We start from the raw sequence: 256,493 nt of genomic DNA, 5'->3' as shown, positions 1-256,493 counted from the left end.
GGTAGAACAAACACCCGTGGCCGGCGGCGCAGAAACCAGACATTCAAGGCCCTCGGAGGTGGGGGGTTGGAGGGGGCGGCCCGCTTGGAAGGTCGAGACCGTACTGTTACTGTTTCCGTTTTCTTTTCATAGTATAAATTACTATATGACTCTTACAAGCTAAAAAATAAAATGAAATTTTAAAAACTGGGTTCTGAAACTCAAAGCGAGATGGATAATGGGGGGGGGCCATATGGGGAGGGCTAAGAATTTTAGTAGAAATAGTGGTTGTTTGAAGTCAGATTTCTACCACCGTACACGTTTTGTTTTCTTCTCCCACTCTCTCCCTCTATTCCCTTTCTCTTTTTCTTTCTCTTTCACACACACTACCTTGCCATTGTAAGTCTGTTGGGTAACTAATAAGGTGTGGAGAGGAGAGGTGCCCCAGACATCACTAATCAACGCCCTTTTGTCCTCGTTTGTGTGCAAAACACGGCAGGGCATACTCCACGATGTACATGTGAATGCACAGAGCACTTTCAACTGGCAGATGTCAAGGTCCCAAAGTGTCAGTTACAATTATGTATGGTTTCAAAAATTATCAATAAACTGAAATTTCACTCTTAATATATAGCCGAACAGAATGGTTTTGTTTTGTCTTTTCTACTGGAATATGTATAAACATAGGTGGAGGAATCGTTCCCATTTTTTGAAATTCCAGTATCTGATTTGCCCTTTTGGATTAATATATTATTCTTATATTTTGCATTCTCCCAGGAGGAATCCCACATTAAATACCATTAAATATTGATCTTTGAGATCAGTATTTTCTCTGCTAAGGATAGGCAAACCAACAAGAAGCACATTAAGGATGGGAAGGGTCTGAAATAGAGGCCAAGGGAAAAAGGAAAAGACCAGTAAACGAGGTGGCAAGGTGCACACAAGATATTTTCCTTTAGAAATGTCTATTTCCATAACCCTATTTGCCAAATCAGTGACAATGTGATTACCAGTAATCCTAAGGACTCCTTCATTCTGCTCACCTCTTATGCAGTGTACTACCTGGGAGAGTGAAGATGGACTGACTAATCACAAGAGTGGTCTCAGACCAGCAATATCCTAGGAACTTGTTAGAAATGCAAATTCTTGGACCCCTCCAGCCCTAGACCTTCTGAATCAGAAAATGCAGTAATCTGTGTTTTAACGCGCCCTCCAAGATTTGCACATTTAAGTTTAAGAACCACTATATTATAGTACGCTAAACAAGAAAATGGTATGCAACACCATCATCAGCCTTTGAAAGTAGGACATTGGACTGGTAGGTAATCACCAGCTCTGGGTTATCACTGATATTTTCTAAGTGCTCACACACCATAGGTATTCTTCCTGAGATTCCAGGTAAGATTCACTACTCTAATTTGCGGAATTATGTCCTTCCCCTTTTTTGAAAATTCTTTAGCATCTAAAGGCCAATATTTAATGTAGTCCAACATCAATTACATACTGATTTATATTGTTTTCTAGTTACTACAAAGGTATACTGCAGATACAACCTGTAGTCTATCCTACTGCCTAGCCCAATGCTATGCATCCTTGCCAACTGCTTTGAACAGGTCTCCATTCTTTTAACAAATCCTGGATTAGATCAGCTCACATCTTTAGACATCAATTGCTCAACCAGTGGGATCTACTATGTCTATTTGTGTATCAACCTAATACCAATACCTTACATTATATTCAGTCTTAGAGTAGTGTTGTCATTTTCATCTAAAGAGATTACCAAATATTTTTGATGAGATATTTTCAAATTTTTTTATATACTCCATTTATTGGATGGATCTAGGCCTTGATCTTTACTATTCTTTGTGTATTTCCTTAATCTCAAATCAGTCTTCTATCTTCACTGACTTTAAATTTTTTCCAAAAGGGCTAAATGTTTTACCTCCTTTATTTTTGTCTATTGCCTTTTTTCTTTCTCTATTCACCTTGACCTGCCCATCTCTCATTTACAGTCTCTATAGTCTCAAGTTTTTGTTTTTGTTTTTCTGCTAATTTCTCTCTCAGTTTCTTCTGTGTTTCCCTTTCCTTTTCTTCCAAGCCCCTGAATTTCCTGACATAGATACACTCCTTGAAGTTTCATGAGTCAAAAACTGAAGAAAATTTTAAAAGAACAAAAACCTATGAAATATTTATTTGGAGAGGGGCATTACAGGGTTTCTGCAGGGACTGGTGTTAGATGTGGTGTTATGTAACATTAGTTAACAAAGGGAAGTAAACAGTCTGTTAATTAAATTCACAGATAATATTAAACAGGGAGGCACTGAAAAACAGTATACAAAAGAAAAGAGGAAAATTCAAAATAGCTTTTACTTTTAGTAAAACAATTTTTGATATCTGTGATTTAAGAAAAGTTATTCCAGATATGGAATTAAACATAGTATTTAATGAAGAATAAACAATCAGAAATGCTGGGCAAAGACACAGGTAAAAGAACCTGAACACAATTTTTTAAAAAATGAATTTGGCTCATTCTGATTTTATTGGCCACTCAAATATGAATGTAATACATTCCAAAACATTTTGCAGTTTTGATAACTCAATATGTGAAAAGGTAACTCTGACTCAGTAATACAATTTTAGAGAAACTCAAGGAATTTAGATCAAATATCTGAGTAGTTTCTGAAGGGAAAACTAAGCAAGAAGTCATGATGAGTATTATTGTGTTTCATGCCCTAGTGCATACTCAGCTAAACAAATAGGCTTCCAAGTTTCTCTAAAGAGTGTCAAAAGGTTTCATTGACCTCAGAATTTTGAAAAGAAGCCTTTACTCCTAACCCCTAATATCCTTACTGCATTTGTTGACCTCATCTTAAAATTTTCAAGAGCACAAATTTCCTTATTAGGGAGATGTTTTGAGCAAATAACATTGAGGAGATATAGGTTAGTGGAAATTATTTTGATGAAAAAGTAAATAGCTCTGCAGAGGTTACAGTATGTGGTATAATAACTAAGCTTGATGAAAATTATAAACACCATGGAGAAATTATAGTACAATCTCTGAGGCAGTAAAATAAACTTCAAAGAAAATTATTGGGAGCCCTCTTAAAACATTTAAACTTACATATGGTTAAAGGAGCTTAGATCAATTAGATCTAAATATCCCTTCTCTTAAAAGAAGAGTAGAAAAATATCTGTATTTTTTATTATTTAGGTTATTTTTATCCTTTGGTCTTTATTTTGCTGATTTTTCATTATTCTATATCAGAAATTTTCCCCCTTCATCAATTCTAGTCTGTTTTTCTTTGCCTACTAGTTTCCTCTAACCAGGAATAGTTCTATTTTTCCTTTCTGCACCAGGTTCCTTTACATGATAGTGCTCCATGCTAGAAGTAAGAGAGAAAAGGAAGTGGAATGGTTTCAGGGCAAGGGAAATGGGGGACTCAAGGTGGTATAGGACTCCAGTTCACATTCTTCTCATCATTACACTCCCATTCTTTGCCTCTGTCTGTAACAATTTAAATACCACCTGAAACACCGTCATGGAATCCAACTAACCTTTGGCCTCTTCACCTTAGGAATCTTGCAAAGTCTCTGAATTCAGGTTGCATTCTTGGGTCTACCTGAGAATCTCCCAGTAACCCATTCATCTCTGAATTTAGTTAGTACATCAAATACACAAACCTTTTTAATAGGCTTTAAAGTAACTATACAATGAAAGGGTTAAATAGAGCCTTGAGATAATCACAGATAAAATAAGGTGAGTTTTATATACATCAAAAGAAATTGTGAGTAATGTAACTTTACCTAACTAAAACTACCTTTCTAAGATATTTCTAACTATAATTATTTCTTAATTCACATTTTTGAAGAACTCAATTTCACTTGTTATCTTAACACAACTTTTTAATATTTTAACTTTCTCTTCATTCTTTAATTGTGAAAATAACAATGAAATATAACATGTAGTACAGCAGTAACTTCCAGATTTCTGGATTTTACAGACTACTAAACCTTCAACAAAATTGAGAGACTACTGAATTATGAATTTTGTGAAGTGAGGAGTATTTTGTTATTATTAACTATCATTTCCTACAACTCTATTTCATAAAAGGAAAAGACATTTCTAGCAGAAATAGTGAAAAGCGGGGTCGGGGAATAGGGGACAGGGATAGAGAAAGGAAGGGAGAGAGGGAAAAAGCAAAAAGAAAGGGGGAGGAAATAATTTCAGCAAAAAAGCAAAAGTCTTTTGAATTACATAAATTTAGCTTCATGAAATGTGCATGGTATATTATATCCTTCTTTTTCATTTTTCCATGGATTTTTAAAAATTGGCATTGGTTTGCAGACCAGGTATCCTAGTTTGGGTTTTCCCAGAAGCAGACTCTGAAACTAAGACTTGAGTGTTAAGTTGTTTATTTGGGAGGTGATCCTAGGAAATTTCAGAAGGAGAGTAGGGAAGGGAAGGAAGTTAATACAAGATGTGTTAAGGATCTGGTCACTGCTAAGAGCAGCTGGGGCTCGATCCTACCGGGGAGCTCTGGGAGATAGCACAGAACTCCTCTGAGAGCTGACACACCTGAAGGACACTGAAACTGGTTTTTATTCTTGAGCTCCTGTTTGTCATTGGTTGAGGGCTGCTTCTGAAAGCATCTCCTTTCCAACACCTCCAGACTGCCCTGTGTGCAGCCTGAGCATCTCCCCTGGCTAGAGAAAGCCCACAGGTAGAAAGGAACTGGTGTTTGCAGTGAGAGACCACTGCCTGCATAGAACAGATGAATGCCAAAGGGTAGGGGCTTCGCACTACTTACACCAGGGTTTGAGAACCACTGTGATGAAGAATTTATTTCTGTTAAATATAGGCATGTTGTTTGTTATACTGGAGTCATTTTGTATTTCAGTTATCCTATTCTATGACCTAACTAAGGCTATTTAGCACAAATGGCTAAGAAGCTTATTCAGTGTTAGTCATGGTGTGGCTGGGATGAGAACCCATTTCCCAGACATGAATATTATCACTGGAGCAATGCTGACCAGAGGGAGTGACTTTCTAGGACTATTTATTGCTTGATTCAAATATATTTTGTCTTTTTTTTAACATGTATTTTCAGCTAAATAATAGGATAGAAGCAAAAGTGGTTATGCATTGGACATAAAATAGCTCATTGATGACCAAATGGGAAAAATTCAAGAAAAACTATCATGAGTATTACAGTGGCATTTGTGAAGAAATAATCTGATAATATGTTTTGTTTTGTTAAAAGTTGTACAAAATTCATGCCTTATATTTGTATTGATAGAAACTTTTAAAGTTGTCAAAGTGTTCTCTTGTGCACTGTCTCTTTCACAACTCTGAAAAAGTATGACAATATTATTATCTTCAACAGACAGATCTGTAAGCTTTTGAGTTCCAAAGGTGTGGTCAATTCACCTTAAGTGATGAAGGTTTATTATAAGGATTTCTGGGGAAGTAAGGTAGGAGAAACAAACTGTCCCCCAACGAAACATCTAGTCTCATAGGGAACTGTAAGATCACTAACAGCCATGCTTGTGGTCATGTCTGAAGAATGGGGACCATGTTATTATCTCCTTTCGCGGTGCCACCATTCCCATGGCTCAGGAGCCCTGTCACTCCTTCGTTCTATTTCTCTGCTCAACACAGCCACTGATTCTGATTCTGCCCCCAGTATCAACCACCCCCAACCACCTCTCTCTCCACACCTCTCTATCTCAGGATTCCTGCTTACTCATGGCTTCCATTACATCTTTCCTTCCACTTACAAATATTTATTAAGTTCCAAGGAAACAACGCTGAGCCAAAATAGGCATGGTCCTTGCTCTCATGGATCATACAATTTAGAGTGAGGCAAACATTTAATCATCTAATAAATAAATGCAGCATTTAACACTAAGATAAATGATATTAGGGAAAGAAAAGCTAAACTGACTTGAAATCTTTATGGTTTTTATAGTCACTTGACAGATTCTTTGTTGAGTGTTCACAGAGCGTTACAGTATGATAACACAGATAGTAAATCAGCTCCAAACCTGAGTTGCTTGGACAGAGGGATTGTATGTAAATCCCTCCTCTGCCACTGCTAGCTCTATAACTCTGGTCAAGTTGCTTAACCTCTCTGAGTCTCAGTTTTCTCATCTGTTACCTGTGTGGATAGCAATACCTATTGTGAGGTTGGGTTCCCCCAGAATCAGACCCCAAGACTAGAATTGGTTTATAAATTATTTGAGAGATCATCACAAGAAACTCCACTGCAGAGGGAAGTGAGACAGGGAAGGGAAGGAAGCCAATAAAGGGTATGTCATCAAATAGGTAATCAGTGTGGGCAAGGGGTGCGAGCTCAATCCGATGGGGAACTAGGGGAAATCTTGTTAAACACACCTCAGAGTTATACTACATGAGGAGTGAGGAAGCTGAGGTACTTATCCCCCAACTCCCTTCCACCTTTGATGAAGGCTGCTCCTAGATTCTTTAACTCGTTGTACTTCTGAGATGTCCCATGCTCACAGGTGAGAGAAAGCAAAGCTGGGAGTTACCAGGGAGATTCCATGGCCATGCACTAGAATGGTGAGTGACAAGGGAATGTGGGTGAGGCGATGAGAGCTTCTACACCCTACCTTCTGGAGGTTTTTATGAGGATTTGAGATAAGAAGATAATGGAACAAAGTAGGAACTCAATAAACTGTATCTATTACAATGAATAAAATTCTTGTTGAGAGTATGAGATATGCACTTATGAAGTGGTAACATAATAACACACTACAATGTAAAATTCAATATGTGATTGTTAACATGAGTTAACATGTTATATTACCTCAATGGCAGTTCAGAAGAGTCTGATAGATTGTGTCCTAGAGAAAAAGGGCAAAGCTTTTCCTTGAGTTTCTAACTCCTTTAATAGTGAAAGAAAAGGGACTGGATCTCTCAGGCAAGGAGATAAGAAAAGGTAAGAAGACAAGATGAACATTTTTCTGTGGTAGAGAAGGAAGAAGCAGCCTTACTAGAGCAGGGAATTCATAATCACAAAGGAAGATGAAGTTGTAAGTTAGGGCAAAGTCAAGGAAGTTTTTAAAAGTTAATCAGAGGCATTTGGATTTTATCTTGAGGCAAATAGGCACCTTCTGAAGATTGCTGAATAAGGAAAACCATCATGAAAACAAAAATTGAAGGATGAACATTGAGTCTTAAATCTTGAAAAAGACATTGGAATTTATATAGAATAAGTCCTACCCAATACAAAAGGCCTTTCTAGAAAGTCTGTGACTTGTTGAAAATATGAACATTTGCAGTGATTCCATGTTCATAAGATATGGCATTAGCTATAAGTGTTAAAAAGTCGTTCCCTTTATTGAACAGAAATGTGCTCCTGTTGACTTCCTCACATTAGTCCTGATTCATGTTTCTAAATTTATATTAAACATAGAGCCCTTATAATACTTGAAGATAACTAATAAGTCCTTCAAGACACCTTTTTAAGTTCTAAATGTCGGGAGTACCCTTGGCTTTTTCACTGTCTACTACTCTTCCTAAATAATTTGATCTAGATCCATGACTTTAAATACCATATATATGCAAATAACTCCCAAATTAATATCTCCAACCCCAGCACCTCCTCTTAGCTCAAACTGTCCCTTGGCAGCTCCATTTGAATATCTCATGTTCAAACAAGAACTCTTGAATTTCCTATGCATAAAAGCTCCTCCCCCAGTAACCTCATGTAGCAAATGGTATCTCCGCTCCCTTACTGGCCAAAAACCTAAATAACATCATTGATTCCTCTCTTTTTCTCACATCCCACATTTAATTCATCTGCGTGTCCTGTCAGCTCTGCCTTCAAAAGATACCCTGTATTTAACTACATTTCAGTCTTAATTGCTAACACCCCAGTCTAAGCTACCATCATCTCTTACCTAGACTTTTATAATAGAATCTTCTAGCAATCTTCCTGTTTCCACTTTTACTCCTCTTGCCTATTCTACACACATTAGCCAGAACGACCTTTTTAAAATGTAAATCAAGTCACCTCACATCCCTTTTTAAGATCCTCCTATCACACGTAATAGAATGCAAACTTCTTCCTCACAGGAGGATCTGTAAGGTCCTCCATGACATGACCTCTTCCTCTCTCATAACCCTAAGACCTACCACACACCTCTACCCCTCTACTGTAGTCTTCTCACACTGAATGTCTTGCTGTTTACTGAATATACCAAAAAGTCTACTATCTCAGAGTCCTTAGACTTACTATACGCTCTGCATGAAATGCTCTTCAACAGAGCTTTGCCTGTCTTACTTCCTCCCTTCCCTGAAGTCTGCTCAAATGTCATATCCTCATAAAGTCCTGCACTGACTACTTTAACCACAACAAACCTCCACTTACACTGTTTGACTTTCCTTCTTAGTGCTTTTCAGTGCCTGAAGTTATGGCATATTTTCATTTGTTTACTTGTTTCTTGTCTACCTCCACAAATAGATCATAGGCTTCATGAGTGCAGGAATTCTGCCTGTATTTACTGCTATGTTCTGCTTGCCTAGGGCAGTGCCTGCCACCTAGTAAGTTCTCAACAAATCTCTGTGGAAAGAGAGAAGAATAGGAAAAAAAAGGAAGAAGGAAGGAAGAATGGAAGGAATGAATAGAATTCTTGGCAATTCACACCCATTGTTGAAAAACACTGAGTTTAGAGTCATTACTATTGAAATATTTTCCCTCTGAGTGCTCACCAAGTGAAGTCTCCCCAGTGCTGTGTTTATGCAACTCATAGAATTTAATCTGGTGCATTCTTTTAATTTAGGTTTAATATTTCAAGCTTTCAAGATTTTTTTTAAAAATCCACATTATGTAATAAAATATGTTGACTGTTTCTTCCACATTTTTGGTATCTGTGCTGACTAATTTTATGTGTCAACTTGGCTAGGCTATGATACTTAGTTATTTAATTACTTAGTTATTTAAATACTGTCTAGGTGTTGCTGTGAAGGAATTCTGAAGATGTGGTTAACAGCTGACTATAAATAAAGAAGAGTACTCTAAATGTGAGTAGGCCTCATCCAATCAGCTTAAGGCTTTAAGAGCAAAAGCAGATTTCTTGATGAAGAAATTCTGCCTCAAGATTGTACTGTCAGCCCCTATCAAGTTTCCAGCTTGCTGACCTGCCCTATAGATTTTTAGCTTGCCTTCTCCACAATTATGTAAGGAAATTCCTAAAAATAAAATCTCAATCCCTCTCTCTGAGATATATATATATATACACACACACATATATACACACATATATACATCATATATATCATATCACATCATATATCTTATATAGATAGAGATAAATACAGATTTATAGAGAGATCTCTTTGGAGAGATATAGATAGATATCTAGGTCTATTTATCTATCTTTCTATCTATCTATCTATTTATCTATCTATATAACTATCATCTTTCTATTTCATATTAGTTCTGTTTCTCTGGAGAACTCTGGCAGGAACAGTGTCCAAATATGTGAAAAGCAAATCATGTATATCATCACTCAAATCCAAATCAATAATACAGTGAAAGACTACAAAGCAGAAACCTCTCTGTGTGGACATGAATCCATTTTTAAATACTATTTAGGAGTATTTTTTCAACAAGCAATAAATCCTCTTAACCTACCTTTATCTTATTTCTATGTATATTACAAGTGATTTTGAAAAATACCTTTTAATTTCAAAAAGAATGTCTATAGCATTTTTCCATCTATCAATTTAATAACTTTATCAAAAAAAACCCAAAATAAAACAAAGGAGAGCTTCATATATTTTGTTATGAATTTCTTCTTGGTGAACATAACTAATCATTGTTTTCATTCTAAACTCAAGACAATTGGTTAATGATGTTTTCTAAAGTTTTGTTAGGCACTGATATATTTATTACACATTTCTGGAAAGTTTTTTTTTTAATAGAGGAAAGAGCTAATATTTTAAAATTCTACTCTGTATTACATCTCATCTCATTTAATCCTGTCAGTGAACTTATGGAAATAATACTATTCCCATTAAGTAAATAAGAAAACCAAAGCTCCCAAGTTTAAACTAATTGCCAAGTCACCCTATACTACAGTACTCTTCTAATCAGAACGTATATCCAACATCTATCTTCTGGTTTCTCTTGTAATCATTACAACAACTCATTCAGCTTATCAGGGAATCCATTATCACACCTGTAAATTCTTTCAGTAGACCAAGATGTAATTTTTATGAAGCTATTTGTTGGAGCCCATTCAAAGCAACCATGCTCCCATTTAGTATTCTCTAACTTGTCTTGGATTATAGATCCTTATTAGGATGATCTCCGAATCAAGCAATACTCCAGGGGAAGAATTAAAGAAAGTTTGTAACTGACTGGGTGTGAGAAGCAAAGAAGACAAAGGCTTTTCTTTTCCTTTTTTTTTAATGACTCCAATATATTAAGCCTAAGAGAATAGGACTGGTAGATTATATTCCTCCTGAGTTGCTCCCTGCTTATCTGTAAGAGGGATTATGTGTCCCTACTCATTGCCCTGGGACTTGCAGTGCCCCCTGCTCAGTGAAGTATAGTTTCCTGACCCACCGGCAGGTTTGGTCATGTGATTTGCTTTGGCCAATGATGTGTAAACAGAAGCGACACATACCACTGGATATTTCTGCCAACAATCTTGCTCTTTCTCATTGCCAATAAGCAGAGTGTTCTACCCAGAGACTGTTCCTCCAGTCGAGGTCCCAGAATATGAATAAGAAAATATACATGGAGTAAAACTACAGGCAAACTTGTTGGCCAACATGTAATGTGAGCAAGAAATAAGCCATTGTTATTTTAAGTAACAGATTACTAGGATCATTTGTTCTTGAAGCAAAGTTGACTGATAAAGGTGATGGGCTTATAATGAAGAGAATCAAATATAGTGAAAAGTAATGGTGATTTAGGATTATGTTAATGGATTGAGAATGCTGCAACTTTATATAGCCTAAAATCTGAATTATAAATGAGCTTTTGTTACCATATAGAATAACAAAAAATATCTTCCATAAGATTATGAAGATTATTGAAGAATGAAAAGGCTTTAAAATCTGATTTATCTACATAAGTGTCTACAGAGCCATTGGTAGGTCAAGATGCATTAATTTTCTACAGATTTTGAGCAATCGTAATAGATACCATAGATAATTAATTTTTGTTTGGAATCTAGATTGTTTTGTTCTTTTAGACCTTGGTTTTCAAACTGATTTTATGTTTTCAATTTTGCCATATCTCCATTCACTTTGTTTATTAATAAGTCCTAAAGCTATTGAGGGTTTCTGAATTTGTACTTTGATATTTGGTATAAATATTTTTTATGTCTTACCTAATAAAAAGGATATCCATTAAATTTCTATACTTTTTGGAATGCTTGAACAAACCAGAAAATCTGGTCAAGAATTTTTTTGCTGAAAAATCAAAACAAACATAGTAGGTTGAAAAGTACAGTGCCATGTTATTTTCCTAGTAGTTAAAAATTTATGACTTATTCACATAGTCTGATTTGTTTAAAATTGTGCTTTCTTCAAGTAAAATAAACAGAATTTTAAGACTTGGCATTAACCAAACCATGAGATGATTTTGGCCTGAAGTTTCTTAAATGCATTATATATTGATGAGCTTATTTCCTGAGCTTTCTGACTGAAGTCATGGACAATATGCTGCTTATATAATCTTTGTTCTTAGATGATGTAAATATATTTAGATTTATAAAATGTTCTACTAAACCAATCATTATAACATCACAGGAATAAATTTAACTAGTTAAATAATTATTGGAAGATTATATGGTTATACTTGTTTTCTTTTCTATATTTTGTAGCTATAAAAGTTTCATATTATATTATTCATCTGATATGAAGAAGAGTTCTGAGATTTATTAAAGGAATTACTTTTCTGTAATTCATTTTGATCTGAAACAATTTGTTCTTCCTTATAGTAATTATTTTTAAATTGATTTGAAATTTTTCTTTTTTGGTTAAGTTGATAAAATATTAACATTTTCTTTCATTTTATACAGACTAGGTAAATATATTTTCTTTAATTAAGACCTCCATTGTTCCATGTTATAACATTAGTACTTATCTAAAACTTTTATGTTAGTCTCATATTCTATCATAGCACATATTTTATAACTTATATTTTTGGTTAATTTTTTGATACAGTAGCATTTATTTTTACCTCTGTAATTAAAATATTAGGAGAAGATAAGATCAGGAAATATTATGACAAAATTTAAGGATTCTGCAGGGAATGGACACAGTGATTATGGCAGATCCTGTTAGTTATTTATCCACAAACCTCTTCCCACCTCCTTTCCTGCTAATTGAATCATGAATTCTTCAGGAGAGCAATGAGCCCTCTTGCGCAACGAATCCTAACTGCTCCAAGCAGTCTTTAACAACCCTGTTCCCATTTGACAGAAACTTAATTCCCACACACCCTTACAACTAAACACAGCCACGTGATCCATATGGGTTTCTTTATGGCTTCTAGATTTTTGTCATTGTTAAAAAAACCTCCTTCATTATAAGACTATTTTTAGAAATTCTCCCAAATTATCTTCCGGTGCTTTTATGGTTTCAGTTTCTATGTTGTTCAAATCTTTAATTCATCTGGAATTTGTTTTGGAATAAGGAGTGAAGTAGTCATCCACCTTTTTTTTCTCTCTCTCTCTCTAAATATAACTTCCTCCTTTTTCTGCACTTATTACTGTCTGCTTTTTCTCCCATTACACACCTACACTGCTTTAAAAACATCTTTGACTCTCAGAGTGAGGTATTATTAAAAAGAGGAAGTACCAATAAGCCTCTCATATTATAATTATCTTTGGCATTCGGGAAAACTTTTATTATATTTAAAAGTTTGGATAATGGGAGATCAAAATCGACCTTCTCAAAATGCCTCTTCCTTCTTCCACCTCATACAAACATCCTCTTTAGAGTGAAAATACCAAGGAGGAAAAGAGAAACTTCCATAAATATATGTGAAATATATTGATTTATCCAAAATTTTGTTGAAAATTTTTGTGTGTGTCAAAAAGATTTCTGGCACTGCATTTTTTGAAAATTAAACAGGGGCTTTTTGTAGTTAAACACTGTATTTTTTAACAAAAGAAGGAATCACTCACTGCTTTCTGTAGTGGAGATATGCTTCATGCATCCCCTTTTCCTCTGAGTGGATCACGATTCTCTTTACAGATGGAATACAACCATTTACAGTTTTGTGTTGTTTTGTTTTGTTTTTTGTGGTACGCGGGCCTCTCACTGTTGTGACCTCTCCCGTTGCGGGGCACAGGCTCCGGATGCGCAGGCCCAGCGGCCATGGCTCACAGGCCCAGCCACTCCGTGGCATGTGGGATCTTCCCGGACCAGGGCACGAACCCGTGTCCCCTGCATCGGCAGGCGGACTCTCAACCACTGCGCCACCAGGGAAGCCCCCCATTTACAGTTTTGATCTAAGTTAGGCACATAGATTATAGGAAGAGATCCTTTAAAATGTTATGCATCTTTATAAATAGATTTGAGAAAACATAATTTTTTATAAAATTGGCAAAACGTGAATACTTGTTGAAGCTGGGTGATGATGGTACTTGGAGGTTTATCATCCTATTCATTCTACTTTGATGTACAACTGAAAAGTTCCATAGAAATAGAATAAAAAACAGTAACATTTTAAACTTCGATTAGTCATTTATAACTCACTTTGTATAAAGATCCTTAGAACAATGGGGGAGGCGGTTCCAGCAAGAGCTGAGAAGGGCTCACCTCAGAGAGATGCACTCATATCAACCAACAACTGAAATAAAAAATTATCATTTCCCAAGCGTTTGGAAATAACACTTGCCCAGCCCAGAAGAAGGAAAAGCCTGAAAGGAGGACAGTACAAAATGGATCTGAAGACATCTACCAAACGTTCTTGAAAACACAAGGTCTTTTCATTACACTGTTACATTACAACACTCCATTAGTATGACTGACTAGATGCTATGAGTCAATATCACACCCCAACTTTTAGGACATTATGTCATAGTTTTGTAGCTATTTATTATTTCTTTTAGGTCTTTCTCTTCACAATACATTTGACTCGTTAAGGCAAATTGAGAATCTAAAATAAAATCAGCATGGCATTTAGATTAGTTAAGAACCAAAATAAATAAAGCAATTAACACACACACACACACACATATATATATATATATATATATATATATATATCTCCTCTAAGTTCCATTTCAATTCTAAGATTCAAATACTCTTTGATTTGAAATGAGCTAAGACAAATAGCATGATGTACATTAAAGCCACGCTTGTAGTGAATTCTCACTTAAATTTTTCTAATCATATAGCTTCATTTTTACCAGGATTCACTTCTGCAAAAATGTTAATTGAAAGAACAAGAGGCAAGGGTTATTGAATGTGGTATGGTTTGTTGCTAAGCCAAATCCCTCCTGTGCGTGATTCAAACCAAAAGCTAAATAATGTTTATTTTCATCTCTATCTAAGAAAACAACAAAAAAAGGGAGACAGTGGGGTAGAAGGGACCAAGTAAAATAAAAAATTAAACATCAAAATTGTTTTCAAGTATGTCACAAAGATGTAAATGAGAGGAACTGGAATAAGATTTTTATATAATAAAGAAATGGCATCATAATGAAGGAATAGACAGGAGAGAAAACAATACGGAGGGGAGCAGAGTTGTGTTTTGTTATTGTTGCTTGTTTCATTTTATTAGGCAGAGAAAGTAGTTTGGGAGAAAGCAAGATGTGTAAAGAAGGTTATAATGAACCTTTGAAGGGTGATCAGAATATGCATAATTTGCTTTTAGAGTTACATCTACATTTATTTTGGATGTGTTTCCAAGTTGATATGGGTCTGAAGTTGAAATAAGGTAGTCCCAGTTTTATTCAAGTTTCAGTTCTATAAAATGAGCTTCACTCACATTAGCCTAAAGCACGTGTGTTAACGCTGCTTTTTAAGGCCACCATTATAAAGATGTTATGTTAATTTCATTATCAATGACTCAAATATTAGTTAATATAAAATCAAAAGACTGGAAGGAGACTATATATGGAAAGCCCTCTTTGCTCACTCATTTTCCCACTAAACTCAGGATTCAGTATAATAAAAAGATCACAGGCATTGTTTTCAGATTCACTATATACAAGTAGGGTGATTTTAAGCAAATCAAACTTAACAAACTTCTATTTCTATATATATAACTAAAATTACTATATTTTTTAGTTTTAGAAGTTCCACTTGGTATTTTTTCAAAATTGCCTGATACGGTTTGAGAATGTCATTTTTTCTACTTAAAAAAATCATGAATTATTTGAAACATACTTAAGTTGTAGTCAATATCTAATAATTCTACTTTCTAAAGTTGTTGGGATATAAGCATGCTATTTCTTGTGTGTGTTGACTAACACATGATGGATTATTTCCTCATGTGTTTTGAAATTTTGGATTATGAGTGCATCGTAATGAGAACTTTATTTGTGGTAATCCTACATGGTGTGTCCTTCTACCATGGACACACCCTGCCTGGCCCAATCCTTGTCCCCCCCATATCTATGCTTATGCTCCTAGAATAGTTTGTATTTTTACATGTAGGCAAGATGAAGTAACAGGGACTATATTTATCCTCCTGCCTGAAACAACTAAAATTCTGGACAAAATATATGGAGCAACAGTTTTTAAAGACAACAGACATTAAGAACAAAGACAATGACCTCTGAGAGATAGGAAATGAATGAGGTGAGCTCCACAATTAAGAAGGCTTCCAGAGAAAGGTCACACAAGAGGAGCCTGGCAGTTTTTTGAGGTAAAGAGGTAGAACTGGGAATGTGAAAGGCCAAGGAGACTGGAATTTATACAGCATAGTATCGAGGAGAGAGCTGCATAGAGAGAGAGTTCTAGAGACCTGTAGAGTCTCCTCAACTCTAAGAAACCTAATTACAATAAAAGGCAGAGATTGACAGATTGGATAAAAAGCAAGACCTAACTATGCACTATCTACAAAAAGCCCACTTTAAATAACAAGACAGTTTTAAGGTAAAAGGACAGAAAAAAATGTATACAATGCTAACACTAACCAAAGGAAAGAAGGTTGGAGTGGCTATGTTAATACCAGATAAAATAGATTCCAAGCAAAGAATATTACCAAGGATAGAGAAATTTTATAGACTGATTCTGTGTTTGCTTCTGCAAGTCCCCCTATGAGTATTATTAGCTTTGATATTAATGGACACACAGGGAGAGGAGAGTGGACCTTAGACAAATAAGAGGCAGGGAGTTGGCACTGAGGCTGGGAATTTCTTGGCTTAAAGTTTTCCAGGCCCTACAGAGAGTAAAAATTCTAATCTCAAATCTGAGTGCTGTTCTGAGGTAAATTCTGGGGAGGCTATTTTCTCAAGCAGAATGCAGGGAGATGACATGCTTTTCTGTCTCTTAGTGTTACTGGGTTAACTTTTTCTACATCACCCTTTCCCTGGATGGCCGTGAGTCCATCTTTTTGCAGAGGATCAGTTCTAACCCCCAACCCTGCCTGGCCCAATCCTTGTCCCCCCCATATCTATGTTATAGTGAGTGAGAACCATTCCTGTGTCCTCCCTCAGACAACCCCACCATCAGTTCACACTTTGAGCTATAGTTTTTAGTTTTCTCTTCACGTTTGACATCTAGGGATTTCCTCTACTTTGTTGCAAGCTCAGTTATGTGTTTAAAAGGAGGTTTCTTATATTTTATCAAGCATTTTTTGGTGTGTTCTTTTGGAGGTTTTTCAGATATAGATTGCCATATTGCTGGTAACAGAAGTCTGTCTTTATGTGACTTGGCGGTAATAGTGGATATCTTAGGATGAGTGTAAGATTTGAAGACTATTCATAAAATGCTTAGAACAATGTCTGGAGCATAGTTAGTGCTCAATATAGCTAGTTATTATGGGGTGAGTGACTAGGGTGTCAAAGTGATGGTGCTTTGGAGATGACAAAATTCTGGAAAGAATGCACTCTGGGGAATACAAAAATAGGTTGGACACAGAGGTCTTGTTATTTTTATAGACTTTCTATAGGAATTTTTCAAGACTTTTTCCCCACAAATTTCTTATTTTTGTATTAGTGATTGTAATTGTTTTCTTTACATGAAGTACCCCTCCATTTTTGTGAGGAAAAATTATATATAAATGATTTAATTATCTGACAATGACCACTGTCTAAAGGGACTATGTATTGGATAGGAGATTAATTCTGAAAGACAGAAATGTTCATTTGTATCTTCAACAAAATTAGTATTGAAGATTCTGAGACACAAAAGAAACAGTTCTTACCCTAAAGGAGATGGAGACCTGGTGGAAATATGAAACATATATACTTGCAAAAAAGCAACTAACAATATTACCAGAAAATATGAGCTTTAATACTATGGGTAGGTCAGAAGAGGGAAAGCACCTTGAGTTGAATCAGTCAGGAAAGATTTTGTAATGAATGAGAGAATGTTTAGGTAGAATTAGGTGGAGGGAAGAAGGAAGCCAGAAGAGAGGGAGGGAATGTAGGCATGGGCTTGTAAGCTGTAAAATGAAGTCAGAAGGCTAGCCTAACTAAAGGGGATGATTTGTAAAAAGGAGCAGTGAAAAGGAGGAAAAAGCACATTGAGGAAGGTCCTAAAAGTTAAGGACTTATTTTTTAAGCATTAAAAGCAAATGAAGATTGAGATGGGGTGACACAGTGAAGGAGACCCTATAGAGTAATTGTGGCTCTCTGATATTAAATGATACACTCTTTTACATATGTATCCTCCTACTTGCTAGAACATATGCTCCCTGAGGGCAGGGACTTTGGCTGTCTTCTTCACTGCTGTAGTCTTCGCATTTAGACAGGTGCCTAACAGAGGGGTCACTGAATGAATGAATGATTCATCTGGCAGCAGTATGCAGAGCAAACTAGATAAAAGGAGAATTTAGAGGCAAGGCAACTAGTCCGGAGGTTTTTGACATAAATCAGGAGCAGGGACAATGGGAATTAAAGGAAACATTGTAAAACCACTATACTGGGCCCTGAGGTCCTAGTAGCAGGAGTTATGACTTACTCATTGTGCCAATTTTGATGCCTGGCATGGTGCCTAAAGACAGCAGGTCCTTGGTAAATGTTTATTTAATGAATGAGGGGAATGATATAACGTACTGACTCTATTTGTTATGGGGATAAGGTAGGGAAGGGCATGGAAGATAACTTTGAAGTTTCTATTATTAGTGACTGGGAGGATGGTGATGCCATGAATGGAAATAGCCAAATTAGGAAGGAACAGGAGTTTCAGGGAAGAAAATGTTGCATTTTATTTTAGAAATGTTGACTACAATTTAAGATATGTGTAAATGCTTGTAGTTATTAAACAAATTCAATGACAGTTTATGTTTCACAGATATGTTAGCTACAACAAAATTCGTCCTATTTTTTTGTGAATGATCTCTAGAATTATCCTTTTTGTAAGATATTAAAAAACACCCTTGTATGGGTTACTTCTCTTAAAACGAACTATTTTAGGGTAAAAAGTACAAATATTGGTAACCCAAATGGGTTTCTTTTCATTTTAAAATTGTATACTGTACTTTAGGACAATAATGTTCAATTTATATCATTTTATGTTTGCGTTGTTTTATCTATGTAGTTTTTAACTTTGAGCCATCACTGTTTCTCCTCCTCTTCCTCCTTCTTTAAATATGTCTCTCACATTCTTTTCTAATCTTCACATCATGACAGAGTGGCTTATTAAATTTGCTCCTTATATTGGAAATTCATATGTGATTAATGTGCGCCTACGTAAGCAGGATTCTAAAACGAACCTTAGGATCCACTCTCCCTGGTATACAGACCCTCCTCTCGAGTATGGGCAGGACCTATGAATATGACAAGATATTTACTCCCTTGATTAGGTTATATTATATACGACTCCACCTAAGCTGACTGAAGGGACAAATTCTCCTTCTGACCTTGAAGAATTGCCATATTGTGGAGACAACCATGTGGTAGGGAACGGTGGGCAGCCTCTAGAAGCTGAGAACAGGTCCCAGCTGACAGCCAGCAAAAAAGCAGGGAACTCGGTCCTGCAATGGCAAGAAAATGAATTCTGCCAATAACCAGTGAGCTTGGAAGAGGATTCCAGAGCTTTATATGTGATCAGAACTCCATCTGACACCCAGGTGAGAGCCTGAGTTGAGGATGCAGTTAACTCATACCTTGACTTCTGACCCACGGAAACCATGACAAAAAGTTTGTGCCTTTTTTAAGCTACAAAATTTGTGACAATTCGTTATGCAATAATAGAAAACTAACACAGGACCTATAACCCTATTATAATCCACCAGCTTCTTTATCTTGCATATTAAATGTTAGTATCATTATCCTACTTTTGAAATTTTGGGGCACTGATTACCCCAGTTTATATATTTCTTTGTCCTTAATTATCCAAACCTTAGACTTTATGGCCTCTGGCATAGATTAGTAGTTGAATTGCCTCTGGATTACTATCATTTTAATTTTTTAGAACATCCTATTAGAAGATTAATTATCACCGACAACCATAACCTTCTCCTCAATATTTGTTAATCACATAATTTGATTGATAATACCTTTAGTCACATGTTTAAAGTATAAATTAATGTCCAGATATTAATTAGTTATAAACAATCATCTCTGGTACTACAAAGGAGTGAAAATGTTTGTGTGTATATGTGTAATATCTATAGATCAGTAGCATGCTTTTTGATTTCAAATGAATATTTAGTGCTTATATAGTTTTATCTGAAGTTTTAGCAATAGGCTTAACAATCTTTTAAACAATTTTCTAATAGTTATTGAGTATATTTTAATTTTTTATTATTTTTATTTTTTATTGAAGTATATAGTTGTACAATATTATATAAGTTACAGGTGTACAATATAGTGACTCACCATTTTTAAAGGTTATACTCCATTTATAGTTATTATAAAATATTGGCTATATTCCCTGTGTTGTACGACATATCCTTGTAGCTTATTTTATACCTAACAGTTTGTACCTCTTAATCCCCTACCGCTATATTTCCCCTCGCTGCTCTCCTCTCCCCACTGGTAACCACTAGTTTGTTCTCTATATCTGTGGGTCTGTTTCTTTTTTGTTATATTCACTAGTTTGTTTTATTTTTTAGATTCCACATGTAAGGGATATCATACAGTATTTGTCTTCCTCTGTCTGGCTTATTTCACTTAGCATAATGCCCTCCAAGTCCATCCATGTTACAAATGGCAAAGTTTCATTCTTTTTTAATGGCTGAGTAGTAGTCCATTGTATATATGTACCACATCTTCTTTATCCATTCATCTGTTGGACACTTAGATTGCTTCCATATTTTGGCAATTGTAAATAATGCTGCTATGAACCCTGGGGTATGTGTATCTTTTTAAATTAGTGGGGTTTTTTTGTTTTGTTTTGTTTTTTGGGGATATATACTCAGGAGTGGAATTGCATGGTTACACATAGTTCTATTTTTAGTTTTTTGAGAAACCTCCATAATGTTTTTCCCGCAGTGGCTGCATCAATTTACATTCCCCCCACCAGTAGTGTATGAAGGTTCTTTTTTCTCCACACCCTCACCAACATTTGTTCTTTGGGTTCTTTTTGATGATAGCCATTCTGACTGGTGTGAGAATGATATCTTATTGTGGTTTTGATTTGCATTTCCCAGCTTAACAAGATTTTAAGTTTAATTTTCAGTTAATCTACATTTTCAGGTACATAGAGACAGGTAAGTGAAGTGCTATTCTGTTGAGGTTTTTTTGCTGGTGAGACGGATGGTGCTTTAGTTTTGCTTTTTAATAAAATATTACTGACATATAACATATGCATAGAAGTGTACAAATAACTGTACTGCTCAGTTGACTTTCACAGAATGAGCACTCCCAAGTAACCTGTGACAAGGTCAATAAATAGAATAATGATAGAATCTTAGAAACCCCTTTCCAGTTCCTACACCCTTTATCCCAGTGGTAACCACTAACTTGAATGCAACATCACAGATTCATTTTGCCTGTTTTACACTTGTATCAATAGAATCATAGAGTATATTCTCTTTAATATCTGGATTATTTTACTCAGCATTTTGTTTGTGATATTCATTTATGTTGTTGTAGTTGTAGTTCATTCATTTTTATTGCCATATATTATTCTATGGTATGAACATACAATTATGGATTCCACTGTAGATGGACATTTGGCTTGTTTCCAGTTTCTGGCTATTATAGATAGTGATGTTACATTTTACCCATGTCTTTTGTTGAACATGTATATACATTTCTGTTGAGTTTATGCCAAGATGTGGAATTCCTAGAACATATGGTATGCATATATTTAGCTTTAGTAGATGCTGCCAAACATTTCTAAAGTGGTTGCTCCAATTTACACTCTTAACAGCATGTATGTGTTCCAGTTGTTCTGCATCCTCACCAGCACTTGATATTGTCTCTTTGTAATTTTAACAATGTTGGTGACACAGAGTGTTGTCACTTTATGGTTTTAATTTGCATTACCCTGACAAATATTTAAGTTGTTTACCTTCTTCACATTTTATTGGCTATTTTTGGTGAAGTGCTTTATTAAGTCTTTTGCTCAGTTACCAATTGGATTATCATTTTCTTTTTTATTTGTATACGTTCTTTATGTATTCTAGATATGAGGTATTTGTTAAACATATAAACAGCAAATACATTTTTCCATGCTATAGCTTGCCTTTTTACTTTCTTAATGGTGTCTTTTGGTAAATAAAAATTTTAGGCTTTAAAGAAGGCCAAACATCTTTTTTCCTTTTAGTTTATCATCTTTTGTGTCCCATTTAAGAAACTTTTGCCTACTCCAAAGACATGAAGATATTCTTCTATGTTTTCTTCTAGAAGCTTTATAATTTATCTTTCACATTTAGCTCTACAATTCATCTGAGATTAATTTTTGTATGTTGTCTTTTGGATATTCTGTGTACACAATCATATCTGCAAACAATGGCAGTTTTATTTATTCATGATCTTTGTGCCTTTTATTTATTTTATTTCATAGGCACTTGAAAAGAATTTGTATTCTGACATTGTTGGATGCAGTGCTCTATCTATGCTGATTAGCTCAAATTTGTTCATTGTGTTGTTTAAATTTTCTATACCCACAGTGATAGTCTATCTTCTCTTTTTATTGACTCTTGAAAGAGTTTTATTAGTATCCTATTATGTTTGTGGCTTTGTATATTTCTCCTCTGAGATTTGTCAATTTTTGCTGCATATATTTTAAATATATATTCTTAGGTGCATACAGATTTAGAATTATGGTATTTTTCCGGTGGATGAACCCCTTTATTGTTATAAAATTTCCTCTTTATCTCTAACAATACTTCTTGCCTTTATGTCCACTTTGTTCTGATATCATGACAGGGATATTTTAGTTCCATTTCAGAATCTCTAAAGCAAGCCTGTTTTAATCCTAGACTTCCACAAAGTGAAAGGTAAGTACGTTTTCTGGTACTATGGGACAACATAATACATTTAAATGCAATAATAGTAATATCTTGTTTTACATGATATTTTTAACTTTTTTCAAAGTACTCTCATGTATGTCATATTATTTTCATAACTTACCTTTTTAGGCCAGGCTTATTTGAAGGTACTAATATCCAAGTAACTGCAGTCAATATATTTAACTACTAGTAATGCATGGATGGCAACCGATCAGAACAGATATTGTTAAATAGAGCATAAATAACTGAATAACAGCTCCGGTTACACCCCAAACACTCTTTCTTCAACTATTGAACTTATTCTAATAAAACCAGAGCAGTTTGTATTTCTGTATAATGAAAGATAGGATCAAGATAGGAAGTTAACTGAAAGTGAAACAATGGAAGACCAATGGTACAAAAAGAGAAATTTAGAGACCAGAACAAAATTTATTTTTTACCTGTCCTTAATGATAGCTTTCAGTATTTTATTGATGAGGACCCCATTGACTAGCCTTTATAGTCAATATGCTTTATTCATATATATATATACTGTTAAATAAAGTATATATATATATATATACACTTATATTAACTGTTTAATGGAATATAAGTATTATTCTGTATAGAATAGAAATCCTTAACAAATCTTTTTTTCCTTTAAAACAATCACAGGTAGGACTTCCCTGATGGTGCAGTGGTTAGGAATCCACCTGCCAATGCAGGGGGACACAGGTTCCATCCCTGGTCCAGGAAAATCCCACATGCCAAGGAGCAACTAAGCCCACGCACCACAACTACTGAGCCTGTGCTCTAGAGCCTGCGAGCCACAACTACTGAGCCCGTGTGCCACAACTACTGAAGCCTGTGCAGCCTAGAGCCCATGCTCTGCAACAAGAGAAGCCACTGCAATGAGAAGCCTGTACACCACAACGAAGAGTAGCCCCCGCTCACCACAACTAGAGAAAGCCTGTGCACAGCAACGAAGACCCAACACAGCCAAAAAAACAAAAAACAAAAAACATCACAGTTAAAGAACTCAACCAGGTATTGTTATATTTAAATAATTCAATTAAGAAAATCTTCTCGTAATCAGTGGCCAAGACAAGGGGAAACATACCCCTATCAGAATGTTGTTTAGCAACTCTTCTTTCTGCCTTGATGTTTTATTAATGTTTTTCATTGTACCATGCTGTCACTTTCATAACATGTTCTTTGACTTTTCTTCCCAATTACTACATATAAAGTTGCTCAAAATATATCTGCCAAGGGTGGTAGATCTTCTTTCTTGATTAAAAAAAAAAAGGAGGTCATAAGAGTGGCCAGATCAAAGGGAACTTGTAAGCTCTGTAGGTCAGAAGTCCAGGCACGACATGACAGGATTCTCTGCTTAGGGTCTCACTGAGCTGAAGTCAAGGTGTTGCCTGAGCCTGCACTTCATATCTGGGGCTCAGGTTCCCATCCAAGCTCATTCAGGTTGTTGACAGAATTCAACCCCTTGTGGTGGCAGGACTGAGGACCCTGCTTTCTTGCTGGCCTTCAGCTGTGGGCTGCTCTTAGCTCCTAGAAGCTGCCCACCATTCCCTGCTACATGGCCTTATGCACAGCTGGCTTTTGCCATCTTGTAGACCAGTCAAAATGTGTCTCTCTGACTTCCTCTTCTGTGATCAGCAGAGAAAACTCTGTTATTAAAGACTCATATGATCAGGTCCAGCCCACCAGGGTGGTTTCCCTATCTTAAAGTCAATTGATTTGGGACATTAATTACATCTGTAAAATCCCTTCAAACCAACACATGGTTTTTGACTGAATAAGTGGAAGAAGATATGTGTACATCAGGGGCTGGGAATCTTGGAAGGTCATCTAAGAATTCTAACTAAGAGTCAGATATTTACTATGTGACCAATTACATGGGACACATTAGAGGAAAACAATATAAAAATATCATATCACATGAAGCATGTGAAGCATACATTTCTAGAAAGTTTAGGATATATATATATATATATGTAAGATACTAGTATGTTACCATTTCAGAAGCTTTAGGAGATAAGCAGATATAAATTGTCATCAGAATAGGCCAATATAGATGTTTTACATGTTATTCTCTGCTAGTATTCAGTCAAATAACTTTAATAGATGATATTTTTTAATGTACTTATAAATATGTACGTAATGAAAATGTATAAGTTGTCATTTTACTATTTGAGCACTCCTTTTTTATTTCAGATTCATGGAATTTGAGAGAGGGACCTTAGAGATCATGTCCTCCTTTGTTAGCACTTAAGGGTAAGATAGTTGAAAGGAGATTTTCCTGTTTATAGTTAATAAAATATCAAGACTCTATTATATGTTTTTTGAATATGTGTACTTCTTTTCAAATGATAACAGATGTGACCATCCTAATGAGTACATTTCTCGAAATAGAGCAGAAACTTAAATAGCTAGAATGGGCAGGATACCAAGGAAACAGACTAATCAGGCAGATGGTGACTGTTTCCTAGGGAAAGTCTGAGTAAACCAGTAACTTTGCAGCAGTGATCTGAAAATAAAGGAACATTTGTGGGCATGGAAAACTTACTGCTTTTTCATATATTTTTTTCCTTATAATAAATAATTAGATATATGTACATATTTTTATGTATTACCATTGATCACATGAAATTTAGTCATTTCCTTCATTATAATGTTTTCTTTTCATATTAACCAAATTTTGTCAAAAATATTTTGTAATTAAGATGCAGCAATGGATTTCCTTTTTTTTTGCAAAACCTTTGGAGTATTTCTATTAGTCTTTTAAAATTATTTAATCATTTTGAAATGAGTTGATTTTTAAATTTAATAAAATAGATTTACAAATGACAGAGCTCTGGTAGTATAAAAATAAAAACTACAATCAACTGAAGTGCATTTGCTAAAGAATGAAATTTTGCTTAAAAAACAGAAGTAAAAAAACACATCCTAGCAGGAAACCAGGAACGGAATAAAAACACAAAAAGGTATCTCTGGCACAATGCCCTGAAGGTCAACAACCATGGCCAAGAGCATGAGGTAATGTCAGAAATAAGAAAACACCCTGGATCAGATCCTTGTCACTCTGATCCTAAGACCATTAGTGATCATGTAAAAATGTAATCTGTATAGTGATTTATAAAATTGTCGTATATTGTATTTCATTTCTACTTCATAACATCCTGGTGAGGCAAAGCAGTTCTTGTTATCCCCATTTTACAGATGAATACATTATAAAGAGAAATTAGGTTGCCAAAATTCAAGTTACTAAGTGGCAGAACAGGAACTAGAACTGATTCTTCTAATTCTGAATCCAATACACTTTTGGAATCCCATACACTTTTGGATTGAAGAATGGAACAGTCAAGACAGAGTGGCTATAGTTGCAAAAATGAATTTGTTTCCATTTAGTATCTTAATATATAGACAGCCCATAATTTGCCTGTATTCTTACTATAGCACGCTGTATTTCGTTTATAAGGATAATGCTTGGAGGTTAGCATTATTAAAAAATTGTATTCATCTTCTTTCCAAAAGTGGTGAAGGGTTTGCATTTTCATAGAAATTTCTTTGCATGAATTTCTTTGCTTTGTCTCTCTTAGTGTCAACTGAAAGAAATCAAAAGGAGCAGCTACAAAACAAAGGGAATCTGATGGATCTTGCAAGGAATGAATCCTTCACATTGATTTCATGATGCTTAAAATACTTCACACAACATCCAAGTTCATTACAGAAGGATAGGAAGGATGAATTTGAAAAAGGTAGTGAAGAGGAACCAACTTTGGGGGGCTTGCAATCCAATGCAAACACCAATACCCTCTCATGGTCTGTTCTTCTAAGAGAGGACAACTCTCTTAAGGACTACACATATTTTGTACTTTGACCTCCTCCCCATCTGTCATAAAAAAAAGCTATACCTTAGGAAGAGTAGGAGTAAACAGAATGCTTCCAGTATCCCAACATCTATAATCCCTGTAGTCTTCTAGAGAACAAAGACTCTGATATATATATATATATAGCGCCTAGAAAGAAATGGTAAAAATTTAGTTGTTTACAAAGCTGATGCGTGTATGGGAGTCTTTGGCACAGGCACAACCTCTGCTCACTATGACCTTTTCCTTTTATTCTAGGACAAACCACTAAGCACTACCCAGCATTCCTTGCATTTAGGTATGTCCATACGACTGAATTCTAGCCAGTGGAATCTAAGAAAGTGTGGTGTGTCATTTTTAGACCAGGTCCATGTGATCCTACATTCTCCTTTCCTCTTTCACTTGCTAAAGGATGATCTTGGAAGGCATAAGTGGAAGTAGGCAAAGTCTGCTACAGTTTGAAGTGCTGAATGACTGTGGTGGGGCAAATAAACCACAATGCAACCTAAAAATCTTCAGCCGCCTTGGTCTGTTTATGTATGAGAGAAATAAATTTCCATTATGTTTGAACCATTATAAATTTGGGGTCAAATTATTACAGGTCTTAGTCAGTTTAGTTTACCTTAACTAAATTCAGTACCCTAGACAAAGTGCCCCATCAGAGAATACACTTCTGATTTTCTTTTTTAATAAATGAGAAAAGTCGCCAACTCTTTTCTTGTGGCCCATCCTTTCCACCTGAGAGTCTTCACTATTGCCTCCTCTCTGAGCTTGTATCACTTATACAGAAAACGATGTGTTCCCATTTCATCTTGGGCTCAACAGCACTGGTCCACTCTATCCCTAATCTCAACTGTTCCATGTCCTTTAACTCAAAGGACCCTGATTAGTTCAGGTAAAAATTCTGTTAACTGAATATAATCCTGGATTAGGACCAGTCAAGATTGCTGGAGACAATACGACCTTAGAATCTGAGGCATTAGAAAAACCCAAGACGTCACCCAGCTTCTATACTGCACTCTTCTATAGCTAATGCTTGGAGGCAGACTGGACTTCCCTGTCTCTCCAGACACTAAAGAGTCTGAGAGGAATACCGGAGGCATAACTGAGAGAGTGTGGGAACTTCCAAACACGTTAGATTCGTGATCTGGATGCCTGCTATTGCAGGACTGTTAGGGATTAAACACTTATATCCTCAGGTAGACGTGTGTGTTAGCTACACTCCAGAAAGGGTAGGGGTCACCCTAGTTATTAAAAAATACCACACGGGTACAGCTAATCTAATGATACTCTAGATATAGGATGAAAAACAAAGAGTAGTGGCACCTGAGTGGTCTTCACAAAACTTTTTATGTCAGACAACAGCTGTCCATCTGTGTGGAAGCATGATGGGACTTAATTTGCTTATTCATTAAAAGTTTTTTTTTCATTTTGAAAAATTTTCAGGATTATAAGAAATTATTAAATATTACAAAGAATTTCTGTATTTACTTCACCTAGATAGTTCAAATGTTAATATCACAGGATGATTATAGAGCAGGAAATTAATAACTATTAATTAATCTGTAGATCTTATTAAAATGTCATTAATTGATCACACATTACATTTAGTTGTCATGTCTCCTTGGTCTCCTCCAATCTGAGAGATCCTTGTCTTTGATGACCTTGACACTTTTGAAGAGTACAAGTCACATATTTTGAAGAATGTGACTCAGTTTGGGTTTATCTGACGTCTCCTTAGGATTACATTCAGATTAGGCATTTTTGGCAAGCTCACCACAGAAGTGATGTGCCCTTCTCATTGCCTCATAGCAGGAGGCTCATGATGCTGACACGTCTCATACTGATGATGTTACTTTGAGACACGACAGCATCATTGCCTCCTGCTATGATGCATTGAGAAAGGCACAACATGCTCCTTTCCTCCTCACTGGATAGATGTTGATGCTCAACGTGGAAGATATGGAAAAGCCTTCTTCTGCCTGGGTCCCTGAATGATTGCATGGAGTAGAATCCCTTTCATCTCCACCCAGGAACCTGCAGCTGTCTTGGTCGGTTTTACTGTGAGAAAAATAAAGTTTTATTGTGTTTGAGCCATTGTACACTTTGAGTTCTTTCTTCAGAGCTGTTAGCCTACCTTACTATATTACCTAGAATTACTTTGATTCATGTCCTGCTAGAGAAAGTGCTTCATCCAAAAATACTCCTGTGACTTTCTTCTCTCTTTATTAGTAGTTGCCAAACCTATTCCTGTAGCCCACAGTTTCCACAAATATTTTTCTTCTGTTCCCTCCAAAGTCAACTACTTTGAAATATTTTAAGCTTGATATCCCACTCCTATATTTAGTTATACTGTATTTTAAGTCCTCCTTGTTTTTAAGCACTTTAAGATTAGTCATTTTTTACAGTGCTTAATAAGATTTATCAACATGTTTACCACGTTTTTTTAAAACACAGAGATTGCTTCTTACATCCCATATACCTTAGCATTTCTTTTAAGGAGGGTCTGCAAGTGGTAAACTAGGTTTTTTTCCTGATAACTGTCTTTATTTTGCAATAAATCTTAAAAGACAGTTTTATCCTTTGAAGATATTTGTTTCCTAGCACCAAACTTGTAAAACTGAAAATGGATTATCTTCACCTGAAAAATACAGAGATTCTCAGACTAGATTTTTGAAAACCTAAGTTTAAGCTATACTTTTTTTTCCCCAAGAAACACACCTAAAATATAATAATCTCAGCAAATTGAAAGTAATGAGGTGATAATAATGGGGTGAAAAAGGTTACACAAAGAAACCAAAATAAATCTGGCAGAGTAATATTGATATTAGAAGAAACACTTTGTAGCTATATCACTATTAGGGTTAAAGAAGCTGACTACTTAATGATAAAAGGATCAATTCACTGTGAAGACAAGGACTGCTGGAGCTTATCAATATTCATTTTCTTCTCTTCTTTTTTGGTGCGCAGCTAAAATCCTTCCATAGGCTTCTTATAATTTTATTAGAACAGTGTAGCTGAATTTTAGCCAATGGAATATATCCAATTACATTTGCCACTTCTAGGTCTGATATATTAACTCTTTTGATGTGTGACCTTTCAGACTCTTCCATTCTGCAGTGATATTTGAGATTTGTTGTTGAAGACAGATATGCATTATGTATTGCTACATGTCTTCCATTTTCCCCCATACTGATCAGAGTTTTTATCACAGTTATCCTGTTTGTGATCCATTATTTTATGTTAGATGTGTGTTTGTGTGTTTGGGAGTGGTGGTGAAGATAAGCTTGTCTTTCATTCATAGGATTCCATTTTAGGAGAAGCCAAATAGTCACGTATTGGAGAAGACTGCACATTCCTCAGATATTTTGGACTTAGAATGCACTGACTGGAAGGCACTTTGGGTTGTCTTCCCTGGAGAGAAGATGAGTATATTCTTCATGTAGAACTAAGAGTGAAATGGTCACATAACGTTCCTTTTCTCCTTTTCTTCCAGACCAGCAGTTCAAATACATTTCTCAGATGTCTTACACTTGGGTTGGGGTGATGTGGACAGAAATGACCTATGCCACTTCTAGTCCTGGTACACAGAAATAATTATGTGCCCCATCCTCCATTTTCTGTTCCCATTTTGGGGTGACCGTGGAGACCACATGATGAAGATTGTATGCCACAAGAAGAAAGATGACTGGGTCCTTGACTAAGTACATTGATCAATAAACTAAAAGCTGGATCTTCCCAAAGAGTAATAAAAATAAAAGACTATCAGAAAGAATGACCAATAATGCAAAGAGAGGACATTAATAAATAATATTAAGAATAGAAATAAAATAATTACAGGTATAGTACAAATTAAAATACCAAGATCATAAGAAAATTATATGTTAAATTTTATAAAAGAAAATTTTAAGACTAACTCAAATGGAAAATTTTCTATAAAAATTTAGATTACCTAAATTAACTCAAAAGGAATAAACTTGTATCTGATGAAACAACCACCAGAGAAAGTGAGTTAGCAGACAATAATCTATAGCAAATAAAGGCACCAAGTCCAGAAAATCTTACAGGCAGGCTTTACCAATACTTCAGAGGACAGAAAAATTCCTTTTTTGTGCAGAAAAATTTTTAAAAAGTAGAAAAAGAGGGAAATTCTACAGCTGCTTTTATGGGGTTAATGTATTTTAGGTACCAGAACTAGAAAAGCAAGTAAGAGAAAGAAAAATGATAGCTTAACCTCCGTTATGACTACACAAGCAAATATCTTAAAGTGTTGAAAAATTGAATCAGACAAGTATTTTAAAAAGTACATTATTGTTGAGGATGGTTTATCCCAGGATTAATGTTTGAGCATTATAACATTCCCATTAGTATTAGGAATGAGCAAATAATACCTATTATCTCCACCAGTAATCATCATTGCTCTGGAGTTTCTAACCAGTGAAATAAAATAAGAAAGAAATAACAGTTGTATGAATTAGGAAGAATCAAATATTTATTATTCGAAGATTATTTGTACAGAAATCCAATAATATCCACAACCAAACAATTAGAACTAATATGACAGTTAAGCAGAGTTCCTGAATATAAGAGCAAGGTACCAAAATCAATAGAATATCTGTATGTCAGCTGTTTGTACGATGGTTTATACAATGACTTAATGTTTTCCCATGCAATGCGTAAATGTGCCACTGGTATTGCCCTACTAAATATTGATATCCTAAAGTTAAATTAGTAAAGCTGTGTTGTTGTTTCATGAATAAATTTATAGACCAATAAAACAAAACCCAGAGATAGGAACAGACACACATATGTGAGACCTTGGTATATGACAGGCATGACATTACAATTCAGGGCTAAAAAAACCCCCCAAAAAACAACAAAAAAAACCCTACTCAATAAATGATGCTGGGATAACTGTTTACTACATTGGAAAAAATAAAATCTCTGCTTTACACTATTTCTGAGAATATAACCCAGATGAATGAAATTTAAATGTAAAGAGCAAAACTTTAAAAGTTTTAGAACAATAGAGGAGAATTTATGACTTGAGGATAGGGAAGAATTTCATAAACCAGGCACAAAAATGAAAATATTGACAATTAGATAACATTAAATTAATAATCTATGTTCCAATAAAGACATCAAAATAAAATTGAAAGACTAGTCACAGACTTGTTATTTACAATGTATACAATTTATAAAATACTTCATGTCTAGACTACATAAAGAGCTCCTCAAACAGATGAAGAATAACAAAAGAGACATAAACACTGTTCACAGAAGAGACCCAGATGGCTAATAAACATATGAAAAAATGCTCAACTATTTTAGTGTCAGAAAAATGCCAGTGTGAACAATTGAGTTTACCTATAACACAGAACAGATATACAAAACTCGAATTAACTAGAAAAAAAAAAGCCTTAAAGTGTTAGCATGTAAAACACACACACACATACATATCCACAAATCAAACAACCAAAAAGTCGCTAATAAAAGCATGAATTTGAGCAACTACTATAGCAGACACTGTTAACTGCCTATCCAATATTCATCCCTTTCTTCCTAAAGAATAAACACACAATATTGTCCAGAACAAAAAGAGGTAGGGTCCCAATGATGACTCACGACTAGTCTGATCCAGACATGACTTTTCCCCTCTCTCTCAGCCATCCTTGCAGATAGCAGCTCTGTGTGAAACTTTTCTGGCCAATGAGACATAAGGAGAAATATTTTGGTGGTGTTTCTGTGCAAACTTTTGCTGTCTCTGCCCTATCCACTCTACTTCCTTATTTGTACTTAAAAATGATGGCTGGAGCTGTGGCAACTATCCTGTCACCAAGAATAAAGACAAAGGGAATTGCAAACATATCAGTTGCTATAGTTAGTTTCTTTTACACATGCAGCCAAATGCCATCTTGTAACTGAGCAGGACCCTATGGGGCCTTCCCAGGACAGGACCCTGCCTCTCCCCATTTCCTCTACCTGTCTGTTGTTTGCAGAAAAACTTTAGCCTCCTAGGCCTTCCCCAAGTTCCAAAAAATAATTTTAATCAGAGAAATGAGAAAATGCAGAAAGAAAGGAAAACAGTCAAGCAAGACCTTTAGTTCCCCCTCAAGGGATATAGATAATATTCTGAGCCATGTCCTCTGAGCTGTTTTGCAGATACTGAAACCCCCACAAGGTGGAAGAATTTAACTGTGTGCTGCCCACAAGCACCTAGACCCCAGACGGGTTGGAACCAGAAGGCTGATGATACTGACTCCAGACTACCTCACCACTAACCAATCAAAATGTCCACGAGCTGATCATGCACCCCACAACCCCTCTCCCTTATCCTGTCTTTAAAAACCTTTCCCTGAAAGCCATAGGAGAGTTCGGGTCTTTTAAGCACTAGCTCCTTGTACTCCTTGCTTGGTGCCCTGCAATAAATGTTGCACTTTCCTTCACCACAATCTAGTGTCAGTAGATTGGCTTTATTGCATGGGCGAGTTGACTTAAGCTTGGTTGGATAACAACCCTATTTGGCAAACTGCATTGGTGAGCAATTTGTCAATATATAGTAAAGCTGAACATGTTCTTATCCTAAAAACTGGAAATTGGATATCTATTTTATATCCTACAGGAAATCTTGCACATGTGTACAAGGAGATATGCATAAGGTCCACAATGCAACATTGATCATAAAACACTGCAAACAATCTAATTGTCCCTTAATGAACAAATAATACATTTTTTAATATTTACAGAATAGAATGATACAGGTCAAGTTAAATAAGTGAACTAGACCTATATGTATCCATACAGATATTTCTCAAAAATGTATTTTTGAATCAAAAGAACAAGTTGCAAAAGGATAATATATATAATATGTCAAACCTTTTATATAAATTTTAACATACAAACTAATTTTCATATTGTTTAGGTTCCCATATTTATCTAGAAAGCATAAAAATATGGGTAAGAAGGAATATCAACTTCAGACTAGTGATTAGTAATGTTGTGAAGGAAATGGAATTTGGGGACAACCACCAAAGGAGTAGCAAGTGTATTCAAATGTTTTATTTATTTAAATAAAAATTTAAAACAAGCATGGGAATACATTTATATTGTTTACATCTGAATTCTGAGTATATGGTTGTTATACTATTCTACGTATTTGACAGTATGCTTGAAATATTTATGATTTGAGAATAAAAGTAAAGAAGAGAATATGTATAATTTCTATTAAGAAAGTTACAAAACTTTTGGAACAACATACATAAAGCTCTGAATCACTGGGAAGATTTGCCTTATTTCTGGAGGGAAAAAATAATTTTTGTAACAATTATTTAAAAATTAATATACAAATTTAATGTAATCCAATTAAAAATTCTAATAGTATTTTTTATGGAAATTCACAAGATAACTTTTAATTTCATTTGGAATATGAGAATAACCATGAAATATTTATGAGAAGAAAATAATGAAAGAATTCCTACTACTGTAGTAGTGAGGATTCTCCAGAGAAACAGAATCAACAGGATATATACATAAAAAGAGAAAGAGAGAGAACTTTTAAATAAATTAGCTCACACAATTGTGCAGGTTTGGCAAGTCCAAATCTGCAGGTAGGGCTGGCAGGCTGGAGACCCAGGGAAGAGTTGTGATTCAAATAAATCCAGCCAAACCAAAAAAAGAAAAAAAAAAAGAAAAAATTACAATACAACTCAGGAATGGAGAAATTGTGATAAAAGGACTCTAGTGAATATTAAATCCATTTAAATATAGAACTAAGACTAAGCAATGTGGATATTATGTCAGAGGACAGAGGGTAGATATTATTCAAACTGATGGAATAAATACCAATAGGATTGGGAGATGATAAAAAGGAGACAGGAGGAAGCTTTTAAGCATGCTGGTTTCCTCTATTTATTATTAGGGAGTCAATCAACAAATGGCTAAAATTAAAACAAGGAATTAAAAAAATACACAATGACTTCAAACTCAATGATTTTAATATTTCCTCAAGCTAGAGTGATTAAAAAAACCCTTAATATCTTTTGGAGATCAAGAAACATTTATCTGATGTTAATTGTTTCAGTCACATTAGGACCTTTCACCTTTGGTAAATTCCAATAAAATTAACTTTAATATTTTTATTTGAAACAGGTTGTGTCATCCCATTATAACATACTTCTTCTCTCTATCAAACTATTCTCTCATTTGTATATATTTGTGTAAAGAGATGTCTGGGATGATTTTTATTCCAATGTTAAATATGATTTTTGACCCTGTAGAATATAAGTACCATGAGGGCAGGAAAATTTATTGGAGTTATTCACTGCTAGATCTTCAGTGTCTAGTTCAGTGTACAAAGTAGGCACTCAATGAAAATTTGTTGACAGTGGGAACTGGAGTGATGTTTTTATTTCAACTTTCCTTATTGTTTAAACTTTTTATATTGAGAATGTATTATTTTAATAAGAAGTCACCCAAGTGCCCATCAACAGACAATTGGCTTAAGAAGATGTGTTATATATATATAAATGTGTATATATATATATATATATATATATATATATAAATCTTATGTATATATACATAAGTATGTATATATACATAAGTATGTATATATATACATATATATAAAATGAGATATTACTTAGCCATAATAAAGAATGAAATATTGCCATTGCAGCAACATGGATGGACCTAGAGAATATTATGCTTAGTGAAATCAGTCAGACAAAGACTGATACTATATGATATCCCTTATATGTGGAATCTAAAAAATAATATAAATAAATCTATATACAAAACAGAAAGACTCACAGACAAACTTATGGTTACCAAAGGGGAGAGGGAAGTGTGGACAGACAAATTAAGAGTATGGGATAAAGAGATACAAACTACTAAACATAAAATATCAATAGATAAGCAACAAGGGTTTACTGTATAGCACAGGGAATTATATTCAATATCTTGTAATAACTGATAATGGAATATAATCTGCAAAAAAATGAATCACTATGCTGTACACTTGAAACTAGTGCAATATTGTAAATCAAATATACTTCAATAAAAACAAAAAATTGTTTAAAAAATTTAAAAAACAGTGAAGGAAAAGCAGAAGTGGAGAATTGTTTATGTGAATATATTAATAGATCAGTGAAACAATTAAAAATCTTGAAGCTTAGTCCATACACACAAAAAACTTCAAGACAAATTAGCATTAAATAAAACCAATGAATATAAATATATTAGAAGAAAATATAAGTAACTATTTTCATAATTTTTACATAGGGAAATCTTCACTAAGCCAGCCCCAGAAATCAGAAACCATAACGGAAATGTTGGTAGATTTGAGCACATAAGATTAAAATGTCTGGGACTTCCCTGGTGGCGCAGTGGTTAAGAATCCGCCTGCCAACGCAGGGGACATGGGTTCAAGCCCTGGTCTGGGAAGATCCCACATGCCACGGAGCAACTAAGCCCGTGTGCCACAACTACTGAGCCTGCACTCTAGAGCCCACGAACCACAACTACTGAGCCTGCGTGCTGCAACTACTGAAGCCTGTGCACCTAGAGCCCATGCTCCCCAACAAGAGAAGCCACCGCAGTGAGAAGCCCACGCACCGCAACCAAGAGTAGCCCCCGCTCACCGCAACTAGAGAAAGCCCGCACACAGCAACGAAGACCCAACGCAGCCAAAAAGTTAATAAATTAATAAATAAATAAATTTATTTTTTAAAAAATTAAAATGTCTGCAAGATAAAGGAAACCATTGAAAAAAACCTTAAAAGACAAACCACTGACTGAAGAGAAATATTTGCACTATACATATCAATTTTTAATATCTATATTATATAAAAAAGACCCACAAACAAATAAGATCAAGACAAATCAATGTAAACATGGCCAAAGGATATGAACAAGCAATTCACAGAAGAAGTATAAATGACTAATAGCTATGAAAACATGATCACGTTTACCAGTAATCAGGAATATGCAAGAATAAAGTATTTTTTTATTCATTACACTGACAAAAATTAAAAGTGATAATATCCAATACTGACAAGATGTATGGACTTGGGCACTCTCATACATTGTTAACGGCAGTTTAAATTGGTACTGCTTTTTTGTAGGGTAACTTGGCAGTATCTATACAAAGGTATAATGCATATACCCTTTAACTATCCACCCTACTTAAGAAACGTATCTACAGAAATACTTGCATGTAATAATAGCTAACACAAATTGGATGCTTCCAACATGCTAGAAATTTTCTGAATGCTCCAAACTTATTCTCACAACAACTATCTATCAGGTAAATACTACTATTGTTTATTCTACAAACGAGAAAACTGAGGACCAGAGAGGTTTTCCACATGTTCATGGTCACACAGAGTTAGGAAGTAGGAGACCTGGGATTTGTCAGAACCCATACTCTTAAAAAATAATGTGTATAAAGACACACATACAAAAATGTTCATTGAGAATTGTTTGCAATGGTGAAAAAATGAAAACTTCACAAATATTCATTAAAACGTTACTGCTACATTCATTACATGTATTCATACTATTTAATACTTTAAAACTATTAAAAAATTGGCATATTTTGAGGTATTCTAACATGGAAATATATCAAAGATGTAATTGAGTAATGCAGGTCACAGACTATTTATGTATATAAAATCTTACTTATTAAAAAATAAAGTGTATAATTTATATAATATATGTGTATATATGTATATATATGTGTGTGTATATATATACGTGTATATATATAGAAAATGGCTTGATAGAATCCTACACCAAACTATTATTTTGGACAAGGGTGAGGGTTTGGGGCAAGAAGGCTAGAGAAATGAAGGTTGCTTTCTCACTTGTAGCTATATTTTTCTGTATTTTTGAAATTTTACCATGAGACTGTATGTTTATATACTTAAGTAAATAGTTTTAGAAAAAGTTAGATATCCATTATGTGAGCAATATAAAGAAACTACAATTTTGGAAGAGAATTCAACTAAACATAAATAGTAATTTTTGGCTGCGTTTTTCTTTCTAAAATATTCCTTTTCTATGTTGGGTCTGTGTTACTTTTTGAATTTTTTTTTTAAAGTGAGGAAAATAGACACACAGTTGGCAACTCCATAAGATAACTCTTTGGCATTTCCTCAAACATTCTTGTCTTACCCCAGCCACTGCTGTTGTCATGAACTCTCTATAGGCTGTGCTCTGCTGCATCCACATAACCAATTCCTCAGGGCTACAATGCAACATCACTTCTCCTCAAGCCTGTGTCATTTGCCTCTCACCTTCTACACCAGGACTTCCCTGTTGCCTCTGAATCATAAGAGGCTATAGGACTCCCTCATAACCCAGGCAGACCCAGCTTGGGAGAGCAACAGAGTAATTTCCTGTGCAGAGAACTTCTTGCAATGGGAAATAAGAGCTGGCGTGTAAATTCTTCTCCCTTCTTTTATGGAGTGTCTGGAGAAGAAGTGATTTATATGATATCTTGGAAGACAGTCCTATGACAAGCAATCAGTTGTGCTCAGTACCAAACAATGGCAACTGGGTAATGCACTCTTCCTAACACGCTCTGCCTCACATCCTATTTTTCTCACTCTTGCTTCCTTGGAACTGGAATCTAAGATAAAGTAATAGCCCATAAGATGTTACCAGGCCATGGTTTCCGGCGAACCCACGCTAAGAGAGTGGCCTAATTATGAACCATCTTTCTGGAAGGGTTAATCTGAAAACAGTTTGTTTGCTTTATAAATGTTATAATGAATAGTACATTACTTGTAAAAACAATACTATGACTGGCTGCATAGGGCAGTCATCTTAGACTAGAAAGATGAGAGTGAACAAATGAACATTTTTTAAAAGATCTACATAATATTCCTTCTAATTGGAGGTTATGATTGGAATGTCATCTGTTGATATACAATTATTTAAGTTAAACATCAAACTTTTTAATATACTTAATTATGACTGGTATTTAAATTATAACTTTAAACAACAGTATTTACTTAATATGTGATTTTTGATCTTTAGCCAGTATGTAGCTGTTAGAATTTTGCCTGTTTTCTGAGGTAAACTTTCCCTAATGTCTGCAAAACTTATTATGAACTAAACACATATTCTTAAAAATTTGTGAAATAATATTACTTTTTATAGAACAGAAAATATCAGTTTAAATGCTAAAGTATAAATGAGTTGAGCAGGAGATGACTAATATCAGAGGAGATATAATTTGAATAAGTCCGGGTATAATGCCAAATATTTTCAATTGAGGCTCAGAATTAATATCTATACTTAAAATATGAAATTAGTGGTAGATGATACACAAAATCTTTGATAGAACAATTTATCTCAAAATGAACAATTAATTTATATTTAGATGTTGAGTAAGAAATTAGTAAATACTGTTTAAGAAAATAATCCTCTGCTCTAAAAAGCATTGCCTTGTATCATTTCAGGAAGCAATTAAAATTAATTTTGGCAATTTCTGAATATTATTTTTCCCACCTATGTGGCTATAACTCTTTCTTTGTGGGGAATAGATGACTAATGACTTCACTACTATCATGGAGGTAACTGTTACAATAGAGACATTGACTGTAACTTCTAGAACACTTATCTCCCTAGTGAGATGTATGTCCCCAAGAAGGGGTGCATAGTCAACTCAATACAGATAGAGATATTAAACTTTACTTATGTTTAATATATGGATTGACTGGAGATACATATATATGTATCTGACTAAAATCAGACCTTCTGACAGATGTTCACACTTTACTTACATAATGTGAGGTATGACTGAGGAAAGAGTCCCACAGTGTGGAAGATTTTACACTGGCACCCACATTTGTGTAAAATCATATTACCACGTAAAGCAGTTTATATGTTTTTGGCTGAATAGATCAGGTGGTTATACCTCCTATATTATCTGAAATAGTATATAATTAGAAGAAGTATTACCATGAATATATTTTATACAATAAAAGGTTCATAACTTATCTCAGGGAAAAGTATTTATATTACATTAGGTTCAGAGTCTGAAGGGAAGGTTTATGTGTTATAGTGTCATGTGACAGAACAGGGGAGTGTGGCAGGGAATGAGAAAGAGCCAATACAAAGTTGCATTATCAAGTTTGTCACCATTAGTATCAAATGCCACAGCTCAGTCTATGAGATCATCTTCCATGAAACAGTATAAGTGACTTTATCCTCCCTTCATCATCCCTTGGGAAGACAAATTAGGAAGTAATAGTCTTCTGGCCTCCTTCTTTTAATGAAAGATTGTGATGGTTAATGTTATCTGTCCACTTATCTAGCCACTGGATGTCCAGACACCTGGTTAAACATTATTTCTGGGTGTTTCTGTGAAGGTGTTTCTGGAAGAGATTAGATTTGAATTGGTGCACTAATTAAAGCAGATTGTCCTCACCAGTGTTGGGGTTGGGGGGACCATCTCATTTGTGGAGGGTTTGAAAAGAACAAAATGGAGACAAAAGTTGAATTTACTTTCTGCCTGAATGCATACATGAGATGGGACATGGATCTTCTACTGCCCTTGGCGATCCTGGCTCTCAAAACTTCAGACTCAGGGCTCCAGCTCTCAGGCTTTCAAACTGCACCACTGGCTTTCCTAGGTCTTCAGCTTGCAAATAGCAGATTGTGGGACTTCCTAGCCCCATCATCACACAAGCCAATATCTTATAATAAATATCATTTTATATATGCATATATACTATTGATTCTGTTTCCCTGGAGAACTCTAACTAATACAAAGGTTCAGCCTGTGGGGCTTTAATTCCCCCACACTCTGACTTTTGCATGACTGCCAAGCAGTCTTGTGGCTTCTTATGCTTCAGCATCAGAAGAGAGTCCCAGGGCTGGAGGAGAGGCACTGTTAGCTTGTATGTGTGTGAAGTTGGTTGAAGTCCACAAAGAATGTTGCTGCATTAGCTGCTGGAGTAAGTGCACAAAGGTCCCAAGGACTGATGAGGCCAAGATGAGTAAGTCATTTTTCATCACAAAAAGACAATTGTTCCAAGTATGTATTTTACCCAGAAGTTTTTTTAGAAAAAAAATGCTTATATTTAATTTGTTCCTTAAAGATAAAAATAGTACTTTAGCAGTTAGTGAAAAATCAACTTATTTTTGAGAGAAATGTGTGTTATAGGGAGAGAATTTTGAATACAAATCTTTGCAAAATTTTCCATGTTTATGGGATATCATGGCTGAAAATGATTAAGTACAGCACCTATAAAGCTTCTTTATCTGCACACTTAAAAAAGAATTTTCCAACTTATTCTAAATGATTCAAATAATTTATTGAGTTTTAAATTCATTTGCTACAAATGTTAAAATATATCTTTTGATTGGTTTATAGGAAAGCTGATTGATACCAATGTAAATTGAAATTTACTGTCAATGATGAAGTCAAAGAGGAAATTTAAAAATACCTTGAGACAAATGACAATTGAAAACACAATCATACAAAATCTATGGGATGCAGTGAAAGCAGTTCTTAGAGGGAAGTTCATAGCGATACAGGCCTTCCTCAAAGAACAAGAAAAATCTCAAACAACCTAACCTATCACTTAAAAGAATTAGAAAAAGAGGAACAAAACCTAAAGTCAGCAGAAGGAAGGAAATAATAAAGAACAAGAGAGGAAATAAATAATATAGAGATTAAAAAAACAATAGAAAAAAAATCAATAAAACCAAGAGCTGGTTCTTTGAAAGGGTAAACAAGACTGACAAACCTCTGGCCAGGCTTACTGAGAAGAAAGGAGAGAGAACCCAAATGAACAAAATAAGAAATGAAAAAGTGGAAATAACGACCAATACCGTAGAAATACAAAAAACCATAGGGAGTACTATGAACAATTATATGCCAACAAATTAGACAACCTAGAGGAAATGGACAAGTTTCTAGAAACGTATAGCCCACCAAAATTGAATCAAGAAGAAATAGATAACTTGAACAGACTGAATACTAGAGGTGAAATAGAATCTGTAATTTAAAAACTCTCTACAAACAAAAGTCCAGGACCAGATGGCTTCACAGGTGAATTCTACCAAACATACAAAGAAGAACTTACTATACCAATCCTTCTCAAACTCTTCCAAAAAATTCAAGAGGAGAGAACACTTCTAACAACATTCTATGAAGCCAACATCACCCCGATAACAAAACCAAAGACACCACCAAAAAAGAGAATTACAGGCCTATATCTTTGATGAATATAGATGCAAAAATTCTCAACAAAATATTAGTAAACTGAATCCAACAACACATAAAAAAGATCATACACCACAACCAAATGGGATTCATCACAAGTTCACAAGTTCAATATATGCAAATTAATCAATGTGATACACCACATAAATAAAAGACAAAAACCACATGATCATCTCAATAGATGTAAAAAAAGCATTTGACAAATTCAACATCCATTCATGATAAAAATTCTTACCAAAGTGGGTACAAAGGGGATGTATTTCAATATAATAAAAATTATTTATGACAAACCCACAGCCAGTATAATACTCAATGATGAAAAGCTGAAAGCCTTCCCACTAAAATCTGGAACAAGACAAGAATGCCCACTCTTATCTCTTCTATTCAACATAGTATTGGAAGTCCTAGCCACAGCAATCAGACAAGAAAAAGAAATAAAATGTATCCAAATTGGAAAGGAAGAGGTAAAACAGTCATCATATGCAGATGACATGATTCTATATGTAGAAAGCCCTAAAGACTCCACACAAAAACTACTAAAACTGATAAATGAATTCAGCAAGGTAGGAGAATACAAGATTAACATACAGAAATCAGTTGCATTTCTTTACACTAACAATGAAATATCAGAAAGGGAATGTAAAAAAACAATACCTTTCAAAATCACACCCCCCAAAGTAAAATACTTAGGAATAAACCTGACCAAGGAGGTGAAAGACTTATATGCTGAGACCAATAAAACATTAATAAAGGAAACTGAAGATGATTCAAAGAAATGGAAAGATATCTCATGCTCTTGGATTGGAAGAATTAATAGTGTTTAAATGGCCATGCTACCCAAAGCAAGCTACAGACTTAATGCAATCCTTATCAAATTACTCATAACATTTTTCACAAAACTAGAACAAATAATCTTAAAATTTATATGGAGTCATAAAAGACACAAAATTGCCAAAGCAATTCTGAAGAAAAAGAACATAGCAGGAGACAAAACCCTCCCAGACTTCAGACAATACTACAAAGCTACAGTAATCAAAAACGTGTGGTATTGGCACAAAAACTAACATATGGATCATTGGAACAGAATAGAGAGCTGAGAAATAAACCCACGCACCTATGGTCAACTAATCTTCAACAAAAGAGGCTAGAATATACAATGGGAAAAAGACAGTCTCTTTGGCAAGTGGTGTTGGAAAATTTGGACAGCCACATGTAAATCAGTGAAGTTAGAACACACTCTCTCACCATACACAAAAATAAACTCAAAATGGCTTAAAGGCTTAAACATAAGACATGACACCATAAAACTACTAGAAGAGATCATAGGCAAAATATTCTCTGACATAAATTGTACCAATGTTTTCTTAGATAAGTCTCCCAAGGCAATAGAAATAAAAGCAAAAATAAACAAACCTAATCAAAATTACAGGCTTTTGGGCTTCCCTGGTGGCGCAGTGGTTGAGAGTCCGCCTGCCGATGCAGGGGACACGGGTTCGTGCCCTGGTCCGGGAAGATCCCACATGCTGCGGAGCGGCTGGGCCCGTGAGCCATGGCCGCTGGGCCTGTGCGTCCGGAGCCTGTGCTCCGCAATGGGAGAGGCCACAACAGTGAGAGGCCCGTGTATCGCAAAAAAAAAAAAAAAAAAAAAAAAATTACAGGCTTTTATAACAGCAAATGAAACCATAAACAAAATGAAAAGACAACCTATGGACTGGCAGAAAATATTTACAAATGATGTGACCAACAAGGCTTAATTTCAAAAATATACAAAAAGCTCATATAACTCAATAACAACAACAAAAAAACAACACAATTGAAAAATGGGCAGAAGACCTAAACAGACGTTTTCCCAAAGAAGACATACATATGGCCAGCAGGCACATGAAAAGATGTTCAACATCACTAATTATTAAAGAAATGCAAATCAAAACTACAATGAGGTACCACCTCACACTGGTCAGAATGGCCATCATTAAAAACTCTAAAGATAACAAATGCTGGAGAGGATGTGGAGAAAAGGGAACCCTCTTACACTGTTGGTGAAAATGTACGTTGGTACAGCCACTGTGGAAAACAGTATGGAGGTTCCTCAGAAAACTAAAAATAGAATTACCATATGATACAGCAATCCCATTCTTGGGCATATATCCAGACAAAACTCTAATCCAAAAAGATACATGCACCCCTATGCTCATAGCAGCACTATTCACAATAGCCAAAACATGGAAACAACCTAAATGTCCATGGACAGATGAATGGATAAAGAAGATGTGGTACATATACACAATGGAATACTACTCAACCATAAAAAAGAATGAAATAATGCCATTTGCAGCAACATGGAGGCAACTAGAATTATCATACTAAGCAAAGTAAGAGAGAAGGAGAAAGACATAGACCATATGATATCACTTATATGTGGAATCTAAAATATCACACAAATGAACCTATCTACAAAACAGAAACAGACTCATGGACATAGAGAACAGACTTGTGCTTGCTAAGGGGGAGGGGGTTGGGGGAGGGGTGGAGTGGGAGGGTGGGATTAGCAGATGTAAGCTATTATATATGGAACAGATAAACAACAAGGTCCTAGTGTATGGTGCGGAGAACTATATTCAGTATCCTATGATAATCCATAATGGAAAAGAATATTAAAAAAAGAATGTAGATCTTCCCTGGTGGCGCAGTGGTTGAGAGTCTGCCTGCCGAGGCAGGGGACATGGGTTCATGCCCCGGTCCGGGAAGATCCCACATGCCGCGGAGCGGCTGCGCCCGTGAGCCATGGCCGCTGAGCCTGTGCGTCCGGAGCCTGTTGCTCCGCAATGGGAGAGGCCACAACAGTGAGAGGCCTGCGTACCGCAAAAAACAAACAAACAAACAAACAAAAAAAGAATGTATATGTATGTATAACTGACTCACTTTGCTGTACAGCAGAAATTAACACAACATTGTAAATCAATTATACTTCAATAAAAAAATAAGAAGAAATTTACTATATAAAATTATTGAAAATATTTGTATACTTGGTAGACGAGATTAAAAAATGAGTATCAGAATTTGGTAAACACAGCCAACAAAAAACTTCTTTCATTTGGATATAAATATTTTTGTGAAGTTTCTCTTTCAGTTAGGAAAGTCATTAAAACATATACTGATATAAACTAAACTTAGTACCAGACTGTCAGATCACTCAGTTACAAAGTTTAAATCAGGATGTAAAAAAAAATTTTTTACAGGATGTAAAAAAATATTTTCAATTATAAAATGATTAATAGTAATTTTCTAGTGAGAGCAAAAAGATTTTATAATAGTAATAATGAAATAGGTTTAAGTATAGTTTATTTCATATAAATTTCATCCTTTAAAATGTCTTTCATAATAAATATCTTCAGAGTAGCACATATGTAATTTATAAATAAATAAATATTATAGTATATGCTCAAAATTCTTGATTGATAGGAGTATGTGATTTACAAAAATAAAGACACTCACTTTAGAAAACATTATTGGTTATGTAATAGTATATATATACATTTTTCTTTATAGAGCCATGCTGCATTGTCTTCAGGACAATAGACTTATAAACTTAGCTGAACATGTACTCTGTGGGTTCCTATCTAGCTTTACTACCTATGACTTCTTGGTGATAATTCCTAGCTACCTTCCTAATCATTTCTCCTCATTCATTTAAGATTTCAACTACTGACTCACTGCCTTCCTGTATATCTTAATTCCTGTCATTGTTCTTAGTGATTGTAAGAACCATGTGGATGAAATACCCTAAACTTAAGCCTCTCTGTTCCTTGACCTCTCCTTCACTCTTTTCCTCAACTCCACCTTTGCCACCTACTCACATGAGCACTGGAATTTGTCATCATCAGTAAATAAACCACCTCCTTTATTTAAAGTATCTTACTTTATGACCATCACCTCCTGCTCTATTTCACTCATCCTGTTCTCCCATTGCTGCAATTCTTTAACCCACTGTAATCCAATCTACAGACCCCTCTCCTTGCTTGCACTTCAGTAGGTGAACATTGATGGAATAAAGCAAGACTGACTGATAGTACTTGAAATTCATGACCAAAACTTCAAATGCCCATTCAATCCTGCCTAGTACTCTTGTATGTTTTCCTAGTAAATTTGCTTTTCACTTTTTCAGATGACTGTTTTAAACCTTCTCTTTACCCTTAACACCTGTTCCCTGAGCTTAACTGAGAAAATAGGATGCGTCAATGGCAAACTTCCTCATCTTCCCACCCTAAATCTAGCCAAACAGAACCTATGCCCTGTGGTTCCAATGAAAGAAATACCCCTGCCCCTATCAAGTGCAAGCCCTTCTATTTTTCTCTGGATTTAATCTCCTCTTGCTTTCTGGTGAACTGGGATCTACATCTGTCTCCTCTACCTCTCACCCTCTCTACTGGATCATGCCAATTAACATACTAACATGTCCCATGTTAAAAAAATAAACACACTTCTGTTGATCTCACATTCTTTTGCAGATATTGCCTAATTTCTCTGTATCTTTCTGTTAAACATGTGGAACATGTTATCATTGCTCACTATCACCTCTTTATTACTTCTAATTAATTCTTCACCCCATTCTAATTTAGCTTCCATTTCCACCTCTGCACTGAAACTCCTTTTGTCAAGATCTCCCACAATCTCCATATCGCCAAACTTAACTCCTCTGTCATCTCACTAGATGCCTTGATAACATATGACACAGCCAGACACACCCTCCTTGGAATCTTTTCTTCTCTTGGCTCTCTGACACCACACTCTCCTGATTTTTCTCTTACCTCACTGTTGTTCCTTCTCTTTGCCAAAGCTCAGAGCTAGTCCTCTTTCAAATTCAAATGTCAGAACTTTTTTCTTGAGTGATCTTATTCACTTTCATAGATTTAAGTATTTTTACAGTTGTCCCTTGGTATTCATGGGGGATTGGTTCCAGGAGCTCCCATGAATACTAAAATCTTCAGATGCTCAAGTCCCTTATATAAAATGCCATAGTATTTGCATATAACCAACACACATCCTCCTGCATACTCTACGTCATCTCTAGATTACTTTAATACCTGATACAATGTAAATGCTATGTAAATAGTTGTAAATAAAATGTAAATACTATGTCAGAGTTGCCAGAGCAGCAAATTCAAGTTTTGTTTTTTGGGGCTTTCTGGAATTTTTTTTCTGAATATTTTTCATCCATGGTTGGTTGAATCCCTGTATCCAGAACCCATGGACAGAGAGGGTTGACTAAAGTATGCTAACGGATTTCAAAATTAAATTTCTTGCCCAATGTTCCAAACTGAGATTTTGATTTTCTTCACAAATCTATCTTCACCTACTCTTCTTCATCTCAGCATTTGGCACCACTATTCATCCACTTTCTTGCATAAAACTTAGTTATCAGCTTTAATTCCTCTCTTTCTGCAATTCCCCACATCCAACCATCATCCAGTTCTTTTGTTTCTATGACCAAAAAATATCTGACTTTGCCACTTCCCTCAACCTATATACCATCATCCTAAATTAAGCCACCATAATCTTTTTTCTGTGCAATTTGAAATAGGTCTCAACTGGTCTCTTTGATTCCCATCTTGTTCTTATTCAAAAATATTTTTTTCACATTCTAATCAGAGGTATCACTTAAAAACATGAATCAGGCCATGTCTCTTGTTCCTTAGATCCATTCAATGGCTTCTCAGCATCTTAGAAATAGAGCCATACTTCTTAGGTTGGCCTACAATATTGTATGATGTGGCTTTCATCTATCTCTCCATCACATTCTCCCTTGATTACAATACGCCAATCCCATTGGCCTCTTTTCTGTTCCTCAAATTCCCCAAGTGCGTTTTGACACCACAGCCTTTGCACTTCCTGCTTTCTTTGCCTACAAAGCTCATACCTCAGCATTTTGCACATCTAGCTCGGTTTCATTCTTTAGGTCTCAGCTTAAATGTCATCTCCCCAGAGAGTTCTTCCTTGACTATTCAAGACATACCTGCATCATATGTAGTTATTCTTTATTGCATCTCCCTTCAGAGTACTTATGATCTCTATCTGGTTATTTATTTGTCTATTATTCCTTGTTTGTGATTCATCACAGAATATAACTTGTATGTAGGTAGGAGTTGTGCATTATTTATTATGTATTATGTCTTATACAGTGTCTGGAACAAGATAAATTCTCAATAAATATTTATGAATAAATAAAGTCTTTTTCCTTGGCTTCCTTGCTATTACATTATCTTGGTTTTCTTCTTACCACTCTCTTATTCACATTTCCTCATTTGCCCTCTTATGAGCATCTGTATTAGTCTGTTCAGGCTGCCATAACAAAGTATCACAGGCTTAAACAACAGAATTTTATTTTCTTAACACTTTTGGAGCCTAAAAGTCCAAGATTAAGGTTTCAGTTGATTTAGTTTCTGATGAGGGCCCTATTCCTTCTTTGCAGATGGCTGTCTTCTCACTATGCCTTCACATGGCTTTTCCTTGGTGTGTACCCAGGGAGGGGGAAGGCGGGTGGAGAAAGGGCTCTCTGGTGTCTCTTCTTATAAAGATCCTAATTCTATTGGATCAGGGCCCCTCCTTTATGACCACATTTAATTTTAATTACTTTCTTAATGGTGCCACCTCCAAATACATCAACATTGGGGGTTAGGACTTAAGCATGTGAATTTTGAGGGAACACAAACATTCAGTTTATAACACCATCTGTTTCCTCAGAGATCTCATTTACACTAACAAAGTGTGCATGCTGGGGAATCTATATTAAACTCTTAAATGCTGCTTATTTTTCCTATCTTATTTGACACAGGCACTTTTTTCTGTTGTTCCCTCTATGTAGACATAAGCCTTGACTCTCCAATAATTTGCATGTTAGTATTCACTCCCTTCCCTTTCTTCATACAAGGCCTTAAAAGCATTTGCTCTATGTATATCTGCTCGTTGACTGATTAAATCTAAATTCACATTTCCATTCATGAACTTTTACCCAACATCAAATTCTTTATCTCCAGCTACTGATTATATTTACACTTGAGTTATCCACTTTTGTCTCAAATTTATTATGTCCCGAATTTATCGTTTGCTTAACCACCAGCAAGCTTCCTCTCTCATTTTTCCTCTTTGTCACTGGCATTACATTCTCCTGGCCATTCAAGCCTTATCTATGACTCATTCATTATTTTTTCATCTCCTTTATTCAGTTAATCACCAACCCAGATTTTACTTCCTCTAAAATCTTGCATAAAACAGTTCTTCCTATAAAGTCTCTCTGCCATTAAAAAATAACCCTTTTATCTTAGAATAGCTTTAGAATTACAGAAATATTGAAAGCTAGTACAAAGAGTTCCATTATATTCTATACCAAATTTCCCTGATTATTAGCATTTAACATTAGTATGGTACATTTGGCACAACTAATGAAACAATATTGATGCACTATTAACTAAAGTCCATACTTTATTCAGACTTCCTTAGTTTTTACCTGTCTTTTCTGTTTCAGAGTCCCATCCAGGATACCACGTTACATTTATGTCTCCTTAGGCTCCTTTAGGCTGTGACAGCTTCTCAGACTTTCCTTGTTGTTGATGACCCTGCAGTTTTGAGGAATACTGGTCAGGTATTTTGTAGATTTCCCCTCAGCTGGGGTTTGTCTGAAGTTTTTCTCATGATTAGACTGAGGTAAGTTTTGGAAAGGAAGACTACCAAAGTAAGGTGCTATTCTCATCACATCACATCACATCACAAGTAGATGCTGTCACACAGGAGGGGGAAGGGTAAGCTGGGACGAAGTGAGAGAGTGGCATGGACATATATACACTGCCAAATGTAAAATAGATAGCTAGTGGGAAGCAGCCGCATAGCACAGGGAGATCAGCTCAGTGCTCTGTGGCCACCTAGAGGGGTGGGATAGGGAGGGTGGGAGGGGGACGCAAGAGGGAGGGGATATGGGGATATATGTATATGTATAGCTGATTCACTTTGTTATACAGCAGAAACTAACACACCATTGTAAAGCAATTATACTCCAATAAAGATGTTAAAAAAAAAAAGTAGATGCTGTCAACATGACTAAACTACTGTTAGTGTTAACCTTGATCATCTAGGTGAGGTTGGGTTAGTCAGATTTCTCCACTATCAAGTTACTCTCTTTTCCCCCTTTCTATACTATATTTTTTGGAAGAAAGTCACTACGTGCAGCCCACACTGAAAGAGTAGGTAGTCATGCTCCCCTTGAAGACAGAGTATCTAAAGAATTATTTGGAATTCTGCATGGAGTGTGGATAGTCTTCCCATTTATTTATTTAATTTATATCAACATGGACTCATGGATATTTATTTTATACTTAGAGTTATAATACTATACTATGTTATTAATTTTCTTGTTCAAATTGTTCCAGCTTCAGCCATTGGGAGATCTTCTACTTAGCTCCTATTCCCCTTTGACATATTTCCTTGATGTGTGTGTGTGTTTTAAATGCCTACTTACTTTCTTAAAAAAATTGTTTTTTATGGAAGTATAATTGATTTACAATATTGTGTTAGTTTCAGGTGTACAACAAAGTGATTCATAATACACACATATATATATGTATGTATGTATATATATATATATATATATATATATGTATTTTTTGGTTTTTGATTCTTTTCCATTATAGTTTGTAACACTTCCTTACTTTCTGACACTAAGATGTGCTAGGGTCATCTTGCATATTTTTGGTGGTACTAGTTTCAAACTACTATTGCAAAAACTTACCACAAACTTACTGGCTTAAAATAACACAAAATTTATTATCTTATAATTCTGGAGGTTAGAATTCCAAGATGGGTCTCATCGGACTAACATCGATGTATAGGTAGGGCTGCATTCCTTCTGGAGGCTCTAGAGGAGAATTTGTTTTTTTCTTTCTTTCTTTCTTTCTTTTGCCTTTCCCATCTTCTAAAGTTTGGTGGCATTCTTGACTCACAGCCTCATTCCTTCATCTTGAAAGCCAGCAATGTCACCTTGGATCCTTCTCATGCTGTCATCTCTTCGGCTCTTCTCTTCTGCCTCCCTCTTCCACATTTTATGACCCTTGAAATTACATTGGGCCTACCTGGAAAATACACGATAATCTCTGCATATTGAAGTCAGCTGATCAGCAACCTTAACCCTGTCTGCTACCTTAATGCCTCTTTGCCATTTAAAATAACATTCAAAGGTTCTGGGAATTAGGATGTGAACATCTTGGGCGGGGCGCATTATTCTTTCTATCATAATGCCATAGCTATTGAATTAACCATTTCTCCAAGGAGTCCAAGTTCCTTTTATTGGATAATGGTATTAGAAACCAAGATTTGGGCACTTGGTGTGCCCATTGCTGCTGGGATATTGTTGCTTTTAGAACCTCTCAACTGACAAAGAAAGGCAATATATGTATGTATACTAGTCTATGTATATACACATATCTATAAATATTTCTATATGTATCCACCTGTATCTATATTAAGCTAAACCTGAGTACACACTAATGTCTCCAACTCTAGTCTAGTATCTGCCATTTTTTTGAATCCAGCTTTAGGCACTGTAAGCATAAGTTACTCTAAAACCTCCTGCAGAGTGGTTGCCTTGGCTCTTTCCCTCATTTATCATACATATCGATGGCAGATCAATGTCCCTTAAAGACCACTTTTATCAGGTTACCATGCTGAGAAACACCCAACAGCATTCCATTCAGCAACAATTTGTCCACAGTTTGGGCAAAAGTCTTTGGCAGGCAAAACTTTCTATAATCATTAACCATCTGAATTTATTTCCCAGAATTCCCTACTATCGCCACTGTATTTTCACAGCTTCACCAGCACTCCTGCCACATGTTAATCAAGTTAGTTTCACAGTCCCTCAAAATGCAACACTTCAGTTCTTAATAGTGTATATTTGCTTTTCTAAATACTCTCACTCTTAGCACTTTATGTTCAATCCCACTTGTCCTTGAAAATCCCTTTAATCTTTCCCATTTATTCCAACTAACATTAATTGTTCTCTCCTTTAAATTCTATTGCACTTGAATAGAGAATACATAATATTGAATCCTTTTAAAAAAGTTTAATAATCCTAGTAAAAATTGTTCAGTAGAGACTTTCAAGATGGTGGAGGAGTAAGACGTGGAGATCTCCTTCCTCCCCACAAATACATCAGAAATACATCTACATGTGGAACAACTCCCACAGAACACTTACTGAACGCTGGCAGAAGACCTCAGTCTTCACAAAAGGCAAGAAGCCCCCCACCTACCTGGGTAGGGCAAAAGAAAAAACAGAGACAAAAGAATAGGGACGGGACCTGCACCTCTGGAGGGAGCTGTGAAGGAGGAAAAGTTTCCACACACTAGGAAGCCCCTTCACTGGCGGAGATGGGGGGTGGGAGGAGGGGGGAAGCTTCGGAGCCATGGAGAAGAGAGCAGCAACAGGGGTGTGGAGGGCAAAACAGAGAGATTCCCGCACAGAGGATCTGTGCCAACCAACACTCACCAGCCAGGGAGGCTTGTCTGCGCATCCTCTGGGGCGGGTGGGGGATGGGAGCAGAGGCTCGGGCTTCGGAGGTCAGATTCCAGGGAGAGGACTGGGGTTGGCTGCGTGAACACAGCCTGAAGGGGGCTAGTGCGCCACAGCTAGCCGGGAGGGAGTCCGGGAAAAAGTCTGGAGCTGCCAAAGAGGCAAGGGACCATTGTTTCAGGGTGTGCATGGAGAGGTGATTCAGAGCACTAACTGCTAACTTTGGTTTTTTTTGTTGTTCTTTTTTCTCTAATTGCTTTAGGTGTAAGGTTAGGTTGTTTATTTGAGGTGTTTCTTGTTTCTTGAGGTAGGATTCTATTTCTATAAACTTCCCTCTTAGAACTAATTTTGCTGCATCCCATAGGTTTTGGGTGGTCGTGTTTTCATTTTCATTTGTTTCTAGGTATTTTTTGATTTCCTCTTTGATTTCTTCAATGATCTCTTGGTTATTTAGCAGTGTATTGTTTAGCCACCATGTGTTTGTATTTTGTACAGATTTTTTCCTGTAATTGATATCTAGTCTCATAGCATTGTGGTCAGAAAAGATACTCGATACGATTTCAATTTTCTTAAATTTACCAAAGCTTGATTTGTGACCCAAGATATGATCTATCCTGGAGAATGTTCCATGAGCACTTGAGAAGAAAGTGTATTCAGTTGCTTTTGGATGGAATGTCCTATAAATATCAATTAAGTCCATCTTGCTTAATGTATCATTTAAAGCTTGTGTTTCCTTATTTATTTTCATTTTGGATGATCTGTCCATTGGTGAAAGTGGGGTGCTAAAGTCCCCTACTATGATTGTGTTACTGTCGATTTTGCCTTTTATGGCTGTTAGTATTTGTCTTATGTTGAGGTGCTCCTATGTTGGGTGCATAAATATTTACCACTGTTACATCTTCTTCTTGGATTGATCCCTTGATCATTATGTAGTGTCCTTCTTTGTCTCTTGTGATAGACTTTATTTTAAAGTCTATTTTGTCTGATATGAGAATTGCTCCTCCAGTTTTCCTTTGATTTCCATTTGCATGGAATATCTTTTTCCATCCCCTCACTTTCCATCTGTATGTGCCCCTAGGTCTGAATTGGGTCTCTTGTAGACAGCATATATACGGGTCTTGTTTTTGTATCGATTCAGCAAGTCTATGTCTTTACCTTGGGGCATTTAATCCATTTACATTTAAGGTAATTATCAATATATATGTTCCTATTCCCATTTTCTTAATTGTTTTGGGTTTGTTATTGTAGGTCTTTTCCTTCTGTTGTGTTTCCTGCCTAGAGAAGTTCCTTTAGCATTTGTTGTAAACTGGTCTGGTGGTGCTGAATTCTCTTAGCTTTTGTTTGTCTGTAAAGGTTTTAATTTCTCCATCGAATCTGAATGAGTTCCTTGCTGGGTAGACTAATCTTGGTTGTAGGTTTTTCCCTTTCGTCACTTTCAATATGTCCTGCCACTCCCTTCTGGCTTGCAGAGTTTCTGCTGAAAGATCAACTGTTAACCTTATGGGGATTCCCTTGCATATTATTTTTTGCTTTTCCCTTGCTGCCTTTAATATTTTTTCTCTGTATTTAATTTTTGATAGTTTGATTAATATGTGTCTTGGCATGCTTCTCCTTGGATTTATCCTGTATGGGACTGTCTGTGCTGCCTGAACTTGATTGACTATTTCCTTTCTCATATTAGGGAAGTTTTCAATTATAATCTCTTCAAATATCTTCTCAGTCCCTTTCTTTTTCTCTTCTTCTTCTGGGACCCCTATAATTCAAATACTGTTGCATTTAATGTTGACCCAGAGGTCTCTGAGACTGTCCTCAATTCTTTTCATTCTTTTTTCTTTATTCTGCTCTGTGGTAGTTATTTCCACTATTTTATCTTCCAGGTCACTTTTCCGTTCTTCTGCCTCAGTTATTCTGCTATTGATTCCTCCTAGAGAATTTTTAATTTCATTTATTGTGTTTTTCATCATTGTTTGTTTGCTCTTCAGTTCTTCTAGGTCCTTGTTAAAGGTTTCTTTTATTTTCTCTATTCTATTTCCAAAATTTTGAATCATCTTTACTGTCATTATTCTGAATTCTTTTTCAGGTAGACTGCCTATTTCCTCTTCATTTGTTTGGTCTGGTGAGTTTTTACCTTGCTCCTTCATCTGCTGTGTGTTCCTCTGTCTTCTCATTTTGCTTAACTTCCTGTGTTTGGGGTCTCCTTTTCACAGGCTACAGGTTCATAGTTCCTGTTGTTTTTGGTGTTTGCCCCCAGTGGCTATGGTTGCTTCAGTGGGCTGTGTAGGCTTCCTGGTGGAGGGAATTGGCGCTTGTGTTCTGGTGGATGAGGCTGGATCTTGTCTTTCTGGTGGGCAGGACCGTGTCTGGTGGTGTGTTTTGGGGTGTCTGTGACCTTATTATGATTTTAGGCAGCCTCTCTTCTAATGGGTGGGGTTGTGGTCTCATCTTGCTAGTTGTTTGGCATAGGGTGTCCAGCACTGTAGCTTGCTGGTTGTTGAGTGGAGCTGGTTCTTAGCGTTGAGATGGTGATCTCTGGGAGAGCTTTTGCCGTTTGATATTACGTGGAGCTGGGAGGTCTCTGGTGGATCAATGTCCTGAACTTGGCTCTCCCACCTCAGAGACACAGGCCTGACACCCTGCCGGAATACAAAGACCCTGTCAGCAACATGGCTGCTAGTGTTGGAGGGTCTCCTGCAGCAGCAGGGGTGGCTGTGGCTCACCGCAGGCACAAGGACCTAAAAATATCTTTAACATTTAAAAAAGGACTCAAGTCTAGTGTTATAACTCAAAACTAGAGTTAGGTTTTCAAATGTTAGAGTACAAAGGAATCACCTGGGAGAATGATAAAAAAGCAAATTCCTAGGCTTCCCTGGTGGCGCAGTGGTTGAGAGTCCGCCTGCCGATGCAGGGGACACGGGTTCGTGCCCCAGTCCGGGAAGATCCCACGTGCCGCGGAGCGGCTGGGCCCGTGGGCCATGGCCGCTGGGCCTGTGCGTCCGGAGCCTGTGCTCCGCAATGGGAGAGGCCACAACAGTGAGAGAGCTGCGTACAGGGAAAAAAAAAAAAAAAAGCAAATTCCTGTACTTCATATCCAGAGATTTTGATTTGGTAGGTATATTATTTTCCTACTGCTATTATAATAATTTCCCACAAATTTAGTGGCTTAAACAACACAAATTTATCTCTTAGTGTTGTAGGTTAGAAGTCCAACACTGGTCTTACTGGGTTAACATCAAGGTGTCAGCAACACTGTATTCCCTTCTGGAGGCTCTAGAGGAACGTCTGTTTCCTTGCCCTTTCCAACTTCTAGAGGCTGCCCACATTCTTTGGCTCATGGCCATGTCTTCCATCTTCAAAGCCAGCAACAGTGCATTGCTTTGTACCGTTCTTCCATAGTTTTTCTCAGACTGATTTTCCTTTTCTGCCTCCTATTCTACTTTTTAAGCACACTTGTGATTACAATGGACCCACCTGGATAACCTAGGATCCTCTTCCTACTTTAGGATCAGTTGACAAGCAACCTTAATTCTACCCACATCTTTAATTCTCCCTTGCGTGTAGCATAACATAGTCATTGGTTCTGGGGATTAGAATGTGGGCATCTTTAGGGGGTCATTATTCTGCCTACCACAGTAGGATTGGCGTGGTGGAGCCCAGGAGACTGGCCTTTTACCAGTCGTCCCAGCTGATTTTAATAAAAACAGTCACAACAACACACTTTGAGAAACACACCTTCCTCTAGATATTTAAACGTAACAGGAATATTTGTTCAACTTTGGAATTCAAACAAACACAGTAGAGGTGGTTTAAACAGCAGAGTTGATGCAAAGAGAAAATTAAAATTAGACTCCAATCTTAAACATGGTTATCTAAAAAAAGCTGTTTACATGGGAAAAAGGTATTGGTAGATTTCTTGATTTTTATAAGGGTTTTATTCTGAGGTGCTGTAGTATGAAAATATAGTTTTACAATTCATTTTAAGAAATATTTTATAGCCCAAATACCAAACATCAGAAAGACAACTATAATATAATTAAGATATGAAAATAAAATCATTACTCAGTTGTAACACTATACTTGGCTAGATGTTCTTTATTCTATGATTGGTCCAACTTATTTCCACATATACATATTATTTACCTCCCCTTCCCATATATATTCAACATTCTCAGGACATCCTGAAGTACTCTTTTCTATTTTCCCAAATCTGTAACTGTGCTAGGAATAGTCTCTAATCCCTTAATATGTATTATTGAAAAGATTGAGTTTGCTGAGAGTTATATTATTTACAAAGATGAATTCAGCAATTTGTTTGTAGAGTTTATCCCAGTGTAACCACCTACTTTTGTAGAGTCTGTTTATTAGTCTATTGTTCACAAGTCATATTCTTTCAAAAGTCAAGTAAAATTACTTTAAAAAATTCTGTTTGGAAAAGTGGTCATGAGATTTAGTAAGAGATGAATGATAACAATAAACATAATATGTTTGAAGAGTGGGTTTCAACATTTTAGTTCCCCTAATTAAAATAGTTCCCCTATTTAAATATTTAAATCTACTTATATGCTTAATTTTTATAAAGTAAAGTATATTTTTAGAGCTAAAGCACAAAAAAGCTATTTACAGTATTGCTGTGGCAGAATAAGAACTTTAAAGAATCGGTGAAGTTTTAATGAATGAACACATCAAGTAATTTAACCAATATTTAGTCAAATCCAACTAACCTGAAATGTTAACTCAATTTCATTCTCATAATAATCCATGAGTAAAGTATAATTATCCATAATTTCTTAATGCAGAAATATGCTATGTTGAGTGATTTCTCCTAGCTCTCATAACTATTAAGTGGTAGAGCTAAGTAACTGTTCAAACTTGGTCTCTGATTCCAAGGTAAATCTCTTAATAGTATAGTCAAGCTTCTATATGTTTCTTCACTATGCTAATTATTATTATTATAATTTGGAGGAGATACAAAGTTTCATTTTATTTATAACTGAATGAGTACTCACTAATACACAAGAATAGAAGGCAGATTCCGGGTGGGGAAAGGTTGGCCAATATTTGGCCCAGGAGTTGAGAGGTGATGCCTTTTAGGGCTGGCTCTGTTACATGCTGAACTAAAGAGCTCATTTCCAGAAATTAGTAATCATTATAGAGTTAGTATTAGGGCTTTTAGTCCATAATTCCAAGTAGTTCAGTATCCTGCAAGTCATTGGAAAAAAAATGTCCTTTATATTTAGTGATTACTTCCATAGGAAACTTTTTTGGGTAGTCAAGTATTTCAGTTATCGAGACATACATTTACTTTTACTGTTTTGTCATCTAGCAGCTGTGCTGTTTCCAGCTATAGAAAACGGAGCCCAGCAAAGTCCAGTTCCTGAGAGCATGGGATGTGAACATATTTCTGTACCAGACCATGGCCTGGTCAGTAGCCATGACCCCATCAGGATGAGGCATCTGGAACAGGCCCTCCCCCAGCACCTCACGCTAGGTGCTTTGAGGGCCACAAATCAATTCCTAAGATGCTGATTATCCAAACAATCAGATTAGTATAATTCCTGAAGCCCTCTAAGGTGGTAATTAAGAAACTTTTAAGTCAGCACCAAATAAGTCAAATCAGGTAATTAATATGTCTTTTGGACCTGGAATTCAATCAGCATTATCCTATGAAATTTAAGTATTATATAACTCAGTTTATCAATCTAGAGTACCGTTAAGCAGTGTCTTTTTGGAAGTATGGGACATTTACCACTGAAAACATCCAAGATGATATTAAGAGGCACCAGACATGACATAAAATTCATGAATATGGCATTAACTAGCACTGAGTCACATGAGGACAACGTTATTTTTCTCTGCAAACATCTTTCAATCCTTGTGATTATATCAAGGAGGAAGTTGTAGTTTGGTGTTAATCTGAATCTAAGTTTCTCAAATCCTCCATTTTAACAAGGCAGAGCAGGCTCTGACAGAGTTTTCGTCAGGTAAGATAATAGCTAAAATATATTACCATGTTTTGTTATTTTTATTACATTGTATTAATATTTACTGTTACTTTCTATTTATGGCAAATGGTTCTGGTTTTCTATTTGTGGTAATGATGCAAAGTTTCTTATTTATATAAATGTATTAAGTAAAGAACAGTGAATAAATTTCAGAAAAATATGATAGTACTAGTGATAGTAAGATGAGGCAAAAAGTAACAAGGAAATAGAAATGACTGAAGATTAGTAAACAACACTGGCATAGAATAACAGGAAGAAAGCTGACCTAGTTGTCTGGAGCGGATTCTGCCACAAACCTCTTAGTAAACTTGGGCACATCACTTAACATTTCTGGGTCTCAGTTTTCATGTCCTCTATTCGAACAGTTTGCAATAACATCTGAAATATAATTTTAGTGGTAAAGCTAAAAGTGAGGTTAAGGTCAATTCTGTTGGCTGGAAATATATTTTCAGGCCTATTAGATGTTGTGCATATGTGTTTTCATCCCTGATTTTGGAGCCAGTCTCTCTAGTGATCAAGTCTCCAAAGTCCATTTTCTGTCTTCCTTTTCTTTCTAATCAATGTTTATCAGGAGATTAGCACCAATTGGATTTCCTCTCAGATAGTTGCTACTATGGAATGTGATCTGGTGTACACATCATATGGGAAAGGGGTACACAGTACCCCTACTGTGTACCCTTAGGAATGACAATCCAATGAACCAAGGGATGACTATAATGATGGAGTATTGGGCCCATGGAAGAAATTTTGAGAGGATTTTCTAATGCTCCTTAAGAAACATTATTTAGGCAACTATCCATGTCATTTACATATAGCAAATCCAAATTCATCTTATTGCAAGACAAGGAGAAAATGAATACTAGAGTTAAAAAGATCTTGGGTTCTAAATAGGAGAAAGAATTGGGATTCTGAATAGTGGAATATATACCCTCTCTTCTGTTAGACAATGTCTTTTTTATCCCCTAAATGAAGGCAGAGAATCTTTGTTTTTTTTTTTCTTTTTTTTTTTATGACCAGGTAAAATTTATTCCAGAAAATAAGGAACCATATTAATGTAATTCACCATATTATAAATTCAAGTAAAAACATCAAACAATTATCTCCATAAATGATAAAAGACCTTCAACACAATTTAATACTTATTTAAAAAACCTATTATATATACATTTACATAATGAGAACTCACTAGGTGTCTTCCAAGTCAGAAGTAAGGCTAACATGCCCTCTACCACCACTACTATTTATAGCTGTGCTGGAGTCATGAGCCATAGTCATTTGAAAAATGAAAATAATTAAAAGCATAAAAAATGGGTGGCAAACAAGTAAAATTATCATTATTTTGTAGAAGACATGATAGTGAACTTTCCAAACCTAGAGAACCAAAGATAAAACTAACACAAACATTAAGGAAATTAAATAATCTCTCAGGATATAAGATTAGCACACAAAAGTAAATAGCCTTCACAAACACAAATTGATACCAGTTAGAAGATATATTGAAAGAGAAAAACCCACTTACAGTAACAAAAATAAAAGACACTTAGATATAAAGTTTAAAGAGAAACTTCAAAACTGTCCTGAAGCTGAGAGAGAGGGAGAAGGAGAGAGAGAGACCCCACAACAAAAAGAAAGACATTACCTCTTCTTGGATAGGGCAATTTAGCATCATAAATATACACCAGTGAGAATCTTTGTTTTTCACCTGCTATATTCCCATGATTTCAGAGTTTATATGAAAATATCTTCATGTTTTCCATAGGCTCAGTTTCTCTCAAATTTTTTGAAAGATTCCATCTAATGATATTGTCAAGGTCTATATGTTAGTATTTATTGGAAAGTGGAAATGAAAGTATCATTTCTCTTCTTAATTTTAGTCTAGAATTTCCAGTTCTAGCACTACTTCTGCCTCAAACATACTTTTTTTTTATTTGTTTTTGTTTTATAAAGGAGCACTCTCTGCCACTAGGCTAATCCCAACACGGTCCCATCACACAAGTACTAGCCTTCAGGTATGGGTTGGCAAAATACTTGCCAGAGATTCTTCTTGTTGCTTTTGGCATTCAGCCAGGCCTTACCTCTGAAGGACTCACCAAACAATTTAAAGAAAGGCAACTTTGGGCTTCCTTGGTGGCGCAGTGGTTGAGAGTCCGCCTGCCGATGCAGGGGACACGGGTTTGTGACCCGGTCCGGGAAGATCCCACATGCCGCGGAGCGGCTGGGTCCGTGAGCCATGGCCGCTGAGCCTGCGTGTCCGCAACGGGAGAGGCCCGTGTACCGCAAAAAAAAAAAAAAAGGCATTTTTTTCTCTTCCCACATACATGTTTCATTGTCCTCTTCTCTTCCACACCATTAATCAAACGTTGATTTTGGGACTTCTACAATTTCAGCCTACTTTTTTTTTTTTTTTTTGCGGTACGCGGGCCTCTCACTGCTGCAGCCTCTACCGCTGCGGAGCACAGGCTCCGGACACGCAGGCTCAGTGGCCATGGCCCACGGGCCCAGCCACTCCGCGGCACGTGGGATCCTCGCGGACCGGGGCACGAACCCGCATCCCCTGCATCAGGACGCGGACTCCCAACCACTGCGCCACCAGGGAAGCCCTCAGCCTACTTTTGACTGAGAGCAATTTGATCTTCCTTAACTACATTTTCCCTTGGCTCTGCTCTATGTGATTTTGTTTCTCCTACACTAGAAAGTTATTTCTTCTTGGTTGGCTGGCTTTCTAGTAGATCCTGATATTCGAAAACAGGTTAGATTCGTTTAGTCCATGTCTGTCAAGGTCTGGTTCTTTGGGTGGAGGAAATTATTTAAATGAATCTCACCCACTTGGAAACAGCTCCATCAAAGGCTGCTTACAAAATAAGGCAGATGGATTTCAAAATTGCTGTCTTGAATGTATACTATGGCCAAGTATACTGCCAAATTTTTCATTACCTTAAATGTCTATTTGTCAATCCTAAGTTCCAGCTGTTTCTCACCATCTAGAACATGAGACTTCAATGAGAACTATTTCTACATATTCCACTGTTTGCCCATTGAGCATTTTTATTCATAATTAAGAAAAGCACTGCAAGTATAAGCCACCCCAAAAACACAATTTGTATTAGGATCACCTCCAAAAGACACTGGCAGTGGGAAAAGTAGCCTCTTTCCCTTTTATGTATTTGTCATGCTAAACTGTAACTTCATCTTGAGTAAACTATTTTTCTGAAGTAGGGGAGCAAGATACTGTAGGGAAGGGGAGGAGTGGAATTTGGAAACTGTTTGTACATCCAATTACTCAGCTGTACTTGGTTGTAGTTTAATATACCACAAATCTGGCTTATAGTGTGTATGTATGTATGTATGTATGTATTTAATTTAGACCATTGGTCACATTATAGGATTTTCTGGGACTGTTTAGCTAACTCAAAGAATTCAAGAGAAGGTTATCTCCAAGTACATTCATAATAAAATAACAATGACTAAGGGCTTAGTTGTGATTATCTGTGTTTTCAGGCTCATTCCTTTTATGGATTAACGTGAAGAACAGTTAAAGTAGAAAGCTGAGGAAATAGGTAGCTTCTACCTAAAATATCTCAGACACTAATACAATTAAAATTTTTTTCAAATCATTTGTGTTGCTCCAGTTGACTGAATTATATGCTGTACTACAGACTTTCTACTTTGACATCCAGGCCTGATTTAGTGTGCTTGGTAGGCTAAATAGTTACCAGTGAGTTTGGTACTTTGGGGGCAAATGATCCAATGGTTCAAAATGCGCATCCTGAATGTTGTCTTTGCTCTATGGTTTTGAACAGGTCACTTCACCTCCCTTAGTTTCAGTTCCCTCATCAGCAAAATGGGAGAATAACGCCCATCTTGTAGAGAGGCTTACTGTAAAGAAAAAAGATGATGTATATGAAATGTACAGTGCATGGTAATATTGGTATGTTAAAAATGTTATTAATTATAGTGATTCATTTTATGTAAGAGTAAGATAAAGTCTGGTATATATTACTTCTAGATGTCAGTAGAATAATTATCATTGCTCAAACCAAAGCCAATTCCCAGTTTCTAGCCCTATGGCTGGGCATTTTTTCCTGCTACTGTAATAGTGTTGGAGTCACAAGCCTTGCTTTTAATTCTGTGTTTGCAAGTGGAACAATTAGTAATGGCTTTATAAAGATGACAAGTTTGTAAAGATTTTACAAGTCTACTTGGAAAATAAATCAAGCACGTAGGAATGCTTTCAATACTCATTTTCTTACCTTGGTAACTGATTCTTTTACTTTTAAGACTCATAATGTAATTTCAGTTCTATAAAAACCAACTAACAACTTAAATAATACCTCTGACTCACAGACATCAATCTGGATCATCATGTATATAGTTCAACAAAAAAAGAATGGAAGGCTTTCTCTTTCTAAGACTTATTAGACTCCTTGATGAATATTTATTAACAGTCCATGGAGTATGACATATGGTCTGATTGCAAGATGCATAATCGAAGTTCTAAGAGCATATGATAAAGATAATCCAGAAAACTACAAGAGTGATTCCACAGCATTGCATAATAGTGCTAAGTTCCATGAAGGCAGGATCTCTGTTTAGTTAACTGCTGCATTTCCAGGGCTTCAAACAATTCCCAGAACAGAATAAGGATTAAATAAATATTTGTTGAATAACTGAGCTTAGACTTAACGATATTAATAAGCAGATCTTTTACATTTTGTGTTTGTGTCTTAAAGCCACACCAGTGTAATATGTGAATTTGATATTATCACTTAAAAAAATCATTGAATAAAAAATGCACTTTTGTAATAGAAAAGTAAGCCCTTCTTAAGTAAGCCTTTATCTATCTGAAATAAATTATAACAGCATAGGTTTTCTCCAGAAAAATAATAAAATATAAGTAATTAAGTAATTTTAAAGTGTTTTATTTTGGCATTCTGTGTGTGTGTGTGTGTGTGTGTGTGTGTGTGTGTGTGTGTGTGTAGGGAATATTCCCTATACACATACATACTAAATACTTAAGTATAATAGCTAATTACTTGATGAGATGAAGATACTCTCTAAATAAACATTTATTTGAAGAGATCTATCACTGTGCCTAGAACATGGTAAATGCTCAGTGACTATTTCTTGGCTGGATGAAATGTCTTTTATGTGTGTACACGTTCTGTTTCCAGTATACCTGTTTATAATACATATAAATTTTTGGTGTATTCTGAGAGTATAGAGTATATCAAATAATATTACAAGTAAAACTGAAGCAGAATATTCTGGAACACAGAACACATTAGATTAGCCAAATTATTTAAATCACTAGACTTTTAGCCTCTAGGATATAGAATGTAGATTCATAAGTTTATTTTTAAGGATGAAATGGGTAATTAAAAAAATATTACTCTAACATTTCCAGTGTTAATTTAATTTATTTATTTTTATAAACTCATTTATTTATTTCTTTTTGGCTGCATTGGGTCTTTGTTCCTGCGTACGGGCTTTCTCTAGTTGCCGCAAGCGGGGCTATTCTTTATTGCGGTGTGCGGGCTTGTCATTGCAGTGGCTTCTCTTGTTGCGGAGCACGGGCTCTAGGCGTGTGAGCTTCAGTAGTTGTGGCTTATAGTCTCTAGAGCACAGGCTCAGAAGTTGTGGCATACAGGCTTAGTTGCTCTGCGTCATGTGGGATCTTCCCGGACCAGGGCTCGAACCCGTGTCTCCTGCATTGGCAGGCGGATTCTTAACCACTGTGCCAACAGGGAAGTCCTCCAGTGTTAATTTTAAAAGCCAGTAAGAATGTATATATTCTAAACTACTAAATGTAACTTAGAGCAGCATTTAATAGTTGATACATCTTATTTTTAGTCACATTTTTTCCCTCATGAATGAAAATACGCCTGACTATTCTTTCATCACAATGTTAGGAAACAAATTTAAATTCTTTTCATCTGAATTTTTCTGTTTTAGCAATAGCATTCTAGCACCCTTGAAAGCTTAGATAGAACAAGTGAAAACATTCAAGATGTTTTTAATTTATCTCATTGGATTGAAGCAAATGACAGCATAAATCTTTTGTTTTTGCCTCTGCAACTCTATATTTTATACATTTTAAGTCTGAATCAAATTACTACTTTTGATGTTCTTAATAACAGGTCCAGGAGATTGTCCCCTAAATGTGGCTTTGCTTGGATTATCAGCTATTGAAGAAAGGGAATTGCATAGCTTCCTTAAACTCAGAGTAATAGTAAAATATTACGGAAAAGGGGGAAAGATTATATTATAACCAGTTCTCTTTGCCTCTCTCTCTCCGTCTCATGATATTAAAAAAAATTAGCTGCTGCTCTTGAGGAGAAAAGAAAATTCCCTTTTCTCCATTTTGGCATTGTGTGTGTGTGTGTGTGTGTGTGTGTGTGTGTGTGTGTGTGTGTGTGTGTGTGTGTTTGTGTGTATACAAATGTACTTAAGAAATTGGGGGATATGTTTCCACACACCACCAAAAGCCACAGATACTAACTTCTTTAGGCCTTGGGCAATGTATTTCAGAGTTTACATTAGAAAATGATGATACTGTTCTAATCTATAAACCACTTTCTTGGAATTTGGATTTCTTGGTAAACTGTAGTAATTAACTCTTTAAGGATAGGAAATCAGTTTCTTAAACTGTGAAGTAATGTCATCTAATGTCTCATTGTTATCCTGAGTGAAAAATTTCTCTGCCCGGCAAAATTACTATAGCCACATCTCAGTTTAACCACAGGTACTGTCCCAAAGTTATGAGTCTGCTAGCTGAACATGGAACAAACATATTTTCTCAGAGAAGCACATTTTCTAATATTAACATCAATAGGAGAGGCGGTATACAATTGGTGATCTTTCGTGACAGAAAGCTAAAGTATGCAAGATAACAGCATTAAATATAGGGCTTTCTGTCTTACAGACAATTGGGTGGCTAAAACCCTGGGAAAAGACTCCAGTGTTGGATTCATACTCAGAGCTCCAGCAAGGTCAAGTTTTACAAAGACTTTCTTCCCAGAAAGAATAGAAAGTCATTGACTGTCTGTAGGAGCTGAATTTCATTACTACTTAAAGAGTCTTTTTCACAATCCACTTGTGGTCTCTGTATCACAAAAGATGTATTGCACAAGGACCCAAGTTCATTTCTTTTATATATTCTTTAATATTTTTTTCTTATAGCTACAAGAACATTTCTGGATTTTAAGTACTTAGTTCTTCAGAGAATGTAATGCGAAATCTATTGAAAATTGCCAATAATACATTTTTTAAACAGATGGCATACTTTGGTTACAGATTATTTACCAAATAGTTTTTGTGTCATCCCCTTTGAGAATGACTAGAAGATGCTAGGACTACATGTCTTCTTTTATATTCACAACTTTCTTTATCAATACTGTGTTCTTTGCAAACTTTAAGGGAACATGGGAGCTTCAGGAAGAATACAGCTGGCCTCATGAGAAATACTGAGGAACTCTTTGTGAATTTGGGGTTCAATTCTGAGCAGTATACTTTGTCAGAGGTATCCTTCTGACAGAGTGTGTTCCTTGCATCCCCCACAGTGTGCACTAGGATTGAAGGGATTGCATTTCTATGCATATATTCTGAACATACAGTTCCCCTATTCTGCTGTCCTCCTGGAAAAATCTGTCTCAACATGCTCTGGATGACATTCAGAGAAATTTATTCTTTCAAGTTTGTAATGAGTAGGAGAACAGATTCTACCTAAAACCTCTCTAAGGGCATCGTAACTGACAAAACTGGTACACTCATTGAACAATATTATAGTGTTTGGTTAATACATGTAAATGCAAAGTGTAGTACAATACTGTTACCTAAGAAATCCTCAAGATTTTAATGTGAAGAAGGTAGCACAAACATACCCTTCAAAAAGCTGAGGCTACAAAATGTTTTTGAGAAATCTGTGGAATATTCAAAAAAACAGTCATGTATTAGGCCAGGATGAAGCTTTAACATGTTCCAAATATTACCATCAGGTCAACTATAATCTCTTACCATAGTATAGAATAATTAGAACTCAGTAACGAATAGTTTTAAAAATTCTACATGTCTGCAATATAAGCAGCAATGTTTTCTCTAGGCTGCTGATAATGCATAAGAAGAGAAGTCTTTTAAAAATGATAGGTAATTAGTGTAGCCTTTAATAATATAATAAATTTACCACTAATATAACATAGCTGAGGCACGGTTTAGTAGATAATCTTATTACTAAAGGGGAAATGCTTGGGACCTACCGTCAGAATGATATTATGTTATTTTTTCTGTACAGGTATTTAGTGGAACCAATAAATTATTTGATCTTTCTTTTCCTCTTATGTATTTTATAATGTTTCTATAATTACCATCTTTCTCTTAAAAAAGAGAAAGATAAAGTCTCAAGGAAAATGAAGAGTATATTGCTGACAAGACTCAGTTTCCAAACCTACTCTTGGCAAGTAGCCTATATCAGGAACAATCTAATTTCTTCATGAGATTAAAAATTTTTTATAACTCAGTAATTCATGGAAAATCAAATCTGATACATACTTCGGTTTGGTAAAGAAATTATACTGAGAAAAACACCTTCAGTTTCCTTAGAAAAGAGTAAAGTCAATACTTTCTCAGCATTTACATATCATTAAGGGTAGTAACTAGATTTACTTGAACTAAACAGGTTAAGTAAACTCAACAGTAACCATTTATGGCCCCGCAGCTGATGCTGTTGCTGCTCTGTCTGTGTCCTTCTGGCCCACCCTGAGGTCATGTGCAGCTGTGGTGGATAAGCAATACCTGCGACAGCTTCCTGGCCTCGAGCTCTTGTGTCTCTGCCCCAGGGCCTTCTCTGGCTACAGGGAGGAATACCGGGCTGGCCAGCTGTGACTTGCAGTTAACCCCCTAGGAGCAACCCTGAAACAAGGAGGGCAGAACTGTGGGCTTTATACCTCAGTCCCTCATCTCAGGCATGTTCTACATGGTTTCTCAGAGGGTCCCCAGCAGGACTGGGCCCTGACTGCCCACAGTGGAAACCTGTTCATTATTTTTTCCCCAGCTTTACTGAGGTATAATTGACATATACAATTGTACATATTTAAAGTGCAATAAGATAATCTGATATGCATAGACATTGTGAAATGATTACCACAATCAAGTTAATTAACACATCCATCCCCTCACATAGTTACTATGGGTTTTTTTTTGGTCATGAGAATGTCTAGAATGCTTAAGATTACTCTTAGCAAATTTCAAGTGTACAGTACAGTATTATTAACTATAGTCAGGATTTGTACATTAGACCCACTGAACTTATTCATCTTATAACCTAAAGTTTGTATCCTTTGACTAACATTCCCCCCACACACACGGCTTGCCCTACATCCCAGCCCCTGGCAATCCCAACTCTTTGTTTCCACGGAAACCTGATCACTAATAATGTGTCCCTTTTGGCTTTCTTTCTTTTACTGTCTCACTTCCTCACTCCTCACTTCTCAAATAAACTACTAGCATCCAAATCCTTTTGTCAAAGTCTGCTTTCTGACAGGGGAATATAACCTAAGTCCCCATGCTAGACATTAGATAGTTTCTTGAAGCCAAGGGCCTGTTCATTTGACTCTGGACTCCCTGATACAGCATGTCCCTAGCATGTATAAAATGAGATATTTTCCCAGGCCTCACATAGATTGGAATGTAGCAGGGAAGGCACCCAGGTGTTCTACAGAACAAGGTAGACTGGATTAATATCTCAAAGAGGTACAACCAAAGAGTTACGGGGAGTAGTTACTAATTATAAATTTGCAGATCAGCAAGGCTTTAAGGAGGAGGTGATATTAAATCAGGTGTTGAAGGATGTTTAAGATTCTAGCAAATGGAGAAGAAGGAGGGAAATGACATTTCAGGCAAAAAAAAGAGCAATGGCAAACTTGCAGAAGTTTTAAGGTACATATGGACTATTGGAAGAAAATAATAGTGTTCTTGGGCTGAATCTTGGGATGCATGAAGCAGGAGGTGGAAAAGCAAAGTAAATCTAAATTAGTCCAAGGCAGCCTGGACATTTGAGGAAGGCTTTAAGAGTGGAGGAAGAATGTTTCAGAACTGTACACACAGAGCTATTTTTTTAATGTGACTTCTAAAAAAAAAATCTCTCCCACACATTGACAGTCACTTCCTTTGCTAACATTATTTTGAAAGTCTGACTCACTAATAGAGCATTTTTCCTGAAACTCAAGAAATTTAGAATTTTTTCTTTTCTTTCCTTTCTTTGTTTTGTTTTCGATTTTGTTTCCCAAAGAGGACAAGAAAAAGAGACAGGAGCGCCTCTTCTTGCCTGAAATTTCAACAGATATTTATATCTTATGTTATCTGTTTTATTAGAATTCAGGTCTTAAGCCTTCCACTTTGAAGCTATCATTCAGCCCCACTTTTTCCTGAAGGGGACTATGATGTGAGTAGCTCATTCTCCTTATCCTGTAAATACATTTGTGGACGGGAAGATGGAAGGATGCCATTGAAAAATAGTGGAGTTTTGTTGGTTGGGACAAGCACTGGTTTGGAAACCAGGAAACCCAGGCCCTAGCTCTGGATCTGCCTCAGCCCAGCTTTTTGGCCTTGGGAAAGTCATTAAAATGTTCACTGTCTATAAAATGAGGTGTTGGACTAGAAGATCTCTATGATTTCTTCCAGCCTCTGTGATTAAGTCAAGGTCAGAAGATAAAACGAAGACTCTTATGCATGTCACAATACACACACACACATACACACACACACACACACACACAAGCTATTTGACAGCTGATGACATTTTAATTTTTTGAAAAAACATTGCAAACATCACTGCCACTAGGTCCTTTAAAATATCTATTTTCTGATGAGTTAATGTAAGCCCCATCAATTAAAACAAGCATAATAGTTCTCATAAAACAGTAAAATAGTAATTTTCTAAAATGCATCTGATGGCACCAGGTCTTGGGGTATTTTCCATTAGTTGCTGGAATGATAATAGCATTTCATTAAAAAATGAACCACTAACAAATAACTAGATTCTGAACGTTGTATTCCCCACTGAAACGTACATATTATTCATAGATGATGGTCTGTTTTGAGATCTAGTGTTCTTTAAGATATTGTTGTAGCATAAAACAAGAGGTTAAAAAAGTACAGTTGCTCCTATATCCTTAGACTCTGCATAAAGTAGTAGCCAGAGAAGCTGCCCTCATTATTTTACTACTACCCTCTTTTATCATGTACTTTCTCAATCAAGTTGTTGTTGTTTTTTAATGTTGGAAAATAATTGAGATTGTTCTATGAGTGGTTTTTTCGCCGCATGATGATGATGGGAAGATTTTAACTTACAGAGAAGTAACTGATGGAAGCAAGAACTGTAGAAGCGGTGAGCCCATGGACAGACGAGAGCGTGAGGGAGGAAGTCGTTTTGCCCAAGGGGAGCTCTTGGTTGAGAGCACTGAACACAGCATTCCAATCTCAACGTTTTGCATTTAGAAGTCTGAAGTAGAGAACCAGTATTATCAAGGGAACCTGGAGAGGAAAACTGCTGTGCTCAATAAATATTTTCTTAAAAATCATGTTGGATTTTAGAAACCTTTAGCCTGATTGTTTACTTTTCAAACATCAAACAGTTCAGGGGAATACAAGACAAACTATACTTTGAACCTAATAGTCCAATGACAAAATAACTATTTTCTTTCTAAAACATTGAAAATATGTCTAGTATACTTCTTAAGACAAAATTCTAGATCCACAAATGTTAAAGTCACAGAAATGATTTTGGTGCGAAGTGGTGAGGAATCCAGGCAGGCTACGTGAAGAGGGAAAGAGAATCAGCACTTGCAGCATCGCCATTCTGTGCAGGTGCCTGATTTACACTTTGTATATATTAGTTTATGTAATCCTCACAGACAATTCTATGCGGTAGATATTATCTTTATTTTATAGTTGATAGAACTGAGGTTCATTAAAGTTAATTAACTTGTTCAAGATACTATAATTGTTAATGTCAGAGACCTCATTTGATTTTAAGAGCTGTGCTCTTCCTAACACCATGATTTCTTCTGCATCAGGTTATCCATCTCTGCTGTGGAATTAAAAGTATACACTGTATATCTATTTTCCAAGAATCAAATCACCATCATTTGATTTTAACACAGTATGGAAAAGGCCCCAGAACATAAGCCTAACTTTGTTAACCCACTGCATGCTTGAGTATCACAGAGTCCACCCAGCAGGCTGGTGGGACCTCAGGTTAGTCTGACTGAGGGTTTGATTCAAGTGATGGGAGAGACTGGGGACTGTACTATTGGGGGTCAGTTACTGGCCGCTAGGAACCATTTAGAACCTGAGTTCTAAGTCTGTTGCTTATTGGCAGAGCCAGAGTAAAGGGAAGCAAATGAACCTTTGCCTCGGGAGTAAAATTTAAGGGGCATCCCAAACTCAGTAATCAAAATAAATAATATTTAATGCAATTTCTTAAAAAATCAAATCAGCAAATTACAGCCATTGGACAGCCACCTGTTTTTGTAAATGACACAAGGGCTCTGAGTTCCACACTGTTGCAAATAATAGCCTTTCTTTATCTCTCAGTAGTCTAAAGAAGAAGAAAGATCTGCCTCTGAGTGAAATCAGAACTAAGAATTACCTGCTGGGTTCAGGCACCCTGTTTTGGGGACGTGATGGCAATATTTTCTCCAGTCCTATCCAGGAGGAATCTCCTATCTTCTTAGAGTAGGAGTTAGACTTACGGTGACAAGGTGTCCCAGTTTGCCCAGACTGTTAGGTTTTAGCACTGAAAGGACTGCATCCCCCCCAAACCCCTCAGTCCTGGACAAACCACGACAGTTGGTCATCCTCATAGAGGGGATGTGCTTAGAGTCATGCTATTAAAAATGAGAATACATGAATACTCTGCATGAGACTGACTCTTAGAGTTTAACATTGGTGGAAGAAGAATATTTTAGTCTAAATTGACTATTAGAATTAGAGTCATGCTAACTTGGGTGAGGTCACAAGGGGATGTAATTCGTGTGCCCCCAGGATTCACCAGTTCGGGAATGGGGTATGGAGAATCACAGTTTCAGTGCCTTCTCTGGCAGATACCCCCACCTGCTATATTTGGCCTTCCAACTCACTTCAAAACCTGTTCTAACTATTTCTGGAGTCCGTAGGAGGTACTGCATCTGTGATATTGAGCAAGTCCTCTTAGCCTCCATTTTTGAAATGGACATTAGTGATCATCACTGCAATTGAGGGCTTGGGGTTTCTGAAGCATCCAGAAGCAGCTGTTGTCAACATTTGCTGCAGGGGTGGCCTCCTGCTTTATTCAGTCATGCTCACTGTACTAAGATAAGTCTTCCCAAGTCTTCTTTTCAACGAGTTCCCTGCACTCTTTCCCCAACCCCTCCAAGTTAGATCTGAATGGAAGTCTAATGGGCCTCCTAAACAGAGGCAGAATTACTGTGAAGCTGTTGTAAGTACAGTTTCAGGGGCCTTTGAGAGGCCTGTACTGATTCTGTATTATTTTTCTTAAATAAGAATATCCCTTTCCTGTGACATCTTTGTCTGGTTTTGGTATCAGGGTGACGGTGGCCTTGTAGAATGAGTTTGGGAGTGTTCCTCTCTCTGCTATATTTTGGAAGAGCTTGAGAAGGATAGGTGTTAGCTCTTCTCTAAATGTTTGATAGAATTCACCTGTGAAGCCATCTGGTCCTGAGCTTTGGTTTGATGGAAGATTTTTAATCGTAGTTTCAATTTCAGTGCTTGTGATTGGTCTGCTCATATTTTCTATTTCTTCCTGGTTCAGTCTCCGAAGGTTATGCTTTTCTAAGAATTTGTCCATTTCATCCAGGTTTTCCATTTTATTGACATATAGTTGCTTGTAGTAATCTCTCATGATCCTTTGTATTTCTGCAGTATCAGTTGTTACTTCTCCTTTTTCATTTCAAATTCTGTTGATTTGAGTCTTCTCCCTTTTTTTCTTGATGAGTCTGGTTAATGGCTTATCAATATTGTTTATCTTCTCAAAGAACCAGCTTTTAGTTTTATTGATCTTTGCTACTGTTTCTTTCATTTCTTTTTCATTTATTTCTGATCTGATCTTTATGATTTCTTTCCTTCTGCTAACTCTGGGTTTTTTTTGGTTCTTCTTTCTCTAATTGCTTTAAGTATAAGATTACTTTGTTTAATTGAGATATTTCTTGTTTACTGAGGTAGGATTGCATTGCTACAAACTTCCCTCTTAGAACTGCTTTTGCTGCATCCTATAGGTTTTCGGTCATCATGTTTCAATTGTCATTTGTTTCTAGGTAGTTTTTGATTTCCTCAGTGATATCTTGGTTATTTAGTAGCATATGGTTTAGCCTCCATGTGTTTGTATTTTTTACAGTTTTTCAGGTCAATATCACTGATGAACATAGATGCAAAAATTCTCAACAAAATACTAGCAAACAGAATCCAACAGCATATTAAAAGGATCATACACCATGATCAAGTGGGGTTTATCCCAGGAATGCAAGGATTCTTCAATACACGCAAATCAATCAATGTGATACACCATATTAACAAACTGAAGGAGAAAAACCACATGATAATCTCATGTAGAAAAAGCTTTTGACAAAATTCAACACCCACTTATGATAAAAACTCTCCAGAAAGTACGCATAGAGGGAACCTACCTCAACATAATAAAGGCCATATATGACAAACCCACAGCCAACATCGTTCTCAATTGTGAAAAACTGAAACCATTTCCTCTAAGATCAGGAATAAGAAAGGTTGCCCACTCTCACCACTATTATTCAACATAGTTTTGGAAGTTTTAGCCATGGCAATCAAAGAAGAAAAAGAAATAAAAGGAATCCAAATTGGAAAAGAATAAGTAAAACTGTCACTGTTTGCAGATGACATGATAATATACATAGAGAATCCTAAAGATGCTACGAGAAAACTACTAGAGCTAATCAATGAATTTGGTAAAGTTGCAGGATACAAAATTAGTGCACAGAAATCTCTTGCATTCCTATACATTAACAACGAAAGATCAGGAAGAGAAATTAAGGAAACAATCTCATTCATCACTGCAACAAAAAGAATAAAATACCTAGGAATAAACCTACCTAAGGAGGTAAAAGACCTGTACTCAGAAAACTATAAGACACTGATGAAAAAATCAAAGATAACACAAACAGATGGAGAGATATACCATGTTCTTGGATTGGAAGAATCAGTATTGTGAAAATGATTATATTACCCAAGGAAATCTACAGATTCAATGCAATCCCTATCAAACTACCAATGGCATTTTTTCCAGAACTAGAACAAAAAATTTCAGTTTGTATGGAAAGACAAAAGACACTGAATAGCCAAAGCAATCTATTTTTTTTTTTTTTTTTTGCGGTACGAAGGCCTCTCAGTGCTGTGGCCTCTCCCGTTGCGGAGCACAGTCTCTGGACGTGCAGGCTCAGTGGCCATGGCTCACGGGCCCAGCCGCTCCACGGCATTTGGGATCTTCCCAGACCGGGGCATGAACCCATGTCCCATGCATCAGCAGGCGGACTCCCAACCACTGCGCCACCAGGGAAGCCCCAAAGCAATCTTGAGAAAGAAAAACGGAGCTGGAGGAATCAGGGTCCTGGACTTCAGACTATACTACAAAGTTACAGTAATGAAGACAGTATGGTAGTGGCACAAAAACAGAAATATAGGTCAATGGAACAGGATAGAAAGTCCAGAGATTAAACCCATGGACATATGGTCACCTTATCTTTGATAAAGGTGGCAAGAATATACAATGGAGAAAAGACAGTCTCTTCAATAAGTGGTGCTGAGAAAACTGGACAGCTACATGTAAAAGAATGAAATTAGAAAACTCCCTAACACCATATAGAAAAAAAATTCAAATTGGATTAAAGACCTAAATGTAAGGCCAGACACTATCAAACTCTTAGAGGAAAACATAGGCAGAACACTCTATGACATAAATCACAGCAAGTCCTTTTTGACCCACCTCCTAGAGAAATGGAAATAAAAACAAAAATAAACAAATGGGACCTAATGAAATTAAAACCATTTGCACCACAAAGGAATCCATAAACAAGACGAAAAGACAACCCTCAGAATGGGAGAAAATATTTGCAAATGAAGCAACCGACAAAGGATTAATCTCCAAAGTATACAAGCAGTTTATTCAGCTCAATATCAAAAAACAAACAACCCAATCCACAAATGGGCAGAAGACCTAAATAGACATTTCTCCATAGAAGATATACAGATTGCCAACAAAGAGATGAAAGGATGCTCAACATCGCTAATCATTAGAGAAATGTAAATCAAAACCACAATGAGGGATCACCTCATACCAGTCAGAATGGCCATCATCAAAAAATCTACAAACAATAAATGCTGGAGAGGGTGTGGAGAAAAGGGAACCCTCTTTCACTGTTGGTGGGAATGTAAATTCATACAGCCACTATGGAGAACAGTATGGAGGTTCCTTAAAAATCTAAAAATAGGGCTTCCCTGGTGGCGCAGTGGTTGAGGGTCTGCCTGCCGATGCAGCGGACACGGGTTCGTGCCCTGATCCGGGAGGATCCCACATGCCGCGGAGCGGCTGGGCCCGTGAGCCATGGCCGCTGGGCCTGCGCGTCCGGAGCCTGTGCTCCACAGCGGGAGAGGCCACAACAGTGAGAGGCCCACTTCAAATAAAAAAAAAAAAAAAAAAAAATCTAAAAATAGAAGTACCATATGACCCAGCAATCCCACTACTGGGCATATACCCTGAGAAAACCATAATTCAAAAAGAGACATGTACCACAATGTTTATTGTAGCTCTATTTACAATGTGCAGGACATGGAAGCAACCTAAGTGTTCATCAACAGATGAATGGATAAAGAAGATGTGGCACATATATACAATGGAATATTACTTGGCCATAAAAAGAAACAAAATTGAGTTATTTGTAGTGAGGTTGATGGACCTAGAGTCTGTCATACAGAGTGAAGTAAGTCAGAGAGAGAAAAACAAATACCGTATGCTAACACATATATATGGAATCAAAAAAAAAAAAAAGGTTATGAAGAACCTAGTGGCAGGATAGGAATAAAGACGCAGACAACGAGAATGGCTTGAGGACATGGGGAGGGGGAAGGGTAAGCTGGGACGAAGTGAGAGAGTGGCATGGAGTTATATGTACTACCAAATGTAAAACAGATAGCTAGTGGGAAGAAGCAGCATAGCACAGGGAGATCAGCTTGGTGCTTTGTGACCACCTAGAGGGGTGGGATAGGGAGGGCGGGAGGGAGATGCAAGAGGGAGGGCATATGGGGTATATGTATACATATAGCTGATTCACTTTGTTATAAAGCAGAAACTAACACACCATTGTAAAGCAATTACAGTCTGATAAAGATGTTAAAAAAAAGAAAAAAGAATATCCCTGGGTTCATGCTATGGATTAAATTGTTTCCCGTCTGCCAAAATCATATGCCCAAGCCCTTACTTTAATATGACTGTATTTAGTGATAGGGCTTTTAGGAGGTAACCAATGTTAAAAAAAATTCATAAGGCTGGTATCCTACTTTAAAAGGATCAGTGGCCTTATAGAAAAGGAACAAAAATCTCTCTCTCTCTCTCCTCCAGCACACACACTGAGGAAAGGCCACATGAGGTTATAGCAAGAAGGTGGACATCTGCAAGTCAGGAAGGGAGACCTTACCAGAACCTGACCATACTGGCACCCTGATATTGAACTTCCAGCCTCAAGAACTGTGAATAAATAAATTTCTGTTGGTTAAGTCAGTCTACGGTACTTTGTTATGGCAGTCTGAGCAGACTAAGACCATCTGTTTTGTCCATAAACCTATATTTGATTATTAGCAATGCAATTTGGAATATTTTTCTCTGCCTCCTTCAACCCCAATTTAAGGCCCAGAAGGGTGATATCAACACAGAGATAGAAATATTTTTTGGCTTGGAGAATTGATAGCAACTTAGCTATTAGGAAGCTATTGTTGTGAACACCAGAGAATGAAAGCCATGAGGTGGAAAGGACAAGAAGTTCCTTTTGTTTGAGCAACCCAAGGGCAACAAATCTGGGGGCAGGGCAGTTGGAGACATTTATGAACATGGAGGCAGCATAGTAAAGTGATTAAAAGCCTGGCCCCAGACTCAAAACCTAGACCATTACTTGTTTCTTTGTGTAAATGGACATGCCACTTAATCTTTCTTTGCTTCAGTTCCTCATCTTTGAGATGGAGAAAACAGTAATAATACTTATATCATAGAGTTGTTGTAAAGAATACATTTTATGAAATGTGTAAAGGATTTAGAAAAATGACTTGCATAGTAAATGCTCAATAAATATTACCCACTGGGTTCATTGTAAGTTTCCAGTATTTTCCAAATGAATGGCATTCTCCTCTGTCCAGTTGTCAAAACCCTCGACTACCCCTTGTGCCTTGTACCCATATCCGATTCATTACTATGTCTTGTCAATTTTTTTTTTTCTTTTTTTTGGTACACGGGCCTCTCACTGTTGCGGCCTCTCCTGTTGCGGAGCACAGTCTCCGGACATGCAGGCTCACGGGCCTAGCCCTAGCAGAGTGTTTGTTTCATATACAATACTCAATAAAATGTTTGTTGAATGAATGAACTGATGAAGGATTGACCAGTGGAAAAATGTTCCATTCATTTTGCTGTTCGATGTTGTCTTTACTCTGTCTCTGACACAATGCTTTAATTGTTGCCTCAGGCCAATATGGCCTGGAAACATGGGTTATGAGTGCTATCATTTTTCCCAAGTCATATTAAATTATCCACCTCTTTAATATATTCCAACCTACATTATCTAAAAATTATATTACAAACTTTATCTGAATGCCTGAATGCAAGGAAATACCACTGACCATTCAATAACAGCGGGTTGAACTGCACAGGTCCACTCATATGCAACTTTTCTTCAATAAATACTTACTACAGTACTACACGATCTGCGATTGGTTCAATCTGCAGATGCAGAACAGCAGATACGGGAGGAACCTCAGATATGGGGGAACTGAGTATATGGAGGGCCAAATATAAATTATACTTGGATTTTTGTGCAGGGAGTTAGCACCCCCTAATCCCTGTGATGTTCAAGGCTCAACTGTGTATTCAAACAGCCTCCTTAGGATATAAAACTCAGTTGCTCTCTCTACATGGAGTCTTAGACTCATATGAGTCCTTAATTAAGACTCAGCTTCAGATACAGGATTCCTGGAGCTACAAGCATTTCATTCATCTAAAAAGTGCCAACACCAATCTTTGAAGAATTCAGAAAATAAAGTTTGCAACTGGAAATAGTTTTGATTGGTATGCACCTTTTCTTCCCTTGTAGCTCTGATAGAAGGAAACGTGTTATTTACTGAGTGGCACTTAGAAAAACATTTGTTAAGCAGAAAATATATTGTTTTACCCTATAAGGTATTATGGTATGAACAAAGCTTATTTTCATATGTAGAAGTGGAGACTTAAAAGAAATTATTTTGAACAGATGGTCTCAGCTGGTAATAGTAAAACTGAGTTTCAAAATTCTGGGGCTTTTTACTTTTAGGTTCATATTCCTGGTGTGCAATACTCTCTGCCTTCAGGGTGGCCATGAGCTTGTCTGCTGCCCACCTGGCCAGGAGGTAGTCAATACTCTGAAAGATGGTGGCTTAGGTGCTATAAAAGTTCTTTCCTTCTGTCTGCCCTCCCTCTCTCTCCCTCTTTCCCTTCCTCCCTCCCTCCCTCCCTCCTTTCCTATTTTCTCCTTCCTAGAGGAATTGCTTGAGTTGTTTAAGGGAAATTTTCTCTTTCTTTCCCATCATTTATTTTTTCTTGTATTTTTTAATACATTATCCAGTTATATGACATTGAGAGATTCTCAGAAATTAAGTGGATTTAATTCTTCACGCTTTAAAAAAACTCCACTAATATTCCAATTCTTTAATATTGAAATCATTTTCTACCTCTTCCCACTACAAAACCCTGAATAAAAGTTGCATGTGTGGGTACTTTAATCCTCCACACGTCAACCTTTCCAATTATTGATTTATTGAATTTTATTCCTGGAGTAAGATAGGAATGCATTACAATTTGGGTAAATAATGATTGCATTGTTCCCTCCTCATATAATTTACTGAAGATTGGCACATCTTAGAGTAAATTGCAAAGAGCAGAATTGGATTGAAGTGAATTGCAGCTGTTACTCTTCTGTGTGCAGACAACTTCCAAATGACAGTCTAAAATAGTTTTCCAACAGCGTTGTGTGAACTGGCCTGCAATTTTTCTCATTGCCCTGGGATGTGATTGAGCTCAGCTAGGAGGCTTAAATTTAATAGAATGCCTTTTAGAACAGCTTAGTAGTTATTTTAATTGTATTAAAAACAATTACTTTTAAGGTATAGAAAATTACCTGAAGTTTGGTATGTACATATGCATATATGACATTGATTTTCTAAACTCTGTAATTTTTTTTTTTTATAAATTTACTTCTAAACTCTGTAATTTTTATTTCACACTGTGGCAGTTTCACATGTCTTCTGGGATCCCTCTGACATAGAATCTGTTGGCTTTCCAAGCATTGATATTCATATCAAATTTTAAATCTGACTTGAAACATTTTACATGGTTATACACTGAGATACAATTCAGTTTGTTTATGGCTGTGCCAATAGCTCTATCTATATGTACAAAAGGACATCCCTAAATTCAGTTTGTTTTTGAAAGTCTAATTTAGCTGAACTAACAGATGGATTGAACTATTCTCATTATGTTTACGGGAGTGTAGGCAGTGGGAGGTGGGGAGAAATAATGATCTTAGTGATCATTATGAATTGCATGGTTGACACGAAGTTTCACTAATTTTACAAGTGTTAACTGAGAGCTTAGTGGACCCCAATTATTATATTATAGCAGGCTATGGAATCTAAGAGATGAAAATTCTTTGTCCCACTCTGAGCACTCAGCTTCTTAAGGAGATATCCGTGGAAATAAAAAGAACCTAGTATGATGGCTGCTATAGTAAATGTCTGTGCAAAATAATCAGGAAATAGGAAAAGGATTACCTAATTTGGGGCCTTTAAGTTTTCCTACCTTTTCACTTTTATAAAAAATATTTCAGTAACATGCTTTGCATAAAAACACTCCTCTATTTTTTAGTCTATTTTCTTAGAATAAATTCTTAAAAAATGGAATTACTGGGACAAAAGGCATAAGAAATTTTAAAGTCCTTGATTGAGATTGCAAATTGCTTTTTTGACGGTATGCTCAGGTTAGATTTTCACTAACAGTTTATTAGAGTGCCCATTTCACTGTGCTACTATCAAGGAAGTAGACTATTGTCTTTAAAATTAATCTCTTAGTGTTTCCTTCAGTGGAGACAACCACTGAAACACATTTCTTGTACTTCTTTCCAGAGACACACTTTATGTATTTATGATATTTTTGATATATGGAAATAATTTAGTTTCATAAAGACAAATTCATTATACAGTCAAATCTGCTAATATTTTTTCATTATTTTTTCCCCTTTCGCTTTCAAGATATGCACTTTTTATTTTCCTCTATCCTTTATCATTGACTGACTGGTTAATATGATCATTTTGGTCAAAGAAGAATCATGCTAGTCTTGAAAACGGGCAGAAGAGAACTTTGTAGCATGTGTGCTTTGGCCAGATCCATTTTACTCTTCTCAAGGGAACCTGAAAGGTGACCCACACACAATGTAAACCTTGGGTTTTGCCAACAAGTAGAAACCATCGGCTTGATCTCTGGGAGGGTAGTGCATCAGAAACAATGTCTGGCTACTGCTGAGAGGGTTGGAAAGTAGTGACGATTCTACCCATTGCCATTAGGAAATATAGCATTTCCAGGAGAGGAAATGTGTCTACACAGAGGGAGGAGAGTGCATAAATCAGAATTAAACATACTGGTGGTAGCAAGTCAGGTAAGAATAGATGACTATAAAGTTTCAGGGTTCTTTCTTTGAATTGTACCAATTAATGACCCTGACTTAGCAAAGAAGGCAAGCTCTCTCAAATGCCCTCCTTATACTAAATTCCGCAGTGACATGATCTTCTACCATATACAGGATTGCATCCATAGAAACCTGCCACACTGGAGAAGGCTTGTTTTCTCTTTGTTTATTTTCCTTAAAACATTCTTTCAAGTTATTTTTGTTATTCTGACACTCAGCTACTTAAAAGTAGAATCATAAACAAAATCATTTAATGCCAATGTATATGATGACGGGATTTGGATAAAATGAATAAAAATAGTTCTTACCCAAATGTGCTATAAAACAGCATAATGATGTATTACAGAGGTGTTAAAAAATAATTACAACTCTTCAAAAAATCCTGCCCTAAAGATCAGATAGTCTAAATTTTTAAAGATAATCTTAGTGGAAACAGTTTATGTTTTATTAAAATTTCTCAGAAAAAATCTAAACCTTTCCTAGTGCAAACCTGTCAAAATACAGAACAGGTTTATCTAATAAATATAAATTTTATTTTTTAACTTTATGTGATCCATGACTTGGGTTCGTCATGTTCTTCCCTCCCTTGTAATGAAACAGGAATGAGGACCCATTAAGTTTTCTCTCTGGTTAACAGGTGTTTTCTTTGGGCAGCTGGATGAAGGGCATAAAGGGAAAGAGAAGGTTTTCCCTCTGGAATAATCATTTTGAGAGACTTTGAGTAGGGATAAAACCTGGAGAGCAAACTATAACCTACTGGAAGCAGCTATTAAAGAAAATGTAGGGTGTGTGTGAGATGATTATAGTCATAAAGGGGGAAAGGGCTGAAGGAGAATAGTAAATGGCAGGACACCAAGTATGTTCTTCTACCAGTAAGGGGTAACACATAAGAAATAGTCACATATTCATTGAAATAATTCTGGGCATTGGAACAAAAACTGAAGGTTTCTTGCTTTAAAAATGTACAGAATAAAGAAGCTTATCTTTGAAAGTTTTGATAAGAGTCATGAGTTGTAGGTAAGGTGGTTTGAGGGGAGATGTAATTTTCCAATTTCCTTTCCTGCTACTCTCCCTGAACTCCCCTCCAGACAGAAGAGCTTAGTTGTGGTTTCAAACACGCCAAGAAAGCTCCACCTTGGGGCTTTGGCTTTCGGGACAGTTGTTCCTCGGTGTCCGTGGGGTATTGGTTCCAGGAATGGATGCCAAATCCCCGGATGCTCAAGTTCCTTATATAAAATGGCAGTAGAACAATGAATACAGTCAGCCCTCCATATCCACTTTTGGCATCTGTGGATTCAACCAACTATGGATTGAACTGAATGCAGGTGCTAAACCCAGGGATATGGAAAGCAGACCATATTCCCTTTCATTGAACTTTCTTCTCCAGATATTCTCCTGAGTAATTCCCTCATCCTTCAAGTCTTTGCTCAAAAGTCACTTTCTCATGGACACATACCGATGATGTATCCAGCCCCCTCCTTCTCTCAGCTGACAACCCCTTCCCAACAGCTTTCTGAAGCCACTCTACCTGCTCTACTCCATTTTCCCATAGCACTATCATCCTCTAACATACAGTCAATATTAATTATTTTCAATACTTATTATCTGTTACATCCTCCACCTCAGTTGAATGCTGAGCTCCAAGAGAGCAAGAATCTTTGTTTATTTTCACAGATGTGTCCAAAATACCTACCACAGTGCCTGACATGTACAAGGTACAAAAGGTACTCAATTATTATTTGTTAAATTAATAAGTGAAGGTTTATGTAATCCACATGAACTGGGACGTATATATCAGCTTAAGTAAGGCAACACAGTGATTTTCATACATATCTACTTTTGCTGTAGCTGGGAGGTACAGAAACAGAAAGCCAAACAGACCAAGGTTTTATTTTGTTTTCTGGGAGAAAAACTACCGAGAAACTGGTCCTTTTTACTACTCAGGTCACAGTATTTCTCAAAGTAAATAATAATATCGTGCATTTGGATGACGCTTCAGAAATTTTCCTTAAAGGTCTGTGATAGATGTAAGCTCACTTTAATCCCTATTTTACAATACGAAAACTAAAGCTCAGAGAGGCAAAAAGTTATCCAATGTGTCACATTCAGCAAATGTGACCTCACAGAATGATACCCAGGCTTTCTAATTTCATAAGCTCTCTCATCACATAGAGAAGAGAAAAGGACTACACCACTGAGAGGAGGAGAGACAAAAGACTGATGTGTGTGTGTGTGTGGGGGGGTGTGGGTGTGGGTGTGGATGTGTGTATATGTGTGTGAGGGGGACTCAGTGTGGTATTTGTGGGTACATCAAGATCACAGGACAAGAACAGAAAGAACAGACTGATTATTAGAGCTAAAGGAGAACATTGCCATTTACTTGTTCAATTTCCAAAACATGTTTTGAAAGCTTAACATGATTGCTAAAGAATATTTCACAGTGTTCATTTATGCCTTAAATGGCATAAAATTTAGACTTTGTAGGGGATTTATTATTATTTTCCCTGTTCCGATTCACACTGACTATAACCCATTTCGAAAATTAAGGTCAATACTGAAATTTTGTCACTGTTTTTCAATAGTTCTCAGCTCTCTAGCTATGAATTTTCAGTATTGGATAGCAATTTTGGTCATTGTTATGATGTATTTATCAGATATTTTATTTCTGGGATACACAACTGTTAACGGCAAAACTATTCTTTTAAGTGTCAACCTTCAATCATTTAGCCATTTCATTTCTATTTTTTCCCCTGGCAGCTGTTCTATTGATTGTCTAGAAATTGTCCCTGTTATGTTTAAAATTAAAACAGGAAGTGCAAAATAAAAGGGTAATATGTAAAAAAGGATAGTAAAATTCTAAGAACCCAAGTGCTGTGCTCCAAAAAAACTAAGTATATGCCCTGTAAACACACAAACATATTCACACACATTTGCAATGTGTCAATACATATACACACTTATTAACCAATATTGTCCTTAGTGAAATAATTCAGGAAAATATCAAATACATTAAGTGCATATCACGTGCTTGTTACTTTGCTAGCTGCTGCTATACAGTTTCAGGAAGTAGGCATATTATTAATATCCTCATTTTACACTTGAGGAAGCTGAAGTTCAGAGAAATCAAAAACCTAGTCAAGGTCCCACAGCCAGGAAGTTGCAGGGATGAGGTTGGAATTGAGTTTTGTTTTGATTTCAAAAAGCTTGTGTTCTCTTTTCCTTTAATCTCCTTTTTTTTCCTGAAATATTTCAGACATATAAAAACTGTAAAGAAATAGAAAATCATAAATACAGTTGGATCCCTAATTATATTTACCAATCCATTTCCCCTCTTTTCTCTTTTTCTCCTGAGCCCTGAATTTGTGTTTTTCATTCCTATTTATATCTTTACATGTTTACTACATAAATGTGTGTCTCAAAGCAATATTTGGTGTTGACGTTTTAAAATTCCATATACTGTTGTGAAAACTTATATTTTCACTCAATATTATTTTCATTGTTCTAGAGTATTTCTTTTTTTTTTTTTTTGTGGTACGCGGGCCTCTCACTGCTGTGGCCTCTCCCATTGCGGAGCACAGGCTCCGGACGCACAGGCTCAGCAGCCATTGCTCACGGGCCTAGCCACTCCGCGGCATGTGGGATCTTCCCGGACCGGGGCACGAACCCGTGTCCCCTGCATCGGCAGGCGGACTCTCAACCACTGCGCCACCAGGGAAGCCCCTAGAGTATTTCTTTGTTTGAATATAACACTATTTTTTGATCTGTCTTTTTTTTTTTTAATTTTTTTTATTTTTGGCTTCATTGGGTTTTCACTGACGTGCGCGGGCTTTTCATTGCAGTGGCTTCTCTTGCTGTGGAGCACCGGCTCTAGGCGCGCAGGCTTCAGTAGTTGTGGCTTGTGGGCTCTAGAGCATAGGCTCAGTAGTTGTGGCGCACGGGCTTAGTTACTCTGTGACATGTGGGATCTTCCCGGACCAGGGCTTGAACCCGTGTCCCCTGCATTGGCAGGTGGATTCTTAACCACTCTGCCACCAGGGAATCCCCAAGATCTGTCTTTTGTTGATAGATGTTTAGGTTATTTCCAACTTGTAGCAACTGCTTTTAATTTTTGACAAGTTGATGGGTGTAAAATGCTGTCATAGTGTTAATTTGCATTTTCCTGATTAGTACTGAAGTGGGAGTTTTTCATATTCTCACTGGTGATTAACATTTACTGTGAATTGCCAGTTCAAGTATTTTGCCTCTTGGTTCTATTGAGTTGTCCATCCTTTTCTCATTAATTTGAGGATGAGCACAAATTCTCTCTGTAGATATTTTATTGAGTTTTTAAATAAATTTTATCATGTCTTTTGATGTACAGACATTTTTCATATGTTTAAAGGCAAACTTTACTTCTTTTGCTGTGAATTGTCTGTTCCTATCCTTTGCCCATTAGCCCATTTTTTCCATTGTGGCATTTTGCCTGTCCCTCAACCTTTTAAAAAAAAATTTAAGAGCAGTTACTTCTTTTTCTGGGGTCTGAATTACATGTATTTTTTCCTACTTTTGTAATTTGCCTTTGACTTATGCTCCTTGTTTACCTTATAAAAGATGATTTTTATGGAGCATAATTTTATCAGTTTTCAATGGCTTCTGGAATTTGAATCATAGCTAGACAGGCCTTCTTCATTCAAAGGTTATAAATAAAATTACCTATGCTTTTGGGACTTCCCTGGTGGTCCAGTGGTAAGGAATGCACCTTCCAATGCAGGGGATGCAGGTTTGATCCCTGGTCAGGGAACTAAGATCCCACATGCCGCGGGGCAACCAAGCCCGTGCACCACAACTACTGAGCTCATGCGCCTCAAAGAGAGCCTGCGTGCTGCAAACTACAGAGCCCATGTGCCCTGGAGCCTGCATGCCACAACTAGAGAGAGAAAACCCACACACCACAATTAGAGAGAAGCCTGGGTGTCACAACTAGAGAGAAACCTGTGTGCCACAATGAAGAGCCTGCACTGCAACAAAAGATACCTAAACAAAGACCCCGCAAACCGCAACTAAGACCCAATGCAGCCAAAAAAATAAATAAATATTTTAAAAAATTACCTATGCTGCTTCCTGAATGTTTGTGATCTTGCTTTTTCATTTAAATACTATATCCTTTGAGAACTTATCTTAGTGTAAGGTATTGATTTAAACTTATCTTGGCTACTCAATTATCTCAACACCGTTTATTAAAAAGTCCACCTTCTACTGGTATAAAAGCAAAAGTATAGATCAATGGAACAGGATAGAAAGCTCAGAGATAAACTCATGCACCTATGGTCAATTAATCTATGACAAAAGAGGCAAGGATACACAATGGAGAAAAGACAGTCTCTTCAATAAGTGGTGATAGGAAAACTGGACAGCTACATGTAAAAGAATGAAATTAGAACACTCCCTAACACCATACAAAAAAATAAACTCAAAATGGATTAGAGACCTAAATGTAAGACTGGACACTATAAAACTCTTAGAGGAAAACATAGGAAGAACACTCTTTGACATAAATCACAGCAAGATCTTTTTTGATCCACCTCCTAGAGTAATGGAAATAAAAATAAACAAATGGGACCTAATGAAACTTAAAAGCTTTTGCAAAGCAAAGGAAACTACAAACAAGACAAAAAGACAACCCTCAGAATGGGAGAAAATATTTGCAAATGAAACAATGGACAAAGGATTAATCTCCAAAATATATAAACAGCTCATGAACCTCAATATTATAAAAACAAACAACCCAATCAAAAAATGGGCAGAGACCTCAATAGACATTTCTCCAAAGAAGACATACAGATGGCCAAGAAGTACATGAAAAGCTGCTCGATATCACCAATTATTAGAGAAATGCAAATCAAAACTACAATGAGGTATCACCTCACACCAGTTAGAATGGGCATCATCAGAAAATCTACAAACAACAAATGCTGGAGAGGGTGTGGAGAAGAGGGAACCCTCTTGCACTGTTGGTGGGAATGTAAATTAATACAACCACTATGGAGAACAGTATGGAGGTTCCTTAAAAAACTAAAACTAGAACTGCCGTACAACCCAGCAATCCACAACTGGGCATATACCCCAAGAAAAAAATAATTCAAAAAGACGCATGCACCCCAATCTTCATTGTAGCACTATGTACAATAGCTAGGTCATGGAAGCAACCTAAATGCCCATCGACAGGTGAATTGATAAAGAAGATGTGGTACATATATACAATGGAATATTACTCAGCCATAAAAAGGAACAAAATTGGGTCATTTGTAGAGATGTGGATGGATCTAGAGACTGTCATACAGAGTGAAGTAAGTCAGAAAGAAAAAAAACAAATATCGTGTATTAACACATATATGTGAAACCTAGAAAAATCGTACAGATGAACTGGTTTGCAGGGCAGAAATAGAGACACAGATGTAGAGAACAAACATATGGACACCAAGGTGGGAAACTGGCAGGCGGCGGGGGCGGGGGGGGGCGTTGGTGGTGGTGTGATGAATTGGGAGATTGTGATTGACATATATACACTAATATGTATAAAATGGATAACTAATAAGAACCTGCTGTATAAAAAAATAAATAAAATAAAATTCAAAAAAAATAAAATGAAATAAAAAGTCCACCTTTATTTCACTGATTTAAGATGCCACTGAATTCTTATGTACACTGAGTATATTTCTGACCTTTATATTCTGTTCCATTGTGTGTCTATTCATGTATCATTACTACACTATATTAATGATCAAGGCTTCATGATATAATTTAATATATTGCTTGGCTAGCTGCTCCTTACCACCCTTGTTTATAATAGTTTTCCTGGCCATTCTTACTTTTTAATTTTTCTGTGTGAACTTTAGTATCACTATGGCCGTTTTTTAAAAAATTCCTCTTGAGATTTGGTTGAATTTGTGAATTAACTTAGGTAGAATTAATATCTTTATAATTTTTTTTCCATTAAAAACATGGAATGACACAATTCATTCAAATCAACTTTTGGGTTTTTTAGGAGTACTTAAGTTTTTGTACTATAAATGATATATTTTTTAAAAAGTTATGTTTCAATTTATTTTAGTAATAACTGTTCCTAGTTGTTTAATATTTTTGTTGCTCTTTTAAACTGAGTCTTTTCTTCTATTTTATCTTCCATGAGGTTACTGTTTGTATATATGCAGACTATTGATATATTAATCTGATACCTCACTACCCTACTGATTCTCTTATTGTTTATAGTTTACAGTAAAGTCTTTGGGGGTTTTCAGTTATACAATATAACAACCACAGATAGTGATAGTTTTGCTTTCTCCTTCTAAATTTTGCACATTTTTTTATACATCTTTTTCCTTTTTGCTACATTGACTAACACTTCAAATATAATGTTAAAAATATTAACTAGCAGTGATGACAATGCACATTCTTGTCATTTTCCTGAGTTAAGTGCAAGTAACTCCAACGTTTTACTTTTACTATGATACTAATACTTATATAAACTCACAAATATGTATATATGCACATATATTTATATATGCTTATGTCATATATACATATACACATACATGTGTATATACATATAAATATATGTGTGTGTACATATACTGATATATGTGCATAAAATTATATATTTATATATTACACATAAGTATTATACATGTATTATCTGTATATATGTGCTGAGATATGTGTGTATATGCACATTTTTATACATATATGTAAACCATGTTATGGAAAAAAACAATCTGAATGATTTTAACAAGAACTGGTGTTGAACTTTATGAAAAACCTTTTTGGCATCAATGGAGATTATCACATAATACTTCTCCTTAAGTCTTATAATGTAATGGATTTTATTTATTGATTTTCTAATATAACCATCTTTGAATTTTTAGAATCTCTCTCTCTCGGTGCTGATATATTATTTTTTAAATGTGCTTTTGGCTTTTAACTGCTAAACTTTACTTAAGATTTATGTATTGATATTTATGAGTGATATTGGTCAGAGCCGATAATCTAGGACGTTATACATTTATTTACTTAATTATTTACTTTTCTTTTGGCAGGGGGGATGGTTTCCCTGGACTTTGCAGTTAATTTGAGTTCAAACTCCAAACGAGGATAAGGGCACATCTGGTGAGCAAATTCTATGAACCCCCTCTTTTTTGAGAACCTTCAAGTGTCAGCTTTATGAACAGGTATAATTTTAATTTCCTACTTTGTGCAGGCAGGGCCTTATCTCCTATTTTCACATGTCTTTTAAGATCTAAGCCTCATGGTTACTGAGCTCAATTGAATGTATAAAGGCATGTTTGTCATAAACATGATATCTGGCATCCCCCAGACCAGGTGATTTAAGAGAGAAACAGCAACCAAGATGGAAGTTGTCCTTTATAGCCTAATCTCAGAAGTGATATATTATTACTTCTGCCATATTCAATGGTCACAGAGACCAACTCTGGTATAATATGGGAGGGGATTAACAAGGGTATTAATTGCAGGGGGTGGAGATCATTAGGAGCCATTTTTAAAAAAATTTTTAATTTTATTTAGTTTTATTTACAGCAGGTTCTTATTAGTCATCAATTTTATACACATCAGTGTATACATGTCAATCCCAATCGCCCAATTCATCACAACCCCATGCTCACCCGCTGCTGCTTTCCCCGCTTGGTGTCCATACGTTTGTTCTCTACATCTGTGTCTCAATTTCTGCCCCAAAAGCTGGTTCATCTGTACCATTTTTCTAGGTTCCACATATATGTGTTAATATACGATATTTGTTTTTTTCTTTCTGACTTACTTCACTCTGTATGACAGTCTCTAGATCCATCCACGTCTCTACAAATGACCCAATTTCGTTCCTTTTTATGGCTGAGTAATATTCCATTGTATATATGTACCACATCTTCTTTATCCATTCATCAGTCGATGGGCATTTAGGTTGCTTCCATGACCTGGCTATTGTAAATAGTGCTGCAAAGAACATTGGGGTGCATGTGTCTTTTTGAATTATGGTTCTTCCCTAGGTATATGCCCAGTAGTGGGATTGCTGGGTCATATGATAATTTTATTATTAGTTTTTTAAGGAACATCCATACTGTTCCCCTTAGTGGCTGTAAAAATTTACATTCCCACCAACAGTGCAATAGGGTTCTCTTTTCTGCACACCCTCTCCAGCATTTGTTGTTTGTAGATTTTCTGATGATGCCCATTCTAAATGGTGTGAAGTAATACCTCATTGCAGTTTTGATTTGCATTTCTCTAATAATTAGTGATGTTGAGCAGCTTTTCATGTGCATCTTGGCCATCTGTATGTCTTCTTTGGAGAAATGTCTATTTAGGTCATCTGCCCATTTTTGGACTGGGTTGCTTGGTTTTTTAATAGTGAGCAGCATGAGCTGTTTATATATTGTGGAGATTAACCCTTTGTCCATTGATTCGTTTGCAAATATTTTCTCCCATTCTGAGGGTTTTCTTTTCATCTTGTTTACAGTTTCCTTTGCTGTGCAAAAGCTTTGAACTTCCATTAGGTCCCATATGTTTATTTTTGTTTTTATTTCCATTACTCTAGGAGGTGGATCAAAAAAGATCTTGCTGTGATTTATGTCAAAGAGTGCTCTTCCTATGTTTTCCTCTAAGAGTGTTATACTGCCCAGTCTTACATTTAGGTCTCTAATCCATTTTGAGTTTATTTTTGTGTATGGTGTTAGGGAGTGTTCTAATTTCATTCTTTTACATGTAGCTGTCCAGTTTTCCTAGCACCACTTATTGAAGAGACTGACTTTTCTCCATTGTATATCCTTGTCTCCTTTGTCATAGATTAGTTGACCATAGGTGCATGGGTTTATCTCTGGGCTTTCTATCTTGTTCCATTGCTCTATGTTTCTGTTTTTGTGCCAGTACCATACTGTCTTGATTACTGTAGGTTTGTAGTATAGTCTGAAGTCAAGGAGTCTGATTCCTCCAGCTCCATTTTTTCCCCTGAAGACTGCTTTGGCTATTTGGGGTCTTTTGTGCCTCCATACAAATTTTAAGATTTTTTGTTCTAGTTCCGTAAAAAATGCCATTGGCAATTTGATAGGGATTGCATTGAATCTGTAGATTACTTTGGGTTGTTTAGTTATTTTTACAGTATTTATTCTTCCAATTCAAGAACATGGTATATCTCTCCATCTGTTGATATCATCTTTAATTTCTTTCAACAGTGTCTTATAGTTTTCTGCCACAGGGCTTTTGTCTCCCTAGGTAGGTCTATTCCTAGGTATTTTATTCTTTTTGTTGCAGTGGTAAGTGGGAGTGTTTCCTTAATTTCTCTTTCAGATTTTTCATCATTAGTGTATAGGAATGCAAGAGATTTCTGTGCATTAATTTTGTATCCTGCAACTTCAACAAATTCATTGATTAGCTCTAGTAGTTTTCTGGTGGCATCTTTAGGATTCTCTATGTATAGTATCAGGTCATCTGCAAACAGTGACAGTTTTACTGCTTCTTTTCTAATTTGTGTTCCTTTTATTTCTTTTTTTTCTCTGATTGCTGAGGCTAGGACTTCCAAAACTATGTTGAATAAGCGTGGCGAGAGTGGACACGCTTGTCTTGCTCCTGATCTTAGAGGAAATGCTTTCAGTTTTTCACCATTGAGAATGATGTTTGCTGTGGGTTTGTCGCATATGGCCTTAATTATGTTGCGGTAGGTTCCCTCTATGCCCCCTTTCTGGAGAGTTTTTATCATACATGGGTGTTGAATTTTGTCGAAAGCTTTTCCTGCATCTATTCAGATGATCATATGGCTTTTATTCTTCAATTTGTTAATATGGTGTATCACATTGATTGATTTGCATATTGAAGAATCCTTGCACCCTTGAGGTAAATCCCAGTTGATCATGGTGTATGATCCTTTCAATGTGTTGTTGGATTCTGTTTGCTAGTATTTTGTTGAGGATTTTTGCATCTATATTCATCAGTGATATTGGTCTGTAATTTTGTTTTTTTGTAGTATCTTTGTCTGGTTTTGGTATCAGGGTGATGGTGGCCTCATAGAATGGGTTTGGGAGTGTTCCTTTCTCTGCAATTTTTTGGAAGAGTTTGAGAAGGATGGGTGTTAACTCTTCTCTAAAAGTTTGATAGAATTCACCTGCGAAGCCATCTGGTCCTGGACTTTTGTTTGTTGGAAGATTTTTAATCACAGTTTCAATTTCATTACTTGTGATTGGTCTGTTCATATTTCCTATTTCTTCCTTTTTCACTCTTGGAAGTTTATACCTTTCTAAGAATTCATTTCTTCCGGGTTGTCCGTTATTGGCATAGAGTTGCTTGTAGTATTCTCTTAGGATGCTTTGTACTTCTGTGGTGTGGTGTCTGTTGTAACTGCTCCTTTTTCAATTCTAATTTTATTGATTTGAGTCCTCTCCATCTTTTTTTTTTGATGTGCCTGGGTTATGGTTTATCAATTTTGTTTATCTTCTCAAAGAACCAGCTTTTAGTTTTATTGATCTTTGCTGTTGTTTCCTTTATTTCTGTTTCATTTATTTCTCCTCTGATCTTTATGATTTCTCTCCTTCTTCTAGTTTTGGGTTTTGTTTGTTCTTCTTTCTCTAGTTCCTTCAGATGTAAGGTTAGATTTTTTATTTGAGATTTTTCTTGTTTCTTGAGGTAGGATTGTATAGCTATAAACTTTCCTCTTAGAACTGCTTTTGCTGCATCCCATAGGTTTTGGATCATCGTGTTTTCATTGTCATTTGTCTCTAGGTATTTTTTGATTTCCTCTTTGATTTCTTCAGTGATCTCTTGGTTATTTAGTAACGTAGTGTTTAGCCTCCATGTGTTTGTGTTTTTTATGTTTTTTTCCTTGTAATTAATTTCTAATCTCATAGTGTAGTGGTCAGAAAAGATGCTAGATATGATTTCAATTTTCTTAAATTTACTAAGGCTTGATTTGTGACCCAAGATATGACCTATCCTGGAGAATGTTCCATGTGAACTTGAGAAGAAAGTGTAATCTGCTGTTTTTGAAAGGAATGTCCTATAAATATTTATTAAGTGTATGTGGTCTACTGTGTCATTTAAAGCTTCTGTTTCCTTATTTATTTTCATTTTGGATGATCTGTCCATTGGTGTAAGTGAGGTGTTAAAGTCCCCCACTATTATTGTGTTACTGTCGATTTCCTCTTTTATAGCTGTTAGCAGTTGCCTTATGTATTGAGGTGCTCCTATGTTGGGTACATGTATATTTATAATTGTTATATCTTCTTCTTGGATTGATCCCTTGATCATTATGTAGTGTTCTTCCTCGTCTCTTGTAACATTCTTTATTTTAAAGTCTATTTTATCTGATATGAGTATTGCTACTCCAGCTTTCTTTTGATTTCCATTTGCATGGAATATCTTTTTCCATCCCTTCACTTTCAGTCTGTGTGTGTCCCTAGGTCTGAAGTGGGTCTCTTGTAGACAGCATATAGATGGGTCTTGTTTTTCTATCCATTCATGAAGCCTGTGTCTTTTGGTTGGAGCATTTAATCCATTCACATTTAAGGTAATTATCGATATGTATGTTCCTATTACCATTTTATTAATTGTTTTGGGTTTGTTTTATGTAGGTCCTTTTCTTCTCTTGTGTTTCCCACTTAGAGTAGTTCCTTTAGCATTTGTTGTAGAGCTGGTTTGGTGGTGCTGAATTCTCTTAGCTTTTGCTTGTCTGTAAAGCTTTTGATTTCTCCATGGAATCTGAATGAGATCCTTTCTGGATAGAGTAATCTTTGTTGTAGGTTTTTCCCTTTCATCACTTTAATTATATCATGCCACTCTCTTCTGGTTTGTAGAGTTTCTGCTGAGAAATCAGCTGTTAACCTTATGGGAGTTCCATTGTATGTTATTTGTCATTTTCCCTTGCTGCTTTCAATAATTTTTCTTTGTCTTTATTTTTTACCAATTTGATTACTATGTGTTTCGGCGTGTTTCTCCTTGGGTTTATCCTGTATGGGACTCGCTGTGCTTCCTGGACTTCGGTGGCTATTTCCTTTCCCATGTTAGGGAAGTTTTAGACTATAATCTCTTCAAATATTTTCTCTGGTCCTTTCTCTCTCTCGTCTCCTTCTGGGACCCCTATAATGCGAATGTTGTTGCATTTAATATTTTCCCAGAGGTCTCTTAGGCTGTCTTCATTTCTTTTCATTTTTTTCTTTATTCTGTTCCGCAGCAGTGTATTCCACCATTCTGTCTTCCAGGTCACTTATCCGTTCTTCTGCCTCAGTTATTCTGCTATTGATTCCTTCTAGTGTAGTTTTCATTTCAGTTATTGTATTGTTCATCTCTGTTTGTTTGTTCTTTAATTCTTCTAGGTCTTTGTTAAACATTTCTTTCATCTTCTCGATCTTTGCCTCCATTCTTTTTCTGAGGTCTTGGATTATCTTCACTATCATTATTCTGAATTCTTTTTCTGGAATGTTGCCTATCTCCACTTCATTTAGTTGTTTTTCTGGGGGTTTATCTTGTTTCTTCATCTGGTACATAGCCCTCTGTCTTTTCATCTTGCCTCTCTTTCTGTGAATGTGCTGGGAGCCATTTTTGATGCTCGCTACTAGAGTGCATTTCCATTTTTAATTTCTATTAATCCTATTATATACTGACAGTCCATGACAACAATGTATTTCCAGTACCTAAGACAGTGTCTGACACATAGTAAGGTCTCAGTAATTTTTAATAATTAACTAATTTTATATTATCACAGATAGAGATATCATAGTGTAGATGAGTGGTTTTTAATGTTTTCCAAGGAGGATTCATAGAAGTGCACCTTGGCTGCCATAATTTAGTAAAGAGAAATCAAAAGCCCTTAACTACTATGTTTATGTGAATCCTAGACAATACTTCAAAAATTTATATCAGTGAAAGAGGGAGGTTCAGAAGAATGGGCATTTAAAGCTGAATTCCAGATAATAAATTAACAAGAAGTACCAGAATAAAATAACTAATGTAGGGAACCATCATCACTGGATGCTACACCATCAAGTAAAATTTTGTCAGGAAACATCATAATGAAGGAATCGGGATCATACTACCTTAACCTTCTGATTTATCTCAGCATCACTAAGGTGTGCCAACCAGTCATTTTGTGCCTCGTGATGTAGTACAGCAGGAAATAACACAGAATTCTTGCCTATAAAAATGAACCTGAATCTAATTAAGTCTCTGTATATAACAACTAGATTTTAGAAAATATTAAGGGGAAGATACTTCAAGAAAGCAATCTGCCAAATCCAGAATGTGGGACATGCTAGGGGACAAAGTTTTCACAGCACATGTATAGCACATGGGAAAAGAAAGACTTAGGAGGAAAAATCAAGTGTAATGTGTGGATCTTGTTAGAATCCCAGTGGAAATAAATCAAATGTGAATATACATTATTAATCAGAACAATTTGAATACAAACAGAGTAAATAATACAAAAGAGTTAATATTAATTTAATGTGATAGTGCTCTGATAACTTTAAAAATGTCAAAAACATGGTCATATCAGTTAAGATACACACTGAAGAATTTATAGGTGAAATAACATGAACTCTTATGTCTAAGGTTTGCTTCTAAATACTTATAAGAAATAAAATATGTCAGGGAAATTGAAGAAACAAGATTGGCTAAATATTAAAAATTGTTAGAGCTGAGTGATAGTAGAGGTTCACTATAATATTATTTCAACTATTGTGTACCTTTCTATAATTAAAAAACCCTCTGCTTTCATGGAGCTGACATTTTAATGGAATATAGAGATAACAAAAGTAAATAATAAAATGTACAGTATTTTAAATTGTAGTAAGTGCTACGGAGAAAAAGTAAATCAAACATGGAGGATTGGAAAATGTAAGATGGAGATGTATAATTTTTAATAGAGTGGCCAAGAAAGTCCTCACTGAGAAAGGACAAGTCAGTTAAGACCTGAAGGAAGTGAGATAGGCATCCATCCAGATATCTGCATGAAGAACATTTCAGGCAGAGTAAACAGCAAGTGCAAAGGCCCTGAGGCAGGAGCATGAGTTGCTCAAGGAACAAAGTGTGACAGGAACAGTGTGAGTGATGGATTGAGTAGGCGGAGATGAGGTCAGAGGAAAAAAAAAAGAGTGGAGAGGAGATACAGATTATGTAGTTCTGTCTAGGTCACAATGAGGTAAGACTTTAAATTCCTCCTCACCAAGTAAAATTGATATTACCAGTAGATGTGATATATTTCCCTTGTGGCTTTAGGTACCCACCATACTACTGCGTAAATCACAGAATGTGTGCCTCAATTTAAGAAGCACAGATTTAGTCCATCCTTGTAATGTTATCAGCAAATAATGGCTTAAGGAATTATCTCAGCAAGGTATATTAATGTTAAGAGAGGGGAAATCCTTAAAAATTTGTCTTACAGATTCATATGATGCAATTAGAACAAAGCAAGCCCTAGGCCCAGTAGGGAAGAAAAACTCGTAGAAGGGGAATTAAACGATTATATTTTCTCACTATTCCAGATAGGTTACTAGGCAAGCTGATAGTACAGAAGGAGAATGGGCACAGTCAAGGCAGCCTAGAGGCCCCCAGAGAAACTGTCCCTGTCTCATCCTGCAGGAAATGAAGAGCAATTCTGCCCATGAGTCTCAGGTTTCAGTAACAGCAGCAGGAACACATGTCCTATTACCTCAGTTGCCTTGAAGAGAGGATCATGGGCCCTTATTTTTTGTGGGATAGTCAGGACTCTTTTAGCAAATAGGTATTTGGAGCTGGGCTGCTGTGCACAGATAACTCACTATTCCATTTAAATTATATTGCTGAAAGTCATCACCCTCTTTTATTTCAAGCACAGCACTTACACCTAAATTCTAAGTGGTCTATTTTCAAGTCATATGAGTATGTTTAAAAGCTTTAGTTCGTGCCTTACACATCTTAACTAATTTAGAGGATGGTCTGCTGATCAAAAAAAAAAAAAATTACTTTACAAAGGGGCCAGGCAGGTCCAAAATAGGAAAATTTCAGGGGAATACTAACAATATAAGACACTGTAAAATGTTTTTTAGGCTTTGTGTTTTTCCCGTTTTAACAATATCACAGAAATATCTCTGAGATCATAAACTCAGTTATAGTATTACTATTGTTGTTATTATTTACTTATTCACCATGCCAATACTCTATGATTTGGGCTATATGATGAAGTGATGAACCATTCCATAATTTCCTGAGCTGCTCTCTGGGGTGAGAAGCAGCTTAGTGCTTTTGGCCTGGGCTGGAATTCTGGGATTCAGGTCAGGTATGAGAGTGGAAAAGAACTACAGGGCATGTTGGAAAGAAGAACTAAAGATAGCATTCTTGAAGAAATTTTCAGGAACTAAAGCTCAATTTCAAATTAGGAATTGGAGGAGAACAAAACTTGGTCAAAAGTAAGAGGTCTGCCTCTTTCACTGCTCCTTTTCAACATTGTACTAAAAATTCTAGCTGGGCTTCCCTGATGGCGCAGTGGTTGAGAGTCCGCCTGCCAATGCAGGGGACACGGGTTCGTGCCCCGGTCCGGGAAGATCCCACATGCCGCAGAGTGGCTGGGCCCGTGAGCCATGGCTGCTGAGCCTGCGCGTCCGGAGCCTGTGCTCTGCAACGGGAGAGGCCACAACAGTGAGAGGCCCGCGTACCATTAAAAAAAAAAAAAAAAAAAAAAAAAAAGAGCTAAAAGGTGAAACTCTAGCAATTAATGAACTTGAATTTATAAAGTCTAAATCTGATCTATGAACCAGAACATGTTATATAAATGATGTAAGCCAGATCCTAGCTTGAATTCTCCTAAGCAGTAACACTCAAAAAAAAATTTTTAATCTATACTACCTTTTATCCGATAATTTCAGAGATCAATATTCTATCTTTTTGGTTCATGAAAAAATAAGGAATGGTATTTAATGAATCTTATGAGAAATAAAAAAAAAATTCTAGCTAATGTATAAGACAAAAAAAGGGGGAAAAAAAGACATACAGATTGTGGAGGAAGAAATAAAACTGTCTTTCTTTGCAGATACATGATTGTCTATGTAGAAAATTCAAAAGAATAGACCAAAAAACTCCTAGAACTAATAAGAGATTATAGCAAAGTTGCAGGATACAAAGTTCATGTACAAAAGTTAATTGCTCTCCTATATACTACCAATGAACAAGTGGAATTTGAAATTAAAAACACAATACCATTTACATAAGCATTCCCCCCAATGAAATACTCAGGTATAAATCTAACAAAATATGTATAAGATCTACATGAGAAAACTCAAAAACTCTGATGAACAAAATCAGAGAAGAACAAAATAAATGGAGAGATATTCCATTTATCTGGAAAGGTGGACTAGATATTGTCAAGATGTCAGTTCTTCCCATCATCTATAGATTCAATGCAATCCAAATCAAAATCCAAACAAGGTATTTTGTGGATATAAACAAACTAATTCTAAAGTTTGTGCGGACAGGCAAAAGACCCAGAATATCCAACACAATGTTGAAGGAGAGGAACAAAGTTGGAGGACTGACACTGCCTGACTTCAAGACTTACTATAAAGACACAGTAATCGAGACAGTGTGGTATTAGTGAATGAATAGACAAATAGATCAATAGAATAGAGAGCTCAGAAATAGACTCACATAAATTTAATCAACTGATCTTGAACAAATGAGCAAAGGCAACATAATGGAGGAAAGATAGATAGTTTTTGAACAAAAGGTGCTGGAACAACTGGACTTCCACATGCAAAAAAAGGAATCTAGAGACAGATCCTACATCCTTGACAAAAATTAACTCAAGATGGATCACAGACCTAAATGTGAAATGCAAAACTATAAAACTCCTAGAAGATGACATAGGAGAAAACCTAGATGATCTTGGGTATGGTGATGACTTTATAGATACAACACCAATGGCACAAGCTACGAAGGAAATAACTGATAAGCTGGACTTCACTAAAATTAAAAACTTCTGCTTTGTGAAGGACAATGTCAAGATAGTAAGACAAGTCGCACATTGTGAGAAAATATTTGCAAAAGATACATTTGATAAAGGACTGTTATCTAAAATATACATAGAACTCTTAAAACTCAACAACAAGAAAACAAACAACCTGATTGAGAAAGGTCTTAACAGATATCTCCCCAAATAAGATATACAGAAGGAAAATAAGCATATAAAAAGATCATCAGGGAAGTGCAAATTAAAACAACACGATATCACTACACACCCATCAAAAGGGCCAAAATCTGGAATACTGACAACAACAAATGTGGCCTGGGATGGGGAGCGACAGGACTGCTCCTTTATTGCTGGTAGGAGTGGAAAATGGTACAGCCATTTCCACACCACAGTTTGGTGGTTTCTTACAAAACTAAACACACTTTTGCCATATGATCAACAATCCTGCTCTTTGATATTTACCCAAAAGAGTGAAAACTTAGGTTTACATAGAACATTTACACGGATGTTACAGCAGCTTTATTCATAATTGCCAAAATTTGGAAGCACTCAAGATGTCCTTCAGTAGGTGAGTGAATAAATAAACTGTGGTACATCCAGACAATGGAATCTTATTCAGTGCTAAAAGAAGTAAGCTATCAAGCCATGAAAAGACATGGAGGAATCTTAAATGCATAGTACTAAGTGAAAGAAGCTAACCTGAAAATGCTATGTATTGTATGATTCCAATCATATGACCTTCTGGAAAAGGCAAAACTATGGAGACAGTAAAAATCAGTGGTTGCAGGGGAGTGGGTGTTGGGAAGGGATGTGTAGGCAGAGTAAAGAGGAATTTTAGGGCAGTAACACTATAGTATATGACACTATAATAGTGGATATATGACATTGTACATTTGTCCAAACCCACAGCATATACAACATCAAGAGTAAACTGTAATGTAAACTATGGACTTTGGGTGATAATGATGTCAATGTAGATTCATCAGTTGTAACATGTGCCACTCCTTGGCTGGGGGCGTGGGCGGAATGTTGATAATGGGCGAGGCTATATGTGTGTGGGTACAGGGAATATACAGTAAATTTCTGTGCTTTCCTCTCAGTTTTGTTGTTAACCTGAAACTGCTCTAAAAAAATTAAGTCTTAATAAATTACAAAAAAGTACGAGGTCTGTGACTGGGGTCAACAATTATGAATAAACGTGAAATGGCACCTGGAGACACTGAGTTATCATTATCCAGAAAAAAGGGAAATTAATAGTATTCCTGCCTTCTTGGCTAGGAGCTAGTTTGGAAAATATGAAGAGGCCTGTATCTTCAGACTTGGTATAGACATAGGCGTCAACAGCCAACTATATTGCCCTTGGAATGACCCAGGAGCCCAGAGAACCACACTGGTCATGTCGTATTACATACGTTTTCCCTCCACTTATTTGATTCAAGCTCAAGATGGATTATCTGCCTGATTTGATTTACATGTTTGTCTTCCCCATGAAATTATTAAGTTTTCAAGACCAGGGACCGTGTCCAGTTCAAGTTTGTGCATCACTATTTTTTGAAGGGAAGGAAGAATTATTTTGGCTAAAGGTAAGAGAATTCACTTGGACTCACGCATCTCAAGCCTAAAGAAGCCAGGTTGCCAGCTTATTTACAAAAAGTGGCAGTTATTGCCCACTTCACAAGCTTACAGATATGAAGTTGGCTGCAAAGTCACAATGTACAGCCTTTGTGGACTTCACAGTGATGGGAAAATCAATCTCGTGAACATTCTCTCGGCAATAACAATGATAGCCCTATTCTCTTCCTTTTGCTCATCTGGATGTGTGTTACTGACTGCTTGAAGGTGGAAGGCTAGAAGCAGCTGCTCATGTAGTATTATATGAGAATTTCTTAAAGATTCTGTGTCCCAAATCATTTCCTCCCTTTTCTATGCTTTATGCTTGCAAATCCTATATTTTTAATACTAAGAAATGCCCTAAATGAATACAGAACAAAAATATAAAGTGATATGACTACAAACTGATAATTAATTTGGCCTCTATGCCCTCCCCACCTCGTTGCTCCCTACGCTTTCCTTTTCAAGCTGCACACCCAGGCAGGAAAGACAATCTTCTTAGATAGAAGAGGGTTCCTGAGAAATGGGAGGACCTGCGTTTCCTTGCTAAATACTCCAAACAAACTGTTAAGATCTATTCAGGGCACAACCTGATTAAATTCCTAGTGATGAAGAATTGATCAGTAGGGCAGATCCAGGCATAGTGACCACTCTGGGGAGCAGTGGGCTGCCATTAAGATGTTGGATGCTTCAGGGTGAAGAAAAATAGACAGGTATGTTTCCTTCCAGTTTCCTACTCATTTGGAAACTGCAGATACTTTATTTTCTTCTTTTAAATAATTAATTCTGGGATTTGGAGCAGATGATCTTATCCAAATTGCATCCATAAAATTTCTCATATGTCCTTTCAATTTCTGCATTTGACTAAAAGGCACAAGCATTTAAAATCAAGAGTATTTTCTTTAGAATCTCAGAAACGTACAGAAATCTCAGCTGAGATGCCTTTGTACCACATATGTTATAATAAGCAACACAATTCAAAGCTTTTGTATTTTATTCATCCAAGATTTTAACAAGAAATAATCTGAAGAAGCTAGTGATATAGGGATCTTCCAGGCAGGAAGGGAGTATGTATCCCCTGTTTTCAATTACAGAGTGAACATCTATGCAAGCATCAACCATGAAAGAACATGAACAAAGCCTTGGGAAATTAAAATGTTACCAGTTACAGCACAAAAGGGATAAGAAGCACACTTTTCTCTTTTTGATCAATTGCTTTTTAACTATGAGAAAAACAGAGCATTCCATTGAACATCTGTCAGTACTATTTTGAGAACTTCTCTAGAATATTTTTATGTTTAATTAAAGGTTTGTTTTCATATTACCCTAAACACTGTTCATTGGTGTAGAAACACAGAACGGGGATTAAACATATTAATCGATATGCAGGAAAAGTGAACTTACAAGTTGAGCCCACTTGTGGCATAAACTAATTAAAAAAACAATAAACTTTGGAATGTATCCATAAATAAAATGAATGCAAAATGTAGTCTTTCAGCAAAAACTCAGGTTTACCATACTCTTAGCAAATCCAATAAATGAGCATGGAAATATAAAATATATATAAGCCAGGCATTCATTATTCGCTTTACAAAAGGAGTTTTTATTTTAAGGTTTTTTTTTTTTTTTTTTTTTTTTTTTTTTTGCGGTACGCGGGCCGGACGCGCAGACTCCGGACGCGCAGGCTCAGCGGCCATGGCTCACGGGCCCAGCCGCTCCGCGGCATGTGGGATCTTCCCGGACCGGGGCACGAACCCGTGTGCCCTGCATCGGCAGGCGGACTCTCAACCACTGCGCCACCAGGGAAGCCCTAAGGAAATATTTTTAAAGGAAGTATTTTACTTGTATATTAAATATATAACTTGATTTACAAAAATTTTATCTATTACCACGTTTAAACGATGCTGGTAGTTGCTCTACGTGAGATATTCTTATGTTGAACCAGGAAACACTTATAAAAAAATTCTTGATTGTGACTCAGAAATATATTAATCTTACATGTGTCTATTTCTTGACTTTCTGTGGGGCTGATAACAACAACAACAAAAAAGCCTATCAAAAGTATCATTTTTCTAAATATGCCACATAAATCATTAATATGAGCTGATTTTATGATGAAAGACTGCAGGTCAAATTTAAGTATAAGAGGACAAATCACATTGCCAAGTATTAAATGATAGCGAACATTACACTTATCACCGCCATTCTGTTGTTTTATTTTAAATGCCTTTCTGTACTTTTTGCTATTCTTACTCCTTTTTTTGTCTCTATTATACCTGTGTCTTTGCCCTTTATCTTACTTCTTCCTCTTCTTTCGCTCCTTGCTGTCTACCCCTTATGTCTACAGTGGTGCCCAGTGACATTTCCAGCACTGCTTGGTTCTCTGTTAGTATACATTATTATATTTGGGTATTAGTAAGTTAGTCTAGATGAGTATACTAGAGTATAGCAATATGGTTCATGGAACTGCCAGCCTATTCATCACAATGGGAAGATCAAAAGGCTTACTGGGAGGGCTTTATCTATGAAACAAGCAGTCACACCCATATTGCAATTTCCTTGTATTTATTAGCCCTAAGAGAAATTTCGCAGAGCTTGATTTTATTTTCAGAGGATTATTCTGAATACTGATTTTCAACTCTGAAAAATAAGCCCTTTCGATATGTCTCAGCAAGACAGATAAAAATTACTAATAAATCAGATAAGGTAGTTAAAGCAGTTCACATGACTTATAGTTATCTACAACACACTTGAGAATTTGATTTGGTAAATACACAAACAAAAACACTGTGAAGAAGTATTTAAAGTAGAATAGGATTGCAAAATAAAGGAAAAACACAATGTCCTAAGTAAACAGGTCTTAAAATAGTGCTAACTTTTTTCTTCCTCAAAATAAGTCGTGTCACTACTTAGCAGACATAGTTGTTGTTAATTTTTTCCTTGTCTGCTGCGTTATTATCCATGCCATTTCAGTCCAAGAATGAGGCATGTATGAACAAGTATAAGGGCCATCTCCAAATTGTTGAGTGGGAGTAGTAAAATATAACTGTCATAGATTTGGAGGTTCAGGTTTCCAGATCCTAGTGGTGCCTGCCACTTGTGATGCCCTCACAAAAATAGCATCACAGTTTTCTACTGAGGCCATTTCGCTCAAAGACTTTGAATGGGTAGCTAATGCCATAATCCCCCAGGTATACATGAGTCAGGTATTTGAGTAGCTATTTACTTAGCCATTTTCAGATTTACCTGAATTAGATACAAAGAGAAAAGTAGATGTATAGCATTAATAATTAAAGTTACATCACTTATTTATACATCAATAGAACCAAATATGGAGGTAAAATAGTACATGATATAAAAATTTTAAAACCTGATTGGAGACATATAAAAAATATTTTATAGCTTTATTTTCTTTTACTTTAACCAATTTCTTAAACAAATCAATGTATTTGACTCTCCCAAGTGTCAATTGCCTCAGATACCAGAATGTCAGTTTCTTGCTCATTCTGATTTCTTTTCTACTTGGTTTACACTATCATAACTGAGATACAAAAAAAACCTGTGGATTACTTTACACTGTTCACACTCTGCTTGGTATTGCTGCAATTTTCCTTTATGTTTCCTATTCACTTACTAATCTAGAACACTGAGGAGATAAGAGTATGTACCTATGGATTTACTTATATTTTGAGAAAACATTATTTGTCTGGGTGACTTCCAAGTCTAATCACAACACACGCTTGTGTGTAAGCAAAGGAGCTGCATCCTCAATACTAGAACTCTAAAGTTGTTTCCCTTTATTGGACCCAAGAGAAGGGAACTCAGTCCAATTACTTCTATTTACTCGTGAGTAATCTGACAGCATAAGTGATCAAAGTCATACAACTTGTTAGAAACCCAAGCAGAACCAAAGCCCCGGGCTTCCAGTTCCAGTTCGGTGTCTTGCCCCTTCTTCCACTGTAACCTATTTACTCGAATATATGTGATATTCACTGCATTTAGAGTATACATATGCATGCTACTGGAGGAGTTTTCAAGCAAATTCAAATTCATGCCCAATTGTTTTTTTGCATCATACGTAGCAATAGCAATTGAGATTATACATGAAAGAGCGCTTCACAATATTCTCTCATAACGAATTGTTTTAGAAGGAAAAAATTCTATTAGATGATCTCTATTGTTGCTTCTAGTTTTAATATTCTCTGAATCCATGAATCATCCCAGTACACACTGGTATGCAGCAAATGGCAAGAGGGATGTCTTTATAAATTTAATACGTTGTTATACATTCCTTTGGTGCACATTTACTGCTGAAAACATAGAATAAGAATAACCATCACAGCTGAAATGAGTATTTATTCTCCCTTTAATGTTGCCACGTCTCATGCTTTCCTGCCTCCACTATTTTCCAATCTCATTCCCCATCAATCTACACAAGGCACTCTGTCCATAAATGCAGTGTGGTGGAATTGAAAGAGCACTCTCCTTGGCAAAAGATAGAAATAGTTTGTGAATCCAGGTTGTGCAACTTTCAACCACATACTTAATCTTTCTCTGAGTCTCAGTTTCTTTCACTGTAATAGAGGGATACTGATATAAACCTGCAGAGGTGGTTATGAGGGTCAGTGGTCATAAATGGAATACACTTAGTACAGTGTTGTAATGATAATAATGTTAATGATCTGATCTTTATTATCATTACAAAACAAGTATTCTGCAAACTTGTGGGGGGTGGGGGGAGGAGGAGGCAGGGGGTTTGACTTTATCCCCTCAAACATTTTATTTTAACATTCACTTTTCTCTCTGGTCTTATAATATTGTGCTCCAAGTGCAAGGACAAATATAGTTCACTGCTAATTTAAAACTTCATTTAAAGCACAGTTCTACTTTGATGAACTCTTAACATTACTGCTTACAAGTCCTGTTACAATGGTGTCTGCCTGAATAATTGAAATATCTTAAGGCATATTTTTAAAATCTTGCTCTATGTTGCTTACAGCTTATAAGTGATTTCTCACTGGTTTCAAATGAAAGTATGATTGGGCAAAATGTTGGATTTAGTTAATAATGTACAATTGTGGTTAGTTAAAATAAAGGCCTAATATTGAGATGTACCAAGTAGGAAAAAGAAAAGAGATTGAATAGAAAATAAATTATGAAAGAAAAGTGAATCTAAGCCAATAAACAGTATGCCTTATGTTCCTAAATTGAAAGCAAGTGGAGTGAAGGAAAAAAATATAAAAATGGCGAAATATTTAAGGATAAAAAGTCTCCTAAAAAATATAGATATTAATTTGTCTTCCGTGGCTCCTGTTTTCTAAGATTAAGGTGACTGCACTGAATGCATTTGTTAAAAAATCTTAATTTACTGGTGATAAAAGTAATTTATGTTCATTTTAGAATGTATGAGGGAGCAACGGGGATAAAAACAAAGTCTGCCCCCCAAGAAAATCACTGTTAACTTTTGGTACTTTTCATCTGTTCTTTTGTCTATGCATAATGCATATGTGATCTTATTTCTTACAAAATTTAGATGCTAGTATATAAACAGTTTAAAAACCTTTTACTATGGAATATTTTTACACATAAAAATTAGAAAAATTGTATAATGAATCCCCATGTGCTATCAACAATGATCAAGGTACAGCCACCTTGTTTTATCTATACCTTCTATTCCTCCAGCCCTGAATTATTTTAAAGCAAATCCAGATGGTCTATCATTTCGTCCATAAATACTTCAACATTTACCTCTAAAAGATAAGCACTGTTCCACAAAACCAACCACAATCTCAATATCAATCATTAACAAATTAACAATAATTTCTTCATATCATCAAATAGCCACATAATGTTCTTTTCTCTTCTTTTTTTAATCTGGCTTCTTTTTGACAATATCATGGTCATCTTTTATTTGTAGTATAAATGTCTACTGCGTAGAAAACCTGAAGTAATTCATATTGACAAAAAATTATATGAGCGCCAATTTTCCTGCATTTCAGCCCAAATTGGATTTTATCGTTCTTTTAATAATTCTCAATTTGTTAGATTAAAAACATAAGCTTTTCTTTCATATGTTTATTGTCCACCTGTGCTTTTGTCAATTGCTTATCCATGCCTTTTACTTAGTTACTACTGAGACGTTTGCTTTTTCTTATTGATATTTAAGAGTTCTTCACAAAGATGTGTACGTCCTCAAACTGTTCACTCACTAGCATTGCTATAATTTTACCTTATGCTTTCTATTCATTTACTAGGCTAGAACATATGAGAGAAACAGTATGCACCTGTGGATTTATTTATATTATGGGAAACGCTATTTTCCCAGACACCATCCAAGCCTAATCACAATGCCCTCTTCTCTGTTTCACAATGGATACTAACACTTTGTCATATATTGAAAATATTTTCTCATTGTCATTTATTTTTCACCCTTGTTTATAGTAATTTTTTTCTGTACTAAAATCTTCCTACCTCAAGTTGAATTTAAATAGTAATAATTTTCTTCTTATATTTTTTTGTTTCATTTTTTCCATTTTAAAACCTTAACTCAATCTGAAATTATTATAATATGAAGCATGAAGTAGAAAAGTTTACCTTCATTCTAAATTGCTAGTTAATTGTTCCACCGTATTTGAGCAGACCATTTCCCCTGTAATGATTCAATATGCCTTCTTTATCACCTAAAATATTTTACATATTGAATAATTTAAAAACACACATTATATGATATATATATATATAGCAAAAGCAGGGACCTAAGAAAGGGGACAAGGCTTAACTGAGAATAGAAAGGAGGCAGTCTATATAGGGTAGATGGACTGTGTCACTGGCATATAGGAAATAAAAGGAAACCTTAAATATTTTTAGGGAATAAACAATGAAAAATTATATAAATGGAAAAGTAAAATGACACCTGTTAACCTGCAAATATTTCTGTCTCACAAGTTTTGCTGAAGACTTAACAGAGGGCAGAGCTAGCCCTTCCAAGCTTACCTCTGGGTACAAGCCCCGTACCTTTCACTCATTCAACATTTATTCAGCCTCATTATGTGTAAGGCATTTTACTAGGCGCTAGTTATACAAAAAAGCATATGATTTAGTACATTCCCTTAAGGAATTCATACATTCTTTTATCGACTGCACTTTTTATGTTAATATGGTAATGATCTGTTTGTGGGCCTACTTCTTTTTCCAGACTCTGACTTTCTGCAGGACAGAGTCCATGTTTTATTCATGTTCTAATCCCTAGTGTTTAGAATAATTCTTGACACATAGTTTCTGCTGATCAATGAATATTTGTTAGAATTCCCTGGGAGCAGAATCCCATTATTTCCAGGGTTATTCATACCCAAATCCATCTGCCAAGGGAAGATGAGAGCCATCTACTAAGCATTCATTTTTGCAGATGAGTGACTTTTCCTCTCCTACTCAGGTTTCTTTCAATGTTGCTGTGCCAGATAACTCCCTTTTTCTTCTGCAGATTCACTTTCTACCCTCAGGCTGGCTAGGTTCCTCCACCGAAAGTCTTTAGTCCTCTCAAGGCAGCCTGAGATGATACACTCTCCTCCTTTTGGCTTCCAATAACTTCTCCTTTCCTTCATCCTTCAGAGTCTATGGTGGTGGCTGACGGGCAGCTAAGAGCCCTGGGTTCTCAATAAGCTTCTGTGGCTCCAATATATGCCCCATCCGTTCCTTTTTGGATAATCTCTCTGCAGATAAAATCTCTTCACAGTATACTTTTAAGTGTGCAATCTACTTGTTTTCTGTCAATATTTTTATAATAATAATAATTATTGCTTTCCTCATGTGTGTGTGTGTTGGGACGGGTAGGGAAGGTAGGTAGGGGTGGAAGTGTGGTGTGCATGTGCAGGAAAGAAGTTTTATTTTTAAGGGATCCAGTAGCCTGAAAAGAAGTTCCAAAGACTGAAGTGATACTCTGGCAAAAGGATCAGTGAAAATAAGAGAGAAAAAACTTGGATATCCCTGAAAATAAATATTCCTTCATATGGTGATCAGTTGATGAGTCACAGTGAGTTATGGTATTTATTTATTTTTCAAAATTTTACCCAACATTAACTACACGTGTCCTGGGACTCTCAATGGCTTATTGTTTCTTGACAAGTTGCGAAGAAAACCTATTTGCCATTACTATCTAAAGGTGATATTGTCTGTCCTGAATAAAGAATTCTATTCTATACATATTAGTTGAACTACAAAAACCCTTTCAAACTTCTTAGGAACATAGTCTAAAATTTTCAGGAGTAATTATTAAAGGACTCCAAAATGATATAATTTGCTGATCTAACTTTTATTTTCCTTGATTCTTATGGTGCATTGAATAGTGTTCACTTGATTTGTAAATGTAGACTCCAAGGGAATAAAATAAATTTCACCTTGTTGCCTTTGGTCACAATTCTGGTGGATTATTCATTAACTGTTTGCTACTGTGTGTATCCTTACATTATAGGTAAAGAAATATGTAGATAAAAATATCTTAGACACTGTACTTATTTCATTTATACTTCTCTTCAATAAGCTTCTGTGAGAACTAATTAAATACTAGATGTCATGATAGGCACTGAGGAATCATAAATAAGACATATTTCTCTCAAGGTACTTAAGTGAAGATTGATGGGCTGTGAAAATGAACTTCATTAAAGGTTAAGTCCCTTTCACTTTCCATTACAGAGGCATAGGAAGAACTACTTTACCTTCATTGTGAGATTTTAAAAGTGACTGTTATGGGAGTAGTTCCAAGAGTATCACAGAGGCTGGATCCAAAGCTATGCATTGGTCCTGCTTCTACATTCTGACAGTTCTCTTTCAGTGTTAATATTTTTATAATGTTATTATAGTTGCAAAATTCATCTCTAGTGTAGCAAGTTCAGACAAGATAAACTACATAAGGTTTATAGGTTTGACTTTTATTTTGGTGTAAGGCAGATACACATCACAGAAAGTCCTTATGAGTGAGCCAAGGAAGGCATATGACCAGTACGAGTTGTTAAAATAACTGCAATAGATACTCGATGTCACTCACCCTAATTATCTTGATATTGAAATCATTTTTCTATATCTTGAATGTATTTCTTTGAAGCAATAGTACCATTTCATCATTTCCCACTGAATAAACTTCAGTAGGGAGGTGTCATGTACCAGGGAACTAGGAACTCTTGCTTTTAAGTCACTATTTGATTCATGACTTTGCCATTACTCTTGTCTCCTTGCATTTTCTCATGGCACTCCATTTCCTTAATAATAGAAAAGTCTCTAGTCTTAACACACTTCATTTGTATGTACTCAAGTTCTCTTGGCTGGCATTTGCTGATATCCCTTCCCCAGCTGTTTCTATTTATGACACCGTTGTGCTTTGAAAAGATATATTTTTAAGAAGCGATGGAGGAGCATTTTTATAAATTCTACATGAGGGGGAATATTTAGTTTCTATGCAGTTTTTGAAGACCAAATAATAGATGTTCAATGATGATCTTTTAAAGTAGTACCTGTAGGTTGCTTACTTTCCCTCTAGATAGAAGAGACAGAAGAGTGTTGACACTCTTGGGGAGTCATGTCCCCGTGGCCTGTTGCTTAATAGTTCTGACAGGGCCCTGCAGACTAGTGCTAATCAGTGCTAATTTCATATGTTCCACAAATAAATAAGCAAATAAATATTAATAAGGAGCAGCCCTGGACTGTAATTGTGAATGAAAGCAAGAAGGTGATATTCATTCTCAAGAGAAAAATGTATTAGGATCTTAAAGACGTATAATTCAAGTTAACAGTTGTTTCTCCACTTTATGAGAAGCAAAAGTGTCGCTTTTCGTGACAGTACCATTTTTGAAATGTTGAGAGCTTGGATTACGTAGAGAACGATTTAAAAGCTCATTTGAAAGATTAAATGGCTTTTTATGAAGTCTGTGTTATCTTTGAGGAACAGCGATGTATATCAGAAAATTAGATTAATCACTCTACTTAAATTGTTTTCTTGTTTCATTTTATATACTAGAATATTTTATATACTACCATTTTCATTAAAAATATTTAAGATGATCCTGAGTATACAATATGCACATGGAGGACTACAGAAAAGTGCCATGGTCTGAGTACCAAATGAATGCCTTTACTCTCAAAGACTTTATAGAAGGGGATACCCTTTCTCTTGACATACATTGTGCTGAAACCAATCTTTGTTCATTTAAGAATTCAAGCAAAATAAGAGGACCACACAGATGCAAAAATGAGTCTAATTATGTTTTCTATTTTATAAATGTTAGAAGTGAATAAGTAAAATGTCAAGCATTTTGTTAAAAAGCAGTTTTTAAATTTCAGTATTTTAAATAATATTAAATATTATCAATTAAAACCTAAGCTTCATTCAAAAGCACCAGACATATCTTCTTTTTTAGAATGGGGAGGCAAAGCTTGTTTTTTTCTCAATCTGGTTCTTGAATTAACTTGACTACGGAAATCAAACTCTTTTAAGCTGTTATAAATAATTAACCAAAACTGATGTTCTACATTTTTTGAAAGTACACATTTTATTTCAAACGTTAAGGCTTTCATTTCAGGAGAGTAGTCTTTAAAGAGAAAAGCCAAATGCATCTTTAAAAAGTCAAGAATATGATTTCTTCTGTCTCATTAATATGTTTATGGCACTGAAAAAAATATCTTATTTTAGGTAACTTCTTATTACTGGCCTCTACAAAACTTCCAGCCTCTACATGCTTTCCATATGTCCATGTCAGTGCTTATTTGCCACAAAAATTAGTTATTATTTACAAAGATAGACTTTTTTTTAAGTGAACAATATATTTATCTTTGAGAATTTACATTTTGGATTGTGCTCTTAATTTTTCTTATAGGAATGCGTTAATTTTACATTTTAAGGAAAAAGTCCTTTATAAATTGGAAAAATATTTAGTGATAAATTGAGTAACTGCTACAATTCAAAGTTGTAGATTTTAACAGCTAGTGACTAGAAAATAAGATCGTGCTTTCTTTTAATTCTCCAATTAATATAGCTTGAGCCTCTACCATTCTAATCCCTGGAAGTAAGACTTCTGAGAGTTGTCCTGGGTCCCGCCTTTCATCTGCTCAGAAGTATTGAGCTCTTCATTACACTGCTGCCTCAGCTGTTGGCCCTGCTCCTGAAAACTCTAAATATGCAGGTTCAGCAACGTTGTCCTCAAGAACAACTACTGCTGCCTTTCTCTGATCCAAGTACTAACCAGGCCCGACTCTGGTCAGCTTCTGAGATCAGAGATCGGGTGTGTTCAGGGTGGTATGTCCGTAGACACTTCTGCCTTTCTGATCTCTTACAAGCCTGACCCTCTCTCTCCCCCATCTGATAAATGAGATAGATCTCTGCTAACTCCCCAGAGGACAACTGAGATCAGGTTAAAATGTTAAATTGGCCTTATTAAAGGTTTGGGCATCATGGAAGGAAAGTACAATAAAGACAGTCATTTTACTATTGCTATAAAAGTGGCTATTTTAGAGTAGACAGGACCTCAGATCTCTTTTTGGTCCAGCTTTAGGCTGGCTGAGATCTTGCCAGCAATGTCCCAGCATATCCATCACTCAGAGCCCCACCCTAATCCCTAGGCCCAAAGTGAAGATGCCATTCACCCTAATCTAAGGCCCTAAATCCTCATTTCTTACCTCATATTGGAGCTCATCCAAGATGTTTGACAATGAGAAGATATACTACCAACAAGGAAAAATCTACACCTATCCACAAAGCTGTGATCTTGCCTTAGAAGCCATCAAAAGACCCTACAACACCACAACCTAACAGGTTTTTCTGCTTTAAGTAATGTTTCATTTGCATGTAGTCATCCAGGTGAGTGTGTACTGGCCTTACCCAGTCCAGCTTCCTCCCCATAGTATGAAGTAGAGGAAGAATTGGTCCTGTAAGACCTTCTTACCATCCTCTCTCTCCTTGCTTTACATTTCAAATACTCAGGGAATGAGACAGACAATGCTACAAATATGCAGTCACTGATACTTATAGTATGGCTCAAATCTAGTTTGTGAAAAGAAGCATTTTCTAAAAACACAGTCTCTGAAAGCTCTTCTTAAAAATTTCCCTGTTTACATGATTAAATCGTAACTTTCCATTCTGAAGCATTTGCACTGGAGTTATTTCATTGAGTTCAGGTTTTTCTTCCAAACAATGAGTTGGTACTTTTCTGCTTTTTTTTTTCCCTAGGAACAAAGTAACAGACTTCCTTAAGGACTCCACCCAAGAATGTAGGACTATGGATCAATGGAACAGGATAGAAAGTCCAGAGATAAACCCAAGCACCTATGGTGATAAAGGAGGCAAGAACATACAATGGAGAAAAGACAGCCTCTTCAATAAGTGGTGCTGGGAAAATGGGACAGCTACATGTAAAAGAATGAAATTAAAGCACTCCCTAACACCATACACAAAAATAAACTCAAAATGGATTAAAGACCTCAATGTAAGGCCAGACACTATGAAAGTCTTAGAGGAAAACATAGGCAGAACACTCTCTGACATAAATCGCAGCAAGATCTTTTTTGACCACCTCCTAGAGTAATGGGAATAAAAATGAAAGTAATGGGACCTAATGAAACTTAAAAGGTTTTGCACGGCAAAGGAAACCATAAATAAGACAAAAAGACAACCCTCAGAATGGGAGAAAATATTTGCAAACTAAGCAACTGACAAAGGATTAATCTCCAAAATATATAAACAGCTCATGCAGCTCAATAACAAGAAACCAAACACCCAGTCAAAAAATAAGCAGAAGATCTAAATAGACATTTCTCCAAAGAAGACATAGAGATGGCCAAAAGGCACATGAAAAGATGCTCAACAGGGCTTCCCTGGTGGCGCAGTGGTGGAGAGTCTGCCTGCCGAGGCAGGAGACACGGGTTCGTGCCCCGGTCTGGGAAGATCCCACATGCCGCAGAGCAGCTAGGCCCGTGAGCCATGGCCGCTGGGCCTGTGCGTCTGGAGCCTGTGCTCCGCAACGGGAGAGGCCACAACAGTGAGAGGCCCGCGTACCGCAAAAAAAAAAAAAAAGATGCGCAACATTACTAATTATTAGAGAAATGCAAATCAAAACTACAATGAGGTATTACCTCACACCAGTCAGAATGGTCATCATCAAAAAATCTGCAAACAATAAATGCTGGAGAGGGTGTGGAGAAAAGGGAACCCTCTTGCACTGTTGGTGGGAATGTAAATTGGTACAGCCACTATGGAGAATAGTATGGAGGTCCCTTAGAAAACTAAAAATAGAGCTACTGTATGATCCAGCAATCCCACTCCTGGGCATATATCTGGAGCAAACCATAATTCGAAAAGATACATGCACCCCGATATTCATTGCAGCACTATTTACAATAGCCAGGACATGGAAGCAACCTAAATGTTCATCAACAGAAGAATGAATAAAGATGTGGTACATATATACAATGGAATATTACTCAGCCATAAAAAAAGTGAAATAATGCCATTTGCAGCAACATGGATGGACCTAGAGATTGTCATACTGAGTGAAGTAAGTCAGACAGAGAAGGACAAGTATCATATGATATCATTTATATGTGGAATCTAAAAAAATGGTACAAATGAACTTATTTACAAAACAGAAATAGAGTTACAGATGTGGAAAACAATCTAATGGTTACCAGGGGGTAAGGGGGGAGGGATAAATTGGGAGATTGGGACTGACATATACACACTACTATATATAAAGTAGATAACTAATAAGAACCTACTGTATAGCATGGGGAACTCTACTCAGTACTATGTAATGACCTATATGGGAAAAGAGTCTAAAAAAGAGTGGATTATGTATATGTATAACTGATTCACTGTGCTGTACAAAAGAAAGTAACACAACACTGTAAATCAACTATACTCCAGAGGAAAAAAAAAAGGGAATTCCCTGTTGGTCCACTGGTTAGGACTCTGCGCTCTCACTTTTGAGGGCCTGTGTTCTGTCCCTGTTTGGGGAACTAAGATTCCACAAGCTGCTCATCACCTTGAAAATAGCACTTTTGGGGGCTTGCAGGGATTGCCAACAGCAGAGACAGCAGTGTGAAGAGGAGGCCACCAAGTTTAAAAAAAATCTCAAATTTTAGAATCCAGAGCATCCTGTAAGAAACTGATCTAAAATTGAATGGCTACCTTAGAACAATTTTTTGTTCTCACAAGTTGGGTGAGGCTGGACTCCAGAGTCTGGGCTCTGAGCTGCAGGCTGCATGTTGGGTTCAGGCCAGCTCCATGCGTCTCATTCTGGAGCCCAGGTCAGAGTTCAGCTCTGGCAGATTCCAGAGCTCAAAGGGCTACCTCACGTGCACAAGTGCATTTCAAGCTTCTGCTTGAGCCATGCCCATAAACATCAGTCAAAAAATCAGTCAGAGGAAGACACATGGCCAAGTCCAATGTCAAGTTGAAGTTCACTTAGCCTTCCCCTCCACAAAGCTATTGCAAGGGTGTGGGTGCATAATTCTATTACAGAGGAGCCGATAATTATGTTCAGTAATTCAATATCCTTTTCTGGACCACTGCAGACTTTGCCCAGTTCTCCAACAACTCTCTCTGTGTCTAACCTTGCTCCATATCCTCATTGTTTATAACTATGTGATTGCTTCTTGGCTCAAATCAATGTTTCAAGTTTAGAAAAAATGTAAACTTTTTAGTGAGACCAGTAAGTTCATCCTGGTTACTTTTATAGCATGTTTTATTTCTCTGTTTGTTCTTTCTGTACCCTCACCCTCTAGAGCTATGTTTCCATCTACCTGGCACTTCTCTGGACATCTAAACTCTTTCAAGGCTCATGGGTTTTTGCAGCTATTTCTTCTTACAGAAATTTATTTTATTTACCCAGCAAGTATTTATTAAATGCCTATGACATGCCAGGGATCCAGTTATATTACAGATACATTGGAGAACAAAATAGAAATTGTCCCTTCCCTCAGAGAGCTTACAGGAGATTGAGGGAAACCTTTGCCACAGTGAATATGCAGTCATATTTTAGGGTGCAGTTTTGATCACCTAAGACTTTCTCTGCTTTTCCCAGGGGTAGTTAATTTTTGCCGTTTTAACGTTCTCATACCACTTTGCATCAGAGTGGCTAAATTATATTTTGACATACAAATTAATGCTTTTTTCTATACTTTCCCCTTTTTCCTCCTCCCTGTTCTTTGGCCAGGGAAGTTTTTGGAAAAGAACACCTCCTCTCTCCTCCAAAACAACTACATAACCTATTGAGAACATTTTGATAGGTGACCGTAAGAAAAATACCAAGATAGAGTGGTGTGTGACTGGAGGTGGAGAATCTAGGGGAGAGTGGTGGAGAGCACAGGACCTTTCTCCCTGACCTGGGGAAAGGAGGAAGAGAAGAGATCTGTAGGTCCCAGAAGCAGAGAGGACCCATTTACTCCTTCTGGTAGTGCCCTGAGCATGATGGTGTCGGTAATCATAACAACAACAATAATAACAGCAACAGCAACGATAATGAAAGCAGTTAACTGTTACTGAATTCTTACAACTGTTACTGAATTCTTACAACTGTTACTGAATTCTTACAAAAATGCTAGGTATTGTTCCTAATGCTTTATATTAAATTACCTCATTTTGCCTTCACAACAACTCTGTGAGGTAGATAACATATATATGTCTACTTTGCAGATGAAAATCTGAAGTTTAGGAAATTGAAAAAATTCTGCCGAGGTCACACAGGTATGGTATGCCCAGGATTGGGTTCAAGTGATGCCAAAGTCAGCCTTTTTAAGCAATTCATGATTCTGCCTCTCCACAGCAGGGCCCTCTAGGCTGGCTGCCTGGGAAACTGAGGCAGAGAAAGCCATGTAAAAGCTTCTTGTTTCTTCTGCAGGACACAGAGGTGGTCAAAGGTCCCTGGGTCAAGGAGTCCTCTAGCCAAGGGGCAAACCCTCCATCCTCTTTTCCTTCCCATTCCAATGGCCCAGGTAAGAGGATGGGTGGGAAAAGAACTAAGAGTTAACAAGGTCAAATTTTCGGCTGGTCTGGAAGATGGGGGCTTGGTGTAAAAAAACAATCAAGCATAATTAGAGAAAATAATAAATGTAATTCTTGTGCATGTGAGTTTGTAAAGTGAGACTTATACCCATTACACAGATTATCTCTATTCTTCCTCTTCTCACTTTGCATTATAATTAGAACCTTTGCTGTTGATTATGAACAAGTAGAAGTTAGGAAATTTCTGTTGTTTTACTTTGCTGCCTACACAAAGCAGAATGACAGGCATATGTTGGTTGAATGGATTATTGAGATGCCCTTAATAAGCTTTTTCTACTACTCAATTTTCCCCCAGTAAATTCTGTTTACTTACACTGTTGAAGTCTTTGTTGCAAATATAAATTCAATTAACAGGAATAGCTAATATTTCAAATGTCCTTGCTCTTGAAAGTATTTTTTACCCCTTTCTTTATTCTTATTTTTAAGATAATGTTTTGAGAATAAATCAGAGACTGTAACATGAAAACATTTTAGACAAAATGCTTATTAATCGCACTATGAAATTTCTAAAGGCAAAGGGAACTTCCACAGTGTAACGACAATAGCTACAGAATTTATCAAGAAAACAGCACTGATGAATAGGAAGAGGAAATACATTCTCAGCTGAGGAATGATGCCAGAGAAACCTGCAACAAATGACTCAGCAGGAGGAGGTCTTGTTACTGGTAAGGGCCAAGAAGCCAAGCACTGTCACTGAGAGTAAAATCAGGCAAAGAATGGAGAGCATGAAGCAACTTCATGTAAATCGAGCTATTGTTGGTATCTGTGATGATAACAGCTGCCCAGTTAGTGTGCTGCCCTTCTTACTCACTTCCTTCCTATTCCTCCAACTTTTTGTGGTTCCTGAGCTGCGTCTCTTGAGCTTGCCAGTTCTCTAGTCCCACTAACCTCAAATAGATTTTTTTTCTTTTGGGTAAATATCAACCTTAACAGCTTCCATTTGAATTCATGAGAATAACTATGTCAGTGACACCAAAGTACATGCATAAACTTACAAGTCTCAACTTAAAACTGTAAGACTTTTGAGGAAAAGCATAAGTTCTTAGGTTCATTCCTTCATTCACTCACAGACCATCCAGTCACCATCTATTATTTACTACATGTTGGATAGTGCTCTAACTGCTGGGATTCACAGATAAGGTGGGGAGACAGCCATGAGAATAACACAATGAATGCTAGAGTAGAGGCATTTTACGGTTCCACGAGAGCACAAAGGAAGAAGGCAATATTGAAAATAGATGAGGATTTCTAGAGCAGGGGACTTTTGAGCTGGATCTCAAAATATCCTAAGAGGGCTGCCTATTGGCTCAGAGAGAAAAAGGTATCCAGGGATAAAAGAACGGCATTTTCAAAGGCCCAGACTCATGAAAGAACATGATGTATTTATGGATTGGAAAATGATTCCATGTGGATGATGTTAGGGTGAGCTGTGAGAAGAGAAGTTTGGGAGGTGAGGTAGGGGAAGAAAGGGAGGCTGTGAGTGGCTTTGAATGTTGTACTTAACAATTTAGAGATTGTTGCAAACTTCACTGATACAGTTAATTTTCAATGGCAACAGTTATTCTGTTGACTGGTTGGGGACTGATGTGAATAGGCAATATCTCTCCACTGATGGCAAAATGATGCTAGTACTAGGGTAGGGACAGCTGAACCCCGTAGGGACACAACCAAACAGGGTGTAGAGATGGCTCCAGTTTCTACTAAGTAGATTTGCACATGACAGGTATCCATGAATATTCTTGACTTACTGGGGTTTGGGGTGTGTGTGTATAAGATGATATTTGGTTCTATTGGAATTGAAATAAAGAAAGGTGGGCTGGGGTGGAGTATAAATATTGCTGCTCACTCAGGTACTAGAAATTCTTAATTACGCCTCTGCTCACGATTACCTGGACAGAGTTACCCTTCAGGTTCTTGTGAGACATGAGTAATAGGTATACTATGTCAATGTCTCTCTTACCCACCCCTCCCTTAATATATGGGGGAGTATTTTAGTTCAAGAGAAAAAGGGAAGCGTAGAGGAACTGGTGCGAGAGAAAATCCTTGAGAAAAATTCCTGTTAGTTTTTCTCAGAGTTTTAGTCTTTTGCTTCAAATTAGTCAGCATGACAAAGTGGGCCAGAGCAAACTTTGGAGGCAGATCATTCTAGGTTCTTATTCTGACTCTACCCATTAACAGCTATGGGACCTGTGGCAATCAGGTGACATCTTTTAACCCAATTTCCCATCTCCAAACTGGGCAGAGCAACTCCTACGTCGAGAGTAGTAAGAATCAAAAGAGGTTAATATGTGGAAAGTACTCAGCACAATGCTTATCATAGGAATCATAAACTAAATTAGTCTTTGCGGAGACTTCCTATGAAGGATCTCTTTGCATCTGAAATGCATCGGTCATAGCCTTTTCTTTTTAAACACACCTTTTCTTGCCTAGTTCCATTCGCAGTATGTCCTGTTCATTTCATATGTCACGTCATAAGCCTCTGACCCTCCTCTCTCTTCTCACACTTGCTGCAAGGACCCACCAGCCCCTTTTCCCTTTTCGGGGCAGCACCTCCTGTCCGCTTGCTTGTTTCTATTTTGACGCCTTTGTGCCTGTTTGTAGACAGCTTTGGTTCTTCAATCATCATGTCTAAACAGTATTTTTCTGACCTCTGAAATAGCACATTAACAATTAATTTGACTCTCTATTTTATGTTTGCTCTGAAGAACTTGCTCAGGGTTTAAGAAAATCTGGGCTATCCTCTCATTTTTTTAAAGTTGGCTCAGTCATGAAGATTGGAAAACTAAACACTAAAAGTCACTAGACACAGGAGAACAACTAGACTTAAATTCTTAATCATTTTACAGTCAAATGTTATTTCTTACACTAGGAAATTTGACTTTAGAATGACAAGGTTGGAAATATTTGACTTGTTACATCTCAACAAAGATCATTTGCATTCAAATTTGCAATCAGGAATTACCTTTAATTCTTTAGGCTTTTTCCAAATACAGGTATCCCTGCTCTTCGAAAGTTTGTGTTATACCACTTCGATTTTATGAAAAACCTACATTAATACTTATTTTTGTTTTTTGCTTTTACAAAAAAAGGCAAAAAGTGAAAACAGCCTTCAGTATTTGTTTTGCGGCCAGCCATTATAGAGGCTGTGCGCACCAGAGCAGCGAGAGTGGCCCCGCCAAACTCCTTCCCCCGGAACTACGCTCAGCATCTCAACAGTCAGCCACCGTAGCTTTGAACTGTGTCTATGAGCATCTGCGCTTTATCTCCATTTATTTTGTTCATCCGTTAGCACAATTTATCTGAAGATAATTGCTTCTTCCCTTACACCATTTTGACTTACTTAAGCTGTCCTAGAAACAATCTACTTTCCAATATTGGGATATTGGGGTGGGGGTAGGGGACCTGTAGCCAAGAAAAAGCCACCACCTGCTGGAGATAAGTTTTGCATAATTACAAATTAGCATATAAAAGATGAGATTTTGAATTAGAAATCTAGAATAAGGTATCATGCATACTCTGGCATCATTTTTTGGTAATCTGTTAACTTACTGTCTCTCAGTTCTTCCACCTAAAATGCAATCAACAAATTCTTACTTTCCTTTGTTTATAGGGGAGTGGTGAGGCTAAATAAAGTAATATATATGAGGACATTATGCGCTCTTTGGAGGACAGCTACTATGTAAATTCAAGTTATTATTATTGGCAACAACAAGAGCACTGGAGCAGAAATATGCATCCTGCTTAATTCCTACCCTGACCTGCTATGAGCTTCAGTAGGCAGCTCGGAGGATTCCTGTACATTTCACTGTCACAGTCGTATAGCTGACAGGAGGGCCCTCAGTTATGTGATTGGGGTGCAAAGGGTTATGTTATTATTGGAGGACTGCATGGACAATGTCATGGTAACCATGCTATAGATAGAGACCTAGAAAACCATTTTAGGATCTCATTGCCATCCTTGAGGGTCTCAGTGTTATTCCTAACAGGATTGGCAGAGAGTACAATCTGAGGCATTTTCTACCTCAATTAAAAATAGAAAACTTGAGATTTCCCTATTGGTCCAATGGGTAAGACTCCTTGCTCCCAATCCAAGGGCCCTGGGTTCAATTCCTGGTCAGGGAACTACATCCCCTATGCATGCCGCAACTAAGAAGCCCATATGTCACAACTTAGGGAAAAAAAAAAAAGATCCCACATGCCACAGTTAAGACCCTGTGCAGCCAAATTAAATAAAATAAATAAATTAATTAATATTTTTTTTAAAAATAGAAAACTTAGTGTAAGATGTATATGTGGGCAGAATGAATGGCAAGAACTGGCAGGACCTGTTCCTTCCTTCCTTCTTTTGTAATCTAATCTATAGTATCTTTTCTATTGCTTAATAGCACAAATCTAAATTCTTTGTATCTAAGAGTGTCTTGATATTCTGGACTTTGGGTGCCCTTATAAGAAGTCATTTGGGTTTTAATTTTTTCATGACTCAGTTCAGTAAACATCACAACTAGTATAAATACCTTTAGCTTTGTGCTGAAATCCTTGTTTTTCTTTGCAAGCCCAATATTATCTTGTAGCAGGTGCAGATCCTGTGTTTTCTGAGTTCTTAATGAACATAAATCCCTAGTGGAGATATTTTTTATTCCCTACATGCCATTGTTCTGATAATGATGCTTATAAAAAACAGATACTTTTCTAGACTGCATGACTAAGGATGTACTTCAAAAAAGGCCAGTGTTCATCAGGAAATGGGAAACTGCCTATGGCTTTTGTAGATACTCTATGCGGATGTCTTTGAGTAAGTTTGCTAAGTAAAAGCCACATTATTCATTGCAATCCTCTGTCATCAGTGTGGCTCATAGAAAGTGTGTCACACTGTGAAATTGTTATACGCCCCTTTCTGTGCTCCTGGAGTCACTTAGCTATTAAAATATAATTTAAAATTATAATTGCCGGAAATGGGCATGATCAGGGAAGGGTTCCAGGGAATTTTGCAAATAAATACAGACCATTTATAAGCACACTTTTAAAAACCTGGTTCCCAGACTCTATTTAAAAGATATCTGGGTGAGAGAAAAAAAAATTAAACCAGTATTTTCCACCATTCATCTAGTCTCCAATCATAATTTTTCAGAAGGAAGCATCTGCTTGCAAATAACAGAATGGTGCCCCAATACATCTCTCTCTCTCTCTCTCTCATTGATGGAAGTAATGATATGAAGATAGGAATCTATCTGAGGCCAATGATTACAGTTAATATGGTTACCTTTAGCCCACCTTACAAACTGCTAGACACAGTGAAAGATCCTGTCTTTACCACTTTATCTTGAAGGGTTAGGGAGTTGCATACCTAAAATAAATATAAGCATAATAAGCTCCTACCAATTATTCATGAGAAGCTTGTAGGGACTGTCAGACTCTCGGAAGGAGTAGGTGGATTGCTTCTGATCCGTATCTCCATCCTGATCTTGCTCCAGAGCTGGCATCTCACATTTCCCACTGCTGCTAGACATTTTCTTGTGAATGCCTCTTTGTTGCCTAAAACTCTATACGGTTAAAGCTAAACTCTAACCTTGGTTCATGTGTTTATTCTTTACTTCACTCAATCAACTGACAAAATCTATCAATGTGTTTTCGTCCCCTCCCTCCCTCTCTCTCTCCATCCTTCCTTTCTTTAATCCATCTGTGCATCTATCCAAGCAGTATATGTTAAGTGTGTCCTCTATGCGGATCTCTGTGTATACAGATATCAATGAGGCAGCCACATGGTTTTCCTCCTTACTGATGGAACTGTTTAAAGGTGTCCTATCTAAATCCTTGTTCTCAGTGTCCCTTATCTTTTTCTCCCCCTCTTCCCACCAATTTCCTATCCATCCCACACATTGTTATCAAATTAGTTGTTCAAAAAACTTTCCTTTGAATATGTTACTCTTCGGTTTTAAAAAACCTTCATTGGTTTTTATTTTCCACAGGAAAATGGAAGTGGTTTGGAGGGAAGGAGGGGGGAGAAGCACTTCTTTCCCCCCTCACCTTCCTCAAGTCCATCTGACATGTCTTTTCAGTGGATTTCCTGTTAACCTTCTTCATAAGCCTTCTATCCCAGCAGTCCATGTGTTCATTACCTTCTGAATAAGCCATGTGTCTTCCTCATGCTATGCTTTCTCATTCTTTTCTTGAAAGTCACCCCCCTCACCATTCTACCAGTATCAATTCTACCTTATTCTTCAAGATTTGATTCAAAACATATGTCAGTCATAAAGCTTTCCTTGCTCTTCTAGGCCAGGGATTGACAATTATTTTTTTTCTGTGAAGGGCCAGATAGTAAATATTTCAGGCTTTCTGGGCCATACAATCTCAGTAGCAACCATTCACCTCTGCTGTTGTATCATGAAAGCAGACATAGACAAAATGTAAAAGAGTGAGTATGGCTGTGTTCCAATAGAACTTTGTGGACACTGAAATTATACTTTCAACTTTCAAGCGTCATGATATATTTCTCCAAAATAAATGCATAGTTTCATTTGCATGATATATTGTTCTTCTTTTGAATTTTGTTCAATCATTTAAAAATATAAAAAGCAATCTTAGCTTATGAACCATATAAAAACAGGTGGCAGGGTTTCCCTGGTGGTGCAGTGGTTGAGAGTCCGCCTGCCGATGCAGGGGACACAGGTTCGTGCCCCGGTCCGGGAAGATCCCACATGCTGCAGAGCGGCTGGGCCCGTGAGCCATGGCCTCTGAGTCTGCATGTCCGGAGCCTGTGCTCCACTACAGGAGAGGCCACAACAGTGAGAGGCCCGCGTACCGCAAAAAAACAAAACAAAACAAAACAAAAAACAGGTGGCAGGTAGATTTGGTCTATGGGCTGCAGTCTGTAGACTCCTGCTTTGGGCAGAAGATTCTTTCTCATGTAATTCCTAATTGTTTGAACTGTGCAACTAAAGTGCAGTGTACTTTTTCTATACTGACCTGCCCTGAGTTTTAAGTATGTGTTTATTAACTTTAATCAGACTAGAATCCATGGAAACAGGGGTTTTATTTCACAGATCTTCCTACTTATTCAGCATCTATGACAATATCTTTCATACAATTAGCGCTCCATGAAAATATGATGATATAAGTGATTCAAGCATGCTTTGTTAGATGAGTCTTTCTGCCTCTATGTTTAGGTCAAAGTAAATGAGAAATAACATTTTTTACAGATAACTTGTTGCAGAATTATTGCCCCTTTTCATGTGTTCATGTGCAAACTTAAAATACAGCTTGTTATTACAGGGATAAATATGACATAAGTTTATTTTTTGCTTTATAATCACTATAGCATTAATATGAAAATGCTTGCTTTCTCGGCAAGTAAAATAAATTAGGAAAACGACATGACAAAATTAGGATAGCAGCAATGGGAGTTTCTAAAACTGTGTTTTTAATACCGAGACAGTGAAGGTATCCCCTTTTAAGACCTCTGAGGCCACCTGGAAATCAGCATAAGTCATACTCCCATGGACCCAGACACTGCAGTTATGGGTGGTACTGACACATCCCAGTGTCTGTGGTCTGCCCAGGCTCATTGGTGGCAGAACTGAGGCCACCAAATAAGTCATGATTATCATGGTTTTGCAAATAACTCCAGCCTTAAATTTAAGAAACAGTTGAATAAAAAATTATACATTTGATTAAGTGTAAAGGGAGGTATTTCAAGGTATAAAAACATGCCACGAAGGAAGAAAATCCAGACATTTCTTCTTTCCATTAGCCTTATAATACTCAGTCTCAAAAAAGTGCTACAAATACTCTTCTGAGTAGTTGTGGGGATAGAATAAGCTCTGCAATTCTTTTGGTTTTTATGTTTGTCGCTAGTTTTTCAGGCCAGCTGGCTAAGCAGGGACTATTTCTAGCCTAAAGGAAGCTCTAAGGAAGACCTTGTGATTTAGTTGCTAAGTAAGTATTTCTGCAGATGCTGTTATCTTTAGGTAATGATGCCCTACTTTACAAATGAAACGATGCATTCATTTTGGAGGGATAGTTGGATTTCTGAAAACTTGTGCTTTCTTATCTGGGATTCTGCTATTAACTACTGGTGTGTCTCAAGAACGGCCCTCATTTATAAAGTATTGGTCTGGATGGTGTGTACATTTCTCTCTGGCTTTATGACTCCACTTGTGTTTGACTGCCCACTAGGGCCGAAAATATCCTGGTTTACCAGCCAGAATGGAGAATAGACTTTCTGGTCTATCTCGTGCAGGGTGGAATGCCCAACACCCATGAGGTGCAGATAGGTCACCCTCTTCAGACATAACAGAAAGTCGAATACTGTAACATGGATAACCATGTCCCTTTTCACAAGCACTTCCTGAGAAATCCTTGCTTATGAAAGGATATAATAAACTCTCTGGTTTGTCACCAGTGGTTATAATACTTTAAATAACTCAGATTACTTTGGGTTAAGCAGGATTGAAAACTATTATTTTTCTTGCCTGTGGGAGCAAATCATGAAAGATTTATTTTTAATCGCTCACTTGCCCTATTTGCAGGAACACAGTTTCGGGTCCTTGTTCTCCTTCTTCTTTTCTTTTGAAATCCTGTTTTCCACCTTATAGTAAGGTTAAGTGGTTTGTAGATTGAGTTGTTTAATCCAGACAGACATGACTTCCATGGCTCTGTTGATTGTCCTGACCACATTTGTGCAGCAGAAATGACCACCCTGGCCTCTGGGGCACACAGTGGGGACATGAGCATGATGTGGGTGTCAGACTTATTTTAAAATACTACTTCTGTTGTTGGCTGGCCAGAGTAAACTGGGAAAATCATTTAACCTACCTGAGCCTTAGTTTCCTAATCTTTTTTAAGGACTAAAATAAAATTATTTTTTAATTTACAAATTCTATTTGTAGGGCATACAAATAATCTAACACACTACTTAACTCAGAGTAGGAATACAATAAATGATAGCTTCTGGCCCCATATCCTCATCTAGGCCTTTTTGTTGTTATTGTTTGCTGTTGCGGTGATAATCTGGCAACAAGGTAATTGCTGATTTTCAGGACTATAATAAAATATTTTAGAGTGAGATACACTTCTAAGAATCTCAGAATTCTTACTGTATGCTACACCCCAACCCATTCCCCTCCACCCCCAACCCCTTGCTAGCAAACTGTGAAACAAATAGCAGTTCTTTTGCACAGTTTTCTTACAAAGGGAGAACTAAACTAAAAAGCAGTTAAATTTGAGATTGCAGAGAGGAAACGGAGGAGCTGGGAATAGGACCTGAAATTCTTGCTTAGCCTGGTGCTATGATAAGCACTATTAGATCATGTTCTCTGCTTGGAATGTCTTATCATCTATTTTGTGTAAGTATCCATAGAGATGGTTTTGTTTAAAAAGAAAACTCACAGAAAGTTTTAGGGAGCTATAATTTTTCAGTGCACAGTATGTTTTGCTCCAACATAGAAATTTAAAAGAAAATGGTTAAATAAATAGGGCCCCCAAAATCTATTAAAACATAACACTTGACACCAGCCCTTCTCAATCTTAAAGTCCAAATTGACGTTTCATTTAATGTCAGTGAGTATTGGCTGCTTCGCACAATATAGACACATTCTCTGACTAGTGATCATTTTCAGCCTTTATAAATCTTGATTTTTAAAGTCTCAGTTTCTTTAAAATTTTGGATGTGAATCCATCTGAACAACAATTACAAAAACTTTCCAGTTGGCTTCCCATTGCTGAACAGATAATAATCCAGTTTCTCTGACAAATAAATGTAGAGTACACAATTAACTTGACCAGTTTTGATAAACCTTGTTGAAATATAATGAAGTGTCTTCACACTTTCTTTCTTTTCTGTTATTACTAGGACTTATAAATAAATACACCACATTAGTTAGCATTGAGAAGATATTCTCTCATTCATTAACTGGGAATGATAAATTAAACTTACATGTTTTAATTGTAAAAAATTGTTTTGCTAAAATTTTCTTAATTTACATAACCTTCTTCATATGACATTCACGCTTAATTGTATAAAAATGAAAATACCTTTTAAGACCATTACTGCAGTCCATACCTGTTATGGGCTCAGTTTTGTCTCCCGAAATTCTTATGTTGAAATCCTAACTCTCAGTACCGCAGAATGTGACAGGGTCTCTAAGACAAAATTAAGGTAAAATGAGGCAATTACAGTGGGCCCTAATTTAATATAACTGGCGTCTCTAAAAGAACAGGAGATCAGGACAGAGACATGCAAAGAAAAGAGATGATGTGAAGACACAGGGAGAACACAGGCATCTACAAGCTGAAGAGAGAGGCCCCTGAGGAAATCAACCCTGCTGACAGGTTGATCTCCAAAATTGTGAGAAAATAAATTTTTCTTGTTTAAACCACCCAGTGTGTGGTACTTTGTTATGGTAGCCCTAACCAACTTATATAACATCTTAAATTTGGGAATAGTATTGTATGATAGAGCAAAAATTTCCCACATGAGTCTTTATTTCTGCCAAAATTCCCTTTAATTCTTTTTCTTCTGATACCATCAAAGTGTGACTGGCAAACCTTCTGGGCATAAGTATATTAAAATTTCTTTTACAGACAAATATTCTATAATTCTGACTTGAGGCAAACCAAATTTTGACCGTTTCCCTTAATTTTAATGAATTAATGAGATCTTCCTGAGTAATCCATCTCTGAGATAATTTTTACAAAATTGGTTCTAGGACAATCTCTTCAACATCCAATCAATTCTTAAGTCTTATTGTTTTTAATACATTACTCATAAAATACAGCATTTTATTACCTTGTTTTCCCTTCCACTTTCACTACCCTAATGAAGACACTAATGTCTCTCTGGGCTCATATAATAACTTCCCAAATGCCCTCACCTCTAGACTCCGTCTACCTCCAAATATTCAATACATAGACAGAAGAGTTAAGATTATGACAGGAAATTTTTCTCATGGCAAATTTCTTCAATAGTTTCCCATTATCTACAGGATAAAATCTAAACCCCTTTCACAATACAATAGTATAGGCTTCATGATGTAGTCCTGCGTATGCGTTCTGCTTTGTGTCTATTCCCAGTCTCCCAAGCTCAGCCCTTACTTTACTAATATTTACTTCCTGTAGATTCTAGAATGTGTCAAGCTTTTTTTAAAAAATGCCTCTATGTCTTTGCATATGTGTTACAGAATGTAATGTTTCCTCAATATTTTCTGACCAACCTCTCATTCTTCAAGTCTTGGCTCAAATAATATTTCATCTCTTGGTAAGTTCAAATGTGTATTCTATGCACCCATGACATACTGTTTATAGCTCCTTGTTCATATCCACACTGGATCAATGTATCTCCGCATTTGTCTACTCTGTCCCTAGTACTATGCCTTCATGGTGAAAGGACTCAGTAACTATTTACTAAGTGATTACAAGGATAATATGGGTTATGGCATATATAATCCCTCAAAAGTTTTCAAGAAGGCTGTACACTCACACAAAGTCTTTATGGAGATGACCATAATGGAAGATCATTTCAATACAATTTCCTCCATAGGGATAATGTAATGGGGTTGTATTAAAGAATCAAGACAATACCAGGTAAACCATAATTTTGATCACATGGGCAAAGATATGACGATTATAAACTGATATAATTAATAAAGATTACACTCTAAGTTCTATAATAGGAGTATATGTGTTGTAGATATACTTGTAATTTAATGCAGTAAAAAGTAAATATAACTATTGAATAATAAATTTGACATTAAATTTTCTGAATCTTCTAAAATGAATTTAAGCCTTCTTTGAAAACACATATAATAGCAGTATCATTAGAATGAAATTCTAGAACAATATACTTAAAGTAAACTTGAAAGCAATATCAAGCATTAACAAAATATTTAATGTTAAATGTCATTTTTATTTCCTTATAATAACTTACTTTAGAATTAGTGTGAAGTTGGCCTATATCTCTGTGAAAAGTATATGAATTTCCCATGCACATTTGTGGGGATGTAAATTCAAAAACATATTTGACAGCAATTTATCTTTGTGTTTCCAGATTATTCAAATTGTTCACAGTATTTGACCTAGTATATGAAATCCTGGAAGCTGATCTTAAGAGACAAATCAGACATTTAAAAAAGCTTCATGAACAAATATGTTTACCATAGCACTGTCTGAAAAAAATTAATAAAGTGTTGTTAAGAAAACATGGTACATCAGTTCAATGGAATATTTTACTGCTATTAGAAATTTACAATAGCATGGTGAAACATTAGTGTTATAATAGTGAAAAGCAGGAAAGAAAACTATGCTTAAAATAAGATCACAATTATGATATTGAAATATGCTGGGGAACAAACAATCCCAAAGTTAGTTGAAAGACGGAAATAACAAAGATCAGAGCAGAAATAGAAACAAAAAGACAGTAGAAAAGATCAGTGAAACTAAGAATTGGTTCTTTGGAATGATAAAGAAAATTGACAAACCTTAACTAAATCACCAAAAAAAAAAAAAGACAGTTGACTCAAATAAATAAAATCAGAATTGAAAGTGGAGACTGATATAACTGATACCACAGGAATACAAAGAATTATAAGAGACTGCTATGAATAATTATATGCCAACAAACTGAATAACCTAGAAGAAATGGATAAGTTCCTAGAAACATACAACCTACCAAGACTGAGTCATAAATAGAAAATCTGAGCAGATCAATTACTAGTACGAAGACTGAATCAGTAATCCAAAGCCCTCCCAATCAACAAAAGTTCAGGACCAGATGGATTCACCGGTGAATTCTACCAAACATTTAAAGAGTAACGATTATCAATCCTTCTCAAACTCTTCCAAAAAAGAGAATAGTAGGAGGGACCACTTTCAAACTCATTTTATAAGGCCAGCATTACCCTATTACCAAAACTAGACAAGGACACCACAAGAAAAGAAAATTACAGACCAATATCCCTGATGAACATAGATGTAAAAATCCTCAACAAAATATTAGCAAACTGAATTCAACAATACATTAAAAGGATCATACACCATGATCAAGTGAAATTTATTCCAGGATATTCAATCAGTGTGGTACCCCACATTGACAAGATGAAGAATAAAAATCATATGATCATCTCTATAGATGCAAACACAGGATTTGACAAAATTCAACATCTGTTTATGATAAAAACACTCAACAACGTGGGTATAGAGGGAATGTATTTCAACATAATAAAGGCCATATACGACAAGCCCACAGCTTGAAACACTCAATAGTGAAAAGCTAAAAGCTTTTCATCTAAGATCAGGAACAAGACAAGGATGCCCATTCTTGCCACTCTTACTCAACATAGTATTGAAAGCCCTAGCCAGAGCAGTTATGCAAGAAAATGAGGTAAAAGGCATCCAAATTGGAAAGAAAGAAGTAAAACTGTCATTATTTGTAGACGACATGATACTATATATAGAAAACATTATAAAGATTCCACCAAAAAACTGTTCGAACTAATTAAACAAATTCAGTAAAGTTGCACGATACAAAATCAATATACAAAAATCTGTTGCATTTCTATACACTACTAACAAACTATCAAAAGGGAAATTAAGAATACAATCTCATTTACAGTTGCATCAAAAAGAATAAAACACCTAGGAATAAACTGAACAAGGAGGTGAAAGACATGTACACTGAAAACTATAAGACATTGATGAAATCAATTGAAGACGACACCAATAAATGGAAAGATAGTTCATGTTCATGGATTAGAGGAACTAATACTGTTAAAATATCCATATTACCCAAAGTAATCTATAGATTCAATGCAATCTCTATCAAAATCATAATGGCATTTTTCATAGAAATAGAACAAACAATTCTAAAATTTGTATGGAACTGCAAAAGACCCCAAACAGCCAAAACAATCTTGAGAAAGAAGAACAAAGCTGGAGGCATCATGCTTCCTGATTTCAAACTACAGTTGGCCTTCCATATCTGTAGGTTCTGCATCTGCGTATGAGGAGGGCTGACTGTATTATACCATGTTATATAAGGAACTTGAGCATCTGTGGATTTGGATCTCCTCTGGGGCCTTGGAACAAATCCTCTATAGATACCAAGGGGTGACTGTGTATTACCAAGCTGTAAGTAATCAAAGCAGTGTGATATTGGCATTAAAAACAGACACACAGATCAATGGAATAGAATAGAGAGCCCGGAAAAAACCCATACATATATGGTCAATTAATTTATGACAAGGAGCCAAGAATATACAATGAGGAAAGGACAGTTTCTTCAATAAATGGTGATGGGAAAACTGGACAGTCACATGCAAAAGAATGAAATTGGGCCACTAGCTCCCAGAACAAAACATAGGCAATAAGCTTCTGGACACTGGTCTTGGCAATAATTTTTTGGATTTGACACAAAAAGCAAAGGCAAAAAAAAAAAGCAAAAACAAACAAGTGGGTGTATATCAACTTAAAAATCTTCTGCACAGCAGAGGAAACCATCAACAAATGAAAATGAAAGGTATGGAATGGGAGAAAATATTTGCAAATCATATATCTGACACAGGGTTAATATTGAAAACATACAAAGAACTCATACAACTCAACAGCAAAATTTAAAATAATCCATTAGAAAATGGACAGAAGATCTGAATAGATGTTTTTCTAAAGAAGACATACATATAGCCAACAGGTACTTGAAAAGGTGCTCAACATCACTCATCATCAGGGAAAAGCAAATCAAAATCACAATGAAACATCACCTCACATCTGTTAGAATGGCTATTATCGTAGGCATGGGCAGGGGGTGGGGAGGGGGAATGGGGAGTTAGTGTTTAATGGGGACAGAATTTCAGTTTTGGAAGATGAAAAATTCGGGAGGTGGATGATGGTGAGAGTTGCACAACAATGTGAATGTACTTAGTGCCACTGAACTGTACAATTAAATATGGTTAAAATAGTATGTGTTATATTATGTGACTTTTACCACAATAAAAAAACATTAAAAAATGTTACTTAAATTAAAAAAAAAGAATAAATTCTTGCTATTTGTGACAAGGACAGACTTTGAGGCCATTATGCTAAGTGAAGTACGTCAGACAGAGAAAGACAAATGTGACCTCGTTTATATGTGAAGTCTAAAAACAAAAAACAAAACCAAACTCAGAGATACAGAGAACAGATCGTTGGTTCCCAGAGACAGGGACTGGGGTGGGGGGGAGGGGAAATGGCTGAAGAGGGTCAAAAGGTACAAAATTCTAGTTACAATGTAAGTCCTGGGATGTAATGTACAGCATGGTGACTATAATTAATAATACTGTATTGTATATTTGAAAGTTCTCATCACAAGGGAAAACATTTTTGTAACTGTGTGTTGATACGTGTTAACTAGACTTAATATGGTGAACAATTTGCAGTATATTCAAATACTGTATCATTATGTTATACACCTGAAATGAATATGATGTTAAATGTTAATTTATTTCAATTTTTAAAAATTCCAATGAAATATGCTGAGAAACCTGGAAGAAAATTCTTCAAAATATTAATGGTGACTGCTGCTGAGTTGTGAATTTTTAAAAACTTTTATTTACCTTCTCCAGGTCGTATGTACTATTTTATAATTGCAAATTTATTAACTTTCAACATTATTCCATTGGCCTTAGCTTTTTCTCAGCGTTCTAGAGGCATAATGAATAGTCACTGTTGTTGATAGACATGTTTCTCCTACTGAAAAATGATTCTTAGAAGTAAGTTCTCACTGTCTTCCCATTTCCTCAGTCTATTTCAAGTTACAATAGCATTTACTTGTGTCGCTATCCCTTGGTTTCGTGTACTCCACTTCATGAAAACAACATGGCCATTATCCTAAATACTAAGCCATTAAGGGAAACCTTTAAAACGCACCTTCAAAACATCTTAGCAACTGGTTAGAATGGTACTTGAAGGAAGGAAAATTGGAGATGAGCTATATTGTACATTTCCTACATAAGGCTCTCTTCTCAGTCTTATAATAAATTTAAAGGTCACGTTTCTACCCTAGATAACAGTAATAGTCTTCCTTAAGTAGGTCAGTGATAGTCTATGCCAGCTGTATATCCTATTCCTTATATTTGCTCTACTGTTCATTCCTGGTCTTCCTCTGGGTGGTTTTTTATTTGTAAGGCACAAACATGCTCTTATTTTCACTCCCTGATCTTGTTTTTACATTTAGTTTCAAATGGCATAGTCCTTATTTCAATCCAGAAGATTTAACTATTTCCTCTGAGAATAAATTGATATTTGCTCTTCCAGCAGTCAGACTGAAGTGTTTTGAGTAAGTGACTTACTAAAAATATCCTATTGTTTTCTGAATCATTTTGAATGATCATTTCTAAAGGAAGCATCTTCCTTTGGTCTGGAACCACTGACTCACAGAGAGATGCTCCTATGTTTCCAGTTATTTTGCGCACCAAACCTAGGGAGCAAATAAATTAAACCGCTATCTGAGCACCTTTTGGATTTACAGAAACAAAATGATAAAGAGAAATACTTTAATGCTGGTTCCTTCCATTCTCCTCCTAAGGTTTAACTTTGGCCATTTGCTTTCTAAACCTGTTGTCTTAATACTGCTGAAACCAAACATGTATCAGTACTTCAATGTAAGCACCATAGCACTGCTGCTTTCGTTAGGTGATTTGAATTGGATTATTTTCCAATCATTATTTTGGCATCATGTCCGCCACTTACTGAGAGAAGATCAGGAACTGACCCAAGATGTCAATTAGCATGCCCTCCCTGGAATGTGCTGGATGTTCCGCACCTGACAGACTCAGCATATTCCCATAATGTCTTTTTCTTTTGGTACCGCTGGCCTGCCAGTGGGTAACACTCATACAAGTAGAAGTTTAAAATACATCCCATTTTGGGGTTCTCCAAAAATAAACAACCTGTCAAAGTACAATCTAAAAGCATAGTGCTTTTCTCAAAGAAAAATTACTACAGAAGTATTTTCCCAGGTACCAGTATGACACGTGAACTGACTGATGGAGGAGGTGGCCTTGCCAGGATGCCAAGAGTGCAGACGTTTTAAAGACAATTCTAATGGCAGGAAACAGAGACGTTAACTGGCATATGAGCAAATCAGACACTTCTTAGGTAAAAAGTATTTTGCTTAGAGAAAAGTTTTGTTTGTAAGCAGTATTTCCTGCATTTAGGGAAGACACATCTCCAATGAGTCTGAGTCACAAAGAATATGGCCCAACACCAATATCATTTGAAGATACTTATTCTTAATAAGTCAATGAGAATTAAATATAAACATATGATTCTTGAAATACCAGAACAATATTTGGATGTTGACCATTTTTCAGGTTCTCATAAACGAGGAAGAATAGCATGAGAAAAATGCATTTAAATTCTTTATGTATGATCATGGGGTGAGTGCAGTGGAACAGGTGGAAACATCACTTTAGAGGCAGAAAGCCAGTTTTCAAATCTATGAAACAGAGATAATAATCCCTATCTTGGGACTATTTGTGGATTAAATGAAATACTATATACGTAAGTAGTTTGTCATAAGAATGATACTCTGGAACTGGGATGAGATGTTTAAAGATGGCTGAATATTGGGAAATTGCTTTCACCCTATTGGGGAAGGTACCAAAATGAATGCCAATTAAGGAGGTTTCGAAAATGAGAACAGGGACACAGTCACTCTGGCTACTGTGATGCGATATACTGTTTTGACATGAAGAACAGCCAATAGAATGTTGCAGAAGTAGGAGAGACAGGAAGAATTATAATGGTTAAATGGAATGAGTGGGTTGAAATGTTAAAGGGGCTCAGAGAGATGAGAAAACCAAACACGATGTGGTAAAGAAGAAAAATGCCTGAAATACCAGGTGATCACTCTTTGATCTTGACTGAAGGAAAGGATGAATGGTAATAAGCAGGGTTAATTATGGAAGTTGACGGAGGGTCTGATCTCTTTTATGATGTGAATTTGAGGGAGTACATAACTTAGCTCCCTGCTTGAAAACATTCACTTATTTGTCCTCAGGATTCCTATTGCCTGCCACATTTCTTAGCCCCCAGAATATACTAAATAAATATCTTGTATAAAGAATGAATGAGTGTCTTAAGTTGGATCTTTCCCCAGAAGAAGACCCTAAAATACTGACTCAAGGGCAAGTAGTTTATTTGAAAGGTAATACCAGGAAGCCCCGGAAGTGAGACAAAAAAGGGGAAAGGAATCCAAAAATGGGTATGTTAATCAGCAGGTTACCACTGTGGGCCCCTGGGGCTTATTTCTGTTGGGGACCTCTGAGAGATGATGGAGAACTCCCATCCTTTATCAGTTGAGGTCTGCTGCCGAGGGCATCAACTCCCTATGACCTTCCTCTTGAGCATGCTCCTATGGTAGAGAAAGCCCTGCGGCAGAGTCTCCAGGTGTTTGTAGTAAGAAATTGTAGGCTGTATAAAAATGGCGATTACCGATGTTGCTTCGGGCAAGCCCTTTTTATGAAGATTCTGATAATAGTTATCTTATGCAGTAGGATAAATATAATTGCATCCTGGAGAAATGTAAAGCATGTTAACTAACTAACTAACCAACTTCCTCCCTCCCTCCCTCCTTCCCTCCCTTCCTTCCTTCCGAAATAAAGCATTAAATAGTTTCCCTCATCCTGTAGGATTTGTTTCAAGAATTCAGGTGATAGTGATACAAAATAGAATCTTCCAATTTAGAGAAAATTTATGTTTGCTCCCTCTCTAATTAGGGTACTTAGAAAAGTTTCTAGGATTTTGAACATTCAACCCAATTCTATGCTTGTCTGACCTTCATAGAAGCCTAAGGCAAGCACAGAAGTCAGAGTTTGGCCCAATATCCTCACCCAGAGGGATTAATTGTCAAGTGTATTTCATTTACTAGATTGTGAATTTTTAGTGTCCACACTCACTCTTTTCCATAAAAGAGTAGCTATATTTAAACAGGACTGCACCCTCACAAGAAGTGCCAGTTTGTGTTATTAGCCAGTTCAAACTTTGAAGAATTAATGGATTGGAACTGAGCATTTTATTGCTGCCTGCTTTTTCTTTGTCTCTGTTTGGTAATGTAAAATATGGAACATATCCCATTATCAAGGTCAAATGCCTAATATTTTATTCACTGGCTATTCAAAAACAGTGGGATTAAGAAAATACCAGAATCATGTAGACAATTTTTAAAATGTATTTTAATGTATAGTCTTAGGAAGAGTTGTTAAAATATTCTTACATATTCTTCTAGGAGTCAGTTGCCTAGGGTGGTTCAAATTTTGAATTTTTTCCCTTTAGCTTTTCTTTTATTTTGATGCTTAGAAATAAGTATAATATTTACTATTTGCCCAAAATCATTAAAAGAGAATATTTCTCAATGATTTTTCCTTTTAACAACTTCATTCACTGAACTCTGAATCTAACATGTAATCACTACATGCCTCTGTAAATACTTTTCCATTTAAATATTTATTTAAATATTTAAAATTTAATTTCATTAAATATTCCATATTTAAATCTAAATTTCTCATATAAAAAATTAAATGGTGATAATTTCTCAACTTGAATCAAATTGGTGAAAAATCATTGTTCTCAATTTTTTATGTTTGTTATTATGACTATCAGCACATAAACATTTGTAGTATCAATGTTGAAAGAAGATAGTACACCTACTAACAATATAAATCATTTATGGAGTATGTTTATACAGAGCATCTGAAAAAAATCAGCTGAGTCTGTTCTTAAAGATCAGAACTCAGCCATAATAACATGAATTCACTGTATAATAATACTTACTAATACTTCTCCAGATTATTTTATACTTCCTTATAACTGTTAGATCATTAAAAATAATATTTGAGTATTTAAAAATCATTGCTACTTACAAAGAAAAAGATTTAGAAACTACAGAAAAATATTTAGGTAGAGTATGTGGTTAGAAACTGCAAGAAAAAGCATCAACTAATGCTAAGATATTGTCAACTATACCTTGTCTCAGTATTTGTTTCTTTCAAAGTGAAATAAATTCTGTGAGATAACATCTGTATACATAAAATTAATAAAATAAACTGAACATGCTCATATAGCAACATTGTTTAGGGAGATGTTTTATGATAATTACTTCTTTTAAAGCTCAGTACATTTTAAGGAGCCATTAAATAAATTTCCATTCTTTAATGCAAAACTGTCACATTACCTGGTTCGGATCATTTTGAAACTGGAGTCCTAATTGAATGAGGGAAATGTAGATTATATTTAAAATTTTTCCAGTATTTTTGACAAACAAATGCATTTGCCTGATCAAAAATTTAAATTATTCAAAAAAGATATACAATGAAATTAACTTTTTCTTCCCTGGTCCTTGCCCCAAAGCTTCTTCCCCAGAGGCACATATTAATTTCATGTGTGTCTTCCAGACATCTCTATATATTCACAATAATATAAGCAAAATTTCATGATCTCTTATCTATAAAACAACCATTTCTTTATATATCCTTTGATTAGCATATTATATGCAGTTTGATGACTTACTTATTCACTTAATATTTCTTAGACATTACTTCATAACAATAAGTTACAATTCTAACTCACTTTAAAAAATAACTATATACTATTACATTATATGGATATAGTAGTTTATTTTGTGTATTCAGTACCCTATTGTCAGACATTTATGTTGTTTCCATGCTTTTCAGAAATAAACATTTATAGCAATCAAGACTTTTTTTACATATATCTTTGTACAAAGATGGACGTATTTCAATAGCAAAAATTCCTATATGCAGTGTTGCTGTTTTAATTTTTATAAATATTAATTTTGATAGTTATTGACCAACTTCCCTTCATATAGTTTTTATCAAATAATAATTTAAATTGGAAAAGTAGTTGATTTACTTTATTATGTTGGCTCTCTCAAAACTTAATGCTGGTACCACTCATTTGTCACTGAGCTTAGGTGACTTTACACTTATTTATTTTGTTTTTCCAAAATAGATTTAAAAGTCCTTGAAGCCTGCTGTAATGTCTTCCATATTTTGATATTTTTAACACTAAGTAAGAAGGCATGTCTTGGGGCAAGCCCCATTTAAAACTCCTCTAATTGGTAACTTGAAATATTTTGCATCAATACTTAATTATCCCAGTAAATGGTTAATCTCTGTGTTAGTGTCCATTTGCTCCTCATATTAGGAATTTATTGCAAAACCCTGCATTTGAACAGAATTGGAAAATGAGTAAATAATACAAATAGTTATCTTTTATATGATATCACATGCAATGTTGCTTTTATATTATTACTCTGTTAACATTGTTTTTGAAGACTGTATCTGCGTATCAAATCAAAGAATAAATAGATCTTTTTGCTTTATCAGTCTTGGGCACAGTGGGTCCTGAGCACCTTGCTCTAGAATGTAGCATCAGGAATTCCAAACATCAAAATAAAAAACATTGAGGAAATCCCCATCCTGTAGTCCGGGGGGGCTGGTTACCTCTTTTGCTAATGATAGGAAGATTAAATTACTACCCAGAAAATGTTTGCCTGTGTTAGACAACAGCTAGTGTAGCACTGAAGACACTACCACCTCCCATAGAGAGAAGTGTCTCCCTCATCTGAACTGTGTACTGAATGGGCAAGTTGGTTGTAAGTACAGTAACACCCTGAATGATGCAAAAAAGAAAAGTATTAAGTTTCACAAATATATTTTCTCAGTTTCAGATCCTCAGCAATTTCATTGAGTGCACGGCTTGAAGTGAAAGGGCTCAAGAAGAAAAATATTGCATTTTCTTATGTCTCAGGAAATACTTTCTATGGTAACTTAGATTGTCTATGAACAAGCCTGATAAAGTTATCTTTTCTTCACGTGATATTTTATGCAAGGCACTGCAGATGTGTTATTAGATGTGACTAATTTTGACAAATTCTATTAGATTTGTATCACTAGTTTATGTATACTCAATCTTTCGTGAATCATCACTTTTTTGTTAAAAAACATGGCCTATTTTGAGCCTTTGTATAAGTACATTCCTGTTATTGTGACAAAAAAGCACCCCCCAAAATCAGAATTAAATAATGACCACCAGAAATCTGTTCGGTTTTAGTATTTTGTTTTAGTGTTACCATTACTGTCTTTGTTTAATGTAAAGGTGGATATTTAGCATTCAGTGTAATTTTTGATAAAAAATAACAAAAGTTTCCGTTAAAAAAACAAAAAAAAATCAAAGACTGATATTTGAACAGCTTTGTTTTTTTAAAAACATTATTTATTTTACAGGCTGCATTCTTAGACTTTGAAGATCAGGCTTCAGGGTTCATATTATTATTATTATTATTTTTTATTTTTATTTTTTTTGCGATACGCGGGCCTCTCACTGTTGTGGCCTCTCCCGTTGCGGAGCACAGGCTCCGGACGTGCAGGCTCAGCGGCCATGGTTCACGGGCCCAGCCGCTCCGCGGCATGTGGGATCTTCGCGGACCGGGGCACGAACCCGTGTCCCCTGCATCGGCAGGCGGAGTCTCAACCGCTGCGCCAGGAGGGAAGCCCCAGGGTTCATATTATTTAGTGGTGATTGGGACAGTGTCATTTGGTGGTGCTCCAGGGCAAGTAGCCTCAGGGTGTCATGATATGACATGTTGGCTCAGTAAAGTGGGATCATTCTAAGCGACACTCTGAACTACTCTGGAAAGTCGGCTTTCTAATGAGAACTTAGCTACTTGAAGAAGCACTTGGCTAAGTAACAACAGATCTCTCTGCCATTGTAAAGAGTAATTTCTTTTTTTCTGTCAGCATTTAGAACACAACCACTTACATTTAGGAAGTTATCAATACAAGTAAAAATAAGGCGGGAAGGCAGAGAAGCAGTGGGAAATGTGTGGTTAAAATAATAATTTAGCTATAATGGACATGCTGGATGTGGGTAATACTTAGAAAAAAAATTGAATGCTATACATACAGAACTGAGGAAATTCATTTTTGATATACATGTGTCAGAAATGGCTCTGTGATACACTGGCAGTTTAAAAGTGTTTCCTGGGCTTCCCTGGTGGCGCAGTGGTTGGGGTTCCGCCTGCCGAGGCAGGGGGCGCAGGTTCGTGACGCGGAGCGGCTGGGCCTGTGAGCCGTGGCCGCTGGGCCTGCGCGTCCAGAGCCTGTGCTCCACGGGGGAGAGGCCGCGGCAGTGAGAGGTCCGCATACCGCAAAAAAAAAAAAAAAAAGTGTTTCCTGAAGCGAGGGCTGTGAGAGTCTGCTCCAAAACCAATATAAAAAGACTCTGTCTTAATCATAGTTTTCATCCTGCTTGCAGACATACTATCAAATAAGGATCAATGAACACTCCACAAAAGTATCACAAACAAGCACAAATACTGCTCAGAGACTTCCAGAAAACATTCATTCATTCATTCAATAAACGTTTTTTGAGGTCCAGGAGATATGATGAAGAACAACACTAATGAGATCCCTCCTTTTATCAAAATTACATCCTAGCTAGGAGATACACAGTAATCAAGCATGTATATTTATAATGTAATTTCAGATAACATTAAGTTCTTTGGAGATAATAGAACAAGGTGGAGTGATACCTGGTGTGGGAGGCAACATTATTCAGGGAAGGCATCCTAGATAGGGACATTTGGGGCTAAAGCATAAATGATAAGAAGGAATCAGCCACATGAAGATTTGGAAGAAAGGAATTCCATACAGAGAAACAGCAGCTGCAAAGTCCTTGCTATGAGAAGGTTCAAACAGAAGAGAGCAAGCCAGCATGGTGAAGACAGAAGGGTAGTGTCGTGGAGGATGAGGTCAGAGAGACAGTGAAGAGTCCTGACTACACATGGCCTGGAAATAATGGCAAATTCAACTTTTGTTCTAAGTACCAAAGGAAGCCTTTGGCGAATTATAAGCACAGAAGTGAAATAATATTTATAATTAAAATCATCATAGTTTCTGAAACTAAGAAATTACCTGGTGCATAATTGGATGAAGATTAAATGGCGTAAGGACAAACTTAGAAGTGAGGAGACCAATTAGAGGTTGTTGTAGTCCAGATGTTTGACAATGGTGGTAGGATTAGGGTGGTAATAATGGAGATGGTAAAGTGATGAGATTCAAGATACATTTTGGAAGCAGAGTTTACTTGCTGAGGGTTTGGATAAGGGGAATGAGGAAAAGAGAGGAATCAAATATCACTTCTAGGATTTTGCCCTGAGCTTCTGGTTAGATGGAAGCACATTTACTGAGAGAAGATTGGGGGAGACCAATTTACAGGGGAGGAAATGAGAAGTTCCGTTTTGGACATGTTAAGTTCAAGATGTTTATTAGATGTCTAAGTGGATCTTGGCTATAAGTCTATCTGCAGTCTCAGCAAACTCAAGAGCTCTGTGGGTAATCGACAGTGTTCCCTTGTTCTTGCCTTCCTGCATATTCCTATATTGAGATCGAGGGAACACTAGAAGAAATTCACTTATTCATTCATTCGACAAATATCTATTAAGCATCTATGCCATAAACATTCATGCCAGGCACTGTTCTAGCAGACGTGGACAGGACAATAAACAAGATGGAGTTGTATTTTGTATTAAACTTTTTCCCTTTCATGTTTGGTTCCAAGAGTGTGGGTGAAAAATAGATGATTCATTTCCGTTCTTTACTGGTGGGTACAAGACTGGTGGTCAGTTTGGTCTCTGTTGCATCACACTGCTCTGGTATTCAGTAGAAACATTCAGAAGCAGACTTAGCAGCCTGAATGCACAATGTCACCTGCCAATGTCCATTAGTAATGAACACAAAATGAATGGTACTATTTAATATATATTTCCTCCCACTTATTCATCCTACCTTTTCATTCTTCTATCATTTACTGTTCTGTAGAGTACTAGAATAAATGTCTTTGAGCTTGCGATGATTAATAGAAACGGTTAGATATAGAAATAATTCAGTTTAAGTCTGCCAAAAAGCACCAAAATATTTCTGAGTAATTGGTTATTGCAGCCTTCATGGAATTTCATTAGCAGCAGATTGAGATTTCTGAAACTAAGAAATTACATGGTGCTTTTCAATACTGATATGATAGATTCTGAGGCTGCTTGTTTAATGAAGGACTAGTTTCTGTTCTTCTTCTATCGAATTTTAAACCAAAGAGAGAAGCAGAGATGAAACATAACTTCTCATTTGTGCTTTGAACTAATTCTGGTCCTAATTAAATGGCAGGCGAACCAAATTTGAGACCATAAAATATAGTCAGCCTGATTGCTCAGCTTCACTTAATATTCCCGCCCCCCTTCCTTAGAACCAGTTCCTCCAGTTTCCATCTGAATGATGCTATCATCAGAGTGAGCTGTGCCAAACTGAGATTATTGTGCACTGTAGTCACAGTCTGGTTTCCTGTCTAATGAAGAAGTGTTTCATGGTGGGTCATAGCACGGGCTTTAGTCAATTAGACTAGGATTTGAAATCTGGCCCTGCCATTCCCTGGCTGGATGACCTCGGGCAAGATTCTTATTCTTTCTGCACCTCAATTTCCTCGTTCGTGTTTATGTGTGAGACTTAAATGAGCTTCTCCAAGCTATAGGGCCCGTCACAGAGTAGGCATTTGTTCACACACCTCACAAATATTTGAGTGTCAGTCACTGTTCTAGGCTCTGGGATAGAGCAGAAACAAATTAGACACAGTCTGTGCCTTTGTGTATCTCATATTTGGGTACTCTATAACTTCAATTCCCTTTCTTGTCATTTTCTTTCTTTCCAGGATGGCTCAGGACAAAATAGTAATAGAGGAAAAAAACCAGGGTATTTTATCATACTTTTCCCTTTGTGTGTGTCACGGCAGAGTGTGTGTGGCCCAACTCCAGCTCATCTATTTACCACAAGGCTGTCCTCCCAGGCTCAACCTCCACTACGGGCTTCCGTGTAACGCTCCTCAGCCCACCCCAGCAAGACTCACCTGCATAGTCTGTGCCTTATTCGCTCCCTTCTCAGTTACACAAGGCAATCAACAGAGTTTCTCATCACTGATACAGACCTAATATATTACTCTATTGAGGACTTTGCTTAGTCCCCCCAAAATGAATCTCTAGAAGTAGAGTGTTGTAACCTTGTGGAATATATGAAACAGTAGAGGGCTGTAGAGAAGCCTCTGCTGTGTCTGTTTACAGAGCACAATGTTTTGTTTCTTGAACCTAGCCTGTCAAATGACTTTCTTCTTTTCTTCCCATACTTTTCCCCTTTCATCCCTCTCTCTTAAGTTCATATCATTCACTTTACACAAAATATATCCTGAAGCCAACTTAAGTACTGTGTCCTCCTATGACCTTTCCAGTTGAAAATAATCTCCCTCCTCTTTACCTCTCTGGCCAGTCTTCCCAGTATTGTCCACTGACTTGTTACTTCTTCCTCACCTCTCTGCAACCACCAACTTCATTAAGACATGTATGAATGTGTGGGGATAAAATCCAAGTGAGCCTTTCAGAGGTTGAGCAAGGCCCTTCCCTCTCTCCCTTTTTTTCTTTCCTCAAAATATGTTTTTAAAAAGCTAAAACAAAACACACACACACAAAAGCTAAAACAAATTTTTAATATTATAAGAAATAATATTTGAATACATAAGTTATGATATAATAATTATGCTATTTATAAAAATCATTTGGGGTTTTATTTAAAAAGTAATATGTGGGATTTCCCTGGTGGTGCAGTGGTTAGGAATCTGCCTGCCAATGCAGGGGACATGGGTTCGATCCCTGGTCTGGGAGGATCCCACATGCCGCAGAGCAACTAAGCCCGTGTGCCACAGCTACTGAGCCTGCGCTCTAGAGCCTGCGAGCCACAACTACGGAGCCCATGTGCCACAACTACTGAAGGCTGCGGGCCTAGAGCCCATGCTCCACAACAAAAAGAAGCCACCACAATGAGAAGCCCGTGCACCACAAAGAAGAGTAGTCCCCACTCGCCGCAAGTAGAGAAAGCCCGCGTGCAGCAATGGAGACCCAACGCAGCCAAAAAAATAAAATAAATAAAATAATAAATTAAAAAAGAAAATTAAAAATATAAAAGGTCAATTAATAAAAAGTAATTTGTGATACACTATAGGTATCTAGTAATTGGCTATTAAAGTTTTTTGATGAACGAAATCTTAAGTGTATACTGAAGACTACACATATAAAAGAATTCAGAGAGACTATTAGAAGTTTATTTGAGGCGTTATTGAGTGAGACCCAGAGTGAGTGACTCTTTACTCCATACCCCGTGATACATCCTGTGTATGAGCAGTGGTGTCAGGTGTAGATAAAATCAGTAACTAAAATGTTAATTGGATGAAAAGTTAGGGAGATCACAGATAGATGAAAAGATACAGAGGTAGAATTCTGGGGAAGGGCTGAGACAGTTTTGGGTGATGGTGTTTGTATTAGCTCAGGGCATGGGCACAGATCCTGACTGCTTTGAGGTTTCATAGAATCAGGGAGGCAAAGAACCAAGAGACCTAGAAAGAAGGTCTCCCCATCAGAGATAGGATTTTCGTAGTGGTGGAGGAAGGGCATCAAGGGAGAGGCCTCGTAAGAACAAAAAGAAGAGATTTAAGAACTTATCTTTGGTGGATCTGCTTTGGAGTATCTCTGCCCATCATCCCTTTCTTTGAGACCCTGTTCCCTATGTAGCACCAGGAATGGAGAGTCCCAAGGAACTGGTGATCTCCTTGCCAGAAAGCTGGTCTGCAAACAGAAGGAAGAGGACAGAGGAACTGTGCAGAGAGAAGCAGAAACTAGAAGCCATGTGAATCTTGAGAGATGAAATAAATTGTCTCAGTTCCTTGATGACATCAGTTCCATTGAATCCTCTTTGTACTTTGCTGTGGATTCTGTGTATCTATAGCATTATTTGAAGCTCCTTTGCTTTATAACCTGCAAGTAAGAGTATTTTACAATGAGAAGGATCCTGATTAAAACAATATCTGGTATGTTGTTGAAAACTGATGGTCTCTTCTTGTCCCAGGAACTTAAGCTCTTAGTCATAGATACAGGGAGAACTATATCTGTTTCTTCACCCAGTTAATATAATTGGAGCTAGTTTCCCATTTTCAGTAGGGAGGTGTGTTTGGACAGTCTTCATACAGTTGGGTTGGACTAAGGTAAGGCAGAAGGGGGCAGTTTTTAATGAGGCTTGGATACAGATCGATGGATGTTATGTTTAGGGTAAAGTCTAATCTTTTGCTGAAACAAAGGGACCCTTCAAGTATAAGAGTTTCAATAAGATTAAAGTTTATCTCTTTTGTTCAAGTCATAGTAATATGTGAGTTCTTTTACATAAGGTCAGTTGTCCTTGTCTACAGGGTCACTAGTATCATGATCATGTTCCAACCTGCAGGAATGGAGAAAGGCCTAAAGCTGGATTTGTCACACACTACCTACAGTCATATCCCATTGGCCAAAACTCAGTTATTTGATCATATGTAGCTGCAAGGGAGGCTGGCTGATCTACTCTCTAGCTTTGTGGCCACATAACCAGCTAAATAACTTTTGATATTCTATCATAAAAAGAAAGGAGGAGCAGCAATTACCTTCTGGTTTCAGGGGTCCGTTAGGAGAATTTGAAGCAAGCAGGAGCCTAGCTGGGAACTATCTCCTGAAAGATGAACATGGTTTGTGTTCTCCTCTCCCTTTGGTATTGACTGGATTTTGGGTTTCATTCGTCTGTTTACAATTTTAATTAGCTCATTAATTTTATTCGTTATGTGTGGTATGTGTTTTGTTGTTCAATATTTTGTATTTCTAATTCACTAAAAGGTAATCAAAAATTCAAATTAAAATTTTTTACATATTACTTTTGTATGACCATTAATAGTTTTATTGGGTATGGGTAGGTGTCAACAACTTTCTAAAATCAGTTATTGCTGATTTAGTCCTCTGGATACACTAGAAAGGAAAGTGTGTTTCACTCTGATAAGCCTCTGGGGATCAGAAATTGCTATTTCAAAGCAGAAAGAAATGCCAGCTAGTGGCTGCAGGTGGAGGTGGAATATGTGAAATACTTTTATAATTTATTTAACTCTTTAAAAATAGTTGTGTGATAACTTTTCAGGAGGTCATGGTAGGGCAAGGCATCTAAGTGAAATAAAGGCAATCAGACACAGCAAAGCATAAGGGAGGACACAAGAATCCAGAGCTGAAAAAACTGGAGATATTCATTCTTTTATAAACAGTGTGTCAAATAATACCTTAGTAGCACATTAAAAATAACCTGACTTTAAATATGTACAAAAATCCTATATTTTTCCACATTCATTTTTTTTTCTAGGTTGGGCTTGGCAATAAGAAGCAGAAAACTCAAAGTACTCTGCTATGATCCCTGCTTATAGGGGCTTACTGGCAGGGACCTTCTATGTCCTCAAAGTAGATATGGCTTTAAATAGAACTCAGAAAAGAAAGATTTCATGTGAGGTCATATGGGCAAGATTCTTCAGAGAGAATGGAAAGAGTTCGGGCTGCTAGGGGAGAATGGAAAACTATTTTAGATACACAGTGTCACTTATCCTTCACAACACAATCTATCCTTCTTAGAATCTCTCTGGATTCCAAGGTCTGTTGCCTGCTCTAATATTCCACACTTTTTCTGTCCTCCTGGCCTTGTCTGATCTATGGTTCTGAACTACCACTTTGACCTTACCTTTTGGCACAGGTATTTAGTGAATGTTTCTTCTGTAGAATGCTTCACTAGTTCCAAGCTCCAGCTTGCAACCACCTGCATCTGAATTTCCACCAGGGCTGGACCACTCAAGTGCCTAAGCTTTATCTTCTGTCCAGCCTTGTCTCAGGTTTTCTGAGCCTGATTCTCATCCTCTTTTTATAAACTGCTATTTAACAGTACAAATAGTCAGATACTCATTTCAATTGTGCAGAATAGACCTGAAAATGGTACAGGAAGTCAGAAAAGAAAGATTATTGGGAACTTAACTGAGGAATCAGGATGAAGGTGAGTTCTTAGCAAGGCCTTAAAGGATGAGGTGTGTCCTTTCCACAAAGGTGGAATGACACCTTTGTGATGCTGTGGAGTGAAGCAGCTGGACGTTCTGGTGACCCACACACACAGAAAACAGTGCGGGGTGAGGTGGAAGTGTTTGGCAGAATGTGTTGAGCTGCCCTACATCTGAATCCTTATTCTCATCTCCGGATACCTGTGTGTATTTCCTGCTTCCAATTTTGGATACCTCCTAGGATGGGAGCTTTTTAACTTCCTTGTTGACAGACTTCCAGGGTCTTGAGAATGATTAGCAGCTTTTGATATACAAGTCTGTTCTTCAGATCATAGCTTGCATTCATCTTTTGCTCATAAAATACTTAGTATTGACCTTGTATTCCTGTGAGTTTCATTTTTGTTCAGTCCTAAGTAGAGTGAGATGTGTGAAAAGGGTGGGGAAGAAGACCTTCTTTCAGTAGAAGTCAAGGCAATCTAATACTAACCTTTAAGGGATTTGGAGTTTTGATGGATAAAGTGAAACACTGAGAAAATAAAACCTGTAAATGTACAAGACCCAAACTGCAAGGTATGAAACTTGACTTACATTAGACCATTTGGTTTTACCATGTAATACCTCTCCCTTTTTAATAGTGTGATTTAATTATTCACTAAACTCTGTCATTTAGAAAGGCACCACACTGAATATTTTGGAGTAAATGGCCACGATTTAGCTATGGAAGAACAGTAACGTGGCACTCTCTAGAAGACTAATTTTTCCAGATGCTCAACACATGGACCCTGAAAGCCAGCTGCCTATTTATTTTTCATGTTACATTTGCTGATGAAAGTTATATCTGGAGTTAAAAAATATTTGGCAGATTCATAAGGATCCTTTTTAGACTAAAATTCGACAGTGGCCTTTTAGCATTTAATGTCATGCTTGCTATGTGTAGAGAGGTGGGAATGGAAAATGTCTTTCCGGGGAAAAGATTGACACCTGGAAGGCTTCTGGCAACTTCCAACAAAAGCACTGTGGAAAACTGCACATCAGATGCTATGCAAATGTGCTTCTATTTAGCATACACCATCAAGTACATTGTATCCTGTTATTCTGATACATATTGGAAAATAATTTTAATATCCATTTTAGGATTTTTTTCTCCATGGGTCCTTCTCATAAAAAGAAATTTCTCTGATAACCTTTTATAATTATTGTTTATTAAAATAACAGAGGCTCTGCTCTGATCATTCCTGATCATATTGCTGCTGCTCTCCTTTCAATCCCTGGTGTACTTTATGCCTCACCGATGCTACTTGTCATTTCCAGCTTTCTTTACTTTTTACTTCCTCTCTCCTATTTGACTGTGAACTCCTAGAAGACAGATTCCACATTCATTTCACCCATCTCCTGTATAACATTTTGCTTAAAATTGTTGCTCAAGGGAACAAATTATGTTGTGACACTATACTTTTTCATTTGGTACTGTACGCTCCTTGAGGTCCAAAGAGAATACCTCATTCATAACTCCCAGCACCTGTTAAATTCTTTTTTTTTTTTTTGCGGTACACGGGCCTCTCACCACCGTGGCCTCTCCCATTGGGGAGCACAGGCTCCGTACGCGCAGGCCCAGCAGCCCTGGCTCATGGGCCCAGCCGCTCCGCAGCATGTGGGATACTCCCGGACCGGGGCACAAACCCGTGTCCCCTGCATTGGCAGGCGGACTCTCAACCACTGTGCCACCAGAGAAGCCCCTGTTAAATTCTTTAGTCTGCAGAAGAATTCAATAAACAATTGTCCCATAAATCAATGGGAATTGTATGCAAATGCTACATTTTGTCTTCTGCACCTGTTTGTCTTAACTGCTTTCAGGGAAAGGGGAGATGTGTTCAGACAAACCACAGGAATCACATGGAATGTTCCCATTGGTTCTCTAATTCCAACAAAGGTAGCTGTATAATGTTGCCAACAGACCATAAAGCTCCAAAGAAAGATCTGGGACAGGTGCAAAGTTTATATGGAGACACGGGGGAGATTCTAAAGAATAAGTATACTCTATATTGTTTTCACATTCATGTTTGGGAGACAAATATGATATAAACAAGCTCATTAACATTCTTAGCTATACCTATCAAAATTAATTTGAAACCTCTTCACCATTGGTATCTAGGCAGATGGAAGAGTTATTTAAAGGCAATCTTTCTGTGATATTATGGGAAGTATATCAAGTGTGTTGGGATTGCCAACTGCCACACAGTTGAATCCACAGATGAACGTGAAAATTATACCAATGAGTTATTGCTGATGACCTTTTATAAAATATGGTTCAAGTAGTCAGCATGGTGGAAAGTAGCAGAAAAGGCTGCAAAAAGAAGGACAAAAGTGAAAACTAATGAAAAAAACTTGATAATATAGAAGAGGCTGTTTGAAATAAAGAAGGCAATGTAATTTTGCTTGCATGATCTAATCAAACCTGTGCAAGGACCTTATCGACTTATTATGCACATCATATAAACATGTCCTCATTGTGGGCAACAATTTTTCAGGTCTGTGTTACAGGTAGAACTAGTAATGACCATGTAACAGAGTTTCTGGTCATCATTGTTGATGTTAGGAAGATAAAGCACATGATCTCATTTTGCATACATCTAGAGGCTAATTTTTTAAAAACAAGGAGGCAGTTTTTAGAACATGAGTAACAGAAGCAAGGTCTTTATATAAAAGTAAACTAAGTTTAGTATAAAAGGAAAGGGAATTTTTAGAAACACAGATGCATGACAAGAAGACAGCATAATATCATTCCAAGATTTCAAAAGGAGATTATTTTACTTAATTTGTTTTGAAATCAGCCAAATTTGTTTCAGATTTTGGGGGGATAAAGGGCTGAGTTAATTTTTAGAATCTCTTTTATAACTATCACAGGGGATTGTTTAGATCCTTACCCTATGAAGAAATAGATTTTTTAAAGTTCATTCTAAATTTTGACAAAGCTGTATCTATATTCTTGAGCAATTATATTAATATGAACTGGCAAAGGAGAGTAAGTAATTAAAAAATGAGTGTGGTGTCATGCTACCAGTGCTCAAGTGTTGGCATCCACCACATTATCTGATTGTGGTGAATGGGTCAAGGTGCCGGACAGCTTCGGGTAGAGAGCCACAGTAGGGTAAGGGAAAAGAGAGAGAGAGGAAGTAATTTTGATTCCATTTCCTATATCATGTCATAATATCTAAATTCTAATCTGGAGTTATTTTGTGATAAGCTTCTCTCACTTTATTTTCTTCTTTTCTTTTCCCAGGTCTCATAAAATATGTGACAAAAAATATGAGTCCTATTTTTGTATCTCTGTTGCTTAATAATGATGAACTACTAATTCAGTTAATTCTGTATGTTATTCCAACTTTCTACTCACTTGGAAAACCAGGCAGCATTGAGGCTTGGGCCCTATCTTTCTTTTTAAGTCAGACAGGGGTAGGCCTGTGAAATCTATTTTTTGACAATCGTTTCAGGTGATTCTGAGCATCAGCTAGGGTTTTAAATCCTAAAATATGTCCTTCTCTTTAACCCTTTCCCACCTCATTCAGGAAGCAGAGTAATCTTTTCCTTGAGATTAATTGATTTCAATAATGATATAGTTAATGTATTACCCCTTCTTCTTTACATCTGCATTTCAAGATAGGCTTCAATGTGTTAAAATAGAGCATCAGTTCTCTTTTGAGTTTCCATCACTTCCAGAATTATCTAAGAACCAAGATAATTTTGTGGGGTGGTTTACTCAGTCCAAAAGGTTCCGTCCACTTCCCAAGGCCAGTTGGAGAGAATACTGGAGGGTCGAGTCTGTTCACTACTGCACGTGCTTCTGGCACTCACAGTATTTGATGGACGCTTACAGTCATGCCCTTGGTGGCTAGATCCTTGCCTAAGCCCGAGCTCCACAGTTAGGCTTTCTGATCAGAGCTCCCTTTATTTTATACTCACATGCTTACCAAAACAACACTGGTTCCGAAGTCTGCTAGATTAACATTTTTGCGTGTGTGTGTGTTCATGCACCAGCATCAGTCCTTTCTCAAAAATCTGTAGATCCTCATGATAAGCTTAGCATTTCAGCCCAGGCTACCCTTTCCTTATGGTGAGATTGTGTCCTCACTGGCTAGCACAGTAGCTCTCACATGTTAACTTGCATTAAAATCACTTTGAGGATTTATTAAAACACAGATGGCTGGGCCCACACCTCCCAGTTGCTTACTCAATAGGTGTATGGATTGAATTGTGTCTCCTCAAAATTTATATGTTGAAGCCCTAACCCTGATACCTTAGAATGTGACTGTATTTGGAGATAGGGCCTTTAAAGAGGCAATTAGCTTAAATGGTCATAACGGTGGGGCCCTAATCCAACAGGACTGGTTTTCGTATAAGAAGAGGAAGAAACTCCAGAGGTGCTCACACACAGAGGAAAGGCCACACGAGGACACAGCAGGAAGGCAGCCATCTGCAAGCCAGAGAGAGAGAGACCTCAGGAGAAACCAAATCTGTGGGCACCTTGACCTTAGACCTCTAAACCTCCAGAACTGTAACAACAAATTTCTGTTGTTCAAGCCCCTCAGTCTGTGCTGTTTTGTCATGGAAGCCCTAGCTGACTAATACAGTAGATTTGGGCTGGGCTCAAGAATTTGCCTTTCTAACAAGTTCCTGGATGCTGCTGATGCTGCTGGTCTGAGAACCACATTTTGTAAAAGGCTGAGCTGGCAAATCTTTATTTTAGTATTGAAAACTAAAATTAACTATGAATATGGTACTTCCTATTTGAGTCAAATTGAGTGATCTAAGCTTTTTATTCTCCCCTCCTTATTTCTGAGGTGCTTGGTTTCTCTCCAAATCCTAACTCTGAGTCGAGAATAAAAGAGAAATTTATTAGTTAAAAAAGAGGGCAAAAGAAAAACTGAGAATGAGTTGCTGATTTAGAGTAATGCAAGGGTACAGTAGGGATCAAGAAGAAGATCAGACTGGGAGTCTGAAAATTTGGATTGTGTCTTGATTCTGTCCCTGACTAACTAGAGGACTGTGATCAATTTAAGAACTAAGGTTCCTATTTGTATAAAGATGACATTGGATTAGATGGTCTTTAAGGTTCTACACTGTTCCAATATTTTATAATTTATCCAATAGATGCTAATAAAATCCTGAGGAATGGTGATGGAGAGTACTCAATAATTTTAACCCTTTCCCTTTTCCCAAATCAGTGAATGACCAATGACAGTAGAAATAATCGCAGTAAATATTGGGATCTCCAAAGGTGCACCTAGTAAATAGCACTCCTCTTCCCCATCAGGCTTCTAAACTTGTTGAGAAATAAGATAAATAAGAGAAACAGAGGGGTATCACCCTAATTATTTTATTTTATTATTATTATTTTTTGTGGTACGCGGGCCTCTCACTGCTGTGGCCTCTCCCGTTGCGGAGCACAGCTCCCGTCGCGCAGGCTCAGCGGCCATGGCTCACGGGCCCAGCCGCTCTGCGGCATGTGGGATCCTCCCTGACCGGGGCACGAACCCGCGTCCCCTGCATCGGTAGGCGGACTCCCAACCACTGCGCCACCAGGGAAGCCCCACCCTGATTATTAATAGAGACGATGTTAGAAGACGTGGCTTTAAGTCTTACCCACCAATCATGACAAGGCTGAACTGGGACAAGCCTCCCAGGTAAGACTGAAGGCATGGGAAAGCAGAACATACCTTTGTTCTCTATGACTTTGGTGGCCAGGCTTGCTCCTTGGAGCTAAGTGTGAAGAGTTATTCTTTTCAAATTTACTAATCAGAAAAGTCTTTTCCCAGAGGCAGAACAAATAGAACATGTAGAGAGCCAGTGCAGGTCTTTGGACCTGGAAAAAACCCTCAGTAGTGGGGAGATAAGCTTTATCTCCTACTGTCCTCACCATCCCATGAAGTTGATGAGGTTTGCAAAGGTGAACCGCTTACCTTGGGTCACACAGCTGCAAAGATGCATAGCTGGGCCTGCGGCCCAGTTCTGATTGCCTCTGATATCAGGATTCCTAACTTCTCTGCCAAAGCTGTAGCTGTAGAAATGAAACCTGGTGATGTGTATGTAAATCTCATACTGATACATAGAGAAGCTAAGCCCAGGCTAAGAGCCTGGACTTCAGCTGTGATAATCAACCATCGCAGTAGCCATTTTCTTTGGGTATATGTTCATTTAATTTTAAGGGAAGAAACACATCCCCTGCTTTTCCCCTCCATTTCATCCTGCAAGGCCTGCAGCAGATGCTTCAGATTTACTTGGTATATTCCTGCTATCAAAGGGCTCTAGTGCTCTTTGGTTTTCACAAATACAAGACTATGATAATTATTAAAACTGGGCTAAACAAGCACAGAAGCACATCGCTTCTCAACATTTACACTTATTCTTCTTTCTAGTTAAAATATAGCCTTTCGAGTTTGGGGAGGAACTACTTCCCTTTAAATCTCTCCAGAACCTTTGAGTTTGGAAATTAAATGGAAAAAGAAGCTTAAGAAAGTAAAATTCATATTCAATCCATATTCACACACACACAAAAATGGTAGTAACAACAGATGCCTCTGCTTACAGGAACAGATTTATCCTAAATCTAGATATAATGAACTCCTTTTATTTCCTTAGAAAAGCAGATCTTTGACCAGATTTAGTAGAATATTTCTCTCTTGTGAGTTAACAAAATTATCTCAGCCTATATTTTAATTATGTGAAATGATGGAAAATGAATTCTTCACCACTTTTAAGGTATTGTTTCTATATAATATTCTCTAGTTCTAGCACAAGGCTGACATATAGTTCCATTTATTTGGCTATTCTTTAATTGATCTTGCTTGGTTCTTTAAAAAATGTAATGTTTTAATATTTATATCATCCAACCTTTAGAGAATTTTAAGTTTCAAGACATTCAGAGATTATTACAGTATTCATTAGTTAAGTTAATTAGCTTACTGATAGATAATACAGTAGGTAATAATAGAAGATTTTTACTTTGTCTCTGACCATATACCTGACAATTTTGTTGCTAGACAATTTTCACAGGTATGAAAGGCTGTAAGAATTGGGTAAATGAGGAAAAATTGTGTTATTATATAGCAAACCCTTGATGTTTAACATATTCACACATCTTATATGTTCCTATTCAGTGAATTTTAGGTATAATTTTCTAGAGAAATTTTGCTAATAACTGACATTATCCTTTCTGTTCTATATGCTATGCTGATTTCCTTCTGCATTAAATCACTACAACTTAAAAGGGCAATAGTTTATATAAGGGTTTTAGCAAGTACTGGATTATTGGATTATTAGTTGTACTATTTTCTATTTCTCCTCAGTCACTGCTAATCCTTCCCTCTTACTGGGAAAGTTTAGGTGCTTCTTTTCTTTTCTTTTTTTTCTCTTCTCTTCTCTCCTCCCATCTCCCCTTCCCTTCCCCTCCCCTCTCCCTCCCTCCCTCCCTTCCTTCCTTTTCTCTTTCTCTCTTCCTCTCTTCTTTCCCTTTCCTTCCTTCCCTCCATCCCTCTTCTTTTTTCTTTTCTAAAACTTTACTCAAATGTTTAACTTTTAAATGTTTCCCTATTATTTTCTCACTGATATACCATTTTTTCACATACCATTTCAACTCTTAGCCTTAATAATTATACTTTAACTGAATAAAGTCAGTTTTCTGTTTAAACCTGCTTGCTTGGTATTCTAATGTACTTTTCTGGCTTTTGGAAGTTAACTGTCACAGAAATCGATTCATTTTACTGAAATTAATACATTGACACTTGCTCTTTCTCTGCCTGGGATGCTCTCCTCAGAGGTCCCCATGGCTTCCTCTTTCTCAGTCTCAGGATCCTGCTCAAATACCACCTCCTAGTATGACCATCACTGACTACTATTGAAAATAGCTCCTCTGCTCCCTGGTCACTCTCCATTTTTGTGCAAACCCAGGCTTTGCCCTCAGATCCTTTCCTTGCCCATCTCCCACTGGACTGTTGGACACGGGCTGACTATGGCAAGCTGTATTTTCTAGTCTGGCCTGTTAGCTGGCTTCCTGTTGCATTTGGCCAATGAGTGGCATTGATGCAGAGATGGAATTTTCCTCCCGCTCTCTTTCTGGGGTGGTGTCTCCAGCAATGCCTATTTTTTCTCTGTGGCTCTAGCTCATTCCAGGTGCACTGTGGTTTCTGCTTCTTCCAGATGACCCCAGTCCTTAGAATCTAGTTAACACAACCTCCTTCCTTTGTCCTTCCCACCTAGGAGTGGTAATGACATTCCTCTTCTGCTAATCTCTGGAAAGTATTCCCTATTTGACTCTTCAGCTCTGCCACTAGTTCATTACCTTTTTTTAAAACTTTTTTTTCATATTGGAGTATAGCCGATTAACAATGTTGTGATAGCTTCAGGTGCACAACAAAGAGACTCAGCCATACATATACATGTATCCATTCTCCCCCAGACTCCCCTCCCATCCAGGCTGCCATGTAACATTGAACAGAGTTCCCTGTACAGTAGGTCCTTGTTGGTTATCCATTTTAAATATAGCAGTGTGTACATGTCGATTACCTTTGTTTTAAATAGAGTATTTCCTTGACTGTATGCTAATTTAGTCTTATTGCTCTGTTTTATTTTCTTTAAAATCTTTATCAGTATCTGATATTATTTTTGTCACTATCTGTGCTGTCTGGACTTCACTGCACTATTACTGGTTTACGTTAATAGAACGTAAGAGCCAAGAGGACAGACGCTTTGTCTACTTATCACTGTGTTATCAATATCTATCACAGTGCTTGGCACATGGTAGTTGCTGGATAAACATTTTCTGAGTAAAATAAAAGTCTGGATGAATTTCTTCAGGTTTCAAATATTGATATAACACTAGTAGCAGCACATATATTGTTCTCATACTAATGAGGTCTTTAAACACCAGTCCTAATGAAAAGGCCATTTTTTCCCCTAATCTAATGGAAATAGGGGTGTTTTAATTTGTTTTAGAGGAGAGTGAGAAAAGCATCTAAGAAGTGTGATTCTATGAGATTCAGAGTTCTAAGCTGGATCAAGAGTTTTATAAATCCAAATGGATTATTCCTATAAGGCTGTGGTATCCCCATTCTTTTTTTTTGCGGGGGGGGTATGGTTGTTTTACATTGTTGTGTTAGTTTCTACTGTACAGTGAAGTGGAGTTCCCTGTGCTATATAGCAAGTTCTCATTAGTTATCTGTCTTATGCATATTGATGTATATATGTTAATCCCAATCTCCCAATTCATCTCATCCCCCCTTTCCCCCCATGGTGTCCATATGTTTGTTCTCTACATCTGTGTCTCTATTTCTGTCTTGCAAACCGGTTCATCTGTACCATTTTTCTAGGTTCCACAAATATGTGTTAATATACGATATTTGTTTTTCTCTTTCTGACTTACTTCACACTGTATGACAGTCTCTAGGTCCATCCACATCTCTACAAATGACCCAGTTTCATTCCTCTTTATGGCTGAGTAATGTTCCGTGGTATATATGTACCACATCTTCTTTATCCATTCATCTGTCGATGGATGTCCCCATTCTTAACAAAATGGTCTTTTATACATGGATGTGTACGCCTTTTTGAATCACAATCCTAATAAGGGCCAATTGTTTGATTCACTTGACAATGCTGTGATTCCCTTCAGTTTGGCTGGCATCAATAAAAACATAGAGAACTTCTTACTTTGCAGGCAAAATTGACATATCAATTTTTGTCCTCAATGATGTCCTAATGAATATCAGACAGATTTTATTCTGTTGGTGGCCTCATTTTTAATGATTCTACTATTGAAGATACTTTCAGTTTTCTAAAGACAATGCTGCTTTTGGACACTTGTGTAAACTTTGGTGGGATAATCAAGACCCAAATCTATTAAAACTAAAATTTACTGTTTGGTCAGTAGCTGTAGAAAAGCAAGTCCTGGCATACTATATTTATTTGTTTGTTTATTTATGAATCTACCTATTCACCTATCTGTTCATTCATTAGTATACATACATTCATTAGTAAACATTTCTGCCCCATTCTCCAATTCAAAAAATAGTTTTAAGGTACATATAGGAGTGCATATCCTATACAGGATAAAGAGAATGAATGGATGGTTGTGACAATAAGAACACAGGTAAATAATGAATAGTAAGGGAAATTGAATATAAATTTAGTATACAAAAGCATGTCATAAAATTCTTAATAGTCCCTAGAGGTAGGTTAATAGTTGGTTCAGAGTTTTCTAGCAACAAAAACAAAGAAAGAATGTCATGATTCACAAGTTCATAGTGTCTATAGGGCTAACAAATGAAAAACTACTCAGGAGAAGCTAAGCCTTCTGAGGTATTGAAAGGATTTTCCAGTGGGCTCTTATAAATGGGGCACAATGCATCCTTATAAAGAAGAAAGACAAACACTGCTTTGTCAAGAAAGCACAAGGGAAATGAGAGATATGATTTCAAATATGGTGGGATGTCAGAAGTAGATAGATATAGAGCCTGTCATTGTGCTAGCACAGAGGGGCTGAGGGCACACCCCAGAGAGAGAAAGTGTTGCTATATATCATCTAGTGAAATTCTCTAGATGAGATAGGTGAGGCATCTGGGTTCAGAACAGATAAACAACTTTCCAAAAGACTTGCAACGTGTATGAAATTCAAGAGTTTGGATTCTAATCAATGTCTCTGACTCCATACGCAATGTTTTTCCAACAAACTAAGTGAAAAATGTAATCTGATTTTATTTCCACAGTTCCATAAATCAGTGATAGTTGGAGAAAGGCAGAACACAGGTGTAGCCCAGATTTTGAGTCATCAAATAGGAAATGAAGAGCTTGGATGTGCAGGAGTTAAAAAGCTGGAGTATGAAATTTAGTGTGATAATGTCAGAAAGAAAATGGATCTTGAATCAGACTGACCTGGTATAAATTCTGTCTCTGCCTTCTACCAGATGTGTGAACTAGACAAGTTATTTATCATTTTAGAGATTCCATTTTCTTATTTATGAGATAGGAATAATGAAGCATTATTTCAAGAATGCAATAATATGTGTATAGCGGTTGGCAGACATCAAGTGCCCTGTAATGTTAGCCTTTACTGTAATTATGATTATTATCAGGCCAAAGAAGTAATTAAGGAAGCAAAAAGTTCAATGCATATACAGAATTTGAAGGTCAGGACGGGCAAGAAGTAAAATACCAGTTTGGAAACCCAAAGTCAAAAATTATAAAGGACAAATCCAAGCTTAAGATCAAGAAGACATAGGTGCAGAAGGTAGCAGAGCCAGGTAGGCAGGGCAACACATTCTAATTATCCTGGATGGGAAAGGCTGGATTTGATGCCCTGTTATGTTTAATTCAGGAATTTGCCATTTGCTTCCACCCGGCACAGAAGCCCCTCCCAGCACTTAACCCACTGGGGGGAGTGATGTTCATTAAAGTGAAAATGAGAACAGATCCTCACCCAATGGGACAAAGCTTCTTTTTTTTTTTTTTTTTTTTTTGTGGTACGCGGGCCTCTCACTGCTGTGGCCTCTCCCATTGCAGAGCACAGGCTCCGGACGCGCAGGCCCAGCGGCCACGGCTCACGGGCCCAGCCGTTCCGCGACACGTGGGATGTTCCCGGACCGGGGCACGAACCCGCGTCCTCCGCATCGGCAATCAGACTCCCAACCACTGCGCCACCAGGGAAGCCCGGGACAAAGCTTCTTACTGAAAATCTCATCAAAGGAAACACTGACTTCCCAAATGCTAATTTGAGTGCATCTGAACTCAACCAGGGAAGTTGGTGGCACACAGTTCAACCTTTGGTGCACAACATGCTGTGCTAAAGTTCATAAAATCTCAGGTGAAGAAGACAATGACCAAGAAGAAAGAGGACCAGTCAAGCACTGTGTTCTATCACTCACCATTTAAACATTAGATTGATTTTGTAGTCAACATGAACCATATCAAGAATTTTGATTATCTTTTAAATAGAAAAAAAAATCAGATATATTACTCCCCAAATCAATTTGTTAAAGTTTATTTAGCATTGCTATTTCTGTTTTTGAGATGACGAAACAGAGTTACATATAGGATCAAAAACCTTTATGACTAAGTGTTATAAAATCAAGTGCCAAAATTCTTAGTACGTCAACCGGAACTTCTACAATTATTCTGTCACCTCCCTTCAGACTTTTTACTTCCTTTCTCATAAATGAGATATTCTAATCTAACACACTACTCCAGAAATATGCCTTGCACTCTCCTCCTTTTCTGTATTTGCTCACATTTTCCCCGCAACCAGTGGGGATATATTTGTTCCCTCCACTTTTGAATACTGAAATCTTAGTTATCTAAATTTCTCTTCCTCTGTGGAATTTTTCCAAGTCTCTCCAGATCAATTAATTGTACTTTCTTTATACTTCACTTTTGGTTATTGAGTAAAATTTTTGCATGCATCCATTCCCCCCTCCCCCCTTTCACTGTGCTAAGCATTTGTGCAAAGTTCCGAGTAACAGTGAGAAAAAGGAAAAACAAACAGGAGGAGCCATTCCTGCCTTCTTCTAACTTACAGTTAAGTGGGGGAGACAAATATGAAACAAATTAATATGAGGTAAGTATATAATTGCATATTATGGCAAGTGCTATGAAGGAAGACAAAATCATACCAGGAGAAAGGCTAACAAGGGAAACCTATTTAGATTTAGGGAGGGAGGGCTAGGAGAGCCTTTCTGAAGGAACATTTAAGCTGAGAACTGAAGGATGAGTACCCTTTTATTGCAGTCATTTACATACTTGGGTTTTCCCCTGCTAGATCTAAGTTCCTATACTCAATTCATCTTTATCTCCTCTACAGGATCTGACACAGGACCTTGCCTGTTGGCTGCCTCGATAAATGTTGCATGAAAGCCCACATAGGAAAAATCTAACTTGGTAAATTTGTCTTCGTTGTGAAGAAATGTTTTAAGCTCTCTTTTGTCTTAAACTGGACATTTTGGACTGAGTCCTTGGTGGTTCAGGAGGCACTGGACTAGGGGAAAGGGAGAAGGAAAGTTTGCTGCTAGCCAGGTCTTCACCACAAGATGAAGCTCAGGAGATATGCACACAAATTCTGCTCATGTTAGTTTTCCATCCCTTAGGAAAGAATTGGGAGGACATTCCATGGGTAATCTTTGTCTTTGCAAAGGAGTAGGGGATTCTGTTATCAAATTAGGGAAAATCAATGTAAAATTCAAAACATGGAGACTGTTGCAACTAGAACACATTTAATACCTATATATTTTTTAATGGAAATGTCTTTAATTTACATGGGTTTTTAGTAGTATTGCCACTGTGATAAGTATGTAAATCACATGCTATTTAGCCATCTTCACCAAAATTGATTTTCCAGTTGGATACCTCTACATGTCCAGTTTTCTTTGGCAAGAGAATAAGATTGATTTCAAATTAGAGTTGGTAAGTCCTAAGGCACTGCTTTTGGATGATTGAACAGGGAGGTGTGAAGTAGTTTGGCTACAATACTGAACTTTTCATTGATTTCTTGGGCGGATTCAACTGGTCTGGCTCATTTGTCTTTGCTAAAACTTAAATTTGACTTTCAGGAAAAAACATACAGTGCTCCTCTTTTGGGACTGATGAAAAACCCAAACAAGTAATCTGGGGAAAGAGTCTGAATCTAGACATTTACAGCGGGAGGCCATTTGTCATATAGGACTGCAGAATGGTGAGTCCACCTGGAGAGAAGCCCAGGCCTCTCCTGCCCAAAGGAAATCACACCAAGCAGAGCAGGCGCCAAGGTGTGTTTGGAAGATTGGTAATTATTATCTTTAAGTAATTTAATATAAGAACATGATAGTGTTAGAACTGAAGTAAGAGAACTGTCTAAAAGAAAAATCATAGGAAAACAGAGACAGTTTCAGAGTGACAGCATTTCTACGACATCTAGGACCAGAAAATAAACATTTACCCACATGAAAAACATACTTAACGGTTTGTATGGACTGAATAGAAAATTAGCATTATTTTCTTTCATTCTTTTTGTCCAGAAAACATAACTGGACAGTGTATTGTCGCAACACATTGTGATCTTTCTTGAGACCTTTTCCAATTAATGGTATTGCTTCCTTAGGTGTAAGCTCACACCTAAGGAAGCAATACCACAATTTAAATAGCAGCCTACGTTCAAAGATATATTTCATGCTGTGTCACTTTATCAGAAGAGCAATCTGCCATTTTGTGACAGCCAGTGACTTGTGGCTGAATCAGTGATACGTTTAAAAAGAACTCATTATCAGTCTAGTGAACAAAATATGCATTATAAAATAGTGCAGGATTTTAATTTTCGATGTCAGTGATTTTTGTCTGCATAGGTATGATGGATTGCGATCAGCTGAAGCAGTTTCAAATATTTCATATCAGGAGATTAGCAAATTTAGACAGTCAAGGATACCCTCCATTCTTCTTGGGATAAACTATCTGTTCTTTTCTTACGAGTAGTCCTACTTTGAGGAGAGATTAAGAAAAGAAATTAAGACATGTTCTGTGACTGAGAAGTCATCTTTTGAGGAACAAGGGAGCATTAGTAGCCATGCAGACATCTTTTATAAACATCATCAATGGACTTCATTTGAGAATTAAGGATGAATGAAACATGGGCTAGGCTGTATGGTCTTGATTAATTCTGAAAAGTTCTTCATGGTTCTGTGACATTGCAGTCAATTTCACATCCTGTGAGAAGTCAGCTAATGGAAAAAAACAAAACAAAACAAAACTAGAATGTGAAGAGGTTAGAAGAACAGCATCCTGCTAGCTGACCTAAGGACATTTTTAGACAAACAATCCTAATCACTGATGGCCTGTGGCAGATTATTTACACATCTCTAGTGTTGGTTATTATATGAATGCCTCAAATTATTTCAGCTATGGAAAGGTGACATTGTGATGGTGTCAGGTTGAAACCTCATTTGAGAGAATCCCACATTCCACAACGACTAATGACTGGAAATTCAGATTTGATGAGGAAAGGGAGAGAAGTGAGCACAATGAAATAGCACTGGCACCAGAATACTTGTCATTTTTCAGAAGAATTTTTTTTTTGAAACTGATCACTTACTTTTAACCCCATACAGGCATATCTAAATCTCTGTTATGGGATTTCCATCTGGCCATATACTATTTATAAGCGTCTAATATCTCCATCAGAAAGTATTCTCACTTAGAGTGAGTTGAAAAGATTTTTTAAATACTGTGAAAATTTTTATGTTAAGACCTCACCTCCTTACAGAATATGCATAAAAGAAAAAATAATGAGGTGAATCTATTCTTTCTGTCATCCCTCACCAAAATGCCTTTTCCTAATATTGGTATATGTCAATGTCAGCTGCTTGGTGGTAGAAGGCAGAGATGGTTTATCTATCAGGCTTTGGAGTCATAGTGGCTTGTGTTTAAAACTCAACTTTTCCACTTGTTTGGAATCTATTAAAAGTGTAGTATGGAGAGTTATAAATGTTATTATTGCTCAAGTGATGAATCTAGGCAGCATTTGCTACCGCTCTGCTTTTATACTTTTCAAATCTGCTTGGTTACCAGACTCTATCCATCTGATCTAATAAGTATTTTCCAATAATCATATCCTAACCAGCCATATTGCCACAGCCTCTGCTACTGCCATGGGCCTTTATCACTGTTTGCTTAGGTTTCTGAGATAACTTCTTTAGACTCCTTTTCTCCATGTAATTCTTTCTACATGTTACTGAAAAATATAATCTTATAAAATTCAAATCTAATCACACCATAACATGTATTAGAATCCTTCAGTAGCTTTCTTTAACTTCCAACATAAAGTTTAAACTCATAAAATTGTATACAAGACTCTTCGTTTCCTCTCCTATAGCATACTTATGGATACCCTATGGGCCAGTTAGATTGAAATATACGTTATTTTCCACACTGAGAGACCTAAAATTTCCCCTCTGTTGACCCCTTCACTCTTACCTTGCACCCTTCCCCCCCTCCCAACCCCCCCCACCCCCCCCCACACACGCATGCACACACACTCTCTTACTGGTCCTGACCATGCTACTGAAATGGAGGTTCCTCTGGGAAATCTTCCCTTACTCACCACAATGAATTTGGTTTACCTTCCTCAAGTCTCAATGACACAAGCCCACACATCTTTCTGAGCACCTAGACTCTATTTGTAATGTGAGTCTTCAGGACTGATTTTATAGTTGGAGTGTAACACCCTTGAGGCAGTGATTGTGTCTTCTTTACTTTTAGATTCCTCAAAAAGTGTTAGGCAACACAATAAATAAGCTATAAACGATTGTTGAAAGGATGAATGTTTAAGGCTTAAGTGTTACTAATTCTAGAGGTATTTGTATTTTGAATGAGATCAACAACTTATGCTAAGGAAGTGAGTCTTAAATTGTGGAATTTCAGGCTTAGGCCAACTGATGAATGGGGAATGTGTATATACGTGTGTATGTGTGCTGTGATGTGTCAGTGTATGTGTCAAGAGATGCAGTAGGAATGTGGGCAGCAGGGATGTAGGCAATAGGGGTGTCTCAAAATGCTTTGAATAATATCAGGTAGTTGGCTATTCTATCAGTTAGGTATATGACTATTAGTCACCGTGACTTAAACACAATAGGACTTATTTTTCTCTTGTAATGAGAAGTCTGGAGGTAGGTAGTTGCTGGTTCAGTGGCTCAAAAATGTCAGGATAGAGGTCTCTACGATTCTCTTAGTCTTTTTCTTAAGGCCCCAAAATAGGATTGGGGTTTGGGTGAGATTTTCCCCAGAGTTGTATAAGGTCATCAGGGACAGTGACAGTCAAGATCGCCAGCACGTCTCTTTCTTTTTCCTCTCACCCTTCCCTTTTCTCCATCTGTTCTGGTGAGACTTTAGGGATCTTCTTTTAAGGATGCACGTGGATTGAAACTGGAAGATTATCAGGTATTAGGGCAGCTCTAGGGATCAGAAGTAATCTTTTTTTTTTCTTTTTTCCATTTGAACAAGTGTTTCCATGGTTAAAAACAAGTTTGAAGGCCATATGTCAAAAGCAATGGATCAACTAAATACCCTTCAGAGAACTCTACACAAATTCTAATTCTTTCTGTTGATATTCAAGCTGTTGTATATTTTGTTAAAATTTTTTTCTTAAATGTAAATTCTTTTTCTCACCTCATATACCACAAGGGCATAAGTTGCTTTTCAGAGCAACTTTGTTGTAGATGACACTGTTGACTTTTAATGTCTACAGCTTTTCTATATGATTTTTCCTGCTCAGAATAACTCGCATCATAATAAACCATCCTGAAATGATACTCTCTTTCATAGATATCTCCTAAAACAATTTCAAGTCTATAATGTGCTCAATAAATGCTTTTAATATAGGCGAGGCAGTGTGTGACTCTGTGATTGGTCATAGTTACAGTTTCTACTTGTGGGGCCTCTACTTTTCACTTCAGAGACATAAATTTAAGAGATATTCGTACATAAAAGGTTTTTGTTTCTTTGCTGTGTTTACTTCTAGGGAAGCCTCAGTTGGAAATACAGTACTATCCTTACACCATTAAGCCGGGAGAGAATTCTTTATTTTTGTGTTTTACTACTCTGTTATTTTAGTTCTTATCTTCTTTCCTTACTTTTTTCTTTTTTCTTTCCTTTTCTCTCTTTTGCTGCAACTTTATCTAATTTCATTAAAGCCTCTTTAGGAGAAATTATGGTCTTTATTTAAATACAAAAGGGCTAGGTGTTAGACTATGGTTAGTGTTATTCAAAACTTAAAAGCTATTACCTAAAAATATTATTTCAGAAAAATGCAGCATTTTATGAAAGGCTACATTTTGTACTTCCATCAGGAAAGATGTGACAATGTGTTACTAAATTGCTAGTAAAAGAGAATTTTCAGATTATATAATTTTTTAGTGTATATGCAAATATGTATAGTCTTATTGCTTGCTGTTCCAACAAATTGCAGTCATTCAAAATGAAATGTAATAGGCTTTTTTAAAGGATTTGTGGGAATAGTTTTCAAATCTGTATTTGTAAAGGATGAACTGTTCAAATCTAAATATGGGAGAGATAACTTGGAAATCTGTTTATAGACATTTGGACTGAACTTCCACAACAGGAGGGAAATAAAATTAACTTATTCAGATTGTGCTCATGTTTAAGATAAGGGGAAAGAAGGTGGTTTCTGCTATTAGATCCAGTGTTAAAGTGCAACCTCAGGGGAGAAACAGTTTCAGAATGCTCTGTGAAAGTAGCAAAAATGAAATGAAAATTTAAATGTGTGATGAAAAGTGAAATGAAAATCTAAATGTGTGATGAAAAGTGAAGTATCACTCAAGGGCAGAATTTTCAAAGGGGACTTACCCTAAAATCTCTTCAGAGATGTTCAATCTGTAGTGTGAACATTTAATCTTTTTTGCTCAGCTTTGAAATTATACCCATTTAAATCTGCCTTGTGCCATTTTAGAAAGGTCTATACATTTGAGAAGGTGTCTGAGTCATTTCTCATATTAATGCCAAAGGCAAGAGACAAGGTCTTTGAATTTATCTCACTGGGACAAAATCAGAAGGCTTGGGGTTATAATTTCAGAGAGACAGGGAAATGCATAAGTACCAACAAATTCCTGTATTTTGCTTATGGATTGTTTGAGAGAGATAATTTAGCTTGTGCTATTATTGTAGAGAACTTGAAGTGACTGCTATGTATGTATTTTTAAATGACTTAATTCAGACTTTATATATTGAGACTATGAAAGATTGTCTCCCCGTCTTGTTCAGAGGTGTGAATTTTCAGAACTCTTTCTAATAATCTTGTGATATGCTTGGATTTCCCCCAAAGTATGAAGGAGGATGGAGCAAGAATGTCCAAGGAGGAGGAAAGGTGAGAATTAAGGTAGCACATTTCCTATCATGTAAATTAAATTGACACCTATCTGGAAACTATTCCTTATTATCCTTTTAAAATAGCCTAGAATTGTCTTTGTTTTACAACTTAGTGCCCTATAGTTCTACTTTGTCTTGGAAATACTATATTTAGTGTAGAAAACTAAATATGTATGAATGCCTTCAAATTAACATTGGAAAGATATTTTAAAATTATTGTTTTTAAAATGAACTTTTTCCTAACTGAAGTGAATAAAGTTCAAAAGTCTATAAGCTCTTCAGCTAGATATCTGTGTGATTCTTTTCTGAACTAATGGCACCCGACTAAGCATATTGTTTGAGACCTGTTTTTACATGCTACCTCTTACCTCATTTTTTCTAGGTTTTACTCACTATATCTAGGACCTCTCAATAGTTCTCTTCACTCTTGAAGTAAAATCACTTTACTCATTAATTTAATTCATTCATATAGGTATTTGTTGAATGTGTAAATACTGAGGAAGTTATTCACTCATCTATTCATTAAACTAAATGAAAAGAATATTGAACAACTACTCAAAATAATGTGTAGTTCTGGGTGCTTGCGGTATTCATTAATGACTAGCACCTGACTCTCTTTTGACTAGCTTGCAGTGAACCAGAGGGTGTAATATGTATTCAGAAATAACTCTTAATACAAGAAAGAAAATGGTGCCTCAGGAGAAGACAGGACTGCTGCTTAAGTAATTCAAAGATGAAATTAGCTACATATTTGTTTAGTATTTCATTTGCATTAACCTCTCCATCTTGTAACCAAGAACCATTTCAAATGGATTATTTCAGGAGGAAAGGAGGTACAACTGCAATCTGCTTAAAAGAGATTTTTTTTTTTTCATCTAGCATCTTCTGAATAATTCTGGACCTCAGGCACCTTTATCTATTTCTAATCATTGAAACCCAGATTTCTTCCTGCCTTCTTCTTTCAGAAGTCAGCTTCCTCTAACATATGGGGGAGGAGGGTGGAGAAGACAGTCTAGGTGTCTCTCTTCAGCCCTCTTTAGGGTCATATATTTTTTTCCCAGCTGCTCATTGAAGTCTACTCAAGGTTACCACACCAGGCAGGGAAAATCTACAAAATTTGTATTATTGTACGGATGGAATCATTTCAAAAGGGAATGATACGGTAGGATGGGAAATATATAAATTTTTGAATTTTATTTAGTTTTTATATAGCAGATTCTTATTAGTTGTCTATTTTATACATATTAGTGTATATATGTCATGGGAAATATTTTAACACTTGATAACTAGGACTTTCCCCAAAGTACCAGAGAGAAAGTAACCTAAGTAAGTTAGGCCCTTCCCAATGGGGAAGGGATGAGGTTGGGGGAAAGAGAAGAGTTACCTAATTTTTCCTTTTGCCATTTACATTGATAGAGTCCACTCTAGAGATAGTAAAAATGTAAGACCAAATAAAATAGTCTGGTTTTGTCATGCTTTAAACTGTAGGGGCAGTGTACAGGAAAACTTAAGCTAGTATTTAATTGATTTGACTTTCCTGAGATTTTTGCCCTCTCTCTAGCATCTTCTTCAGTTCTCTCTGATAATCTCCAAACTCACCTCTCATCAACTGTTATCCCATTTGCACGAATGCTCCCACTCTCTGCCTCCAACTCCTACTCCCTCCATTTATTCAGTCTGAGGTCTTCATCTGGAGAAGAGCCTCTAGGGTCATTAGGATGGTCAGAGACACAGCTGAAATTTAAGCCCTTATGTCTCTGGTTTTCTTATTCCTTGGACAATTGAGCCAATGTGGACTGCAGGTACATTTATTATTAAACTATAACATGCTAAAGGCAAACATATGCACCTCCCTGAAAGACAAACATTCACTTTCAGGAATAGCAAAAGTCCAAACTCGCACTGTGAAATGAAATGTTTCCTTAATTAACAAGTTCCATTTCCCTTCCCATGGAGTCAGTATATCTGAAAGAGTTTACTGAGTCACAAACCACACCAAAATTTAATGGCTTCATACAGCAACTGTTTAGCTTTTGTTTCCATCATCATGTTGGTGATTCGGGCTGGGGTCATATGATAATTTTGCTCCTGATTGTAGCTGATTGTGTCTCGCTCTTGTGTCTGCTGTGTACTGATAACTCAACTAGGGCACAGTTGATGATGGCCTCATTCGCATGTCCAGGAGGTTAGCTCACTGGGTTACCTGTCTCTCATCATCTGGGACATCTACCCACATCATTCAGCACACCTGCTCATTTCACATTATCTAAAATACTTATGTAGTGGGTCTTATTCATGTGGCAGCTAAAGGGTTCCCAGAGCATCAGGATATCAAGTCCCAAAGTGCAAAGCACTTTCAACTCTGTACTGTGTCACATTTGCTAAAGTACCATCGAGCTGTGCAAGTCATGTGACTAATCCAGATTTAGGGGGTAGAGAAATGCATTCCACCTACTGATAGGAGGATCTACAAAGTTATGTGGCAAAGCTGTGGATATGGGGAGGAGAAGAACTTGAGGCTATTTTAAAAATGCATGAGACCTATTTTTGTGTAGAGTAGAAATTGTTTTTTCCTGCTTAGAGCCTACCAGAATAAGAAAGAAACTACATTATGCTGTAATGACTGGCCCCTTCTCTAGCCTAAGAAGGAGTCCAAGTTGACGGTTCTTTACTTCTCCACAAGCCCCCCCCGCCCCCCCCTGCCCCCGCTCGCCAAAATGGGGAAAGGATGAGGTTGGGGGAAAGAGAAGGGTTACCTAATTTTTCCTTTTGCCATTTGCATTGATAGAGTTCACTCTAGAGATAGTAAAAATGTAAAACCAAATAAAATAGTCTGGTTTTGTCATGCTTTAAACTGTAGGGGCAGTGTACAGGAAAACTTAAGCTATTATTTAACTATGTAAAACAACCACTTGATTTTTGTTGTTGCTGTTTTTCTAATTTTTAACTTGTTTGAAAATATCTACACAAGCCAAATAGGTATGTCAGTAATGTAGAAAGTTGACACAATTTGAAAGATTTAAAACCCCCTTGGTTTACGAAGTTATCTCTTAGAACACCTACTAAAAGGCAAACGTAGTTCTGGAAAGTGAAGGCTGGAGAAATGAAGTATATAGGTAGAAAACAAACTTTGACACAATGGAATTCTGTACAGAAAAAATTTTATGAGGGAGGTAGAAGGAAAATATAATGGAATAATATATCATCGGAATATATTTCACTGGAGTGTCCTAAGAAGTCAGGAAGTAGCCTGGGGGTGCTGGATACATATGGGCTTCAGAAAGGAGAGGATGCAGATGCGGATACTTCATATTCTGTCTAGCACATGTGATCAAACCCACCCTTCATGCACATTTTCTCCCAATATGGTATTCAAGTCCCACCTTTAAAAAGTAATTTGGGGGCTTCCCTGATGGCGCAGTGGTTGAGAATCTGCCTGCTAATGCAGGGGACACGGGTTCGAGCCCTGGTCTGGGAAGATCCCACGTGCCGCAGAGCAGCTAGGCCCGTGAGCCACAACTACTGAGCTTGCGCGTCTGGAGCTTGTGCTCCGCAGCAAGAGAGGCCGTGATAGTGAGAGGCCTACGCACCGCGATGAAGAGTGGCCCCCGCTTGCCACAAATAGAGAAAGCCCTCGCACAGAAACGAAGACTCAACACAGCAAAAATAAATTAATTAATTAATAAACTCCTACCCCCAACATGTTCTTTAAAAAAAAAAAAAAGTAATTTGTAACAATAGATTAAAAAATGTTGCCAAGTTGCATTCAGATATGAAAGTTTTGCTAATGAAACATTTTTTAAACCATGTTTTTTTTTTTAATTTAAAGAATAAGATTTAATGTGTTTGTCTCTCTTATATACTGTTTTTCTCTAACATATTTTTTTAAAGGAAAAATTCACAGAAAACTTAATGTGATATATCCTTATTGTTTAATAGTCCAAACTTCTTAGTAAGAGCCTTGGAAGGATGGCCAGAGTCTGCATTTTTTATATATTTGTATTTCCCTCCACTTTTGTCATTACATTAAAAACTACAGAACACTTACTATACGATGTTAGAAAACGTATATGTTAATGAGGTTTGTGGCCAATAATCTTACAGTTTATAATCTACCAGAGTCCACACAATACATCCCACAGATGTATAGTCAAGTAGATGACCTGAAAATTGAGCAAATGAAGTTGGGAAGTTATAAATGAGTAATGAACTAAGTGCATTTAATGGGGTTCTCAGTGACAAAATCACATGTTATGTGCATGTTTAGACCACCTGGGATGGGATCTAATGACCATCTTTCTGAAAGAGGGAAGGGTTTATAGAAGAGATGAGTTTCATGAATTCTTTCTATGAAAGAAAGGGGAGAGTTTGGTCACCTGATAATACTCTAGGCTCTTAACTCTTCAGGTATTGTTGGTAGTTTGAAAGGAGGCTTTCATCTTATTTTTTAGCATAATTGACATATAATTATACATAGGTGCAAAACATAATGATCGGATGTATACATATATTCTGAAATGATTACCAAAAGAGTTCAGGCCTTTTGACTTAGTTCTGAATTCGTTTTTGTTGTTGTTTTGTTTTGAATTGTTTTTCTTTATTTTCTTTATTTTTTATACAGCAGGTTCTTATTAGTTATCCATTTTATACATATTAGTGTATATATGTCAATCCTGAATTCTTGATCTCTTTATAATGGCATTAAATTGAAAATGGGTGTATAATTATTTAACTGGAGAATACATAAATATAGCTGAAACTAATTGGTGTGCCTTTCTTCCTTCTTCTGTCTACCATTTGTATTAATATATACAGATTTCAGACTCCTTGCTTTTCATCTGTGCCATTCTAAGTCAGAGAAGGCCCTTTTTATAGAGCACGTGCAGACCCCCTGTGCCACTTGAGGTGTTTGATGTTCTAGGATCTAGTCTCCTTGTGCATCTGTAGGCAGCTTTTGCCTTTATCTTCTCAGCTAAATTAGTTCCTGCATGTTAAGAAAGGGGAAGTGGTGAGCCACCCCCACGGAAGGCTTTATTTGGTTTTTAAAAGTGGGTTTGTTAGGATCCTGCTGTGGTTATTACAGGAGACAATTTTAGCAGTTTGAGCTGTGTGTTTTCCAGAGGAAGTGTTTAAAGAAGGATTTTGCAAAATGTTGAAGGTTAACATTTCAGCCCTGCTAGTTGTTAAAGGTCAGGATATGTTTTGTGATTAAGTGTGAGAGAATTCATGTGATGTGAGTGACAGAAATTAATAAGGAAATAGTACACAGTGCATCCACACTTTCTTGTTCCTACAACTTACTATTTAATATACACTGAAAATTCCTTGCACTTCTTTTCTTTTTCAGTGGAATATGTTGTTGGAAACAACTCAAAGTGCTTTCCCAAGAGTTAGTGGGTGGTAATTTTACATACAAACAATAGCACAGTGTTACAGTGGTGAAAGAGGGCACTGACAAATGTCTAGATCTTTCTTATAGTACGGATCTATGTAGCTTATATTTCCACATATGCAAAATTCATTGACACAATACAATACTAGTGCTTGTTTAGGAGACACGAATGGAATAATCTATTTGTTGGTACTATGATGTAATAACTTGAAATTCCATACATGTTATAAAAAAAATCTAGATACATAAATTGGTGTCTTGAAAGAAATACTAGTTAATCTAAGACAAAGTTAGTTTCCTAGTTTTTAATGGTGTTCTTCAAACCATTGCTTTGAATTTTGAACTGCTTTTGGTTTCTTACCTAGGGATCCATTGTTTTGATACATGTAGAGAAATCATATGTGAAACTATATCACTGCTTCAGTTCCTGGAACATGGCAGGTAGTCAGCTAATGTTGTGGAATATATTATAGCTAAATGACTCATGGTGTGCAGGAAATATTAATTATCTATAAGGTAATTTTAAATATCTATTAGGCCTAAAAATGTCCTTCCAAGAGAATGAAAGAGGAAATTGGAAAGAACCTTAAAATGTCAGTGACTGACAATCCTTTCTCAAAGGTCATCCAAAGGGAACCAAAGGGCTCATTATCACATATATCATCTTCATTTCAGATTGGGAAACTGGGAACAAGGGTGTTTGCCAGTAGTCCTTTCATTTAAGTAGATAAGAAGAAATTCTCCAAATAGTATCAATAACTATATTACACTTGAAAAGCTCTTGCTATGGGCCACTCAGAGTGCTAAGTAACTTAGAGATGGGGTCTTAATCAATCCTCACAATGACTGGATGAGGTAGATAATGATAGTACTACATTCAAAGCAGTAAGTGGAGAAGCCAGGATTTGAACCCAGGTACTTTCTAACCTGAACACTGTGATACACTCTACAATTAATTAGAAGTTAGGTTATATGTTCTGGTTAGTAGCCATTGCCAACTTTGAGATACTAACACTGAAGCTCCATTCTGTGCTTGGCTGACATCATCATCATTAGCCTGTGTTCATTCCTTTTATTTCTTAACAGAATCCCATTTCTGTGCTGATTGGTACAATAGCTTAATTTTTGTTTTTATTGCTTTGTCTTCTGCTACTTTCTTACTCTTCTCCTCCCCTGACAGAGAACTCTATAGATTAAAAAGCAAAATTGTACATGCTTATAGTTCATTAAAATTTTTTCTCAAGTGTAAAACTTTCTATAGTAACTCAAACAAGTGGCATTTTTCAAGAAGTGCTTGTTACAATTACTAGCATTTCTTTTATTTTTTTTTTTGTATTTTTCAATTTTTAAAATTTTTGGCTGCGTTGGGTCTTCGTTGCTGCACACGGGATTTCTCTAGCTGCAGCGAGCAGGGGCTACTCTTAGTTGTTGTGAGCGGGCTTCTCATTGTCGGTGGCTTCTCTTGTTGCGGAGCAAGGCCCTATGCCCCCGGGCTTCAGTAGTTGTGGTTCCAGAAGATCCCACATGCCTCAGAGCAACTAAGCCCCTGCGCCACAACTACTGAGCCTGCGCTCTAGAGCCCTCGAGCCACAACTAACTTTTTTTTTTTTAATAGAAAGGGGAGTGCCAACAAGGTCTCCATCCCTACGGAGCAAACACGTGCATAGAAGATAATGTTTATATTAGAAAGCAGGAGAAATAGTACTGCCACTTGCCTCTATTTTACTTGCTAGTTAGTAATTGAAACTTGAAACTTGCAATTTGCTTGTACATTGCAAACCTCCCTTTCAGGCGGGCTTTTTGCAACTGCTTGTTCTTGTCACTTAGTATCGCTTTTACTTCTGCAGCTTGGCAGCCGCAGGGCCGCGTTCTGACAGCTCAGCAGATTCCCTCCCTGGCTGGCTCCACCTCAGTTCCTCCTCCTCTCTCATCTCTCAAGCGTATGGGTACTCCGCTTTCCCGTTGTGGCATTCTAATCCACTGCCCCCACTTCCTGTGTTATTCCTTTATTTTCAGTTCTATCAATGATAAAAACATCATTTATTCATGATCACCATTTTTACACTTAGTTTTATTTATGTTTGTTTCGTTCAATGGTCTATGTTGCATTTTTGCCCAACTACATTAAAAGCTCCCCAGAACTAGAACGTTCCTTTCTTTAATGCCAACCGAGGACAATGTTGAATGCCAATAGTTACTGCTTTGAATTATAGTAGATACGAAAAATAAATCAGGGTGCACTCCCCCAGCCCCTACTCAAGGCCCCGTTTCTCAGACTCCCCATTTCTCCCAGTAGTTTGCTAGTAGTATTCTATAGGCCTGTCTCCTTATAAAGGACTGTTAGAGTTATATTTGTTACACTAGCCTTATTCTTCTGCAACCAGTCTATTAGGGACTTGGGTTTCCTCCTTTTTCAACATTTCTCAAATTCACCCTTTTGTTTCCTTTTCAAGCACCCTGCTATTAGTCAGATTCTTATGATAATATGCCTGAATTATGGATTTAGCCTCATGGCTGATACGCATAAATTAACTCATCTTTCTGCAGACCCAACCAACACAGATTCCTAAAACATCCTGTCCAGGTGTCACCCCCAGTTACAGAAACTATAATGTCTTCCTGACCTATCAGTTTCAAGTTCTTCAGCCATATGTACAAGTCTGGGACTACCTGACTGTATGATTTTTTTACATTGTTCCCTAATATATTCAGTCTACTTTGCCCAGACTAATTTCATTCATTCTCTCTCCACATACATTCTACTCATTCCTATCTCTTTTCTTTAATTAAGTTGCTTCTGGGGATTGAGGATGTCTTGGCTACTATCCTTTGCTTACACTCCAATTAGATCTTCCTGTGTCCTTCATGAAACATTATCTAGACATTCAATTTATTTTTAAACACACACACACACACATAATTATCTTTCCCAAATGTCCATGGCAAAGATATTTATTCTGTAATCTAGCTTTTAATGGTTTGTAAATTATTCTGTTTCTTTGCTTTACTCAACATTTAGATTGCAGTGTCCTTAAAGTCCAGATTAGATGTAATTTCCTTATTGTTTAGATATTATTAAATGTTCAAGAAGCTTTCTGGTTCAAAATTCCCTCGTGGTCCTCATTATCAACAAAGGCCTTCTGCATTTTGAGAATAGGGAAAAAACGTAGTCAACTTCCAAAGGCTTGGGTTTATCTTTGTTAAGGGACAAAGAGATTCTGGGAAGAAGCTAAATCTTTGAGTTGTCTTTCATTTTTTTCTGCTTCTAAAGTAAATAGTGTTGTTAGCAGCAGCTTAAAGATTTCTCTGTTCATATCAGAAAATACTTTGTACGATCAGATTCATATTATTTTATAAAAGAGCTTTAGCAAGTCATATACTATGTTTACTGTTAGTTCAAAAGTAAGAAGGCCCTTCCCTCATTTCCTTAGAGCAGAGCTCTAGGAAATTAGAATACGTCAAAGTGGTTAAAAGGACAGAACCTAACTCTAGCTCCCTCCTGATCACCTGTGCGGAATATTCTCACCACTGGGGGCCATTGGTCTTGTGGCTTTCGTTTCCTGCTCACTAGACTGTTGGTTGATGGGCTGAGGGTGTGACTTTGCTCATTTCCTTTTTGTCACCTCACAAAGCCCTGCTTTGTTTGCTTTATCTAAGACCTCTCTGCTACCTAGCTAAGACTGGCTTCCTGTCCAATGCTGTGCACTGCGTCTCCATGGTCCCAGCTCAGTTGGAAGAAAATCAATTGAGGGTCTGAAAGCCTACCGAGTTTTTAACGACTTCCTCAAACTTCTTACTTAACCCTCAGTGCTGGCAACAGCCAAGTCAGAGGAGAAGGTGGTAGGGGTGACTCAAATATTTAAATTTTAGCACAGTAAAAATGCTGAGCATTCTGCTGGCTGAAACTGCATGGGGTAAGGGAGGGAATGGAAATTCTAGGGCAGAGCACTAGTTTCTATTGTCTGTATGTGTTTGGGTTTAATAATACTCCCTAGTACCTTCTGTTGGTGAGGAACAATAAGAATTTGACATCCCTTCATGATGGCACTTAAGGAAATCACTCCTACTTATTCTAAGGAGAAGTAGGAGGATTTTGGAGCTGGGGCAAGCCAGAAGTCTGGATTTTAAAAAGATAATGGTGAGCCCATAGTCAATATTAGGGATAGAAAGAACTTTAATAGTGAAAAAGGAATAGCCTTCCTAGAGGAGATATGGAGGACCAACTTCCTGTACACTGAATATGGATGTTTCTTCCCCAACCAAGCATGGACTCTGCTAGAGAGGTTTCTTTGGAAAGAGTTGAACCTGGTGGAGGATCATTCTATCAGGAGGGACTTTTCAGGTGTCTTCCTTACAATGACATATCTGAAAAGTATGGATATAAATTTCAGAGACATGGCCATAAATATGATGGGACAGGCTTATACCGTACCATTGCAGGGTGAGTAGTTGACCCTCTAAAAACAGTGCACACCACCCAAGGGCAAGCAAAACCCACATCTGTAAATTCTTTGAGATTTGCCATAGACCTTGGAATGAAAGCTTAAGAGAGTCTCTATCAATCTGTATGTAAATTGGTACAGCCACTGTGGAAAACAGTACGGAGGTTCCACAAAAAATTAAAAATAGAGTTACCAGGGAAAAGTGGGGGGGAATAAATTAGGAGGTTGGGATTAACATATACACACTGCTGTATATAAAATAGATAATCAACAAGGACCTACTATATTTCACAGAGAACTCTACTCAATACTCTGTAATAACCTATATAGGAAGAAGAATGAATATATGTATATGTATAACTAAATCACTTTGCTGCACACCTGAAACTGACACAACATTGTAAATCAACTATACTCCAATACAAAAGAAAAAAAAAAATAGAGCTACCATATGATCCAGGAATCTCACTTCTAAATATATATATGAAGAAGATAAAATCACTATCTCAAAGAAATATCTCTACTTCCTTGTTAATTGCAACATTATTCACAACAGTCAAGACATGGAAACAACTTAAAGGTTCACTGACAGATAAAATAATATATATATATATAACTGGTATATTATTCAGCCATAAAAATGAAGGAAATCCTGCCATTTGTGGCAGTATGGCTGGACCTTCAGGGTATTATGCAAAGGTCCAGTCATATGACTGGACCTTCATATGAAGCAAACAGAGAAAGATAAATACTGTATGAATTCACTTACATGTGGAATCTAAAAGCAGCAAACTCATAGAAACAGAGAGTAGAATGGTGGTTGCTACGGGCTGAGAGGTGGGGAAAATGGGGAGACAGTGGCCAAGCTTTCAGTTATAATAAGTTCCAGATATCTAATATACAACATGGTGGCTATAGTTAACGGTTCTGTATTGTACACTTGAAAGTTGCTGTGAGGGCTTCCCTGGTAGTCCAGTGGTTAAGAATCCTCCTGCCGATGCAGGGGACACAGGAGCCCTGGTCCGGGAAGATCCCACATGCCACGGAGCAGCTAAGCCCCTGCACCACAACTACTGAAGCCCAGGTGCCTAGAGCCCATGTGCCGCAACAAGAGAAGCCACTGCAATGAGACGCCTGCTCACCGCAACAAAGAGTAGCCCCTGCTCGCCGCAACTATAGAAAGCCCGTGCGCAGCAACAATGACTGAACGCAGCCAAAAATAAATAAATAAAATTTAAAAAAGAAGTTTTAATTAAAGAAAAAGAAAGTTGCTGTAAGAGTAGAGCTTTAATGTTCTCACCATAACAATAACAGCAAAATTGTAATTATGCAAGGTAAAGGATGGATTAACCTTGTTCTGGTAAACATTTTGCAATATATACTTGTATCAAGTCATCACACTGTACACCTTAAACTTACACAATGTAATATATCAAGTACATCTCAAAGCTAGAAAAAAAAAGCTGAAGTGCTTCTGGGTGTCTTGATTGAGGCCACTATCAGATAGCGCTACTTGTTTATTTTTGCTTTGTCACTACGTAAACACACACCACTATTATGAGTTATTTAATATATATATATACATCATGTGTAATCATGTATAAATGTATATAAACATACATATATATAACTTTATTATGTAGTGTTTTACTACATTATCAGAAATCGAGATGTTGACATATATTGGAATTTTTGAAGACTGACTTGGTGGTTTGGCACTGCTAAATTGAATATAGATTTTAAGACCACTTAACATTAAACCCTCTCCAAAGAGTGATCTGAAATTCCATTTCTTAAAGTAGTAGATGAAACTGAAATAAGCTGAAATTCTGAGGTCCATGTGGTGTATACCAAAAATGTCTGCATTTTCTACACAAGGAATAAGCATTCTCTAACCCCTTTGCTTTCTCATAATTTAATTGTTAGAGTTATAAATCCTGATATGAATATAGAATGAGATAATAAAGTATAAAAATTCAAAGAGTTCAAGCATAATATAAGGTGAGCTACTAGTTTTTGAAACAAAGGCATTTTTTAAAGAGTATGAATTTGTTCTTCTAAAAGAACTTAGAAGTCATTATTTAGGTTGGCTTCTAGTTTCAGTTCAGTATTTCACAATGAAAAAGTTAATAAAAAGCAAAATGGGAAGTGATAGCTGAAAGATAAAAAATACATTCTCCAAAATGATGTTTTACTCTTAGAAAATATTCAAATAAGTAACAAGCTTAAGTTTTCCAAAACATCCCCTCTTCCAAACTGGGCCCTTTAGAAACAATGGTGACTCATGAAATTCTCCAAATTTTAAAAAATGACTTTAGAAAAATGATTATATGGAAACATATCAGTATAGTGCCAGAAATAGTTAATTCAGTTCCATAATTAATGAAATACTTACAAGCAGCTCTGTGAAGGAGAAATTTTCTTATTGGGGTGCTTTAGTGTTTGAGAGTGTGAACTGTGGAACAAACTTTCTCCTTTCAAGTCCTACATCTGCCGTTGACAACTGTGTGAACTTGGGCAAGTTACAGACTTGTCTATGCCTCAGTTTACTCATCTTAAAAATGGGGATAAAATAGAACAAACCTCAAGTGGTTGTTAGGAGAATGAAACGAGGTTATGTAAAGTACTTGGAACATATCCCTGGCACATAGGGAGTTTGCATAAGGGTTTGCTATCATTATTATTAAAGTACACAGATTGCAAACTAGTTTCCTTCAGCCTTTTCTACATTTAAGTATCAGAAGAATGATACAGATTTTTTTAGTTTCTCTTGACAAATAAAAAAATATCTGGCCATACGGTAGCGGGGCTAGTGTCCATGACCGTTCCCACTCCTGGGCCTGCTTCTCTCATTCAAGTTGATGTCCACCCGTGCAGCCCTGGGTGGGGCACAGTACCTTCGATGCCAAGAACCTTTATGGAGCAGGACTTGTGCTGATGGGGACACCAGGACTGGGCATTCCTGCTCTCCCCTCACCTCTTGAAATTAACGACATGTTTTTTAATATGTAAAAATGCCAACATTAAAAACAGAAGTCAGCAAAGTCTAAACCAAATTATTTCCACAAGATCTGTAATAAAAGGTCTTGAGAATGTCCTTTTCTTTTCTTTTTCCTTTATTTTATGCTCTTGTATCTCATTGCGTTTCAGCTGTCCTCGCCTTTGGCCCCATCCTGTGATCATTTATTCATGCTCATCGTCTATGCTCTTCAGTGAGAACAACTCAAATTTAGCCTTTACAATTGTAGGTGACTAAACTAACACAAGATAGTTCCCAGGTAACATCTATCCTCACCCACCTATCCATTTTTTTTTTTAAAACATCTTTATTGGAGTATAATTGCTTTACAATGGTGTGTTAGTTTCTGCTTTATAACAAAGTGAATCAGCTATATATATACATATACATATATCCCCATATCTCCTCCTTCTTGCGTCTCCCTCTCACACTCCCTATCCCACCCCTCTAGGTGGTCACAAAGTACCAAGCTGATCTCCCTGTGCTATGCGGCTGCTTCCCACTAGCTATCTATTTTACATTTGGTAGTGTATATATGTCCATGCCACTCTCTCACTTTGTCCCAGCTTACCCTTCCCCCTCCCCGTGTCCTCAGGTCCATTCTCTACATCTGCATCTTTATTCCTGTCCTGCCCCTAGATTCTTCAGAACCATTTTTAATGCTCCCTTTGTTTCTTTACCTTTGCTGTGCTTAATTAAACTGACACTTGTTTTTGAGGTTCTTTTTCTGCAGAAAACATGCTAAGCCAGCTAGTCCAACAGAAAAAAATTAACCATGAAAATAAATCCTTTCAGGGAAAACATTAATGTTGAAATATTTCATTTTCATACCGTTACAAATGTTGTTTTGGTCCATGATACTCTGAACATCTAGATCCTATAATGACAAATACATCACTCATAGATCTGACATTATTTAATTTACATGAACAAATGAGACCATTTTCAGGCACCTTTCTTGTCATCTGACATAATGAATGGGATAGTTCAAATATTTGTGGCTATAAATGCATTAACACTCTGATGTTAAGGTGATAAAATTCTCAAATTTGTCTAAACTTATACTGCATTTTTCTTTATTATATATTTTATAAGATCTTAACAGAGACAGTATTTTCCTTTAAACCAGTGATAAAATGTCACTCAGCCTCATAAGGCTGACTCATTTTAAAACTTGCTTTAGAAATGTGTTACAGTGTTAGGCATTAAATTACAGATTTAGATGATATTCTTTATGGTTTTTCTGAATTGCAAGAAATAGATATGATAATAAAATGTTATGCATTTCAGTATATTCTGCTTCAAGTTGTCAGCTGATCATTTAATGGTAAATTTTTTTTTCTTTATAGGTGATATTCAGATTAATTTTGAAGTTGACATTTTTGCACTGCATGGAATGCTTTCACTACTTCAGCTTACTATAAATTGTTTCATCCCTTCATAGTCTCCATTAGAAAAAAATATGTTAAAATTTACAATTCCTGTTCTGAAATATCTCAGGAAACTTCGTTCATTTTGACACATAAAAACAGCTGCATACTAGAACCACTTCCCCACCATATCTCTGAAAGTGTGACTTTTCAAACTCTGAGATAGGTAGAAAGATAGCCGAAGGCATCGTTTTTATTGCTTGGCTTTTTTTTTTAAAACTAAATTAATATTAATTTTACTTTAAAATAAACTGATTTTTAAATATAATCCATTGAATAGGTAATAAAATCATCTTTCAAAGAAAAACACCGTGTAATTAATTATGTGTAGTCTGCAAAGACTGCCTTCTATCGTAGTCTCCTTTTCCCATTTCCCTCCCCTCCCCCCTCATACATACACTGGTAACTACTATAATTAATTGTGTATTCTTCCTGAGGTTCAGTAGGCAAATATAAACCAATAAAAACACAAAAGCAATCTTTTTCAAAGAGTGGATATAAAAAAACACAAAAGGAAAAATCACAAAGGAAAAGAATGACAATTTGACTCCATCAAAATAAAAAACAGGTGCACATCAGAAGAAACCACATATAAAATTAAAAGCTAAGCCATGATACAGAAGAAAATAATTGCCTCACATAAAGCAAACAATAGATTGTTTTCTAGGAAGTAAAAAGAAACCCTAAAATAATCAATATGAAAAAGACAAACAATCAAGTAGAAACAAGCGTGTAAAAGATGCAAACAGGCAATTTCACAGAAGAGGAAATCGAAATGGTCATTAAAAACATAAGAAGCTGCAGTAATCAGCAAAATGCTAACTTAAAACAATAAGATGTCATATTTCTACCCATTAGATTTGCAAAGATCAGAAAGTTTGAAAATATCATGTACTAGGGAATCAAATATCCTTACAGATGGCTAATAATGGGAGTATGAATTAAGGTTTCTTTAGCAGTCTTTGGTAACATTTAAACATTTGCTGTATTTGAAATTCATGTTGGTGTGTGGTGTGAAGTATGGATTTAACTTAAAAAAATATTTTTCAGAAGTTTACCCAGCTGCTTTCACACCATTTGCTTAAATAGTCCCTCTATTTCCCCCTGACTTGAGATGTCATCTTTGCCGTATACTAGATTCATGTGTGTATTTGGGTCACTTTCTGAATTTACCAATCTGTTCATTGATCTATCAATTCATGTGTCACTGCCACATTGTTTTAATTATTAAAGCTTTATGATATGATTTACAGTATTGTGGGAATTACTCTTTTTTTCTGTCTGACTTTTGTTCTTGGTGACATTTTTCTGGTGAGATTTTTTTTTTTTCTTATACTGCCTTTGTATTGATTTTGTACTTATTCCATTTCTTTTAGTTATTGTTAAATGGGTTGAATTTTCCTAGACCAGCTATTTTCTGTAGGTTCCACTCCAGTTAAATAGAGGGAGGGGTCACCACTTAGGATATTTCTCCTTGTTTGCTGCCACAGAAGCAGGGTACTCCTGCAAATAGGGTTAATCAGCATGATGCTTCTTCAGAACCACTCATGTTCTGCTACACCGAATCAAATTGCTACCTGCATTGCTCAACACGGTTCCAGCACGCTTGCTGCAAACAAGGACTATGGTTTTTGGATTTCAAAATGGGTCTTTCATTTTGAGAAAGTTATATTTTTGTTGGTGCTTTTTGGGACAACCTGCAACATCAGGCACACTCCACTTTCTGTAATTCCACTCATCATGAACTTCTGTACTGCTTGTGACCAATCATAATTGTTTTTGTCAATTCATAGTTATATTCAGGTTATATTTCCTAGTTTATCTACAAAGATTTTTATTAAGTTTTTATTTTTTATTCTTGTTAGCTTTGTGTACTTCTTGGAAGAGCAGGATGAGAAAGGATTTCTGACTTTTGTAGCCTTGTTTTCACTTAGAAGGACTGGTGTTGCCTTTTTTTATGCCTGTCCCAGCTAACATAGATGTGTTTGCAGTTCTGACTACAGAATGTCACTGTGCATAGTAAGACACTCAGGGCTTTGCCCATGCCTGAAAATTCTTTCTGAAAAGCCCACCACTGACTTCTCCCTTTTCACTTAATTTACTCAGACTTGTCCTCAGAGATCCGTTTGTTGTATCACTTCTTTGTAGAAGCTTTCCCTCATGTAATAGGGAAGAGCAAATCTGACTCCATATGGGATCTGTTTCTTTTACTTTAACCTTTGTATTCTATTACCTCTGCTGTAAGTTAATAACTAAAAGAATGTTGCCTATAACCTGAAATATACAGGATAGCCCATTCTCAAGGCTCTGACCTTTAAATGTATAACACTTTTCCATCCATATACAGATAAAAAGTTGCAGAACAGAGAATAACATTTGTCTTGTTGGAGGTTTATAGGAACACTGTGACCAGACCTACATGGACAGATGCAAGAACAAAGGTTTCTGGCGCCAAGAAGTTTACAGTAACCAACCATACACCCTCATTCCCTTTTAATACAAAAAAGGCCTGAATTCTAACTTGGGTAAGATGGTTCTTTGGGACACTAGTCCACCTCTTCTTGGTCTGCTGGCTCTCCAAATAAAGTCACTACTCTTTGCCCCAACAACTCACCTCTCAAATTATTGGCCTGTCCTGCGGCAGAAGTACATGCTTGGATTTGGTAACACACGCACTCAGTCCTTGGAACCTTCCTTTGTACTTGTATTCCACCCGGTGATGCTACCACAGCTCTTATTTCCTTAAACCACAATTATCTGTTTACTTGTCTATATACTCTAGAGGGTATTTCTCAAAGTATTCTCATGCACTGCTTCTTCCAGATGCATCGTGAACACTGTGGTGTGAACAGGTAAGTTTGGGAAATAATGCATATTATATTTTGAGTCCTGGAGAGACACAGATTACATTTGAATATCAGAAGTCTCAAAAAGTCCTAAGGAAAAGATATACCTCAGAGTGACCGTAAAGTATTTGTTTATAAAACCCTCATTTACTTATGACACACGTTAATACATTCCAGGAGGCTACATGTAAGAAGAGCCTCCTTGAGGGTCCATATGGCAGGATCTCCAGTTCTTAGCACAGTGCCTGGGACATAGGGGCTACTTCTTATGTGCCTGTTAAATAACTTATCTATCTTATGTACTATCTAAGATGCTTAGTCGTTTAGAGAAACATTTTATACGATGGTTTTACATCCAAAGGATCGTAATTGCATAAACTCTGGAGACTTCTGTAGGCGAGCCTCAAATAAATAGATTTGACTTCAATGTTTGATGCTATTTATGAGGCATGAGGGGCATTTTCCAAACAAAGAGGATCCAGAGGAGGGTGAGCAGGTGCTTTAGGGACTTGGAAAACTTTTCTATGTGAAATGGCATGACATATTATATACGTGTAGTTTGGAGAAGAGAGGAAGAAAATTCTGTCTTCAAATATTTGAACAATGACTAAGATAACTTTTCTTCAGCCAAAAATTTCCCAGTAGAATGAAGAAAACATATACTTGTTACAACATAATGAAGCTAGCCCTGGTGGAGTCCATTGGGATAGAGAAAAGGGAGTAGCTGCTCTCCTTGGAAGGTGGGTGAGGGGTAGTCAGGGAGATTCCCTAATGAGGCAGCATCTGAGCAAACTTTCAAGGGTGAGCATTACAGAGTGCTTCCTACCATGACACAGCCCACCTTTGAAGAAAGCTCTGGATGAAAATCAAGAGTATTTCTCATTAAAGGCAAACTGTCATGTTTGGACAGAGAGTTGTTCCAGTCCCTTGGTCCACATTGAAATGAGAAGTATAACAGATAGTTTTTTTTTTTTTACTTTCTTTAGTGTTCGCTATAACTTCTAAAACCTCATTCCTTATATTTGACAACAACTCTTTTTCACATGTTAGGAGTTAATTTCTCCAATGCTTCTCAGATTCTCAGTTTCTGACATTTCAGATATTATTTTCTGCTTTCACCCTTTGCCTTTGGAAACAACTGTATGGAAATAACGTCGATAGAGTATTATTGTGCTGTAGTCACATGTCCTTTTCTCTCCATGTTGATAACTTACCAATGACAAGGAAATAATTACTAGACCAATATTCTTTTGTCTGACAAGAGGTTAGTACAGAATCAGACGAGGGTCACCTGGCTCCTGGTCATTTCAAGACTACAGAATCTAACGCAAATTAGAGAGATTCAACTAATGAAAATAAATCTGAGTTTAACATTGACTTGGGGTTATTCCAGTGTCCTAACATCATCCCTGGCCTCTTGTTCAGAGAAACCAATTCCCTAGGATTATCCACATATATTTGAATTTCCAGAGATGTCTCCTGAGAGAAGAATATCCTGGCCCCTATGAACCATTTTCTTTGGTTTTGGTGGGCAACTGCAGGGCATTTCAGCTTTGCACTTTCCATTGGTAACATCTGCTTTTCTCATATGCTTTAGTTATATAGAAAAGATCACTAGAGGATGTCAAATGCCCTTATTCCTTTCCTGGATATTCTTTAAAGTATATTTTCAAACTTCCCCACTAATTAAATTCTTCCTTTTCCTTTTCCTGTTTAAAAACTTCATTGTGTTATGCAAAATGGAGGCCTTGATTTCAGGGAAATGGAATACATTATCATTTACTCCTTGAATTGTCAAAATAGGAAGTGATTCCACCAAATAAGAAAAGAAACATGTATAAAATCTGTACTTTTTTTGAAAATGTAGTCAGCAAAGTTCAGCGTGAAGTAGAGGTTGGAGGTTGTGGAGAGGTGGGAAAGACACAAGAACATACTAGCCTATCACTTATATGGAGATGCTTGGTCTTTGTCTGACAATTTTTAAAATTATGATCTATGCTGTTTCAGCTGAAGAAAACAACCTAAATGTTTTGTTATCTGTTTTGTGGTCTATTCAATCCATTTACAATTGAAATGTATCCAAAACCTCCTAAAGTTGGGCCTGATCACTTTTGCCTTCCAAATAGGTTACTAACTACTGTTCTGAATGGGTTTCCATAATCATCCAACTTTAGGATGTCATCTGTATATTTCTCCAAATAGTCTAAGGACTCACTGTCACTGTTCATAACAGTATCTCCTTATCAGCCATTTAAAAAGAAAGATTAGTCATTAAAATGCCATTCTAAATTTAAGTGTTAAGTTTCAGGATCTGAATAATAATTCTTCTCACGTTTGAACAAGTGTTCTTTAGAAGGAAATCAACCACATGTCAATCAGAATATGCCTAAAGGGCAACATACTTAAATTTACTTATAAGAAACAGAATTGACATGATATCAGTTTAATACCAGATTGCATTTCAGTCCAAATGATAATATTAGCAATTAGTAAAAGCCAAGTGGAGTTTATATTGCTATATGATACATAGACCATATCTTATATTTAAAATTACAATTTCTGGTTGGAAAACTAGCTGAGTCTCCAAATATGCCATCACTCAAAGTTATTTATAATAGTTTTTCTAGATTTTCTTGCCCTAATGATTTGCTTCTAAATTACTCTACTTTGATTTTTATTATTCTAAATCTCATTGTGTTTTTACTAAAGGTTTAAATGATATTATTTCTAGCAATAACAACAGCCAATGTCTTTGAGAACCTACTATTTGCCAAACTGTGATCATTTAGAATTTTACATGGATCATCTCATTTAAGAATCACTAAAATCCTATAAAACAAGCAATATCATTATTTCCATTTTACATTTCAGAAAAACTGAAATACAGAGAAGTAATTTACATAAAGTTATATGGACAGTGGTGAGTCTACGATCAAACCTATATCAGCATTCTTATCCATGATCATATTAGTTGCCAAATAAGTAGTAGAGTTCATATTTAACAAACTTAATTTTAAAGTGGAAGGCATTCTTGTTCATGTTTTTGATAAATATCTTAAGAAAGTCTTTAAGTTTGAGAATAAAATTTTAGAAGGTTTGAAGTCATTGTGAGCTGCTTCTCATTTTTTTGTCAACAAATTTGTCAAAAAATTTTAATGGATAAAAAAGTAAACAAGTGACCATTATTCTTAGGAGCCAGTTAAAAATAATTATACATACATAGGTGGGGCAGGGAGTGTCTATGGAAACTCCCTATACTTTCCATTCAACTTTGCTATGGATCTAAAACTGTCTAAAAATCAAGTGCATTAAATAGCTGCGTATTTGAATTGTGACTAAAAATATTTGAGAGGAAATTCTTCTTTAAGTGCTTTTCAGTCCTTTCCCCTGAATTTCCCCTAAGGGTAGAGGAGAGTGAATGTTTATCTCAGGAGTTTAGTGTTATATTAATCTGGGTCCAATTAGGAAAGAGAAATCACATAATAATTTGAATAGGGAAAGTTTAATATAAAGAGTGATTAAGTATAACAGTGGATTGGAATAATGAGAGATTGGTTAAGAAGAAGATACCTCTAAGAAATATAGCAATGGCAGGTATAAGGAGTAAACACTACCCACAGGGCTAAGATAGAGTACCCAAAGTGTTCAAGGAGAGGCCCTCAGGGCTGAGATCCAGATGTTGGAGAGGGCCCATCTGTGGCTCACTGAATGGCAGAGAATTACTGTTGTGCCATGCCAGTGAGACTTGCTGGAAACTAGCCCTTGGAAATTTACTGAAATCTGCTCTCTGGGGTGCTAGGGAGAGCTGTTCATGGGAGGTGTCTCACCAGAAGAAAAAAAAAAAAAGTTAGAAAACATTTTCAGGATTTGGTTCTTTAAAAAGTCATGTTGAAAATGGCTTAATGTTTTGTGAATGAGTATACTGGAAATTTATTGGTTTTTTGTTTGGTTTTTTTTTTTTTGGCGGTACATGGGCCTCTCACTGTTGTGGCCTCTCTAGTTGCAGAACACAGGCTCCGGACGCGAAGGCTCAGCGGCTATGGCTCATGGGCCTAGCCGCTCCGCAGCATGTGGGATCTTCCCGGACCAGGGCATGAACCCGTGTCCCCTGCATCGGCAGGCGGACTCTCAACCACTGCGCCACCAGGGAAGCCCTCATTAATTGTTTTGATTCATAAATTTTTTAATTTTTAAAGATCAACCCACTAATTTACTAGTTTTATTAATGCTGCTAGTAGAGAAGAAAGAAAAGCCTGAAGAGAAATTGGATTTACAGGAATGAAAAGGTAGAATGTTAAGTAGTTCAGTAACATTTAGCCCATAATTTTCTAAGTGGTTCTTCATATTTTATTTCACCATATGACATGTATTCAATTTGGACAAATGTGGCAGATGATACATTTACACCTACTGCAAAATTACCCAGTAGTGATTTATAAGTCAGCAGACTTCATAATATTAGTAACTTTGTATTATCTGTATGAATTAGCTTGTGCTTCTCTTCCTAAGTATCCTGGTTTTTCTATGACTGAGGCTCAGTTTATAGACACCTTTTGGTTTTTTTTTTTTTTTTTTAATTAATTAATTAATTTTTACTGAAGTATAGTTGATTTACAAAGTTGTGTTAGTTTCAGGTGTACAGCAAAGTGATTCAGTTATACATACATATTTATCTATTTTTCTTTCAGATTCTTTTCCCTTAGTCACCATTTATTTTTAATTGATCATTTAATCAGAATTTAAGCTATTGGTCCTGATCATTCATGTGTTTTTTCAGTGTCTGTAAATAATGCTGTGTTATCTGTTTCCTTGTCTGATTATATTGATTCAAGGCACTTAGGCTTAAATTAAATTAGGAGAGACATATTTGGACTGATATAAATGGACTAGACATTTATATGTGCATACTGGCTAACTATACTTGTAACGTCTATTTATTTCTGTATTTGGCCTAGAATGTGGAAACAGATATAGCAGTAATGATCCCAAATGTTTTGAAATGTTGTGTTATTTTAAATCAGCATCTGGCTAACCTGAAGGAGAAAATGACTGACACAGTCCACACTTTAACTAATCTATTTAACAAAAATTAAAAGGAAATACTATTTAAATCCCACATTTTTTGTCAAGGACATTTAATTTTGTTTTTGTGAACATCCTTTAAAAATAAATGTTTTCAAAAAATGAAGAAAAAACATTATAAAGGATGGCAATTTCACCAGTGGTTAAAACTATAGCAAGCAAAATTTGGATATGAACTAAAGTTTTACTCAGAATTTTTTTTTTTTAACGAAATGCTCTCTCTTAAATTTGACAGGGGGGAGGGCAAGGGTATATAGTTTTATAGAACAAACACAATAGCAAATCATTTTCAATATTAAAAAAAACTCAATATACCAATAATAAATTTTTAAAAATCTCAACTATATTTTAAATTTCTCCTACTTGTTTCCAATATTTATTTGAAAACAGTGATTTTTCAATGTAATTCTGCTATTTATGATCATCCAAAAAACATTTATGAACATTTTTTATATGCTAAATACTATGGGCTATATGTTTACAGCACTCAAGCTAGATTTACTTTCTGCTTCGAGGCAGTGAGTGAAAATTTCAATTCAAGATTATTCGAAGCTCAACAAAATATTTCTTGATTTATAAAGCATCACTATCCTACTTTCCTAGTAATCAGTTTCTATCCTGTTCAAATACTGTAATCTCTTGACTTGCAGTTTCAGCATGTAAAAATTTTGGAGCACTTACGGTCAAAATGGCAGTGTTAGCTGATGTTGGAAAGCATGCTTCTTCAGTATAAATACATAGAATTACAGTAAAACTATTAAAATGCCAAAGCTATGTAAAATTACGTAGCTGAGTTTCAAAAGAAGAAAGTTAAATCTACAAGTACTGGTAACCACGCAGAAACGAGCAGTGATAGGAGGGAGCTGGAGCTGTGTGGCCCACAAAGGTGAATGCTTTAGAGGCTGGGGCTTTAATGGCAACAGAAGAGCAGGATTCAAGGTTGTAGATCATGTACAGGAGAGACTAGTCCTCAGCACTTTGCATAAAACCAGAGGCTGCAAATATACAGTCCAATTGGAAATGCTCTTCCTTCTTATTCAAGGAAAGGGTGTAGATTATAATCATTCATCCTGGACCATGCATGGAAATGCAGTCACAAAGCCCCGAAACTTTATGATCCTTGTGGAAACTCTGAGCCAAGAAACTAATGTGAAATCTCTCTGAAACCAGTGAGCACTGTAACTTTCAACAGAGGCAACAACAAAATTGTCCCCTCAAAAATGTCTCTTTAATAAAAGTCACATGCAGTATCCCTACACAAGACAATTAGATTACCACAGGCACTTGTTTTCCACTTGTGAATGGAAAACCCCTATGGGACTTGCCCTCTTGACAAAAACAACTAGAAAATAGGAAAAATATATGAAAAAAACACTGTTTTCATATATTGGTTATCAGACAGCACAGAACCATAATTCCTGATAGGAGGAAAGAAAGTGAGATGAGCTCTATGGCTGCCCTCAGCTTTCTACCTAGTGGCAGAAAGGGGAGGGTCCTAACAGGTTAATGGGTTGAAGGGACCAAGACCAGAGATCAGAAAGCCAAGGTGGCTAGAATATGCTGGGAAGATTTACAGAGAAGAGGTTGCTATGCATAGAAAGTGCTGTGGAAATCTGTAAATAAATCCCCTTGAGTTTTTGGCCAAACACAAATCTGTGCATATAAATTGGAACTTTATTGGTGAGGTAAAGAAAAACTATCAGGGAAGGAAAAATTTATGGAGAACTGTATGGTGAACAACTTTCAGAATTTACACAGGGCAAGGAATTATTTGAGTTCCTACCAGCCAGAGTAGAGAGGTCTCATTGAGTATGTGGAGCATTCAGAAGAAATCCCAAAAGGGTTATGCTGGTAGTGGGGACTAAGCTAGCCCCAGAGTAAAGGTAATTCTAGACCCACTCTAAAAATTTAAAAACAACCCTGACATATATCATGCTGATCTGAAGTAATCTAAATGCCTACAAGAACAAAGCCCAACATTCTTTAAAGGTATACCTTGAAATTTAGCACTCAACAATATAAAATTCATAATGTCTGACATCCAAAGAAGAAGTACTAGACAGTCAAAGAAAGCAGGAAAATGTAATCCTTAACCAGAAGAAACTTCGGTCAATAAAAGCAGACACAGGAATAGCAATGATTATGGAATTAGCATACATGACTTTAAAATAATTTTATACATACACATACACACATGTGTGTAGGTATTAAATGTATTGAATGATCTAAAGGAAAACATGAATATAATGAGAGAAAGGAACTTATTAAAAATGAACAAATGGAACTTTTAAAAATAAAACTTTTATAGGATGGAATTGCCTACAAATTAGACATTGCAGAAGAAAAGATTAAAGATTTTGAAGAGATAGCAATATAAATATTCTAAATGAAACACAGAGAAAAGAAGACTGATAATAAAAATAACAGAGTCTTAGTGACCCCAAAGCAGCCTAACACACAGACATACAGTCACAGACACACACACAATTAGAGTCCCAGAAGAAAAAAGGAACAGAAAAATATGTAAATAGTAGCAAAATACTTCCAAAATTGGTGAAAGCTAGACATCCACAAATCTAAGAAGCTCAAACAAACCCAAGCATGATAAACACCAAGAAAATCACATCAAGGCACATTATAAATTGTTGTAACTTAGTCATAAAGAGAAAATATTAAAGATGACCATAAGAAAAAAATAGTCACATTATGCACAGAGGAATTAAGGAAAGGATGACTGCATGATTCTCACCAGAAGCTAATCAAGCCAAGATACACTGAAACGACATATAAGTGCCAAAAAAGAATGTACAGAAGTTTATATCCAATGCTGTTTGTGATATACATTGTGATTGAATATTAGTGTCCCCAAATTTATGTGTTGAAAATCTAATGCCCAAGGAGGTGAAACCTCTGGGAAGTGATTAGATCATGAGGGCAGAGCCCTCATGAATAGTATTAGTGCCCTTGTAAAAGAGGCCCCAGGGCTTCCCTGCTGGCGCAGTGGTTGAGAGTCTACTTGCCGATGCAGGGGACACGGGCTCGTGCCCCGGTCTGGGAAGATCCCACATGCCGCAGAGCGGCTAGGCCCGTGAGCCATGGCCACTGAGCCTGCGTGTCCGGAGCCTGTGCTCTGCAACGGGAGAGGCCACAACAGTGAGAGGCCTGTGTACTGCCAAAAAAAAAAAAAAAAAAAAGGCCCTAGAGAGAGCCTCACTTCTTCTACCTTTTGCAGACACAGAGAGAAGTCAGCAGTCTGCAAACTGGAAGAAGGCTTTCATCAGAATTCTATCATGCTGACACTCTAATCTTGAATTTCCAGCTTCCCAAACTGTGAGAAATAAATTTCTGTTGTTTAAAAGACATTTGGTCTGTTATTTTTTAAAATAGCAGCCCAAATGGACTAAGACATCCATATTTTTCATAATGAAGATAAAATAAAGACTTTTTAGACAAAATCAAAGTTTAGAAAATTCATTGACAGCAGAACTTCATTATAAAAATTGTTCTAGTAAGTTCATCAAGCAGAAGGAAAATGATATGAGATGGAATCTCAGATCTACATAGAGATCTGTGTGTGCTCTGGGAATGGAAAACAGATAGGTGAATAGAAAAGATATAATTTTCTTATTTTTAAATTCTTTTAAAGATATTTAGTTCTCCAAAGCATAACAGTGACAATGTTATGCGGGTTTTGTAACATTTGTAGAAATAAAATATATGTAGAAGAAGATAGTAAAATGACAACAATAGGGTAAAGAACAAAGGGAAATGGAAGTATATTACTGTAAGTTTCTTATATTTGAAGTGATATAATATCTGAAGATACACTATCACAAATTAAAGGTGTATTTTTATAACATTAGAGAAAATACTAAAAAAAAATATAGAAATAGACCTAATAATAAGCCATTGTGAAAATAAAAATGGAGTACTAATAAAATACTCAACCCAAAATAAAGATAAGACAAAAAGAATAAGAACAGAAGGGACAAATGGAAAATAAAGAGAAAGATGGTAGATTTAAACCATATTGATATTACATTAAATATAAATGGCCTAAATACTCCATGAGACAAAGAACACAGCACAAGGGAAATTAGAAAAAGTTTTGAACTGAATGAAAATGAAATTACATTTCATATATATATAAGTCAATGAGACAAAACTAAAACAGTGATTTGAGGAAAATATATAGTTTTAAGTGACTATTAAAAAGAAGCAATGTCTAAAAATTATTTAAATTTGCATGTAGAAATCACAAAGGGAAGAACAACTTAAATTCTAGGTAAAAAGAAAGAAAATAATAAAAATAAATGTAAAAATCAAAGAAATTAACATCATAAAAACAATAGAGAAAAATCAATGAACCTCAAACTTGTTTTTTTTCCCAAAATAATCAATGAAATTGATGTCTTTACCTATACTGATCAAGAAAAAACTGAAAGGAACTAAAGTGACAATATCAGAAATAAAAATAGGAACATCACCAGAGACTCTACAGACCTTAAAAGGATAAAAAGGTAATATTACAAACAAGTCTATGTCAATAAATTAACAGTGTAGATTATATGGGCAATTTCCTTGAAGAATGTAACTGACCAAAACTAATTCAAGAAGAAACAGAACTCCTAAATATCTTTATTCAATTAAAGAAACTAAATATTTTAACCAGGCCAAAATAGCATCATGGATGAATTCTATCAAACATTTAAGGAAGAAATAATCCTACACAAACCAATCCTACACAAACTCTTTCTGAAAATAAAGGAAGAGGGGCTACTTCAAAACTCATTTTACAACTTTAATATTACCTTGAAAGCAAAACTGACAAAGACATCACAGGGAAAGAAAACTAAAGATGACTGTCCTTCATGAACATATATTCAAAATCTGTAACAAATATTGTCAAATTGAATGCAGCAATTTACACAACTTAAAAAATGGAAAATACATCATGGCAAAGTGAAATGTATTCTAGTAATGCAGAGTTGACTTATCATTCAAAAACGAATGTAACCAAACAAAAGAGAAAAAACGTATGTTATCTCAGTGAATGCAGAGAAAGAATTTGTCATAATTCAACACCTACTCATGATTAAAGAAAACAAACTAGAAATTGAAGGAAACTTCTACAATATGAAGAAGGACATATATCTATTTATCAATCAATCTATCTATCCATCCATCCATCCTACAACTAACATAATAGAAGACAGGATGCTTTCCACATTATATCAGAAACAAAACAAAGATAGCCACTCTCATCATTTCTATTTAACATTGTACTGAAGGTCCAAACAAGCCTGTGTGATAAAGCCACAAAAACAAAAATAAAAAAGAAAGAAAGAAAAGAAATATGTGACACAGACTGGAAAGGAAGAGTAAAACTATCTTTATTCTTAGACAACATGGTACCATATATTGAAAATCCTAAGGAATCTACAAGAATCTTTTAGATCTAATAGGTGAGTTTAGCAAGTTTGCAGGATACAAAATCAATATAAAAAACCAATTATATTTATATATAATAGTGATGAACAATTGAAAAATAAAATAAGATTTACTGTAGCATTTAAAATAGCATGTAAAATCATGAAATACATAGGGATAAATGGTATAAAATGTGTTTGAGACATGTACATTGAAAACTGTAAAATACTGTTGAGAGAAATTAAGACCCTAATTAAAACTGGTGAGAGATATATCTTATTCATTGATTGGAAAACTCAATATTGTTAAGATAATAATTCTCCCCAAAGTGATCAATAGATTTAAAATAATCCCAATCAAAATTTCATTGGGCTTTTTGGTAGAAATTGACACACTTATTAAAAAATTTGTATGGAAATGCAAGGACTTTTGAAAAAGGTGGACAATTTGGGTGACTTAGGATACTTGATTTTGAACTACAGTAATTAAAATAATGTGGTATTAGCATAACTATAGTTATTTAGGAAAAGGATTAGAATCAATATTCCAAATATAAACCACAAACACATATTTATTTGATTTTTGGCAAAGATGGCAAAGTAATTCCATGAGGAAAAGGTAGTCTTTTCACCAAATGGTGCTGGCATTTGAGCTTAACCCTCATCTCTTACCACACATACAAGTTAAGTTAAAATGAAATACAGACATGTAAAAGTTAAGCTACAAGCCGTTTAGAAGAAAACACAGGAGATAATCATTATGACTTTGTGTTAGGCAAAGATTCTTGGATAGGATATAAAAAGCATGACCTGTAAGAGAAAAGAATCAATTAATTGGACTTCATTAAAATGTAAAACTTTTGCTCTTACAAAGACAGCTTTAAGAAAATGGAAGAAAATATTTATAAAACATATACATGTCAAAAGACTTGTGTCCAGACATATACAAAGCTTATAAACTCAACAGTAACAAGAGAAACAATGCAATTAAAATATGGGCAAAAGTTTTGAGGAGACTTTCCAAAAGAAGATATATAAATGATGAGTAAGCACCTAAACAGATGCTCCATATTATTGGTCATCAGAGAAATGGAGATTAAAACCACAATGAGATACACTACACCCCCATCAGAATGCTAAAATTAAAAAGACTGACAATGTTATTCTGGCCTGAGAAGTGGCGAAGGTGCACAACTGAAACCTTCATACATTGCTGGTAGGAATGGAAAATGGCACAACCACTGTGAACAGCTCGGCAATCTTTTACAAAGCTAAACAGATGTTTGTTACGTTACCCAGAAATTTCACTCCTATGTATTTATTCAAGAGAAATAAAAATATACGTCCACGGACATATATGTATAAAGATGAACACAGATGTTCATAGAAGATAAAAGGTAAAAAACAAACCAGCAGCAAACCAAATATTTAACAAGTGATGAATGAACAAAATGTTGTATCCATACAATGTAATATCAGTAATGAAAGGAATGAACTTGATACACATAAAACATAGATAAATCTCAAAAGCATTATTACTTTGTAAAAGAAGCCAGAAACAAAAAAGTACACACTGTGTGGTTCTCCTCATCTGAAATTCTAGAAAAAGACATAACTAGGTTATAAGGACAGAAAGCATATCAGTAGTTTCACAGGGTTAGAGATGGGATAAATGACTACAAGGGGTTACGGGGGAACTTTTTTGAGTACTGGAAATGTTCTATATATTAAATGCATGGTACATTTTACTGTATATAAATTATATCTCAGTAGTGATAATTATGAAAAACTAAAAAACATGATTACCACAGAAGATGTGCTGACATAAAAATGTTAAAATAACACAAAGAAATCAAATGCTGGAGACCCACAAGATGGCGGAGGAGTAAGACATGGAGATCACCTTCCTCCCCACAAATACATCACAAATACATCTACATGTGGAACAACTCCTACAGAACACCTACTGAACGCTGGCAGAAGACCTCAGACTTCCCAAGAGGCAAGAAACTCCCCATGTACCTGGGTAGGGCAAAAGAAAAAAGAAAAACCAGAGACAAAAGAATAGGGATGGGACCTGCCCCTCTGGAAGGGAGCTGTGAAGGAGGAAAGGTTTCCACACACTAGGGAGCCCCTCTACTGGCGGAGACGGGTGGTGGGGTGGGGGGAGCTTCGGAGCCACAGAGGAGAGCACAGCAACAGGGTGCAGAGGGCAAAGTGGAGAGATTCCCGCACAGAGGATTGGTGCCGACCAGCACTCACCAGCCCAAGAGGATTGTCTGCTCACCCGCTGGGACGGGTGGGGGCTGGGAGCTCAGGCTCCAGCTTTGGAGGTTAGATCCCAGCGAGAGGACTGGGGTTGGCTGCGTGAACACAGCCTGAAGGGGGCTAGTGCGCCACAGCTAGCCGGAGGGAGTCCGGGAAAAAGTGTGGACCTGCCTAAGAGGCAAGATAACATTGTTTTGGGGTGCACGAGGAGAAGGGATTTAGAGCACAGCCTAAACAAGCTCAGAGACGGGCACGAGCCGCCGCTAACAGCGTGAACAGCAGAGATGGGCATGAAATGCTAAGGCTGCTGCTACAGCCACCAAGAAGCCTGTGTGCAAGCACAGGTCATTATCCACATCTCCCCTTCCAGGCGCCTATGCAGCCCGCCACTGCCAGGATCCCGTGATCCAGGTACAACTTCCCCGAGGAGAACACACGGCGTGCCTCAGGCTATTGCAATGTCACACAGGCCTCTGCTGCTGCAGTCTCGTCCCACATTCCGTACCCTGCCCTCCCCTCGGCCTGAGTGAGCCAGAGCCCCCGAGTCAGCTGCTCCTTTAACCCCGTCCTGCCTGGGCAGGAAAAGATGCCCTCAGGCGACCTACATGCAGAGACGGGGCCAAATCCAAAGCTGAACTCCAGGAGCTGTGCCAACAAAGAAGAGAAAGGGAAATTTCTCCCAGGAGCCTCAGGAGCAGTAGATTAAATCTCCACAATCAACTTGATGTATCCTGCATCTGTGGAATACCTGAATACACAACGAATCATCCCAAAATTGAGGCGATGGACTTTGGGAGCAACTGTAGACATGGGGTTTGCTGTATGCGACTGACTGGTTTCTGATTTATGTTTATCTTGTTTCATCATTGGTAGATTTGTTTATTACTTTGGTTGCTGTCTTCCTTTTTTTAAAAAAAATACTTTTTTTTCCTTTTTCTCTTTCTGTGACTGTGTATGGGTATGCTTCTTTGTGTGATTTTGTCTGTATAGCTTTGCTTTTATAATTTGTCCTAGGATTCTGTCAGTTTTTGTTTTTTTAATAGTTTTTAGTGCTTGTTATCATAGGTGAACTTGTTTTTTGGTATGGTTGCTCTGTTCCTTCTTTTTTAAATTACTTTTTAATTTTTAATAATTATTTATTTTAATAACTTTATTTCTTTTTATTTTCTTTTTTTCTTTCTTTCTTTCTCCCTTTTCTTCTGAGCCGTGTGGCTGGCAGAGTCTTGGTACTCTGGCCAGGGGTCAGGTCTGTGCCTCTGAGGTGGGAGAGCCGAGTTCAGGACTTTGGTACACCAGAGACCTCCCACCTCCATGTAATATCATATGGTGAAAGCTCTCCCAGAGATCTCTATCTCAACCTAAGACCCAGCTCCACTCAACAACCAGCAAGCTACAGTGTTGGGCACCCCATGTGAAACAACTAGTAAGACAGAAACACAACCCCACCCATTAGGTAGAGGCTACCTAGAATCATAATAAGGTCACAGACACTCCAAAACACATGACTGGATGCAATCCTGCCCACCAGAAAGACAAGATCCAGCCTCATCCACCAGAACACAGGCATTAGTCCCCTCCACCAGGAAGCCTACACAACCCACTGAACCAACCTTATCCACTGGGGACAGACACCAAAAACAACGTGAACTACGAACATACAGCCTGTGAAAAGGAGACCCCAAACATAGTAAGTTAAGCAAAATGAGAAGACAGAGAAACACACAGCAGATGAAGGAGCAAGGTAAAAACCCAACAGACCAAACAAATGAAGAGGAAATAGGAAGTCTATTGGAAAAAGAATTCAGAATAATGATAGTAAAGATGATCCAAAATCTTGGAAATAAAATGGAGAAAATACAATAAACGTTTAACAGGAATCTAGAAGAACTAAAGAGCAAACAAACGATGATGAAAAACACAATAAATGAAATTAAAAATTCTCTAGAAGGAATCAATAGCAGAATAACTGAGGGAGAGGAACGGATACATGACCTGGAAGATAAAATAGTGGAAATAGCTACCAAGAACAGAATGAAGAAAAAAGAATGAAAAGAATTGAGGACAGTCTCAGAGACTTCTGGGACAACATTAAATGCACCAACATTAGAATAATAGGGGTCCTAGAAGAAGAAGAGAAAAAGAAAGGGACTGAGAAAATATATGAAGAGATTACAGTTGAAAACTTCCCTAATATGGGAAAGGAAATAGTTAATCAAGTCCAGGAAGCTCAGAGAGTCCCATACAGTATAAATCCAAGGAGAAACAGGCCAAGACATATTAATCAAACTATCAAAAACTAAATATAAAGAAAAAATATTAAAAGCAATAAGGGAAAAACAACAAATAACATACAAGGGAATCTCTATAAGGTTAAGAGCTGATCTTTCAGCAGAAACTCTGAAGGCAGAAGGGAGTGGCAGGACATATTTAAGTGATGAAAGGGAAAAAATTACAACCAAGATTACTCAGTACAGCAAGGATCTCATTCAGACTTGATGGAGAAATTAAAAACTTTATAGACAAGCAAAGGCTAAGAGAATTCAGCACCACAAACTAGCTTTATAACAAATGCTACAGGAACTTCTCTAGGCAGGAAATACAACAGAAGGAAGGACCTACAAAAACAAACATAAAACAATTAAGAAAATGGTAACAGTAACATACATATTGACAATTACCTTAAATGTAAATGGATTAAATATTCCAACCAAAAGACAGACTGGCTGAATGGGTACAAAAAGAAGACCCATATATTTACTGTCTACAAGAGACCCACTTCAGACCTAGGAACAAAAGCAGACTGAAAATGAGGGGATGGAAAAAGACATTCCATGCAAATGGAAATTAAAAGAAAGCTGGAGTAGAAATTCTCATACCAGACAAAATAGACTTAAAAAAAAGACTATTACATGACAGAAAGAAGAACACTACGTAATTATCAAGGTATTAATCCAAGAAGACATAACAATGGTAAATATTTATGCACCCAACATAGGACACCTCACTACATAAAGCAAATGCTATCAGCCATAAAAGGGGAAATCGACAGTAGCACAATCATAATAGGGGATTTTAACACCCCACTTTCACCAATGGACAGATCACCAAAATGAAAATAAATAAGGATACACAAGCTTTAAATGATACATTAAACAAGATGGACTTAATTGATGCTTATAGGACATTCCATCCAACAACAGAATACACTTTCTTCTCAAGTGCTCATGGAACATTTTCCAGGATAGACCATCTCTTGGGTCACAAATCAATTCTTGGTAAATTTAAGAAAGTTGAAAATGTATCAAGTATTTTTCTGACCACAATGCTGTGAGACTAGATATCAACAACAGGAAAAAATTTGTAAAAATACAAACACATGGAGGCTAAACAATTCACTACTGAATAACCAAGAGATCAAAGAAATTAAAGAGGAAATCAAAAAATACCTAGAAACAAATGACAATGAAAACATGATGACCCAAAACCTATGGGATGCAGCAAAAGCAGTTCTAAGAGGGAAGTTTACAGCAATACAGTGCTACCTTACGAAACAAGAAACATCTCAAATAAACAATCTAACCTTACACCTAAAGCAATTAGAGAAAGAAGAACAAAATAACCCAAAGTTAGCAGAAAGAAAGAAATCATAATGATCATATCAGAAATAAAGGAAAAAGAAATGAAGGAAACAATAGCAAAGATCAATAAAACTAAAAGCTGGTTCTTTGAGAAGATAAACAAAATTAATAAACCATCAGCCAGACATATCAAGAAAAAAAGGGAGAAGACTCAAATCAATAGAAATAGAAATGAAAAAGGAGAAGTAACAACTGACACTGCAGAAATACAAAGGATCATAGCAATTACTAAGAGCAACTCTATGCCAATAAAATGGACAAACTGGAAGAAATAGACAAATTCTTAGAAAAGCACAAACTTTGGAGACTGAACCAGGAAGAAATAGAAAATATGAACAGACCAATCACAAGTAAACAAATTGAAACCGTGATTAAAAATCTTCCAACAACTAAAGCCCAGGACCAGATGGCTTCACAGGCAAATTCTATCAAACATTTAGAGAAGAGCTAACACCTATCCTTCTCAAACTCTTCCAAAATATAGCAGAGGGAAGAAAACTCCCAAACTCATTCTACGAGGCCGCCATCACCCTGATACCAAAACCAGACAATGATGTCACAAAGAAAGAAAACTACAGGCCAATATCACTGATGAGCATAGATGCACAAATCCTCAACAAAATACTAGCAAACAGAATCCAACAGCACATTAAAACGATCATACACCATGATCAAGTGGGGTTTATCCCAGGAATGCAAGGATTCTTCAATATATGCAAATCAATCAGTGTGATAAACCATATTAACAAATTGAAGGAGAAAAATCATATGAGCATCTCAATAGATGCAAAAAAAGCTTTCAACAATATTCAACACCTATTTATGATAAAAGCTGTCCAGAAAGTAGGCATAGAGGGAACTTATCTCAACATAATAAAGGCCATATATGACAAACCTACAGCCAATATCGTTCTTAATGGTGAAAAACTGAAACCCTCTCCTCTAAGATGAGGAACAAGACAAGGTTGCCCACTCTCACCACTCTTATTCAACACAGTTTTGGGAGTATTAGCCACAGCAATCAGAGAAGAAGAAGAAATAAAAGGAATCCAAACTGGAAAAGAAGAAGTAAAACTGTCACTGTTTGCAGATTACATGATACTATACATGGAGAATACTAAAGATGCTACCAGAAAACTACTAGAGCTTATCAATGAATTTGGTAGAGTACAGGATACAAAATTAATGCACAGAAATCTCTTGAATTCCTATCCATGAATGATGAAAAATCTGAAGGAGAAATTAAGGAAACACTCCCATTTACCACTGCAACAAAAGAATAAAATACCTAGGAATAAACCTACCTAAGGAGACAAAAGACCTGTATGAAGAAAACTAAGACACTGATGAAAGAAATTAAAGATGATACCAACAGATGGAGAGATATACCATGTTCTTGAATTGGAAGAATCAACATTGGGAAAATGACTATACAACCTAAAGCAATCTACAGGTTGAATGCAATCTGTATTCAATCAAACTACCAATGGCATTTTTCACAGAACTAGAACAAAAAATTTCACAATTTGTATGGAAACACAAAAGACCCCGAATAGCCAAAGCAATCTTGAGGAAAAAAAAAACAGAGCTGGAGGAATCATGCTCCTGAACTTCAGATTATAGTACAAAGCTACGGTAATCAAGGCAGTATGGTACTGGCATAAAAACAGAAATATAGATCAATGGAACAAAATAGAAAGCCCAGAGATAAACCCACACACATATGGTCACCTCAGTTTTGATAAAGGAGGCAAGAATATACAATGGAGAAAAGACAGCCTCTTCAATAAGTGGTGCTGGGGAAACTGGACAGCTACATGTAAAAGAATGAAATTAGAACACTCCCGAACACCATAAACAAAAATAAACTCAAAATGTATTAAAGACCTAAATGTAAGGCCAGACACTGTAAAACTCTTAGAGGAAACACAGGCAGAACACTCTATGGCATCAATCACAGCAAGATCCTTTTTGACCCGCCACCTAGAGAAATGGAAATAAAAACAAAAATAAACAAATTGGACCTAATGAAACTTCAAAGCTTTTGCACAGCAAAGGAAACCATAAACAAGACGAAAAGATAACCCTCAGAGTGGGAGAAAATATTTGCAAGTGAAGCAACAGGGAAAGGATTAAGCTCCAAAATTTGAAAGCAGCTCATGCAGCTCATTATGAAAAAAACAAAGAACCCAATCCAAAAATGGGCAGAAGACCTAAACAGGCATTTCTCCAAAGAAGATATACAGATTGCAACAAACACATGAAAGGATGCTCAACATCACTAATCATTAGAGAAAAGCAAATCAAAACTACAATGTGAGGTATCACCTCACACCGGTCAGAATGGCTATCATCAAAAAATCTACAAACAATAAATGCTGGAGAGTGTGTGCAGAAAAGGGAACTCTCTTGCACTGTTGGTGGGAATTTAAATTGATACAGCCACTATGGAGAACAGTATAGAGGTTCCTTAAAAAACTAAAAATAGAACTACCATACGACCCAGCAATCCCACTAGTGGGCATATACCCTGAGAAAACCATAATTCAAAAAGAGTCATGTACCACAATGTTCATTGCAGCTCTATTTACAATAGCCAGAACATGGAAGCAACCTAAGTGTCCATTGACAGATGAGTGGATAAAGAAGATGTGGCGCATATATACAATGGAATGTTACTAAGCCATAAAAAGCAACGAAATTGAGTTATTTGTAGTGAGGTGGATGGACCTAGAGTCTGTCATACAGAGTGAAGTAAGTCAGAAAGAGAAAAACAAATACCGTATGCTAACACATATATATGGAATTAAAAAAAAATGGTTCTGATGATCCTAGGGACAGGGCAGGAATAAAGATGCAGACATACGGAATGGACTTGAGGACATGGGGAGGGGGAAGTGTAAGCTGGGATGAAGTGAGAGAGTGGCATGGATTCGTATATACTGCTTAATGTAAAATAGATCAGTAGTGTGAAGCAGCCACATAGCACAGGGAGATCAGCTTGGTGCTTTGTGACCACCTAGAGGAGTTACATAGGGAGGGTGGGAGGGATATGCAAGAGGGAGGAGATATGTATATGTACAGCTGATTCACTTTGTTATAAAGCAGAAACTAACACACCATTGTAAAGCAATTATACTCCAATAAAGATGTTTTTTAAAAAAAGAAATCAAATGACATGAAACATAGTCAAAAGATGCAGGACACATGGTAAATCACATCCAACTCCAAATAAAAAGTAGAGATTTGGACTGTTTTATATGTATGTGTGTATGTGTATGTGTGTGTGTGTGTATATATATATATATATATATATATATATATATATATATATACACCAAATCTTCTGTCAGCTTTATTTGAGCAAATACATGTATTTTAGGGTCTTTTGGTAATCTCTTGAAAAATAAATCTGCTTATGATATAGACTCTGCTATGGGGCTGTTTCAAGCATAACTAATAATATGTTTTCATGCCATCTGTGCATTCTGGCAAGGCAGATGTACAGCCACTTGATGAACAAATACTAATTAGGAAAAGTTTATGTGCAGCATTCTCTCGTAATTTGGAATTCTAAAAAAATTTATATGGCCTTTGCTCTCAAGCAGTCTTCAAGTTCAGTTAAAAAGATCAGATTAAAAAAGAATAACACCAAAGATACACTTTGCATACAAAATACATGGGATGTACATGTGACAATACAGCTGTAGAAATTCAGAAAAAGAGAGAGCTCCAGATCACTGGTTGTCAGTGTGTGGGCAATGTTTCCTGGTTGTTCACTGGATGATTTTAGCTGTTACACAAATGAACTTCAAACCAAGGAGGTCATTCCTTTGTGCAATTCTCTTCTAATCCTCTGACAATTATGTCAAGGAGAAAGTCTAAATTTGGTGCTATCACATCCTTAATGTCTCCCTAATATTTACTAACCTCTCTCTCTCTTACAACCAGAAAGCAGAATCAGGATCAGGGCCTTTAGGAAAAAATAGCATCTAGCAAAAAAAAAAAAAAAAAAAAAAAAAATTAGTTTTTCATTTATTCTCTTTATAGTTCTCTTTTATTTATGATCAGTAATTATTTTCCATTTACTGAATTTGTATCTTGTGTTTAAAACTTCTAATATTGTCTACTTCCCCTTCCTTTACATTATTCTGAAAATCTGTGAGGACACAAACCACAGCAGAATTATATAAGAACAACAAAACCAAAAGCAAAAAACCTGCTTCAGCAACTTTTTAAAAAAGATAGACATTATTTGCAAGATTTAAAATCTAAAACTTTAGTATTGTCCAAGCTTTTGGAGACTATTTTTGTGAAAATGAAGCAAAATGGAATATACTCACTCATACATAGCAGACAATCCTTCAACAAAAAGAACTTTTCAACTTCTGCTTTAAAAATACTGACTGTACTGATTTGTGTCTGACTCATTGCTGATATTTTGAATTTAGGAAGTTGCACTCCTTTTGAAATACTAGCAAAAGGTCAGTCTTAATCATTGGGGGATTCTGATGTCAGTAGGGTTAAAGGTCCTAAAATTCAGGTTTTCATATTAAAGTATCCAAAATGTAAGAAAAAGAACTGAATGCAACAGAGTTAATAAGTAATATTAAAAAGCCACGTTACTAACACATTTGCTACCTATTGAGAATAGATTATTTTTAAAAATGTTTTAATTTTTAATATAATAGAAGCTCATTATAACTGTAGTATTTATCTCACTTTTCTTTTTTTCTGAGAAACTAGATTTTAAAACCTAGTATATTATCATATACAATACTTAATGATGCCTAATCAATATCTTTGGTAAAGAAGTGAGATTTTTTTCAAAAATTGATGAAAACTTTAAGGAAACTCAGTATTACCCATAAGATAGCTTTATGCTTTTACCCAGGTTTATCTTAGTAACATTTCCTAAGCTAATCACCCATTTAATATTGATTAATATTATGTTCTTTGATATCTACGCTCAAGTAGAAATTTTGGGAATTTTTCTCTATCAAATAGTTTAACCTTCAGTTACTATATGAACTTGAGAAAACAACTTCTGATTTAGTAACTTTATTACAAATCTATTTGTAATTCCTGGGAATAATCTTTCCCTTTCTGATCTATTCTATTTTTTTTTTTTTTTTTTGCGGTATGCGGGCCTCCCACTGTTGTGGCCTCTCCCGCTGCGGAGCACAGGCTCCGGACGTGCAGGCTCAGCGGCCATGGCTCACGGGCCCAGCCGCTCCGCGGCATGCGGGATCTTCCCGGACCAGGGCACGAACCCGTGTCCCCTGCATCGGCAGGTGGACTCTCAACCACTGTGCCACCAGGGAAGCCCTGATCTATTCTTATGATGAAGAGTTGGGAGGGAGGATTTCTTCCTCTGATCCACTTAATGTAGTCTTACTAACTTTTCTAATTTTTTCTGATGTTTCATTCAATCACTGTCCAAGAGAGAGACTCCCCTTTGTCCTATCTATACTTTATAGTGACATTTTCCTGTAGAATTTTGTTCATTGATCTGTATCCAGTGACATAGAGATTTTGAGGTTATACATTTCAAGAACAGAAAATAAAGCTTTTTCCCCACATCTCTAAATGACTTTAACTCTGAAATAAAAGCATTTTAGTGCACAAGCAAAAGAAAATTAGCTCATTTTAAATAGAATAGTCATTGATATGTTGCCTTGTGTAATATTGTGCTTAAAATTAATCAAGGGATAAGATTAAAGATTACTGACTACATAGGAGAAAATAATGCTAAGTTTAGTGACAAAACTATTTCTAATGATTGAGACTTACAGCAGTCATTAGGACAGCTTTTCCTCTCCCCGCAGGATTTAGGTAACAACTGAATTAATTTATCACTTAAGAGCTAAACTGTTTGTGATAGAAGAACTGGCTGATATTATAGGAGGTGCCTGAAGATAAGACTAATAACAACAACAAAACTTGCAAAGTTAAAATACTATACAGTAATTAATAGGATTTTAGTACATTTGCTCACTTTCTTTGGGCAATTTTCTTACAGAAAAAAGTTCCCTTTAGACTAGGTTAAAAATCTATTTGAAATCAGTTTTTACTTTATTTTTTAATGAGCTTGATTTTCCTTTTTTAAAAAAAAGCCTTCTTTCTTAGTTTAAGCTTTCTGTTCCTTTTTTCTCCTACATAGATGGGTCTCAGTTAAAAGACTATGTATTTGATTAAGCATGCTACCATTCAAGAAACCTTTCTTTGAAGAGGTAAGGGGCTTGAACACCACATTTTAGGGAAACAAAATTGCTATTTTAAATTGAAACAAAATTATTTATTTTACATTTTTACATAATATATAAAATATATTTATTTAAATTAAAATAAAGTGTTTTGTTATTCAAGCTTCTTAGCACATTTTTCTCACATTCTTTAGAAAGTTTTGTCATGTCCATGGATAGGTATTATTTGTTAGTGTGTTATTTAGGTGTGATACAGTAGACTTCACTGAGTGGAAAAGAATAAGATGAGGAAGAACTCACAAAGGTTAGGGGACTACTTTTCAATTTCCAACTGAGGACAAATTAAGAGGAAACTTCTTTAAATAGTCAAATGACAGAGTTAGGTAGGGTATAAGAATGTCTACTAATAAGGATTTTCAAAATAAAATAAAAATGGTAAATTGTGCTTTATCTTTCCTAGAAGTTTTTTTTTTTCTTTTCTTCTACATATGCGAGAACAAACATTATATACTCTTGTAGGTTTCCTTCTAGTCTGTCTATTAGTTTCATTATAGTTTAAAATACTTAGTAAACCTGTAAATATAAAGAAGGAAGTAAATAAATCTAATTAGATTAAACATATTTTTCTAAAATATATTACAATAGTTGAGCAAAAATATAACTGTATTTTAAGACATTTGAAAGCATTTTCATAATGAAGCAATCACACCTTACTTTTAGATTTTTGTATTTTGAACTATATTAAAGCAGGACGTGTTTGCGTTAAAAATTTTTTAAAAAATAAAAGCATTTTCATGGTCTTTACACACCAAGTTGAACCCACTACTTAAGAAAACTAGCTTATGATTTGACCATTGTTTTCAATTTGTTTTTCAGTGACATGTGTTTAGGTTTAAAAGGGGATTCCTTTATATGAAAATAAGTAAAACTATTGTAAAATATTTAGTACATAAAAATATTTAGTGAACAAAAGTATTTACTTATATAAACCCCTTTTGGTGAATATTTATGCATCCTAGTAAATATCAGCCATAAAGTTTTTTGTAATGCTATACTGTAAGAATAATATTTTTGTTATTCTATATTATTAAAAGTAACGTTCAATTGTATAATGAATCTTGAAATTCCTTTTAAAATGAAACACCACATGATGGCACTGTTTACTAAGAAATTGTTACAGCGTGCAACCCTCACAAGGGTCAGTGTCTTTTATAAGCAGCTGTATCCTTTGGTGTCTGTCAAACTCGCCATGTATTACAACTGTTAAAAATGTATACTAGATTCTTAAGAGTGGAAATGGTAAATGCTTTTTATTTTATAAATTGTTTTATGTATACAGAGCCTATGACAGCTCCTTTTATAAATATTAAAAACAGTTAGAAAATATTATTGAATTTGGTTTGCAGATTTATACCTTGTATATTTGCTTACAGATGAAAAGCAACAGAAGGAAGTGAATAATAAACATGACCTAGATATTAGAATTTTCTGCCAGTGTGTATTTTCAATATACATAACAGTGGTGGGTTGAATAATGGTAGAATGTTTTAAAATGAGAACCCAAAGCATTTAAGCATGAATACAGTGGACTTATAGCTGCAGGTCACTGAAAACTGAAGGACAAGATTGAAGAAATGCTAATATAGAAATTCCCTTCTATTTTCCTACTGGCACTCTCCCTTTCCTTGCCAAAAATGCATCATTGAAGATGTCCTATATTGTTTAAATAATGAGTTCAACTATTGAGACCTTAAAATGCACATGTATTTGAAGAAATTTTCCACTTTGCTTTGTGTAGGACAGCCTATACCTCTATCCTATACAAAGCTGTGACTAAGTTGCTACTGGATTTTATGGTCTTGGGACACATAATGATACAAATAATGCTCTTCTGCATTTACATCATTTATGCATTAAATTAATCCATAAAACCTGTTATGGTGAGCTAGATACATATTAACTCTAAAAAAGGGGAATTTCTGTAAATAATATGAAATGATTCCCATGTGAAGGAATTAGAGCCCAGTTTCCTGGTGGCTAATACATAAACTCCATCAGGTCAGGGATCTTCATCTGCTGGGTTCAACAATGTAGCCAAATACCTACTGAGTGTTTGATGTAAAGCAGGTGCTCAATAAATATTTTTAATGTTTTCAACAAATAAATGTTTGAACTTCTAGCAAAGTAACCCAATTAAAAAGCTCTTTTGTTAAGGAATATGGTGAAAGATGGTATGACATTGAAATAAGATTTGGAAGAATGAATAAATAATTCATTTCAAAAGTTATAACTTCAATTTCTGGGTCTTCAATGAACAGAAAATGAAAGTTTATTATAAAATTTTAAAAATCATGTAGAGTAGTAGTTAGCGGAAATATTAATTCAATGATTATTGTATATAAAATAGAGATATTGGCCACATCCTTTATAAAGGCACATTATAAGTAGTATATAATTATTTGGAACATATTTTTCCCACAAAGAAATAAAGAACAATACAAGGTCACAGGTAGGGATGAAGAGCCAGGGAATTTTGAACATTAATATGACCTGAATTGTGCCCTCTGGCTGGATCTTGAGGATTCTGATGCCTTTATCTGGGTATCATTGCAATGATGCCAATGGTAAGTGCTAGGATGATATTTGGGGGTTAACTAATGGAAATGTATTGATTAGGTAACTTTGGTCATTTGCCTTCAATCATTTATTCCATTTTGTTTAGGTAGCTTCCTGTTTGCTGTTACTATTTTTTTTTTTTTCTTTGACTGATGACAAAAATCCTCTCAGTAATGAATCCCATCGCACTGGGTGGGATATACGGAAGGTTTTTGCAAGTGAGTGGAGACAACAAATTGTAGCTCTCCAGTCTCTGGCCTGATAGCGTTAGACAGGAAGAAGGCACACACTCCCCCTGCTTTCCTTTCCAGTCACATTTTCTTCCTCCTCGCTTTGGCCTCTGTTGACGCCCTGCATGCACTCTTCCACCACTTCAAACTTGCTCTCACATTCTCCCTTCTTAGTTATAAATGGCAGCTTCATTCAAAAGTATTTACACCTTAACGGATAGGAGTTTCAAAAGCAAAGGAATAAAATTCTTGTGTGATGCAGTGACATCTACTGCCGAAGAACAGACTCTGGGGCAGATTTTCTGGACTTGAACTTGTGTGACTTTAGGCAAATTACTTGATCTCTTTGGGCCTCAGTTTCCTCATGTGTAAAATAGTATCCACCTGTTGAAAGGATTAAATGACTTGCATAAGTAAAGCTTTTAGCACAATGCCTGGCACCATCACAAGTGGTGTTTGACAGCTAGCTGTCTGAGACGCAGGATTTTAGGCAACAGTGTGTGAGAGAGGAAGGTATTGTGAGGCCTCTGGGGGTCCTAGCGTTCATGGCATCATACCACTAATAAGTTACCTCCCTTATCTGGGAATAAGGCCTCCTGCAACTATGGCCTGGGTTGGGTTAATTATCATCTGCTCTTTCTGGATTTGAAGGAGTTTAAAAGGCAAGAAATTTTTAACCAGAAAACTTCCCTCGAAACACAGAAACAGATGTTCTAAAAGTGTTTGAAGTTTTATTATACTGAGGTATTTTCTAATATGAAGAAATTAATCATATATTAGTCTTCAAAATATTTTTAAATAAGAAATCACAAAGTTTACCATAGATAAGTGTACACTCATATGTGTTTCTGACATTGAAGCATAATGCTATAATTCCTCTAGTACAAATATTGCTGATAAAATATGGACGTTTTCTTTACGGGAAAAATATCTTATTTGCATCCTTTCTTGGTTTTAAAAAATGAAAGTATTCTCAATTGGCATTAACTTGGTCTTCCTACAACATGTATTGTTAAGCGAATTTTATATCAATTTGCTTATCATTTAGGGTTGGTAAATCTGTGACTTTTCGATGCTTTTTTCACTAGCAAAGAGGACCAGGAAGCAGGATGTGTGTGAAACTAGAGCAAGAACATTAATGGAGAATGTGAAATAATAGAGCTACGGAAAAGGGCTTATGTTCGTTTATATCCTGGTAACAAAATAAAGCCCAGAGTCTGTTCCTCAATCCATAGCCAATCTCCTTATTAAGACCAGTAACAAAATTTGTGGGACCAGGGACAAAATAAAAATATGGGGTCCCTTGTTAAAAATTTATTAAGAATTTCAAGAGGGCAACATCAGAGCATTAAGTCAAGCACAGGTCAAACATCCAGAAGTTGGCCCTTGTGCCCAGGGAGTGATGTAGGCTTTGAACTGCTCTTGCTTGCTCCTTTCTTTCAAAGGAGAAAAAAAAAATAATCTTCAAAAATGAATGGGAATCATTGTGAACTGAATATCTGTTATATGATATCCAGTTGCCAAGTTCTTGGTAGATACTGAGAGCCTATTCTATGATTACTTCCTTTGTGGTTTTAGACAATGTTTTTAATATCAGATGAATGGTATTTATTTATATTTTGGCAAAGTATAACAATATCCCCAAATATGAAGTGTCTACTACTCAAAAGAACTTTGGAAAACCAGGAGTTTATTATTTCCTTAAGTAAATCACTCATATCTGTTAATCAGTAAAATGGTGTAGACTACTAGGTCTTTCATGCAAAACATAAACACTATGACTAATACTCTAGATCACCAAGATGACTTTTCCTGATTGGTAACAGCTTTGACAATTCATGTTAGTTTCATCTGTGTTTTCACGCCAGAGACCAGGCTTAGCCACACATAGAGAAGAATATATAAAACTTGGAGTGCAAACTGTTTTGGAATTCTCTTTCATTTACTGGCATAAATGAAAGCCTTGGTTCTATAGGTTCTCATTTTAATATTTTCTCATCTTGCTTAGGTAATTTCATATGTAAAGTGGCAACATGTAGTCTATTGTATTGTATAAAAGTTATACTTGTCACTTAATAATAAGATCTCCATGAATTGGAGGTTATAAATTCAAATCTACCTATTACAATTCTGGTTTATAAATAATGATCTCAGGCAGAGGTTAGATACTTCACTTAGGTAGCATGTGTTCTGTATATACTGGCTGGGTTGGTTCTGTGCCAACACGTGAGTAATGCCCAGTTGAGCCCCTATGTATATGCATTAAGGCACTTAGATAGCTAGCATTCACTTAGTCCACAGTTGATGTGAGTCACTAAATCATATAGGAATGAGATAAGAATTTGGAACTTAGAGTCCAGTAAATATAAATCACTAGGAAGCTGAATATACTTTTTTCTTTTCAGACAGTTTAGAGAATGATTAGGAAATAAAGCATACTTGGATATGTGTAAGCATATCCAAATTTACTCCTGCATTCTGAATGGGTTAGAATACTTTTGCTTTATGATCTAATATAGAACCAACAGAAACTTTATAACTAATAACCTACACAACAGGTTCTATTAGTTAAATTATCTATTACCATCGGTGTAACCATTAGAAATTGGAAAATTAAATTGAAATCTGCAATTTTTAACAGGGACATGTAAAGTGTATTTGGATTTGTGTTTAGTAGGTAGGAGCAGGGAGAATGAAGTATGTGTAAGACACATTAAACTGATAGTGTAGTTATTAGGCTAATATGTAGCAAAGCATTTTATAATAAGTACTAGTTTGATAAGCTGATTAATATTTAGTTCAAAGTGAGGCAAGAAAAACAGAGTTGGAATCTGAAAGTAATACCACATTATATCTGGTTCACAATGACCACATACATATTTGTTGAATCTGATAGGAGACATGGGAATTTCTAACGTTTTGGTTCACACTTTAGGAGTTAATTATCAAATCACTTCTCTTCCCTGCTGAATACTCCCACATCTACAATTGTCCCTTTTCTGCTTTAAATTAAATGAATTCTAAATTCAATTATCCTGCATATGAAGTTTGATTATATCCATTACAAGGGTTAAAATATAATTCAGTTTCTATTCTTAGCATTAGTTGACAGAGTGACCTGAGAACTAAAGCCCTTTAGGAGCTCTGGCAGGTAGAATTGTTTCTGTGACCCTAATCAAAACGTATTACTCACTGTTCACCTCATTTTCTTAAATGATCATAATATAGTGAATTTCTCAACTTGTTAAAAAATGGAAACATGAAACATGAAAAGCAAGCATTTGAAAATCAGTAAAATCTTTGCATCTAACATTTGTTTCTAGATATTTATTATTTTTTACCTGAAATAAATACCTCAGCTGATTTATTTCACCATTTCTAATTTTTTTCTAGAAGCTAACAATTCATATCTTTGGGTATTTAGCTCTTTTCAGAGAGCAACTGACATTTATTTATAGGACAGGAAGAAAGAGTAATTTCTAAAACGTCTAAAAATCTCCTAGAACTCAATAACAACAAAACAAATAACGCAATTTTAAAAATGGGTAAAAGACCTGAATAGACATTTCTCCGAAGAAGACATACAAATGGCCAATAGGTATAGGAAAAGGAACTCAACATCACTAATCATCAGGGAAATCCAAATCAAAACCATAAGGAGATATCACCTCATATCTGTTAAGATGGTTATTATAAAAAAATATATATAAGTGTCTGCTAGACACTTATAGGGAAGTGAGAAAAGGGAAAAGGGAATCCTTGTATACTGTTAGTGTGAATGTAAATTGGTACAGTCACTATGGAAAACTGTAAGGATGTTCCTCAAAAACTTAAAAATAGAACTACCATATGATCTAGCAGTCCCACTTCTGGGTATATACTCAGAAGAATTGAAATCAAGACCTCAAAAGATATACCTGAACTCCCATGTTCATTGCAGCATTATTCAGAATAATAAAGACATGGAAACAACCTAAATGTCCATCAGTAGATGAATGGATCAAGAAAATGTGGTATATACATAGAATAGAATATTATCCAGCTTTTAAAAAAGTAGAAAATCCTGTCATTTGGACTAACATGGACGAACCTAGAGGACATTATGCCAAGTACAATAACCCAGACATAGAAGAACACATACTGTATGGTCCCACTTATATCAAGAATCTAAATTAATCAATCTCATTGAAGCAGAGGGTGAATCAGGAAGGTATTGGTCAAAAGGTACAAATTTAGTTTTAAAAGATGAATAAGCCCTAGAGATCTACTGTGCACACAGTGCATATAGTTACTACTATATTATATGCTTAAAAATTTGTTAAGAGGGTAGATCTTATGTTAAATATTCTTATTACAAAAAAAAAAGAGGGAGGGAGGGAGGAAATCTTTAGAAGTGACAATTTAGTTTATGGCATTGTTTATGGCGACAGTTTAACAGATGTATACTTATTTTCAAACTCATCAAAATGTATACATTAAAAATATGTTTCTTTGTATGTCAATCATATCTCAATTTAAATAAACCAAAAAACCCACAAAGACTTAAAAACTAGCACAGGGGTAAGTAATGCAGCTACATAAAATTTCTCTTCTCCAACTGCCAATTAACAAATTTTGGATCAATTAGCACTCTCCATCTCCCTTATAAAACATCCTAATACTCAAGGCAAGCAAAATGAGAGTAGTAAGTTACTCCTTTGCACGTCCCTATTTTCTGCTTAGCCCGAGTTGATTTGTGTGTCATAACATATGTTAGTTGCATTTGCTATTATAATTATGTAATTTGATTAATTTATGAATCGAGAAACATGCACACACAGAAAACTATTTCTACAAAAGTAATTTGAATACCTTGGAAAGCAAGCAATAAACATTTACTGAAAATTTGTTATTTATGTAAATTTTAAAAAACTGTAAAGGATGGAAAAATCTGGAAATCTAGAATTTAGCACTTCAATTATAACATGGGCTTCTTTTTTTTCATTTTAAAGAAATGGGAAAAGAGAGACACTGTATTATAAGTGTGAAAAATACAAGAAAGCTGTTGCAGAACTGTAATCGGTAGCACACACTCTAAGGAGAGATGTGGCCCTAGACCAAAAGATTGGCAAAAGAATGTATATTTCCATGTTTTAAAGTTAAATTTTTATCATTTTTTGAATAAAAGAAAATCTATATAATTTACTTAAACACTTCTGGTTCACGCATTTTGAGTTCTATCCCACTGAAGCCACTTATAGTAGAGACTGCTGGTTGCCCATCTAATACACAATATTTCTCTTCCTACTAACAGAAATCCTAATTTTATTCAAGGGAGCAATGTTCCCTATTACAATTCCCAGTGTCTCTTGCCATTAGAGGTGGTCATGGGAAAGAGTTTTTGCCAATGAGATATAAGAGCTCATTAAAATAGCTTGACTCCAGGGCTTACCTGGTGGCGCAGTGGTTGAGAGTCTGCCTGCCGATGCTAGAGGACGCGGGTTTGCACCCCGGTCCGGGTCCCACATGCCGCGGAGCGGCTGGGCCCATGAGCCATGGCCGCTGAGCCTGCGCATCCCGAGCCTGTGCTCTGCAACGGCAAAGGCCACAGCAGTGAGAGGCCCGCGTACAGCAAAACAAACAAACAACAAAAAAAAAAAACAACACCTTGACTCCAATACACATGGTTCTTTCCACCCTTTGTTCTTCCCTTTAACCTGCCTGAAATGCCAGCCTGATGGCAGTTGTGGCAGAAACCTTGAGAGCATGAGAATGAGGGTCATTCCTTAGGAATGCTGGTGCAGAAAGTTAAAAAGAGCACAGTTTGTGATAAGTGAAGTCACTCTAGTTTACTACATCCCTGGTTTGTCTGCCTCCAGACTTCCTCTACACTTGACAGGAAAAATCCTCAAACTCCTCATTTGTTTGTCTCTGCTTTTTGTTTCGTTTTTAGCAGCACAAGATGATTCCTACCTGATGGCTGACTCTTGCATTTGATGTGCTGGTGAAGTGTGTGGGTTCTTGAGTCAGAGTGCTGGGCTGGACACCTGGCTCAGTCACTCTCTGTGTCACCAGAGAGCTTCCTTAATTCCCTGTACCTCAGTTTCTTCAACTGCAAAATGGGGTTAATTATAACCATTCTCATGGAATTTGTGGGTCAAGCAAATAAAATAATCCATGTAAATTGTTCAACACTCACTTACCTGCAGTAAATGCTCAATAAATGTTATTTTTAACAAGGCCACAAATGACTTCCTAATTTATAAATCTAGTGGATTTTTAGTACTTATTTGTATTTTGAAGTTTTTCTCTCATTAAATAATATTTCTTCCTTTTTGTAACTTTCTACCTGTATGTAACTGGATTTAAATATCTCTTTCTTTAGAATACAGGAAAAAGTAAAGGATATAATAAGTTCCATGAACAAGGGATACAGGGTGGAAAATCTTGTAAAAATATAGTAGAGCAGACAGAATTTCACAAGTCATAAGTACAGGTATGTAAAATTTAACGTAATCTTTTTTTCTATTTTAATTCCGGTTCTGAAACCCCATTCTGTCTGATTTGGAAAAAATAATCTAGGTTGATATTATCTCTGTTAGCAGTGTTTGTGCTGAGAGGCAGTCTTACACAAAAATTAGTAAGGCATCAGCTAGGAGGGGATACCCACTTATCAGCTGCAATTTTGGTTTTTTGCTGGCATCCTTTGAGAAGTAACTGATTTCACTGTTCCCTCAACGGTGTTCTCCCTCATGCCATGGAATAATTCCCATCTAGGTGGTCCACTCCTCATTCTTTGCTTCAGAAGTATACAAATCTTTTTCTCCCATCACAGAGATTCCTGCATACAGGCCTGATTTTTTTTCTTCCTCGGACAATTTTCAAACTCTTTCCCATAGTTACACGTCCTCGCCTGCAAATTTCTGGAATTACAAGGTCCCCAGACTGTTCAGGTGCTATTCATTCTCGTACTGACACCCCTTGCACGTGTCTCATTTCTCTGACTTTCATGCCATGTAGAAAGTTGTCAACTCTGAATTTCCAGATGAAATGATGAGGCACGTGTGTGTTCCTCTCTGGGATATGCCACACCCCTGCCTGGTCTCACCTCCAATTTAGCTGGTGGCAGTTTGCAGAGTACAGAAACAAATAAAATGCTTAAGGCTCTGTTTCTTCTCTAAGGTCTGTCCTTCTCTCTAGCTCCTGAGATCTTAATCTCTTACAGTGGGAACTGTTGTGGAAAGCAGAATAAATCAGTTCTGTCTAATGAATATCCCTTTCAATCTTTTTGTATTACACTTCATTTATAGCCTTTCATCCTTATGGATGGACATGATTTTTTCATAAATATTCTGTGGATATATGAAAAGTGTACATTCTCTGTTCAAAGGATGAAAATTTCTCTGCATTAAATTAAGTTTACTGATTGAATGATTACATTCCTCATGATATTACTTGTTTTTATTTTCTACTAGATTTGTTCAGTTCTGAAAAGGGTGTATTGAAGTCAATCTTTAAAAAAAACTCTGTATTAAGTGACTTTGTTGGGTATACAACTTATAGCTAGCGTTAGGTTTTTGATATTCTCTGATAGTTTGATTTTAACAGCCAACTCAATTTATTAATACTTAGTGTAATTACTGATATACTTTATTCCTCCCATGCTAATTTAGATTTCTTTTCCTTTTTCTTTTCAGGGAAAAATTGTTCAAGACCTGAAAATGTGGCAAAGGGACTGCTGAGAGCCCTGCCCTTCTAGTGAAGCCCTGGGTCACCTGGGTCAGACCCAACTTGTGATTGATGGCTTCTCTAGGGATGTTGTACTTGAACTCCTCATAAATGCTCTTATTATTTTTCTGTTAAAGTTGCTAGTCTCCTTCAGCAGTTCTGAGGACTGGCCATGTGTTCTGTTTATTCTTACTCTCTAGCACACTCTGACTGCTAGTTCATTTGTTGGATTGTTATTTTTATTTCATTGGCTCTTTGGTTGTCAAACATTAAGTGGTGGGGGTCTACAAGTGGTGAGAGGTGAAACTTTCTTCCATGAGCCAGTGGCATGGGGTCTTCTGTTCCTTGATCTCATATCCTTTCTGCAGAAGATATGAAAAACAGACTCAGCCCACCTATTGCTGAATAAACCAACCCACAGATTTCCATGAAGTAAGCTATTTAAAGGATCTGTTTCTTTGTGATCCTCACCCTGAGGCTTAAAAACTCTTTGTTCATTGAATCATCAGGAGGTGAAGACAGCAGGGAACATACTCCATTTTTCTCCTCAGGGAGTTTCTCAGAGCCTATAGCTTCATTTATCCTAGTTTCCCAGGGACCCAAGCAGATTTTATAATTGAACAAAAATTGTACAGATCTTTGTATTGAATGTTGGCAACCATTGTCCACCACGAAAGGAGCACTAAACAATCAAGTAGATGAATCACCAGCTTCTGTCATCAGCCAGCCAAGTGCTAGTACAGTGTAATGCATTAATAGCCTAACAATGGGAGCAAGAGTGGAAGCTATGCATGGAGTCAACATCATGGCCTCTCATTTACCAAAACTGGTCTAGCACCTCTATTGCTTAGTGTTCAACCTTCTAGCGACAGAGACCAATGGCGAGTCCCTTACATGGCACCATCTTTCTAGAAGAACTACCACCTGCTTTGCGGCAACTTAATACATTGAACCCCCTCTATTCTAGAAAAGGAAGAAATCATCTTGACAGAAATAGATACATATTCTGGTTTGTCTTTCCCACCTGCAAAACTTCAGCCAGGATTACTATCTGAGAGTGGAGAGAGTGTTTGATCCATAATACAGGCTCCAGCATAATGTCCGAGGGATGTACTTTACAGCCAAGGAAGTGTGGTAGTGGGAACTGAACACGGGAGTCACTGGCTCTATCACACATCATGCCAAAGACAAGCTGATGGCCCGACAGAGCGATAGAACTACCTTAAAAAACAGTTGTATTGAGATATAATTGACATGCCATTGAAGTCACTCATTTTAAGTGTACAATTCAATGAATTTTAGCATGTTTACAGATTATACAGCCATGACCACAATCTAATTTAGAACATTTTTATCACCCCCCCAAAAAACCTCAGGTCCACTTATAGTCATTACCCATTCCTGCCCCTTGAAAAGCCCTTTGAAGGCAGAGCTGATGCATTGGCTTAGAAATGATACCTTACAAGGTGTCATCCTCTGAGATGCAGGATACATCCTAAATGAATGGCCACGTGCCCCCAATGAGTAGAAAACATGGATCTTGGAAGAAACTGGTAAAAGTAGGAGTTGACCCTCTTATCATCTCAGTGATCCACTTGCGAAGTAGGTCTGTCACTGCAATTCTAAATTACAGGGTTCTAGAGATTTTAGTTCTCCGAAGGGCAAGGCTTTCACCAAGCAACACAGCAAAGGTTTCATTAAACCTTTAGCTATGGCTGTTACCCAGTCACTCTCGGTGCCTTTGTTCACTAGATTAGCAGGGGAAATTAACTTGATTACCAGGAAGAAATATGACTGTTGTTATACAATGGAGTCAGGGAAGAATCTGATTGAGACCGAGGTGATTCAGTGGGTTTCCTATTGGTAGTCTCCCCTCAAATTTTGACAGTGAATGGACATGTTCAGCAACCATGATCTGAGAAGGGCATGGTTTCCAGTAATTTAGACCCCTTAGGGCTGAAAAACTCAATCATCCCAGTAGGTAAGCCACCAAGACCAGCAGAGGTACTTGCTGAAGGTATGATTGATCTGGAATTGATAGTATAGGATGGAAATGATTTTTAATCAGTCCTGAAAGTAGCTGCAGCCATGGGGACGGTAATTTGTCTCACTACCCTTTTTCTTATAACTTTTCCTAGGAAATGAGACCAATCAGAATCCTGGAGGAACTGCATCTGAAGTAAACTTATCATATGAAGCAAGTGGATCCAAAAGGTGCAGTGCTGAATTGTAATGATACTGTAGTTCACTGGTCAGAGTCCACCTGGGATGAGGCACTCTTCTTCCTACCTGCTGGGAATGTTGCCTGCTGATGGCTGAGTTGAATCCCTCTTCTGCAAGTGCCCTCAACCAGGGGAAATGCCTTGGCCATGGTTCCACCCTCTCTCAAAGAGGTCTATGCATAGGTACAAAGGCCCAGGTCTTTCTATAAATTTGACATTCCTGAAGTACCATCTCAACTTCAGAGCTCCTTATGGGAGTGACTGAGACCTTGAATTACAGGATAAATGTAATTGCCTAAACCTGCTTCCTTCACTGCCTTTGAGGTGTCGTTTCCAAGAACACCCCCAAAAAAGCACTTGCACACAGTTCTCTGATTCCGTCTGTTTTCCACAGAACCTGACCATGTCAAACATTCTAATATTATAACAGAGTCTACCCAAAACACTGAAGTGAGCAACTGATAATTTACTTACTAAATGCAATTATAGTAAGCAGTCAAAAGAGATAATTTGCCCCCTCTACACCCCCCATTTTTTTGCCTAAGACTCCTTTCTTGATTTATTGCAAAATTGATTCAATTCTCTAAATCTCAATCTACGAAAGAGGACTCTTTCAGAGTGGAAGTCTTTTAAGCTAATAAACTCATGAATTTTATCTAATTTTATTATAAGAATTGATAGACCATTAGGTAGCACATGGAATCATTAACAGATTGCAATATTTTATACACTGTTGCAAGTTATAATCTCTTCCTTCAAGGTTAACAGTATAATCAATTATATGACCACTTGTTTTTATTTGGTAGAATTATGGCTAGATTCGTTGTAAGGGACAAATCATTGAACCTTCATCAATTAACTGGATAAAAAGTTGCCTTGTAAGGAATATTAACATTGTGTTGGGAAAACCTTACCAAACCTGGCCTTCTTATTATTAATCCATTACATCATATGTTTGCATGTGGAAGTCCAGTAATCAAAAGTTACTTTCTCCTTTTTAAATATATGTTAAAAAAAATAACTATACTAAAACTATGTGATCTGGCACCTTGATTAGTACAGAATTAAATTAGTTGTCTGTAATCAAAAAAATAAAGTCCACATAGTTATGTGAAAGACACACACACACACACGTGCCTATGCACACACAGACACACATTCCCGATATGCACAGATCTACCACAGAATTTCTTATTTAAACACACGAGCATCATGACCAAATAAATTCTCATTAGCATACTTATAAGATAATACATAACTAATACAGTGTGATTTTGGTGCAGAGATAGATAAACTACAAATAGAACAGAATAAAGAGTTCAGAAATACCATTATGTGTATGTTCACCTGATTTATCAAAGAAAGAAAAGACACTGCATGTATAGGAAAGAATGTTTTATCTTTTTCTTTTTAACATCTTTATTGGAGTATAATTGCTTTACAATGGTGAGTTTGTTCTGCTGTATAACAAAGTGAATCAGCTATACATATACATATATCCCCATATCTCCTCCCTCTAGCGTCTCCCTCCCACCCTCCCTATCACACCACTCTAGGTGGACACAGCATTGAACTGATCTCCCTGTGCTATGCAGCCGCTTCCCACTAGCTATTTTACATTTGGTAGTTTATATATGCCATGTCACTCTCTCACTTCGTCCAGCTTACGCTTCCCCTTCTCCATGTCCTCAAGTCCATTCTCTACATCTGCATCTTTATTCCTGTCCTGCCCCTAGGTTCTTTCTTTAGAACCATTTTTTTTTCTACATTCCGTATATATGTGTTAGCATATGGTATTTGTTTTTCTCTTTCTGACTTACTTCACTCTGTATGACAGACTCTACGTCCATCCACCTCACTACAAATAACTCAATTTCATTTCTTTTTATGGCTGAGTAATATTCCACTGTATATATGTGCCACATCTTTTTTTTGTTTTATTTTTGTTTTCTTTGTTTTTTTTTTGTTTTTGTTTAAATATTTCACAAAAAATTTATTAGAACTAATAACATAACTTAGCAAAGTTTGTTTGCAGAATATGAAATCAACATATATGCACCACTTGCATTTCTACACATCAACAATGAACAATCCGAAAAAGAAATCAGGAGAACAATTCCACCCACAATAGCATCAAAAAAAATAAAACACTTAGGAACAAGCCCAACCAAAGACATGAAAGACCTGTACACTGAACACTACAGCATTATTGAAAGAAATTAAGGAAAACACAAATAAATGGAAAGACATCCCATGCTCATGAACGATTGTTAAAATGTCCATATTACACAAAGCTACCCACAGATTCAATGCAATGCCTATCAAAATCCCCTATTCTTTTTTCTTTTTTTAACATCTTTATTGGGGTATAATTGCTTTACAATGGTGTGTTAGTTTCTGCTTTATAACAAAGTGAATCAGTTATACATATACATATGTTCCCATATCTCTTCCCTCTTGCGTCTCCCTCCCTCCCATCCTCCCTATTCCATCCCCCCAGGCGGTCACAAAGCACCGAGCTGATATCCCTGTGCTATGCGAGTGCCACATCTTCTTTATCCATTCATCTGTCAGTGGCCACATAGGCTGCTTCCATGTCCTGGCTATTGTAAATAGAGCTGCAATGAACATTGTGGTATGTGACTCTTTTTGAATTATGGTTTTCCCACAGTATATGCCCAGTAGTGGGATTGCTGGGTCGTATGGTAGTTCTATTTTTAGTTTTTTAAGGAACCTCCATACTGTTCTCCATAGTGGCTGTATCAATTTACATTCCCACCAACAGTGCAAGAGAGTTCTCTTTTCTCCACACCCTCTCCAGCATTTCTTGTTTGTAGATTTTTTGATGATGGCCATTCTGACCGGTGTGAGGTGATACCTCCTTGTAGTTTTGACTTGCATTTCTCTAATGATTAGTGATGCTGAGCATCCTTTCATGTGCTTGCTGGCAATCTGTATATCTTCTTTGGAGAAATGTCTATTTAGGTCTTCTGCCCATATTTGCATTTGATTTCTTGTTTTTTGATATCGAGCTGCATGAGCTGCTTGTATATTTTGGAGATTAATCCTTTGTCAGTTGCTCCATTTGCAAATACTTTCTCCCATTCTGAGGGTTGTCTTTTCATCTTATTTATGGTTTCCTTTGCTGTGCAAAAGGTTTTAAGTTTCATTAGGTCCAATTTGTTTATTTTCGTTTTTATTTCCATTTCTCTAGGAGATGGGTCAAAAAGGATCTTGCTGTGATTTATGTCATAGACTGTTGTGCCTGTTTTCTTCTAACAGTATTATAGTGTCTGGCCTTATATTTAGGTCTTTAATCCATTTTGAGTTTATTTTTGTGTATGGTGTTCTATTTTCATTCTTTTACATGTAGTTGTCCAATTTTCCCAGCACCACTTACAGAAGAGGTTGTCTTTTATCCATTGTACATTCTTGCCTCATTTATCAAAGATAAGGTGACCATATGTGCATGGGTTTATCTCTGGGCTTTCTATCCTGTTCCATTGATGTATCTTTCTGTTTTTGTGCCAGTATCATACTGTCTTGATTACTATAGCTTTGTAGTATAGTCTGAAGTCAAGGAGCCTGATTCTTCTAGCTTCATTTTTCTTTCTCAAGATTGCTCTGGCTATTCAGGGTCTTTTGTGTTTCCATACAAATTGTGACATTTTTTGTTCTAGTTCTTGAAAAATGCCAGTGGTAGTTTGATAGGGATTGTATTGAATCTGTAGATTGCTTTGGGCAGTATAGTCAATTTCACAATGTTGATTCTTCCAGTCCAAGAACATGGTATAACTCTCCATCTGTTTGTATCATCTTTGATTTCTTTCATCAGTGTCCCATAGTTTTCTGCATACAGGTCTTTTGTCTCCTTACATAGGTTTATACCTAGGTAATTTATTCTTTTTGTTGCAATGGTAAATGGGAAGTGTTTCCTTAATTTCTCTTTCATATTTTTCATCATTAGTGTATAGGAATGCAAGAGATTTCTGTGCATTAATTTTGTGTCCTGCTACCTTACCAAATTCATTGATTAGCTCTAGTAGTTTCCTGGTAGCATCTTTAGGATTCTTTATGTATAGTATAATGTCATCTGCAAACAGTGACAGTTTTACTCTTCTTTTCCATTTTGGATTCCTTTTATTTCTTTTTCTTCCCTGATTTCTGTGGCTAAAACTTCCAAAACTATGTTGAATAACAGTGGTGAGAGTGGGCAACCTTGTCTTGTTCCTGATCTTAGTGGAATTTGTTTCATGTTTTTACCACTGAGAATGATGTTGGCTGTGGGTTTGTCATATATAGCCTTTCTTAGGTTGAGGTAAGTTCCCTCTATGGCTATTTTCTGGAGGGTTTTTATCATAAATGGTGTTGAATTTTGTTGAAAGCTTTTTCTGTATCTATTGAGATGATCATATGGTTTCTTGCCTTCAGTTTGTTAATATGGTTTATCACACTGATTGATTTGTGTATATTGAAGAATCCTCGCATTCCTGGGATAAACTACACTTTATCATGGTGTATGATCCTTTAATGTGCTCTTGGATTCTGTTTACTAGTATTTTGTTGAGGACTTTTGCATCTATATTCATCAGTGATATTGGCCTGTAGTTTTCTTTTTTTGTGACATCTTTATCTGGTTTTGGTATCAGGATGATGGTGGCCTCATAGAATGAGTTTGGGTGTGTTCCTCCCTCTGTTATATTTTGGAAGAGTTTGAGAAGGATAGGTGTTAGCTCTTCCCTAAATGTTTGATAGAATTCGCCTGTGAAGCCATCTGGTTCTGGGCTTTTGTCTGTTGGAATGTTTATAATCACAGTCTCAATTTCAGTGCTTGTGACTCGTCTGTTTATATTTTCTATTTCTTCCTGGTTCAGTCTCAGAAGGTTGTGCTTTTCAATGAATTTGTCCATTTCTTCCAGGTTGTCCATTTTATTGGCATACAGTGGCTTGTAGTACTCTCTCATTATCCTTTGTATTTCTGCAGTGTCAGTTGTTACTTCTCCTTTTTCATTTTTAATTCTATTGATTTCAGTCTTCTCCCTTTTTTTCTTGATGAGTCTGGGTAATGGTTTATCAATTTTGTTTATCTTCTCAAAGAACCAGCTTCTAGTTTTATTGATCTTTGCTATTGTTTCCTTCATTTATTTTTCCTTTATTTCTGATATGAGGTTTATGATTTCTTTCCTTCTACTAACTTTGGGATTTTTCATTCTTCTTTCTCTAATTGCTTTAGGTGTAAGCTTAGGTTGTTTATTTGAGATGTTTCTTGTTTCTTGAGGTAGGATTTTATTGCTAAAAACTTCCCTCTTAGAACTGCTTTTGCTGCATCCCATAGGTTTTGGGTCATCGTGTTTCATTGTCATTTGTTTCTAGGTATTTTTTGATTTCCTCTTTGATTTCTTCAGTGGTATCTTGGTTATTAAGTAGTGTATTGTTTAGCCTCCATGTGTTTGTATTTTTTACAGTTTTTTTCCCTGTAATTGATATCTAGTCTTATAGCGTTGTGGTTGGAAAAGATACTTGATACGATTTCAATTTTCTTAAATTTACCAAGGCTTGATTTGTAACCCAAGATATGATCCATCCTGGAGAATGTTCCATGAGCACTTGAGAAGAAAGTTTATTCTGTTGTTTTTGGATGGAATGTCCTATAAATATCAATTAAGTCCATCTTGTTTAATGTATCATTTAAAGCTTGTGTTTCTTTCTTTATTTTCCTTTTGGATGATCTGTCCATTGGTGAAAGTGGGGTGTTAAAATCCCCTACTGTTATTGTGTTACTGTCTATTTCCCCTTTTATGGCTGTTGGCATTTGCCTTATGTATTGAGGTGCTCCTATGTTGGGCGCATAAATATTTACAATTCTTATATCTTCTTCTTGGACTGATCCCTTGATCTTTATGTAGTGTCTTTTTTGTGTCTTGTAATAGTCTTTATTTTAAAATCTATGTTGTCTGATATGAGAATTGCTACTAAAGCTTTCTTTTGATTTCCATTTGCATGGAATACATTTTTCCATCCCTTCACTTTCAATCTGTATGTGTCCCTAGGTCTGAAGTGTGTCTCTTGTAGACAGCAAATATATGGTTCTTGTTTTTTTATCCACTCAGCCAGTTTATGTCTTTTGCTTGGAGCATTCAATCCATTTACTTTTAAGGTAGGTATCGATATGTGTGTTCCTATTACCATTTTCTTAATTGTTTTGGCTTTGTTATTGTAGGTCTTTTCCTTCTCTTGTGTTTCCTGTCTAGAGAAGTTACTTTAGCGTTTGTTTAAAGCTGGTTTGCTGGTGCTGTATTCTCTTAATTTCTGCTTGTCTGTAAAGGTTTTAATTTCTCTGACAAATCTGAATGAGATCCTTGCTGGATAGAGTAATGCTGGTTGTAGGTTTTTCCCTTTCATCACTTAAAATATGTCCTCACACTCCCTTCTGGCTTGCAGAGTTTCTGCTGAAAGATCAGCTGTTAACCTTATGGGGATTCCCTTGTATGTTATTTGTTGTTTTTCCCTTGTTGCTTTTACTATTTTTTATTGGTGTTTAATTTTTTATAGTTTGATTAGTATGTGTCTTGGCGTGTTTCTCCTTGGATTTATCCTGTATGGGAGTCTCTGCACTTCCTGGACTTGATTATTTCCTTTCCCATATTAGGGAAAATTTCAACTATAACCTCTTCAAATATTTTCTCAGTCCCTTTTTTTTCCTCTTCTTCTTCTGGGACCCCTATAATTTGAATGTTCATGCATTTAACATCATCCCAGAGTCTCTGAGACTGTCCTCAATTCTTTTTTCTTTATTCTGTTTGACAGTAGTTGTTTCAACTATTTTATCTTCCAGGTCAGTTATCCGTTCTTCTGCCTCAGTTATTCTGCTATTCTTTCTAGAGAATTTTAACTTTCATTTATTGTGTTGTTCATCATTGTTTGTTTGCTCTTTAGTTCTTCTAGGCCCTTATTAAACATTTCTTGTATCTTCTCCATTCTGTTTCCAAGATTTTGGATCATCTTTACTATCATTATTCTGAATTCTTTTTCAGGTAGACTGCCTATTTCCTCTCAATTTGTTTGGTCTGTTGGGTTTTTACCTTGCTCCTTCATCTGCTGTGTGTTTCTCTGTCTTCTCATTTTGCTTAACTTACTGTGTTTGGGGTCTCCTTTTTGCAGGATGCAGGTTTCTAGTTTCTGTTGTTTTTGGTGTCTGCCCCCAGTGGCTAAGGTTGGTTCAGTGGGTTGTGTAGCTTCTTGGTGGAGGGGACTGGTTCCTGTGTTCTGGTGGATGAGGCTGGATCTTGTCTTTCTGGTGGTCAGGACCACGTCCAGTGTTATGTTTTGGGGTGTCTGTGAACTTATTATAATCTTAGGCTGTCTCTCTGCTAATGGGTGGTATTGTGTTCCTGTCTTGCTAGTTATTTGGCATGGGGTGTCCAGCACTGGGGCTTGCTGATCATTGAGTGTAGCTGGGTCTTAGTGTTGAGATGAACATCTCTGGGAGAGCTTTTGCCATTTGATATTATGTGGGGCCGAGATGTCTCTGGTTGACCAAAGTCCTGAACTCAACTCTCCCACCTCAGAGTGTCAGGCCTGACACCTGGACAGAGCACGAGGACACTGTCAACCACACAACTTAGAAGAAAAGGGAGAAAAATAAATAAATAAATAAATAAAATGAATAAAATAAAGTTATTAAAATAAAAATTATTAAAACTAAAAAAATTAAAAAGTAATAAAAAAAATAAGAAAGAAAGAAGAGTGCAACCAAACCAAAAAACAAATCCACCAATGATAACAAATGCTAAAAACTATACTAAAAAAAGAAAAAAAAGACAAATAGAATCCTAGGGTAAATGGTAAAAGCAAAGCTATACAGAGAAAATCACAGAGGAGCATATACTTACACACAAAAAGAAAAAGGAAAAAAAATGTATATATATATATATATATATATATATATATATATATAAAAAGGAAGAGATCAACCAAATCAATAAACAAATATACCAATGATAATAAGCTTTAAATACTAAACTAAGATAAACATAAAACCGGAAACAAATTAGATGCAGAAAGCAAATCCCAAGTCTACAGTTGCTCCCAAATTCCACTGCCTCAATTTTGGGATGATTTGTTATGTATTCAGGTATTCCACAGATATAGGGTACATCAAGTTGATTGTAAAGATTTAATCCACTGCTCCTGAGGTTGCTGGGAGAGATCTCTCTTTCTCTTCTTTGTTTGCACAGTTCCTGGGGTTCTGCTTTTGATTTGGCCCCGCCTCTGTGTGTAGGTCTCTTAAGGGTGTCTGTCCCCGCAGAGACAGAATGGCATTAAAGGAGCAGCTGATTCGGGGGCTCTGGCTCACTCAGCCATCGGGAGGGAGGGGTATGGAATGCAGGGCGAGCCTGTGGTGGCAGAGGTTGGCATGACATTGCAACAGCCTTAGGCACGCCGTGCATTCTCCCAGGGAAGTTGTCCCTGGATCACGGGACCCTGGCTGTGGTGGGCTGCACAGACTCCCAGGAGGGGAGGTATGTGTAGTGATCTGTGCTTGTACACAGGCTTCTTGGTGGCTGCAGTAGCAGCCTTAGTGTTTCATGCCCATCTCTGCTGTCCGTGCTGATAGCCCGTCTCTGGACCTTGTTTAGGCAGTGCTCTGAGTCCCCTTTCCTCACGCACTCCGAAACAATGGTCTCTTACCTCTTAGGCAGGTCCAGACTTTTTCCCAGACTCCCTCCCGGCTAGCTGTGGCACACTAGCCCCCTTCAGGCTGTGTTCACGCAGCCAATCCCAGTCCTCCCCTTGGGATCTGATCTCGAATCCTAAGCCTCAGCTCCCAGCCCCGCCCACCCTGGCACATGAGCATACAAGCCTCTTGGGCTGGTGAGTGCTGGTCAGCACTGATCCTCTCTGCAGAAATCTCTCCGCTTTGTCCTCTGCACCCCTGTTGCTGTGCTCTCCTCCATGGCTCCGAAGCTTCCACCCTGTCCACCCCCCCATTTCCAACAGTGAAGGGGCTTCCCAGTGTGTAGAAACTTTTCCTCCTTCACAGTCTCCCTCCCCGAGGAGCAGGTCCCTTTCCTATTCTTTTGTCTCTGTTTTTTTCTTTTTTCTTTTGCCCTACCCAGGTATGTGGGGTGTTTATTGCCTTTTGGGAAGTCTGAGGTCTGCTGCCAGCATTCAGTAGGTGTTCTGTAGGAGTTATTCCACATTCAGATGTATTTCTGATGTATTTGTGGGGAGGAAGGTGATCTCCATGTCTTACTCCTCCACCATCTTGAAGGTGCCCCCTGATTTATCTTTTAAATAAGTTGTGCTGGGTTTAATAAATAACTATACAGAGAAAAAGGTACTTTGTTTCCTACCTCACCACATATAAAGAAGTCAGTTATAGGTGGATTGCTGAAATACAATCCAAAACAAGATTAGAGCAAAACGTACGAGTACATTTTCATGACATTGGAGTAGGCAAAGAAATCTTAAATAGAACATAAAAAGTAATAACCATGAAATAAAATTGTATTATGTTAAAGATAAGAATTTCTGTCCATTAAAAGATACAAAAAATGAAGTGAAGAGGCAAGATATTGACTGAGAGAAAATACTCACAATCCATATATATGAGAAAAGGCTTTTGTTAAGAATATATAAAGAACTCCTACAAATCAGTAAGAAAAAGATTGATGATGCAATAAAAGTGGGCAAGATTTGAAGAAACTTCATGATAAGGATATCCCAATGGCCAGTAAACTTATAAATAGATGTATAAATTCATTAGTTACAAGAGAAAGGTAAATTAATTCAGGATATAACATGATAATACTTCATAGCCACCAACAAATTAAAAAAAAAATGTTAGTGAAGACAGAGAGATATTGGAGCTCCCATACACTGCTGGTGGAACTGTGAATTGGTACAACTTTGGAACATATGAATATTCTATCAACAAGTAATTCAACTCATAGGTTCATTTAGTAAAAAGTATACATATGTTTTCCAAAATGCATTGTGTTTTCCAAAATGCATAATAATCAAAAATTGTAATTTCCAAAATATTAATCAATAATAGAATTGGTGTATAGACACAGAGAGTAAATAGGAATGTGAATGAGTGATATACAGCTTTAGCAACAATATTGATGAATTTCACAAACATATTGTTAAGGGAGATGAACTTGCAAAAGAGTATAGCTTCCATTTATATAAAGTGTAGGAACCAGCAAAATTAATTTATTCTTTAAAAATTCAGGATAGTGGTTTTCCTTAATGATATAGTGACTGGAAGGGAGAATAATGAGAACCATTAGTGATTGTCTATTTTTTGGTCTGGAGCTGGTTATACAGGATTGTACACATTATGCCAATAAACTGAGCAATATGCTTAAGTACCCTCTTCTCTATGTGTGTTTATGTCGATACAGATGAGAAATGACATCTTTCATCTTTTGAAGAAAAAAACTCCCTAGATATATTTCTATATCACTTAGATTTTTTAGATGATAGCAATTATTTTTTGCCTATCTTTAGTCTTATCCCCATACTGTAAACATTACCTATTCTTATGTTGCTGGTAGGCGTTTCTGGGATTTCACATTCAGTATTTCAGGAGAATATGGCACCAAAATCTTGTTACTCCTCTCAATCCGCAGCAGTCTGTTCTAAGTCAGGGATACTTAGAGCTGTGTGGGCATCAGCTTCATCTCTGAATAGTCTGACTCAGTTGGTCTGTGTTGTGGTCATCAACTTTCCCTGGTACATCTAGTAGGAGACGAGGGTCATGAAACCACTGGACCAGACTGCTAAAGATAGCATTAACATATCTCTGTAGCCATCTTGACAGCAGAAAGGTGAGGGGTTAGAATTTAAAAAGTCATATTAGGCCATCTGCACTGGAATTACTTCCTGACCCCCAAGACTCCGATCTACTACATTTGAGTATATGTGGAGAGGTCAGGAATCCAAAAAAATTTTTAACAAGCATCCCAGATGATTCTTATATTAATTAAAGTTTGAGAAACACTGTTCTAATATCCATACATTTCTTAACTTCCTGAAGAAGAAAAATAAATTATTATAGCGCATAGCGGTGACACGTTACTATTCCAAAACACTTTCTCCTAACTTTCCAGCATCTCATTTTTCTAAGCTAAATATCAAGCTGCTAAAATTTAACAAGTGTAGGGCTTCGCTGGTGGTGCAGTAGTTAATCCACCTGCCAATGCAGGGGACACAGGTTCAAGCCCTGGTCTGGGAAGGTCCCACATGCCGCGGACCAACTAAGATCCTGTGCCACAACAATTGATCCTGCGCTCGAGCCACAACTACTGAGCCTGTGTGCCAGAACTACTGATCCCATGTGCCTAGAGCCTGTGCTCTGCAGCAAGAGAAGCCGCTGCAGTGAGAAGCCTGCTCAACGCAACGAAGAGTAGCCCCTGCTCACCCCAGCTAGAGAAAGCCCGCTGCAACTAGAGAAAGCTCGCCGCAACTAGAGAAAACCCAACACAGCCAAAAATAAAAATAAATAAAATAAATAAAATAAAAATAAAATAAAATTTAGCAAGTGTAAAATTGAGACTATTGGAGATTAATATAATATAATATAATATAATATAATGTTACCTAGTAGTCCCTTAGCAGTTTACAACTTACAAGTTTACTTCCCACCAGCTCTTTTCAGGAAAATGAAAAAAAAAGTATTTGTATCTCTTACCACCAAAAAATGTAACAAAGTTTTAAAACAGAGAAAGAAAACAGCTGCAGCACATACCCACTGCTGGTCTATAGACAGGGAAGGCAAATTTCTATCTCTGTCCAAATGACAAGTCACTTTCCTAAACTTTTTATGTGGACCAAAAGCAAAGAAAAATGCTTTTTCACTGCCCTCTCATCAATGATATTTTCATTACAAATACTTGTTTCTTATTCATAGTCAAAGTAAAACAAAACAATTTAACTCCCATATAAAGAATCTATATATTTTTAAGGACTCCTTGTAGTATATACTAAATGTTTCCAAAATGGCCTACATAGAGCACTCATTAACAAAATATCCAGTAATTGCTTCTAAAGAAATCAGGAAAGAATTTCATTTTCATTCTGTTGGACCCAAACATTAAAGCTAATGAGGGGCTGTATTACTTCAAGGGGGCTTATAACACAGATGACAAGTTTTGCTCTATTGCCTGATTTCTGGGGCTTATGGCAAACCATTATCTTTACTACTGAAGTTTTCTATTTTCCTGTTTGCTTACTATATGGTAAAAAGAAAATTGATGACAGCTTAAAAAGAAAGCCACTGCGGCCATCTCCTCTGATGAGAAGATGAGTGAAAATGAAGACTCTTAGCTAAGGGAACAAATAAATTGTTTCAAGTGAAACTGGTCAGGTTCCTGGACAAAAAAATATTTAGGCTGAAAATTGTTTTAATGTCTTTGATCAAATGCCAGTTATTAAGTTCATAAAAAAAATCACCTGCAAAGCAATTCAAGTTTCAAACTTGTAAAGTTGTTTTCTTTTGTTTTTGGCAAGGTGTATAAGGTATGCTGTCTGAAGATAACTGTATTTTATTTTTATCATAATAATCCCCACTTAGGTAAGTAACAATAACAAATAAGGGTTGCATAAGGGATGTTTGGATCACAAGGATATATCTCTGAAAATATCTAAGAATCAATCAGATTGATCTAGAACTATCTTTCAGGGAGTATTTTGAAAACGTTGAACACCATTTTCTTTTAATATAGTATTAATATTTGATGATATTCTATTTTATTTCTTTCCTCTAATGGAAGGAGATTCTTTCTCTTTCTTCCTCTCTCTCTCTCTCTCTCTCTGCATGTGTGAAGGAATGGTTTGTTTCTATGTATATGGTTTCTGGGGGAAAGTGGAGGAAAAATTTCATGAATGAAGCAATGTAGTACGAAGTTCTCAAAGAAGCAGGCTGTAGCTAAAAATCATTGAATTTATGAGGGGAAAAACCAATTCTAAGCTGCACTCAGCAGAGATCAAGAAATAACAGCATGAAGTTTTATTGCTACAAGAATCAATACTTGGGTCTTTTCCCTGTGTGAGACAATGTTTGTCACAGAAGATGAAACATTAGAGATTTGTGTGCAGAATACATGATGCTCTTTTCTGTTTTTTCTTCTTTTCTTTTTTTCTTTTTTTTAACCTCAGGCTCTATGGAGACTGAGGTGTCATTTGACAGGTGGTTTAATACAGACAGTTTAATAACATTTGAGCTATTCTGTATGCTTGCTGGAAACATTAACACATTTAAAGCAAGATTCTAACATACATTTTGCTGCTGTGTGGTCATTTTCTCTTTAGTTTTATTATCTAGGTTAACACAAAACAGAGTAGGATCCTCTACAACTACCATAATGTGATTAAGAAAACTCTCTTCCTTTAAGAAGATAATTATATAAGCCATTAGGGAACACATTAGCTTTCTACTTTTTAATAAACCAACTTGAGGAACACTTGAGGTACTGACTAGAACTGTCCAAGACAGGAAGTTACAACTTTGATGTTTCTAAAGAAGGAAGAATTAAAGAAGCTTTCAGAGAGATTTTGTAAGAAAGAGAGACAGGGAGAGACAGAAAGACTCAAATAAGACTACTTGGATGCTTCATGAACAGTGGGTTGGAACTAAGGAATGTGAATTCTAATTCTGTTTCTACTGAAAACCAGCTAAGGAAAAATGGGAACATTATAACCACCTTGGGATTCAATGTCCTTATCAAGAAAAAGAGATAGTTAATCTTCAATGTTTCCTCAGCAATTAGAATCTGCTCCTCTTGGGCTGTATATAAATAGGATGTAAGACTTTTTACTTTGGTCTGTATATGGGGAAAGACATAAAAAATAGTAAAGTATGATTAATTGATTTTTTGGTGGTTTGCTAGTTTTTTGAATTCTTTTGCCAAGCCTGCAAGAATTCATTTCTGTGTCCCTAATACAGAAGGTGTCTGAAACTCATGAAATCTAATAGAAAAATTGTCATTCAGTGATAACCAAAATCAGATTTAGTTGATCATAGCCTCTTTTTCAGATCAGTGAAGACAGAGAAATTTAAGCATGTTCATTAGAATTTTAGGTAACTTCTAGAGGATTTGAATGTCATATTGGCACCATCTATAGATACTTAAGGTGAAGTACACCCACAACAATTTCATTTTATGATAATCCATCCCTCTCTTTTATTTAAGCTAAGTAGTATTAATTTCAATTAATCAGGAGTTACTAAACAGTTAAATCTAAAGCACAGCCAGCATTTGTCTAGTTGGGCTACAAATCATTCAGGCAGATGCTATTCTTCCTTTTGCCAGTTTATATTCTGGATGCATGATATCTACACTTTTAACATTCTTTAAACTTCTACAACTTCTATAAAATGTTAAAGTTTCATTTTTAATGATGAGTAGCAAATCATTTTAATGTTTAAATCATCAATTAACGTTCCATTTTAATGATGAGTTCCACTAAATTTATCTTAGAGGTTTTTTTTTTTTTTTTTTTTTTTTTTTTTGTGGTACGCGGGCCTCTAACTCTTATGGCCTCTCCCGTTGCGGAGCACAGGCTCCGGACGCACAGGCTCAGCAGCCATGGCTCATGGGCCTAGCCACTCTGTGGCATGTGGGATCTTCCCAGACCGGGGCACAAACCTGTGTCCCCTGCATTAGCAGGCGGACTCTCAACCACTGCGCCGCCAGGGAAGCCCCAGGAATTAGTTCTTAAACCTTATTCCTTAACCAATAACTACAGTGAATGTAATAAGAAATATCTGTTGTAGACTGAACCTGAGGAATCAAATGAGTAACTTTCAAACACAAAAGCAAAGTCTCTGAATTCACTCTACTTGCTGTTTCATTGACTAGCCCCTTCTTTCATTGCTTTCCCTGTGTTGAATAGCTATTTTGGAAGAACAGCAATGAAAAACACACTAGCTCTATACATAATTATACATTTCTCTGATATCGTTTTAGGTTCTGTTAGCTAATAAACCTGCAAAGATTTTGGGCTTTTGCCAAAAAAGAAGCATTTCCTAATGCCATTTGCAGCAACAAGGATGCAACTAGAAATTATCATACTAAAAGAAGTCAGAAAGAGAAAGACAAATACCATATGATATCACTTACACATGGAAACTCAGATATGACACAAATGAACCTATCTATGAAACAAAAATGGAATCAGGGCATAGAGAATAGACTGGTGGTTGCCAAGCAGGAGAGGGGTGGGAAAGGGATAGATTGGGAGCTTGGGATTAGCAGATGCAAACTGGAAATATAGAACAGATAGACAACAAGGTCCTACTTATAGCACAGGGAACTATATTCAATACCTTGTGAAAAAAGAATATGAAAAGAATGTATATATACATATATATATATACATACATATATATATGTATAACTGAGTCACTTTGCTGTAGGGCAGTAATTAAAACACAATTGTAAATCAACTATACTTCAACAAAATATGAAATTTAAAAAAGCATTTCAGTATTCATCAGCTTAGAGAAGCCTAAATCACTGTAAATGCCTTAAATGTTTTCAGATATTTCCAAATTAACATGGGAAAAAACGTGGGAACATATGTATATGTATAACTGATTCACTTTGTTATAAAGCAGAAATTAACACACCATTGTAAAGCAATTATACCCCAATAAAGATGTTAAAAAAAAAGTGAAAATGAATTCCATTGATTTCTATGAGAATCCTATAACAATGGACAAATTGAGCCATCAGAAGAAGACTGGCAACTGAGGTATTCTGATTAATTACATTTTTCTATTTAACTGAAGTCTATGTTCCAAATCTTTCTTGTTCTTAATCTCATTAACAGGAAGACACAGAGGGCAGAAAGCAGAAGCAAGAAGAACTACAATCCTGCTGCCTGTGGAACAAAAACCACATTCACAGAAAGATAAACAAGACGAAAAGGCAGAGGGCTATGTGTCAGATGAAGGAACAAGATAAAACCCCAGAAAAACAACTAAATGAAGTGGAGATAGGAAAGCTTCTAGAAAAAGAATTCAGAATAATGAGAGTGAAGATGATCCAGGACCTCAGAAAAGGAATGGAGGCAAAGATCGAGAAGATGCAAGAAGTGTTTAACAAAGACCTAGAAGAATCAAAGAACAAACAAACAGAGATGAACAATACAATAACTGAAATGAAAACCACACTAGAAGGAATCAACAGCAGAATAACTGAGGGAGAAGAACAGATAAGTGACCTGGAAGACAGAATGGTGGAATTCACTGCTACGAAAGAGAATAAACAAAAAAGAATGAAAAGAAATGAAGACAGCTTAAGAGATCTCTGGGACAACATTAAACACAACAACATTTGCATTATAGGGGCCAAGAAGGAGAAGAGAGAGAGAAAGGACCAGAGAAAATGTTTGAAGAGATTATAGTCAAAAACCTACCCAACACAGGAAAGGAAATAGCCATCCAAGTCCAGGAAGCACAGAGAGTCCCATACAGCATAAACTCAAGGAGAAATGCGCCGAGACACATAGGAATCAAATTGGAAAAACTAAAGACAAAGAAAAATTATTGAAAGCAGCAGGAAAAACGACAAATAACATACAATGGAACTCCCATAAGGTTAACAGCTGATTTCTCAGCAGAAATTCTACAAGCCAGAAGGGAGTGGCATGATATATTTCAAGTGAGGAAAGGGAAGAACCTACAACCAAGATTACTCTACCCAGCAAGGATCTTTCAGGTTCGATGGAGAAATCAAAAGCTTTACAGACAAGCAAAACCTAAAAGAATTCAGCACCACCAAACCAACTCTACAACAAATGCTAAAGGAACTTCTCTAAGTGGGAAACACAAGAGAAGGAAAGGACCTACAAAAACAAACCCAAAACAATTAGGAAAATAGTAATAGGAACGTACATATCGATAATTACCTTAAACGTGAAAGGAATAAATGCACCAACCAAAAGACACAGTCTTGCTGAATGGATACAAAAACAAGACCTATATATATGCTGTCTACAAGAGACCCAGTTCAGACCTAGGTACACATACAGACTGAAAGTGAAGAGATGGAAAAAGATATTCCATGCAAATAGAAATCAAAAGAAGGCTGGAGTAGCAATACTCATATCAGATAAAAAACCTTTAAAATAAAGAATGTTACAAGAGACACAGAAGGAAAGTACATAATGAACAAGGGATCAAACCCAGAAAAAGATAAAACAATTATAAATATATATGCACCCAACATAGGAGCACCTCAATACATAAGACAACCGTTAACAGCTATAAAAGAGGAAATCGACAGTAACACAATAATAGTGAGGAACTTTAACACCTCACTTACACCAATGGACAGATAATCCAATGAGAAAATTAATAAGAAAACACAAGCTTTAAATGACAAAATAGACCAGATAGATTTAATTGATATTTATAGGACATTGCATTCAAAAACAGCAGGTTACACTTTCTTCTCAAGTGCACAAAGAACATTCTCCAGGATAGATCACATCTTGGGTCACAAATCAAGCCTCAGTAAATTTAAGAAAACTGAAATCATATCAAGCATCTTTTCTGACCACAATGCTATGAGATTAGAAATTAATTACAGGGAAAACAACTAAAAAAAACAAACATATGGAGGCTAAACAATACATTAGTAAATAACCAAGAGATCACTGAAGTTTTCAAAGAGCAAATAAAAAATACCTAGAGACAAATGACAATGAAAACATGATGATCCAAAACCTATGGGATGCAGCAAAAGTAATTCTAAGAGGGAAGTTTATAGCAATAGAAGCCTACCTCAAGAACAACTAACATCTCAAATAAACAATCTAACCTTACACATAAAGGAACTAGAGAAAGAAGAACAAAGAAAACCCAAAGTTAGTACAAGGAAAGAATTCATAAAGATCAGAGCAGAAATAAATGAAATAGAAACAAAGAAAAGAAAAACAAAGATCAATAAAACTAAAAGCTGGTTCTTTGAGATGATAAACAAAATCGATAAACCATTAGCCAGACTCATCAAAAATAGAGGGAGAGGACTCAAATCAATAAAATTAGAAATGAAAATGGAGAAGTTACGACAGACACTGCAGAAATACAAAGCATCCTAAGAAACTATGACAAGCAACTCTATGCCAATATAATGGACAACCTGGAAGAAATGGACAAATTCTTAGAAAGGTATAAGCTTCCAAGACTGAACCAGGAAGAAACAGAAAATATGAACAGACCAATACAAGTAATGAATTTGAAACTGTGATTAAAAATCTTCCAACAAACAAAAGTCCAGGACCAGATGGCTTCACAGGTTAATTCTATCAAACATTTAGAGAAGAGCTAACACCCATCCTTCTCAAACCCTTCCAAAAAACTACAAAGGAAGGAATACTACCAAACTCATTCTATGAAGCCACTATCATCCTGATACCAAAACCAGAAAAAGATACTACAAGAAAAGATAATTACAGACTAATTTCACTGATGAATATAGATGCAAAAATCCTTAACAAAATACTAACAAACAGAAACCAACAACACATTAAAAGGATCATACCCCATGATCAAGTGGGATTTATCCCAGTGATGCAAGGATTCTTCAGTATATGCAAATTAATCATTGTGATAAACCATTTTTAAAATTGAAGAATAAAAACCATATGATCATCTCAATAGATGGAGAAAAAGCTTTTGACAAAATTCAACACCGATTTATGATGAAAAATCTCCAGAAAGTGGGAATACAGGGAACCAACCTCAACATAATAAAGGCCATATATGACAGATCCACAGCAAACATCATTCTCAATGGTGAAAAACTGTAAGCATTTCCTCTAAGATCAGGAACAAGACAAGGATGTCCACTCTCACGACTATTATTCAACATACTTTTGGAAGTCCTAGCCATGGCAATCATAGAAGAAAAAGAAACAAAAGGAATACAAATTGGAAATGAAGAAGTAAAACTGTCACTGTTTGCAGATGACTGATACTATACATAGAGATTCCTAAAGATACTACCAGAAAACTACTAGAGCTAATCAATGAATTTGGTGAAGTTTCAGGATACAAAACTAATGCACAGAAATCTCTTGCATTCCTATACACTAATGATGAAAAATCTGAAAGAGAAATTAAGGAAACACTTCCCATTTACCATTGCAACAAAAAGAATAAAATACCTAGGAATAAACCTACCTAAGGAGACAAAAGACCTGTATGCAGAAAACTATAAGACACTGATGAAAGCAATTAAAGATGACACCAACAGGTAGAGAGATATACCATGTTCTTAGATTGGAAGAATCAATATTGTGAAAATGACTATACTACCCAAAGCAATCTACAGATTCAATGCAATCCCTATCAAATTACCAATGGCAGTTTTTACAGAACTGGAACAAAAAATCTTAAAATTTCTATGGAGACATGAAAGATCCTGAAGAGCCAAAGCAGTCTTGAGGGAAAAAACCAGAGCTGGAGGAAGCAGACTCCCTCACTTTGTAGGCTATACTACAAAGCTACAATAATCAATACAATATGGTACTGGCACAAAAACAGAGATATAGATCAATGGAACACTATAGAAAGCCCAGAGATAAACCCACACACCTATGGTCAACTAATCTATGACAAAGGAGGCAAGGATATACAATGGAGAAAAAACAGTCTCTTCAATAAGTGGTGCTGAGAAAACTGGACAGCTACGTGTAAAAGAATGAAATTAGAACCCTACCTAACACCATACACAAAAATAAACTCAAAATGGATCAGAGACCTAAATGTAAGACTGGACACTATAAAACTCTTAGAGGAAAACGTAGGAAGAAGACTCTTTGATATAAATCACAGCAAGATCGTTTTTGATCCACCTCCTAGAGTAATGGAAATAAAAAGAAAAATAAAGAAATGGGAACTAATGAAACTTCAAAGCTTTTGCACAGCAAAGGAAACTACAAACAAGACGAAAAGACAACCCTCAGAATGGGAGAAAATATTTGCAAATGAATCAACGAACAAAGGATTAATCTCCAAAATATATAAACAGCTCATGCAGCTCAATATTAAAAAAACAAACAACCTAATCCAAAAACGCACAGGAGACCTAAATAGACATTTCTCCAAAGAAGACATATAGATGGCCAAGAAGCACATGAAAAGCTGCTCAACATCACTAAGTATTAGAGAAATGCAAATCAAAACTACAATGAGGTATCACCTCACACCAGTTAGAATGGGCATCATCAGAAAATCTACAAACAACAAATGCTGGAGAGGGTGTGAAGAAAAGGGAATCTTCCTGCATTGTTGGTGGGAATGTAAGTGGATACAGCCACTACGGAGAACAGTATGGAGGTTCCTTAAATACTAAACGTAGAATTACCAATAACCCAGCAATCCCACTTCGGTGCATATACCCAGAGAAAACCATAATTCAAAAAGACACATGCATCCCAATGTTCATTGCAGCACTATTTAAAATAGCCAGGACATGGAAGCTATCTAAATGCCCATCGACAGATGAATGGATAAAGAAGATGCGGTACATATATACAATGGAATAATACTCAGCCATAAAAAGGAACAAAATTGAGTCATTTGTAGAGATGTGGATGGATCTAGAGACTGTCATACAGAGTGAAGTACGTCAGAAAGAGAAAAACAAATATCGTATGTTAACGCATATATGTGGAACCTAGAAAAATCGTATAGATGAACTGGTTTGCAGGGCAGAAATTGAAACACAGATGCAGAGAACAAACGTATGGACACCAAGGGGGGAAAATGGCCAGGGGTGGGTGGTAGTGTGATGAATTCGGAGATTGGGATTGACATATATACACTAATATGTATAAAGTGGATAACTAATAAGAATCTGCTGTATAAAAAAATAAATTAAATTAAATTAAAAAAAGGAAGACACATTAACCCATTTTTAGTAAGTACTTTGTATTAGATGTAGAAGTAGTTGGAGATATGTAGACTAAATGTCTACTAATACCTAGATGTAGTCCATTCATTTCTATTCATTACACAATCCTAAAATATGAGCTTATTTTGTTAGGCTTTGCTTGTCCATTCTCAAAGTTACCGGCTCACTATAACTGGAGTTAAAATCGTAAATTAGGTCTTACAGATGCTTTCATTTTTAATAAAAATGGTTTGCAAGGATGCTATCAACTGCTTTGCATGTATATATAATGGTGTTTTTTAAAATACAGGATGTGCTTGAAATTACGTATTTCTTTAAATATTGTAAAAATACTGTACTGTAACCCTGTTTGAACCATTAATTTATCAAGTGGACTCATTAAAAAATGTAAAACCAACTTTAAAACTTTAAAATAACATATTTTGGAACACCAACTCATAGGGCCAGTCATGGTAAATTTTAACTTAGTTCTGTTGAAGCTCTTACAAATTCTGAAGTTAAGTATTCTTAATATATGACTTTATTATTCTACTGTTCTTATTAATTTAGTTTTTATCAGATAATTATGCAATATTCCATTGTTTTTGGAATGCTTATGGAAGAAAAGTTAACATGTTTTCCTTCAAAATATAGTCTTACTACTCCTCACATGACAGGAGATATTACTCAGCATTCTCCTAGATGCAAGATTCCATGAGGGAGAACCCAAGTAGGTGTCTGTAAGGTGAGGAGGAAGGCTGGAAGCGAGTTTGACAACCGTTGCATCTGAAAAGCTCTTGATCAATGTTTTTCAGGATTGGATCAATGCTATCCCCTGGGAGGAATGTTAAACACATCAGGATGAAGAGCTCTTTCCTTTCCTCTGTTCTGCTCTTTGTCACCACATCTCTTTATCTGCATTTTTTATACACTCATTTATTGCCTAATGTCATATTTTTCTGCAAATAATAATACAGTATTTTCTGCAAATGAACAGCAAGCACAGACAAATGGTAGTGTCTAACTAAACCCCTGTAATGGGATTTATTAGATTTCTCCCACTTAGCTCTTCTTTCACATATTTGTGCTGTACCAGGAAGAATGATGAGTCAGACAATTTAATAAGTAAACATGTTATTGAGTCATACAGTGGAGAATTGGATTCCAAACACTTGTTTTATATGATAAAACTAACTTTAAAACATTGTCATTAAAAAATAAATTTACTGACAGCCTCACCATAATATCTATTAATTTTTCTTGATCCCTCCAAACATTCATATATGCCTCTGAATTGGCATTATAATTATCCTTTATATGCCATTTTGTTTGATCATTTTTTTCTGAATAACATTTAGAATTAATTAAGAGCTTCTGAATCATCTTTTTTAATATATAATATAAAAAAGCTGGCATTCACTGAGCACTTATTGCATTCTAGGTACTAAGCTAAACTCATTATACATATTTTCTTGTTTATATAAAATAGGTGAGAGGTGGTTGTTATTATTGCCATTTATTGAGGACTGGAACAGTTAAGCAATTTACTCAACATCACACAGGTAGCCAGTGATGGATCAAGGATTAATAACCAGATGGTCTGACGTTAAAACTTATGCCCTCAACCAATATGTTATACTGCTTCTTACAACTAAAAATATCTGACAAAGAAATAAGGACTGGATAATGTAAAGGGTTGACGAAACATCGTTACATTAAAGTTTATGTTAGGGCTTTAAATTAATAAATTATTAATTCCTTTATCTGGTTACTCCCTCCTGTGGTTCTCCCTCCTCCTCACCCCAAAATAAGAAATAGCTTTGGGGATGTGACTTAGTATTCCAGAGCTTTTAAAAAAAAAGAAAAAGATATATATATATATATATGTATGTATATTCTTATCCCTGGGTTTCAGAACACACCAGCAGGAGAGTAAGACAGACTTACTCTACATAAGACCAGGGATCAGGGACCGAAGCAGGGAATATTTGTCAGTGAATTTCCATAACAAAGATCAAAACATGTTTAAGTTCATCAAGCTAAATAAATCTACCACATGGTTAGTCAAATTACAAAAGAAACTAGTGACAACAGTGGGGTTAGGTATGAATATAAAGAAGTAATTTTTTTTTAAATAACAAAAATTACCTGTAGAAAAAAACTTGAAAATTATTTCAAGTTTGTTCAAATGTGTTCCGAAAACACATTTCAGAAGATCTCTTTGGCTTTAAGGAAAAAACAGCATTTATTTTTGAAAGGAATTATTTTCTAACTCAAAACGTTTTTATTTTCTCTCTAGAAAATGCCACCTTAGAATATTCATATTTCTGGTGTAATCCTGTGTCCATATTCTTGAGTGTATTTGTGGGTCTTGAGGAAGAAACAAGATTTTAAAAGCTTTAATATCCTGATATACTATGGAGAATAGTGTCTACAAAATGTCATGGGTTAAATGCCATCTAGAAATTAGGAGAACCAAGGAAGAATTTAGGGACAACAACCTAATATTCTAAAGACAACAATTAGAAATTGTTGTCTGCATGTGTCAAATTCAGGGAGTGTTATGGAATTGAATGGGGACATTTAAAGATAAAATAAGAAAAATGTGTGCTCAGAGAGAAAAAGAAAATAGTGAAGAGAATACATTATCTTTGTACTTAATTGTAGAAAATGAAAGATTTCCTCTCTCCACTTTTTAAACAGACAGGAAGTTCAAGTTATATTAAATGGCAATATATACAGCAGATTACAGCTATTTGATAAAATAGGTGAATAAAATACTAGGACTTATCACCTGAGTATTAAACAAGTAGAAATAAACCTTATTAAGAAAGCATTTTACAAGGGGGCCTGACCACCAATTTCTTGACCAAGTTGACTGAAGTTGTAGTCTGCTTCACTCAAACTTTAGTCTATAATTAGGGGTGCTTGTGATTGTATGAAGACCCTAAAACAGTTACTTTAGAGTGAGCAAATCCACAGTCTGAAATAAGAATGTATGTATTATTTATTATGCAATTTCCATAAGTGTAATTGTATACAGTAAAAGCCCTCTCCTGTGTTTGGGTCCTGTAGAGAGTTGGCTAATCAAATTATTTAAAGCTAGGTGTACCTTCAACATTTGCTTAACTTAAAAGATATAAATGTGCATTCTCTAGCCTTTAGATGCAGAATGAAGCCCTTTTCTGTATGTCCACTGTTTAGACTTGTACCTAATCTTCCTTGAATAAACCGTACATATAAAGCATCCTTCAAAAATGTCTAGTTTTGGTGTTTTAGTATCTTTAATATGTAGAAAAAATGTACAGATTCTTGTGAAGCTGAGCGCAGAAACATTCTATATTTTTATGATTCTCTCATCTCCCGTCTGTTTTTCACTCAAATAATTCAATGTTTGTTTGTTTTCTTTTTTGGTCCTAGACTCTATGAAGCCTTTCCAAAGCACTTAACTTAATTTGCATGTAACAGTGAGTTTCTTTTCACACTCATATTTTTCAATTAATGTAGAATTTAATTAAATTATATAATTATAAAGATGATTCCACAGTAGGATGGAATCATCCTATACATTGAAGCTAAATTAACATTGGCCCAAAGGAAAAAGTTCTATCTCTCTCCAACAGACAAATCTCGTTAGGTATTTTAAGGCTGACAGGTTGGCTCAACAATCATTAGCCTTCTTCTAACTACTCTAGTGCTCCAACTAGTGGAACAAAATGATTGCTCCCATTCCTGCCATTACATTCAAAATTCCAGGCAGTGGCAAAAGGGAAAGAAGAAAAGTATAACTTCTTCACTTTAATGACATGACCCATAATTTGCACACATCACCTGACCACATTTAGTCATCTCCTTTGTCATACCTAGCTGCAAAGGAGGCTAGGAAATGTAGCCTTTTAGCTGGGTGACTATACATTGACTAAAAATTCTATTGTTATATAAGAATGAGAGATGGGGAGAACAGATATTGAGAGACACAAAGCAGTCTCTAAAATATTTAGATCTACTGCCCAGTGATTCTTTTGAAACCAGGCAAATGTTTTACCAAGTTTTTTTCTGACTGTCCTCTGGTTATGCCACTCCACACAGGGTGAGGAGACCACGGGGCCAAGAGGACTTGCCTAACTGGAATCATACCCTCCTTCTAAACCTGGCTACCAGGACTTCAAAATTCCATCTGAACAGCCCTGGGCCTGCTTCCATTGCCTCAGGTAGGCCCTCTGGAGGATGAACTACATGCACTACAGGAGTATGAAAGCAGCTTGGATGAGCAGGCTGGGAATGTCACATGTGTGTTATGTCCCCTATAGAGTCAGAGTCGGACGTGAGAAGAGAATGGGAGAGTATGAACCAGCTTACCTGGTACTGGATAATCCAAATGCAGAACTCAGAGACAGTAGAACAATTGAAAACTGAATCTAGCCTTTCAGCTCATTATGTAGGTGTATTTGCCAAAGTAGAAAGATGGTTTCAATTGTCTATGGCTATGTAACAAACTATGCCAAAGCATGGCGGTTTAAGACAACAATCATTTATTGTTCCAGTGAGGACAGTTCCACAAGCTGTAGGCTATTGCTAGAGGACCCAAGATGCTTCCCTCATGTGTTTGGAGCCTTGGTGTTGGTTGCCAGCTGAGGTATCTTGTTTTTCTTCATATGACCTCTCTTTCCATGTGTTTTCTTATGATCCGAAGCATCTATTATAAATTTCTTTACATGGAAGCTGACTTCTAAGAAGGTGAAAATGGGAAGATGCAAGGCCTCTTAAGGCCTAGACCCAGAAATCACACTTCCACATATTCTAGTGCCCAAAGCAAGTCATAGGACCAGTCCAGATAAAGGGAGGGCAAATAAGTCCAACTATTTAATTGGACATTGGCAAAGTCATATTGCAAAAAGGCATGCGGGATGGGATGGACTGTCATGGCCAGATGGCCATTATTTAATAGCTTTGTTTTTTTAAATCTAGGTTGATGGCTCCATTTGTATTCTTGCCTCAGTCTTTGAACATATTAGGCATGTATCTGTCTTTATCCATCCAAATTCCACTTATTCCTGCACATCAAATACTTTTTCCCACACAGAAAACATCTGCATCTTCAATAGAGACCTTCACATTGTCTCATCTAGTTTGTGCGTGCAAATGCAAGGTCTCTGGGTGATGTTCAGTCCTTCCCACTGAGTCAGACTCAGTGTGGTCTGGTAACCTATACTCTAAAAGGCAAATTCTATTTCTTCCCTCACATGCATTGTACAATGGTGAAGTAGGAACAGTATAACCACAATAGAAATCTGTATTCAGAAAAAGGAAAAATGGAAAATGTGACAACTGCTAAGGCAAAGTGCCAGGGCACCAGAGAACGTTTCTTGGTCAGCCCAGTTGCAAGTCTAGGTTTTATTCCCTGGGAGAAAAACCCTATCCATGGTCCTCAATGGTCCTTAGACTTTTGCCTTATCAATTATTTTTCAGGAAGTGGGTGATGGATTATATGCCTTTCTTGGGGGCCACACAGCTCTTATCATCTTTTTGTTGCTAGTGGGGGGCTCTGTTGGGGCTCCAGGGGTTGCTTTAAGTTTCAAAAAATTATGGGAATTTTATTGCTAAAGAGATTACAGGGTCAGCCTGCCAGCACTTAATTTCTTAGAAAAACCTAGTCATCTCTGGTATTCGCTTCTGATCATTTCCATGTAAGAGTAACCATAGCCAAATATATAAACATGGTTTATAAGCCTGGAAAAGCTGAACTTTGTTTACTGGCTTTTATGCTCTATCTTCCTGGCCTTAATTTAATGGGGACAAATTTGAGAGTATCTACAGTAAGAGTCTTGGGTGGGGTGGTAATAGTCTTAATTTGATTTTCACGCTGTAGCATTCAGCATGCTTTGGGTATCAGTCAGTGTGCTTTATAGAAGAAATGAAATCTTGTGAGTTGGTTGAGAAGCAGGTTTAAGATAGTTGGTTAAGAAATTTTCTACTGTAGAGCCCGGAACCAAGATGGCGGAGTAGAAGGATGTGCTCTCACTCCCTCTTGTGAGAACAAGAAAATCACAACTAGCTGCTAGACAATCATTGACATGAAGACACTGGAACTCACAAAAAAGACACCCCACATCCAAAGACAAAAGAGAAGCCACAATGAGACTGTAGGAGAGACGCAATCACAGTAAAATCAAATCCCATAACTGCTGGGTGTGTGACTCACAGACTGGAGAACACTTATACCACAGAAGTCCACCCACTGGAGTGAAAGTTCTGAGCCCCATGTCAGGCTTCCAAACCTGGGGGTCCAGTAACAGAAGGAGGAATTCCTAGAGAATCAGACTTAGAAGGCTAGTGGGATTTGACTGCAGGACTTCGACAGGACTGGGGGAAACAGAGACTCCACTCTTGGAGGGCACACACAAAGTAGTGTCCGTATCGGGACCCAGGGGAAGGAGCAGAGACCTCACGGGAAATTGAACCAGACCTACATGCTAGTGCTGGAGGGTCTCCTGCAGAGCCAGGGGATGGCTGTGGCTCACGGTGGGGACAAGGACACTGGCAGCAGAAGTTTGGGGAAGCACTCTCTGGCGTGAGGAATCCCAGAGTCCACCATTAGCCCCACCAAAGAGCCCAGGTAGGCTCCAGTGTTCAGCTGCCTCGGGCCAAACAACAAACAGGGAGGGAACCCAGCCCCACGGACAGACAGTAAAGCAGATTAAAGTTTTACTGAGCTCTGCCCACCAGAGCAATAGTCAGCTCTACCCACCAACAATCCCTCCCATCAAGGAGCTTGCACAAGCCCCATAGATAGCCACATCCACCAGAGGGCAGACAGCAGAAGCAAGAAGAACTGCAATCCTGCAGCCTGTGGAACAAAAACCACATTCACAGAAAGATAGACAAGATGAAAAGGCAGAGGGCTATGTGTCAGGTGAAGGAACAAGAAAAAACACCAGAAAACCCACTAAATGAAGTGGAGATAGACAACCTTCCAGAAAAAGAATTCAGAATAATGATAGTGTAGATGATCCAGGACCTTGGAAAAAGAATGGAGGCAAACATCGAGAAGATGCAAGAAATGTTTAACAAAGACCTAGAAGAATCAAAGAACAAACAAACAGAGATGAACAATACAATACAATAACTGAACAATACAATAACTGAAATGAAAACTACACTAGAAGGAATCAACAGCAGAATAACTGAGGCAGAAGAACAGATAAGTGACCTGGAAGACAGAATGGTGGAATTCACTACTGTGGAACAGAAAAAAGAAAGAAGAATGAAAAGAAATGAAGACAGCCTAAGACACTTCTGGGACAACATTAAAGGCAACAACATTCACATTATAGAGGTCGCAGAAGGAGAAGAGAGAGAGAAAGGAACAGAGAAAATATTTGAAGAGATTATAGTCAAAAACTTCCCTAACAAGGGAAAGGAAAGAGCCACCCAAGTCCAGGAAGTACAGAGAGTCACATACAGGATAAATCCAGGAGAAACACGCCGAGACACATAGTAATCAATTTGGCAAAAATTAAAGACAAAGAAAAATTATTGAAATCAGCAAGGGAAAAACGACAAATAACATACAAGGGAATTCCCATAAGGTTAACAGCTGATTTCTCAGCAGAAACTCTACAAGACAGAAGGGAGTGGCATCATCACTTAAAGTGATGAAAGGGAAGAACCTACATCCAAGATTACTCTACCCGGCAAGGATCTCATTCAGATTCGTTGGAGAAATCAAAAACTTTACAGACAAGCAAAAGCTAAGAGAATTCTGTGCCACGAAACTAGCTCTACAACAAATGATAAAGGAAATTCTCTAAGTGGGAAACACAAGAGAAGAAAAGGACCTACAAAAACAAACCCAAAACAATTAAGAAAATGGTAATAGGAACATACATTATCGATAATTACCTTAAACGTGAAAGGATTAAATGCACCAACCAAAAGACACAGTCTTGCTGAATGGATACAAAAACAAGACCCATATATATGCTGTCTACAAGAGACCCAGTTCAGACCTAGGGACACATACAGACTGAAGGTGAAGGAATGGAAAAAGATATTCCATGCAAATGGAAATCAAAAGAAAGCTGGAGTAGCGATACTCATATCACATAAAATAGACTTTAAACTAAAGAATGTTACAAGAGACAAGGAAGGACACTACATAATGATCAAGGGATCAATCTAAGAAGAAGATATAACAATTATAAATATATATGCACCCAACATAGGAGCACCTCAATACATAAGGCAACTGGTAACAGCTCTAAAAGAGGAAACTGACAGTAACACAATAATAGTGGGGGACTTTAACACCTAATTTACACCAATGGACAGATCATCCAAAATGAAAATAAATAAGGAAACAGAAGATTTAAATGACATAATAGACCAGATAGATTTAATTGATATTTATAGGACATTACATCCAAAAACAGAAGATTACACTTTCTTCTCAAGTGTGCACAGAACATTCTCCAGGATAGATCACATCTTGGGGCACAAATCAAGCCTCTGTAAAGTTAAGAAAATTGAAATCATATCAAGTATCTTTTCTGACCACAACCCTATGAGATTACAAATCAATTACAGGGAAAAATGTAAAAAGCACAAACACATGGAGGCTAAACAATACATTAGTAAATAACCAAGAGATCACTGAAGGAATCAAAGAGCAAATAAAAAAATACCTAGAGACAAATGACAATGAAAACATGATGATCCAAAACCTATGGGATGCAGCAAAAGCAATTCTAAGAGGGAAGTTTATAGAAATACAAGTCTACCCCAAGAAAAATCTCATATAAACAATCTAACCTTACACGTGAAGGAACTAAAGAAAGAAGAACAATCAAAACCCAAAGCTAGAAGACGGAGAGAAATCATAAAGATCAGAGGAGAAATAAATGAAAGAGAAATAAAGGAAACAACAGCAAAGATCAATAAAACTAAAAGCTGGTTCTTTGAGAAGATAACCAAAATTGATAAACCATTAGCTAGACTCATCAAGAAAAAGAGGGAGAGGACTCAAATCAATAAAAGAAGAAATGAAAAAGGAGAAGTTACAACAGGCACCGCAGAAATACAAAGCATCCTATGAGGCTATGACAAGCAAATCTATGCCAGTAAAATAGACCACCTGGAAAAAATGGACAAATTCTTAAAAAGGTATAACCTTCCACTGAACCAGGAAGAAATAGAAAATATGAACAGACCAATCACAAGTAAACAAATTGAAACTGTGATTAAAAATCTTCCAACAAACAAAAGTCCAGGACCAGATGGCTTCACAGGTGAATTCTATCAAACATTTAGAGAAGAGCTAACACCCATCCTTCTCAAACTCTTCTAAAAAACTGGAGAGGAAGGTAAACTCCCAAACTCATTCTATGAGGCCACCATCACCCTGATACCAAAACCAGATAAAGATACTACAAAAAAAGAAAATTATAGACCAATATCACTGATGAATATAGATGCAAAAATCCTCAGCCAAATACTAGTAAACAGAATCCAACAAAAAATTAAAAGGATCATGCATCATAATCAAGTGGGATTTATCCCAGGATGCAAGGATTCTTCAATATGCGCAAATCAATCAATGTGATACACCATATTAACATATTTAAGAATAAAAAACATATGATCATCTTAATAGATGCAGAAAAAGCTTTCGACAAAATTCACCACCCATGTATGATAAAAAATCTCCAGAAAGTGAGCATAGAGGAAACCCACCTCAACATAATAAAGGCCATATACGACAAACCCAGAGCAAACATCATTCTCAATGGTGAAAAACTGTAAGCATTTCCTCTAAGATCAGGAACAAGACAAGGATGTCCACTCCCACCAGTATTATTCAACATAATTTTAGAAGTCCTAGCCACGGCAATCAGGGAAGAAAAATAAATAAAAGGAATACAAATTGGAAAAGAAGAAGTAAAACTGTCACTGTTTGCAGATGTCATGATACTGTACATAAAGAATCCTAAATATGCCACCAGAAAACTACTAGAGCTAATCAATGAATTTGGTAAAGTTGCAGGATACAAAACTAATGCACAGAAATCTCTTGCATTCCTATTCATGAATGATGAAAAATCTGAACGAGAAATTAAGGAAGCACTCCCATTTACCATTGCAACAAAAAGAATAAAATACCTAGGAATAAACCTACCTAGGGAGACAAAAGTCCTCTATGCAGAAAACTATAAGACACTGGTGAAAGAAATTAAATATGATACCAACAGATGGAGAGATATATCATGTTCTTGGATTGGAAGAATCAATATTGTGAAAATGACTATACTACCCAAAGCAATCTACAGATTCAATGCAATCCCTATCAAATTACCAATGGCATTTTTTGCGGAACTAGAATAAAAACTCTTAAAATTTGTATGGAGACACAAAAGACCCCAAGGAGCCAAAGCAGTCTTGAGGGAAAAACACGGAGCTGGAGGAAGCAGACTCCCTGACTTCAGACTATACTACAAAGCTACAGTAATCAAGACAATATGGTAGTGGTCCAAAAACAGAAACATAGATCAATGGAACAAGATAGAAAGCAAAGAGATAAACCCATGCAGCTATGGTCAACTAATCTATGACAAAGGAGGCAAAGATATACAATGGAGAAAAGACAGTCTCTTCAATAAGTGGTGCTGGGAAAACTGGAAAGCTACGTGTATAAGAATGAAATTAGAACACTCCCTAACACCATACACAAAAATAAACTCAAAATGGATTAGAGACCTAAATGTAAGACTGGACACTATAAAACTCTTAGAGGAAAACATAGGAAGAACACTCTTTGACATAAGTCACAGCAAGATCATTTTTGATCCACCTCCTAGAGTAATGAAAATAAAAAGAAAAATAAACAAATGGGTACTACTGAAACGTAGAAGCTTTTGCACAGCAAAGGAAACCATAAATAAGATGAAAAGACAACCCTCAGAATGGGAGAAAATATTTGCAAATGAATCAATGGACAAAGGATTAATCTCCAAAATATATAAACAGCTCATGCAGCTCAATATTAAAAAAAACAAACAACCCAATCCAAAAATGGGCAGAAGACCTAAATAGACATTTCTCCAAAGAATACATACAGGTGGCCAAGAAGCACATGAAAAGCTGCTCAACATCACTAATTATTGGAGAAATGCAAATCAAAACTACAGTGAGGTATCACCTCACACCAGTTAGAGTGGACATCATCAGAAATTCTACAAATAACAAATGCTGGAGAGGGTGTGGAGAAAAGGGAACCCTCTTGCACTGTTGGTGGGAATGTAAATTGATACAGACACTATGGAGAAGAGTAAGAAGCTTCCTTAACAAACTAAAAATAAAATTACCATATGACCCAGCAATCCCACTACTGGGCATATAACCAGAGAAAACCATAATTCAAAAAGACACGTGCACCCCAATGTTCATTGCAGCATTATTTACAATAGCCAGGTCATGGAAGCAACCTAAATGCCCATCGACAGATGAATGGATAAAAAAGATGTGGTAGATATATACAATGGAATATTACTCAGCCATAAAAGTAATGAAATTGGGTCATTTGTTGAGATGTGGTTGGATATAGAGGCTGTCATACAGAGTGAAGTACGTCAGAAAGAGAAAAACAAATATCGTATATTAACGCATATATGTGGAACCTAGAAAAATGGTAGAGATGAACTGGTTTGCAGGGCAGAAATTGAGACACAGATGTAGAGAACAAACCTGTGGACACCAAGGGGGGAAAGCTGCGGGGGTGGTGGTGGTGGTGGTGGTGGTGTGATGAATTGGGCAATTGGGATTGATGTGCATACACTGATGTGTATAAAATTGATGACTAATAAGAACAAAATTTTTTTTTTGTTCTACTGTAGAATAAGCTAAAGTAATATAAGTGGAATTCAGACTTTAGCTCCCAGTTCTTCCTCATCATTATTTGTTGAAACCATCATCCCAGAGTGGCTGAGAGATCTGTCTCTGTCATGACTGGCTTCAGGTATATATTTTTTGTTCTCAAGCATCTACTATTCCTCCTATTTTTGTCTGACTTCACTCGCAGGTAGTAAATCAAAGTTCAGAGTTTAAATGCAGTGTGTTAAATAATTGTATTAAAGAGAAATGTTTTTACTTCTAATGCCTTCCCATAAGTGCTTCGAAATGATTGATCTTTATTTGTGTTGCATTTCTGCTCTGGTCTGTGTTCTTATTGTTCAACATCTCTTTCTCTTTCAAGGTTCTTCCACTTCTGTGGTTTTCCTAAATCAGTGCTGTCCAGTAGGTATATAATGCAAGCCAAATATGTAGTTAATAAATGTTCCAGTACCCTTATTAAAAAATGTAAGAATAGTTGAAATTAATTTTAATATTTAACTCAGCATAAAAACTATTGTTTCAAATGTAACTAATACAAAAATTGAGATTTTAAAATATTTTTTCATATGAAATCTTCAAATTTTGTTGTATATTTTATACTTAAAAGAGATATAATTTTTCATTAGCTATATTTCAAGTACTCAGCAGTTAGAGTGCAGCTCTACAGTTTTGCAATGACTTGGGAAGCAAGTAGGATATATTGGTTATCATTTACCATGTAAATGCACTTTTCTAATCATTGTGAGGGATATCAATTGTCTCATTTTAAGAAATTCATATTTAGTGAATACTATAAGGGATATAACACTATAATTATAATATGTTTCTCAAATAGTAAAGTTCTAGAAAACATAAATTTGAGTCATTCGTTTTGGAGATAATTATATCTCCTTCTATTTTCTTTTTTCTTTAAACAGGGAGGCTCTGTAGGGCTTTTTTGTTGTTGTTGTTTTCCACTTGGAAAAATATTTTCAAGGAAAAGTCCACCCAGGTCTTACAACTATCATCTTCCATCTTTTACAGAAAAGTCCTGATAAGCCTGAGAGTGGTTGTTCATGTCCTTGATATGAAATTATCTTGGGAAAGATTAAATATTAGTTAGATTACTATTGAAAATAATGCTCCTCATCTATAACGAACTGAAGTTGTTAAATAGCACGCTTTGTTTATTTCCCCCAAGTAAAGCACTTAAGTCTCTGAGGGATACATCCAGGAGGTCAATACTCAAAGATCTTACTTCACAAAGTATTTGATCATTTATATTAAGGGAAACAAAATGTCTTCCTCTTGGAATTCACGTAGACCTCCAGCTTCCTGGGGCCATCTTTCATTCTAACATTTAAATAAAATGGCTCAAACCCCTTTTTATAAAATAATATTACCTAGCTTCCATCTACTTCCCCCTCCTTTAGGGGGCCAACTTCCTCTAAAATATTTGGAGAAATGGAGGCTATTTCAAGTTTGCTTTTCTACTGTCATCTCCAGGACTCATAATCATAACTCCTTTGCCCAACCACAGGCTTTCATTACTTTGTGGCTGGTTTCCACCTACAACTTTGGAGCTTTGCTTCCCTTCCTTCATTCCTCAAAGTATCACTAATATTAAATGACTAAGATTCTATGGTAAACAGATTTCTGCTAAAGACTTAGGGAGATAAGACAGTAATTCCCAAATAGTCAGAAGGCAATTCTACTTGCCCTCCCACAAACCATGTCGCTGAGAATCCTACCTGTCTAGACCAGTGTTGTCTGACAAAACTTTTGCACTGTCCAACCCAGTAGCCTCTAGCATCATACTGCTGTTGAGCACTTGAAATGTGGCTATAGTGGCTGAGGAACTGAATTTTTAACTTGATTAAATTAATGTACATAGTGGCTACTATGTTGAATAATGTGGGTCTAGAAACTTGATTCCCTTTCTTTTTCAAGATTTTCACTCCCATTTACCAAGCATTGGTAGATAATTACAAAATCCTTGTTACTTTATTTCAAAGAGAGAGATTTCACTTAATTTTTTCTCAAAGTCTTGTCTATCTAGATTATCCTAGGGCCCCTACTACATACAATAAAAAAATACCCAATGTGGCCTATCAAAATGTTTTCCTAGAACCAAAGAAAAATTTACTTTGGTAAATGTCTACACTTAGGAAGTCTTAAGTAGTTGCAAATAATATTTTGTTTTAAAAATTAATATTTTCTTTTGATTATACTTTTTCTTCAGCAAAATCTTTGCAGTACCCAGAAAGGAAGGTTACCCATAAACTCTTTCCATAGATAATGTTCTGGAAAAGATAAAAGCATACTATCCACTGTCCTATGAAAACTTCATAGGCTACTCAGTCTCTATGAGTTGCAGTCTTAAAATGAGAAACTATCATAGGCAGACTTCTCCAAAACCAGAAGAAATTGCTTAAAATTTTTTGTATATTTTAGTTGGGGAATGAGAACAAACAGCTGTTTCTTGAGCATGAGGGAATTGGTGTGACCAGAATGTCAAGTTGATTTTTTATCTTGAGGCTTGTGGCCTTGAAATTCAGTGCCCATTCCCAAGATTCTGTCTCTTTGAAGATGGTGGACTCCTGTTATTAAAATAATCTCCTTTTCCCATGTCTGCTTCCCACTGTGGAATCCAGAGAATAGTAAATAGAACCCTTTACCAAGTTCCTTTTAGGGTCATATTCTGCCTGTACTTGGTGTGAAGCTCTTCTTCCTCCGATTTGCCTGTTTCCCAAGTCCCTACAAAAGGTGAGAGAGTCCCAAGAGTAAACTAAGTCTATGTGCTCACAGAGTCTAAAAGTTCCATTCCTCTGGAAATTCTCCCTCTCCCTTTCCTGCCACTTGTTGCCAGAACCTTCCCAGATAAGCCTTAGCTTCCACATAATTAAAGTTGACTTCTTGGTGTTCTTAGTGCTTGCTAAGTACCCACTCTTCTCACAATCACAGTAAGAGGGTGATATTTTCATTTCATGGAGTCTTAAGTCTCAGCTTCGAAAATAACCAGAATTCTCAGGGCTTTAGTGATGGCTGGTGGCCACCCCAGTGAATTATGAAACAAGGATTAGAATTCATTAGTGGCAAGTGGTTTTCTCCTCTACAATCCTATGTTTTTTTCCTTGATTTGTTTTATATAGACTGTAGGTTTTTATCAGACCTGGTCAAACACATCCTATTTATGCTCACCTGCCCCCAGTTAGTAGAATAGTGGTATTTATTGTCACTGTCCCAAAGTCCTCTAACTGGAAAGGAAAATACCACCTGTCCCTACTCTATGGAGCCTTAAATAATGAAATTCTGAGACCAGATTTTTGCTGACAACAATTTCTTCTGCCCGTGTCTGAGTTGGTGTCTCGTGTGCTGGGATGAAGTGTTTTCTACTGGTTTCCAGTGCCACCTATCTTTCTTCCTTCTGATGAATTATCCTTACTATTTGAAAGAAATATCCTATTTACTTTGAGATATTACAATACAATTTTTACAATAAATAGATCCACTACTTATTTTTCCAATTAAATTCTCTTTGAAATAGTTTTTCTAACTTCATCTGATAAATAAATGTATTTATACTATAAATATTTATTGAGCACATAGTATGTGAAGATATCTTTCTAGATGCTGGGGATACAGCAGTGAGCAAAACTCACACAAATCCCCAGTCTCATGGAGTTTACATTCTAGTTGATGAAAACAGAAAATAAAGAGATGTTTATAAGTTCTGTAAAGAAATCTTCCTTTCTGAAAAGGCAAGTGTGAGAATGGAAGGGATGAGCTGAGAATTATTAGTGGGAGTAGTTACTGTTTTAGGCAACATGAGCAGGGAAGAACTCACTAGTAAGTTAACATTTGACCAGAGACTTAAAGGAGGCTGATGGAGTAAACCAGGTAGAGATCTGGGGAAAAATGTTGCAGAAAGACAGGAATGGTGAGTACAAAGTCTTGACATGTACAAGAAACAGCAAGATGGTCAGTGCAGCTGGAGTTAAGCTAGGAATGGGAGCCATAGTAGCTGAAGTCAGAAAGAGAGAGAGAGAGAGGTAGATAGATGGATAGGTAGGTAGGTAGGGAGAGAGAGAGAGAGGAGGAAACTACAGTGTCTTACAGATATGTGTACTTTGGCTTTTACTCTGAGATAAGACACCACTGGTAGGTTTGGGGCAGAAGAATGATCCACACAAATGAAGGTATTTTTCTTCCTTCTTTGTGATGTGTGTTTAGAAATTAAATGCTAGAGTAGTGGCTACTCTACAAATTTGTCAAGACCTGATCCAGTGCTGTACCCATATCTGGGCAGACACAAGAACAAACAGCCATATCAAGGATAGGCCATTAGAATTTCATAACTTTCTTACATCCATCCACAAGTAATCTGAAAGAGTTAAGGTTGGGATTCCATTTCCAAAATTTCAGATGAGTCACCAATTTCCAAGCAAGGAAATGGAAAGATGGTGGAATAGTCACTGATAGAATATCTTACAAATCCAAATAAATGGACAGAAAAGCAGCAGAGATACTTGAATACTGACATGCCAGGAAATAACCTTGAGGGAAAATAATTTAAACCATATTTATAGGATAATAAGTCTAGGGGGTAAAAATTCACCAAATCTGTAAGAATGACCACTGTTCTTTCAACCACTTTTCACAATGTCAGGATTAATGGTATATGGTAAAACGAATTCAGCTGAAATTTGCCTGTTGCCATTACCACACCCACTGCAACCTCCACACATCCATGGTCATCACTATCATCATCCTTTTTCAGAAATATTAAGCAATTTGTCAGAGGACAAACATCTGGAAATAAAACTATGCTAGCCTGAGCATGTCTTTTTATAATAAACCATACTGCCTCTCTCTAGAAATTACGATTCCAGATCAATTCCTGTACCCTTTGGAGGAAAACAATATTGACGATATGAACTCCAAGTTTCAGATGAAACACTAAATTCACTGTGAATTCGTAGTGAATAAGGACTACTTTAAAGATACTTTAGTCTCATGTGGCAATATGAAATTTTAACACATATTGACAATAAAAAAGACACAACATTCTACTTTTTAGCTCTTTAAAAAGAGAGCCATGAAGTTTGGAATCTTTTAAAGATAAAATTTAAATACACAATATGTGTTTATTGAATTAGTTCTGTCATAATCCTAGTGCCCAAAGTCAGCCATCATTGCCATTTAGGCATATTTCCTTTTGTTCACTCTTTTTGTCTTTTTTCTTTTTGACAATGTTAGAAACATCATATTTATAATTTATGTCTGCACAGAGTTTTACCTTGTCATTTTAGTTAACATGCCATCAAAGCATTCCTCTTGTTGTTTTATAAACTCACCAAAATATAATTTTAGCTTAATACTTCTAAAATATTACACATTCATGAACTTTACTATCGAAAATTCTTTACTAGCTCTGTACCACCTTCAGTATAAGGTCCTGAACTCCTTAGTGGAGCATATTAGGCTTGTCATGATTTCCTCTTCCAGACTCTCTGGTTTTTTTCTTTTTTTTCATTTCCCAAATGTACCTTAGCTTCTCACAATTTGGAAAGACTTACTATTTTTGAGCCAATCACACTTTCTCAATTTTTGCATAATTTCACTCTTGGCCTTCAATGCCTTTACCATTATCACCTGATACAAAAAATTCCTACTTGTCTTTAATGACCGAGGTTTAGGATTAGCTTTTCTAAACAGCTATTCTTTTTTTTTTAACACCTTTATTGCAGTAAAATTACTTTACAATGGTGTGTTAGTTTCTGCTTTATAACATAGTGAATCAGCTATACATATACATATATCCCCATATCTCCTCCCTCTTGCATCTCCCTCCCGGTCTCCCTATCCCACCCCTCTAGGTGGTCACAAAGCACCAAGCTGATCTCCCTGTGCTATGCGGCTGCTTCCCACTAGCTATCTATTTTACATTTGGTAGTATATATAAGCCCATGCCACTCTCTCACTTTGTCCCAGCTTACCCTTCCCCCTCCCCATGTCCTCAAGTCCATTCTCTATGTCTGCGTCTTTATTCCTGTCCTGCCCCTAGGTTCTTCAGAACCATTTTGTTTTCTTTTAAGATTCCGTAGATATGTGTTAGCATACGGCATTTGTTTTCCTCTTTCTGACTTACTTCACTCTGTTTGACAGACTCTAGGTCCATCCACCTCACTACAAATAACTCAATTTCATTTCTTTTTATGGCTGAGTAATATTCCATTGTGTATATGTGCCACATCTTCTTTATCCATTCATCTGTCAGTGGCCACTTAGGTTGCTTCCATGTCCTGGCTATTGTAAATAGAGCTGCAATGAACATTGTGGTACATGACTCTTTTTGAATTATGGTTTTCTCACGGTATATGCCCAGTAGTGGGATTGCTGGGTCATACGGGAGTTTTATTTTTAGTTTTTTAAGGAACCTCCATACTGTTCTCCACAGTGACTGTATCAATTTACATTTCCACCAACAGTGCAAGAGGGTTCCCTTTTCTCCACA

General features: G+C 36.4%; 2 long non-coding RNA genes across 2 annotated transcripts; one reads left to right on the top strand and one right to left on the bottom strand.

Moving 5' to 3' along the window:
* The first annotated feature begins 23,190 nt into the window (after positions 1-23,190).
* On the top strand, positions 23,191-26,293 carry LOC137220737 (uncharacterized). The gene is made up of 3 exons (XR_010941769.1): positions 23,191-23,573; positions 24,756-24,815; positions 26,141-26,293. It is a non-coding gene; the product is annotated as an uncharacterized lncRNA (long non-coding RNA).
* A 24,153-nt stretch (positions 26,294-50,446) lies between these two features.
* Positions 50,447-202,593, bottom strand: LOC137220736 (uncharacterized). The gene is made up of 3 exons (XR_010941768.1): positions 202,559-202,593; positions 125,881-125,960; positions 50,447-50,770 (listed from the first exon to the last, which is right to left on the bottom strand). It is a non-coding gene; the product is annotated as an uncharacterized lncRNA (long non-coding RNA).
* Positions 202,594-256,493: the final 53,900 nt, after the last annotated feature.

This window comes from Pseudorca crassidens, chromosome 3 (assembly GCF_039906515.1).
Source record: "Pseudorca crassidens isolate mPseCra1 chromosome 3, mPseCra1.hap1, whole genome shotgun sequence".
Classification (NCBI taxonomy): domain Eukaryota; kingdom Metazoa; phylum Chordata; class Mammalia; order Artiodactyla; family Delphinidae; genus Pseudorca; species Pseudorca crassidens.
The sequence above is the reverse complement of the archived record's forward strand: the minus strand, read 5'-3'. Positions and strand labels throughout refer to the sequence as shown.